The sequence below is a fragment of the Cervus canadensis genome, chromosome 31 (assembly GCF_019320065.1).
Source record: "Cervus canadensis isolate Bull #8, Minnesota chromosome 31, ASM1932006v1, whole genome shotgun sequence".
In the NCBI taxonomy this organism is placed as follows: Eukaryota; Metazoa; Chordata; class Mammalia; order Artiodactyla; family Cervidae; genus Cervus; species Cervus canadensis.
This window is the reverse complement of record NC_057416.1, coordinates 41,788,114-42,076,471: the sequence shown is the minus strand read 5'-3', so window position 1 is coordinate 42,076,471 and position 288,358 is coordinate 41,788,114. Positions and strand designations below refer to the sequence as shown.

At 41.2% G+C, this 288,358-nt stretch overlaps 1 protein-coding gene and 2 long non-coding RNA genes across 4 annotated transcripts; 1 reads left to right on the top strand and 2 right to left on the bottom strand.

The window, feature by feature from the left end:
- Nucleotides 1–97,987: 97,987 nt before the first annotated feature.
- Nucleotides 97,988–118,820, bottom strand: LOC122432526. The gene is made up of 3 exons (XR_006266862.1): nucleotides 118,808–118,820; nucleotides 115,809–115,813; nucleotides 97,988–98,056 (listed from the first exon to the last, which is right to left on the bottom strand). It is a non-coding gene; the product is annotated as an uncharacterized LOC122432526 (long non-coding RNA).
- A 32,308-nt stretch (nucleotides 118,821–151,128) lies between these two features.
- On the top strand, nucleotides 151,129–253,818 carry LOC122432639. 2 transcript variants are annotated; one of them, XR_006266907.1, is made up of 3 exons: nucleotides 151,129–151,297; nucleotides 222,409–222,573; nucleotides 236,302–236,355. XR_006266907.1 is itself a non-coding variant. In XM_043454705.1 (3 exons), exons 2-3 carry the CDS (start codon nucleotides 222,526–222,528, stop codon nucleotides 253,795–253,797), a joined length of 615 nt encoding a protein of 204 aa, XP_043310640.1. In that variant the 5' UTR covers nucleotides 151,129–151,297; nucleotides 222,409–222,525; the 3' UTR covers nucleotides 253,798–253,818. The 2 variants fall into 2 exon arrangements, 1 of the variants encoding a protein (XP_043310640.1); XM_043454705.1 differs by lacking the exon at nucleotides 236,302–236,355 and adding an exon at nucleotides 253,231–253,818.
- A 3,404-nt stretch (nucleotides 253,819–257,222) lies between these two features.
- LOC122432486 lies at nucleotides 257,223–262,469 on the bottom strand. Its single transcript, XR_006266839.1, has 4 exons — nucleotides 261,568–262,469; nucleotides 260,492–260,665; nucleotides 258,831–258,984; nucleotides 257,223–258,677 (listed from the first exon to the last, which is right to left on the bottom strand). It is a non-coding gene; the product is annotated as an uncharacterized LOC122432486 (long non-coding RNA).
- Between the last annotated feature and the right edge of the window lie 25,889 nt (nucleotides 262,470–288,358).

The following is a 288,358-nucleotide window of genomic DNA, read 5'->3' as shown; positions in this document are numbered from 1 at the left end:
CAAGTGAAACTATATACTATTTGATATTTTATTTTAAAAAAAGAATGTGGAACGTAGGTGGGAGTTAGAATGGAACAGGTTTGGCTTGGCATTGGTCACAGCTGGTTGGTGGTACGGGTTCATTCTACCGTTCTGTCTAATCTTGCACGTGCTTGATGTGTTCCATAATTAAAAGTCAGAATAACACTAAGCTAATACGCTGCCTTGGGGCACAGCAGAGCACAGAGCTAGCATCCATGGGGCACATCCCATCTCCTCTTCTTCCTGGGCCTGCACTGGGATATTTTTATCTCTTTCTCCAGGAACATCTTTCCATCGTATATGCCATGTTTGCCCAGGACTGCTCAGCCTCTGCTCACGGAGGCGTGAGTCTTCGATCTCATTTATGCCTTGTTATTTTTATCTGTCATTCACAGAGCTTGTCAGCCTTTCATTGTGTTTATTATAATAGAAAAAATCCTTTCCCTTGGACCATCTGGAGTTCTTCTTCTTAATAACATTGCTTTCAACACCTACTAACCCCGAAGTGGTTGTAAGCTTGCTCCTAGGCTAAAACAGACATCCATTTCATGGCCAAATTCTGTCAAGTCTGTTTACTTGAACATTGTGAGATCAATCTGTTATGGGCTTTTGGTTAGATCAGTGTATTTTAATTGGAAAAGATATGCACTTGTTTTTAAATATACCCTTGTCATCCCTAATTGCAGTGCCTCTTACTGCCCTGTTCTGGTAAACACCTGCTTTTGAAGCAGTCATTCCCTCTAAATGTCAGCTACCTGTGCCAGGCGTTTCTGACAGACAGCAACCATAAATGGCTATAAATGACCTTACAGGCTCCTCTGTAATCACGGCGCCTCCAAGGATTTAAAAGCAAAAGTTGACTTATTTGGCAATAACCTAAAATCATGAAGTTATCTGTTCTGAATATGAGCTCAGTTCTACTAAGCCAAGTAGATCGGTGAGCAAGAAAATAATTAGCTTGTAGAAAACAGAGAAAATAGTGCCATAATTTCTAAGTTTTTAAACGGAGCTAGTGGTATGTTTTTGTTAGGTTTCAGAAGCAATTTGATCCTTTAACAGTGAGGATTTTATTCAACTTTGCTGTATTAAAATATGTTTTTGCCAGGATTACTCAATTTCAGGATCCAAGAGAATTAGAAAATTAAATTTCCAGGTATATTAAGCCATGAACATAAACACTGTCCTCTAACTTAAGATGCACATATCATTTCAATTGATCCCTTTAATCATTTTAGCACATGTTCTTCCTCTCTGATGACCTTGGCGATTTTGTACATAGCCAAAGTCATCACAATATTTACATGGAGTTGCTAAGCCCAAGGGGCAACATCATATGACATTCTTTAGAGCAGGGCCCCCCAAGCTCTGGAATCTAATGCCTGATGATCTGAGGAGGAGCCGATGTAATAATAATAGATATAAAGTGCACAACTAATTAATTAAGTACACCATTAAAGTTTGAATCTTCCCAAAACCATGCCCTTCATCCTCAGTTCATGGAAATATTGTCTTCCACAAAACCAGCTCCTGGTGCCAAAAAAGTTGGGGACTACTGCCCTAGAATATGTAGAAAACAGTGAAAATAGCGCTCCCTGGACGTGTGCAAGGTGGTGGCATTATTATTGAGAACGTATAGAAGCAAATAGCTAGACAAATAGCTGTGCTATGCTAAGTCACTTGAGTCGTGTCCAGTTGTATGTGACCCCGTGGACTGTAGCCCACCAGGCTCCTCTGTCCAAGGGACTCTCCAGGTGAGAAGCCTGCCATTCCCTTCTTCAGGGGATCTTCCTGACCCGGGGATCGAACTGGCGTCTCTTACACCTAACCTGAGTTGGCAGGCGGGTCCTTCACCACTAACACCACCGGGGAGGCCCATGCAAATAGCAGTAGATATAACCTTTGTCTCCCTCCAGAATCCATACGTTGACGCCTCAGCCCTCAGTGTGATGGTGTTAGGAGGTGGGCCTTTGGGAGCTGATTAGGTCCTGAGGGCAGGGCCCTCATGAACAGAATGAGTGGGAAACAAAATTTCTCTTGTTCACTGCGTGAGGACCCATAAGAAGACGGCTTCTATGAACCAGTAGGCAAGCTCTCATCAGCCACCAAATCTGCCAGCCCTTGATCCTGGACGTCTGGAGCTGCTTATAAACCGTCTAATCTGTGGTTTTTGTGAGAGTAGCACTAATGGGATAAAGCTCCCCATCATGGAACAAGCCATTGTTGCAAGTTCTACAAAATCACTGGAAAACACTTCAAAATGCACCACCTCCTCCACTGGTGAATTATATTTGAACTTCACAGCACATTTTCTTTTTGATTAGAAACATGGATTTTTTGAAACAAACTTAATTAAAGGTAAAATATTTCTGTAACCAAGTAAGAGATGTGATATTTGAACTATAAAGATTCCTGTTTAGAAGTAATCGTTGGTTTGTTTTCAAGGCTGTGAGGGGAATAAGGTAGAAATTTAAATAGCAAGCTTGTAGAGGTCAAATGTAGCCACAGGCAAAGGAGATGTGAAGTTTAAAAGCTTCCTTGCTACACTGAACTCCAAAGCTCTTATTTTTAAGAGGATTCTAAAGTTGGCAATCAAATTTTCCCATCCTTAAATAAAAACCAGTGAATTTAATAATGTTCTTAACAATAAATATACTAGAGCAGATGCTTTGTCTGCTTTAGAGCTGAATAATTTGATCACAAACCCCCAAGAGAAAGAAGGGAAACACGTCTAGGAAGATGTTTTTGAACAAGAGGACTTGGCTCTCCTTAGACATATTTCCTTTAGCTTCACCACAAAAAGTTACAGCTATTTCAGGTACTTAAAAATATTCCTTTTGGCCAATAACTTTTCTCATTTCCCGCACATGTTCACAAGCTCATGCATCTTTTGGTTGCATCTCAACTTTGTGGTTTTCTGTAGTTGGGTAAACCTGTCTGATATAGAGTATCTTCAAATGTCCAGCATGATAAAACTGAAGTGTCTGCTGCATGCGCCTCTGAAAAGGGGGAGAAAAGCACATTTCTTTTATGTTTTCATTATCTTAATGATGATCAGAACTTCTGCTTGTTGGCCAAGTTCATGACAGAATTCCTACCTACCTTCCATCCTACTAAATGTTGCCTGCCTTTGAATGAAGAAAACCTGTAACACATCAGTCATGCTACTATATAGCATGTATCCACATTTTCTATAAAATCTATGGCTCTAAGAGTAAAACAAAATATAAGATTTTAAATTGCTTAGGTAAGAGTAAAAAATGCTAATAAGTGTGCCCAGAATTAGTGAAGCCCTGTCTCCTACATAATTCACAGCCAATGCCTCTGACCTTAACATCCCCAAATTTAGAAAGCAACTTTCTTGCCCTTCCTCTTGCTTTCAATTTCAAAGATAATAGAAATTTCTCGACATGAAATAAAACGACCTTTACAATTTGGTTCTAATTTTTTTTTTTTTGGTCCATGTTTCTGAGACTATGGAGGAATAGACTTCAGCATAATAACAAGAAAACATTCAATACATTATACAAAACTGGAACGGGTGCCTCTCCTAGATGGTGGGTTCTCTCTCGGTGGATAACCACTTGGCGGTACTGTTTCAGATGTGACAGGCATGCAAATGAAAAAAATAGCATAAGAGCTAATAGGTTCAAATCACAACTTTCATACTTACTAGGTTCATGCACTGAGGCTCGTTACTTTCACATATTTATCATCATCATACTCGCTTCATAAAAAGCATGAAGATAAAATCAGATACCATGCACAAGTAGGGTAATCATAATCTATCATCCAAATTAAGTTACTTTTGAGATTGAAGAGGAGATTATTTTATTAATAATTATGTCAAGACAACAGGTGTTCTATCCTGGACATTCTGCAAATAAAACATTTCAAAAATTGCCTCACACAAACAAGTTGATGAATAGATGTTAGCTCTTATTATTGTTGTGTTATTCCTATTGTCATTTTCATTGTTGTCATGAAAGAGATGACCTTTAAGGTTTCTTCTCAACATTGAGATGTTAAGATTTGCTAATGAATAGTTGTCATTTGCCAGCCCTGGTGAACCCAGTACTAAATGGTCCAGCTCAGGAGGGAGCTGAGAGAGAGAGATGAATGGTAAGTGTGAAGAAATATGTTTATTTCCAGAATCAATTTGCTTTGTCTTCAGAGCACCAGCTAAGCATAAAATGGAGAATACCTCTGTCAAATCTGCAAAGGAGATCACTCTATCAAGTTAGCAACTTTCTTTCTTCCCATCAAGTTTGTATCATAAAAGCCAAGTAAATTGTGTTGATGTTCTCTGTTATGACATGCACTGACATGATGGATAGGAAGCAACCTTTATGTTGCATAAGAGCAAAGAAAATAATAGGCCCTCACAGCCAATGGAGAGTATCAGGTGATGGGATCTCTCTGCATCTCTGTAGGGGCCCAGAAACACTTCTGTTCTTGTTTCTTCCCAAGCTAGGAAGAAAAATGATGAAGTCACATTTTTACAAGATAGGATGTAGAGAGGGAGTAGGTTCATACTTTTTACTATATTGTTGTTAAAGAACAATTTTCATGAAAGGTAATATGAAGATTCTCATATATAAATCGAACATATGTTAAAGATTTTATTTAATTCATTAAAGAAATAAGGGGACTAGCAGATGTCAAACCTGGTCAAAGGAGAATCCAAAAGGACAGGCACATGTGTAGATCAAGTCTGCTGAAATGAAGGGGCAAATGAAAAGCAAAGCTGACTCCTTCCTCAGTGGGAGAGGGAAGTCAGCTGAAGTCCTGACAGACTGAATTTACAAGTCCACAGACACAAATACTGTGTATTGTTCTTGATGTCTACAACTAACAGGGCTAGCTGGAAGATAGCCCCCAAAGGGTCAGAATCAGTTAACTCTGAGCTCTTGACTCTGGGTTGGAAAACTATAGCCACGGTCAAGTCATCTGTGTTTGTAAATAAAATTTTATTGAAACCCAACCATTTGTTAATAAACTGCTTATCATGCTAAGTGGCAAAGTTGAATAGATGGAACCTTATGAACGGTAAATCTAAATTATTTACTATTGGGCCCTTTAAGGAAACGTTTCCTGGCCTTTGGTAAAGAAAATACATAGGATTCTACTGAATCATGAATCTTCTCCTATATTCTATAATGGTGAAAAGAGAATTTGGGAACTAGATAAATCTGGATCTGAATCTTAACTCTGTTACTTAATAAATGTATCATTAAAGCAAGTTGTGCAAACTTCCACATATTCAGTTATTAAACAACATAAAAACATTATCTCTTATTAAATAAGTATGATAATGAGTCTATTGTATGATTATGATGAGGGTGAACCAAAACAGGAAGTATAAAGAGGATAGTAGAATTTTCATATAGAAAGTGGTAGAGGGTTCAAAAACTGTTAATTTCCATTTATCATCATCTAAGTAAATTCATCCATATGGCCCAAACTATCCGTAATTAATTCCCTTAAATGCCTGGGCTTCTCATCAAAAGACTGTGGGCCATTCATGCGACCCAACACAGAATCTGGCCATCACACTGCTCTTTGGGATGGTAAGGAGCGGCCTGGTGTCTAAGCGGGCACAGTGAACTGGGGGTTTGGGGATTCGAGACTCAGCCCGAGGAGCCTGGAAAACTCTCCCATCTCTCGGGTTGTCAATTACTTTATCTCTACAGTGAAAGTTCTGGACTAGAGGCAGAAAACTGGTAGGATCCTTCAAGGTGAAGTCTTGTGACGTGATGCTACCATAGCCCCTTCTTTCATTTCAAAGCTGGGAGCGTCAAGTGTGGGGTAAAGAAAAAAGGTAACAGGAAGCTGTGGCCATACAGCGGGCAAGTTTTTCACATAATGCTATTATTTTTCTTTTGTTTTCTAGCAGGCATTCCTTTAGACTGAAGGTGTCTGAAATATTCTGTTATCCATCTGCTCTGCTTCTCAGAGAGCTAACAGAGTTTTGCACACCGTGGCACTTAATTAATATCCAATGGAGATAGAAATACTTCTTTAATGATTATTGTCATTAACTGTTTTTCATAGCATTCCTGGGAAGCCCTGGCAGTATAATTGCCTTGGCTTTACAGGTGAGAAATCCAAAGCCCAGAGAGGCTGAACCCACACAGTTAAGGAATCACAGGGCTGGGAATAGAATTCACCATCTTAAACCCTGGGAATCTGTTCACACAAAATTATAACCAGAGCCTGCCATGGGTCCGGGACCCCTGGGGACATCTCCTTGAAAAGACCAGAGCTTTCTATCCAGCCCACAGCACTGCACGGAGCAGCCTGTGGGAAGCCACGCATTTCTCACACAGCACATTTTCTCAGCCCTTGTGATGATTTGTACTTAAAAAATATTTTGGTGATTCTAGATACCTGTTAATGTAGCTTTCTAATTCTTGGGTAAAACATCTAAGCTTAAAGACATGCTCTAGTAATGAAGTTAGCAGGTTTAAAGTACTGGTAATTAAGAAAGTATGTAGCACAAGAAGCATGGTTTATTTCACTCACTTATTCAACAAATATTTATTGCGTGCCTACTACCTGCCAGGCACTGATGCAGACATTGGGAATACAGCCATGGCCAAAATTTGTCTCCCGATAGAAATTAGAGTCCAGTGGGATACAGAAAATATGTAAATAGATATAAGGTTAGTATTAACAAATGCAATGAAGAATCATAAAATAAGAGTAGGAAAAGAAAGCAGAGAGAGCTTAGGGAGTTGACTGTGCTTATATAGATTGCCAGGAAAGGCCTTTCAAGGACGGTGACATTCAAGAAGAAGCCTGAATACAGTGAGGAGGTGATGCTGTGACTGTTGAGGGCAGTGTGGGGCCTTCCTGGAACAGGGCTCCCCCATACCCTCCGCTTTATCGCCTCTCTGAAGTGCCAAGGTAGCGTTCCATGCACATTTCCTGAGTTCTTTCACAATTGTGAACCTGCCTCCCAAATGGAAGATGTGAACTACTTGCGACCTTGAGCATGTAGCCCCAGGCCTCTTGGAGACTAAGGCGTGATACTGTGAACCCCTGTGACAACACCCTGTTACGCAGCATCAGTCAGCCGGAGGATTGTGCAGGAGCTGACCACTCCCCTCCTCATCGTTTAAAAACGCTTTGCTGACACCTTTCAGGGAGCTCGGGGATTGTTAGAGTGTGAGCAGCCGCTCTCCTTGCCTGGGTCAGCGATAAACCTTTCCCGTCTCTAAACTCTGATGTTTGTTTGTTTGGCCACGCTGGGTGCCGGGCAGGCTCCCTGGGCGGCTCAGCAGGCAAGAATCCGCCTGCAATGCAGGAGACACGAGTTTGATCCCTGGGTCGGGAAGATCCCCTGGGGGAGGCATGGCAACCGACTCCAGTGTTCTCGCCTGGAGAACCCCATGGACAGAGGGGCCTGGCGGGCTGCAGACCACGCGAGTTGGGCTCCGGAAGTGTCGGACAGGCCTGAAGCGGCTGAGCTCACACGCACGTGCGTCAGGCACGTGAGCGTGCACTCTCGGTGCTGGAGAGATGCTGCAGGATTTAGCGCGCCCCACGGCCTCAAGGTGCCGCATGCTCCGGGACGGCAAGGAGGCCAGTGAGCTGGCGCGTGGCACGGCGGGGGCGTCCAAAACTCGCGGCGGAGAGCGAGCCCAGCAGGTCGTGCTCAGGGGTCTGAACTGTATCCCAGGTGAGAAGAGGCAGCACCGGCCGCTTGAGGCGGAGCGCGAACCTGCTCTGGTTTCCGGTTTGCGCGGCGATGGCGCCGGGCAGACGGGCCGTGGGGTCCAGAGCAGGGGGCGTTCGGAGGCTCGGCTGCGGCGGAGGTGAGGCGTCTCAGGGTGGCCATTTGCAAACGGTAGACAAAGTTTAGCGATGGGATGTATTTCGAAGATAAAGCCAACTTATTTTCTAAAGGATTAGATGTGACAGACAGAGGGTCGCAGATGAGAGCAGGCTTTTTGGCTGAGCACTCAAGTGCCTCGTGATGCGGCGTTTTAGTTTTGGATGAGTTCAGTTTGAGATGTTTGTTTGAAGTCTACCTGAAACTGTTCAGTAAAAGCAGGACTTGGAGTCTGGGGTTCAGAGGAGAAGTTGGGACTAAATACATTTGTGGAGCAATCAGTATAAAAAGTTCTTTCAAGCTGTTCAGTAACATCTTAAACTCTTGGCCAACCTGGTAGATGATATTTAAAGCCAGAGACTTGGTGAGGACCACATCAGGAGAGTGTAATTAGAGACGCAGCTCTGGCCTTGCGGTATTTGGATGCTGAGAAGTGGGAGAAGATCCATTCAATAAACTGAGAAGGAAAAGCCAGATGATTCGGAGACCCCAAGAGACAGGTGAGGAGTATCTGAAAGAGGCGTGGTTGCCGGAACCAAATGCCATTGAGATTCAGAATTAGAGGAGGAGGGACTGTTGAATCGGTCATGTGGACTTGGGTAAGGAGACCCTTTTTGACTAGATTAAAACGATGTTAGTGGAGAGGTGGGAATGAAAAACTTATCAGAAGTTACTCAAGAACGAATTAGAGGACGGATGTTGGAAAGAGCAGACATTTTTTCAGAATTAATAAAAAAGTATCAGAGGAAGCAATAACATGTTTTAATGAGAAGATAGTGCATCCTGCTTAAAGGCTGATGGGAAGAATGCAATAAGTAGCGGCTGCCAGGGAAAGGGAGGTCTTATTGGGGTAGTAAGTAGTGAAATTTTAAAGAGTCAGTGGAGTAGAAATTCCTGTGGGTTTAAAAATTCACTGGATTTGTGTTACCAGAAGGAGTGAGTTAGAAATAAAACAGATAAGAAAGGGGGATGCTTGAAGTTGAGGCTTGTTAATAAATGAGGTCCATAGGAGGAGGAGAAGGAGGTTATCAGCTCCTGGTGTGTTATACCTGCTTCTTAACTTATCCCTAGAGGACAGTGTTAGGTCTGCTTTATTTTCACCACAACCACTCAAAAGGTATATAACTAGAATATACAGAATGAAGTAAGTCAGAAAAATAAAAATAAATATTGTCTATTAATGCATATATGTGGAATCTAAACCAATGGTAGAGACGACTTATTTGCAAAGCAGAAATGGAGAACAAACATATGGATACCAAGGGGAAAATGGGGTGAGATGAAACGGTAGATAGAGTGCATACACTATCGGTACTGTGTGTAAATCAGACAATTGAAGAGAGCCACTGCGTATCCCAGCGGGTGCGCCTCAGGGCTCTGTGGTGACCTCCAAAGAAGGAAACCCACAGAAGAGGGGATGTGTATATATGTGTGTGTGTACAACTGACTCACTTTGCTGCACAGGAGAAGCTAACCCAGGGAGCAGGAAACGCCACCCGCTCCAGGATTCCTGCCTGGAGACAGTCCATGAGATTGCAAAGAGCCAGGCATGCCTGCAGCAGCTTAGCACACACAACGCATAAACTAACACAACTGTGTCTGTGTGTGTGTGTTGTGTGTGTGTGTGTCTGTGTGTGTGTGCATCTGTGTGTGTCTGTGTGTGTGCATGTGCGTGTCTGTGTGTGTGTGTCTGTGTGTGTGTCTGTGTGCGTCTGTGTGTGTGTGTGTCTGTGTGTGTGTCTGTGTGTGTGTGTCTGTGTGTGTGTCTGTGTGTGTCTGTATGTGTATCTGTGTGTGTGTCTGTGTGTGTATCTGTGTGTGTGTGTGTCTGTGTCTGTGTGTGTGTGTCTATGTGTGTCTGTGTCTGTGTGTGTGTCTGTGTGTGTGTGTCTGTGTGTGTCTGTGTCTGTGTGTGTGTCTGTGTGTGTGTGTGTGTGTATGTGTGTCTGTGTGTCTGTGTGTGTGTGTGTGTCTGTGTGTGTGTGTGTGTGTGTCTGTGTGTGTGTCTGTGTGTGTCTGTGTGTGTGTCTGTGTGTGTGTGTGTGTCTGTGTGTCTGTGTCTGTGTGTGTGTGTCTATGTGTGTCTGTGTGTCTGTGTGTGTCTGTGTCTGTGTCTGTGTGTGTGTCTGTGTGTGTGTCTGTGTGGTGTGTTGTGTGTGTGTCTGTGTGTGTGTCTGTGTGTGTGTGTCTGTGTGTGTGTGTGTGTCTGTGTGTCTGTGTGTGTGTGGTGTGTGTCTGTGCGTCTGTGTCTGTGTGTGTGTGTGTGTTGTGTGTGTCTGTGTGTCTGTGTCTGTGTGTGCATGTCTGTGTGTCTTTGTGTGTGTGTCTGTGTCTGTGTCTATGTCTATGTGTGTGTCTGTGTGTGTGTGTGCTCAATGGTGTCCGACCCTTTTCAACCCCATGGACTCTAGCTGTCAGGCTCCTCTGTCAATGGGATTTTCCAGGCAAAAACACTTCAATAAAAATTAATTTTATTCATTTTCTAAGTCATTTTGCTTTACCTTGAAGAAGAGAAACTGTTGTTTCACTGACACAAATCAGCAAGATCTAATTTATGGCAAGAAATACTCCATTGAAATGCTGTGCTATAATGTGGGAAAATGTAAATCTTTTTCACAGTTTTTACCAAAGTGAAATAAAATTGAACTCTGAGAAAAAGGTATATATCTAGGATAAAATTTAAATTTAACACCATTTTTCTCTATGCAGAAGTTGTTCTTTATGTATTCACAGCATTCTTCAATAGAAATGGGTGAGGGGGAGGATGATTTCCAGGACAGAGGCTGCGTGTTGAGTCCAGGGCACAGGTGGATGGGCTGGTTTTAGAGCTGCAGGCAGCTCACCCATTCCAACAGAAGGAAAGTGGTGTCTGCGGAGAGAAAAGAGGAAGGCTGGTAAACTTAGGAGAGGCGCAAGGACATGGAAGCCCTGTTTTGCTTGCGGTTTTCTCAGTGAAACGAGTAGCAGGGGCTCCTGAGAAGGCAGCGTGAGTTGAGCGTGGAAACAGCAGGATGGCCCGGCACCCTGAGGGCCCGTGAGTCTCTTGGTCATAAATTTAAAGGCAGACCAGCCGGCACATTCATGTGAACTGCAAAATTGGGGTTTTCTGTTGAAATAAATTTTTTTATTGAATTCCTACTTCATCTTTTCTTGTTTACTACCATCCAACATAATATCTCCAGGCAATGAGGAAAGGATTTTATTTACATGAAAATTGGATGATAAAATTAGGCAGCCCACATCTTCTCCTTTCTGGAAGCAAATTGGCTCTGTACTTAAACTAATTCCTTTGCTTCAATTGAAGAATGTTTTAGACACACTATTTCTTCTACAGATATGCATGCTAACAGGATTTCATTTTATGTTTTGAGAAGAAATAACTTTTATGTTGTGTAAGTCATAGTACTCATTATGTAAAATGGAGAAGAGCCAGCTAAAAACATAAGGACATAAAAGTCATCAATGTTCCTATCAACCAGTGATAGTCACTGCTTATGTTTTAGTGCATTTCTTCCTAAGAGCGCCTAGATAAAGAGATTTATTTCTCTCCCCATGGGCACTATTCTTTAAAAGCTTTATCTATAATTTTTGTATGTAGTAATATATCCCAATGTCTTTCAATGTCATTCTTCTAGCATACGATTTTTAACACTCTTTTCTGTGATATTCTCAATGATATTGTGCACAGTTTTTTCATGGAACTGACAGATTGATTCTAAAATTCAAATGGAAGAGATGAAGTGTAAGAATGTCCAAGAACATTTTGAAAAACAGAAAAGCAGGAAATATATATTCTTTAACAATGCATTTCTAAAGTACATGTTTTATTGAAATATTAGTGCTTCTACAAAATGACATTTCTATAAGAAAACATACTGAAGCATTCCTTCCAATAATTCAAATTTAGAAATCACTGAAGTGTTTTTCAATAGGTGACCAGGTAAATGAACAATAATACATAATTTAAAAGACACAGTTTCCAAAACATATTGACCAGTGAAAAAATATAATTAAATCATAGAAATACTTTTTTAATTAAATAATAACAACAAAACTTTGTGCATTTAAGTGCATTTAAAACAAAATCTACAAGGATACATGCCAAACAAATAACAGTGATTATCTGTAAGATAAAAATGGGATCTGGGGAAGAACAAGTAAAAACTTATTTGGGAAACCTTTGCATTTTTTACTGTGTATAATTGTCATAAATATTTATATTGAGAATGTGGTATTTATCATTTATCAATTATTTATGTAGATATTTATATAAATAGTATATAATATATTACAAAGCATCAAAATAGAAGTATTAGCAAAAGCAGAATTTATTGGCAAATTTTTGGAGCTTGCTGTTGTCTGAGATAGGTGTGTTTTTGTATGGGACAATGGAAGTCTTATCGAATGAGTTAAGTTGAAGTTAAGGTGCGAAGGATCAACAAATACTGGGCAAAAATATCAAAGACATAGGAAACAGCATGCATGGAAGCTCAGAGGCAGGAGAAAGCATCGCGTGTTTGGGGAACAGAATGAAGAGTAGCTGAAGCATCAAGATCAATCAGGGTAATAACACAGGGTGAGGATGATGAAATCTGCACTGCTCCAATCAGGAAGGGCCTTGCGATCTGTGCTAAGGTTTGGAGATCATGTTAGAGAGCAGTAAAGAATTTTTAAGTTTAGGGGTGACACAGTGTGACTTCTTAAATTTAAAACATTTAAAAAATTTTAAAAAATCTCGTGTGTGCCTGAGAATGGAGACTGGACTGGCAGACAGCATATTAGATAAGGGGGACCTGTCTATGCACAGTGGTCCCGGCGAAACAAGACAATAAGTGGACAAGGGTGGCAGCAAGGGAAACAGAAATGACTGGATTAACAAGGAATATTCATGAATGGGGGATTAACAGAAATTGCTGGTAGGTTGGCTCTGAAGGAAAAAACAACCGAGCTTTATGCTTTAAAGCAGAGGCATGGAGTTCCCTGGTGGCCCAGTGGTAAAGAATCTGCCTGCCAATGCAGGGACACAGGTTCCATCCCTGGGTTGGGAAGATCCACTGGAGAAGGGAATGGCTACCCACTCCAGGATTCTAATATGTTGTATGTTACAGTATATAGAGTATATTATACTGTACATACATAAGGTATATATAATATACTGTGATTACTGATAGCCAGCATGATGTATATATATTATTTCCACGGTACTTATTCATTTTCTAGGTGGAAGCATGTATGCTTTGACCACTATCTCCCTGTTTCCTCCACTCTTTACCCCCTGACAACCACCATTCTACTTTCTACTTTTTCAAGTTCAGCTCCTTTAGATTCCACGTATGAGTGAGAATATACATAACATTGGGGTTTCTGTGGCAGTGGCAAGGGCCCCCCTGCTAGTGCAGGAGACACGGGTTTGATCCCTGGGTTGAGAAGATCCCCCGGAGAAAGAAAAGGCAACGCACTGCGGTATTCTGGCTTGGGAAATCCCGTGGATAGAGGAGTATGGTAGGTCTCTGGGGTCACAGGGTTGGACATGACTTAGCGACCAAACAGCAACATGTATAATAATTGTCTTTCTCTGACTTTTTTCATTTAGTATAAAGCCCTGAAGCTTTATCCCTGTTGTCACAAAAGACAAGATGTTCTTTTTATGGCTGAATTATATCCTTCTGAGTGTATGCAAGTGTGTATGTGCATGTGTGTATCCCATTTTCTTTATCCACTCATCCTTTCAATGGCCACTTAGGTAGTTTCCATGTCTCGGCTACCGTGATGTTACAATGAACCTAGACAGTTCATTGTAATCATATGTCATTGTCAATCATCATCTCTTGAGATTATGATTTCGTTTACTTCCAATATGCACACAGAAGTGGAACTGCTGTATCACACAGTAGTTCTATAATTTTTTAAGGAAACTCTGAACTGTTCTTCGTGCTGGTTGCACCAATTTACATTTTCCAGCAACATTGCACAAGTCTTCACTTTTCTCACCAGCATGTTCTCCCTTATCTTTTGATGATAGTCATTCTAATAGAATGAGGTGATACCTCATTGTGGTTTTTATTAGATTTCCCTAATGATTAGTGATGTTGAACATTCTTTTCACATACCTATGAAATGTTTTCTTTGGAAAATGTTTATTCAAGTCTTCTGACCCTTGACTAATAGGATTTTTTTTTTTTGCTATTGAGTTGTATGTGTTCCTTACATACTTTGAATATTAGTCCATTATTAGCTATGTGCTTAGGAGAAGGAAATGGCAACACACTTCAGTATTCTTGCCTAGAGAATCCTATGGACAGAGGAGCCTGGTGGGCTGCTGTCCATAGGGTCGCACAGAGTCAGACATGACTGAAGCGACTCAGCATGCATGCATGCATCGGAGAAGAAAACGGCAACCCACTCCAGTGTTCTTGCCTGGAGAAGCCCATGGATGGAGGAGCCTGGTGGGCTGCCACCTATGGGGTCGCATAGAGTTGGGCACAACTGAAGCGACTTAGCAGCCGCAGCAGCTATGTGTTTGAGAACATTTTCTCCATTCCACTTTTCATTTTGCTTATTTATTTCTTTTTCTGTGCAGAGGCAGAGGATTTTTAGTTTGCTGAGGTGCCACTTGCTTACTTTTGCCTTTGTTTTTTATGCTTTTGGTATCATTCCCAAAAAAATCACTGATAAGACCAAGGTCAGGGAGCATTTTGTCTGTATTTTCACCTGGAAATATTATATTTTGGGGTCTTACATATGTCTTTCATTCATTTCGAGTTAAGTTTTGTAAATGGTGTAAGATAGGTCTAACATCAGTCATAAGAATAGTCCATTTCCTGACATCATTTACTGAAAACACAATCTTCTTCCCATTCTTGGCACTGTTGTCAAATATTAGTTGACTATATATGTGTGGATTCAATTTCATTACATTGATCCATATGTCAGTTTTATACCAGTAGCACATTCTTTTTATATTACAATTTGGTAATAAAACTTGATATCAGGAATTTTGATGCCTCTAGTTTTGTTTTTCTTCTTTCTTATTGTTTTGGCTATTCATGTTCTTTTGTAATTCCATACAAATTTCAGAATTTATTTTTACATCTGTGAAAACTGCTATGGAGATTTTGGTAGGAATTGTGTTGAATCTGTAGATTATTTAGGGTAGCATGGACATCTTAGCAATATTCTGATTCTCCATGAACACAGAATATCTTTCTATTTATTTGTGTATTTAATTTCTTTCTAGAATGTCTTGCTAGTTTCAGTGTATAGATCTTTTGCCTCCTTGATTGAATTTATTCTTAAGAATTTGATTTTTATTTTGCTGCTATTATAAGTAGAATTGTTTTATTTCTGTTTCAGATAGTTCATTGTTAGTATATAGAAACACAACTGATTTTTGTATATTAATTTTGTATTCTGCACCTTTACTGAATTCATTAATCTGTTGTAATAGTGTTTTTAGAACTGGACATGGAACAATGGACTGGTTCCAAATAGGAAAAGAAGTATGCAAAGGCTGTATATTGTCACCCTGCTTATTTAACCTATATGCAGAGTACATCATGCGAAATGCCAGGCTAGATGAAGCATAAGCTGGAATCAAGATTGCCAGGAGAAATATCAGTAACCTCAGATATGCAGATGACACCATCCTTATGGCAGAAAGCAAACAGGAACTAAAGAGTCTCTTGATGAAAGTGAAAGAGGAGAGTGAAAAATCTGGCTTAAAACTCAGCATTCAGAAAACTAAGATCATGACATCTGGTCCCATCACTTCATGGCAAATAGATGGGGAAACAATGGAAACAGTGAAAGACTATATTTTCTTGGGCTCCCAAATCACTGCAAATGGTGATTGTAGCCATGAAATTTAAAGACACTTGCTTCTTGGAAGAAAAGTTATGACCAACCTAGACAACATATTAAAAAGCAGAGACATTACTTTGCCAACAAAGGTCCATCTAGTCAAAGTCATGGTTTTTTCTGTAGTCATTTATGGATGTAAGAGTTGGACTATAAAGAAAGCAGAGCACCAAAGAATTGATGCTTTTGAACTGTGGTGTCGGAGAAGACCCTTGGACTGCAAGGAGATCCAACCAGTCCATCCTAAAGGAAATCAGTCCTGGATATTCATTGGAAGGACTGATGCTGAAGCTAAAGCTCTAGTACTTTGGCCACCTGATGTGAAGAACAGACTCCTTAGAAAAGACCTTGATGCTGGGAAAGATTGAAGGCAGAAGGAGAAGGGGACGACAGAGGATGAGATGGCTGGATGGCATCACCGACCACTGAACATGAGTTTGAACAGGCTTAGGGGGTTAGTGATGGACAGGGAAGCCTGGCGTGCTACAGTCCGATGGGTCACAAAGAGTCAGACACGACTGAGTGACTGAACTGAACTGCAATAGTGTTTTAGTGGAGACCTTAGAATGTTTTACTATATAAATTTGTGTAATCTGCAAATGGACAATTTTACTTCTTCCTTTCCAGTTTGGATGTCTTTTATTTCTTTCTCTTATCTGATTCATCTACCTAAGACTTCTGGTACTATGCTGAATAAGAGTGGGCATATGTGTGTTGTTCCTGATATTAGAGGAAAATTTTCGAACTTTTCCTGTTGAATATTATGTTAACTGGGCTTCCCAGGTGGTGCTCGTGGTAAAGAACCTGCCTGCCAATGCAAAAGACATATGAGACTGAGGTTCGATCCCTTAGTCAAGAAGAGCACCTGAAGGAGGGCATGGCAACCCATTCCAGTATGCTTGCCTGGAGACTCCCATGGACAGAGGAGTCTAGTGGGTGACAGGCCATGGGGTCACGAGAGTTGGACATGACTGAAGTGAAAGCATACACACACACGTAATGTTAGCTATATATTTGTTATATATATGGCCTTTATATATTGAGGTATGTTCCTACATACCCCAGTAATTGTGAGTTTTATCATGAAAAAGTGTTGAATTTTGTCATATTCTTTTTTCTTCATCAATTGAGATGATCATGATGTTTACTTTTATTGTACTAATTTGGTATGTCACATTTAATGATTTGTATATGTGAACCTTCCTTGTTTCCCAGGGATAAATCCCATTTAAACATGGTGTATGAGCCTTTTAGCTTGCTGTTGAATTTGGTTTGCTAGTATTTTGTTGAGAATTTTGCATCTCTAATCAGGGATATTGGCCTTTTCTTTCCTTGAAGTGTTCTTATCAGACTTTAGCATCAGGATAATGCTGGCCTCATAAAATATTTTGGAGTTCCCGTCTCGTCAGCTTTTCTCAATTCCTCTTTTTCAAACTTCAGTTTCAAAAATTCTGATATTGAATCTTCTTTTACTATTTGATAGAATTTATCAGTGAAGCCATCTGATTCAGGATTTTTCTTTGATGGAAGGTTTTTGATTTCTGATTCAATCTCCTTACTTGTTATTGCTCTGTTCAAATTTTATATTTCTGATTCAGTCTTGAAGTATATGTGTTTCTAGGAATTTATCAATTTTTCCAGGCTATCCAATTTTTTTGTATAATTGTTAGCAGTAGTTTCTTTGATCCTGTGTATTTCTTTGTATCATTTATGATATCTCTTCTTTTATTTTTTATTTTACTTACTTGAGTCTCCTTTCATTATTTCTTAATCTAACTGAAAGTTGATCTGCTTTTGTCCATCTTTAAAAACAGATTTTAGTTTCATTGATTTTTCCTATTGCTATTCTGGTCTCTCTTTCATTTTTCCTGCTCTTTGTAATTTGCTTCCTTGTGCTAACTTTGTTCTCCTTTTCCTTTTTCCTTGAATTGTGAGGTTAGGCTGTTTACTTTAAATCTTTCTTTCTTCTTAATTTAGGAGTCCATCATTTAAAACTAGTGAATCCCATACATTTTGATATATTTTGTTTCCATTTCATTTGTCTCAAGATATTTCTTTTATACCAAGTCCTGTACATGTGAACATGTTCCATTCCTAGAGCTAGTTTATGAATCCAATTTGGTTGTAAGTCCAACAAAGTTAGCCTCGATACCAACTAACACCATTGGCTATATGGTACTGTACTATAACAGGTTTACATTATTTTCCATGCAAATAATACAGAAGGACAATCAAACACACACAGACAAAAAAAAAAGGAAATATTTTTAAACTTACACTACTTGAAAAGTACCGTACAGCGGCTGCTTCCCAAGCGGCACCCATGGTGAAGAGTCTGCCTGGGAATGCAGGAGAGGCAAAGACAAGGGTTCAGTCCCCGGGTCGGGAAGATGCCCGGAGCAGGAAATGGATCCCCACTCCAGTGTCCTTGCCTGGAGAATCCACGCGCAGAAGAGCCTGGCGGGCTGCAGCTCATGGGGTCGCAAAGACTGAGCACACACACACGCCACAGGGCAACAGCAGGCGCACGGGGGCCGGCGTGTCAAGAGGCAAGGAGAGCGCTGCCTGGAGGAGCGCGGGGGAGTGGGGGGGACGGCGGAGCTGATGGGCCGTCGGCACAGACGAGGGCCAGCCGCAGCGTCACTCACACCTGACGTTGATGGCACAGGCTGGCGCTCCTTGCTGGCTTCAATTCTGTATACCCTATTGAAAAAATGACCCAGTGATGTCTGGGACTAGTGCTTTTTCTTTTTCATCATAGTTGACCTGGTAACACTGAGTTGCATTCTGACAACCTTCGTGCGTAGTTCTGCTTTGAGGTCCTGCGCCGCAAAATCTAACAGTGCCCATCGAACAAAGAAAATCGCTTGCCATTCCCTGCATCGTGAATCTCCGGTTCTTCAGCCGTACCAGCTACACCGCTGCCTTTATGCTCGCTTCCAGACACCCTGGGCTGAGACGAGGGTACTGCACGCTGTACTGTGCTCAGGACTGTGCAGTAGGCGCCCAAAGCACCGCCGCTGGTGGGGGATGCACACGTGTGACACCAGACACGTGCGTGGACTCATGTGACTGGACAGGCGAATGCATGTGCCTATCTTTGAAAGTTCACAACTTGGAGGTTCCTATGTATGGAACTTACTGCATTTCCCTTTTGATTTATTCTTTCACCCTTTGGTTGTTCAATAGCAGGTTGTCTAACTTCCATATATTTGTGAATTTTCTGATTTTCCTCATGTCATTGATTCTTAGTTTCATACCATTGTTGTCAGAAAAAAAACTTTTTATGATTTCAGTCTTCTTAACTTTGCTAAGATTTGTTTGTGAGCTAACATATGATTTATCATGGAAGATATTTCATGTATACTTGAGAAAAATGTGTAATATGATGCCTTGGGATGGAATGGTCTGTATGTATCTATTAGGCTATTTAGTCCAAGGTTTCCTTATTTCGGTGTTTCCTTACTGACTTTTTTGGTCTGGATGTATTGCTGTATAATGAACTTAACATTCAAACACCAAAGATCATGGCATCCAGTCCTATCACTTCATGGCAAATAGATGCGAAAAGAATGTAAACAGTGAAAGACTTTACTTTCTTGGGCTCTGAAGTCATTGCAGATGGTGACTGCAGCCATGAAATTAAAAGACACTTGGCCCTTGGAAGAAAAGCTATGACCAACCTAGACAGCATATTAAAAAGCAGAGACATTACTTTACCAACAAAGGTCTGTCAAGTCAAAGCTATGGTTTTTCCAGTAGTCATGTATGGATGTGAGAGTTGGACCATAAAGAAAGCTGAGTGCCGAAGAATTGATGCTTCTGAACTGTGGCGTTGGAGAAGACTCCTGAGAGTCCCTTGGACTGCAAGGAGATCAAACCAGCCCATCCTAAAGGAAATGAGTCCTGAATATTCATTGGAAGGACTGATTTTGAAACTGAAGCCGCAAAACTTTGGCTACTTGATGCGAAGAACTGTCTCATTGGAAACGACACTGATGCTAGGAAAAACTGAAGGCAGGAGGAGAAGGGGACAATAGAGGGTGAGATGGTTGGATAGCATCACCGACTCTATGGACATGAGTTAGAGCAAGCTCAAGGAGTTGGTGATGGACAGGGAAGCCTAGCATGCTGCATTCCTTGGCGTCACAAAGAGTCGGACACAACCGAGCAACTTAACTGAACTGATTGCTGAATGTGGGATATTCAAGTCCCTTACTATTTTTATATAGCTGTCTGTTTTTCCTTCAGGGTTGTACTTGTCTAGCATATTTAGACACTTCAATGTTGAGTACATATGTACTTATAATTGTTATACACTCTGAATTGGCTCAGTTATAGTTGTATAATGATATCTTGGTGTCTTATTACAGTTCTTTACTTCTCTTTTGTCTGATATAACTACCCCAGCTCTCCTTTAGTTTCCACATGTATTAATATCTTTTCCTATCCCTTCAGTTTTAGCCTATGTATGTTCCCTGGAGTGGGGAATGGCAACCCAGTCCAGTATTCTTTGCCAGGAGAATACCATGGACTGAGAAGCTTGGCAGGCTATAGTCAATGGGGTTGCAAAGAGTTGGACATGACTAAGTGACTAATCCACACATATCCTTAAAGATGAAGTTGGTCTCCTGTAGATAATGTATAACTGGAAAAGGTCAGTTTTCATTCCAGTCTCAAAGAAGGGCAATGCCAAAGAAGGTTCAAACTACTGCACAATTGCATTCACTTCACAAGCTAACAAGGTCATGGTCAAAATCTCCCAAGCTAGGCTTCAACAAGAGGTGAAACAAAACTTACAGATGTAAAAGCTGGTTTTAGAAAAGGCAGAGGAATCAGAGATCAAATGGCCAACATCTGCTGGATCATAGACAAATCAAGGGAATTCTAGGAAAACATCTGCTTCATTGACTATGCTAAAGCTTTGACAGTGTGGATCACAACAGACTGTGGAAAATTCTTAAAGAGATGGGAATACAGGACCACCTGACCTGCCTCCTGAGAAATCTGTATTCAGGTCAAGAAGCAACAGTTAGAACAGGACATGGAACAACAGACTGGTTCCAAATTGAGAAAAAAGTATGTCAAGGCTGCATATTGTCACCCTGCTTACTTAACTTATATGCAGAGTACATCATGAGAAATGCTGGGCTGGATGAAGCATAAGCTGGAATCAAGATTGCTGGGAGAAATATCAATAACCTCAGATAAGCAGATGGCACCACCCTTATGGCAGAAAGCAAAGAAGAACTAAAGAGCCTCTTGATGAAAGTGAAAGAGAAGAGTGAAAAATCTGGCTTAAAATTCAACATTCAGAAAACCAAGATCATGGCATCTGGTCCTATCACTTCATGGCAAATAGATGGGGAAACAATGGAAACAATGAGAGACTTTATTTTCTTGGGCTCCAAAATCACTGCAGATGGTGACTGCAGCCATGAAATTAAAAGATGCTTGCTTCTAAAAAGCAGAGACATTACCTTGCTGACAAAGGTCCATCTAGTCAAGGATATGGTTTTTCCAGTAGTCATGTATGGATGTGAGAGTTGGACCATAAAGAAAGCTGAGCACCAAAGAATTGATGCTTTTGAACTGTGGTGTTAGAGAAGACTCTTGAGAGTTCCTTGGACTGCAAGGAGATCAAACCAGTAAATCCTAAAGGAAATCAACTCTGAATATTCATTGGAAGGAGTCATTCTGAAGCTGAAATTCCAATACTTTGACCACCTGATGCGAAGAGCCAACTCACTGGAAAAGACCCTGATGCTGGGAAAGATTGAAGACAGGAGGAGAAGGGGGTGACAGGGGATAAGATGGTTGGATGGCATCACCAACTTAACGGACATGAGTGTGAACAAGCTCTCAGAGATGATGAAGGACAGGAAAGCCTGGCATGCTGAGTCCACAGGGTCTCAAAAGAGTTGAACAATACTGAGTGATTGCACAATGACAACAACAGATAGTGCATAATGGGATATTTTTTTAATCCATTCAGCCTCTCTCTACCTTTTGATTGGACAATTTATTTCATTTAAATTTAACGTCAGTCAGTCAGTTCAGTCGCTCAGTCATGTCCAACCCTTTGCGACCTGGTGAATCACAGCACGCCAAGCCTCCCTGTCCATCATCAACTCCTGGAGTCCACCCAAACCCATGTCCATTGAGTCAGTGATGCCATCCAACCATCTCATCCTCTGACATCCCCTTCAGTGTAATTATTGATAATACGTACTTATCATGACATCTTATTGTTTTGTGGCTAAATTGTAGTTCCCTTCTCTTTCTTTTGCTGTCTTTCTCTATAAATTGTTGATTTTCTCTAGTGTTATCTTTCATCATCTTCTCTTCATTCTTTTGGTGTATCCACTGGAGGTTTTTGACTTGTGGTTACTATGACTCTTACATAAAGCATCTCATAGATAAAAATCTTTTCTAATCTAATAGCAAGCAGCAAAACCTGGGTCCGGGTTAGTGGCCCACCAATGGGCTGGGCTGGGAACCTGGCTTCACAGGCACCTGCTGGAGCCCGCGTTTCCAGAGGCTGATTGAGAGCCTGGTGCGCCAGGACCAGTCAGCCCTGAGGGAGCTGGTCAGCGCCAGGGTGGGCTGGGAGCCTGGAGATACTGGAGTCCTCCCGGTGCCTGGTGTCACAGGGGCTACCTGTCCCTGGGGAGCTGGAAGACCCCAGCGTGGGCCCGGGGCCTGGGGTCTCGGGCGTCCAATGGGAGCCAGTTTGCAGAAGTCACCTGGGCCACAGGAGCCATCTAGGTCCCTGGCGCCAAGAGGCTCCCAGTGGGTGCGGAGCCTGAGTTTATTGAGTTCACTGGACGCTACCCAGGGCCCCAGGGGTATCCCAGTGCCTGGGCGTTACTGAGGGTTTAATGGAAGGTCTGCGCCTCATCCCTTTCCTCCATGGAGGAAGTAGCTCCACCCTGGGTTGCCTGGACTTGGTGACGAGGTGATGAGGGGCGTAAGGAAAGAGCAAATTAGCCCAGACAGCGAGGTCAGGTGCTCCCTCCCCGCATTTTATGAATAATGACCGTGTAGCCGCGGAGCGCATGTACAGCACCGCGCATGCGCTTCCCTCGGTCACCGCGTGGTCAGGAGCTACTCTGCAGGAGGGATACGTGGGCTCCACCCACGAAAGCGGGGGTGTTACTGCGGGGTCACGGCTGTGTCCGCCGGACCAGGCGTGAGAGGGGAGACTGGAGCGTGTCTCTGCCACGGCTGCAGCGCCGCCAGGGGAGCACCACCGTCTCTGCGGTCCCCGTGGCTCCTCGAGGCTTTATCCAGCCGCAGCTCGCGCCGCGCCCACCCTGGGCTCAACAGACTGTGCGCGGTGAGATACAGCGAGGCCGCTGGCGTCGCCAACAGGATCAGCGATACAAGGGGTAAGTGAGAATGTGCCTCCCCGCCTTATTTCTGCGCTTCACTCAGTGCTGTAATCTCTTACCTGGAGTGTTTAACTCTCTTTATGGCATTTTCTTGCCCAGAAAGCTGTTCAAATTGATGTTTTGGGGATGGGTTGGATGTTAGAAATTCTTATACCTCCATTTTTTCGTACATCATTCTCCCCCAGATTCCAACTTAAAAATGGGTAGAAAAGAAAGCATGAGTACACATTGCAGAGTGTGGACAACAGGCAGCATGCTTTGAAAAGAATCCAGGAGCGCATCTGGTTCTGTGGGAGCCAGCTACCTTTCAACTAGAAGGACTGCACCCAAAAAGCTTCCTATAGGTTTAACAGCTTCCTGCACCAGAAAGTGGTTTCTTGTCTTCCCAAATTCAGCACCCCTAGGGAAGAGGAACGACTACATAGTGTTTGTGTTGATGCAGACTTCGGTTCAGTATGGACAGTGGTGAAAGCAAAAACTATCCATTGTCATAACTCCTTTAAAAAGCAATAATTGTATCAAAAAATGGAAGTTTGGTTAAACAGGAAGCAGATCCCCCAGCATCCCAGTGGTTAATTACTGTTACATGACTGGCAATGTGGTCAAGATCAGGTTATGCAGCAGCTCTTAGAGTTTTTACTTTTACTTATGTTTTCATTAGAATGATCCTGGAGGTTGAGACCCACATGGCCTATTGTGAGATTCTATTCTTCATTGTCATTCTAAGTATAGGAAATAAAGTCAAATTGCAGAAAAGATACATTTCCCTATTTCTGGGGATGATGCAAACACAGCATCTTTTCTAAGGTTGATTCTGACTGGGCATTATGAAGACTGTTTTAGTGTCTTAGACATAAAACTTTGAAATTGGCTACCGTGGGAAGTTGACATAGCTCCACCTTCAGAAATGTTTGAGAAGAGGAAAGGAGATAACTTGATATAATACCATTTCAATGGCAAGGAAGATAATTCCAGCAAATAGCAAGCCTAGAAAAGGAGAGGCGAGAAGGCTTCTCCTTAATCCTTCGAAAGCATTAAATTGATCTGTTTCAGGTCTTTCTAGAAGATTATCTCCCAGGTGAAACAATTCCAAGCTTGTTTTTCTTTTCCAATCTTGTTTTTCTTTTCCAATTGACTGGAGAGAAGAATGGGCAAAGAAGACACTCCATGTGGGCTCTGAACTATAATCTTTTCCACCATCAAAAGGAAAGCTCCAAATCTTAGTGACATGGTCTAATGTCAACTGCTTCCTTGACTTGACTAATCCATCAGTAATATTTTCTGGGGCTAGAGTGAGTGAGGAAGAGAAATCAAGTTTTTGTACTATTCTACCTCATATATTTTAGCAGTGGCTTCTATTTTGTCTTCACAATGTGGCTTAAAATAGTGTGAGTAATTTGGAGGGGAAACTTAAAGGTCTGAAAAGCTGACTCTGGCATCTCCCTGAAAGCAGAGATGGAAGAGATCGGGCTCCAGGCTTCCTATGCCCTGCCTCTCTTTTTTAAACAGTGTTAGAGATCCAGCTCACCTATAATACAAATTACCCAGCTGAGGCATATGATTCCACACTTTTGGGTATATTCACAGATATGGAATATTACAACCATTAACACAGTCAATTTGTTCACACTTCCAAAAGAAATCCTGTGTCTTTCAACCATTACCCCCTAAAGCCCCACCTGCCGCCCCAGTTCTAGGAGTCTGACCATCTGCTTTGTGTCTCTAAAGATGCTCCTCTTATGGAAACTTCATATGAATGGAGTCTCGTTACGTGGTGTCTTTCTGTGCTGGCTTCTTTCATCAGGCACAGTGTTTCTGCATGTTGTTACGTATATCCCTATTTCATTCCTTTATATGGCTGAAAATTATTCCATTTTAAGTGTCTTTTTTAAACATGTGCTTCCAAGTACATTTTTATTTAAAATAAACACATATATCTATACTACACTAAATATGAACAAATATATTTATTTTATACTAGAAAGTAGTCATTTGAATAGGAGTGATGTAAGAATCCCCAAAGTAAAAGTTAAAAGTGAAAGTGTTAGTCATGTCCTGCATTGAGACCCCATGGACGGTAGCCTGCCTGGCTTCTCTGTCCATGGAATTCTCCAGGCAAGAATACTGGAGTGGGTTGCCATTTCCTTCTCCAGGGGATGTTTCCGACCCAAGGATAGAACCTGGGTCTTCTCTGTTGCAGGCAGATTCTTTACCATCTGAGCCACCAGGGAAGCCAGGAATCTCCAAGTCCGCCACAACAAACCTAACACTGTTTGAGCCAAAAATTCATCTTTTCTGTAACCAGAGATCCAGTTGAATATTCCTGGTGAGCAAGTGATTCCAACTCCCTTTATTCATAATAACTCTAAACAGAAGATGAGTTAGTGTGTGCTCACCTTTGAAAGCATTTTCATTTTAAAGACAATTGTCCAATCAAGTTCAGTTCAGCCACTCAGTTGTGTCTGACTCTTTGTGATCCTAGGGACTGAAGAATACCAGGCCTCCCTGTCCATCACCAACTCTCAGAGCTTACTCAAACTCATGTCCATCAAATCAGTGATGCCATCCAACTATCTCATCCTCTGTCGTCCCCTTCTCCTCCTGCCCCCAATCCCTCCCAGCATCAGGGTCTTTTCCAATGAGTCAGTTCTTCGTATCAAGTGACCAAAGTATTGGAGTTTCAGCTTCAGCATCAGTCCTTCCAATGAATATTCAGACTGATTTTCTTTAGGATGGACTGGTTGGATCTCCTTGCAGTCCAAGGGACTCTCAAGAGTCTTCTCCAACACCACAGTTCAAAAGCATCAATTCTTCAGCCCTCAGCTTTCTTTATGGTCCAACTCTCACATCTATACATTACTATTGGAAAAACCATAGCTTTGACTAGATGGACAGTTGTTGGCAAGGTAATGTATCTGCTTTTTAATATTCTGTCTGTGTTGGTCATAGCTTTTCTTCCAAGGAGTAAGCATCTTCTAATTTCATGGCTGCAGTCACCATCTGCAGTGATTTTGGAGCCCCCAAAAATAAAGTATTTCACTGTTTCCATTGTTTCTCCATCTATTTGCCATGAAGTGATAGGACCAGATGTCATGATCTTCATTTTTTTGAATGTTGAGTTTTAAGCCAGATTTTTCACTCTCCGCTTTCACTTTCATCAAGAGTCTCTTTAGTTCTTCTTTGCTTTCTGCCATAAAGGTGGTTTCATCAGGGAATATGTGTAACTCTATGGCTGATTCATATCAATGTATGACAAAACCCACTGAAATGTTGTGAAGTAATTAGCCTCCAACTAATAAAAAAAAAAGGTGGTTTCATCTGCATATGTGAGTTTATTGATATTTCTCCAGGCAATCTTGATTCCAGCATGTGCTTCATCCAGCCCAGCATTTCTCATGATGTACTCTGCATATAAGTTAAATAAACAGGGTGACAATATGCACGTATGAAGTATGAAGATGTACTCCTTTCCCAGTTTGGAACCAGTCTGTTGTTCCATATCTGGTTCTAACTGTTGCTTCCTGAGCTGCATACAGATTTCTCAGGAGGCAGGTCAGGTGGTCCTATATTCCCATCTCTTGAAGAATTTTCCACAGTTTGTTGTGATCCACACAGCAAGGTTTTGGTGTAGTCAATAAAGTAGTTACCCTCTTGAATAGAATATAGTGTGCAGAATCTTCTCAGAAAATCTTCATGCAAGATAACAAAGTGATGATCTATTTTATAGAGTCCTTCAATTTAGATTTAAATCATGGTTCCATTGCTTTCTACCTTTTAGATCCTGTTTAAGATACTTTCCTACTCTAAGTATCTGTTTCCTCATCTTTGAAACAAGATAATAATTATATCTGCATCAGAGGATTCTTTGGAGAGACAATTTAATGAGAAAATGTATGTGAATTCCAGGCACAATTCTGGCATACTGAATGTTAGTAAGCTATTCATAAATATGTACTGTTATTATTCATATTATTTTTTATTATTCACATATGAGTCTCAATATGTAATGAAGATCTCATGACATAATAATTGTTCCCCAAGTCTTTGTTTAAATGAAGGAATAGATAAATTAAGAAGTCTCCCAAGACAGGGGCACTCCTCATTATGTTTTTCACCTTATTAACTCTGGATTTAACAACAAAGTGATATATTTTACATGAGACATTTGGGGAAGCCACTGGGGGAAGTTCTTCTCAATGATACAAGTTACCACTGCTGGGGAGATGTATCAGCTTCTGTCTTGAATCTTTCATTGTCATCTCAGGGAAGAGAGAAAACATGATGTTTCTTTTCTACATTAATAAATAGTGATATCATGTGCTCTCTGTCTCTCCTGTGATAAGATGGCATCACCATGCTAGGAAGCATTTCTTCTAGAACCAACTGCTGTTGATTTTTTTCCTTTCTTTTTCTTAGGTCCCTTCTTGAGGACTCAGCAAATTCATAAAGCGAAGGAAGCGATGATTCTCTGGCTAAAAAACTGCTGAGATGGTTTTTCTGTTCCCACTGGGAGAATGTAGGGGCAGCCAGACAGCAGGGCTCACCTCCTGCGGCCTGGAGCTGTTTGGGAGGGGAGTCCAGGGTTCCTTCTCTGTGCTTCTTGTTGTCACTCTTAAGTTGTTACTGTGACGTGTGTGTTTCCTTTGATTTTCAAAGTTGTAGGCTAATTTGATTTGAGATAGATAAATCCTGAATTGAATTTTAGGAATAAATTGCAATTCATCAGAGGCTTGCTTTTCCTTACACCTTCTTTGGATACACATCAAAACATAAACTGGGAACTTTTCCAAAAATAGTAGGGGAAGATGACACAGTTCTTCCCGGGAACCTAAGCAATCTGGGAGGTTAGGTAGATAGTGTTTGAGCAAGAATAGGAGAGCAAGTTTGGAATTTTATAAGGAGAATGAATGAGGGAGACTAAAACTGTAGGTGGGCAGGTCTGAACAGATTCCGGGTGTCTCTGATTCTCTCCAGAGCCTTCCCTCCCACGGCCAGCAGAGCCTTCAGACTGACGCTGTCTCCACGCAGCCTGTTCCTTGCGCTCAGGCGCTGGTGGTAAAGAGCCCGCCTGCCAGTGCGGGAGACATAGAGACGCGGGTTCAGTCCCTGGGTTGGGGAGATCGCCTGGAGGAGGGCATGGAAACCCACTCCACTATTCCTGTCTGGAGAATCCCATGCACAGAGGAGGGGATTCCTGGTGGGCTATAGTCCAGAGGGTCGCGCAGAGCCGGACACGGCTGAAGAGACGGCACACACACCACCCAGCCTCGGGTAGGATGCGGATGAATCTCTATTGCGGTCAGCCAAAATAAACGTGTCGTCTTCCAGAAAGAATGTTTTAGGGAGAAGAAAAGAGAGGAAGTAAAACAAAACTAAAGAACATGTATCCTTTCCCTGAAAGAACCAAGAAAATATAAAAACAGGGAGGAAAGGGGATGGGGCAAAGGAGACAGATTCCTCAGTCTCGGTGCTGGCCGGCAGCCCTGCCTTGCAGGACGTACCCCTTGCTGCTTCTGTTTACCTGAATCATACACCTATGTGTGCGGTCACTTCAGTCCTGCCTGACTCTTGGCGACCCCATGGACTGTAGCCCGCCAGGCTCCTCTGTCCATGGGGTTCTCCAGGCAAGAATACTGGAGTGGGTTGCGGTGCCCTCCTCCAGGGAGTCTCGACCCGGGGATTCAAGCTGAGTCTCCTGCATTGGCAGGCTAGTTTTTTACCACTAATGTCACTTGGGAAGCCCACTCATCTCAAATCTGTGTTTACTCTGGGCTTTTATAAGCCTCCCTAGGTGTAATTTGCCTGGTTTTGACCCTGAATAATAGGTGTTATTTTGGAGTCCTTAGGCTATATGAACCTTCTTAGTTGTCCTTGCCTAAATCCTGGATTCATTACACTCCGGTCCTGTGATCTTTCTAGATCACCATTCTATCGTCAGTAACAGACCAGTGGGACTTCCCTGGTGATCCAGGAGTTAGGACTCCATGAGTCCACTGTGCGGGGGAGGAGGGGGCATGGGTTCAGTCCTTGACTGAGGAACTAAGATCCCACAAGCTGAGGAGTGTGGCTAGCAAACAATAATAGCAATGCTGAACTTTACCGTGGGTGGCCATTGAGTACTGTTGGTATCATCTTCATAGTTACTAGTACAGGGTCTGGCACAATGTAGGAGCTCAAAAAATGGTACATATTTTTATTATTACCAAAGGCAATTGGAAACATCTGTCTCTTCTCATGGCTGAGCTTTGCCACCTATTAAAGTTTTCTAAGGTATTTTCCTGGTGACTCAGGCGGTAAAGAATTTGCCTGCAATGGGGAAGGCCCGGGTTCGACCCCTGGGTCAGAAAAATCCCCTGGAGAAGGAAATGGCAACCCACTCCAGTATTCTTGCCTGGAGAATCCCATGGACAGAGGAGCCTGGCGGGCTACAGTCCATGGGGTCGCAGAGTGAGACACCACTGAGTGACTAACACTTTCCTCTCCAGCTTCTAGTTTTCAAAGCATAGGTGGCTGACAAATTACTATGAACCCCTCCTATTTCTTTGAGTACTTCATAAAACAGCATCTGTGACATTGCTTTCAGAGTGAAGTACACAGTGGGCATTTAATTATTTCCTCCTCTGACACTAATGCCTGTTGTTTTCCACTTCAGAGATTGTAGAGAAGCTCTTACTTTTTTTAGGACTTGGTTGCTTATCAGAAATGGAAAGGTAGCATTTACAAACATGTAAAGTGTCAAATTATATGCAAATTCTGTCAAATTGTGATGCTGGAGAAGACTCTTGAGAGCCTCTTGGACTGCAAGGAGAAGAAACCAGTCAATCCTAAGGGGAATCAACCCTGAATATTTATTGGAAGGACTGTTGCTGAAGCTCCAGTACTTTGGCCACCTGTTGAGAAGAGCCACCTCATTGGAAAAGACCCTGATGCTGGATACTGGGAAAGATTGAAATCAAAAGGAGAAGGGAGTGGCAGAGGCTGAGATGGTTAGATAACATCACTGACTCAATGGGTGTTGAATTTGAGCAAACTCTAGGGCAGGGAAGCATGGTGTGCTACAGTCTATGGGGTCACAGAGTTAGATATGACTTAGTGACTTAACAGCAACAGCACTTCCAGAATTAATTGTCCAGTGGTGAGTTTTCTCATCCACATTCACATTTCACTTTTCTGTGTTCTATCAGTGTTGACTTAAATACTGAGTGATATAATAGAAGACATTAACAAAGTGTGTTTCACATAGAACAAAGGATGCTGAAGACACCGTGAGTGTATAACTAGGATCAGCATTTAATTTTTTACACTCCTTGGTTATAGAATTATAAACAAGTTACTTTACAACTACAAATTGCATTTTCCTCATCTGTAAAATGAGAATGGTATTTATCTTACCTATCCTGTAAGGCTAGTGATATAAACGATATTATCAAGTACAACAGTACTTGATAAACAATTGAGTAGTATACACATTTCAAGGGAAAGGTAGCCTGTGGGTTAGATGTCATATGCTTATGTTTTTTGTTTCTTTTGGTCAACATGTGGCATCCAGCCCATGGGCTACAGATGATATGAACTATGTTGAAACACAGAAAACTGGAACCTCTGGGCCAGAGTCATTGTGTAGCAACAATAGGCTGGCATTTGGCTCTGTAACCTGTAGTCAGAGATCCGCGTCTCCCCTCTGCTCAGGATCCCGACCTGAGAGCCCAGGGGATGATTAATCAGGGTTTAGAGCTCTCAAAGCAGCTCTGTGCGCCTGGCAGAGACTGACAAAATCTTTGTAATCAGATTAACAAAGCAGTGATGCGGTGTCCTGTGTGGGGCAGGACAGAGACATTCAACATCGCTATGCAGAACAAGTTCATTAACAGAGCTGACTTTGTCTGGGCTCTGCCTGGATCTTGACATGGTGCAGCTTGCTGAAGAGGTGCTGATAGAGACTCGGCTAAGGCATCACGAGAGCAGTTGGTAGGAGCACGAAGGTTAGCTCTTTCCACGTCAGTTCAGCTTGAAAAGAATCAGAGTTCTGAGGACACCATTCATCTTACTATTTCTTTTTCTTTATTCTAATTTTTCTTGGAGTATAGTTGACATACTCCCAGGTAACTCAAATGGTGAAAATTCTGGAACGCGGAGTATTGAGTAGAGTTTTCTGTACTATACATTAGGTCCTTATTTGCTATCAATTTTATATATAGTAGTGTGTATATATTAATTACACTCTCACAATTTATCCCTCCTCCCCCTTTCTGCCCCTGATGAACACAAGTTTCTTTTTCATTTTGCTCTTTCTGAGTCCTTTCACCTCTGCTTTGCAAGTACAAGAGCTTCTTTTCTGTATTCCTGAATGAGCTTTTTTTCCCCCAGTTTTTCCATCAATTCTTCTTTCACTCTAGTGCTTAGGAAGTCATTGGAATGGATTGTGGTGGGGTTGATGGTTTTTAGTGATTAGTTTGTTAATATACAAATTCAGTTCTGCTCTTCTCCTTTTTCAGTGGTCCAGGATACACCTGCCACCCCTCCAGAACTTCCCTTCTCACAAAGCCAGGTCTCTCTCAACAAATCTCAGATGTCATCCATGAATTTTTACCGCGAGGGATCTCTTCCTTGTACCTACATTCAGCCACTGCCCTCCAAGCGCCAGTGTATTTGATGACTGTTTGCTGTAATTGTTGTTGTTCAGTCATGTCCAACTCTTTACAGCCCCAGGGACGGCAGCACACCAGGCTCTTCTGTCCTCCACTATCTCTCAGAGTTTGCTCAAATTCATGTCCATTGACTCAGTGATACTATCTAACCTTCTCATCCCCTGCCACCCACTTCTCCTCTTACCTTCAACCTTTCCCAACATCAGGATTTTTTCCCAATGAATCAGCTGTTTGCATCAGATGGCAAAAGTATTGGAGATTCAGCTTCAACCTCAATCCTTCCAATAAATATTCAGGGTGATTTCCTTTAGGATTGTTGGTTTCACCTCCTTGCAAATTCAAGGGACTCTTAAGAGTCTTCTCCAGCAACACAACTCAAAATCATCAGTTCTTCTGTGCTCAGTCTTCTTTATGGTCCAACACTCATATCCGTACATGACTGCAAGAAAAACCGTATCTTTGACTATATGGACCTTTGTCCACAAAGCGATGTCTCTGCTTTTAAATATGCTGTCTATGTTTGTCATAGCTTTCTTTCCAAGGAGCATCTTTTAATTTCATGGCTGCAGTCACCATCCACAGTGATTTTGAGGCCAAGAAAAGAGAAAATCTGTCACTGCTTCCACTTTTTCCCCTTCTATTTGTCATGAAGTGATGGGACTGGTTACTGTGGTCTTAGTTTTGAGTTTGAGATTTAAGCAAGCTTTTTTCCTCTTTTCTTTCACTCTCATCAAGAGGCCCTTTAGTTCCTCTTCACTTTATGCCATTAGTTAAATTGATCTACATATTGAAGGTTGTTGATATTTGTCCTGGCAATCTTGATTCCAGCTTGTGCTTCATCCAGTCCAGCATTTCTCATGGTGTACTCTGCATATAAATGAAATAAGCAGGGTGACAATATATAGCCTTGTTGTTCTCCTTTCTCAATTTTGAGCCAATATTAAAGTGCAATGTATATCTGGGTATGCTCTGAGCCTGGAACCAGCCAGGTAATTCAGACTACAATGTTTCGTATACCTTTAGACCTAAGACTTGGGAGGAAGGACATAAGAGACCCAGTGAGATCCTCTGGAAGCAACCACATTCCCTAAATCACACTCTCAGAAGGTCCTTGCCCAGTTACTCATTTGACCACTGTCCTTGAGTGCATAGCTCCCTTGCAGGAAGCAATTGCAATCGTGAGAAAATAACAACTGGTTTCATTCACACACCAAAGCTACGCCTCAACAAAGGCAACCTTTTTGAAATACACTGTAGACTTCAAAAAAAAAAGTTTCTGTGTCACAGTTCAGGTTCCCCAAGAGGTGCCCTTCTGGTAGAGGTTTGAGTCTGTTACATTTACTGGGAAATACTATTCAGAGTAGTGCTCCTGGGGTAGGACACAAGGAAGCAGGATTGAGCAGAAGGAAAACTCAGATGGTGATGCATTCCTAAAACAGTCTGTGGACCATCTCATGGATGACCGTGAGTGGGACAGCTGTTCAGTGTTTTCCTATACTCTGAAGCTGAAGGTGGAGTCAATTGAATGACCAATGATTGGCACTGTGGACTTCCTCTAAGAAGCAGGGATGGCCTTCAAAGAGCCAATTCTGCTGAAGCCAGACCAGTTTGGTATGGGTTGGCAGTAGGCACAGAAGCTGGATGAATGGTAGATCGTGTGCTTATTCTTAGTAAAGACAATCCCCCTTTCAAAACCACTCAGCTTCCTGCACGTAACAACACCTAACCTTTGCATAAAATTTTTATATTTCACAGACATAATCATAAACATCCCTCCTCCATGACTTTTTTGAAGCCAGAGAAGCAGATGCCATTCCCATTTTAAAAGGAAACAAACAGAAATTCCCAGTCTTTCCAATCACTCCTTTCTTGCGTAGCCTTCAACAAATGATCATCTTTGTGGGACTTAATTTTCTTTTCAACAAAATATGGCCAAAGATAACCACTTACCTAATGTTTCCGCCTAGATTTAGGATCTCTGGTTGTATACCTTGCACGGGTTTATGTGTTTGCTAAGTGGAGGAGCCAACCACGGCATCCACGTCCTGCAGATTACTGCTCCCAGGTTCTCTCTACTGGCCCACACTGCCCTGGTGGAACTGAGGTCAGTGATGCTCTGAGGTTTCAGAGACAAGAGGATGTGAAAGAATTAGCCTGCAATCTTAGAAGGTGTCCCCAGCATACAGGTGTCCTTGGAATGTTTGGAATTGTATAAATAATGTGTAACATTTCCATGTTCCATGTATCCTATTTTTTTCCTTTTTCACATAGAATTATTTGTACTCATAAAATGGAATCACATGGAGCATACATGGTAGGAATTCTATGAGACACTCTTGCCCAAGTTTTTGAGTCAGCTGCAGGCACAGCTCTTGTTTTGGGGTATACGTGCTAGTCTCTAAATTTAGTTACCATATTAGTGAGAGACAAAAGCCTTGATGTCTAACTCAAGTGTTTGTCATTTTCAGATTACATTTCTTTTCTCTGGATACTTCATTTACACTTTTTCCAACTGAGAGGATTTGGAGAACTACTCTGTTTCCCTATCCATGGGGTAATGTTTAGCCTGCTGATTTTCTTGCAATTTCAGCCAGCATTTAGAGCCCAGGTAGATTACAAAAAAAAAAAAAAAACCAGAGTCTGGAGCTGACCCAAGGTATACCTCATCAGCATTCAGTAACACAGGTACAAGGTGATTGAGGAAAGAGGCACGGCACATGGAGAAGGGTTCTGATCAGAGAAGCCCAGTGAAGAGCAGAGAAGTGGAAAATAAGGACATCGCCAGGTTGTCTGGCCCCAATTTCATGTACCTTGCAAGCTTTTATCACAATAATGAAAGGTCTCCTGATCTACCTAAGTGTGCCTTTTCTAATTCTATAATTCTGGTATTTGGGAAAACCTGACTATGACATATATAAACTTTTGTTTTAGAGAAAGGAAATGAAAATATGCATTATAACCATCAGTTTGAAGGAGAGAATGCTCCTACCTCCCTGAGGTGAAAAAAAAAAAAAAAAATGACATAAGTCCAAAAGGAAGAACTGGTTTTGCTTACCACTGCCTATATCATTAACAGCTGTTTTTGAAAGCTTGGGTTGTGATCTGTCTTCCTCTTTGATTTGTTTGAACTTTTTCTGATGTACCCCCTTGCATTTTCATTCCTTGTCTCAAGTGCTTCTCTGTTCAAGTCTTCATTTTTGAGCCTTAAATCTCCTTGAGGAAATTTCTTAAAGTACCACATTGGTTTCGATTGCATTCTTTAACACATCAACTTATTTCATTTTTTTCCAATTACAAATATTATTGAATAATGCATTTTTCATTATTGGGAAAAGCCAAAGTTTTCTGGTCATAGCTGTGGTTGACAATAAATGCTAAGTTTCACTTTTGTCCTCTCTGAAGGTGCTAGTTTAAAATGAACTGAGATGAAGTTATCAGGGAAATACAGAAAGTCCCTCATTTGCAAGTTCTGTCACTTTTTTTGATGGGAGCTAAAGCAGTCTGTTAGACGAATTCTAGCATTTAGAGGTGGATAAAAGATTTCAAGTGAAATTAAATGAACAGCCTGGTGGTAAATAGAGGTGCTATTGTTACCAAACTCAATTTCAGCTGTTCATCACCCAACAATCTGATACAGAGACAGTGTTGGGTAAAAGGAATGGTAGCAATTCTGGGGAGAAGATGGACTCACGGCCCAAAGAACCAACTCCCCAGTGCCAATTGGGGCAAAAACTTTTAAAGGGGTGCACAGGCTGATGGGGGGACCACTTGCAGAACAGCTCAGTCAGCTCCAACACTCATCTTGAAACTGGCCATGCAGTAGTCTAATCAGCATCATCTTGATTCTTTTAAGTTAATCTTCAGTTTCAGGGTCAGGGTTTTGTTTGTTTTGTTTTCCCTACTTCTCTGAGGTCAGCTCTTATAACTGTGCAAAATGGATCAGCTTATGTCATGTTATGTCCAGTCATTATTTAGCTAACTTCTTCCAACTGGGGAGGGTCTTAGCATCTGCAAAACAACTGAAAGGATATGGCTCAGAATAGTATCTATAGTCCTTGAGGAGGAACCAGAAGGTCTTGACTACTTAATGACTAAACTGTTGTTATTTTGTCTTGTTTGACTGTTTTCCCTTGTTTCTGCATTTTCTTAGTTCTCTGATCAAACTCACTCTTTTGCTAAATTTCTTTTCTACAGACCAAAGGTGGGCAAAGGACATGATAATGCCTGTACCAGAGAGGCCTGATAGGGTCCTGGACATTTTCACTACATAATCATAGTCTCTACATGAGCTGGTAAACCACAGTGGACATGAGCTGGTAATAATAACTTCAGCTTTAAGGCCAACATCCTTTTTTTTTTTTTCTTTCCTAAAATGTTCTTGACAGTGTGATGTACATTCAACCAAATGAAACCAAGCATAAGAGTTTTGTCAAACACAAAGAATGTCAATTACAAACTCTTGAGAAGTCACCTCACAAAGCTATCTTTATCCTTTCTCTGTCTTCAGGATTATTCTGATCATCATTTAGACATCTGATCAGTTCTATGTTAAACTAGCAGACAAACAAAACCAGTGAAAGGAATAGGCTTTTTTTTGTTTTTCTTCTTTTTTGGCTGCACTGCACAGCATGTGGGATCTTAGTTTCCTGATCAGGGACTGAACCTGTGCCCCCTGCAGTGGAAGCACGGAGCACTAACCACTGGATACCAGGGAAGCTCCAGTGAAAAGAATCAATTTAAACCACAAGAACACTTCAACCTCATTTTCTCCTCTGGCTTTTGAATCACAGCTGCCATTGTCTCTTCTGTTCAGAGTGAAATATCTGAAAACGGTGTTCTCTAAAGTAATGTAATATGTTGACAGCGGGAGACACTGGGTATGGAATACAAAGGAACTGTCCATTCCTCTACAATTTTATATGTCTAAAACCATTCCAAAATTAAAATTTATTTTTAAAATAGTCTCTTAAATTTTTTTGAGAATATATCTTAAAATCTGTCTCCATTTTATTTTTTTTTCCAATTTCTGTACTACTTTCATTTGTAATAGCTAAAACTGGAAGCAGTTAAAATATCCATAAAAAGGTGTATAAATAAATAGTGTTATAGCAATAGAACATACTTCTCAATAATATAAAAAACATATAAGCACCATTGATGGATCTCAAAATAAATATGTCACACAAGGGCACCCAAGGGGGAAAAAATGAGTAAACACTTTGCAATTTCTATCATATCAAATTCTAGAAAATGCAAATTAATCTGTTACATTGAAAAGCAAATCAATGGTTGCCTGGAGGACACAGAGATTATTAAAGGACACAAGATACATCTCCATCTTCATAATTTCCCACTTACTACCCAAATTACTGTAGTCTGAGTCCCTCAGCATTGAACTGACACTGTAAAGTTATCAATAATCTCTAAATTGACAAATCCAGTGATCACTCTTAATTCTGATTTCCTTTAACTTCTCAGTCATTTTGAACACTGTTGATTCCTCTCTGCTTTCTGAAACTCTGTCAAAGGACTACCACTCTTTATTTGAAACAGAAAGCTGAATGAATTGTGTGCAAAGAAGTGGGGGACTGTATGAAAAAAAAAAAACACCCAGTCTTTCTGTTAAGAACCAGCAGAGTCTGCGGAGCTTTGGAGTACAGAGACTGATGGATTTTCAGAAATGAGGGTCTTAAGGGAGAGGTAAGATTTCAGCCTCAGAAGATCAGTTTTTGGAATGAGGCTGATGCTGATTTGCTGACCTTTAAAAGTGAGGCTACCCGAAGCTAGTTTTAGCCACGTCAACCAAGACTGACGGGTGGATACGGGTGTAATATCAGCGGTGGAGCCTCCCGGCGGGTCCAGGAGTGAAGACTCTGCGCTTCCACTGAAGGAGGTGCAGTTCCCACTACAGGCCGTACAGGCTCCCTTCTTGGTCCGAGAGCTAAGACCCCACATGACCCATAGCCTGGCCAGGAAAAGCAATAGAAAGTAAAACCAGTTTTGGAGACAACCTTTTATATCATGGACTATGTTCAAAGAATAGTGTCTCTTCCTTGAATTGCTGGAGAAAGTCAGCTTTTTAATTTCTTCTTTGGCCACTGTTCAATCCTAATTCCTTTCGATGCTCTTAATTTCATCTTTCAAGACTTCTTTGTCATGCTGTCTTCCTGTTTTAAATGTTAGACATTTAGATATTCCATACACTTCATGTCTATACAGTTTTATCCTGCCCTGGAGCCTCTTCTTATCAACCCTTTGATGATTTCATCTAATCTTTCATGTTTAAACATAATTTTCTTTCTTTTGTCTTCTCAAAGTAGACTTCTAGCTGAGACCTTACCCTTCTACCTCATGTTTACATATCTAACTGCCTAATGAATATCTCCACTTGATTGTCTAATGTGCATTTCAAGCTCAATGTGGCCCAAATATTTCTCCCTAAAATTTACCTCCATGCATACCCTTTCTCATCTCAGTTACTGAAATTCAATAGTTTTTAAATTTACTTTTATTGTGATATAATTGACACACAATATCGTGTAAGTTTAAGGTGAGCACCATGGTGATTTGATGGATTTACATATTGCAGTGTGATTATTAACATAGTGTTAGCTAACACTTCTGTCCCATAATTATTGTTTTTGTGTGTGTGGTACACAAAAAGATATAGTCTCTTAGCAACTTTAAAGTTTAAACTTTAGAGTTTTAAACTTTTAAACTTAAAGTTTAAAATACAGTGTTATTTTCTGTGGGCCTCCCAGGCAGTGTTTGGGGTAAAGAACCCAGTGTTAGTGGCAAGAGACTTAAGAGACGTGGGTTCAATCCCTGGGTTGGGAAGATCCCCTGGAGGAAGGCATGTCAACCCAGTATTTTGCCTGGAGAAAACCCATGGACAGAGGAGCCTGGCGGGATACAGTCCACAGGGCAGCAAAGAGTCGGACATGACTGAAGCAACTTGGCATGCATGCATGCATAATATATATAGATTTGTACTCCTCTACCTGATTTATCCCACTTAGCATAATGCCCTCAAGGTCCATCCATGTCATTCCAAATAACAGGATTTCCTTCTTTCTCATGCCTGAGTAAAAATATTATCATTTTATATGAATTATACATTTGCATATTCTTCTTTAGTGATCCTTTGATGGGCCCTTAGATTGTTTTCATATATTGGCTACTGTGAATAATGCTACAGTAAGCATGGGGATTCAGATATCCATTCAGTATTCTCTTTTCATTTCCTTTGGATAAGTATCCAAAGGTGGGATAGCTGGAAATACGATAGTTCTACTTTAATTTTTTTGAGGAACCTCCATCAGTGTTTTCCGTAGTGACTGAACCAATTTGCAGTCCTGCCGACAGTGGACAAGGAGCACCTTTTCTCAACATGCCTGGCAACCACTCATCTCGTTTTCTTGATGATAGGCATCTAACAGGTTTAAACTTTTAAACTTAAAGTTTGAAATACAGTGTTATTTTCTGTGTTATTTGCAGTGTTATTTTCTGTGTATATTCTGTGAAATATTCTGTGAGAATATTTCAGTATAGATTTTATTTACACTTTTCTGACGATTAATGTTGTCTAGCATCTTTTCATGAACCTCTTAAGCACTTGGATGCCTTCTTTGGAAAAATGTCTATTTAGGTCCTCTATCCATTGTTTTTTAAATAAGATTGCTTGTTTCATTATTAAGTTGCATTTTTTATATATTTTGAACACTCAAAGGGGCATATATATTCTCTTTAACAAATAGTACTGGGAAAGCTGAATAACCACATGCAGAAAAGTGAATTTGAACTGTTATCTTACACCACTCACAAAATTGACATAAAATGGATTAAAGATTTAAATGTAAGACCTGATACTATAAAACTCTTAAGAGAAAACACAGGGGTGCGGTTATTTGGCATTGGTCTGGGAAATGCTTGTTGTTGTTGTTGGCTATGGCATCAAAAGCACTAGCAAAGATTATACATGTGGAACTGCATCAAACTAAAAAGCTTCTGCATAGCAAATGAAGCAAGAAACAAAAAGGTCACATATGGAATGGGAGAAAATATTTCAACCCATAAGTCAGATAAGGGGTCAGTATCCAAAATATATAAAGAGCTCATACAATTCAATAAACAAAAAGATTTGGTTAAAAGATGAGCAGAGAAACTAAATAGACATTTTTACCAAAGAAGTCATCCAAATGACTAACAGGTACATAGAAAGATTCTCGTGTGTGTGTGCTAAGTTGTTTAAGCAGCCTCCCACTCTGTGCAACCCTATGGACTATTTTCCAGGCAAGAATGATGGAGTGACTTGCCATGCACTCCAGGGGATCTTCCTGACCCAGGGATGAAACCCACGTCTCTTAAGGCCTGCTGCACTGGCAGGCAGGTTTTTACCACTATCGCCACCTGGGAAGCTTGAAAAGATGCTCAACCATGGGATAATTCAGCCCCATGCACAGTTACCTTGCAGGGAGTAGGGGGCATGGCACTGGAAAAGTTCTTACCATTTCCACTGTGACCAGACTCGTTTATTTCTGTGTGGTTTGCTTGTTTATTTTCTGCAGTGATATGCTGGAGTCTCCTTTTAGGAAGATTGGACTCTTGAATATGTTCTCTTTCCCATGGGTCTCTGTCCAGCCAGTTCTTTCCAGGGTTGTATCTGACTGTAGCAAGAGAAGCTGAAGCAACTTCAGTGGCTCTGCTGGTTCTGCACCCACATGGAGTTCTGTCTGCCTGTTACCAAATGCGTGGGAAGTGAGACCTCGTCCACGTTCCTTGACTGGTTCTGGATCCCACAACTCCCACAGTGGTGCTTTAGTTCTTGGACAGATGTCTAATTTATTGTTAAAAATGGGGAAATAAGACAAGGAATGTTTTACACTGTCACGACGCTGATGGCATTCCCCTCTTCCGACGTCAGTCTTTTCAGATGCAGTGATTCTTTTTTAATTCAGTTCTTATTTTATCTGGATGTGTAGTTGATTTACAGTGCAGTGTTACTTTCAGGCGCACAACAAAGTGATTCAGAGAGTTATACATATGTGTATATTTATTCTTTTTCCGTTTTTTTCCCCAGTATAGGCTATTACAGAACATTGGGTAGAGTTCCTTGTGTTATACAGTAGGTCCTTGCAGGTTGTCTATTTTATGCATAACACTGTGTGTGTTAATTCAAAACTCCTAACTTACCCCCTACTTTCCCTTCTGGTAGCCATAAGTTTGCTTGCTTGTTTTTTCTATGTCTGTGAATCTGTTTCTGTTTTGTAAATAAGTTCATTTGTAACATTTTTTTTTTTTAGATTCTACATATAAACTATATTGCATGTTATTTGTCTTTCTCTTCTGACTCACTTCGCTCGCTGTGACAGCTCGGTGTCCGCCCATGTTCCTGCAGGCGGCATTATTTCACTCTTTCTGTGGCCGAGTAATGTCCCATTATGTGTCTGTGTCACCTCTTCTTCATCCATTCATCTCATGGTGGACAGTTAGGCTGCTTCCATGCCTTGGCTACTGTAAGTAGTATTGCAATGAGGTGTGCATATATCCTTTCAAACTATGATTTTCTCCAGATGTACACGCAGCAGTGGGACTGCTGGATCAGTAATGCCTGACTCCTCTCCTCTCATACAACATGATCCAGTTGGTAAACAAACTTAGCTTTCTTTCACTTCAGAATAAACCTATAGTCTAATCACTTCTTCCCGTCTCCGTGGCTCCCATCTTGGTCTAAAGCACCACGATTGCTTGAGAAGATTATTGAGGCAGCCTCTGAACTCATTATCCTACTTCTACTCTTGAACTTCTCACCTCGACTTCTCTGATTTTGAAACTGAAAGTGAAGTGCCCCAGGACACTCCTCAGTCCAAGGAAAACTGGGATGATGGTCACCTATGTAACAGGCACGCTGAAGACAACATCTAGAGTTTTCCAGTAAAAATATAAATCAGATCATGTCAGTCTTCTACTCAAATCCTTCAGTGATTCCCTACTTCACACAGTAAATGCTAATATCTTTGCAATGACCTGTAAGACTATGTTCTGGATCTAACTACTTCCTCTTTCTTCTGACTTCTTAAAATTTTTTTTCTTTTAAAAATTTTACTTATTTTACTTGTAGGATAATTACTTTACAATATTGTGATGGTTTTTGCCATACATCAATATGAATCGTCCACAGGTACACCTGTGTCCCCTCCATCCTGAACCCCCTGCCACCTGCTTCCCCACCCCATCCCCCTAGGTTCTCCCAGAGCACCAGCTTTGGGTGCCCTGCTTCATGCATCAAGCTTGCACTGGTCATCCATGTTACATATGGTAACATATATGTTTCAATGCTGTCCTCTCAAATCTTCCCACCCTTTCCTTCCCCCACTAAGTCCAAGAGGCTGTTCTTTATGTCTGTGTCTCCTTTGCTGCACTGAACATAGGGTCATCAATACCATCTTTCTAGATTCCATATATATGGATTAATATACAGTATTTGTCTTTCACTTTCTGACTTACTTCACTCTGTATAACAGGCTCTAGATTCATCCACCTTATTAGAACTGACTCAAATGTGTTCCTTTTAATAGGTGAGTAATAATGCCAACAAAGGTCCGTCTGGTCAAGGCTATGGATTTTCCAGTGGTCCTGTATGGATGTGAGAGTTGGACTGTGAAGAAAGCTGAGCACTGAAGAATTGATGCTTTTGAACTGTGGTGTTGGAGAAGACTCTTGAGAGTCCCTTGAACTGCAAGGAGATCCAACCAGTCCATCCTAAAGTAGATCAGTCCTGGGTGTTCATTGGAAGGACTGATGCTGAAGCTGAAACTCCAATACTTTGGCCACCTGATGCAAAGAGCTGACTCATTGGAAGAGACCCTGACGCTGGGAGGGATTGGGGGCAGGAAGAGAAGGGGACGACAGAGGATGAGATGGATGGATGGCATCACTGACTCGATGGGCGTGAGTTTGAATAAACTCCAGGAGTTTGTGATGGACAGGGAGGCCTGGCGTGCTGCAATTCATGGGGTCGCAAAGAGTCGGACACAACTGAGCGACTGAACTGAACTGAACTGAATATTCCGTTACTGGCACCGTGGCTTAGCTGGTTAAAGTGCCTGTCCATATACACAATATTTTATTGCGTGTATGTACCACGGCTTCCTTATCTATTCATCTATGGACGGACATCTAGATTGTTTCCATGTCGTAGCTGTTGTAGTAATGCTGCAGTGAACTTGGGGTACATGTGTCTTTTTCAATTCTGGTTTCCTCAGGGCATGTGCCCAGTAGTGGGATTGCTGGGTTTTATGCTAGTTTTATTCCTAGTTTTTTTTTTTTTTTTTTTTTAAGGAATCTCCCTATTGTTCTCCACAGAGGCTGTATCAGTTTGCCTCACCACAGCCCTCCTCCTCACTGATTCTGCACTGGCCACAGTGATTTATTCTGTTTCCTGAGCACCTAGCTACCCTCCCTCCTTCGCACCTGTGCTCCAGCTGCTCCCTCTGGGATGCTCATCCTCTGGATACACAGGCGGCCCCCGTCCTCACTGATTTCAGGTCTTTGCTCAAATGTCACCTTGTCAATCATCCCCGCTCTGACCATCTGATTTCATTTTGTAGTGCTCACTTTCACGGCTCTGAATCTCAGTTTCCATGCTGTTTTTCTTCCACTGTATACCACATTCTAACATATAATTTGCCTGTCAGTTAATGTTTCTTACTTGTCTGTTAACAATAGAATATAAGCTAATAAGGGTAAGAAATTCTGTCTGTTATCCTCAGGGTCTAGAACAGTTCCTGGCACATGGTAGGTTCTCTGCATATTTGTGAAATGAGTGAATGAATGGATTTATTTATCATCCACACACAGAGAGTCTTTTTCCTTTCTCTTTCTCTCTGCCTTTACCTCTGTACCTTTTTCTCCTCCTACCTAGATGTCTTTTAATAGTTCAGACCTGCCTTTTTAACTGTATATGTCTGCTGTCTTAACTATATGCCAAAGTGCCCTGGAATTTCAATTTATTCAAAGTTTAATTCATTATCTTCCTACTAAAGCCACACCTCCTCCCATATGCTCTTTTCTAGTGAATGACCATATTTCATACCTGATTATGAAAGCTAGCAGACTGAGAGTTATCTATGTCTCTGTTTCTCCATATATACCACATCTAAAATTCTGTCATTTCTGAATAGGTGGACCCTCTTTTTGTTACCCCACCTGCACTAAGATCATCCATGCCCACATTTATATCATTTTTCAGCTAGCAGATGTGTTTAACTGACCTTTTTGTCTTCTCATCTCTCCTCTCTTCTGTGTATTCCCCATTTGAGAGCTGAAATGAAACATAAAAATATAATTATGTCACTTCATGAATACACTTCCTTTGTGGCTCAGCTGGTAAAGAATCCACCTGCAATGTGGGAGACCTGAGTTCGATCCCTGGGTTGGGAAGATCCTCTGGAGAAGGGAAAGGCTACCCACTCCAGTATCTTGGCCTGGAGAATTTCATGGACTGTATAGTCCAGGGGGTCGCAAAGAGTCGGACACGACTGAGCAGCTTTCACTTTCATGAATACACACATACCTCCATCACTGTGCTAAAACATTTAAATACTTTTTGTTGTCTTTAGAACAAACTTGAAATCATCCATTTGGCTTCCAAGGTGAAGCCATTAGTCCTTGCCTAATTAGTCGTTGCCTAATTCATCAACTTCATCTACTGCTAACCTTCTCCTAGCTCTCCTAATTTTAGCCATGTAAGTCAACTTGAGTTCCTTAAAAGTTTTATATTCTTTCTGGCTCAGAATTTAACATATGTTTTCATCCTGTCAGAAATGGTCTCCCTTTCCACCTTTTCCTAATTACTGCCTGCTTTAGAGCTCAGCTCAAACACTGATCTCTCTAGGAAACCTTTTATAACTCCCAAACCTAGTAAGTCACCTAATAGGCTCTCAAAAAAGCGTGCATTGCTCTTCAAAACTCCTTTTATGAAGTAATTTAAATAATTAGGTGATTGATTTCTAAATGTCTATTTCTTTCTTTAAAATATCAGCCATATGAAAAAAAAAGAGTGTTTTTTTTTCACTGCTGTTTGTCAAGCATTTAAACAGTCTTAGTCTGTTTGGGCTACTATAACAAATACCGTCTAACATCATCACATTGGGCATTAAGATTTCAACACAGACATTTCGGAAGAAGACAGACATTGAGACCATAGCATAGTTCTTTGCACGTTTTAAATATTCACGAATATTTATGAATGAATGGATGGATGGATGGATGAGTAAAGACTAAATTCTGGTCAGCTCTTACCTGACATTGTCCTTGTACTCTCTTCTATTTATGATCTATTGACAACATCTCTCTGAACTGCATGGTAGTTACATTTTGAGCATCACAACTATGGCAGTCCTTTCAAAATGGAAATAAAGATGTATTTTCCCATCCTTAGCAAATATAGCTAAGGAGATGAAAAGAGTGAACATTGGCATTTTAGAAATCAGCGAACTAAAATGGATTGGAATGGGTGAATTTAACTCAGATGATCATTATATCTACTACTGCGGGCAAGAATCCCTTAGAAGAAATGGAGTAGCCATCACAGTCAACAAAAGAGTCCGAAATGCAGTACTTGGATGCAATCTCAAAAACAACAGAATGATCTCAGCCTGGTGTGCTGCAGTCTATGGAGTTGCAAAGAGTTGGACATGACTGGGCGACTCAACTAAACTGAAGTTTGGAGGCAGAACATGGTCCATCTTCCTTGATTTTTCCCAAAGACATCACTCTCACAAAGCATTAATATATGTATAGTAGAATTTATTGGAAAAAATATTTTGTCATACTGGACATGTAAGTTCATGTTATGCATCCATATAGAAGACTGAAAAAAAATCATTATTAGTGTAGTTGCTTCTTAAATGTCCCTTTGATATTTCTGTGAACTTAATCATGAGTATCCTTCTTTCTTTCTCATTCTTCTCTTCACTGTTCTCTATTCCTACTTCAAATTCCTACTTATTTCCTCTAGAACAATTTATCATTCTTCTTTTTCTTATTTTTCTCTTAGCTCTGCTCATATGGAAGTGTTATTTTAAGAATAGATGGCTTTAAACCAGTTTCTGATACGAGATAATACTGTCACATTCTTTTGTCTTGCTATATATGTTCTGATTATATGCATTTCCTGATTCTGAACCATCCAGTAAAAATATAATGAGTCAGAAATTTACTTTAACATTTTCTAATATCCACAGTAAGAAAGTAAAACCAAACTGTAATTGATATTGATCAGTTTAGTTCAGTCACTCAGTCGTGTCTGACTCTGCAACCCCATGGACTGCAGCACACCAGGCTTCCCTGTCCATCACCAACTCCCAGAGTTTATTCAAACTCATGTCCATCGAGTCAGTGATGCCATCCAACCATCTCATCCTCTGTTGCCCCCTTCTCCTCCAGTCTTCAATTTTTCCCAGCGTCAGGGTCTTTTCAAATGAGTCAGTTCTTCGCATCAGGTGGCCAGAGTACTGGGGTTTCAGCCTCAGCATCAGTCCTTCCAATGAATATTCAGGACTGATTTCCTTTAGGATGGACTGGTTGGATCTCCTTGCAGTCCAAGGGACTCTCAAGAGTCTTTTCCAACACCACGGTTCAAAAGCATCAATTCTTCGGTGCTCAGCTTTCTTTGTAGTCCAACTCTCTCATCCATGCATGACCACTGGAAAAACTATAGGTTTGACTAGAAGGACCTTTGTTGGCAAAGTAATGTCTATGCTTTTTAATAAGCTGTCTAGGTTTGTCATAACTTTTCTTCCAAGGAGCAAGAGACTTATATTGATACATACTTCATTTAGCCAAGTAAATCTAGAATATTATAATTTCAAGATGTAATCAACTCAAAAATACTGAGATATTTAATCTTTTCCTTGTGTGAACTATTTAAAATCTGGTATGCATTTTGAACCTTTTGCACATCTCAATTCAGATGCTAAATTTTCATTGGATATGACTGATCTCTATTTAGCTCATAACATTTGTAGTTGAAAGATTAGATTTACATATTCAAGTAATTCCCAGCGTAAATAATTTTCCAATAATTGAAGTGAAAATGAAAAAGTAATTTTCCTTTAATTTTCATACCTGTATTGATAAAATGTGTCCATCTTTTGTAGGAGAGTTTATTTGACTCTGAAGCAAAAGCATTATCTGTCCAAGTTATGTAAATTCACAATTCTTGTGTCACTTTGAGATTACTAACATTGAGTTCAAAGAGACACTCCAAAAATTGAAGAGAGATTCTGAATTTGACAATATGAATAAATCCTTTAAAAATTATTCTTGTAATTTTGCAGCTAATTTGCATAGCACAATTCACTGTGCATATTGATTTATATTAGAAAAATTTGTAAATTTAACATTGATTTGTATTTTTAAAAGTCTTAATTTCAAAAGAAATTCTAGTGCCTGTCTAGTCAGCTCACAAATAAATTCTTTTTTTTGAAGCTTTAAATTTAGTTTCTTCATATGGAGTACAAAAAATCCTAATTCATATGACTATTTTGTCTTTAATTATTGAATGTTTATGGGCTTCCCCAGTGGCTCAGTGGGTAAACAGTCTACCTGCAATGTAGGAGATGCAGGAGATGCGGGTTCGATCTCTGGGTTATAAAGGTTCCCTGGAGGAGGAAAATGGCAACCCACTCCAGAATTCTTGCCTAAAAAATCCCATGGTCAGAGGAGCCTGGAGAATTATAGTCCAGAGGGTTGCAAAGAGTTGGACACGACTGAGCGATTAAGCACAATTGAATATTTGGCAAACACTTTTTTTGTTTCAAGAAAATTTTTAATTTAACAGTACAATAAACCTTTTTAAAAAGTCTTCCAGGAGCCCCAGGAGTCTCGGGTTCAATCCATGAGTTGGGAAAATCCTCTGGAGGAGGAAATGGCAACCCACTCCAGTATTCTTGCCTGGAGAATCCCATGGACAAAGGGGCCTGGTGAGTTACAGTCCAAAGAGTTGCAGAGAGTTGCGACTTAAGAGACTTAGCATGCATGGGTCAATCAATAAGCACTGGCAAAGAACTGAAGATTCTTAAATATATTCTTTAATTTTTTTCAGAAATTCCAAAAATTGACTTTGATTCATATATTTATGACACTTTTCACAGTATACTTCCAAAACTTAAGTGTATTTTCAACGTGTATCACAAAGTGCAATGAAGCAATAAGTGAGCTATCAATCTCTTATTTTAAAAGCATAATAAATCCATGTTTTTGACTTAGTATAGAGCACCCTTCATAGTAATAAAAATCAGTTTTTTTTCCATATCTAGCTAAAATCCTTTTTTGAGAGATATAAAATAGTCAAAAGTATGTATGCCCTAAGGTTGGTATTTTAGAGTGCAAATTGGCAACATTGCCTTATAAATTTGATAGTCCATTGAGACAAAACATGCCCAGATATTTAATTGGGTGGTGTGTTTTATAATCCATCACTGTTCTAGGCAAAAAGAAAAGCATTTGTAATTTTTCAAATTTTGAATCAACTGAGCTTTGATATTGTTGGAAAGGTGTAATATGAGTAGTCGGTAGTTTGCTTAACTGAATATCTTTCAATTTTTAAAAATTAAAATATTTTCTTCATTACTCAGTAATCAAATTTTCCTAACTGAAATAATGGTTTATTTTACTGTCTCTTATTTAAAATTGGATTTTTGTCTGTGTGTAAAAACCTAATGACGAACTGAACTGAACTGAAAAACCTAAGCTGTTTTATAGCTAGCCAATATTATAATCTTAGATTCTGTAAACAATAATTTATAAAATTGGGGAATATTTAATTTTTATTTTAAATAACTAATTTCTTCAATTATTCTTTGGCTAATAAGATTAATTTCTTATCAATTTTTTTATGTCCACTAAGCATTGTCCTCGTACTCCAAGATTGTTTTTGCAAATCAAGCAACTTTTTCATTTTGTTCTCCTGCAGCTAGTTTTAATTGCCATATTTATATTTTAATTAAAAATGATTGAATTACATTATAATTATAATAAATATTTCAATTTAATTGCCAATTACACAGATACCACTGCAACTCTTTCTGTCTGCAAAAAAATATTCAAATAAACACATTACAGTATTAAACTGGTGCTTAGAAAAATAAATCATTCAAAGTGAATCAGTCTGTGGACAACAACTGCATTGATGACAGGTTTATGTGTAACCTTTGAAATGATGACGGAGCTCAGCATGTGTACTATAAAATAACATTAATATCTTACATGATCCAACAGTTAAAGTGAATTGTTATTCTACCAGAATAACAAAGTTGCATAATCCCAAAACGTTTTACATTACTTAAATTCTAAAATGTAGATAAATTTACATTAAATTAAAACCTGAGGCTCCTCAGTCCTGCTAGCCCCAGCCACATGTGACTGGTGGTTCCATGCTGACAGGACAGGTCTAAGTGCCTCGCTGACACCTCTTTAACATGCAGTGATCTCTTACATTTCCTAACTGCAGTCACTTTTAAAGAACACATTTTTCCAGAGTTTGCCCTTTATCATAAGTTATGTCTTTTGTGTATATTCTTTTTGTCTAGCACATTGCCTAGGCCTCAGCAAATATTATATAAATAATAAATAAGCAAGCCTACTCTTTGCCACTGTTTTATATTCTTTCCAGGGGTAAACTTTTCCAATATACTTAGAGCAAACTTTTTGAAGAAAGAGAAATGATTCATTTAATTTTAATTATTTCTCATTTATTGTCTGTATGTTTCTGATCATTTTACTTCTTTCTTATTATGAAAATTTCAGATAATCACAGGGAGAGAAAAGTTTCAAAACCTCTTCCCTAAGTCACTAGATTTAACCATTATCAGCACAGAACCAATCTGCATCCCACAAACACTGCCCCTTCCCCAGATCCGTAAGCTCATTGTTGGATAAGGAAACCACAAACTCACTCATGTTTCATTCAGACATCAATGTGTTACTCCAAAAGATCAGATCTGTTGAAAACATAAGCACAATGCCAATTTCACATATACAAAATTTAAAAAATAGCATCATAAAACATCCAGTCAATGTTCACATTTCCTAAATTGTCTAAGGATTTTTTTTAATTTTTAATAAAGATGTTTTACAACTTATTTTTGAAGACTGAATCTAGACAAATCCCACACATGTCAGTTGATTCTATTAATCTGTAGCAGTTTCTTCTACATCCAATTAATTTCTTGTTATTTGTTTGTTGAAAAACAGAATAAATTTTCTTACAGAATTATGCACTTTATTTTTTCGTCTCTTCTTTTATTATAGATACTCTCTCTAAAGTTAACAATAAGCTCCTTTGTAACAAATCCCACTGCCTGTTTCCCTTACACAGCATATCATGAAAGACTTTTAGCCCTTTGTATTTTGGAGACAAATTTCTTCTGCTTCTTCTTCTATTTCTGTATCCTTGCTTTTTCTTTAATTTTCCATTCTTTCCTCCTTTTCTGTTTGTCTCTAAAAAGCCTCTGTTTTCTTGTCTAGTCTGTTTATGTTCATATATAGCCCAACTCGAGACTGTCCAAAGTTTAACTCATTTTCTTACAGATGCACACTTTCTTTCTTTTATGCAAACTCTTAACAAAGCAGGAAGTATGTTTTCCTTGTGAAAAATTTTGTTCCCAATTCTAACAAGTTCCTGGGCATATGGTTAGCATACAGTAAATGTTGTAAAATGACTTAATCGATGAATGAAAGTTCATTTTAAAAGAAAATTGTGTTTTATTACATCTCTAACGAGACATTTTCAATTTCTTTCTTTGGATTTTCTTTCTCTGCCATCAGTTAAATGTTCTCTAGGTTTCATCCTGGACCTTCTATTTATCTCATTTCTAAACTTTTTCTATATTTAGACAGCCATGGCTGTGACTACTATACTTATAATGGTAACTACTTATGTTTTGCTCTCTAGTTACCAATTGCATATAAAGCACCAGACTCTTATTTTCAATTCCTTATGCACCCATTAGAGCTTCCTTCTGGCCTCTAAAGCTTAGCATGTGTGACCATCCTCAGTCATCCATCACAATCTAGGCTTCCTCTTTGCTCACTAGTCTGGACTATGGAATCACTATCCACCAACATGCCCAAGGTAGACTCTAACTTATTTCCCCATACAATTGAATCAATCACCAAATCCTGTATTTTCCAATTCACAGGATTTCTAATTCAGTTGCTTTTTTGTAGGAAATGCTGCTATATTTACCTTATCCTCGTTGCAATCTTCCCCTAACCAGACTTCCTGTTGACATCCCTTCTCATTTTAGCCTGTCTTCTGTATTGCCTAGATAATTATCTCCCTAAATTTCAAACTCCACTGTATGCCCCCCTGAATAAAACCTTTTCTTTGAAACTATTATGCACAGAAGGACCTCACAATCTATCTTTCTAGACATAGCTCACAACTCCTCTCCTTCGTCCTTAACTCTTTTTTTCCCCTCCTATAGTGAGCAACGGTAGGCTGTCTTTCAGAAATTCCAGTGAAATTATTTTATTTATTCCCAAACTTGCTACTGCCTTTAATTTCCCTCTGAATATTTTTAGATAAATATACATATTTCCCTCTTCCTGACATGGCTCTGCTTCGTCTTCACCCGAGGAATCATTCAGTACCTTTTTCAGATGAATATTCAGAGCACATCTTTAGGCTGTAATATAGGAGCACAAATATAATTCTATCATTTCTTGAAAAGCAATCTTCCATTATTTGAGAAAAAGCCTATATATTCCAGAAGACAGGTGTGAGGGGGAAGGAGATAATGCTGAACCACATATGATCAAGAAGTCAGTGCTACTAATGAAGAGCAGGGCAGGTGTGGCATCTGACCAGGCTCACAGCTAGCTTAGAACCAGCTCAAACCCTATTTTCACTCTGACGCTCTTGTGCAGGCACTCAGCCACTTTCTGTTTTTCCTTAGCCCTCTGTTCATAGTTCCCGCCTTGTTTTTTGTTGACATGTCTACTCAAATATGAGCTTGTTATGGACAAGTCCAATTCACCTTTAAATCCCTGGATATATGGTTTACCCTAGACTCATGAATCAATAAGTTTATTTCTCATGAATAAATACATTTGGAAGGAAAAAGTCAGAGGTTGAAGACCTAGGAGCTCTTGGAAACCAGCTCTTTCTAAGATTTTCAGAAGCGTAGTCGATTAGCACTGCTGGGTCAGCTTCAGCTGTGCAGCAAAGTGACTCAGTTATTCATACATGTTTATTCTGTTTGAGATTCTCTTCCCATTTCGGTTATTACGGATTACTGAGCAGCAGTCCCTGGCCCGCCAGCCACACGGTGGGTCCCCGTGGCTTATCTGTTTGAAATATAACAGTGTGTACACATCAGTCCCAGACTCCCAACTTATCCAACCCCGCCCCCGCCCACTTCCCCTTTGAGAACCATAAGTTTGTTTTCTAAGTCTGTGACTCAGTACCTGTTGGGTAAATTGATTTGTATCTATTGTTTCTATTCCTCATATAAGCGATATCATGACATTTGTCTTTCTCTGTCTGACTTGCTTCACTTTGTATGATAATCAAAACTACAATGAGATGTCACCTCACACCATTCAGAAGGGCCATCATCAGAAAGTCTACAAACAGTGAGTGCTGGAGAGGGTGGGGGGAGAGGGACTTCTCCTGCACTGTTGGTGGGAATGTAAGTTGCCACCAAGGGGAATAGTGTAGAGGTTCCTTAAAAAACTAAAAGCAGAGCTACCTTATGGCCCAGCAATCCCAGTGCTGAGCATGTATCTGGAGAAAACCACAGTTTGAAAGGATAAACGCTCTGTTATGTTTGCGTTAGTCGCTCAGTTGTGTCCGGCTCTTTGCAACCCCACGAGCTGCAGCCTGCCAGGCTCCTCTGTCCATGGAATTCTCCAGGCAAGAGTACCAAGTGGGTTGCCATTCCCTTCTCCAGAGGATCTTCCCAACCCAGGGATCAAACCCTGGTCCCGTGCTTTGCAGGCAGATTCTTTACCGTTTGAGCTACCAGGAAGTCCTAAAAAGAGGACGCAGTGGCTGCACTGGGCCAGAAATTGAATCCAGGCCCCCTGCATGGCAGGCGAGAATCCTACCACTGAACCACACATGCACCCTGTAATGTTTGTCGCAACACTGTTCACAATAGCCAAGACAGAGAAGCAACATAAGTGTCCACTGACAGATGCAAGAATTCAGAAGATGTGGTACATATATACAGTGGAATATTACTCAGTCATTAAAAAGGATGAAATTATGCCATTTGCAGTGACATGGAGAAATCTGTTCTTGATAGCTCTCAAGTTTCTTGGATTATGTATTTCTACAGGGTAGACTATATCTGCCAAGACAAGGATGTTTAACAAAAGGTTCCTTTTAAAGGAAGTCTTTAAAATAAAGTCTTTAAAACCAGAGTTTCTTATATATACAGAGACTTTATCTGGAACAGACCTTACTTAGGAGCCTTTTAGTATGGCCATTTAGCTCTTGACAGACTCCTTTATGGTATGGGCAGGACTGCAACTCCTGTGAACCCTGGTATGTAAAATGTTTACTGGGAAGGGAAAGGAGGGCTTTGCCCAACCATTCTAATCCTGTTTGGAAGCACCTAAACAAAACTTTGCCTTTCTTTCATTTGATATATGATCATCTTTTTATTTAACATTCTTGCGTTGGCAGCCACTAAGTTTAGGCTGTTAAAAAGTATGACATGGGCTTAGGTTCTAGTCTCTACCTTTGTTGTGCTCACACTCAGCCACGTCCCACTCTCTGGAGCTCCATGCTCCTCTATCCAAGGGATTTTTCAGGCAGTAGTAGTAAGTGGGTTGCCATTTCCTCCTCCAGAGGATCTTCTCTAACCAAGGACTGAATCTGCATCTCCTTTGTCCCTTGTATTGCAGGCAGGTTCTTTACCTGCTGAGCCATCGGGGAAGCCCCCCGTCTCTACCCTTCAGAAATACGTATCCAAGAACCTGAGAGTTACCAAGAATAGGGCTTTCATTTCAGTATTAGGAAGAGTTCTTTAGTGAATTACAAATCTCCAACCAAGATCAGTAGCAGGCACGTTTAGTAAGTTTCCTAGAAATAACATCACCTTGGGGTGGGGGGGGGGCGCTTGAGTTCCTAAAGCAAACACAGTTTGAAGTGTAGCTACTTCCGGTAGTTGCTATAAATCCAAATACTTGACAAGAAACTTTCTTTGGGGGAAAAAAAAAGAAATTTTCCTTGGGGAATACTGGCTGTATATATGCGTGTTAAACAACACAGCTGTAACTTGAAGCCCACAAGTGGCACTATGTTAGAAGCCGTGTAGACATGTGGACTGGGTATTACCTTATGCACAAGTTTCCAAAGGACTGCAAGATTCTGCTCTAATGATGACAACTCTAGGGTTTTCTTAGTCTCCAGATCCTTCTACTCTTGATGTCAGGAGAAAGCTGACTTACCTTTGCACCCGGTAAGCCTCTTGGCTCTTTGAACACTTACAAGTCAGGAGAAAACAAGTGTCAATGGAAACTGATGGGATTCCTGCCAATAAGCCAAGGGGACTTGGAATGATTAAAGAAGAAAGAAACGATGTATTTGTTCCCCACACATGTGGTGAGTCTCATAGTAAACAGTATTTTGTACAAGGACTTATGTTTACTTTGTAGATGTTCAGTGGTGTAACATCTTTTAGTGGGATCATGTAGTTACTCAATCACTTAAAAACACGTGTGTGCATGCTGCTAAGTCCCTTCAGTCATGCCCAACTCTTTGCAACCCCATGGACTGCAGCCTGCCGGGCTCCTGCGTCCAAGGGATTCTCCAGGCAAGAATACTGGAGTGGGTTGCCATGCGCTCCTGCAGATCTTCCCAATCCAGGGATGGAGCCAGCATCTCTTAAGTCTTCTGCATTGGCAGGAGGGTTCTTTACCACTAGCACCACCTGGGAAGCTCAAACTGAAAAATACATACATATAAAATAAACTTTATAAAACATTAACATGAATTTAGAATTTACATTTCTTTCATCATGAAGTATTCCTTCATGGAAACTTACCTTACCATATAACTTACCTTACCATATGTAAAATAGATAGCCAAAGATAGAATTTCTTATAAGACAGGTCTACTGGTAGCAAAGAATATAAATGCCAGTTTAACCTATACAATTAGCAAAGGTTAATTTTTTTTAATGATTTGCAGTTTTGGAAAGTATACGGGAAAAATGACACTTTCACATTCCCTGATGGCTCAGATGGTAAAGAATCTGCCTGCCAGGTGGGAGACATGGATTTGATCCCTGGGTCAGGAAGATATCCTGGAGAGGGGAATGGCTACCCACACCAGTATTCTTGCCTGCAGAATTGCATGGACAGAGTACTCTTGACTGACTGTGGATTGATTTTTTAAATTAATTTGTTTTTAAAGTAAAGGATAATTTTTTTACAGAACTTCGTTGTTTTATGTCAAACCTCAACATGGACCAGCCATAGGGATACATACATCCCCTCCCTTTTGAACCTCCCTCCCATCTCCCTCCCCACCCCACCCCTCTAGGTTGGTACAGAGCCCCTGTTTGAGTTTCCTGAGCCAGACAGAAAATTCCCGTTGGCTATCCGTTTTACACACAGTAACATAAGTTTCCATGTTACTCTCTCCATACATCTCACCCTCCCCGCCCCCCCGCTCCCCATGTCCATGAGTCTATTCTGTATGTTTCTCCATTCCTGCCCTGTAAATAAATTATTCAGTACCATTTTTTCTAGATTCTGTATGTATGTGCTAGAATACAAAATCTCTCTTTCACTTTCTGACTTACTTCACTCTGCATAATAGATTCTAGGTTCATCCACCTCATTAGAACTGACTCAAATGTGCTCCTTTTTATGGCTGAGTAATATTCCATTGTGTATATATACCGCTACTTCTTTATCCATTCATCTGTTGGACATCTAGGTTGCTTCCATGTTCTAGCTATTAAAAATAGTCCTGCAATGAACAATGGGATACAAGTGTCTTTTTTCAATTTTGGTTTCCTCAGGGTCTATGCCTAGGAGTGGGATTTCTGGTTCATATGGTAATTTTATTCCTAGTTTTTTAAGGAATCTCCATACCATCTTCCATAGTGGCTGTATCAATTTACATTCCCACCAACATTGCAAGAGCATTCCCTTTTCTCCACACCCTCTCCAGCATTTCTTGTTTGTAGACTTTTTGATGATGGCCATTCTGACTGGTGTAAGGTGGTATCTCATTGTGCTTTTGATTTGCATTTCTTTAATAATGAGCGATGTTGAGCATATTTGCATGTGTTTGTTAGCCATCTGTATGTCTTTTTTGGAGAAATGTCTGTTTAGGTCTTTTTCCCACTTTTTGATTGGGTTGTTTGATTTTCTGGTATTGAGTTGTACGAGCTGCTTATATATTTTGGAAATTAATCCTTTGTCAGTCGTTTCACTTGCTATTATTTTCTCCCACTCTGAGGGTTCTCCTTTCACCTTGCTAATAGTTTCCTTTGCTATGCAAAAGCTTTTAAGTTTAATCAGGCCCCACTTGTTTACTTTTGTTTTTGTTTCCATTACTCTAAGAGGTGGGTCATAGAGGATTTTACTTTAATTTATGTCATCAAGTGTGTTTCCTATGTTTTCCTCTAAGAATTTTATAGTTTCTGGTCTTACATTTAGGACTTTAATCCATTTTGAGTTTCTGTTTGTGTATGGTGTTAGGAAGTGTTCCAATTTCATTCTTTTACATGTAGCTGTCCAGTTTTCCCAGCATCATTTATTTAAGATACTGTCTTTGCCCCATTGTATATTCTTGCCTCCTTTGTCAAAAATAAGGTACCCATAGGTGCATGGGTTTATTTCTGGGCTTTCTATCTTGTTCCATTGGTCTATATTTCTGTTTCTGTGCCAGCACCACACTATCTTGATGACTGTAGCTTTGTAGTATAATCTGAAGTCAGGAAGGTTGATTCCTCCAGCTCCATTCTTCTTTCTCAAGTAAGACTGCTTTGGCTGTTCAAGGTCTTTTGTGTTTCCATATGAACTGTGAAATTTTTTGTTCTAGATCTGTGAAAAATGCCATTGTTAATTTGAAAGGGATTGCATTGAATCTGTAGATTGTGTTTGGTAGTACAGTAATTTTCACAATATTGAGTCTTCCTACCCAGGAACATGGAATATATCTCCATCTGTTTATGTCATTGTCTAGTGATTTTACACTGAATGTAATTGTAAGAAAAAGTTGGAGGAGCTTTAACTAGTGATTTTTATAGTATGGTGATATCAAATAGATAAAGAAAATCATAAAAAGAATAGTTCTTTTAGTCAAAAGATGAAACTTGCTGAATACTACCTAAAAATTGTGCTATGACCTAGTATAAAAGACATTTTATATTTTGGGGCTGTCTCCCATATCCAACCTTGTCTCTCACCTCAAATCATAGGATTTGAATGGTTTCTCAACAATCGAAAAGAAAGAAAGAAAGTGAAGTCACTCAGTCGTGTCCAACTCTTTGCAATCCCATGGATTGTAGCCTACCAGGCTCCTCCTTCCATGGGATTCTCCAGGCAAGAATACTGGAGTGGGTTGCCATTTCCTTCTGCAGGGGATCTTTCCAACTCAGGGATCGAACCTGGGTCTCCTGCATTGCAGGCAGATGCTTTAATCTCTGAGCCACCAGGGAAGCCCACAAGCAAAGTGGAAGGCAAATCCTCAAATCAAGATGGAAATGAAGGAGCCGAGAGAGATGGGGCAGGAGATAAATACATATATATATCTCTGTGTCCTGGTAATGTTGTTCAACACTCTGGTTTCACTTTATGTCCTGAGTCATGTGGTAAGAACTCAGTCTTATATTTTACACGTTCAGTTCAGTTCAGTTCAGTCATGTCCGACTCTCTGTGACCCCCTGGACTGCAGCACGCCAGGCCTCCCTGTCCACCACCAACTCCCGGAGCTTACTCAAACTCATGTCCATCGAGTCAGTGATGCCATCCAGCCATCTCATCCTCTGTTGTCCCCTTCTCCTCCCACTTTCAATCTTTCACAGCATCAGAGTCTTTTCAAATGAGTCAGTTCTTTGCATCAGATGGCTAAATTGTTGGGGTTTCAGCTTCAGCATCAGTCCTTCCAATGAATATTCAGGACTGATTTCCTTTAGGATGGACTGGTTGGATCTCCTCACAGTCCAAGGGACTCTCAAGAGTCTTCTCCAACACCACAGTTAAAAAGCATCAGTTCTTCGACACTCAGCTTTCTTTATAGTCCAACTCTCACATCCATACATGACTACTGGAAAAACCATAGCTTTGACTAGACAGACCTGTTTCCATAAAGTAATGTCACTGCATTTTAATATACTGTCTAAGTTGGTGATAGCTTTTCTTCCAAGGAGCAAGCCTCTTTTAATTTCATGGCTGCAGTCACCATTTGCAGTGATTTTGCAGCCCAAGAATATAAAATCTTTCACTGTTTCCATTGTTTCCCCATCTATTTGCCATGAAGTGATGGGACCAGATGCCATGATCTTAGTTTTCTGAATGTAGAGTTTGAAGCCAAGTTTTCACTCTCCTCTTTTACTCTCACCAAGAGAATCTTTAGTTCTTCTTCGCTTCCTGCCATGAGGGTGGTGTCATCTGCATATCTGAGGTTATTGATATTTTTCCAAGCAATCTTGATTCTAGCTTGTGCTTCTTCCAGCCCAGTGTTTCTCATGATGTACTCTGCATATAAGTTAAATAAGCAGGGTGACAATATACAGCCTTGACGTACTCCTTTCCAGATTTGGAACCAGTCTGTTGTTCTGTGTCCAGTTCTAACTGTTGTGTCTTGACCTGAATATAGATTTCTCAGGAGGCAGGTCAGGTGGTCTGGTATTCCCATCTTTTTCAGGATTTTCCAGTTTGTTGTGATCCATGCAGACAAAGGTTTCGGTGTAGTCAATAAAGCAGAAGTAAATGTTTTTCTGGCATTCTCTTGCTTTTTCAATGATCCAACGGATGTTAGCAATTTGATCTCTGGTTCCTCTGCCTTTTCTAAATCCAGCTTGAACATCTGGAAATTCACGGTTCACATACTGTTGAAGCCTGGCTTGGAAAATTTTGAGCATTACTTTGCTAGCGTGTGAGATGAGTGCAATTGTGCGGTAGTTTGAGCATTCTTTGGCATTGCCTTTCTTTGGAATTGGAATGAAAACTGACCTTTTCCAGTCCTGTGGCCACTGCTGAGTTTTCCAAATTTGCTGGCATATTGAGTGCAGCTCTTTCACAGCACCATCTTTTAGAATTTGAAATAGCTCACTGGAATTCCATCACTTCCACTACCTTTGTTTGTAGTGATGCTTCCTAAGGCCCACTCAACTTCACATTCCAGGATGTCTGGCTCTATGTGAGTGATCACAGCACTGTGGTTATCTGGGTCATGGAGATCATTTTTGCTAATTCTTCTGTGTATTCTTGTCATCTCTTCTTAATATCTTCTGCTTCCATACCATTTCTGTCCTTTGTTGTGCTCATCTTTGCATGAAATGATCCCTTGGTATCTCTAATTTTCTTGAAGAGATCGCTAGTCTTTCCCATTCTATTATTTTCCTCTATTTCTTTGCACTGATCACTTAGGAAGGCCTTCTTATCTCTCCTTGCTATTCTTTTGAACTCTGCCTTCAAATGGGTATGTCTTTCTTTTTCTCTTTTGCCTTTCCCTTCTCTTCTTTTCATAGCTATTTGTAAGGCCTCCTCAGACAGCCATTTTTACTTTTAGCATTTATTTTTCTTGGGGATGGTCTTGATCACTGCCTCTTGTACAATGGCATGATCCTCTGTCTATAATTTTTCAGGCACTCTATCAGATCTAGTCGCTTAAATTGATTTCTCACTTCCACTGTATAATCATAAGGGATTTTATTTAGGTCATACCTGAATGGTCTAGTGGTTTTCCCTACTTTCTTCTATTTAAGTCTGAATTTGGCAATAAGGAGTTCATAATGTGAGCCACAGTCAGCTCCTGGTCTTGTTTTTGCTAACTGTATAGAGCTTCTCCATCTTTGGCTGCAAATAATATAATCAATCCTATTTCGGTATTGACCATCTGGTGATGTCCATGTGTGGAGTCTTCTCTTGCGTCATTGGAAGAGGGTGTTTTCCATGACCAGTGTGTTCTCTTGGCAAAACTCTGTTAGCCTTTGGCCTGCTTCATTTTCTACTCCACGGCCAAATTTTCCTGTTACTCCAGGTATCTCTGGACTTCCTACTTTTGCATTCCATTCCCCTATAATGAAAAGGACATCTTTTTTGAGTGTTAGTTCTAGAAGGTCTTGTAGGTCTTCATAGAACCATTCAACTTCAGCATTACTGGTCAGGGCATAGACTTTGATTTCCAAGTATTCCTGAAATAAAACGGTGACCTCATCTGGTTAATGACAGTTGGATCTCTCTATGATGCAAATTGTGATTGAAGTGGTCCTAAAAAGCAATGGTTCCTACTGTTAAGATGGTATTTTGAAGAATGACATTAAATGGAATACATTGCAGTAAGTGAGATTATGTAGACACATAGCTCTATTCAGTGATTACCAGTTCACTATTACAGCCATGAAGGTGAACTGTTTATATCTCCTTTCAAAAGAGGATCTGCCTAAAGAAAGTCAGCTAAAGTTCCAGCAATTCCAAGGTCTGTCTCAGCTTTCAAGTCAAGGTCACGTACTTTCTGGGCAGACTCCAACCCTGACAGAGTGTGCTTCAGAAAGATCCATGGGTGATCTTTGCATTGGAACTCCCTAGTGGGCTGGTTGAGACCTTCTCAGAGCTACACAGAGTCTCTGGGTCTTCCTACCCATCCTTCTTCCATCTCCCTCTGTTTACAAGTTTGAGACCAGCATCATGGTCACAAGTCTTTCTCTGCCTATTTTTCCTTTTGTCTCTCTTTTCTTTCACAGGAATTACCTACAATAACTCTCTTGCACTTATGTTTTCCTTTTGGTACCTGTTTCCCATAGCCCTAGAGCTATCACGTGGGAATTGTTACTGACTTTTATGAAACAAAGAACTTGTAGCATCTTCCTTTTTTGGTGGAGAGGACACACAAGCCCAAAGAAAGTTTCTTCATAACTAGCTCAAAGAGGACACTAAAAAGGTTCAATAACTGAAATCAGTACAAAATATGATTATTGCAATAGAAATAGTCTACTTTCTTACAAAAAGCTACTTGCAGAAAGTTGACCAGCAATCAAAACCCATTTCATTTGACTAGGATGGGATAATAAATCCTGTAGCTATTTAGCAAAAAAAAAAAAAAAAAAAAAGCCATTTCTAGATATCTGTAAAATTTCAATAAACTGTATGATGGAGCAAAGCTATACTGCCTGATTATTATTAACTTAGATTGTATTCCACTGGCTTAGGGCAGAATATTCTCCTCTTTTTGCTTTGGAAGTTAACCAACGTCCCATGGGTTATTTACCTATATAATAGTATCTTAGAAATGACTGACTGTTGAGAAACTGATTACCAATGAGAATTTGCATTGCCATAGGTATCTTCAAAGTCTAAGGTGTGTAATATTATAGATCCAAGATTAAAGAGTATACATAGCATGGGAGAAAAAAAATATATTGCAACTCCCCTCTAGACTATGAGATATTTGAGGGCAAAGACTGGATCATATTCATCTTAATGTCCAACTTTTGAGAGTACTTAGAACTAGTAGGCAATTGTGAAATGTTTCCTGTTGAACTGAAATCCAATTTTCAATTATTTTGTGCCAGTGAATCTACACACAAAATGACTATTGCACTAAGTTTTGCTGACATTGATGGTCAAGGTTTGCCATGAGAACTGGATGGAGCATTACAGTTGAATGTCGATGCATATTATTTGGAGCAACTTTTCACTTTGTCAGGACCTTACAGGAGAATTTTGAGTTCTGTGTATCTAAAATAGGAGAAAGCATTTATAGGTCTGACTTGGACTGCAGCTGTTTGGGATTACATCTAATTGCTTTGCTGCTGCTATTTTTATCAGCCTGCTGAAAGGATTTTTCTAAATGCTGGAAAAGAGCCTAACTTAAAGGGGTTAAGCTTCTAAACTGCTGTGATCTACAGTCAGTTAGAAGTGACAAATTGTAAGCAAAAGATAATCTCTTCCACTTACAGAAATGCCAGTCCAAATATCATCTGTAGAAAGACTTCAATAACTTTAATATATTCATGTTTGAGAAGCAGAATTTAAAAATAGGCATTTGTGGATCTTTTAAGTCCCTGTTGCTTTACAGATTTTTACTCTGCTCCTTAGCAAGTCTTTTCAGCTGTGGTCTGAAGGTTTACATTGAAATTCTGCTTTCGTGGAGGTTTATGGAAAGCCTGTACCACAGAGTAAGCTAATACCTAGCTTTCCACCTTCATGCATCTTCCACACAATGGAAACCACAGCTTGTGAGGTAAAGGACCTTGAATCCATTAGGAAAATCTTAAGCTGCAGGTAACAGAACACTCTGGGGCTTCCTTAGTGGCTCAGTGGTAAAGAATTCACCTGCAATGCAGAAAATGTGGGTCCCCTGGAGAAGGAAATGGTAACCCACTCCAGTATGCTTGCCTGGGAAATCCCATGGTGAGCTACAGTCCATGGGGTTACAAGAGTCAGACACGACTGAGCAGCTAAACTACCACCACCAACAGAACACTCTACCAAATGTGGCTTTAATAGACAAAAGTTTTTTTTTCTTTTTTTTTTACAAATAAATTATGGAGTATATTTCTTTAACTAGCATCTAAATTATACCAGGGATGTGGGTATTTTTTGCTTATCTCTCATCCTTCCCTCCAGGGAAGCTGCAGTTGTAGCCCCAGGCAAGCAGGATATCACCACATCCCTTCCTAAACAAGAAGGAAGGTAAAAAAGAGGTCTTCCTTTTGCTAAGAAGTAAAATCCTTCTTGGATTCCCAAGTTGCCTCTCTTTATGTCCAATTAGCTAAAACCAGATAACATGGCCATTTCTGAGTACAAGAGCAGCTGGGAATGGGTGTGCATGCTCAGTGGCTCAGTTGTGTCTGACTGTGATCCCATAGACTGCACAACATGACAACGAATGAGACACATAATTATAACCAGCTTGGATAAAGCATCTTTAGTTCCATGAGATTGGTTGCACTTTTCATTTTAAAGAAATTTGAAGATTATTAGCAAGGAAAATAGAAATCTAGAGGAGAACCTTGTAACACTGTTTGCAGACTCCTGGTCAATCCTATGATTATCCTAATTTAAAAGAGAGTCAAGTGAATTTCTGGCTTCCCTCAGAGCTCAGTCTGCCTGCTATCTGCCTGCAATGCGGGAGACCCAGGTTCGATTCCTGGGTCGGGAAGATCCCCTGAAGAACAAAATGGCAACCCATTCCAGTATTCCTGCCTGAAGAATCCCATGGACAGAGGAGCCTGGCAGGCTACAGTCCATGGGGACGCAGAGAGTCAGACACGACCTGGCGACTAAACCACCAAACCAGCACCACCAGGTGAATTTTATCTGTCTCCACATATGCTAATGTTGATACATGTTCAGTAAAAAAGATCAAAAAGAAAATTAAAGCTAGTAAAAGTTAACAACAAACACACAACATTTTTCCATAATCTTATCACTAAGAAAATAATTTGTTTTCAAATTCACATATTATTGTTAACTTGTTCATATTATTTTTATGCAGTTGTAACCTCAAAGTTAGTATTCTTTTGCATTCTGTTTGTTTCATGGGTCGTAAGTATTTTCCTTTTTCCCCAATTATTAATTTTTGCTTCCTAGTTTCCTAGTTTTTCATCTTTTGTTGGTCCCAAGTATATGTGACAGTCTTCTTATGACGGGAAGTCAGTGCAGCATTAAGGAAGCCACTTAGTTGCCTGATTATGAGTTAAAGCATAATCCTACCTGGTCTAAAATTTCAGTTATATCACTTACAAAGTGGATATGCCTTGCAAGTTATTTAACTTTCTTTTGCTACAATTTTCACAAAAGTAGAATAAAGTTAATAGGCAGATGTTAAAGTTGATAATAATTAACTGGTATTAATACTTCATTAGGGTGAAACAGGAAAGTAAGAAATAACCTGCTTAAAGCTCAACATTCACAAAAAGAAGATCATGGCATCTGGTCCCATCACTTCATGCAAATAGAAGGGGGAAAAGGAGAAGCAGTGACAGATTTTATTTTCTTGGGCTCCAAAATCACTGTGGATGGTGACTACAGCCATGAAATTAAAAGAGGCTGGCTCATTGGAAGAAAAGCTATAACAAACTTAGACAGCATATTAAAAGGCAGAAACATTGCTTAGCTGACAAAGGTCCATATAGTCAAAGCTATGGTTTTTCCAGTAGGCATGTACATGTGATTGTTGGACCTATCATAAAGAAGGTTGAGTGCCAAAGAATTGATGCTTGCAAACTGTGCTGTTGAAGAGGACTCTTGAGAGTCCTATGGATTGCAAGGAGATCAAACCAGTCAATCATAAAGGAAATCAACCCTGAATATTCATTGGAAGGACTGATGCTGAAGCTCCAATATTTTGGCCATCTGATGTGAAGAGCTGACTTATTGGAAAAGACCCTGATGTTGGGAAAGATTGAAGGCAGGAGAAAGAGGTGACAGAGGATCAGATGGTTGGATGGCATCACTGACTTAATGGACTTGAGTTTGAGCAAACTCTGGGAGACAGTGAAGGACAGGGAAGCCTGGTGAGCTACAGTCCATGGGATCACAAAAGTCAGACAAGCATTAGCGACTAAACAATAACAAATACTTGAGTAAAAGTACACTTTTATTAATTTAATATGCAAAGTTAACAGTTAAATATTTCATATAATTGCTTAATATGTGTCTTACTGTGTAGCCTAATATGGTAGTTACACATGGCTACTTAAATTTAAAATTAAATTAATGTAAAAGAAATTAAATATTCAGTTCCTCAGCTGCACACTACATTTCAAGTGCTCTGTAGCCACAAGTGGTTACCATAGTCAACAGTGCAAGTAAAAAACATTTACATCATCACAGACAATTTTATTCAGCAACACTGGCTAAAATATACTAAGAGCTTGGTACATAGTTATGCATTTGCCTTTTTCTTCTTAATGTCTTTGGGGAAATAGCTCTAGGAGTATTGTTTCTGCATCAAAGAAAATGGACTTATTTATTGTTCAGCTCATACATGACTACTGGAAAAACCATAGCTTTGACTATATGGACCTTTGTCAGCAAAGCAATGTCTATGCTTTTTAATACACTGTCTAAGTTTGTCATAGCTTTTCTTCCAAGGAGCAACCATTGTTAAATTTTCATGGCTGCAGTCACCACCTGCAGTGATTTTGGAGCCCAAGAAAATAAAGTCTCTCACTGTTTCCATTGATTCCTCATCTACTTGCCATGAAGTGATGGAACCAGATGCCATGATCTTCATTGTTTGAATGCTGAGTTTTAAGCCAGCTTTTTCATGCTCCTCTGTCACCTTCATCAAGAAGTTCTTTAATTCGTCTTGGCCTCTGTCATTAGGGTGGTGTCATTTGCATATCTGAGGATATTTATATTTCTCCCCACAATCCTGATTCCAGCTTGTGCTTCACCCAGCCTGGATTTTGCATGATGTACTCTGCATACAAGTCAAATAAGCAGAGTGACAGTCTTGATGTACTCCTTTCCCAATTTGGAACCTGTCTGTTGCCCCATATCTGGTTCTAACTGTTGCCTCTAGACCTGCATACAGGTTTTTCAGGAAGCAGGTCAGGTGGTCTGGTATTCCCATCTCTTTAAGAATTTTCCAGTTTGTTGTGATCCACACAGTCAAAGGCTTCAGTGTAGTCAATGAAGCAGAAGTAGATGTTTTTTCTGGAATTCTCTTGCTTTTTGTATGATCCGACAGATGTTGACAATTTGATGAAAAAATGTCCTTTTCATCATAAAGGACTGGAATGCAAAAGTAGGAAGTCAAGAGATCCCTGGAATAAGAGGAAAGTTTGGCTATGGAGTATAGAATGAAGCAGGGTGAAAACTAACAGAGTTTTGCCAAGAAAATTCTCTGGTTATAGCAAATACCCTCTTCCAACAACACAAGCGATATCTCCATACATGGACATCACCAAATGTTCAATAATGAAATCAGATTGATTATATTCTTTGCAGCCAAATATGGAAAATTTCTATACAGTCAGCAAAAACAAGACCAGGAGCTGACTGTGGCTCAGATCATGAACTCCTTATTGCAAAATTCAGACTTAATTGAAGAAAGTAAGGAAAACTAGTAGGCCATTCAGGTATGACCTAAATCAAATCCCTTATGATTATACAGTGGAAGCGACAAATAAATTTAAGGGATTGGATTTGGTAGACAAGAGTGCCTGAAGAACTATGGATGGAGGATTGTAATACTGTACAGGAGGTGGTGATCAAAACCATCCCCAAGAAAAATAAATGCAACAAGGCTAAGTGGTTGTCCGAGGAGGCCCTACAAAGACCTGAGAAAAGAGAAGCAAAAGACAAAGGAGAAAAGGAAAGACACAGCCATCTGAATGCAGATTTCCAGAAAATAGCAAGGAGAGATAAGAAAGCCTTTTTACGTGAACAATGCAAAGAAATAGAGGGAAATAATAGAATGGAAAGATTAGAGATCTCTTCAAGAAAATTAGAGATACCAAGGGAACATTTCAGGTGAAGATGGGCACAATAATGGACAGAAACATTAAGGACCTAACAGAAGCAGAAGATATTAAGAAGAGGTGTCAAAAATACACAGAAGAACTATACAAAAAAGATCCTAATGACCCAGATAACCATGATGGTGTGATCACTCACCTAGAGCCAGACATCCTGGAATGTGAAGTCAAGTGGGCCTTAGGAAGCATCACTCTGGAAAAAGCAAGTGGAGGTGATGGAATTCTAGCTGACCTATTTCAAATTCTAAAATATGATGCCTTGCAAGTGTTGTACTCAATATGCCAGCAAATTTGGAATACTCAGCAGTGACCACAGGACTGGGAAAGGTCAGTTTTCATTCCAGTCCCAAAGAAAAGTAATGCCAAAGAATCTTCAGACTACCCCATATGTCTAAATTTTACTATAAATCAGTTTTCAGAGGCTGATTGCTCACCAAGCAACAATACTTACAAATATTTCAACATGGCAGCCATGGCTGTCTTTACTGATCTTGCAGCATGAACAGAAGATCCTAAAAGTGAGCTCCAGAGCAATCCCTAACTTCTTTCAGAGCTGACTTCCCCAGAGCACGCCCTGCTTTGGTATCCAGGGAACAGGAGGAAGAAGGGAGAACACAGAAGGATTACATCCATGTCTCTGAGCATCACCTTTTAATGCACAGTCATCTTTCCACTAGTAAAGTGGTCTCATTAGAGTTCCAAGGCATGACCTGATACAATGAGCTGCTTCTTTATTAAGGAGGAACAGACAGTGAGGCGGCATGGAGCAGTGGACCATCCCTCTTCTACACTGTCAAGGAACAGACTCACTCTTCTTGATCTCTTGGAGAGATTTTGTATTTAGTTCTAGAACCAGGTCTGCCAAACTTTGTTTAAACAACATTTATCTAAAAGTATCTCTTGGAAGTGCTTTTCACAGTTCCGTAGGCAAACTTTTTTTTTTTAATATAGATATTATACAGGCTCTTCTTTAGACTGCATGTTTCTCTTTTCCCAAAAATCATATGTTGAATCTTAAGAAATTAAACATAGAACTCCCATGTGCTATGTGCTCAGTCACTTCAGTCATGTCCAGCTCTTTGTGACCATGTAAACTGTAGCCTGCCAGGCTCCTCTGGCCATGGGATTCTCCAGGCAAAAATACTGGAGTGGGTTGCCAGGCCCTTGTTCTGGGCATCTCCCAACTCAAGGATTGAACCCCTGTCTCCTGCATCTACTGCATTGCAGGTAGATTCTTTTCCTGATCCATCAGTCCCATGACTGGTCATATACCAGAGAAAAACACACTTCAAAAAGACACATGCATCCCAATGCAGCACTGTTTACAAGAACCAAGACATGGAAGTGGCTCAAATGTCTTGACAGAGGAGTGGATAAAGATGATGTGGTCCATACATACAGTGGGATAGTACTCAGCAATAAAAAGGGATGAAATCGGGTCCTTTGTAGAAATGTGGATGGACATAGAGACTGTCATACAGAGTGAAGTAAGTCAGAAAGAGAAAAACACATATCATATATTAACACATCCATGTGGAATATAGAAAAATGACATAGATGATCTTATTTGCAAAACAGAAATAGAGAACAGACATATGGACACCAAGGGAGGAAAGGGGAGGTTGGATGAATTGGGAGGTGGGGACTGACGTGTGTACACTGCTGTGCATAAAACGGATCCCTAATGAGGCCTACTGTACAGCACAAGGAACCCTACTCAGGGCTCTGCGGTGACCTAAGCGGGGAGGAAATCCAAAAAGGGGTGATCTGTGTATACACACAGCTGACTCACTTTGCTGTGCAGTAGAAGCTAACTCAACGCTGTAAAGCAATTATGCTCTGATTTAAAAAAATCAAAACAAAACAGCATGTTGAAACCTAATCTCCTATGTGATGGTATTTGGAGGTGAAGCTTTTAAGAGGTGATTAGGTCATGAGGGCACAGGGCCTCCGTGAGTGGAATCAGAGCCCCTGTAAGGAAACCCAGAGAGTTCCCTTGCCTGTTCTTCCACACGAGGGCAGAGAGTGCACGGGGCTCTGTGCAACCCGTATGAGGGCTTTCCTCAGAATGCGACCGTGCTGGTGCCCTCATCTTGAATTTCAAGCCCCAAGAACCAGGAGAAGCAAACTTCTGTTGTTCAAAAGCTTCCCCAGTCTTTGGCACCTTATTGTAGCAGCCCAGACTGACAAAGGCAGACTGGAACTGAATTTAAGCAGAGACTGACAGAAGCTGTTTAGCCAGATTCAACCATACGTACTGAACGGTTGAAGCCTCGTGACATACAAGAGGTTCAAAGAAAGAAGAATTATGAAACATCATTGAGTAAAATTGTGTGGGTCTTGGGTGATCTTTGTTTGTGTCAGATATCATCCTGAGAGAAATCATTCATCTTTAGTTCCTAAGAATATCTGGAGGCAGCAAAATGATAGTACCTTCTTCCCAAAGGAGTTTTCATAGACTAAATATCATTACTTTATTCCACAGATGGAAGGGTATTTTTAGCCTTATTTTCATCCAATTGCTGATTGCTGTATGGACTGATTTAAATACAGAGTGTGACCTAACTTTTCTGTTTTGACATACATTAAGATTTACCTCATATATATAATGCTTTTAAATTGGGCAAAACAGTGATAATCAATTTGGTGTTGGCCATTTTCCTCTCACAATTATAGAAATAGTGATAAAAAATGAAAAACAACTAAAATTTTCTGAAGAACAAAGAGTCTATCGGGGACCATGATCACACATAACTAGTGTAGTAAATCCTGTTCTTTGGTCTACATAATTTTGTGCACTATCCTAGATTAGGAAATTTATCCAGGATTTTAATAAAAATATAAAGTTGGACTTCCATTATTTATGATAAATTACTATCATCTAACTCCACTCTTTTTATAATAATGTTGATATATCATTATTTCAGCTTGTTAACTATTGGATGAAGCCTATCAAAAGATGAGACATATCGCTTCTGTTTATAAATTACTGTATTAAATACAAAATGAAATAGTTCTATGGAATTAATAGTCAAAGGTTATGAAAACCTCAAATGGCAAGGAGATGGATGTGTGTGTGTATATCTGTGCAGCAGTATGATAAGCAGTGGGGGTGGAGGAACGGAGCTAGTGTGAGTTTTCTCCAAGTTCTGAGTGGACTATGGTCGCATTACAGTGCTGTGTTAGTCTCCGCTGTGCAGCAAAGTGAATCAGGCACGTGCATACATACATCCCCTCTTTTCCGCAATCCCTTCCCAGTTAGGTCACCGTGGAGTACAGAATTGCTGTTGACAGGATATGTACTGTGTTCAAGGCAGGGTCCTGGGTTCTTTTATTCTCAGAATACTTTTCATTAATTATATTTTAGAGGTTAATCCATCCAAATGCAGCATTTTTTTTTTTTTTTTTTGTCGTGAAAAACATTCTGATTTAGTCCACTTGGTGGCGTTAAAATCAATTCACATTTCATCTTTTGGCAATGCCTTTAGTTTTTGAAGTTAGTATAAATGAGTATAAATGCTGCTTAACTATAAACAAATCTTTTAGTCCCAGAGGGAGACTGAAATTAGCATATCTAGTAAACATACTTAGTTTAAAAAACAAACTATTTTTGTCTGTGGTTTCTATGTAAAAATGTGTCTGTGTATACTCATACAAAAGTATCCTCACAGTCTATTAAAATTAATACCTTGTATGATTTCAGATGTAGTGTGTACATACATGTATTAATCTGGTAGGGCAGCCATTATAAAATACCACAGACTGGGTGGCTTAACGACAGAAATTTATCTTCTCACACTTGTGGAAGCTGGAAGTTCCAGATCAAGGAAGCAGCTGGCTTGTTTTCTGGGAAGAACACTCCTCTGCTTGCAAATGGTGACTTTCTTGCTGTATTCCCGTGTCTTCAACCCTCTCCTGTGTGTAGTGAGAGAGATCTCTTCCATCTCCTCCTTTTCTCACAAGGACGCCAACTCTAATGTATAGGGACCCCACCCTCATAACCTCATTTTAAGTGAATTACCTCCTAAAGACCCTGTCTCCAAATACAGTCCCATCTCAGGGCTTTGAACAATGAAGAACCCTAAGCACATAACTGTTCAGACTCCTGCAGGAAGAGACTTGGCCAAACTCTGGTACAGATTCCATGTCCCTAGGATGACCCCAGAGCCCCCATTCAATTCCTGCCTGAGAAAGCTTCAATGCTGCCTAGAGAATCTATTCTAGTCAACACTGGGGGAGAGGCCCCTGACTTCCCTTTCTCAGAGCCTTTACTGAAAAGGGCTCACAGTTGTGAATGTGAATCTCCTAGAGCATGTCTTCTCTGAAAGACCTAAGAGCCGTTCTACTGAAATGAGATCCTCAGGATGGATAGAGCCAGTGTCTTCCGGTTTTTGTGCAGGGAAAGAATCCTAACTCTGCTAAGTGCCAGCTCACAAGCACACGTGACCAATCACATTACACTGACCATTTATAACTCTTCACTTCTCTGACTCCAATGGGACCCCCAAACTCTCCATATACTTCTTCCTTCAAACTGACCAACCACCCCGGCACCAAGCAGAGTGGAGCTCAGCCGCTGTCAACAGTTACTAAGTAAAATCTGCTTTCCCCACTTTCACTGGTGTTTGTCATGTTTATCTTGCACAGGATCAACAAAATGTAATTTGCTCCATAACAGAATTACATCAGGGAGTAGCACTGAAGTGACACGCAGGCCCTTCCGGGTCTACCGGAAGTGAATGCAAGCAAGGGCATCCTCTCCCCTTTCCAGGAAGGACATTATCAATTATCCCCTGCCTCCTCCCTCCTTCCTAGAATTTCTGTCAGTATCTGTGACCGGTCAGCTCCGCTCCCTACTCACCCTTTTCAGGAACGGCCCACTCTTCACTATAGGCCAGTTTAGGTCACTAGGGATCATGAAAGCGTCTCCTTGCTTGGAAAGCGGAAGAGCGCAACCGTGTCTTACCTATCAGTGCTGTTGCGGCCTGGAAGCTACGGGCAGCTAACTCTGAGAGGGAGATGGGCGGAGAGGGCTGAGGCGGGAACACCCTTGGAAGGAAAGGGAAGGAAGCAGGATTGGGCAGAAGAGACGTTTGGCGGCAACACAGTCTCGCCGGGGGCTCATCTGGAGCCGCTGGGAGTCCTGAAGCGACCGTGACCTGTTGGCGCTGGCGGAGCGGCGTGCGGGGAAGCCTCAGGCCCGTCATTGCACGCAGGCCCTCCAGGCAGGGACGTGCAGTTCCCCAGAGGCTCTTAGCGAGCGCTTCCTGCTGACAGCGCCCTCAACACCCAGGTGAGGGCTTTCCTCGCTCCACAGCATGCGCGCACCACAAGGCCCAGTAACAGTGGGCCACTTTCTGAGAAAATGCGCCCTGAGCTGGCAACACAAGAGAAGACAGAACCAGAACGGTCAGAGTTCATTCGTCCCAGCGACAAAATGGCTAGAGCTCATAAACAATGTTCAGGGAAAGAAGTCAAATATAAGAATATGCACCCTATAATTCCATGGCCTAAGATGAAAAAATTAACTGGTAACTTTAAAGTTTAGATGTTAGAAGTCAACATTATGTTTATACTTGATTTCTTTTTTGTCTGGTAGAATTTTTACCATTAGCTAGTGTTGATATTTATAATTATAGAGAGCTTTAAGCACAGATTCTATACCTGATTTTGTATGTGTTTTTGTGAAACATTATAATCTTAAAGAATATTTCATATAAATTTATACAGTCAAAATCAGTGCTCCATAAAAGTTTTTATTTAAGAAAATTCCATCAGATTTTCAAACTTTTAAAAATGTCTTCATATGAATTCAGTTTGGCAGTGGCCAATGTTTGGCAGACAAGTATAAGCAGGTAGGAAAATGAAAGCTAGATTACCTGGCTGAAGGCAAAACGTGAAATCAGAACTGAGGAGCCTGAGCAAGACATTGGCAAAGACAACACTAGATGCTAGGAAGTAGGGCACAGAGCTCTGGCACAAGGTTGGGGATGACTTTTTGCAGAATAATAACAATAGTGACATATATTTCAATCTCTGGGTTGGGAAGATCCCCTGGAGGAGGAAATGGCAACCTGCTCCAGTATTCTTGCCTGGGAAATCCCATGGACAGAGAAGCCTGGTGGGCTAGAGTTCATGGGGTCGCAAAGAGTCAGGCATGACTGATGACTGAACACACACACATGCCATATATTGAGCACTTTCATGCGTCAGACATCCTGGTCCATGCATTTTAAAATGCTTTTTAAAAATATCATCAACAATATTCAGAATAAATAAGCTGTCGTTTTTATCTGACATTTTACTGAAGCAGCTACTGAGATACAAATTGGTTAATATGCCAAAATCATGAAGCAAAGTATTTTAGCCAGAATTCAATCCAAATCTGTTCCAAAGAAAGTTTATACTATTTATATTATCTAATAATAAACTGAAAGTGATTATATGTAGATTTATATAAAATATATACACAAAAATGTGTATATATACATGCATTATATGTATATGTGACAATAATAAATGTATTTAGCCACACAGCCATGACACAAACCATAAAACAGACAAGTCAGAAATGATCTGACTGAGAAATTGTTTAGTTCTGAGGCCATTCTGCTCAGACATTGCATACATTTTTGTTTCCTTTTCCTCATGTTAATCAGCAGAAGAATTTACTCGGAAACAAAAAAACCTCAGTTTCTTAACTATTATAACCCACCTGAAGTCATCATTTCTGTTTATTACATCATAATCATCTCTGCTTGCCACCAACTGTACATTCTCAAAGAGGAAATTATGATCTCAAGTAAAGACAATGAAACAGGAACAGATGTGCTACTAAAACACAGACATCCTATTATCCTGAAAATGTTCTCCATAATGAAGAACAAGGGAACAGAGATCAGAAGGTATTGTCATATTTCAAAATAGTGTCTGTTCTAGCAGTAGGATTATATTCAAATAGTAATATCTGCCAAACTTTCCATGTACCCTTCATGGTACTTTATGCTTGACACTTTGTGTTCTAGAGACACTGCAAAAAGTTAGGGGGAAAAAATCCCTCTGCACACAGTTGTAGTATATTTTTTGCTGTAGCTTTTGCAAAAGTTTTCTCTTTTTTGATTTTCCTTGGTCAAGGCACAGCAAGTTGACCCTTCTTCCAATTATGGCATTTCGGTTTGGTTCTGACTTCCCTATTCCCAAGACCTCTGTTGGACTGCGCTACCTGATTCTTAATATCTGTGTCTTTTCACCCTGAGAAAAGAGACATTGATAGAATGGGAAAGTGTGAAATAATTCACATTGTTTAAAAAAAAAAAAGATGCTTGGTTATACACATTAATTCATTAAAGCAGATCTTGCTCAGTTGATATCTGTCAGACATTTGGTAGGCTAACAATACAGAGAAAAAAGATCTGTTGTAGAATAGTAAAGTGGCCATAGTAGAGTGAGGGAGACAGACAAGGTAATTGTGCACCTGCGTGGGTGCTCATTCGTGTCCAACTCTTTGCAAACCCATGGACTGCAGCACGCCAGGCTTCCCTGTCCTTCCCATCCCCCAGAGCCTGTACAAACTCAGGTCCATCAGGTCGGTGAGGCCATCCAACCATCTCGTCCTCTGTCGCCCCTTCTCTTCCTGTCCTCAGTCTTTCCCAGAAACTCTTCCTTTTTGCTGTTTCTTAGTTTAACCACCTTCTCCACAATTCCGTTTCTTTCTGCAAGACTGCCACATTGTTTATAAGCTGATTTCTGCATAGGACTGTTAAGCCTAAGCACACACTAAATTATGTAGTCCTTTGTAAGTAAAACTATAGGTTATTTTAACCCAGTAAGTATAACTGCTTCTTGCTAATATTGTTTTCTTCCAGTAAATTAGAGTCCTGGGATAAAACAATGATTCATTCACATCCACAGAAACACACAATCCCAAATATGATGTTAGGTGGAAAAAGTCATAAGTTTTTGGTTGATGATCTTTTTTCTTATTTTAAATTTCTGTTAAGATTACTGTTGTTTTTCTGTAGTATAGACAAAAACCAAACCTTGTTTCTTATACAAAACTCAAAAAACTGAGTAGAAACAAAGAAGGCCATATTTTGTGATGTCCATGGACGTTTACTACACAACATAATGCATTTTGGGAGGGAGTCACAGAAGACTGATTTATAGAGAAATGCTTATATCACTGGATCTGCATAGTATCATATGATGATTTAATGCTGAACTCTGAAGCTATACTTGGAGAGAATACAAAAGATGAAATAAATAGACCTTAAGGAGAGGAAGTAGTCACTTTCTTTCTTGGGAACAAAGCAACAAATAATAAGCTAAGTGAAAGTAGAATTTACTCTGAAAATACCAGAAATTTATCTGACCACAGTGATGATTTGACAAGGAAGAAACTTACTCCAAGGGAAGCAAATTACTCCAATAGCTGTATCCCTAGTAGATTTTTAAATCACACTAGATGAAATACAGCAAAACATATTAAAATGAACAGCAATAAGCAGGCAGAAAGATCTAATGAGAAATATCTTAAGTCATTTTCATTACTATTCATTAGTTTTAAAAAATGCATTTGATATCTTAAAAGGTCTTGGAGTTTATGAACATATTTTTCTGCCATCTTCTAAGTCAAAAAAATTAAATAAAATATCAGTTCAGTTCAGTCGCTCAGTCATGTCCAACTCTTCGCGACCCCATGGACTGCAGCACATGCCAGGCCTCCCTGTCCATCACCATCTCCTGGAGCTTACTCAAACTCATGTCCATTGCGTTGGTGATGCCATCCAAACATCTCATGCTCTGTTGTCCCCTTCCCCTCCTGCCTTCAATCTTTCCCAGCATCAGAGTCTTTTCAAACGAGACAGCTCTTCGCATCAGGTGGCCAAAGTATTGGAGTTTCAGCTTCAGCATCAGTCCTTCCAATGAACACTCAGGACTGAGCTCCTTTTAGGATGGAGTGGTTGGATCTCCTTGCAGTCCAAGGGACTCTCAGGAGTCTTCTCCAACACCACAGTTCAAAAGAATAAATTCTTAGGGACTCAGCTTTCTTTATAGTCCAACTCTCACATCCATACATGACTACTGAAAAAACCATAGCCTTGACTAGATGGACCATTGTTGGCAAAGTAATGTCTCTGCTTTTTAATATGCCATCTAGGTTGGTCATAACTTTCCTTCCAAGAAGTAAGCATCTTTTAATTTCATCGCTGCACTCACTATTTGCAGTGATTTTGGAGCCGAAAAAATAAAGTCTGCCACTGTTTCCACTGTTTCCCCAACTATTTGCCATGAAGTGATGGGACCAGATACCATGATCTTAGTTTTCTGAATGCTGAGCTTTAAGCCAAGTTTTTCACTCGCCTCTTTTACTCTCACCAAGAGGCTCTTTAGTTCTTCACTTTCTGCCATAAGGGTGGTATCATGTGCATATCTGAGGTTATTGATATTTCTCCTGGCAATCTTGATTCCAGCTTGTGCTTCCTCCAGCCCAGCGTTTCTCATGATGTACTCTGCATATAAGTTAAATAAGCAGGGTGACAATGTACAGCCTTGATGTATTCCTTTTCCTATTTGGAACCAATCTGTTGTACCATATCCAGTTCTAACTGCTGCATTCTGACCTACATACAGATTTCTCCAGAGGCAGGTCAGGTTTCCTGGCATTCCCATCCCTTTTAGAATTTTCCACAGTTTATTGTGATCCACACAGTCAAAGGCTTTGGCATAGTCAACAAAGAAGAAATAGATGTTTCTCTGGAATTCTCTTGCTTTTTTGATGATCCAGTGGATGTTGGCAATTTGATCTCTGGTTCCTCTGCCTTTGCTAAAACCAGCTTGAACATCTGGAAGTTCACAGTTCACGTATTACTGAAGCCTGTCTTGGAGAATTTTGAGCATTACTTTGCTAATGTGTGAGATGAGTGCAATTATGTGGTAGTTCGAGCATTCTTTGCCATTGCCTTTCTTTGGGATTGGAATGAAACTGACCTTTTCCAGACCTGTGGCCACTGCTGAGTTTTCCAAATTTGCCGGCATATTGAGTGTAGCACTTTCACAGCACCGTCTATTAGGGTTTGAAATAGCTCAACTTGAATTCCATCACCTCCACTAGCTTTGTTCATAATGATGCTTCCTAAGGCCCACTTGACTTCACATTCCAGGATGTCTGGCTGTAGGTGAGTGATCACACCATCATGATTATCTGGCTCATGAAGATCTTTTTTTGTACAGTTCTTCTGTGTATTCTTGCCACCTCTTCTTAATATCTTCTGCTTCTGTTATGTCCATACCATTTCTGTCCTTTATTGAGCCCATCTTTGCTTGAAATGTCTCCTTGGTATCTTTAATTTTCTTTAAGAGATCTCTAGTCTTTCCCTTTCTATTGTTTTCCTCTATTTCTTTTCATTGATCGCTGAGGAAGGCTTTCTTATCTCTCCTTGCTATTCTTTGGAACTCTGCATTCAAATGGGTATATCTTTCCTTTTCTCCTTTGCTTTTCATGTCTCTTCTTTAACAGCTATTTGTAAGTCCTCCTCAGACAGCCATTTTGCCTTTTTACATTTCTTTTTCTTGGGGATGGACTTGATTCCTGTCTCCTGTATAATATCACAAACCTCCATCCATAGTTCATCAGGCACTCTGTCTATCAGATCTAGTCCCTTAAATCTACTTCTCACTTCCACTCTATAATTGTAAGGGATTTGATTTAGGTCTTACCTGAATGGTCTGGTGGTTTTCCCCAATTTCTTCAATTTAAATCTGAATTTGGCAATAAGGAGTTCATGATCTGAGCCACAGTCAGCTCCCAGTCTTGTTTTTGCTGACTGTATAGAGCTTCTCCATCTTTGGCTACAAAGAATATCATCAATCTGATTTTGGTGTTGACCATCTGGTCAACATGTGTAGTGTCATCTCTTGTGTTGTTGGAAGAGGGTGTTTGCTAGGACCAGTGTGTTCTCTTGGCAAAACTCTATTAACCTTTGCCCTGCTCCATTCCATACTCCAAGGCCAAATTTGCCTGTTACTCCAGGTGTTTCTTGACTTCCTCCTTTAGCATTCCAGTCCCCTATAATGAAAAGGACACCTTTTTTGGGTGTTAGTTCTAAAAGGTCTTGTAGGTCTTCATAGAACCGTTCAACTTCAGCTTCTTCAGCATTACTGGTTGGGGCATAGACTTGGATTACTGTGATATTGAATGGTTTGCCTTGGAAACAAACAGAGATCATTCTGTCATTTTTGAGATTACATCCAAATACTACATTTTGGACTCTTTGTTGCTTATGATGGCTACTCCATTTCTTCTAAGGGATTCTTGCCCACAGTGGTAGATAAAATGGTCATCTGTGTTAAATTCACTCATTCAAGTCCATTTTAGTTCACTGATTCCTAAAATGTCAATGTTCACTATTGCCATCTCCTGTTTGACCACTTGGAATTTGCCTTGATTCATGGACCTAACATTCCAGGTTCCTATGCAATATTGCTCTTTACAGCATTGGGCCTTGCATCCATCACCAGTCACATCCACAACTGGATGTTGTTTTTACTTTGGTCCTGTCTCTTCATTCTTTCTGGAGTTATTTCTCCACTGATCTCCAGTAGCATATTGGGCACCTACTGACCTGGGGAGTTCATCTTTCAGTGTCCTATCTTTTTGCCTTTTCATATTGTTCATGGGGTTCTCAAGGCAAGAATACTGAAGTGGTTTTCCATTCCCTTCTCCAGTGGACCACATTTATCAGATCGCCCCTGACCCGTCCATCTTGTGAGACCCTTCGTGGCACGGCATATAGTATAGTTTCATTGAATTAGAAAAGGCTGTGGTCCATGTGATTAGATTGGTTAGCTTTCTGTGATTGTGGTTTTCGGTCTGTCTGCCCTCTGATGGAGAAGGATAAGAGGCTTATAGAAGCTTCCTGATGGGAGAGACTGACTGAGGGGGAAGCTGGGTCTTGTTCTGAGGGGCGGGGCCGTGTTCCCTCCCTGCTATTTACCTGGGGCCAAACTATGGTGGCTTCCCTTGTAGCTCAGTCGGTAAGGAATCTGCCTGCAGTGTAAGAGACCCCATTTTGATCCCTGGGTTGGAAAGATCCCCTGGAGAAGCAAATGGCAAACCACTCCAGTATCCTTGCCTGGAAAATCTCATGGACAGAGGAGCCTGGTGGGCTGCAGTCCATGGGGTGGCAGAGTCAGGCACGACTGAACAACTAACAATTCCACTTACTTACTTAAATTATCGTGGAGGTAATAAGGACAATGGTGACCTCACTCAAAAGATCCCATGCGTGTACTGATGCCCCCAGCCCTGCAGCAGGCCACCACTGACCCACGCCTTCCCTGGAGACTCCCAGACACTCACAGGCAAGTCTAGGTTGGTCTCCTGTGGGGTCACTGCTCCTTTCTCCTGGGTCCTGGTGCACAAGGTTCTGTTTGTGCCTGCCATGAGTATTTCCCAGTCCTCTGTAAGTTCTGGCAGCTCTATGGTGGGGTTAATGGCGACCTCCTCCAAGAAGACTTATGCCATACCCACACCCAGAGACCCCGTCTCTGTGGCAGACCCCTGCTGACCGGACCTCCACAGGAGACGCTCACGCACAGCCGTCTCAGCCTCTGTGGGGTCCCCGGGTCCTGGTGCACACAAGGTTTGTTTGAGCCTTCTGAACGTCTCTGGCAGGAATGGGGTTGATTCTAAACGTGATTTCACCCCTCCTACCGACTTGCTGGGGCTTCTCCTTTGCCCTTGGAGATGTGGTATCTCCTCACAGCTGGTCCAGCATCTACCGTCTTACTGGGGTTTCTCTGACCTTGGACATTCGGTATCTCCTCACAGCCAGTCCAGCGAAGTGCAGCCGCCGCTCCTGACCTCGGACGTGGGGTATCTCCTCGTGGCCGCTCGCTGCTCCAGCGCTGCGCAAATACAAGGAATCTTAAAAAAAAAAAAAAAAAAAAAATGCCATGAAAGCAATTTCAACCATTTTCTCAACAAGTTGAACGTTTAGAAATGTTTTAGGGTGTAAATTAATGGAGTATCTAAAGACTTATGTGATAGCAAGAAATTCCTGGCTCCAGAACCGTAAGTCTTAAAAGTAGAGCTCAAGGACCTGAAGGACCTAATATTCAAGTTACATTCTGAGAACATTTTAACCCCCATCTTTTCATGTAGCTTATGCTGTATCCAAACAACCACCACAACAAAACCCCCAATTCTCTTCTTTCAGGCTCACACACCGAATGTTCTCTGAACTCCACGTCTTGCTCACACCAGTCTACTTCTGCACATCTGCCACACCTCACTCACACCCCAAGTATCCTCAAACACCCTTCTGAGTTCTCCTCTGGGTAAACTCTCAGAGACCTTTGTTCCAACCCCGTATCATCAACGTTCAATTTTGTTTTAACTATTTGAACACTTTGCTTACTTCCACCATAGCAGTGGTCCCCCAAACCTAAAACCATCCCCTGGGGAGAAATGGAGTGGTTGAAGGGGGCCCATACATTTGTATATGCATGTGTATTTTTTCAATCAGTAGGGTAGTAAAAATATAGTCATTATTGTGGAAGAAATGTAAAATGTTTAGTCTAACAGGAGATAGAAAATGACACTTTGTGGGCCAAATCCAGCCTGCTGCCTCGATTTGTAAATAAAATTTTATTAAAATACAGCCTCACTTATTCATTCATGTTTTGTTTGTGGTTGCTTTCATGTGATTACAGCAGAACTGAGTGGTTGCAACATAGACCATGTGGCCCACAGAGGCTAAGGTATTTATTTGACTGTTTGCAGAATAATTCTGCTGACTCCTGGTCTAAAATATAATCACCTTGAGGACAATGGTAATACCTTAGATATGTTTAAATCACCTCCTGTGCACACCTCTGGGAAAGTATACAAACTGTGGAAGATAGAAATCAGGAGTTATTATCCGCCCCCCCCCAAAAAAAGAATATGGTCTTCTTCCTTATTATTACTCTTCCTTACAGTTGTCAACAAATACTCATGTGTTTTGAGGTTTAAAATATCAGTCTACTGACTGTTTTCTCCTCACTCTTCATATCTATAAATATGTCAATTTTTGTGTTTATTCCATTGAATTTCCTGGGTTCAGTTCAGTTCAGTTCAGTCGCTCAGTCGTGTCCGACTCTTTGTGACCCCATGAATCGGAGCACGCCAGGCCTCCCTGTCCATCACCAACTCACGGAATTTACTCAAACCCATGTCCATTGAGTCAGTGATGCCATCCAGCCATCTCATCCTCTGTTGTCCCCTTCTCCTCCTGCCCTCAATCCCTCCCAGCATCAGGGTCTTTTCCAATGAGTCAACTCTTCGCATGAGGTGGCCAAAATATTGGAGTTTCCTCCTCAACTCAGTCCCCCACTTTCCTCCAGACATAACACTTAACTGAATATGTACCCTTCCCATACATGATCTCATGTTATAAACATACATTTTTGCATATATATGTATTCTTAATACAAAGTACCACTTGGAATATTTTAAGAGTTTTCATGTGTGGTATCATATTGTACCTAAATATCACAGAGAAAATCTTTTTTTTTTTTCTTTTCACTCAACATTCTACTTTAGTGGTGCATCCATGTTGACATACTTTCTGATTCATTCATTTGATGATGTGTCAGATGACTAGACTATCTGTTTTGGCAATTGATGGGCATCTGATTGTTCCCAATATTCCTAATACAAATGGTACCTGAATATCTTGACCACATGAATGAGAGTGTCTTTAAAGCCTAGAAATTGAAAATAGAAATACTGGTGATAGAGTATTACATTAGTTCTATTGCTGTCATAATAACAAATTACCACAAACTCTAGAGGGTTGAAATAACACAGATTCATTGTAGAATTCTGGATGTCAGAGTCTGAAATGGGATCCCCTTGACCATGCTCAAGGTGTCAATTCATCTGGGCCTGAAGTCTTTTTTATGGATAGGAGTTTGATAACATTTAGTTTTGGTAGAAGCTCCAGGAGAGGACCTTTCTGCTTGTCTCTCCAGCTTCTGGAGGTTGCCCACATCCCTTGGCTCACGGTCCTTTCCTGGATCCTCAGAGCCAACACGGTAGCATCTTCACATCCCTCTCTGGCTCTGATCCTCCTGCTTCCCTCTTCAAAAGACCCTTGAAATTACACTCTGTGTGTGTGTGTGTGTGTGTGTGTGTGTGTGTGGTGTGTGTTAGTTGTTCAGTTGTGTCCAACTCTTTGTGACCCAGGGACTGTAGCCACTAGGCTCCTCTGTCCATGGAATTCTCCAGGCAACAATATTGGAGTGGGTTGCCATTCCCTTCTCCAGGGTATCTTCCCAACCCAGGAATTGAACCTGGGTCTCCTACATTGCAGGCAGATTCTTTACCATCTGAGCCACCAGGGAAATTACACTGAGCCCCCACCTAAATAATCCAGGATTACCTCTTCATCTTAAGATCTTTAACTTAATCACATTGCAATCTCCCTTTTACCATGTAAAGTAACATATTTTAGAGATTAGGATGTGGACATCTTTGTGGGGACTTCCAGCCTACCACAGGTATAAACACTATCCCAACTGTTAGGTACTATCAATTTCCTCTCTGATGCAATTGTAGAGTTTAAACACCACCTCCGTGTCTTCATCAACAGCTGGCATGGTCAGCCTCTCTGGAGAGTATAAAATTTAAATTGATTACTGTTGTTTATAACTTCAAGTTTTTATATAATTTCTATCATACAGAAAAGTTGCAAGAATAGTAAAATGAACTCTTAAATATAACTTACCTGCATTTGCTAATTCTATATATTTTTGCCCTGTTTGAGAGTAAGTCGGAAATATGTATCTCTTTATTTCTAAACATTTAAGCACACATTTCTGAGGAACAAGGATAGTCTATTATTTAGCCAAAATACAATCATGTGAGTCAGGAAATTTAGTATTTATTCATTGTTGTCATACAATTTCCCTGTCACTATATAAATTCTGTCAAATGTTCCAATAATATCCTTTATAACTACTTTCCCTTAGTCTGTGAGCCAATTCAGAATCATGTATTATATTCATTTAACATCTCATATATCAATGAAAAGTTTTCTATTTCTGTTATTTTGAAATAGAATATAAATTTATTGTATAGAATGCCCTTCCATTTGGATTTCTTTAGCGTTTCTTCACTACTTTATTCAGGTTATAAACATTTTGGCAGGAATAACCCAGAAATGATTCTGTCTTCTCAGCGCCTCATATTAGGAGGTAATGTATCCCAAAGCTAGTAATGATGTTTTAGGCTATTTGTTTGAATGGTTCCTGGCAGACTTCTCCACTGTGATATTATATTTCCCTTTGTAGTTAATAGTTATCTGCTGGGAGATACTTTGAGACTCTGCATCTTTTGTTCCTCATCAATCTGTCATTAATTTGAGCATCCATGGGTGATTCTAATTCCATCAACCATCCCATATATGTTAGTTGATGTTTTACTTCTTAAAAGAGTTCTTCTTTTTCTCTTCCTGTTTCTCTTTTTCTTCCTTCCTTCCTTACTTTCATCTCTTTGAACTCATATGTTTTTATTTTATTCAATGGATTATAATCCATTAATATCATTTTTTTATTTTCCAACTGTCCAAGATTTGGCCACTTGGAGACCCATCAGGCTGGCTTGTTAAGTGGATTTTTAACACAGTCCCATCATTCATTGAGTAATTCTCTTATCATATGACATAAACAGATGTTCCAGGCTCATTTTGTGCCTATGGCTATTTTTTTCTTTTTTCTGTTCACATAATCTTGCAATCTTTAACTATCAATCACAGCAATAAAAGATTGAGTGTTTTGCTAGATGGTCTAGAGAAAAGGATTTTAATACTGAAAAGTGAGGATGTAAGGAGGTTAAGATAAAGAGAGAAAAGAAAGGACTGATGGTGAGAGAAAGCACCAGTGACGAGATAGCATCGTGCCCCCATCTGCACGACTGAATTTCTTGGAAAGTACTATCCTTGTGCTTTTTGCCTCAGGGCTGTGGCCTCAGCTCTCATGTAATGCTATGGATAAAATTCAGAAGAGTCTAGCAAAGTAGTAGTGAATAAAAACAAATGAGAGTAGTTTTGAACACTATTTCTAAGAAAAACATGTTTCATAAAGGTTAGTGTTCCTAAACCAAACACTAAGATGTTTTCTGTAGAGCAACATATGTAGTATATAAAATATCAGATGTAATTGTAATCACATAATGTTGCATTAAATCTGTCTGATACACATTTGACCTTATGTGCTTGTGTATGCTCTTCCCTGTAGCTGTTTGTGCCCTCTTAAATTGTGGCTTCATTATTCTAGTTGATCGTGCATTTCTTTATGAGTTTATAGCACATGTGTGCACACACACACACAATTTTCTTTATGAGTTTATAGCACGTGTGCGCACAGACACACACACACACACACAGTTGTTTCTATGGTACACTCACTGCTTTAGGTACTAGCAGCAGAGCTGTTGTTGTTTGACTGACTCTGTGCAATCCTATGGTGGTAGCCCACCAGGCTCCTCTGTCCATGGGACTTTCCAGGCAAGAATACTGGAGTGGGTTGCCATGCCCTCCTCCAGGGGATCATCCTGACCCCATCTGCTGCATGGCAGGCAGATTATTTTACTGCTGAGACACACATGTCCTGAGTAACACTGTTAGTTTGCTGGTGTAATGAACTGTCATAAGCCGTGGCTTCCAGGGGCTCCCAGGTGGGGCTAGTTAAGAACCCGCCTGCCAGTGCAGGAGACACCTGGGTTTGACCCCTGGGTTGGGAAGATCCCCTGGAGGAGGGCATGGCAACCCACTCCAGTGTTCTTGCCTGGAGAATCCTTTCCCATGCCATTTCCAGCTTCTAAAAGTCACCTGCATTTCTTGGTTTATCAACTCATTCCTTGATCTTCAAAGCTGGTGATGCTGGTCTGAGTCCTCACACTGCACTTGCTCTGATCTTTCATTTAAGGACACAGACAATCAGAATAATGTCCCTATCTTAATGTCAGCTGATTAGCAAACTTAATTCAGCCTGCTACCTTACTTCCCCCCTCCCCATGTAATATAATACCTCTGGTTTCTAGGGACTGCGACATCAACATTTTTGGAGGGCCATTATGCTCCCTACCTCAGGATCCAACACTGACATTATCTCTGTCCTTGGAGAAACTATATTTTAAGGGGGAGAGAGAAGGTCAACAAACACAGAAATGTGTCATATATTTTCAAGAATAGATAAATATTGCAATAGAGCAATTTAGTGGAAAGAGATTGATGGGGTTGCAAATTACAAAACATTGACTATCTTATCTTCATTTTATAAATGAGAAATTAAGCGCAGGAAGAGTTAGGAACTTCCTTTTCATAATCTGATATCCATTTTTGACTCCAGATCTCACACTGTTTCCATGATACAGTTCAACTTTACCATCTACCTATTTTTCCAGCTAAATTGGGAATGAATATAACTACATTACTCATGCCTGGCATTCTGCCTGAAAATAACAAAATCTCACTAGTAATACATTCTTGACATTGCTTTCTTCTCTATACCATTCTCACCTCCTATTAGTCATTACTGCACTGAGCCAAGAGAATAAGATGATTATTTTTCAGATATGTAGTCATAAGTGAAAAGTGAAAGTGAAGTCGCTCAGTCATGTCTGACTCTTTGCGACCCCATGGACTATAGCCTACCAGGTTCTTCCATCTAAGGGATTTTCCAGTCAAGAGCACTAGAGTGGGTTATCATTTCCTTCTCCAGGTGATTTTCCCAATCCAGGGATTGAACCCAGGTCTCCCTCACTATAGGCACCAGGTACTGGTCTGAGCCATCAGGGGCAGTGTGTATTCATAAGTTTCCTTTAAAGAAAAAATCTGTAAGAGACAAACCCATAAAAATATTCTTGATTTTTTTTCTCAGATTTTTTGAATGGTTTCTGCAGGTGGGTTGGAATCACAGATGAAATATTAGCAAGCAAAGGATATGCCCCCTTAAAAAACCAAACAAGATAAATTATTTAAAATTGGGACCAAATAAGCCATATAATCACGACAGGTCATTTTTGAATAACGGGATTTCTCTGAAGTAGAGACTAGCACTCAAGAATCAGATTGGTTCCATGGACTTGAAAAACACTCGCAACTTACAGGTTGAGAGTTGTATTTTATCCAGTGGGGATTTTTAAGGCCTTCAGGCCTGGGATCTCAAGTAGCCCTGAGAGAATGACTCCAAGGGGTGAGGGGGAAAGGTAGGTCATAGAAACGTTTTGCAACAAAGGGCAGGTGCTCTAAACATCAAAAGATGATTGTTAATTAAGGAAAACCAGATATCCCAAGTTAAGGAATTGAGTGCTTTTCTGTGTATGGAAAGCTGCAAGTGTTGAAGCTCACCGCTACCCCGAGCAAGTGTCCTGTGTTTTCACAGCATCCTGAGCTTCCTGAGGACTCAGCGTGGGCAGTGGCCGCCGCCTGATGGCCGCTGCTGCTGCTACTAAGTCGCTTCAGTCGTGTCCGACTCTGCGCGACGCCATAGGTGGCAGCCCAGCAGGCTCCGCCGTCCCTGGGATTCTCCAGGCAAGGACACTGGAGTGGGTCGCCATTGCCTTCTCGCTGATGGCTGCTAGATGGCAGGTATTCCTTCCTTTCTGAGTTTCCTCAGGGCTCACTGGCTCACTGCAGTCACTGATGACGCTGTCATCCTTGTTTACTGATGTGGCAGGAAATATTCCAGTTCTTTATCAATCATTTGTGGGGGGATGACTTTCTTCACTTAGTAGTATTGCTACTTAAGTCATCCCGCTGCTTTAAAGTAATTTCCTGTTACTTAGAATAATTTTGAATCCCTGTCATCACATTCAAGACCCTTCACACCCTGGACCCAACCAGCTTCATTCCTTCCGCTGTGTACTGTTGTAGACGGCATCTTCTTGTCTCATAAAGGTTTTCCCATCTTCCAAAGAAATTTCTTGCATCCACGCTTTGCATAAGAGTGTGGGTTCCGTAAAAAGAATGGCAATGACACTGATTTTTGTAGCACAGAGTCAGGCACATAATTGGGATTCAAAAGGCAAACTGTAACTGGCAGGCTAAGTGAATAAGTGAATGAATCCATGTCCTTGTCAGGAAAATTTTGACTGTTCAGTAAATTTGTCCTTGTTTCTTACATCTGTAATTGCATTTATCCTTACTGAAAATCTGGAGCACTTCCTTCCTTTTCAGTGTTGAACCAGCCCAGGCTTCCCCTACTTGAGAGATTCACAGCGCTGGCTTGACTATGTCTCACGGTGGGTGACTCTAAGGAAACTTAAGGCTGTCGGTAGCCATCTCCTGATCATCCATTTATTTTTGCTTTGGTACATTAGGATTTTAATAGAAACTGCCTAATGTGCAGGTAAAGTCAGCAAGAAATGAAATATAGGTCATTACTCGGTGGTATCAATTGAGCAGAGCAGCAAAATGTAAATCACTGGGAAACAGGGATGGTTCGTGCCATTTTGTATTTTGAAGTAAACTGGAGGACTTCCTGTGTCTGAGAAGTCTGAGGGGTCCACTTTAGAAAGCGGAGGAAAAAATCTCTCCCTGTGAGGGTTGACCTGGTAACCCACGCAATCTCAGTGTGAGAGAAGGGAGTGAAGCTCTGCTTTTTCTTCTGCTTCACAAGCGTCTACCCCCATGTGTCACGTGCGTATGTTACCAAGTCCAAGCCGTCTGCTTGCCGGTGGCAAGCCAATAAATAGGAGATTGGGTTTTGAGGCAAAGAATAGTAACTTCATTTGGAAAGCTGCACGTTCAAGAAGATGACGGACTAGAGTCCGAGTACCATCTTATCAGAGTCTGCTCACCACTTTCTTTTATAGAACAGAGAGAAGAAGTAGGTATGTAAGTTAAGTAAAAAGGCCATAAATCTTACAAAATATCCCCTGGCTTGGCCAGCATTGGGGAGGGGATATGTTAATTTTTTTTATTTTCTGCAGCCATTTAGAGGTGGGCAGCACCTGAATGTCTCCCGCTGAGCTGAACAAAGGCATTTTAGTTTAACATTCAGACAGAGGGGGCTGGGTTCCCCAGGCAGGCCATTGCGTACGTTTGTACGTTTTACAGCTAGAGACAGCACCCCTTCAGTGACGACTGACTTTTTTTTCTGGAACCATGCAAGCTTCATTACCTGTGTGCACATGAGTCTGCGCATCCATGAAATAGGCGGGATGCTGAGGAATCAGCACCTCACAAGCAACTCCCAACCTCATTGGTTCTTCAGAATTAATATATAAATATCCCAGTTACAATGATCATGTGTGTATTTTGTATTAATCTCCAGAGTCCATGCAGACTTTAGCTCAAATTTTACCATTTCAGCTTGTTTAATAACACACCTTCCATTGGCTGCTTCATGGCAAATAGATGGGGAAACAATAGAAACAGTGACAGATTTTTTTTTTTGGACTCCAAAATCACTGCAGATGGTGACTGCAGCCATGAAATTAAAAGGTGCCTGCTCCTTGGGAGAAAAGCTATGACAAACCTAGACAGCATATTAAAAAGCAGAGACATTACTTTACCGACAAATGTCCATACAGTCAAAGGTATGGTTTTTCTGGTAGTCATGTATGGATGTGAGAGTTGGACTATAAAGAAAGCTGAGCACTGAAAAAATTGATGCTTTTGAACTGTGGTGTTGGAGAAGACTCTTGAGAGTCCCTTGGACTACAAGGAGATCCATCCTGTCCATCCTAAGGAAAATCAGTCCTGAGTATTCATTGGAAGGACTGATGTTGAAGCTGAAGCTCCAGTATTTTGGCCACCTGATGTGAAGAGCTGACTCCTTTGAAAAGACCCTGATGCTGGGAAAGACTGAAGGCGGGAGGAGAAGGGGATGACAGAGGATGAGATGGTGGGATGGCATCACCAACTCAATGGACATGAATTTGAGCAAGCTCCGGGAGTTGGTGATGGACAGGGAGGCCTGGCGTGCTGCGGTTCACAGGGTTGCAAATAGTCGGACACGACTGAGCAACAGGACTGATTGGTTGCTTTCTATTCCTTTTACCATGCCTCTGCCTGTGTTATCCAAACTTCCCAAATACACCACTTACAAAGGAATCCAGGTCTCAAGATCATCACCAAGGAGAACTCAAATAATAACCTATACGTTGTGAAGGGCCTCCTGAGTGGGGGAGGATGTTAATATTTTGATAAATTGTAAACCCAAAATTAAATAGCTCTTTTGCATTTGGGGCTTTTCAGGGCACAGAAGGAACGCATTTGTGAATCGATCTGGGTGATGGCCTGAAGCTGGGTTAGAAGTAGACCAAAATAAGGATCTCACTGAGCACAAGGGCCTGGCCTAAGGGCAGATCATCAGACTTCAGCTCAGGGAGGGAAAAAAAAAAGATTTTCAAGCCCAATAAAGGTCTCTGCATTCATGACTATCTCAGACACAGAGAGGAGTGGTAACAAATCACACCGCAGATACATTCCTACGTGAGGGAACATCCATGACGTAGAGCTTTACCTTAAAAGGGGGCCAGTCCAGCTCACATCCACTTACTTTCACAGACTATTTTTTTGCTACTTCTAACAGACTGATTTTCAAAACTAACCCAGAAAAAAATTTGAGAAAAAAATCAATGATGGTAATACTGGATTATTACTCATAGAATAAAAGGAAAAAGCATGAGTTCATACAAGTAGAAAATTTAAAAAACAAACAAACAAACAAACAAAAAAACGATTATATAGTAGGCAAGGGTTGATCTTCCTTAAGGCAGAATTCCAAGTAATAAGTTTATAAGGAAAGAAAGAAATATAATCATCATTTCAGTCAGGAATCATCTATGGATGCTAGACAGAAGTATGATGAAGAAAAAGATATTCACAGGGTTTCAAAGTATCTCTCCATATGATACTAATTAAAAAGAGAAAAATGGCAGCTTTACTGTGGAAAAATCATGTAGATGGTGCATAACCTCATCAGCAATTAGACATGTGGGCTTCTTGAGACTGGGATAGCTATAACACACTGCAAAGACACAACATCACTTCTGTGGCATTCTTACCAAAAATGCATAATCATGGGAAAATATTAGAGTAAGTTACATTGAGAGAAATTCCAAAAGTGAACACTACAGTATGCTTGAATAGTATCAGTGACATGAAAGACAAAAGTCAGTGAAAGACAATTTCCAAGCCATGGCAGCAAACTTCGCCCTCATCTTACATTGGATCCTGGGTCAGTATAAGAACATTTGTGGGTCAGTTGGAAAAACCAGTCTGCAGATTTAAGTATTACATTGTATCAAGGTTAATTTTCTGATTTTGATTATTGGACTGTACTTATGTGAGATGTTAACTTTTAAAGAATTTGGGTAAAATGTATTAGAAATTCTTTGTACTAACTTTATAATTCTCTTAAAATCTAAAATTATTTCAAAAGTTGCAACTACAATGACATGAGTCAGCCATGGATTTACATGTGTTCCCCATCCCGATCCCCCCTCCCACCTCCCTCCCCACCCCATCCCTCTGGGTCATCCCAGTGCACCAGCCCCAAGCACTTGTCTCATGCGTCCAACCTGGACTGGCGATCTGTTTCACAATTGATAATATATATATATGTTTCAATGCCATTCTCTCAGATCATGTCAATGTATGGCAAAAACCACTATAATATTGTAAAGTAATTAGTCTCCAACTAATAAAAATAAATGAAAAACAAAAACAAACAAAAAAAAGTTGCAATTAAATGTTGTTCTTTTTAAAGCCTCTATTTAGTTAGAAAGCTTTTGTGTATATGTAGAGAGAGACATACATATATAGATAGTATGTATAATATATATATATATATTTTATAAAATTTAAGGATTTTTGCCTAACTAAAAATTTTGTGACATTTTGATTCCACTTGTTTGACTTGGTATGAATAGAATGCTAGTAAAGAACTACTATGCTATTAAAAAAAAAAGAAAGAAAGAAAAGGAAAGCAATATGTGATACAGTATTATTAAGTAAAATACATATTTTGTTGAAGTTTCACAAAATTTTACGCTCATGTCCATTATTTGTTTTCATACCTTATTCAAGATTCCACTTTGTATTTAGTTGCATTGAGCATCTTCAGCTGCATGCAGCAAATTCTGATAAATTCTCTTTTCATTTTTATTTTGTTACAAATATTTTCTAATTTTCCTTGTTATGGCTTCTTAGATCCACCCATCATATAAAAATGGACACTTGATTTCCAAATATATAGGGTTTTTACAGTATCTTTGATATTAATTTTCATTTCTATATTAATGTCTCATTTAAATGCTTTTTAGTCTGCAATCACTCTGTTTTTCAGTCTTCTAACTATATTAAGGTTTTCAATGGCTAAGTCAAAGATCTTGGTAAAGGTCACACTGCACTTAAAAATATATGGCTTATTTTCAAATCTGTTTTGATATTGATTTCTAATATAACTCCACAGTGATAAGAGAACAGACTCTGTTTGACTTCAATACCTTTAGACCATGACACTTTAGCGCCTTGTTTTATGTCTCTGGATATGTTTCAGCATCTCCTAGTTTATAGCCTATGGGAACTTGAACAGAATTTGTACCCTACTGTTGTGTGAAAATTATGTAAATCTTAATTATGTTGAATTGGTTCATGGTGCCTTTCTGTCTATTCACGCTATTAATTTTGAGAGTTCGATATGGAAGATTCAACTAAAAATCTTAATTTATCTACTTAAATATAATTGCAATATGTAGTGGAACTATATGTAACTTTGTTCTGTATTTTCCAACTCTCCTGTAATGTGTCATCAGACTTTAATAATTTAAAAAATAAAAAAGAGAAAAAAATTGCAACTAAAAGAGTGATAGGCTATTACAGACATCTTGAGGAAGGCATGGTTCGCAGGACGCCAGTGTGATAACCACGGACTGTTGGGGAGAGTTCCTGGTGCTGCACAGGGGGTCCTTGTTGGCTACGTGTCTCTTATACAGTAATGTGTGTGTGTTCACCCCAAACTCCTCACATCCCTCCTCTCCTCATTTCCTCTTTGGTAACCATACGTTTGTTTTTGATAGAAAAGTCTGGCTCTGATTTGTAAATAAATTCATTTGCATATATTTTTTTCATTTATTTTTATTAGTTGGAGGCTAATTACTTTACAATATTGTAGTGGTTTTTGCCATACATTGACATGAATCAGCCATGGGTGTACGTGTGTTCCCCAACCTGATCCCCCCTCCCACCTCCCTCCCCATCCCATCCCTCTGGGTCTTCCCAGTGCACCAGCCCTGAGCACTTGTCTCATGTATCCAACCTGGACTGGCGATCTGTTTCACACTTGATAATATACATGTTTCAATGCTGTTCTCTCAGATCATCCCACCCTCGCCTTCTCCCATAGAGTCTTAAAAGTCTGTTCTGTACATCTGTGTCTCTTTTTCTGTTTTGCATATAGGGTTATCGTTACCATCTTTCTAAATTCCATATATATGTGTTAGTATACTGTACTGGTGTTTATCTTTCTGGCTTACTTCACTCTGTATAAGGGGCTCCAGTTTCATTCATCTCATTAGAACTGATTCAAATGTATTCTTTTTAATGGCTGAGTAATATTCCATTGTGTATATGTACCATAGCTTTCTTATCCATTGGTCTGCTGATGGGCATCTAGGTTGCTTCCATGTCCTGACTATTATAAACAGTGTGTGATGAACATTGGGGTGCACGTGTCTCTTTCAGATCTGGTTTCCTCCGTGTGTATGCCCAGGAGTGGGATTGCTGGGTCATATGGCAGTTCTATTTCCAGTTTTTTAAGGAATCTCCACACTGTTTTCCATAGTGGCTGTACTAGTTTGCATTCCCACCAACAGTGTAAGAGGGTTCCCTTTTCTCCGCACCCTCTCCAGCATTTATTGCTTGCAGACTTTTGGATAGCAACCATTCTGACTGGCGTGTAATGGTACCTCATTGTGGTTTTGATTTGCATTTCTCTGATAATGAGTGATGTGGAGCATCATTTTTAAGAATTAGATGCCACATATGAGCAGCAAACTCATGTTTGTCAGGATTTGTGTGTGCCCTGTGCAGGCCTCAGCCGATCAGTAACCAACCTCACGGCTGGACCAGCCCTTGTGGTTATTATGATTGCAAGATGCCCTTCAGCAACAGCAACCTGGAAACCTAAAGAAGAAAAAAAAATAGTTCATCACCTACAAGATGTGGAGATTGCTGACACACGGGGAGCCGGGCAGAAAAGAAGGCGCGTGGGCCGTGGTCCTGCTTTTATTGGGGCCCTTGGATTGTGTGGGCTCACTGTTTGTTTGTGAGTTCAAAATAAAGGTGGAGATTTAAAGCATGGGAAAGGAACAAAGAAGTGGCCCCAGCCCAAATTGTCAGGTGTCAAAAACAACCAACATCTCTAAGACAAAGGCGACTCAGTGGGGCCAGGTGACCTGGCCCTTTGTGTAGCCGGTGGCTGGCAGCGTGTTGATTCTAACAGCTGTCTTTCAGGCGGGCCCCTCTTTGAAAGCAGATGCCTCAGCAACCAAACCTTGAGTCAGGCACTTGCATTACGGACAAGAGAAAACCCAACTTCAAGGCTCACACTACACAAGGACTCAAAAACCAGTATTTCTCTTTATCGTCATCACTTGGGTCCATATCATTGGAGATGTCTAAGTTCATTTCCTTCTCAGAGAAACAAAAATGGAGACAGCAATCATCCAGACCTTGAGATCTTGCAAGTAATTGTGACAAAGACAATCAACACAACTGTAATGGCAATCCTCCTTGAAGCAGCTCTTGCTTTTCTCTGTATATTCAGGCTCGACATTCCATTCTGAATGGAAAGTGCAAAGCAAAAAAAAAGGACCACCATTTTTTCTCTTAAAAGTGGAGTGTTTTCAACTATGGTTACATTCTCAAGAGGTTTCCTTTTATTGAAACTTGATTTTTTTTAAACCCCAAACCTTCTCAGGTTTCAAGAAGACTGCCTTTTAATTATATCATTCTTTGGTCTGAAGCTTTTCTTATTATGTGTTTAAATGGTATTGTTTGGACTCAGCGTTGATCTCCCCTGTTCAGTTTCAGAGTTCGCATTTGCTGCCACACAGAATGGATTTCTCCTCTTGTTGCCTTGAGGACATTCATTGGAAACATCGTGTTGTACTTGATGGAGATTCTCTTGATGAAAAGGTTCACAGCAAAGAACAAATTAATATTTGGTAACAATCAATAGCACCATCCAAGGCAGTTCCCCGTTTCCTTCACTTTTCCATTTTCTTTCTCATTGTCCCTAGCTTCCTGATTCTTTTCAAGTAGAAAACAAACTTTAATTTATTGCTGAAGAACTCCTATGGCTATCTCTTGGTCTTAATTAAAACAAGGACCATAGCTTGTCTGGAATCCTATGAATTCTCAACAAAGAGCTCAAATCAGAAAAAAGTAAAGAATCAAGGGGAATCTATCTGTCCCTTTGCTAAAGAGAAATGTATCCTCTGGGCTGTTAGGAGACAAATTGCTATCTTACTTTTTAAAATATGTGTATGTGCGTGTGTGTCAGGCGTGGTATTTGAGATTCATTTTGTTATTTCCATACTAAAGGGTATACTATGAATCTACTTGGAATGGCTATTAGTGATTTTACTGTACACAGACTTCTCACTGCTATTAATCTTGTATAGCACCCGGGAGGCTTCCTTCATGGTGCATGGGGATTATAGAAATAACAGCACGCAGTGTTACAACATTGTTCTGTCTTCCACACAGCATCAAGGGCAGCCCAGCTGGCCTGAAATGGCCAGTTTGCCTGGCTCACTTTGTCGGAGTGGTTTTTGCATGATGAAAATTGCCTAATCTATTCAATTCAGAAAAAGTATTTTCTTTCACAAATGCATATTTGGTATGTGTATGCATTATTAACTGTTTGTCAAGGGTTATTCTCCCTAAATTGCTACAGAAAAAGCAAATGGCCCATGTTTCTGAAAAGTTGTGGATAGAAGAAAGCAACTATGAATTATGACCATCAAGTCCACTCTCTTACTGTAACAAAGAGGATAATTGCATACTCATAATTGCAACACGTTAGTGAATTATCGCTCTTCTACACCTACTAAGCAGTGCTGACGTAACAGAATGTGTACGGTTGAATGGCACAACAGAGGTGGCGCTTACTGTCTGGAAATATGGTTTATGATGAAAGAGTTTCCTGCTTTGCTTGTGTGTTTTTTCTCCCAAAGGTCTGATATTATCTTCAAAATACACTAAAAAGACCACTGAAAAATTCATATTGTCAGAGAATGTGCATGTGTCTGGGTGGAAATACCCTGGTTGAAGTAGGAGAAATGGGCAAAAGGAATCATAAGAAAAAGAAAGAGAAGAATGAACACAGAGATTCCAAAAATATGTCCAAGGTCATCATTCGCGGCTTCTCAGCTTTACCTCGGGCCGAAATTGTCTTCCTTTAGTTCATTTCTTAAAGTGGAAAATAGATTTCTTCTCTTACTTATAAATATTCTGAGAGTGTAGGTCATCTGTTTAATGGTTTCCATTAAGATTCTTCCAATCTTTCTTTCTGCTTGATTTTCACGTAATTGTGCTAACATTACCATAGAAAGCTCCACTAAATTAAAATATTGTTATAGCTAAATGTTACAGGTGTTACATTATGATTCATGATAAAAGGTTATTCATTAGTTCAAGGTTCTATTAGCACAATCTTTCTGCCTTTACAACTAAGAAGTAATAATGCATTTTGGTTCTGTAATAGTGAGTTAATTGTTCATTTTCCTAATGTTAGCCCCTAAGAAAATATAAATAATGTGAAGACGATATTACTCCATGTCTAATTAAATAGAAGAAGGACAAAATAGTATACTAGAAAGAACTACAGTCACAAAATTAGGAAAACTGTATGTTTTAAGAAAGTAATTTCTTCTTTTTGAACTTATTTCTTAGCTGTAAGCTATTACTAACAATTGAACCCCTCCTAAAAGAACTCAAATGTGCGAATATATGTGATCATGCATGTATTCATTTTAAAATGTAAGGTGTTATTACCATTATCTTCTACAACTTCTAAGCACTTTCCTGTGAGTATATGTGACCAGTTGCTACCCCACCCAGTGCACCAAAAGCTCTCTAGATGTTTACATGCACTCATGATACAAGTGTAAATCTTTAAATAATCACAGGTTATGTCAATATTGAAAGCCATTTGAAAGAAGGGAAATATCACACAAAACTGTTTACTGTTGTTGGGTACTGAAGCTCTGGGAAATCACAGATGGTTCTGGGATGGGTCCCATGAATTCTGCCTCCTTCTTAAGCACCCCTGTGTGATCATCTGACACCTGGAGAATCCAAAGACACAGTCCTCTAAGGAAGAGGTGTGTGCTTCATTAGGGAGCAACTAAAGAAGAGGAACTGGGAAATTCAAAAGAGAGGGCTACCAGGAGCAAGTGAGATCTGGAGAGAAAGAAGCTACAAAAGCCAATAACTTAACAGACAAGTGTCGGCAGACAGGAAAGACGCTTTACTCAGAAAAACTGGCAATCTGGGGAGAAGAAGGTGGACTTGTGTTCAGTCATCAGCTCAAAAGATCTGCTCAGCACGACAGTTTTTAAAGAGAAAAAGGAGAAAAAATCTCAGTGAATCATTAGGGCAGGGAGTCAGATTCCTCTTCATTTTTCCGTGGTGTGAAGACCTGCTGGCTTCTCCTTATCGTCCTTTGGATGCCATCTTGCCCATGTGGTCCACCCGCAGATTTACTCAGGGGGTGAGAGCCAGTCATTCTTTCACGACTTCACTCTTCATTCTCATTGTCACTCTACTCCAGGAAAAAAATCAATAGGTTTGAGAAGGCATTGAGCGCATTCATTAAAGCAAAACTGAGGAGCTGGGTTAAATGTTGCCTAATGATATCGTTTTTATGATTTAGATCTGAGGGAAATCAGGATGAACAAGCAGAAGGGGAGCAAAGGAGCTGTTTACAAGGACATCTTCATGGGCTGAGTCTGGGAGAGCCCGCATAATCTAAGTGACCAAGTCATTCAGGTAGAACTCCCACCTTCCTGTCTCCACACTGCACTTTCCTTCGATCTACTCAATCCAGCCATGGATTCTCCCATATCGCATCTCAACTGGATTGCTTGGAATGAGACAAGAGAGGGCCAGGACGGTGTGGAGAAGGACAGACTTTATCTATCTCCAATCTGCTCTGAAGGAGCCGTGACCAAAAGTGTGTCTGCCCATGCACCTTGTGAGTTTCACCGGGCTGAGGCCCCACCCAGAGGCAGCAACCACAGCATCCTGTGTGGTCTTGCCCGGTGAATCTTTACATTTCATCATGAATCTGGACTTAGGACACTCTAGACATCCCAACCTACTATTCATTCTTAAAAAAGGAGATCCTTCCATCTTGGGACTTCTGCATTTTCTGCTTTCTTAACCAAGAACACTCTCCCCTCTCTTCTTCCAATGATTGGCTTCTCACCCATGAGTCACATGCAGATTGGTGGGTTAGAGAGACATCATTAATTCACAGCATGGTGTAAAATAAAGTTGGCACCAATACCTTGAGAAGAAAGGATGGACTGTTAGCTAAAGACTATTAGGATATTTAAATAGATATAAAATTTGGAGAAAACTATTAGCTTATAAAAATAAGTTCAGATGACTTAAAGGCCAATGTAGCAAAAAGAAAACATTGGAAACAAATTTTAACTTAAAAGTAACAAGGGCCTCTTAAACCAACACAAATAAAAACCTTTAATCATTCTAAAATTAAAGTAAAATTCTTCTGTAGGAAAAGCACATAAATGCAATTAAAATGTAAACAGCAGACCTGGGGAAAATATTTATGATATGTGTTTCAAGGGAATGATATTCTGTAACCAAGAGGACATCATTCTCCTCAGTTTCTTCCTGATTCTTCATCCCTGACCCAACTTTTATTAGATCACTTTCTTAAGAAAATTTATAATGTAAATTCTTTTCTTGCCCCTGTGAGATACACGCATATTTTCTTTTCTCATCTTTTTTAATGTGGAAAAACACAAGAAATGTACATTTCTAATTGTGTTAACTATAGTCCAGGATGTTAAATGCATTCATAATGTAGTACAACCACCATCATTCATCCTTTTAACTCTTTTTTCATCTGGACAAACAAGCTCTGTCCACATTGAACAGTGATTCCCCCTCCCTGTTTCCCCAGCCCCTGACAACCACCATCTGACCTTTGTCTCTGTGGTGTTGGCTACTCTAAGTATCTCCTGCGAGTAAAACCACAGCCAAATGAAAGTGTTAGTTTCCCAGTCGTGTGTGACTCTCTGCAACCCCACGGACTTTGTAGCCCACCAGGCTCCTCTGTCCTGGGATTCTCCAGACAAGAACACTGGAGTGGGCTGCCATTTCCTCCTCCAGGGATCTTCTCTACCCAGGGATCAAACTCATGTCTCTTGTGTCTCCTGCATTATCAGGTGGATTCTCTACCACTAGCACCACCTGGGAAGCCCCGATTCCATCTACTAAAGTAAAGGAAATTAGAGCAAAAATGAACAAATGGGACCAAATTAAACTTATAAATTTTTGCAGAGCAAAATACAACCTATTGAAGGGGAGAAAATCTTTGCAAATGATATGACCAATAAGGGATTAATAGCCAATGTATATTAACACCTCATACAACCCAACATCAAACAAACAACCCAATTAAAAATAGGCAGTAGAACTGAGTAGATATTTTTCCAAAGCAGAAATGCAGATGACCCACAATCACAAGAAAAGATGCTCAACATTGCCAAACATCATGGAAATGCAAATGAAAACGACAATAAGATATCATCTCACAGCTGTCAGAATGGCTATCATCAAAATGCCTACAAGTAACAAATGTTGGCGAGAATATGAACCCTCATACACTGTTGGTGGGGATGTAAATTGTTGGTACCACAGTGAAAATCAGTATGGTGGTTCCTCAAAAAACTAACAATAAAACTACCATATGACCTAACAATTCCACTCTTGGGTATAACCAAAAAAAGAAAAACCCACTAATTAAAAAAGACACATGCACCCCAATGTTCATAATAGCATTATTTATGATACCTAAGATATGAAAGCAAAGCTAGCGCCCATCAACCAATGAATGTGATATATATATATATAGACCCACACATATGTATGGTGTTGGAGAAGACTCTTGAGAATCAGGAGAAGGGGATGACAGAAGACAAGTTGGTCGGATGGCATCACTGACTCAATGGACTCGAGTTTGTGCAAGTTCTGGGAGATGGTGAAGGATGGGAAACCTGGCGTGCTACGGTCCATGGGACTGCAACGAGTCAAACACGACTGAGCGACTGAACATCGGCAAACATGTATTGCTGTTGTTGTTGCTAAGTTGTGTCTGACTCTTTTGCAACCCCATGGCCTGTGGCCTGCCTGGCTCCCCTGTTCATGGGGTTTCTCAGGCAAGGGCACTGGAGTGAGCTGCCATTTCCTTCTCCAGAGGATCGTCCTGACCTTCCATCACCTGCATTGGCAGGCAGATTCTTTACCACTGAGCCACCAGGGAAGCCAATACACGCACACGCACACACATGCACACACACACACACACTCACAGGTGTAGGGAACAAGCTAGTGATTACCAGTGGAGTTTGGGAGAAGGGCAATATATGAGTAAGGGAGTTGATGGTACAAACTATTTGGTGTAAGATAAGCTCAAGAGTGTATTGTTCAGCGGGGTGAATATAGCCAATATTTTATAATAAGTATTAAAAAAGCATTAGTTGGTATCCATCAAAATATAAAGTGAGCATGACTTTTTGTTCCAGAGATATATTTTCCATTTATATACCATAAGGAATTTTTAATAATCAGCTATTGAAAAGAATAATAGAAATCATTTGCTAGAATATTAAATGAGAAAGTACTTACATTTTAATGGCAGAGAGAAAATTAAAAGTTTCATAAGGAAAATGCTTTCTAAATGGAAATATGACTGAATGGAAATGTAGCACACAAAATGTTAAATGTGGTGAAATTAAGAAATTGACTTTTATTACATTCTTTATACATTTCAAAACTTTATATAATTTCTCCTGTTAGTTTTCAATCAAAAACTTAATAAATTGCCAGAGTAGAAATATAAAATCAAATCAAAATTGCTGATGGTATTAACTCACATCAAAATATAAATCTTTGCTTCAGTACAGAATGTTTTCTATTATTCTACAGTAACCACCCAGAAACAAGTGAGTTCTCAGAGTGATTTAACCTCTTAGTGTGATGCTTGAAATATAAGGCTGTGCATCTGCCTTCTTCTCTTGACCTCTAGGAAAAAAGAAAGACAGCACACCCTCTATGTAGCATCCAACCTTATCTTGACATCAGGGTCATTCCTTAAAGATTCTCAGGTCTCACGTTTGCTTCTTCTCCTGTGGAAGGCCTGTTAGTGCAGGACGGGATGTTCCCACCACTGCGTGCAATATCAAGACTCAGAAGTGAGCTGTGTCTCCCTAAATATCACATGAACGTTGGACGGCGCCAGGTATTGGGTTTGAGCTGACTTGCATCTCCTTCTCTCTTCTGATGCACAGTGACGTCTGCAGCCTGTAAAGGATAAGGCGCGCTGTGGACGCCCTGATAAATATTAAATGACGACGATGGTATTTACAGAGCAGAGGCCAGTCTTTGCATCACTGTGATTTCTCCTGGCACTGTGAGCCGCCTCAGACAGCTGTCACCTCCTTGTTTCAGAGGCAGGGATTCCTTGCCAAATTAAAGCTTGAGAGGAGCCCATTACATCTTCACGTCATTGTGGGAGCGTGAGATGTGAATGCCTGCAGCCACACACATCACTCAGAGCCACGTCTATTTGATAAATACTGTCTCAAGAGCCAATTCAGGTCGACTGCATGGCCAGCTGAATCAATCATTCAGATATCTTATCCAGAGAGTGTGTGGTGCTGAAAACACAGGCCAATTCCAGGAGTAACAAAATCCCAGCCCATCGAAGACCTTTCAGTCAGCACATGTTAGCAGAATTATATTGACTTAATAATCATGAGTTTCTGGATAAATATTTTAAAACATGCATTTTAATGAATTTATTGAAGAACTGAGATTATTAATATTATCATATCAACATCAATTTTTAAGGAACTGATTACTGTACTAACTACTTTCTTGTTTAATTTTGAATTTTTTGCTTACTATCCAAACAAACCCCTCAAAAGCTAGGTCTAATACCTTGGATAAACCTAGGCCAAGAAAATATAAGCAATTTGTCATGGATCATGAGAAAAAGGATTGGTCCGATGCCATTTCCTGTGACTTCAAAGTATTCATAGGCTTTTTGGGGGATACTTTTAGAATAGAAAGAATACTTCAGCAATAATACTGTTCTTTCACTTCTGTATTTTAAAAATGTGTACTAAGTATCTCTTACTCAAGGTCTAGCAAGAAATAGTAAGAAAAGTAGAAAAAGATTCAAGTTCTTTTGCTTCAAGCTAGTAAATCTACTTCTTGTACTTAATAATTACCATTATTAAAGTGGCAGTTCTATTCAAATTACAATAAAAACTACAGACAAGAAAACGCCCAAATGCAGTAATAAAGGAATAGTTTAAAACCACAGAATGGAATATTTTTCCACCATTAAATAGTGTTACAGAGACTAATAACCTCAAAATGCTGACTCTATAACAGAGAGTAAGAAAAGATCTGCATATAAACACTGTAATGCTTTAAAAAAAAAAGCTGAATAGGAAATAAGATTGAAAAAAATATAAAATTTGTGCTAGGTTGTTAACGTTATGAGTGTTTTTCTTTTATGTTTCAGTAATTTCTAAAAATTTGTATAGTAACTTTATAATAGAAGACACTTCTAAAAGAGATCTATTATCCATCAAATCAGATCAGCATCTTTGTTCTAAATGGTGGTCATGTTAAACTAGTGATAGCATGATAAGTTTAAATTAATCATATGTATTTTCTTTCTCAAATAGCTAACTGATTCACCAAAGAGAACAGTCATGATCTATGAAGGGTGTTTACAAAAGAGCTATTTCGCTATATCATTGGCTGGATTCTTTTGCATAGTGCAATATATTTTCTTTGATCACACATTTCAAAGTGTATGCTTACTCATAAGTTCTTTTATTAAGGGAGCAAGTTTTAGGAATTTTTATTATGATTTATGCAATTCCTGATTTACACAGTTTACTGGCACTTTATATTTTAATTAACTCACTATCACTAGCATATTGAAATCATATTTTAGTGCACTAATTGAAAAAAGCTGTCAATTTCTGCACTTAGCCATGCAGCTACAAATTTCATTGTCTCCTTCATGAGATTAAAGAAGTTTCCAATTAAGAAAATGATTTTAATCTATGAATTCATGAGACATTTCCTGAGCTTTTCTTGGTTTCTACTAAACTGTGTGATAAACCACATTGTAATGGCAAGGCACATCATGAAGAAAAACAATTGTCACCTTGTCATAGGAATGGAAACACAATCATGCAGAAGCTTCCTCATAGTGGGGGTGCAGAGGGCGTGGTGTGGATTCTTAGGGTTCAGAGACAGGCCCCGAGATAAGCCCCCTGGACATCAAGAGGGCAGCGAAGGTGGACAGGAAGGTGCTTGCAGAAAAAAAGCGTGTGTGTATTCTCAGTCGCTTGGTCGTGTCTGACTCTGTGACCCCATGGACTGTGGCCGCCAGGCTCCTCTGTCCATGGAATCTCCAGGCCAGGATACTGGAGTGGGTGCCATTTGCTCGAGAGGATCTTCCCGACCCAGGGATCGAACCTGCATCTGCTTTACCGCAAGTGGATCCCTAACCACCAAGACAAAAGGAGGCTGTTCCAGCTCCGCCTTTGTAGTACATACATCATTTTTTAAAGTACTTTACTATAGTTGTGGCAACCTGTGATATCAATTCATCTCTGAAACAGCATCTGTAATAAAATTTTTAAACTAGAAGTGCTTGTTTAAAGTAAGCACGTAGACTATGAAAGAACATATTTTATTATTCAAATTGGAGAAATAAATACCGCTTTTGGCTTTCTATCACACATCTCCCTGCATATCTGTTACTCACCTTTTGTCTGTATTTTTCTTTCTATGTATTATCTATCTACTAATTGCTATTTTCTCCCGAGTGTTCTGTTACTCTCTCATTTACAGATTGAAAATAAGTATATTCCCTCTTTAAGTATCAAGGGAATTATAGCAATTTGTGATGGGAATTATTTATCTTTTCTTCAACCTGCAAGTTAATATTAATGATTTCTTTAAAAAATTCACTTCAAAATGGCAGTCCATTCCAGTAATTTTCCCCGGAAAACCCCGTGGACGGAGGAGCCTGGTGGGCTACAGTCCCTGGGGTCACAGAGTCGGACAAAACTGAGTGACTAAAAAACAGCAGCAACAGCAAGATGTCCACGTGGAGTCGTTCACTTAACCGCAAATGCGAAACAGTGGTTCAGTTTTCTTCAACTGTTTTCTTTGATAATCCTTGAAATATCCATAAAAAAAAGATACCACCTTTAAAAAATAGGTTTTGGGGAAAATAATTTTACTTTGCTATATTCTAAGGTTTAACTATTAGCATAAATAGTGCTATGAAGAAATTAATAAAGGCTGGCTGTTTTACAAACATAGTGGGCAGATTTATCATTCTATTCAGACATGATAGTTTATGCTGTCCCAATGCTGATTTAAAATGCGATGGTTGAGATGTAGGAAAGACAAAATTGAGTTATATCGAGGTGCTGCATGTCACTGTGCCAGCCAGGGTATCTAATGTAATTTGTTTCTTGTAGTGCTTATGAAACGTTCCATCTGGCACGATGTGCCCCTAAGACAGAAGGTGCTGGTATATTAAAGATGCAAGCATCTCACACTTGATATTTACCCATTTATTATTTCAGCAGAAAGGAAGACAACCTTTAGAAGACGGGGAAGATAAGAACAAACTCAGACGTTCGATTCAGAAATAAATGTGAGGACTACCATGCTCACAGCACATCAAGATGTTTTAATAGGATAGGATTTTGTTTTTAAGCTAAAAGCAAATAAATCCAAGGAATTTTTTTTTTTTCAGGAAAAGGGGACGTTTTACACTGCTTCACTGGTTTTCATTTTAAGAAAAAGGGATTTTTAAAGCAAAAATTGCGATGTCACAATATGATATGTTAACAGAGCACATTTTCAGTCAGAGTCTGAAACAGAAACATACTCCATTATAGACCCAACTCTCTCATAAAACAAAACCCGGAACTACTGGGTGGTCACTGATTGTGTTTTGTAGTTGTTCAGTCTCTCAGTCTTGTCTGACTCTTTGTGACCCCATGGACTGCAGAACGCCAGGCCTCCCTCTCCATCACCAACTCCTTCCCGGAGTTTGCTCAAACTCATGTCCATCAAGTCGGTGATGCCATCCAACCATCTCATCCTCTGTCGTCCCCTTCTCCTCCTGCCCTCAATCTTTCCTACATCAGGGTCTTTTCTAATGAGTCAGTTCTTCGCATCAGGTGACCAAAGCATTGGAGCTCCAGTTTCAGCGTCAGTACTTCTAATGAATATTCAGGACTGATCTCCTATAGGATGGACTGGTTGGATCTCCTTGCAGTCCAAGGGATTCTCAAGAGTCTTCTCCAACACCACGGTTCAAAAACATCAATTCTTCAGGGCTTAGCCTTCTTTATGGCCCAGCTCTAACATCCATACATGACCACTGGAAAAAGCATACCTTTGACCTTTGTCACCAAAGTGATGTCTCTGCTTCTTAATACACTGTCTAGGTTTGTCACAGCTTTCCTTCCAGGGAGCAAACATCTTTTAAATTCATGCCCATAATCACCATCCGCAGTGATTTTGGAGCCCAAGAAAATAAAGTCTGTCACTGTTTCCATTGTTTCCCCATCTATTTGCCATGAAGTGATGGAACCAGATGCCATCATCTTAGGTTTTTGAATGTTGAGTTTTAAGTCAGCTTTTTCACTCTCTTCCTTCACCTTCATCAAGAGACTCTCTAGTCCCTCTTTGCTTTCTGGCATTAGAGTGGTATCATTTGCACATTTGAGGTGATCGATATTGCTCCTGCCAACCTTGATTCCAGCTTGTGGTTCATCCTGGACCTGGGATCTTCCCGTGTCCCCTGCATCGGCAGGTGGATTCTTAACCCCTGAACCACCAAGAAAGGCCCTCTATTTCTTTTCTCAGGGAACTCCCAGACATCTTGTCATTCTGATCTATAAACCCACTTCTTTAAACTTTAAAGTAGCGTTAGAGTGGGGGTGGAGGGCTCAGGGCTTCTAGTAAGATGGTGGGGGAGATCTCCCGATGATGAGAGGACCACCGTGGGCACTCCTGGTGACAGGCACCAGAATGAAGGGGTGGCAGAGGCCACAGTCCAGAGGTAGGGAGAGGCAGGGTGTTCAGGGAACAGAAGAGAGATCACTGTGGCTGTGTGGGGATGAGCCTGGTACTCCATGCCCAGCAGGACATAGGCCCAGCTGGTGTGCATATCCGCCCATGAACCTTAAATGCTCAGGGCTTTTTTTTTTTTTTTGGTGGGGGGGACCTCACTTTTGGCATCCCAGGTGGCTCAGTGGTAAAAGAGTCTGCCTGCCAATGCTGGAGACACAGGAGATATGGGTTCAATTCCTGGAACCAGAAGATTCCCTGAAGTAGGAAATGGCAACCCACAGCAGTATCCTTGCCTCAGAATCCCATGGACAGAGGAGTCCGGTGGGCTACAGTCCATAGGGTCGCAAAGAGTCGGACACGACTGAGCATGCAAGTACAAGCTGGTGACAATATACAGCCTTGTTGTACTCCTTTCCCAGTTTTGAACCAGTTCATTGTTCCATGTCTGGTTCTAACTGTTGGTTCTTGACCTGCATACAGGTTTATCAGGAGACAGATAATGTGGTCTGGTATTCCCATCTCTTTAAGAAATTTCCACAGTTTTTTGTGACCCACAGAGTCAAAGGTGATGGAATTCCAGCTGAGCTACTGAAAATTGTAAAAAAGATGAAGCTGTTAAAGGGATGCCCTCAATATGTCTGCAAATTCAGAAAACTCAGCAGTGGCCACAGAACTGGAAAAGCTCAGTTTTCATTCCAATCCCTAAGAAGGGCCATGCCGAAGAGTGTTCAAACTACTAGACAATTGTCCTTATTTCACATGCTAGCAAGATTATGCTCAAAATCCTTCAAGCCAGGCTTCAACAGTATGTGACCCAAAACTTCCAAATGTACAAGCTGGGTTTTGAAGAAGCAGAGGAAACAGAAATCAAATTACCAACAATATACCATGATCATGTTGGATCATGAAGCAAGGGGGTTCCAGAAAAACATTTGCTTCATTGATGGTGCTAAAGACTTTGACTGTAGGGATTACAACAAACTGTGTGGACAGAGAACATCTTCCCAAAGTGCTGTTCCTGAAGTACTCTGTTTTAAGTACTCGAGGCACTGGGATGCTTCCTACGTCCTCTATTCTTAAATATTAGAGCTCCGTTTGTTCCTCAACAGTTAATCTCTTGTTATTTAATCATCCTTTGCGTTTAACATTTCCTATTGACTTTACTGTGTGATTTCCATGTCTGGACACAAAGATCAAGTCCCTTTTCTTAGTGAGTGCCCTACAGTGTTTCAGGAAGTACCTGACCTATCTCCACTTCTATAGTCACCCTTACTGAACTCCCCTGCAACCAAAACTAGTCTAGAACCTGTTTGGATAGCATTTGTTTTCCTTTTCCTTTGAGTAACCAGGTTTTGCACCTTTCACAGTATGGCTCTGATAGTTTTCTCTGACCTTTCAGGGCAAGCAAATTACTTCTGAAATGTCCTTTCAGAAGCAGAATATCCAGTTTCCATTGAATATGATTGTAAGTCAGCTTCATGTTCCCTTTGAATAGGGAAAATAAATAGTAAAAGATAATTTTTAAAAGCCAATATACTCCAACAAGTGATATATTTTGTGCCACAGAGAATAAATGACTTCAATAATCACAAATGAATGCTACTGGAGTCACAATTTCCCGCCCCCCCCCCCCAAATCAGGCTTTATTCTAGGAGATGAGTAAGCTACTTGTCAACCACTGGTTTTGCCTTCATGTGCCACTGTTTCTGCTCATTGAAAACTAAAGACTCCCTTTCTTTTACCTAAATGATTAATGGCACATGCTAATCAACTCTTGCTTTCATCATAGTTCATTGCAGCTTTGGGAAATATTGTCAGAAACTAAATAAGCCTTTTAGAATTGACTCATTACTCCTTTTTGTAAATTTTACCCAGCAACGGAATAACATTTAAAAAAAACGAAGTAAAAGAAGAAAACCACACCAAGATTTTGACTTCTGAACCACATTCCTAAGGCAGAAGAAAACACAGTCTAAATAAGTTGTTGCCAGACTTCACCTGATAAAAGTCTCTTGCTTTTTCAAGGCCTTATCAAAGGGCATTAAAAGAGCAAATTTACATTTTTCTTTTATTATTATTGTTCCATACTTAACTTCTGTCCAACCTACTTCACTTCTAAACTTGTACCGTTCCAACAACAGAAGACATTTACTGACAAATGTAAAATTTTAAATATGATGCATGCTGGTTGGAAACAGAGAATGAGGTGATAAAGGTGTTATTCAGTTTTGTGAATATGTCTGATTTAGAAAGTTAAAGACAGTTTTAAAAAACTCACAGAATACTTGCTTATTGATGGATAATTATGAGCATTTCATTTGTCTTATACTTACAACACATATATAATATTTGTGTTTATATAAAAGCATACAGAAGCACACACAAGGTATATGCATGTTTTTATTATGAATCAAAAATGTCAAAATTAAAAAGTCAAATCCATAGAATTTACTTATGTCAAACATTGATATCAAAAGTAAATTGAAATCTTCAGACCATAATATTTTTACAGTCCAATTCGTGATGAATTGTTCAGTTTTTTCTTTGCTTATTTATTTTGTTTTGCTTTAATCAAGACAGTGATGTCTGTCACTACAATTGATTCCATGGCAGTACAGTATGTAGAAAAGCATGTGTAGAAAAGACTGAAGAGTCTGAACTGAAATCTGCCTGGTGACTTTAGATTAATAAATTTAGTTCTTTGGATCTTGGTATTTTGATCTATAAAGCAGAGATAATAATATTCAACTCAAAACCATTGAATGGACTAAATTAAATGATGCAAATGAATCCAAAATTTGAATCACAATAGGGATAACTTCCCTACTCCTCTGTACAGCCTAAGCATTTCAGTCAGTCAGTCAGTTCAGTCACTCAATTGTGTCCAACTCTTTGTGACCCCATGAATCGCAGCACGCCAGGCCTCCCTGTCCATCACCAACTCCCAGAGTTTACTCAAGCTCATGTCCATGGAGTCGGTGATGCCATCCAGCCATCTCATCCTCTGTCGTCCCCTTCTCCTCCTGCCCCCAATCCCTCCCAGCATCAGGGTCTTTTCCAATGAGTCAACTCTTCGCATGAGGTGGCCAAAGTAGTGGAGTTTCAGCTTCAGCATCAGTCCTTCCAATGAACACCCAGGACTGATCTCCTTTAGGACGGGCTGGTTGGATCTCCTTGCAGTCCAAGGGACTCTCAAGGGTCTTCTCCAACACCACAGTTCAAAAGCATCAATTCTTCCGCTCTCAGCTTTCTTCACAGTCCAACTCTCACATCCATACATGACCACTGGAAAAACCATAGCCTTGACCAGACGGACCTTTGTTGGCAAAGTAGTGTCTCTGTTTTTTAATATGCTATCTAGGTTGGTCATAACGTTCCTTCTAAGGAGTAAGCGTCTTTTAATCCCAAGCATTTAGGGCACCATAATTTGAAATTTTTTCCAAAGCAGGATGGAAAAGCCCAGACAAGGCAATTACAGTATGTTTGCATTTCAAATCCATCTAGGCATAGCTTACCCAAACGAGGTTTAACCAGGCCCTACTCTTCCTCAATACTGAGTAATAAATTCTTGATCTTCTTCTATCTATAAGAGCAGACATTTCCAGAATGGATTGATGAAATGGATGAAGCCATAGTTCACCTTTGGATTGCCTGTTTCCCTGAATATTACAATATAGTATAATAAAGTACAATAAATACATGCAAACGTGCATATATGGTGACTTTTCACACACTGAGCACACTCACGTGACCGACACGAAAACCACGGAACAAACACTGTGTGAACCCGGAAGGCTCCATCGGCTCCCTTCCGGTCGCTACCCCTGACCGCCCCCCCCAAGGAGAACCACTATGGTGGAGTTTCATGACAGAGATTAGTTTTGAGAATGTACTCAGTCTTTAAGCCACTTCTCAGTTAAATTATGCAAGATCTTATTCAACAAGTATATATTCAGTAACTCTTAATGACTCAGGAATTATCATTCAGTAAAGAGTCTGCCAGCAACGCGGGAGACCTGGGTTCAACCCCTGGGTCTGAGAGATCCCCTGGAGAAGGAAATAGCAACCCACTCCAGTGTCCTTGCCTGGAGAATCCCACTTGACAGAGGAGCCTGGCGGGCTGCAGTCCATGGGTCACAGAGAGTCGGACGTGACTGAGTGGCTAACTTTCCATTTTTTTTTTTCATAAGGTGGTCAATGGAATAAAACTTAGCCATGCCCTCCTGGAGCATATGATCTAGTAAAAGTGAGAAAATAATGAAATTTTAATATCTAATCTATGAATACACATTTGGTGAGCCAAAGCCCACATTTAGTCCCTAGGATAACGGTGCCTAAGGAGTCCCCTGAACAAGCTGTTGACCACATTCCCCACAAAAGAGTTTACACTGAGGCATCATATCTGCAAATTGTATTCAGGATTCCATACTGAACTTAAAAATCTTCATAAACAAACAAGAAATAATCTCAGCAAAATCCTAGACATATTAAGAGAAGGGAGGAAAATTAAGGACGAGGTCACTTTTCCCTAACTCATGATATCCACTTACATTCTCTAGAGTACTAGCTCCATCAGAGGTCGAAAACCTCCTTCAATCAATATTTCAAAGTCATAACTGTAAAAAGTGATGGGTTACCCAAAAGTGTTTTATTTTTGATAAAGTGTGATATTTCTCACAGCCTTAATGTATTTTAACCTTATTTCTAATTGTTCAGGGGCATGGGTATCCTTTCCAAACAATTTAAATCACAAAACAACTTTTCTTCCTGACTCATGTTACTAAATCATCTGCTAGGACGCTGGTGACGCGGTAATGATGGTTAAGGCAGGGTTTGGGGTTTGACAGTTCGTATGGAAGTATTTCACGTGGGGCAAGAAACTGACATCTCTGAGCTGTAATTATCTTATCCATAACATGGAATTAATTATATATACCTAATACCACATAGAATGGCTATCAAAATTTAAAAAATGCCTTCTATAATTTTTTATAAATTCCTTGAGAGAAAATGTGTGTGTGTAAAAACAGGCAACAGATCCTTATGAAAATATAACCTCAATTATCTACAAAGAAATATGGTTTAGTCCAGAAATTGACAAATCTGCTTATACAACATAATGTGAAAAGCACAGAACCAAACTGTAGGTGCCCCTCCCCTCTTTCCTTTAGCCTTCATTCAAACTCCTCCCCTCCCTTGGTGCTCTTATCCCCACCCCAAAATGCGTCCTCCGTGACCCTGTTCCCCCCACTAGACAGCTACCAAAGATGCTCTGATCATCTGTTCTTACCTGTTCTTACCTGTAATGTGCAGTACAATATTTACTGATCGATTTTGAAGAACGGTCCTTATTCTTAAAGAAAAAAAAAATAGCATGAAGAGAAGATAGAAACAATCTTAAGGATCCAGCATAATGAATCTGGTAAGTTTCACAGGATGTCATTTGAGGATTGAAAGACCTTTTCATATTCCCCATAGACTTACTGGTTAAGATTGTAAACTCAGGTTTCTCCATATACGTCATTCTTGTTTACTATTTAGACGTAGCCCTTGGCATAGTCTAAGAATCTAAGTCAAAGCAGAATCCCACTTTGTCCCAACCTCCCGCCTTTTCCCAGTAGACACATTCAACTTCTGTAACATCTTGCTCTTAATTCCTCATCCACCTTCAAATCCAAGGGCTCTCAGTAGAGTGAGGACATTCAATTTCAGCAATGCATTGCTGACAGATGGAAGCCACCTAGTCTAAACATTAACTTTTTGTTCTCTTTTGCACAGGGTATTTTTTAAAATGTGACACTCTCATAATATATCTAATTTTTATGAGAAACAATGTTTACTCCAAAATGACAGAGTATCCTTAAATAGGTTCAAATTATACCAATCTTGTAGACATTTTGAATTTTAAATTATATGATACGATAGAATATAATGTATAGACATTTCCTTTTTTTTTGTTTAATAGTCTTCTATTATGAGTCCATGATAACATCAAATGTTAAAATGTTACTTACTGGAAGTAGCAGATAATCACAAGGAAAGTAGTGAGTGTTGGCAAAAGTTCTGAATATGAAATAATAGTCTTTGCTATTTATAAAGCACCTTTTCCATAAAAATTCAAATTGCTTTCATTCAATTAGTACCAACACAAAACACTAATACATATTAATGTAATGTATGTATTCATACAGCAATTAACACCAATACAAAACTAATACATAGTTTTACATACTTGCATATATATGTGTGTATATATATATATATATATATATATATATATAATGTGTTAGAATTAAACTACAGAAAGGAGACCATTTCAGTGCCCTAAAAGGGTAAACAGCATCCATGCTATTAGAACTCAGGTATTTAAACTGGCCCTCATTCTTTTCTAGGTTGAAGGGGCCTCATTTCATCCACTGACAGTTAAACTTTAACTCTATTACAGAGTCTAAAGATGGCATGTTAATCCAACAAAGTGTTATTCTTTTATGTCACACATAATCATAGCAAAACATAATTTTGCTTTCCAATGTAATTTTTTCCTTGAGCTTTCAGACTAGACAGACAATAAAACACTGATATAAAAATACCATGTGTTCCTTTTTTCAGAAAACAAATATGATGATACAAGGAGGGATAGCCTCTTTTGGTGGTAAAAATAGGTGAGTGGAGTTTGCTATTTCAGAGGAAGCCATATGGAACCCTTCTCATAATGTGGAATCTCAGTGAGGCTGAAAATGGGAGGATATTCAGAGGTTTTCATTCTACTACATTGGGACATATTTAGTACAAATGTTATTAGTGGGGTGCTAGTATATGTTTGACAACAGGCTCTTGGAGGAAAGAAGCTGTAGCATTTGTCAGCTTCTTTGTTGCGGATGCGCAATTTCATGCTGCCGAGAAGAAATCACGGCAAGAGAATTTGAAGAGAGAGAGCAATGCAGCATGAACCAACGACTGCATACCTGAGACTCAGGCAGCGCTGCTAACCAACTGTATTCTAATAGAAGTGACGCGGAAGTCACGTCTGACTCCACGACCCCATGGACTACTTCCCACCAGGCTCCCCTGTCAACAGAATTCTCCAGGCAATAATACTGGAGTGGGTTGACATTTCCTTCTCTGGGGGATCTTCCCAACCCAGGGATCGAAGCTGGGTCTCCTGCATTGTAGGCAATTGTTTACCATCTGAGCCACCAGGAAAGCCTATACTCTGATATAAAATAAAAATTAGAAAAAATTAAGATCTACCACTTTCTGGACTTCGCTGGTGGTCCAGTGATTAAGACTCCCCACTTTCAATGGAGGGGACATGGGTTTGCTCTCTTGTCCAGGAACTAAGATCCCACATGTCACATGGCATGACCAAATATATACATATATATATGTATATACCATATATATATATACCACTTTCTAACATCTGGTGAGACAATGGTTACACATAGGTGGTTAACACCTTAGGAAGCTGAGGTGAGCTGTAAGCCTCTGAAGTTCTAGGTCTGACTCTCAAGATGATTAAAAAAGTCCTTCTCATCTAAACCTCAGTTCAGTCGCTCAGTTGTGTCCAACTCTTTGCAACCCCATGGACTGCAGCCCACCAGGCTTCCTTGTCCATCACCAACTCCCAGAGTTTTCTCAAACTCATGTACATTGCATTGGTGACACCATCCAACCATGTCATCCTCTGTCATCCCCTTCTCCTCCTGCCTTCAAATCTTTCCCAGCATCAGAGTCTTTTCAAATGAGTCAGTTCTTCGCATCAGGTGGCCAAAGTATTAGAGTTTCAGTTTCAGCATCACTCCTTCCAGTGAATATTCAGGACTGATTTCCTTTACGATGGACTGGTTGGATCTCCTTGCAGTCCAAGGGATGCTCAAGAGTCTTCTCCAACACCACAGTTCAAAAGCATCAATTCTTCGGCGCTTAGCTTTCTTTATAGCCCAACTCTCACATCCACATATGACTACTGGAAAAACCATAGCTTTGACTAGATGGACCCTTGTTTGCAAAGCAATGTCTCTGCTTTTTAATATGCTGTCTAGCTTGGCCATAGCTTTTCTTCCAAGGAGAAAGCATCTTTTCCTTCCATGGCTGCAGTCACCATCTGCAGTGATTTTGGAGTCCCCACAAATAAAGTCTCTCACTGTTTCCATCTAAACCACCTAGGTAACTGGAAAAATTACCTACCATCTCCAGATTTTATTTTACTGTAAAGAAAAGACACCAAGTATATAAGAAGTTCAAAGTATGACTGTATAAATACAAAAAAAAATTATTATGTTAGCCACACAGTTTGTAAAAAGCTATGAATATATGTTATTCTTTCTCCCCATTAAACTAACAATAGTCCATCACCACATGCTGTATTCCTGCCACATTTCTATTCCCACTTGTGGTGGTCATCAGAATGCACTCCACGGGCTGTCAACTGCAAGGATGGTAATTAACTAGCAGGTGTGCCCTGGAACCATCCCACTTGTGCAGAGGACACACCTCCCAGGAAGGCGCCCAGCCAATGGCAGGGCAGCAGGGATGCTAAGACACGCCCATTCCTGCAGACTTCCCCATGGCTTTGCCAAACCTTTCTTAGATGGCTCCGCAGTCTGCAGCACTTGACGCCATGCTTGTCTCCTTTCTTCTGCATTCCAGTTCAGACCTGCATCGAGGTCTCCTGACTCTCCTTTTCCCATGTTCTCTCTCAGGTATCTCCCCCAACAACATCTGTGTATGCTTACCTGAGTGTTAATCGATCAGTCATGTTTGACTCTGCAACCCCATGGCTGTAGCCTGCCAGGCTCCTCTCTCCGTGGAATTCTCCAGGCAAGAACGCTGGAGCGGGTAGCCATTCCCTTCTCCAGGGGATCTTCCTGACCGAAGGATCGAACCCGATCTCCTGCATGACTGTGCATGCTTAATGCCATCTTACCGTCTTGCTCTCTAAGGGACCTGAACTAGCATTTCATTCAGGGAGGATACTGTGGAGCAGAAACTACTCTTTGCTCATCCATATGACTTGGCACCATGGAGTCTTTCTGCAGCTGCCGTGGACCCTTCCGTGGACCCTTCTCACAAGCACCTGCAACTTCCTGACCAAGCCGCCGGGCTCCTGTGTGGTGTCCTGGAAGAAGGCTGAGCATGGAAGACACATACTGGCTCCCAGGGGTGGCCTCAACCCGTGAGCGAGGAGAAACGCTGGGGAAATGTTCTTTTCTTGACCCTCCGTTAGATCCTAAGTTGTAGTTCATATAGAAGACCCCCAGTTTCTCCGTGGAGCAGGCTGTCAGTCTACCCGCCCTGTCTTGACTCTCATGTGCCAGCTTCCTGGGGTCATCTCCCAAATAGACTCCTTGTACCCAAATCTGTGTTTTTGATCCTGCCTTTGGGGAGACTCACAAGAAGGGACGTCATGAAAATCGAGTGAGTTCCATTTTAAATTGTCTCACTTGTTTAGGAATTGGTGAATTCTAAGTCTCTTGAGGTCAGGAAAGTAAAGCCAGTGAGTGACTCTGGCCAGGTGAAGACAGATGGCGTGCAGAGCGTGGGCTCCATGGCAAGAGGGTGGTGGCTCCTTACTCCATGCCCGTTTGCTCCACAGAAGCGTGGCTCCAGAAAGTCTGGTGCTCTGATATTTACAGAGAGGGAAGGAAACCATCGAATATACATGGGTAAAATTTCAAAACTTTTAAAAAGCTTTGTGGGCAAAGCAAATGCATCTCTCTGCTATAGGCAGAAGTGGACCTGGAGAGTGTGATTAAGAGATGCAGGACAAGGATCCTCGTGAATTTAAACATGTAGAAATGCAAAGCTAAACACCACTCCTTTGATGCCAACCACTTGCAGCAATAAGCTCTTGATCTCTTCCTGTTCTACTTTTTTTTAAACCCTCTTGAGAGAATTCTCAGGCTTGTGGCCTATCAAATCCAATAAGAAAAGGGTGAGTCAACATGGCATCAAGCACCTTACACAGTCTGTGTGTGTGGATGGATCAACAGACAAGAAGAGTTTTGTTCTTCTTTCTGAGGCATGAAGCTTCTGATGTTTTAAGAACAGAGGCAAGTTGAAGGAATACTCCTTCTTAAAGACACTGTTGCTAACTTAAAAAGAAACCCTTGAAGACTAAATACTCTTATGATGACTTGAAAGGCATCACACTTTACCATGCTTTCAAGTTGTGTTTGCTGTGTCTGTCTCATCTCTCTGTATTTTCCCCTATGGGTCCTCTCTATTGGTACATGTTAACCCTTCTATTGTTGCTTCATGTCTTTGATGCTACAGGCGGCTCTCATCTTTCCTGTACCTCGCATTCCCCTGTCTTTGCTTAACTCCTGGTCATCCTTTACAAGATGCAGTTTGAATATGACAGTGAAATTTTTCTTCCCTGAACAGCTAGGCAGAGTTAAGAGTGCTAGGTATTCAGAAACACTTCTCTAGACCTCTTTAATAATCCTCCCGTTGGGTAATTATTATTTGTCTCATTGTCTATACCTCTACACAGGAATCTGGTTAGGGGCAAGTCCACAGATACATTTTTATTTCAGGGGGTAGCGCAGAGCCTGGCGCGGAGCACGTGGTTAGCAGGTGGCTCGTGAAAGGTGCGCGTCCCGTCTCACCCTGCAGCCGTCTCACCCTGCATCCTTCCGCCCTCCGGCCCCTCCCATCCTCGCTTGCTCTCACCCCAGCAGAGCTTGCGATAAACAAATGAAACTGGCGTCCCAAGGCCTCTTATCATACCTCAAAGATCCTGGAGTTTCTTCCTCGCTCTGTTCTTCTTCATGCCCTGGATGGACGCTCAGGGAGGTGGGAGACAGGAAAGCAAAGAGGACACCACAGAGGCACGAAGGTAAATGTGGTGATTCTAAGGGTTTTACTCACATAATTGGAGGACGACACCTTGGCCCTCATTTCAGCCTCACAGAAACTCTCAGAGATGAGGAGGGTAGACACCGCGGTCCCAGTGTCGAGAGTGCTAAACACGAGGATGCTGAGAGAAGCGACTGGATGGCCTTGTGTGATCTAGTCATCCCGCCCCACTCTCACAGAGCCCTGCTGCCGAGTGCCTCCGATTTAAAGGCCTGAGGACCACTATTTGTGCGAGTCCCCTCTGAGTGACAGCCTCCCTGTCTCCTCCTGGTTTTCTTTCCTCCTTGCTGTTGTCTCTATTAGTCTGCTTCACTAAAAATCAAATCCAGCGACAACTCAGCCAGGATCAATGAGTAACCCACTAAGTAATGCTGCAGCTTCTTTTGTAAAGGAATTCGAGTCCAACTTGACATCCATCTATCAAGCCTGGTTAGCGCTAATAAAATCAGGCCTCCCACAGTCCAGCTGGATGGACTGGCTGACCCTGCAGCTCAAATGATTTGTGGTAATTTGTGGTTCCTCACGATAATTTGAAGTCCTGGAGGAGGAAAAAGCTAAATAACTCCCTTCAAGTGACGGAGGTTGTCAGAAAACAGGCCTTCTGTACCTGTATTTCTTTGTGCTCCTCCAGGAAAGTATCTAAAGCCCATTTTGGAAGATGTTGTGTAATTGCAAAATGGAAACGTGGATCAGATAGAGGGAAGCTAAGAAGAAACTACAGATGCCTTCAATTCCACATCTCCCCATGACACTGCAACTGAAAGCATCTGCCTTTGTCTAAAAGAAGAGTTTAGGGCAAGAAATACAGCCTCTTCTTGCCTTGCTGGTCTGGGTGAGGAAGAGTAAAAATATCCATGCGTGTGCGCTAAGTCACTTCAGTCATGTCCGACTCTTTGTGACCCCATGGGCTGTAGTCCACCAGGCTCCTCTATGCATGGGATTCTTCAGGCAAGGATACTGGAGTGGGTTGCCATGCCCTTATCCAGGAGATCTTTCCAACCAAGGGATCAAACCCACGTCTCTTATGTCTAACCTGCATTGGCAGATGGGTTCTTTACCACTAGCACCACCTAGGAAGCCCCAAAATATCCATAGGTAAGGATTTTCTCTTCAGAGAAGATGGAACAAACACAATTTTTCCTGTTTCTCCCACTACATATAAGCAAAATTTGGGGGCATTATATATCTGATAAACACAGACAGCTCTGAAAGATGGAAAGAAGAAGGTAGCCTGGCGGGGGTGTTGAGACCCGGGGAAGGCCATGTGTGTCTAGGTACGAGGCAGCGTCGCAGTCCGGCTTCAGAAAGCGCTCTTTCCCGCCTCTGCTCTTTAGGCAAAGCTTGTCTCTCTGTGCGCTCAGTTGGTTTAAAATGAGGTGATCAATATTAGGATATTTTGCTCTGTATTTTACTCCATAGTGTTTTCTTTTTCTTTTTTATTAGTTACTCATGAAATGAACATTAAACACCAGGGAATGATACAGTACTGACTTCTCTGGGTTTTCTCTTTGTCTAATATATTCCAAACTTGGAACTGAAGAAGCTGACAATCCAGAAATGCCAATAGGTAAAAATAGCCCCAGCAAAAGTCAGCACTCACTATTTAAAGGACCAGAAAAGGGTCAATCTGAGAAGACAGGAAACTTTAGATAATACCTCTCTACTTCAGCCAAACTCCACAGAGAACAGCTATGACCTCACTCCATCCACCCCGGCAAAGACAGAGTGGGTGGCCTAGGCATCCTCCTTTGTCAGCCCGGTTTCAAAGAGGTCAGAGAAGAGAGCCTGGGACCGCATGCCCAGGTGATAGCTTCCCACCAGGGGTCAGTGGAGACCGTGCATTTCCACAGACGTCTGGCAGTGTGGAAGCCTGCCTCCCAGTCCCAGGTGGGGGGTGTTACAGGGGCCCTAATGCACCACTGTTGGTGATAATCAGATCCACCTCTATGACGTCGCTTCATGGGAAATATACAGGCAAAACATGGAAACAGTGGCGAATTTTATTTTCTGCGAACAGTGCCTGCAGTCATGAAATTAAAAGATGCTTGCTCCTTGGAAGGAAAGCTGTGATGAAACCTAGACAGCTTATTAAAAAGCAGGGACATTACTTTCATAAAAAAAAAAAGGTCAATATAGCCAAGGCTATGGTATTTCCAGTAGTCATGTATGAATGTGAGAGTTGGACTATAAAGAAAGCTGAGCGCTGAAGAATTGATGCTTTTGAACTGTGGTGTTGGAGAAGACTCTTGAGAGTCCCTTGGACTGCAAGGAGATCCAACCAGTCCATCCTAAAGGAGATCAGTCCTGGGTGTTCATTGGAAGGACCGACGCTGGACCTGAAACTTCACCTGAGTTCTCCTAGGGAAGAGTAAGGACGTTTCTGCCCTTTCTGATTGGAGAGGTGTTAGTGGTGATGTTGTGGGGAAGAAGAACACTCACTCAGTAATGAGTAAAACCTGTACCTGCTCTAGTGTCAGTGGAGGCAGGACTGGGACTCTGACCTTCAGCTCCCACCTGGCAGTGAGGGAGGGGCCCACTCCTCACCCCCCACACACGGGTGTCAGAAGAAAAGGGCAAAGCGGAAGCTGCAGATCCGAAGTGCCCAGGTTTTACTAGAGTAAAACTCAAGCACGATGCTAAGAACTCAGATGGTCTCAAGCTGATAGGTTAAAAAAAAAAAAAAAGACAATAACCTCAAGATAATAGATGATAAAAGAAATTGAAGGAAATAAAAATAGAGAGGCATACTGAATTTAGGAATTATAAAATGACACAGTGAATTCCTACAAAGAGTGTAAGTTTACAACAAGTCCTACCAAAATCTCAGCAACAATTTTTCATATAAATAAGCTTATTCTAAAATGCGTATGTAAAACAAAGGAACTAGAATATTTATTTTTTAAAAAAAGGATAAAATGGGAGGAATCTGTTTCCCTGGTTTCAATATGGTAATCAAGACCACGAAAGCAAATGGTCAAAAAGTGATCTTTCAGAGGCCACAAAAATAAAAGATGAACCTTGGTCTGTCTCATATCTTATACAAAAAATTAACCAAAATGAATAGAGTACACAGGGTGAAACAGAAAACTACTTAGAGGACAATGGCAGGAACAATAAATATTTAGTTGAACTTTAGTCTTTAGTTACAGCTTGTGTGTGTGTGTGTGCATTGCTCAGTTGTATCCAACACTTTGTGACCCCATGGACTTGGTCCCTCTAGACTCCTCTGTCCATGCAGTTTTCCAGGCAAGAACCCTGGCGTGGGATCCCATCTTCCTGACCCAGAGATCGAACCTATGTCTCTTGAGTCTCTTTCATTGGCAGGCAAATTTTTTACCACTGCTCCATCTGGGAAAACCATAGGATTTTGTATGCATAGCCAAATATAATAATTATATAAATAATAATTCAAGCAGCAAATAATTATGAAACACATTATCTAAAATGATTAAGTTATACAATGTTACACAACCTTGATTTAAGATTTATTTAGAATTTGGGGATAGGTGGTTTGGGCAATTCAGAATTCTCTTTTGGATTCTCCATAATAGTAGACTCCAAGAGGTAACTCTGAATTCACTGACTTCTGCTTCTTTGACTATGATAAATCCTTGGACTGAATGGATCACAACAAACTGTGTAAAATTATTAAAGAGATGGGAATAACAGACCACCTTACCTGCCTCCTGAGAAACCTGTATGCAGGTCAAGAAGCAACAGTTAGAACCAGACATGGAACATTGGACTGGTTCAAAACTGGGAAAGAAGTACATCGAGGCTGTATATTGCCAGCCTGTTTATTTAACTTATGTGCATAGTACATCATGAGAAATGCTGGGCTGGATGAAGCACAAGCTGGAATCAAGATTGCCAGGAGAAATATCAATAACCTCAGATATGTAGGTGACACCACCCTTATGGCAGGAAGTGAAGAAGAACTAAAGAGCCTCTTGATGAAAGTGAAAGAGAAGAGTGAAAAAGCTGCCTTAAAACTCAAAATTCAGAAGACTAAGATCATGTCATCCTGTCCCATCACTTCATGGCAAATAGATGGGGGAAAAAAATGGAAACAGTGTGGCAGATTTTACTTTCCTGGGCTCCAAAATCACTGCTGATGGTAACCACAGCCATGAAATTAAAAGACACTTGCTCCTTGGAAGAAAAGCTATGATGAAACCTAGATAGCATATTAAAAAGCAGAAACATCACTTTGGTGACAAAGGTCCATATAGTCAAAGCTATGGTTTTTCTGGTAGTCATGTATGGATGTGAGAATCAGACCATAAAGAAGGCTGAGTACCCAAAAATTGATGCTTTTGAACTCTGGTGTTGGAGAAGACTTTCAAGAGTCCCTTGGACTGCAAGGAGATCAAACCAATCAGTCCTAAAGGAAGTCAAATCATAATATTCATTGGAAGGACTGATGCTGAAGCTGAAACTCCAATACTTTGGCCACCTGATGTGAAGAACTGACTCATTGGAAAAGACCCTGATACTGGGAAAGATTGAAGGCAGGAGGAGCAGGCGACAGAAGAGGAGATGGCTGGATGGCACCACCAACTAAAGGGACATAAGTTTGAGCAAACTCGGAGATAGTGAAGGACAGGGAAGCCTGGCGTGCTACAGTTCATGGGGTCACAAAGAATCAGGCACGGTTTAATGACTGAACAACAACAATAGCAATAGACATAATAGTTTAGCCAACAGTGTGGTGTCTCTTCAGGCGAGGTAACTTAGTGACCAGTATTGTGTTTATTATTTTTTAAAAATGTCAGTGATCAGTAAATTAAAAGCAAAATGAAATAAATTTTTTTCTAAGTCTGAAACAGGAGACTTTAATTAGAACTTGAGTGTTCATATGAATGAATTATCTTTGATGTGCCAAAATCTGTTTCCTTACTGTTAGGGATTATCTGCTTTTGAAAAAAGAGTGAAAATTGCATCACATGTTTCCCTATTGCACTCTATCCACTTTTCTCTCCATCTCCAGGGACAGATTATTTTTCTTTACCTTAAAGTCATGTAAACTTTTAACAAGAAGACAAAGGAGTAAAGAAAAAATATTTGAAATGGTATCCTTCTCATTTTATAACTTAGGAAAGAAACATTAGTAGAAATATAGTATGAGTCACAAATATACACCACATATGTAATTTTATATTTTCTAGTATCTGTATTACAAAAGGAAATCTATTACATTAGTAACAAGTTTAATCTAATATATTCAAATTATTTCAACATGTATTCAACATAGAAACATGAGTGAGATATTTTGCATATTTTCTCATACTGTCTTCAAAATCTGGTGTATATTTTACACTTTCACTGCATTCAATTCATACTGACCACATTCAAGGGCTCAGTAGCCACAGCGTAGTGGTTCTTAGGTTGAACAGTGATGCTTAGAGAATTTAAAAAAGAAGTGTTTTCTTTACTCAAAAAACCTTCATGTACTGATTAGAGCCACAGTGTTTCCTTGCTGTGCCTACAGGCTTCATATATTTATGCTGCTATATTAATCTATATAGCAGGCTTTCTAGTCACGATACACAATTGCGTATACAAGGTTAGCTTATTTCTTCTTTAGGTCCTTAGTTCTTTATGTGAACTTAAAATTGCCTGTAACTGTGTGGAAAATCAAGAACAAACTGTAATATTAGGCAATGGTTCTCTGGCAGGGATATAATACATCACATTCATCAAGAGGGAAAACTATACTCCTGAATTTTTTTTTTTTTTAATTTTTCCTGAAAGACAAGAAAAAAGGCAAGGTCTGTAACTGAAATAAGAAATCAGGAATTATCATTCTATTCTAAAACAGAAATAAGCTGTTTTAACTACTTTTCAGTAAGAATTCCAGGGCAATAGAATCGTGTGTTGGAGGTCCCCAAATATACAGAAAGTGTGATCATTTTGTCTACTCAAGTGATAAATGGATCCAGTGGCTATATGTCTGTGTGTGTTCAGTTGCTCTGTAGTGTCCAACACTTTGTGACCCCGTGGACTGTGTAGCCCACCAGGCTCCTCTGTCCGTGGGATCTCCCAGGCAAGAACACTGGAGAGGGTTGCCGTTTCCTACTCCAGGGGATCTTCCCAATGCAGGGATTAAAACCCAAGTGTCCTGCGTCTCCCGCATTGGCAGGCGGGTTCTTTACCACTAAGCCATCAATGGCCAAATAGAACACCATATTAAAGTATGAAAGTTGTTCTTTCTTTGGGCTTTTTCTTTCTTCATTTTCGTTTTCTGACTTTGCTTTTATTTCCGTTATCCCCTGACGCATCGCAGTGAGAGACAGAAGCAGGAACTTCCTCCTGCTGCGCCGGCACTATCCGCTTCTAAGCCTCCTCGCGTCCTGCTTGGATGATGGAAGTCGCCCGAGAACCCACGCTCCTTCCGTCTGTGCCCCACACAGCCTATTCCAAACACAGACGTCAGAAGGAATAGGTCCAAGCTGGTAATTACTCCAAGGAAAACTGCCAAAGCTTTCATTTCCCTAAAGCTCAGGACCACCCACCGAGCTCTGCAGGCTCCGCCCCGTGAGCTCCCGGACCTCGGATCCTGCTGTTCTTCCTGAAGTTAACTCCACCCAAACTCCCGGCCTCACTGGTCTTTGAACAAACTGGCTGCCTCCCCTCACCGGTTCTTCACACTGGTTATTCGCTTTGCCCAGAAAGGCAAATATCACGTGCTCTGGCACCTGATTTCTTTTTCACCTACCTGAATTCTTGAGGCCTACCCTGACCATTGGTATTTTAATTTGCACCCAACTCTCTCTCTCCTCTCAGCTTTCTTAATTCCCTTTCTTCTCTCTTCCTCTCTCAACTTTTATTATCTTCTAGTATACTACATCATTCATAATCTTCTTATTGATCTGTCCTCTTTATTTTCTGCTATAGGACATTAGAATGTACATTCCACCAGGGTAGAGACCTTTATTTTTTCTTAGTTTTGCCTCTGAGCTAACAAATGGGTTTTGATCTTTATGCTTTCCAGGTGGCACCAGTGGTAAAGCGCCCACCTACCAAAGCAGGTGGAAGTAAGAGATGTGGGCTCAATCCTGGGTTGGGAAGATCCCCTGGAGGAAGGCACAGCAACCCTCCTTTTTCTTCAAGCATCCTTGGATCCTGGCTTCTCGACACTAACTATATCATCAAGTTAGGGATCTTGCTAGCAGTAGGTCATGTGTATTTGAAGCCAGAGGTTTTCAGCAAGGTATGAGCTTTCAGCAGCACTAGCTAGAGAGGAAAAACAGTTTGCTGCATTATGTACCTATTTGGAGGACACTGTGTTCCTTATAACACTTTGAGCCTTTTTAGAGAAATAACAGATCTGAATAAATAAACTTAAAACCAGTGTGTGAAGTCTCCCTCAGGACTTCTATTTCAAGCTGATTGTTTTGGATTTTCCATTTTTACTTAAAATTGGAAAACTTCACATCCACTACAGCTTGGCTGGGGGCATATGACTCTATATGCTCAACTACTGGATTTTAGATGTCAGCAACCACCCACTGTGTGCTGAATAAATAATTAGCCAGAAGAGATTAATGGGATGAAGGTTTGCTGAAAACATCAAGATGCTTTCAAAATTAAATATGTATAATGTTTAATTTGTTACTAAATATGTCACTTTTAAAAACACTCTCAAAAATAAACATCCTTAAATCAACTATAATACTACCCAAGAAGTTTTTATTTCCTCCACAATGAAGTCTTGCATGCAAAAACTATATTTAGACAAAAGCAATATGGTAAAATCAATTATCTGCTTAAAGTAAGTAAACATTTTCACAATCTTACTTCTAAAATTAAAACAAAATGATCAGTGAAAAAATAACAGTGCTTCCCTGCTTATTTAACTTATATGCAGAGTACCTCATGAGAAATGCTGGGCTGGATGAAACACAAGCTGGAATCAAGATTGCTGGGAGAAATATCAATAACCTCAGATATGTAGATGATACCACCCTTATGGCAGAAAATGAAGAACTAAAGAGACTCTTGATGAAAGTGAAAGAGGAGAGTGAAAAAGTTGGCTTAAAGCTCAACATTCAGAAAACTAAGATCATGGCATCTGGTCCCATCACTTCATGGCAAATAGATGGGGAAACAGTGGAAACAGTGGCTGACTTTATTTTTCTGGGCTAAAAACTCACTGTAGATGGTGACTGCAGTAATGAAATTAAAAGATGCTTGCTCCTTGGAAGAAAAGCTATGACCAAACTAGACAGCATATTAAAAAGCAGAGGCATTACCTTGCCAACAATGGTCCATCTAGTCAAAGTATGGTTTTTCCAGTAGTCATGTATGGATGTGAGAGTTGGACTACAAAGAAAGCTGAGAGCCGAAGAATTGATGCTTTTGAACTGTGGTGTTGGAGAAGACTCTTGAGAGTCCCTTGGACTGCAAGGAGATCCAACCAGTCCATCTAAAAGGAGATCAGTCCTGGGTGTTCACTGGAAGGACTGATGCTGAAGCTGAAACTCCATTACTTTGGCCACCTAATGTGAAGAGCTGACTCATTTGAAAAGACCCTGATGCTGGGAAAGATCGAAGGTGGGAGAAGTAGGGGACGACAGAGGATGAGATGGTTGGATGGCATCACTGACTTGATGGACATGAGTTTGGGTAAACTCTGGGAGTTGGTGATGAACAGGGAGGCCTGGCGTGCTGCAGTCCATGGGGTCATAAGGAGTCGGACACGACTGAGTGACTGAACTGAACTGAACTGAACTGGCTTGAATATTTAGACCATTGCTTTTTTCCCAGTTCACATTCTGTGTGGACTCAAAGTTGAGGTGACTGAATGATAGGCAGGAACTCTGATGCTTTCTGAGTTGAGGTGTTCAATAAGTCAGGAGACCGGAGTGGCTCTCAGGAAATGAAGATAAGACAGTGTCAATGATTTTTTGATCAATTTATTTGCCATCAGATGACATTATCCATTGTGTGATTGAAATTCATACATTCCAAATTAAGTTAAGGAAGTCTAAGCCCAGTGCAAAGATGAGAGAGCGTATCAGTGGCTTCTGTGTCTCATCTGTGGCCTGGTCATGACCCTTGGTTCAGAGACTGGACAGTAAACATGAAGAAGTAAACAAAAAGTATAACTAAACAGCAATTACTCCAAAATAGAGCAACTACAGATGGGAAAAGTAATTACTGGAGTAGAAATTACTGGAAGAGGTGAAGAGAATCCACTTTTGTTGTGCTATGTCATCATTTATTTGCTTCTGCCTTGTTAGTCATTGGGATTTCCCTGGTGACTCAAATGGTAAAGAATCTGCCCACAATGCAGGAGGCATGAGTTCAATCCCTGGGTTAGGAAGATCCGCTGCAGAAGAGAATGGCAACCCACTCCAGTATTCTTGCCTGGAGAATTCTATGGACAAAGGAGCCTGGTGGGCTGCACTCCACAGGATCGTACTGAGTTGGGCACAACTGAGAGACTTTCATGTTCAAGTTAGTCATTGAATCATTAGAGCTTGTCACTGAAAGAAAATGTGATCACATGAAAAAAAAAAGTTTAAATTTCACACATTCTGAATTTCATAGCAGAAGCCTACACTCAGGCCATAAAACCTTCAACCAAATTCCTTGAGCATTTCCTTAAACTTTTCTGTATATTAAACCTTGTTCACCAGTGATTGAATTGTGATTTGCTTTGTTTTCATAGAAAATTATACTAAAAAAATCTACAAACTAAAGATACCTCCCCCCAATTTTTTCTTTCTCTGTTTAATAACATCATGGGAAATTAACAAGCACCAGAATCACATATATTTAACACCAGTGCATTATTTTTCATTTTTTCTTTAAAAAAATTGAAAAAATCAATTTATGTACCTAAAATTATCATTTTTTTCTCTTTAGTTCCCTATTAAAAAGCTGTGTTATGATAAATGTGATTATTGTGATGAAAGAACAGAATTTTATATTTTACAAATTTCATGGAAAGTATGATATAATATAATGCTGTCTTTCACAGAGACTTCCAATAAGAATTTGGAGGAAGAGTTCATAGCTTTACAACTTTAAGTATCCTGGAATCTATTATATCTTTGTTTTAGATAAGAAGCTCTAACCACAATTTACCTGCAATTAAATATTCAGTGGCTGCTTATGCATTTTATGGATTATCCAAGTTCTTTGCTTCTCCTATCATGAATTCCAAGCTTGTTAGTTAGTCTTTCTTGCAATAGTGGGGACAGAATGAGTGGCCAGAGGTGAAAGGAGCCTTGGATGCATTTTGGGGTGGGAGTGAGCTACAGCTGCGAGCCAGGAGGAAGTCTGAAGTGATTTGAAGGCAAAGTCAGTCATAAACGAAGGTGTTCAGGTATTTACATAAGGGAAATTAAAGGGAACCCACCCCCAAATCATTCCAGTGACCCAACGTGTTCCTTTGCTATTGCTGTCTTGACAGACCATCACAAACATTGTTACTCAAACAAGGCAAGTTTATTATCTTATAGTTCTTTAAGTCAGAAGTCTGATAAAGGTCTCTTTGAACTAAAAGTTGTAAGTGATCTCAAGTGGCCTTGGCCTGCAGCTTGAAGCAGGGCCTGGGTTCCTGGGCAGAGACTGAGGTCAGATCACAGTGGTGAGAACAGCAAATACAAGGCACTAGGCCAGCGGTCAGTGGCAAGGGCTCTGGCCCTTCATCTTTGCAGAAAAGAATTCCCACCAAGGAGGAAAGTAGAGAAACAAGTAAGGTGTATATATATATCAGGAAGAAAAAAATTAAAAAGAATACAGCCCTTGTGGATAGGCACATGGCAGACTCGGAAAGCCGTGCCCGCGTGTGGTTTGAATCACTGTTTCGGGGCGTTTCCTCCCGGTTTCCTTTGGCCAGTCACGCGGCCCGTCTGGTCCTGGGTCCGCATTCGGTTCATCTCAGCGTCCTCCCGGACGTGCGGCAGCGTCTTCCAGCCGAGCTGCATCACCTACCGCGGGGTGGCGCCTCCCGCCGTGTTGACCTTCAGGGAGCCTTTCTGCACATGCGTGGTCTGAGGGGCTTCCTTAACTTCAGGAATGAGAAATGGGGTCTCTTGTCTGGGCAGGCCCAGGCCCAAGCAGGCAGGCCCTGCTTTTAGGGAGTGTTTGCTATCATCCAGTATCTTCCCTGATGGGGGAGATACTTGTCTTTTCCAGTTACTGATTCCACCCACATCCCTTGGCTCTTGGCCTCCTGCTTTTAGGAAGTGTTTGCTATCAGACAGTATCTTCCCTGATGGGGGAGAGTCCATCTCCTTGTCTTTCCCAGTTACTGATTCCACCCACATCCCTTGGCTCTTGGCCTCCTCCCTGTATCTTCATGCAACGAAGCACCTCTTTGGTCATCTTTACACTGTGTTTTGACCACAACCAGGAGAGGTTCTTCACCTTTAAACATCCAAATAATCTGGAATAATCTCTCTTTCTCAAGATCTACACTCCAAATTGCTTTTTTTTTTTTTTTTTGCTATGTAATATAAAATATTCATACATTTCAGGGGATTAGGGCACCAATGTCTTTGTGTTCAGATGCTTAGTTCGTGTCTGACTCTGAGACCCTAGGAACGGTAGCCCACCAGGCTCCTCTGTCCGTGGGATTCTCCAAGCAAGAATACTGAAGCAGGTTGCCATTTCCTCCTCCAGGGGACCTTCCCAACCTAGGGATTGACCCTGCATCTCTTATGTCTCCTGCATTAACAGGTGGGTTCTTTACCATTAGCACCACCTGGGAGGAGTCTTTATTCTGCCTGCCACACTCAGTGAGTATCACACTTTCATACTGCACCTCTTGTAGGTGAGACAGTGATTAGTGCTACCAAACACCTGAGTAACCCGTGAGTAATGAAGCAATAAGAAGGGACAAATCTGACTCGACATCAGATCTGTTTCTTTTACTTAAAACTTAGTATTCTGTTACTTTTACTACAAGCTAATCACTAAAGGGATGCTGTCTATGGCTTAAACTATATATGATGCCCATTTCCTGGGATCCTGTCTCCCTTGCCTGAGCTTTAAGCTAAAGCACCTGTGTTTTATTCACAGGCGGCATCCTGCCCATGCCTGCCTATGAATAGCTGCAGGAGAGAAGAAATTAGCACATCCCCTCCAGAATCTGGCTGGAACCAGGAAACCTTTGCAGCAATTTGGGAAGATCCCCTGGAGTAAGAAATAGCAACCCACTCCGGTATTCTTACCTGGAAAATCCCATGGACAGAGGAGACTGTGGACCACAGTTCATGGGGTCCCAAAGAATCAGACACAATTGTGCACACACATAACACACACACACACACACACATATCACCTTTTTTACTTTACCTCCCCCTCTTTTTTCTATAAAAGAAGCTGCACCCAAATGTGAGCAAGATGGTTCATCAGGCCACTAGGTCATCATCTTCTCAGTCTGCCGGCTTTCTGAATAAAATCACTAATCCTTACCCCTGTTGCAGTAAAAAAGGAAAAAAAGGGGAGGGAGTTTTTCTTTCCTTTCTTTCCTGAGAACAAAGCAGATAAAGAACAGTGAGCAGGCCCCGGCACCGCTAGTTTTTACTTTAACTGTTACTGATGTAGTCTATAACTGTGCGTTTCTGTCCCCTAAGTCTAATGTAACATGAGTTACATTCTGCACCTTTCATCTTTTAACTCTGCGCTAATCACATCCTGTCTGGTCTCACCTTCACAGCAGACCACCCCTTGTGGTTTTCTTTCTTTTTGTATTTCAGAAAGAAGGCCACAGTGCAGTAAACCAGAGACAAAGGGACCTAATAACAAGGCTGCCTGATGCCAACTATGACAGCTAGGAGACAATGCAAGAAGAAGAATGTCAGACCTTCATCGGTTTGCGTCTTATCCTTCACCCTAAGGCCAGGAGACAAACCTCTCAGACCCCTGAAGGGAGCGGCACAGTTCTTGAGGCTCTAGGCAGCAGGGTTTCCTCCCCGCTGACTGAGGATTCTCAAACTCTGTCTCTTATTTTTTTATTCGGCTTCAGTGGGCAGAGAAAGCCAAGAGTTTGGTGATATCACCCCACCACCTTGTCTCTTGATTTATTGGCCTACCCTTCAGCTGCAGTGTGAGCTCGGATCAGGTAATCGTACCTCCCTGATAACGAGTGCTTATTAGTTTTCAGATAGTATCACAGAATTCTTACAATGGCCCATGAAATAGGCATTATTTTTATCACCATTTTACAGGTGAGGAGAGGGAGTATAAAGACCTGGGTCAAGTCACACATCCTTTGACCAAGCTCGGTGACAAAGGCCACGTCCCACACCAGGGTCTCCTGGCTCCAGAGTCCATGCCCTGATTTTGGAAAATTCACTTTACACTGCATCATACTCATGAAAGGCCTGTGTTAATGACTGTTTTCACTAACTGAAAGAAAGCTGAAGAGGATTTTCACTCTTACAAAAAGAGGGCAAGAAGCAGAAGTAGCATCTGGCGTCGGTGTTCCTGCAGCTGTTGGAGGGGCATCGCCTCTCGCCGCCGTCCCAGCAGCAAGGACCGCATTGCCTCCTAGCTCCTTCCCCAGGAGCCACACTCAGCTCTCAGCACAAAGCCACCGTGTTCTGCGCTCTGTCCCTGAGCATCTGTGCTTTATCTGCATTTATCTCCTGCGTTCGTTAGCAAGATGCCTCCTAAGGTAGTTGTTTCTTTGCTTTATGCCATTTCAATTTATGAAAAATGTTGGGTGAAAAATGTAGTCACAACCTGAAAGTTGAGAGTTATGCTTATTCGGTGGGAATTTTTAGGACTTCAAGTCCAGGAGGCAGCATCCCAAGTAGCACTGAGAGAACTCTTCGAGGAGGCTGGGGGAGGAGTCTGGTTATATAGGAGTTTGCAACAAAGCAGGCAGATTCTCTGAACATCAAAGATTGGTATTAATTAAGGAAAAACAGATATCTCAGGTTCAGGAATTTAGCGCTCTTCTATGTTTGGAAAGATGCAAGCATCTGGGCTCGCTGAAATCATTCCTTTCGTATACATTTCTGCTATCTGGGGCCAAATCCTGCTCCTTAATTACTCACATTCTTAATCCCGTGTTCGCCATAGGGAGTTGTGGTGTGGCTGTCTCCTGAGCTATCTCGCATTCCCCCCTCCAACCCACCCAGCTCCTCAGCACTCACCACTGACCAGGAAGTGACTAACGGCTACTGGACAGACAGTATTGCTCTTGCTGGGCTCAGAAATTTAGTTTTGGAAGACTGGAATCCCTGATGGCTGTGACCTCCTTCTTTACCAGTATGGCAGGAAATATTCCATTTCACAGGCTTCCCAGGTAGCTCAGCTGGTAAAGAATCTGCCTGCAATACAGGAGACACCAGTTCAATTCCTGGGTTAGGAAGTTCCCCTGGAGAAGGGATAGGCTATCCACTCCAGTATTCTTGGGCTTCTCTGGTGCCTCAGAGGGTAAAGAACCTCCCTCCCAGTGCAGGGGACCTGGATTCAATCCCTGGGTTGGGAAGATCCCCTGGAGGAGGGCATGGCAACCCACTGCAGTATTCTTGCCTGGAGAATCCCCATGGACAGAGGAGCCTGGTGGGCTACAGCCCCTGGGGTCACAAGAGTTAGACATTAGTAAGAGACTGAGCAGAATTCCATTGCACAAAGGTTTTCTTGGAAGCCTCTAAGACTTGAACTGAATGGAGGCCATGAGGGAGATGGACGGACGGGCCTAAAGCAGCGGTTCTAACACGTCAGTGCGTCAGAGCTCCTGGGGAGGGCTTGATAAAATGCAGGACGGGCTCCACTCCTAGAGTTTCTGATTCAGCAGGTGGGGGGGGGGGGCCTCAGAATCTGCATTCTCCAACTTCCCAGGGGATGATGATGCTTCCGAACTCTACTTCAAGGACCACTGGCCTGGAAGATGGAAAGCCTGAGTCAGCTTGAGAATCTGCTCCAGGTGTTTTTGGAAGAAAGTGAACTTGAAGAAAATCACCTTGAAAAAAGTTACTGAGTCTTGCAGACTAGAAAGGGTTGGAGAGAGAAACAAATGAGCCAGCTCCACCCCATTAAGCAGAACAACTTGACCAGGCCCATTTGTCCAGGTAGTGACAGGGATCAGACTAAAACCAAAGTCTGGATAGGTACCAAAACTGTTGAGAACAAACATCACTTATTTTTAGCCTTTCCAGCATTTGATCCTGTAAGTAGATTTAATTACCTACACTGTTTCTACTCTCATGTCAGCAGATAAATGGAAGGCTGGCACCCTAGGTCTGTTTGGCCAATTGCTTTGAAAACATTCTGGAACACTTGGAGCATAAATAAAGAGTAAAATCTGGTTTTATTCTCATCATTTTATTAATGTAGGCTGTGCATAAAACACACGCTATTTGAACATCGAGAGGATTTTGCTAATTTTTCTCCTGAAAGGAGGCCGTTTTGGAAGGTGCCTTGATGCCCCATTTCTCATGTTTCTCTCTGCGGTTCCCTGGCAAGGCCTGTGCTAACAGCCCAGCTCCACTGGGCATCTGGCCGGCACCAGCATGACCCCGAGAGAGACAGAAGGACCTGCTCTCATCATCTTTTCAGAAAGAATTTCAGCTCTCTGGAGCTTGGCGGGGAGTCACGTCTTTGCTTCATCATTTTTGAGCATTGGCGTTCCTTTTGAAAGCCTATTTATTGAGGTTTCAGAAATGCCTTCTCTGACACCAAGCATGGTCATCATCTGACCATAAGATAATCAGAAGAACCTGGAAATGTTTGGAGTGAAATAGATGGCACGCCTTAGGACTGGGGCGGAAGGGGAGAGTGAGATGAGCCAGATGTGAGAGCAACAGCCTATGCACTGCATTTCTAGATGTCAGCGGTGTTGAAATATGTTGCTGAAAGCAAATGTAGATCAGCAAAGCCTGGAATAGAAATCACACTCTATTTCCTGCATGATTCATTTAAGGAGACTATTTATTGCATACTTAGTTTCAAGATCACGTGCCCATTTTCTGCTATAATTGTTCTTACATAAATACATTTTACTGGCCCTAAAATTAGCCTGACATCTTATCCAAAGAGACGTGGGAGGAGAGTTCATCTCCTGAGTACACAATGTCAAGTTTTAAATGGGCAAGATTATTGCAGCAACGATTGATGTCTCTAACATGAGGTCACCAAGGATGCTATTTGGTCCTCGATGGTTGATCTGAGTCAGAGATTAAGTGAAACACAAATCTCCAGGCCAAAGCTTCACTGGGAGGATAAATGGACGTCTTTCAACATCCATTTGAAAGGACGTCTTTCAACCACAAGGAGAGTTAAGCACATCATCTTTGGCTCAACCACTGGAAGTCTGCCATTTTGGTCCTCCTACTGAAATATTACTATGAATTCTCTGGGCTCTGTTTGTGGTGGTATGTGTGGGGTTTACCCAGAGTTTGACTGTACTTCTATGGCCTTGAGAAAGAATTTGATCCAATTCATAGCTCCTTGACTTGAAGGCAAATCCACCCGGAGAGAGTAGCCAGGAATTGTTTCATCAGATACAGGTGTTTTCTAGACTAGGGTTTAAAATATTGCTCATCTCCAGTGTGTCTATCAAGCTCTCACTAAAGAATCAAACAACCTCTTCTTGGTTACATTCAAACGTGCTCTTCACTGGCTTGACTCCTTCTACCTTTTTATCTTCTTTGCAGTTATGTTCTCTCCTTCCATCCAGGAACAGTTTCAGCAATCTCCTTAAGTCATTTTCATCAGAAGGCTGTCCAAATATTGTGTCCTGTGTCCTGACTCTCCCCTGCTTAAAGGTAACTTCTCTCCCGCCTCATGTTTGTATGGCTTATTTTTGCAAACAGCAGCATATTCAACTGGCTTCTGGTGCTCTTTAGCTCCATAAACAAGCAGTAGGAATAACAAACATCAATTTTGCATTCCACTTGCACGCTTCTCTCTGAGGATCCGTAGCACTTTAAAACTCCATTCTGAACTGGGAGAATCCATATGAAACCTAGAAATGAGAATTACCTAGGTAAAAATAAATTGAAAATAAAATTCAGTTTTATTAGGTATGATTTCTAGAGAGAAATTCATAGTGTACTAAAGAAAATAACACTAATGCTATAGTGCTTCACTGAGGTCACAGAAAGCACATTCTCTGTGAAATTGCTAAGACATCCCGAGGTTGACAAAAAGGTATTATTATTATTATCATTATTGTTATGGATTTTTGCATTTTCCTTTTTCAAACCATCTAACACAGTCTGAATAATCATTTAAGTTTCAAGAGTATAGTATTAACATTTATATAGAACTTTGAAGTTTCCAAACATTTTTTGGGTACACTGTCAAATGTATTCTTCAAAACAATACAGTGACTTAGCATTAAGACAAAGAGTCTGATGTCTAAGGAATAATGTGGCTGCTAAGGATCAGAAGACTGGTAACAGAGCCACCCTAAATCCAGTTCTCTTTTCACTAAACCACCAGTTCCAAGTTCTGCCTCCAGAGCATCTTGTTACAAATACCGGGGGAGTTTTGAAAAAATGTATCAATGCCCAGGCCCTAACTCAGGAGCTTCCCTGGTGCCTGAGTGGTAAACAATCTGCCTGCCAATGCAGGAGATTCGAGAGCTTGATCCCTGGGTCGGAAAGATATCCTGGAGGAGGAAATGACAACCCACTCCAGTATTCTTGCCTGGAGAATCCCATGGACAGAGGCGCCTGGTAGGCTATAGTCCCATGAAGTCAGACATGACTTAGCAGCTAAACACCAGCAACAGAAGGCCCTGACTCAGAATTTCTAAGTGTAGGGTCTAAGCGTCAGTAACTTTTGGAAATTCTTTGGGAGACTCTGAGGTAGAGCCAAGGGTGGGATCCACAGTACCAAACTGAGTAGATTCTTTTATCATGGCTAATATTGAAGCATGGCTTATTTAACCAATTCAGCATCTTGTAAAATAGGTAGGCAGACTAAAAGCAAAATAGCTGGCCTGCCACTTTCATCTTCTATTCTTTTTCACTAAGATTTTTTTAAGGTGTGCCTTTAGCAGTGAGTTGTCATGCCTTTTCGCCTTTTCGTACTGTTCATGGGGTTCTCCTGGCAGGAACACTGAAGTGGTGTGCCATTCCCTTCTTCAGGTGATGCTTTTGAACTGTGGTGTTGGAGAAGACTCTTGAGAGTCCCTTGGACTGCAAGCAGATCCAACCAGTCCATCCTAAAGGAGATCAGACCTGAATATTTATTGGAAGGACTGATGCTGAAGCTGAAACTGCAATACTTTGGCCACCTGATGCGAAGATCTGACTCACTGGAAAAGACCCTAATGCTGGGAAAGATTGAAGGCAGGAGGAGAAGGGGATGACAGAGGGTGAGATGGCTGGATGGCATCACCGACTCGATGGACATGAACTTGGGTAAACTCAGGAGCTGGTGACGGACAGGGCGGCCTGGCGTGCTGCGGTCCATCGGCAGCATGGACTCTGCGTCTTACTCGCAGAGAGTAAGACACAACTGGGCAACTGAACTGACTGCCTTAGCAGTGAAGATATGCTGAAACTATGGGGATATTTAATATGATTAGCTAATTGATCCCTTGAAACAGCAGGAACAACGTACACAGCAAGCAGAGAGAAAGTCCTAAATAGTGGACTTCTCACTGAACCAATCTTTGGCAATAGGGCTTTGGCATATACCCACGAGAGAGGTGAGGTTACCAGTGGCAATATGGTCCCTGACCAAATTCAACCAGTTACTTTTTCTCCTAGGTCCATGACTACTGAACTGCAAAGTTCCATTTAGCTGGAATTTCCATTCCATTCAGTGGCTTGTATTTTATTGTTCTTTCTAAATGGGAAGGTCCCAGTGCAGTGGAAAGAACAGTTTGCAAACATCAAGTCTCTGCACATACTTTGCCCTCACACCTCTCACCAGAAAAAGAAAACCCAGGCTTCTTTCTTTCTTCTCTTTCCTCTGAGACTGAGTCCAGAGGCTTGCCTCCTAAAATAAAATAGAAGATGGAATGAACTGACCTGCTTAGCATGACACTAGATTAGAAAGCAAGACTTGGGAAAAGAGGGAATTCATTAAATTCTGCGATCCCTTCCTTAACTGACGGAAATCCATATGTGGTAGGTGGAGTAAGAAACAGCTTTTCATAAACACGACCCAGGCAGGACGATAAAGTGTGGGGCAGACCCCTCTGGTCTCTGGTTGCTAAAAATACAGATGGCAGACAAAACTGCTAACAGCAGGAAGGCCTCAGATGATGTTCCATATCCGTGCTTCGATAGCTTGTGATGGAGAGATGAGCACTTCAAGTACTCTTGCCGTTCGGGGGCTTTAGCAGGAGCGCTCTGTGTTTCTATTAACTGCTCATTCAGTGATATTTGCTGTGTGCCTACTGTGTGTGGATGACTGTTCTAAGTGACGGAGATAAGCAAGCCAGACAAGCAAGCAAGACAAACAGAAACATCCTTCAGCGTGCTTTTTGGCCCTCTGTATGTTTTCTTTGGAGAAGTGTCTATGCAGATGATGGATAAAGGTGTGGTGCATATGTACAGAGAAGTGTGACTCAGCCATAGAAAAGGATGAAACAATGCCATTTGCAGTGATGTGGATGGACCTAGAAATGATCATACTCAGTCAGTCAGACAGAGCAAGACAAATATTGTATGATGTCACTCATGCACGCATGCACCTTCAGTCGCTTTAGTCATGTCTGACTCTTTGCGGCCCTGTGGCCCATAGTTCCCCAGGTCGTCTGTCCGTGAGGTTCTCTAGGCAGGAGTACTGGACTGGGGTGCCATGCCGTCCTCCAGGGGCTCTTCCTGACCCAGAGACTAGGCACACGTCTCTAGCATCTCCTGCATCGCAGGCAGATTCTTTACCACTGAGCCACCTGGGAAGCCCAATATCACTCATATATGGACTCAATTTAAAAAAATGATATAAATGAAGTTATTTGCAAAATAGAAACAGACTCACTGATTTCAAAAGCAGAGTATGGTTACCAAAGGGGAAGGGTTAAGAGGAGCTTGCGATTAGCACGCACACAGCACTGTCTGTGGAGCGGAGGACCAGCACCGCACAGGGAACTCTACTCAGCTTTCTGTGATAAGCTAACTGAAAAAAGAATCTGAAAAGGAATTAACATATGTGAGTGTGTAACTGAATGAATGGATCACTCTGCATACCTGAAACTGACACTATGCTATAAATCAAGCACTCCAATAAAATTTAAAAAACGAAAACCAGGAAGCCCTGTCTCATGGAGGCCCTCAGAGCGCAGGGAGGCAGGACTACCTTCTTCATTTGCTCTCAGTCTGGCGACAGGAGAGAGGACCTCCGCCAGAGGGTTGACCTAAATCTGAAAGAAAGGTATCTACTGAACCATCTAGACAGGGACAGAATTATTCAGAGTCTAAACATGAACTTGGTCTGAGGCTACTGAAGCAAACCAGTAGAAAAAAGTTTGATCCTCTTCTTCCAGGGTATTCCAGAGCACATCACATCAATCAGTTCCAAGAAAAACAAAAAACAAACCAAAGAAACACACACACAAAACAAAACAAAACAAAGCTACATTTCTGAGCACACGTTTAGTAATTTTGCAGCTCTGATCTATTAGAGAACAAGGGGACGGAATGGGACAGCAGAACACCTGGGAGCAGAGAATGCCTGAGACACGGTGGTCACGGGTCATCGTCGATGCTGGCATACCTCGAGGCCTCGGGAAGACACAGCCATCGGGAAGCAGATGGCTTGGATGGCTTGAAGAACTGATATACTACTGCTGTTTAAACTAAGAGCTGGAACTGCCTAGTTACAAAGGTCAAATTCCTGGAACAAGGTAGTATAGGTGAGATGGTTTGGTGGTTGAAGTTAGATAATGCCATGCTTGAAGGAATTTGTGTACATGTATGTATATTCTACATCACTGAAATAGGCACTATGAGCTGCCACAGATCTTAAAACACTCTCCTGATTATGTGGAAGTCATCTGCGGAATATTTAGGTCCTCCGTCCAAACATCATGAGCCACAGCTCACTTTCCTCCTCTGCTAGACACCCAGTCAGTGTTCAACATGGTCTTAATTACTTTTTACCCACTACATGGCCATCTAATTTTTTCTGTAGTGTCCCTAAATGCACCACTAACAGGTCTGTGATCAAGGGGTTATACAGGGCTTCATCTAAAGATCTAAGACCTTTGACAGGATATACATTCTCCTAAAAAATATCCCAGGATAGCAAGAAGACTGTATATAGAGTGGATGACCAACAAGTGATCACCATTTGCTAGAGAGCTTTTGGACTCTCCATTCCCCATTTTGTGTCAATTATGTATCTGCAGTGTTTGGCATGTTTCCTAAATATAGACAGACTCAAGGAGAGCCTCAGTGGCATCTAAGTATGGCTGCTTAACTGTCTCCTAACATATTCAGGAAAGAGCCTGAAGTATGAAGCAATGGGTACGCTGAGTGCAATCAGGGGTAATGATGATGAAAGTAAGCAGTTCTCCTCCAAGGAAAGATGTCTTTCCCTGGTTCATTAATTGGTTAAAGACCTTAGATCAGCATAAAATGCCTTTAGCTGGTAATTAGCATGCAAATAAGCAATGGCCCACAGGCCCAGGATTTAAAAGAAATGAGGCTGGGCTTAAAAGGAATGCTGGAGGCAAGCATATCTTAACAAAAATAAATAATTCCCTAAGCACTGGTACTTTTTCTTTAGGATGCTTTCTTTCTGAATCCTGTGAACCCCACCCTGAGATTTGACTCTATTATTAAGCTTCACCACTGAGGTCACTGAAATAAATTCTTTAAGAAATAACTGTCAGAAGAAAGCAGATTGCTTCTGGGGGAGACCTGCGGGTTTTCCATTAGGAAGCTTATGAAACATTTCTATCTGGTACATAAAGCTGGGTTTTATACCACAGTAAATTTTGCAAAGGCTGGAAAGTCCCTGTAGAGATTAATAGATTTGGAACCCCCAAATCAGCTCCACATCTCAAAATTAGCAATCACTTTTGTGTTTCTCAGGATAGGTTAGGCTACGAGACTGTGAGAAATTAATCCCAGAATTTCAGGGCCTGAACATCAGCAGCGCTGATCTCTCACTGCGGCTCCATTTCCAGTGCAGACAAGCAGGGGCCACTCCTCATCCCACAGGACCCAGTGGTTGGAGGCTCTGCCCACTTGTAACTGCACCATCTGGAGCCTCTGCCACTGGCTCTGGAATGCTTCACCCTGGAGCTGAGGCTCTTTTTCTTCTGCTTTTAGCCCATTGGCCAGCACAGGCCCGCTGGCCCCATCTAACTGGAGAGGGGCTGAGAGACATAGCAGGCACTCAGTGAACACTCCTGTCTGATTGTACCCAAACCTTCTCTCCTTCTCTGCTGCAGCAAATCAGGCCAAGCCCAGGGCCACCAACATGCTTTTTTTAAACGAATAAGAAGAAAATGTGGACACTGGCTCAAGAACTAAAATGCCTGCGAGGGTGGGAGGCAGTACCCTGACCACTCCATGCGGTGTTTAAGGTGGAGACCTCTTTGGACGATACCAAAGTGCTCCTGCTCTTATTTTTTAGATTGTTTATCTGGATTACTGTTTCTCAATACTGTCTTTCTTTATCTCACCCCTAAAGAAGTTTTTTTGACGTTTATTTTTCCAAACGGCCCCCTAAGGAAATATTACTGCTACAGATATACTAGATATCTATTTATATGCCATATGTGTATCTGAGCCTTACACACAAAAATAGTAACTTTTTTTCCACAAGAACCGAGGACTTTTGTTACCCTCTTGGAGATGATATTACCTTAACACGTAAGAACTGTGGCTGCTTAGTAGCTAAGTAGGATCCAACTCTGTCGCGACCCCATGGACTGTAGCCCTCCAGGCTCCTCTATCCATGGATTTCCCAGGCAAGAGTACTGAATTAGGTTGCCCTTTTCTTCTCCAGGGGATCTACCTGACCCAGGAATCAAACCCTCATCCCCTGTGTCTCCTGCATTGGCAGGAAAGTTTGGTTACCACTGAGCCACCTGGGAAGCCTACCCTTGAGAATGTATGATCTAAATTTAGCAGAACTGTTTCCAATTGTCTCTGTAAACAAGGTACTAGAAAGGAATTAAAATTGAAGACTTTTGCAGTTTGGCATGAAGCATTAGCAGGGTTCCTTTGGGCAGATGCTAAAGATCATAAAATGCCAGGGGGTCCCACGCACAAGCTAGAACCGGAAATCTCTCTATCCGGGATAAAGGGCAAAAGCAGCATGCGCAGATCAGTTCACCTGGAAAGTTTCCTTCTGTCCCCTCCCCTCACTCCTTTTCTTCGATATGCAAGGGGATGGGAAGAAATTGATCCAAGCAGTTTAAGAGCTGTTGTAATTTGGGATTCTATGAAAACCAGTCAGAAGTGGATATTCAAGGGTGATATTCAATATCACCTCTGATATGTGATATCTCACAAGGAAAACAATGAACCCTGGAGCTTGCCAAACAGGATCCAAAGGATGAAAGAGTAGGAAGCTAGGATGAGCCTCTGTTAAGCTGATGGAAGTACGCCAGATTCCCAATTCTGTTATCTGATACAGTCTTCCAGAATTGGCAAGAAAATTTGAGCTGTTTTGCATGAATATTACAAAGGAAAAAAAAAAAAGTGAAAGCAACTCATCTTGTCATTAGTATTTTGTCAGATATGCCACATCAAATTTTGCAAGCTTTATACTATTTTATCCGTGACCAGTACGCTGACCTTGGTACGTGCCCTGGCATCCCTCTCTCCTGCCAGTCTCCTGTCTTCCACGTCAGCCCACTCATCAGGGAGGATGCCGAGGGCGTGGAGCCGGGGCTCCACATAGTCTTTATTTCACTTCATAAGACCCTGTGGAAGAGTCAGAGCAGCAGTGGTCAGAGGGGCAGGAAATGGGCGCATTGGACAGGAAGCACAGATACCTTTAAAAAACTGCACAGAAATAATAAGGTACTAGCTTGTTTCTAAGATCTATGATCAAGTGACTGCTCTAGATACCGTTTACAAAACTGATACTTTGTTGGGAGACAAACCAAGTTTTGTGATATAATTAAATAGAAACTAAATTGGAGAAAATGCATAATCATTTTTTTATTAATATGTTAACTCTGTAAAGAGTTTTTGCGTATTGTAGGCATTGAGCAAGATAACTAAAGCAAGTTAATTAGACTTCAAGTGAATTGCCACTATGTTAATTCATATTTTATAAGAACAGTAATTAAAATCCAACATGTTATAGCAGCATTTTATTATATCCAATACTAACATTTCCTTAGAAGTGATTTTAAAACTCTAGTTTAATGGATTAGTAAAAGTGCAGTAGGGTAACTGGGCATTTATTGTTAATAGAATCTAGATTACGAAGTGAATTTTTATTGTTTTTAAAGTCATTCACTGCACAATTTTAATGATATAATAGTTGCATTCCATTGGGAGTTCATTTGTAGCCACTTGGTGCCTCAAATGGCTTTCTATATACATATTAAAATAAACATTGGTTTGACATCATTTCTCCAGTCTCTTTTTATTTATTTAAGCAAGCATAATTAGCATGGTCTTTGGACCTGACTCCGAGCACAGTGGGTAGTATGATACATGAGGAGAGCTGGGGTTTTCCTCCTCAAACCACCATACCCAGCTGCCAAACGTCTCCCACATTCGAACCAGGGCAAGGGTCCAAGGGGTGATTCCGCTTCCTTCACGAAAAAATAATTGGAGGAAGGATGATGAGGTAAATAAGGCGTGTGAAGTCAGGTCAGGCCCTTCCTCCCGCAGATTAACTGCGCTCCTGATCGCGTGCCGTTTGGAGGAGAGAAAGGCGTTGGTTGCCCTGTTGATGCGGGGTCCCAGCAGGGCTCCAACGGGTGACGAGGCCAGTGTGTGCCCGCAGAAACCAGGAGAAATCGTGTCCCTGGTCTTTTAACCAAGTCACCCCGAGGGGGCCGCTACCCTGCGGAGAGCCGCTGCAGAGTCCCGAGCTGCGGGGTGGAGGGTCCTCCTTGCCGCTCAGAGCTTGAGATGAATGAGGAGACATGGCCCTTCTGAAGCCGTCACCGCCGCACTCAGGAAGGTCTTCCCGCTCCAGTTTTCCCAGCGAGGAAACCTGCGCCGCGCAGTGCCGCACTTTGCGGGGAATGGCTGCATGGCCCTGCTGATTGCTGGATGCCCAAATCGTCCCTCCGGAAAGATTTAGACTCCAGCTGCTGGAGCCCCGGTTCTCGCACCCTCGGGGCACCGGGTGAGTGGACACCTGCCTCGCTTGGTCACGTTCCCTCCCTGCACAGCCTGCGGCCAGCGAGGACTCAAAGGTGGAGACGACCCGCCATCCAGCCCTGAAGAGGGGAAGGGGCAGAGGCGGGCGCGTCCTTCCCACGCTGCCATTGAAACCACAGGGCAGCCCCAGCCTCGTTTTGTCCAGTCCCGCTTTTCCGGTTTTCCTTCCACGGTGGAACCCCCAGCACGTCCCCTGGTAAACTGTCCCCCCAGGACTTGCTGCCCGAGGAAATCAATTGCATCCACCCTGTGCTACTTGGGGATCTCGGGTTCACCATGATCTTGTGGACATCACAGAGGCAATTACAGCCATGGTGCTTGTGTTTCCATTTTGAATACACACTTCATGAATGGCTTAAATAAATGGAAACAGCAGTTGAATTTAAATTATAGGGTTAACAGAAGGGATTGAGTTTATAGGATTTAAAAGAACACTGATCTTGAAGGGCATTAGATAAGTGAGGAAATTTTACAATGAAAGATAATTAGATTCAGATCTTGAATACATTAGAAATCAGAGACACACGTTTAGGTGGTGGTCTTAAAAGAGAAGGAACATTTCCCTTTGCAATCTTCAGTGTTTAAAAATTAGATAAAGATCCCAGAGTAAAGTATGATTTGCCTTTACAGCTTCTCATTGGATGACTCTTTGAGAAAAGACATCAGGTTTTCTACAGGGAAAGAGGTTTGAGTAAATGAGGGAATTTCTCTTGTAGATGTTACTAGAGAGGAACATTCAAGCTCATTACCATTTATATGTAATGAAGTCATTCACTGAGCCTTTTAAATGCCCCTCCACTGAACAAATCCCAGGATAACCAGCATGAAGCCAGGAAGAAAGCAATTGTGGGTTTTTTTTTTTTTCATATTAATGACACTACTTTTGGAGACATCTCGTAGAAACTTTCCAAATATTTGAAAAAGAAAAATCTCTTAATAGATTTTTATAACAGACTTTGTTGTAGAATTCAGATAGTTTCTAGAGAATTCTGCAACCATGAGCTCTCTTTGAGCCCTCCACTCTCCCCAGAGATATCTGGGGTGATATCATCTTACTGAAGATGATATCAGTGCTTTTTATTTAACTATAGATATCACCTCAGTTCAGTTCAGTTGCTCAGTCGTGTCTGACTCTGCAACCCCATGGACTGCAGCATGCCAGGCCTCCCTGTCCATCACCAACTCCTGGAGCTTGCTCAAACTCAGGTCCATCGAGTGGGTGATGTCATCCAACCATCTCATCCTCTGTTGTCCCCTTCTCCTCCCTCCTTCAACCTTTCCAGCATCAAGGACTTTCAAATGAGTCAGCTCTTCGAATCAGGTGGCCAAAGTATTGCAGTTTCAGCTTCTATCAGTCCTTCAGTGAATATGTAGGACTGATTCCTTTAGGATGGACTGGTTGGATCTCTTTGCAGTCCAAGGGACTCTCAAGAGTCTTCTCCAACACCACAGTTCAAAAGCGTCAATTCTTTGGTGCTCAGCTTTCTTTATGGTCCAACTCTCACATCCATACATGACTACTGGAAAAACCATAGCTTTGCTATAAAAGTTTACTATTTCTTCTGAGTATTTTTAGTCTGATTCTGGGAAAGATTGAAGGTGGGAAGAGAAGGGGACGACAGAGGATGAGATGGTTGGAAGGCATCACCAACTCGAGGGACACAAGTTTGAGAAAGCTCCAGGAGTTGGTGATGGACAGGGAAGCTTGGCGTGCTGCAGTCCACGGGGTCGCAGAGTCGGACATGACTGAGTGAGTGAACTGAACTGAACTGATTTTTAGTCTGAGATTCAGAATGTTTCTATGTTTAAACTTTTCTTCATTATATCTTCCTGGTGCCATTAAATCACAGCATTTCCTGATCCCCTTCTGCCAAATAGCATTTATTGCGATTTAGAAGTTGGAGATCAGCTAAAAGGCTGTAGATAAATTAGAAGTCTCTTTAATAAACTGCATTAAGCATAGTTACTGTCCTTTCTGTTTATGGAGAAGAAGTCTACCACCAGGATGCAAACTCATTTGCGTATTCACTTATTTTACTTCAACAACAGTATTAATTATGTCTTCAAACCTAAAATGGATGATGAGCTTTGAGATAAAGGATACCTGGCTACAGAACCTAGTTTCCCTCCCCTCTATTTTCTTTCTTTCCTACTTTCTTCTTTATGTGTTTTTGTCAACACTGATAGATACTCCTAACACAAAATGCAAAACTGTGTGCCTTCACTTATTCAACAAACATTTTTGAACATCTATTATATGCCCCAATATGTGTTAGAAATGTGGGATACATTTTTAGCCAAGCAGGCTTATCCCTTCCCTAAAGGAACTTAATAGAAAGGAAGAAAAAACTTTCTTCTACCTCCATAGGCTCTATGCCTGAACTTAAGAATTAAACTGACCTCAGACATTAACAAGATAAAAGCATACACATTTTATTTAATATTTTTTACATGGACAAGAGAGTCTTAAAAAGGAAAATGAAGACCCGAAGAAGCTGTTAAGGCCCCGAATCTTATACACTTTAAAAACAAAGAATGATAAATTGTGGGGCTGTGACAAGACAATTTAACTTGGGCCAGGGGTAGGAAACAGTGGGCCAGGGACAAGGAAATACATGCAGGAAACTGATGGAAACTAAAGATTACTTTAGTCGTTTTCTACATACAGATCCGTTTCAGCACTAACTCCCATCAGGTGATAGAATGTTTTTCTCAGTCCAAGGAGATTGCTTTCCTCATGGAACTTTTACGACCGACTTTGAGTAGACCAGGGAAGCTCAGAGATACCTTCTTGCATCTGCTGTTTCTCAAGAGCCTTCCGCTCAAAATAATCAATATGCCAGAGGAGCATATTTGGGGTGGCCCACCCTGAACTCCTCATTGACATAAAATGATGCCTGCCTTCAGAGAGTTCATCCCAGGTAGCAGACATGCCTCAGCTGTGTCACATGCATTAGTTGTTGCATGAAGATGAGTTTGGGAACATCTCAGTTACACTTTCAGGATTCAGGAAACTCTCAACAAGAGAAAGAAATCCAGGCAAGGAAAGACCTTGTGTAGGGATCTGAAGGCTTAACGGTGAGATTCTGGAGCAGCAGAGTTAGGAGGCACTGAATTGTGTGCCTGTAAAGGGGAGACACAGGAAAAGAAGCAGGCATGTTAGCAAAAACCTCGATCAGCTCACCAACTTGCATTTCTTACTGAGAAGGCTGGGATGGAAACTGTGTCAGAGAGAGCAAATTGACCACCGAAGATTTGGGATCCCCTCCTGTGAGGCAGAATTACTGCTAAAAAATGGTTTCCCTACCAACGGCATTTTATCGTCTCTGTGAATCTAGATGGTGCTAGCTGCTGTAGTTTAGTCGCTCAGTCGTGTCCGACTCTTTGTGACCCCATGGACTTTGCAGCCCACCAGGCTCCTCTGCCCATGGGATTCTCCAGGCAAGAATCCTGGGGTGGGTTACCATTTCCTTCTCCAGGGCATCTTCCTGACCCAGGGATCAAACCTATGTCTCTTGCTTTGGCAGGCAGACTTTTTAACCACTGAGCTACCAGGGAAGCCCATGTGGTGAGTAGTGTTTACTAAGTGAGTGTGTCTGTCTCAGGTGGAGGGGATGTGAAATAAGGGTTAGTTTTCTCCACTGCCTCTCATCTCTTGGTTGAATAATGATATGCAGGGCACCCTTGGAAGCGCCATAAAGAAGAAGGAACCATCGCCAGTAACCTAGGTTTTGAATGACTAGATGAATCTTAGCCCCACTCTCTAATGAAGAACACCAACGCTGGACTGATACATAAGTGAAAAATCAGGTTTTACTCTAACATGCAATGGGCATTTTCAATTTTATCACTGCAGCTTGTTTTACCCTAATTAATGCAAGGATAGGTGTGATATGATCAGTGTATATTTTTGAAAAGAGAAGATGCATTGTGTGGCCTCTAAGGTCACGTGCTGGGAAATTGCAATAAGCCACTGGAAGGTAGGACTTGTATCAGAACTTTTATAGCTAAAGAAGATTACAGGATTGGGCAACATTTGGATGAATCATCCTGTAAGAATTTCTCCTAGCTTCAGTAAATGATGTCTAGTTGGTCCCAAGTTTTAAAATACGAGGGGCAAGTTGTTAAAAACATAATACAAAAATATCCCTTTAACAATGAAATTTGTGGTACAGTAAACATGCATATTAGATTTGAAGAACCCAAATATGATGACTAGAAGCAACTGTAAATATTACTTAACTATTCAAATATTGCAGTATTTGAAATGAAGGATTCTATTTTTAATGGGAAATCTGTATCTCATCATAAAAAGGAATACTTTTGGTTAACTCTCCTTCACAGAAAGTGGCTCTTTCTTCACATGGATGTTAGCCATCTCATAAAGACAAGACTGCTATGATATATTTCAAGGAGGAGAGCCCAGAGACTTACAAATGCACACAGAGTGTAGCTTGAAGAGAGATGTTCCCTCTGCCAGGGTATAGGATGCCAGATCATGAATCCTTACAGAGCGGACATTACAGATTGGAGTCTGGAAGGAGAGAGGAAGTCAAGGAAACAAGAGGCATTGTAGAACGAATGATGGGGATAATTAAGGCTACAAGTCAAGAAGGGTTTAGCTCTTGCAATGCAAATAAATCAGAAGCCCGTTTGAAGCAAGGAAACAGTGTGCCTCTTGGAATTTGTCAAGTTCTTGCCTTTTTGATTTCCATGTAATCTAATGCTCTCTTCAGGAAGTATCTTCCTATTGTAAGATACATAGAAAAAAAATATGGTAACTGCCAAAATATGAAAAGAGGCTTATACACACACCTAGCTGCCTTGAACTGGTTTTGAATTAAAACAATAAAAAAGACATCAATCATATTTCTCAATCAGTATTTAGCATATCATTACCAACCTTGGCAGGGATAAATGACACATTTTTAGGTGATGCTAATGAAGATGACATTTTCAGATGGCCAAAACTGGAAGTTTCTATTTGTAAAATAATCCCTGAATGAGACATTGGGTTTCTGAGGGGGAGGTTTGCATCACTAAACTAGTGTATTGCTCCTTTAAAGGATTCATACATAAATTGATTAACCTATTTTTTCAAACCACACTTTAATATAATAACATTTTTGTTTATTTTTTGATTTCATGATGGTTATTAGTTGTTTGTTTTTGACTTTTGTGGGAAGGGGAATTTTTGTCCTTTGTTATTCCACTGTTGACAGTGAAGCCAGTGATAGAAAATATAGTGTAGCATTCAGAGAATTGTTTCAGAATTTGAGTTTTCAAATTTCTTTATATGATTACAGTAATATTTTCACTTATTCTAAAAATAATATTTGCTTTTCTGATTATAAATTTACTATGTGTTCCGTCTATAAAATTTAAATATGAGAAAAGTATAAAACATTAAAATATTTTAAAATTTAGTTGTCTTCTTTTTTATTCTTTTTCTACTTCTATGCATAGATAAGTTTGTTGTGCTTTTTCCTGCAATGCTATATTATATGGCACTATGTCAAAAATGTTCTTTGACAACAAAATTTTAATGGTTATATGATGACCCATCACATAGATGCATCATATATTTTTTAATGATCCTTTTTTCTGAACATGTAAAATGTCCTCAAAATTGTGCTATTCCAAAACACACACACACACAGAAGAGGAAAGACTTCACTTGAAAAATCCTTCTCATAAGATATAGTTTTTATTTCTAAGTAATATATGCTTCCCAGGTTGCTCAGCAGTAAAGAATCTGCATGCCAACGCAAGAGACACAGGTTCGATCCCTGGGTCGGGAAGACCCCCTGGAGAAGGAAATGGCAATGCACTCCAGCATTCTTGCCTGGGAAATCCCATGGACAGAGGAGCCTGGCAGGCTACAGTCCATGGGATGGCAAAGAGTTGGACATGACTGAGAGACTAAAAAACGACAGATAGACAGATAGATACATGTGTATGTTATCTTCTTACCAAAGACTCCTAGAAATGAAGTTTCTATACCAGTGTGTGCAGACCCTTTGGGAGGCTCTTGATTCATGTAACTAGATCGCCCCCAGGTTCCTGCACCAGTCACACTCCTGTCCGGGACCATGGTTATCTCGGCCAGCCCAGCTCTGGTTATCGTTATTGTTGCTACCCTGTATCAAGTTGAGAGGCAAAAAAAATGGGGTCTTATTATGTGCATCATGTCATTTTCACTTCCCTATCTACAAAGGGGAATGACTTTCTGTTCATTTACTAATTTGGATTTAAATTCTTCCTTTCATGGATTGCCTTTCTAAACCTTTGCATAGCATTGTTCTTAAGATACTGATTTAAAGTAATATGTTTTTAGAAATAAATATTCTAACACCTTTTCTTGTTAATCTTTACTACTTTTGTCTATATATCTTATAATTATTCTGTAGACATATATAAATTCTTGAACTTAAAAGCTTGCCTCCAATTCTTGAACTTATACTTTGCTAAAAAAATTTTTAGCAACGATGTAATCATTTAAAAGCTTACCTCCAATTATTTTGAATTTTTAAATTATTTTTATAGTTAATTCTGTAATTTCTGAATTTATTTTGATGTATTTTATTTGATCAACATTTAAGTTGTGTTGTACTTTCAAAGGTTGTTGGAGAGGGAGAGTTTATAAAATAATTTTTAGTCTATAAACTGATTATATATGCTTTAATAAGTTAAATAAACACTTTATTTTACTGCTTTCTCAATAAGACATTGACAGTCATAAGCATTAGACCATATTTTCTGTATTGGAGTATGACTGATTTAACATCTTATTAGTTTCAGGAACACACCATAGTGGTCCCATGCTATGGTTTCTGCAGTGGTCATGTACAGATGTGAGAGTTAGATCATGAAGAAAGTGGAGCGCCGAAGAATTGACGCTTTCAAGTCGTTGTGCTGGAGAAGACTCTTTAGAGTCCCTTGGACTGAAAGGAGATCCACCCAGTCCATCCTGAAGGAAATCAATGCTGAATATTCCCTGGAAGGACTGATGCTGAAGCTGAAGCTCCAACACTGTGGCCACCTGATGCAAACTGCAAGCTCATTGGAAAAGCCTCTGATACTGAGAAGATTGAAGGCAAAGGAGAAATGTGCAACAGAGAATGAGACGATTAGATGGCATCTCCGACTCAATGAATGTGAGCAAACTCTGGGAGACAGTAAAGGGGAGGGAAGCCTGGCGTGCTGCAGTTCACGGAGTCACAAAGAATCAGACATGACTTAGGGACTGAACACCACCACTCCATTTAAAGTTATTATAAAACTGTTATTGTTCAGTCACTCAGCCATGAAATTATAACGTATTGGTTGCATTATATTGCCTGTAAAGTGTTGTCTGTATTCCTCATGCTGTACTATCGTCCATGTAGATTATTTATTTTACAGGGCTTCCCCTTTTGCTCAGAGGGGAAAGTGTCTGCCTGCAATGCAGGAGACCCAGGTTTGATTCCTCGGTTGGGAAGATCCCCTGGAGGAGGAAATAGCAACCACTCCAATATTCTTGCCTGGGAAACCCCATGGACAGAGGAGCCTGGTGACTACAGTCCATGGAGTCACAAGAGTCAGACACGGCTTAGCGACTAAACAGCAGTGTGTATTTCCGAGCCCCATGCCACCCTCTTACCCTCCCTGCCGCCTTCTCCCCACTGATAACCACTAGTTTCTTCTCAGTATCTGTGAGTCTATTTGTTTTGCCATATTTGCTTTTACTTTTTATGTTCCCACATATAAATAATAACATGGAGTATTTATCTTTCTCTGTGTGACTTATTTCACTAAGCATAACAACCACCCTGACTGCACCAGTCTCATCTGACCTGGCAAGCTAAACAGACTTGGGCCTGCTTAGGTCTTGGATGGGGCACCCTTTTGGATAATGTGGATGTTAAAACATACATATATAAGTATGTAAATATAACTACACAAATATACAAACATATATCTGCTGGTCAAAATTTATAGGAAAAGGAATATTCTAGCATTTATTGGAATATCTCTATCCCTTCACTGTGTTGATGTGTCACACAGCATATATAATATCATATATTACACATTTTCTGATCCAGTTCAGAACTACTTGTGTTAGTTCACAGGTCTGTATATCCCATGCTATACCAATAAATCATTCGTTGAATTTTCAGACTTTTATAATAGATGTATTAATATTTTATATTTATCTGATCATGGAAGTGTCTTATTTCCCTTTTTCAAAATAGTTTCTTCAAAAGTTTCTGAATAACTTAAAATTATTTTGTCCAATTTCAAATAGTTTTCCATTGAGATTTTTAATGAGGTTCAATAAATATAGGATGTATTTTTAAACATAAATAATACCTTTTCAAAACTCAATCTTTCCATCCAGGAAAACCTGTGTGTATTAATTTTTCATAGTACTTAGAAAGTGTTATAGCTTTGTCATTTCTCATTAGAATTGATTATTTATACACATTTTACCTATTCCTATTCTTTTTTTAAAGAAAACTTCACTATATTATACGTTCAAACTAGGCTTACAAACATTTAGGTACTCTCTTGCTTCTTCATTTAGTTGTTTTGTTGGATCTTTTTATTAAATTATTGTAATTAATCTATTACAGTGAATTCTCTAGATACTTTTCAAAAAATGAATATGATGACATCAAGCCTCCTGTTTCATTCTTTCCCATAGGTTTCAGATAGTCAGTTCAGTCGCTCAGTTGTGTCCAACTCTTTACAACCCATGGACTGCAACACACCAGGCCTCCCTCTCCATCACCAATTCCTGGCGTTTACTCAAACTCACGTCCATTGAGTCAGTGATGCCATCCAGTCATCTCATCCTCTGCTGTCCCCTTCTCCTTTCACCTTCAATCTTTCCCAACATCAGGGTCTTTACCAATAAGTCATTTCTTCACATGAGGTGGCCAAAGTATTGGAGTTTCAGCTTCAACATCAGTCTTTCCAATGAATATTCAGGACTGGTTTCCTTTAGGATGGACTCGTTTATTTCTTGTTATACGTTCTTTTTTCTCTCTCTCTTCTTTTTGCCTTTGACTAGAACCTCCAGAAAACTGTTTAATAGTAATGGCAGCTATGATAACACATTTTGTTATTTAGAATTTAGATGGTGTGCCACTTCAGCTGCATGTTTTCAAGTATTATCCTTTGAATGTTAGCTCTCCAGATGCATTGGGAGAAAAGAATTCCTTTTTTTTTTTTTCCTTTAAGTCTGTAAAGTTTCTTGTAAAAATGTTTAAGAAATTGTTTTAAGAAAACACAGCACTGAAGTTGGGGAGCATGCACACACGCTCAGGGCAGCTTGAAGAAATCCAGCAGGAAGAAGGGTGGTTTCCTCTCTGCCGACAGCAGCAAGCTGCCCTCTCGTGTGCAGCGGGTGAGAAGCCACCACCACTTCAAACTCACGTTCCTCCAATGAGCTTTTGTTCAGAACCTCTCTTTCCAAATTCCTCCTTTCCTCTGTAGAACAACTGGTATCACTTGTTCTCATGATTTGCCTATGGTTCACCATACTTGCTTGTCCCCAGCGAAATCCCTCTGCTATTCCCCAAACTCATCTATCTTCTTAAATAAAACTGCTCTTCACTGTTTAAACCTGGCATTATCATTAAAGACATAGTGCATTTTTGCAGCTAAAGAGCTGAGAAATCCTGCAGTTGAAAAAGTTGTTTTTGTTTTGCTCCATTTTCAAATAGATCAGAGAATTTTTCACGGCATTTTAGTGAAAAACCATTAAAATTTATGTTTCATTGAACAGAATCAGTCATTAATTCATGTGAAAATGTTGGGTGGGAGAAGTACTCCGCCCTAGGTGCAAGCCGTAAGGGACGCCCAACAGTGGGTTGTGGGATCATGCGGTAGCTCGGCTTTTAATTTTTTAAGTTGTCCATAGTGGCTATAGAGGAAAGAGCGAGAAAGAGAAGGGGAGGAAGGGAGGAAGAAACTTGAGGAAACAGCCAAGCGCATCCCGCTGGGCCCTTAATGCCATCGCGTGCATCCTTATAAGAGCGAGATGGAGGGAGAAACAGGAAGGAAAGCGGAAGTGAACGCAAAGGCAGAAACGGAAATGATGCAGCTAGGAGTCCTTGAATGCCTGCGGCTGGAGGCCTGGCTGGGCAAGGACTCGGATTCCTCCTAGAGCCTTTGGAGGGAGCTTGGCCCTGCCAACACCGTGATTCTGCCCTCCAGAACCATGAAAGCAAGTATTTCTGTTGTCGGAAGCCAACCAATTTACTGTCGTTTGTTACAGGAGCTAGAGAAAACTAACGCAAGAACCGCAGTCAGATTCCCAGGTAAGCAGCTCTGAAAGGCCTACTTTTTCATTTAAATAAATACACCCACATTTGTGCCAGGTCTGGAGTACCAAATCTTTTTCTTATATTCATGGATTTCTTTTTCACTTAGCAATTCTCTTGTATGGTGCCACACAAATGAACTTTACTGGGTTTTACTTTTTCAGTGATTGTCTTATGGGTATTGATTTTCCTTTCGTGATCACGCTATTGAACACCAGTTTGAACAGAGCACACTTTGATAGAAGTGCAAAAATAACTTGAGTAAACTAGTATATTCTTTGGCATCAGAGCAACCACTGAGTAAATAAGTGGTCTGGCTTGCTGAATTGGACACACTTATAATTCAAACTGCAAATTGACTGCAAATATTTTTTAACAACTGATATTTACAAAAAGAACATACATTATATACAAATATTATACATTAGAGTAAATGCTGATCTTGAAACATGTTTATAAGTATGAGAGAGAAAAACTCTTTTATCAGTCAAGTTATAAATCATTTCTGCATGATGAAGTTGTCAAAATCAGCTTCAAATATCATTTTTGAGTCTAGTACTTTCTTTGAAAGGTAAATACAAAAAAAAGAAAATCCATCAGTGATAACTTGGCTTTGGGTATACCTAGATGTGAGACATCTATTTTTGCTGTAGTCCAGATGTTGCCATCTGTTTTCTATATTTTAACAGATCTAACTGATTATGAATTAATGGTCACTAGAAATACAAGAGGCATTTCCCAGAAAAGAAGATTGTTTCTGGGCCTTAGATTGAGCCACATTAGTAGGAAAAAGACCAAGGGCAGGCGTGGGATGGGAGTGGAGAGTTAATCAGCTCAAAAGAACAATGCCCTCCAAAATAAACTGAAATGATTAGGGCATACAGAGTAATGTCTGATAGATATTTTGGTGACATAGTGAGTCCAGCACAGGCTGAATAGGTAGAAAACCAAGGATCTCGAAAGATAATACTAGTGCACTTTTCTCCTTGAAAGCTAAATAATAAGTGTCTGTGCCACTAGATCAAACTGACTCCAGATCTATTCATCTAATTTGCTGCTAGACCTACTGTGAGTGTGCATCCTTATCCTAAAGCTGAGGCTCCTGTGTTGCCTTTGTTTGCCCGTGTGAAATAAAAGAATGCATATCCTTTTTCTTTCTCTCTATAATATATGCATGTGTGTGCGTGTGGTGTGTAAAATCTGACCCCAGTTCCCGGAACAAAGCTCCTGGAGCCTGAGGATCTCCCTAAGTGTGAAGAGCACAGTGGGCGTCATCTGTTCTAGCATGTGGTCTTTGGCCCTGATTTCTGACAGAGCTTCTGCGCCCCTTGAAGTCAGTCCCCCGGGCGCTCGGAGTGTCTGTGCCTCTGATGAGGTGGCACGAGCTGGGCTCCAGGAGGGGATCTGGTCACCAGAGAAACCAAGCCATGACTAGAAGCTTTGATTTTCAGCCCGAGGCCCCATTCCCCAGAGGGAGGAGAGGGCCTAGAAATTGACTTCATTTTAAATCATGCCTCCATAAAAATCCCCAAAGTAGACAATTTCTGGATTGCTGTGCAGATCTAGTGTCAGACGTGTTGTGAGTGTGATTATAGAGGAAAAACCCAGGACGAGTGTGCTCGTCCCCACAGCCTGCCTAGCAGCAGATGTGTCTCTGTGTGCATGATAGAGTACATTTATGTATGTTTGCATTTGCAGCTTCTATAAATAAACATCAGCCTGTATCAAGGATGTCAAGAATTTATTGACACATTGGTAAGGGAAAGTGTTAATTCTTTTGAAAGTTACATGTTGGTTTGTGGATTAAAAGTTCTCATACACCATTATTGTGTTCTTTCCAACAAATCAGGAAAGCAAGTGTATTCCTGAGTCATTCCATATCTCAAATGTGATCACTTCTCCTTACGTCATGACCACTAGTAAATGCCAGTGTCATGGCTCAGAGCCAGGGAGACCCAGGGCTCTTATTAATTCCTCACACTTTGCTCAGGAGGAAACTCCAGGGACATGAAGGACGGGAAAGACAAGAATCCTTCAGGAGGAGTTTTCCAGTACATGGGAGATAGCAGCATTGGGGCAAAACTTCTTGGAGCTTCCACATTCTTGAAACCCATCTGGTATTTCCAGCTGGTTCCTGAAAGATACACAGACACAACACAGAGGAAGTTCTGTGGCGAGGAAAGCACACGGCTGAAAGAACCACCAAAAGCCCCAGGAGTTCAAGAGGCCTTCCCGGATCGGCACTCTCTGTCCTCACCCCAAATCCCACACTCTGAGAGATATAAAACCTCTGCTTTTTACCATCTTATCATTTCACTGTTCCCCTCATACCCAATTGAAGCCAAATTGGGCCTCTAGAGCCCAAGACTGAATTAATTCCTGGGACAGAATTTTGATAAAGTAGAAAAGTTTTATTGTTTTGCCAGGCAAAGGGGAGCACAGCAGGCTAGTGCTCTCAAAACTGTGTGTCGTGCCCCGGAGACAGCGGTGGGGGGTCTTACAGTGTCAGGGAGCAGGTGTGATCAGCTCGTGGACATTCTCCTGATGATTCGGTGGTGAGGTGAGTAGGACTCAGAATCATCAACCTCCTGGTTCTAAGGAGGCTGGGGTCTACATGCATGTGGACAGCAAACAGTTCACTTCTCCCACTTGGTGGGGGTTTTGATATCTACACTACGTCTCAAAGATACGGTGTGTGTACCGCTTGAGGGGGAATCAGGACCCTGCCCCAAGACTGCACTGCTGTTCCTTGATTCCCACTCCCTGTCCCCACATCCCCTCCTGTTCTGACTAGCAACTATTTGAACTTGCTTAGAACTCAGGCTTCCCTCGTGGCTCAGCTGGTAAAGAATCCACCTGCAATGCAGGAGACCTGGGTTCTAATCCCTGGATTGGGAAGATCCTCTGGAGAAGGGAAAGGCTACCCACTCCAGTATTCTTGCCTGGAGAGTCAGACACGACTGAGTGATTTCACTTTCACTTAATCATTCATAGAACACTTGTTGTTTACATTATCACATTACACTTTATGCACAGTGCTTTGAATTGGGTGTTAATTCTATCTCCATTTTAAGTCTTAGGTTAGCAACAGTAAATTATTCAGAATTGTATTTAGAAAATAGTATATGCAGTGCTAAAATATAGGTCCTTTGGCTATCTTTTCCTTTCTGATCTGAGAAGCTTCTATCTTTAACTTATATACAAATTTTCCTTACTGAATGGAGGAGAAATAAGAGCTAAAATGTATAATGAATAGGGAAGGTAGAAGAATATATCTTCTTTAGTGAATAATGTTCAACCTGAGCTTTCTGTAAAATCCATTCCCATTTTCCACAGCATCCACTCTCTGGATCTGAAAATCAGCTCTGAAATACCTGACTTAAAAAAAATGATAGTGAACTAACAATGTATTGGAAAATAAGCAGAGTGTAGTTCTACAAATTGAGAGGGAAAGGAACTTTGCCAAACACCATGAGGCTTAGACCACAGACTAGTCCCTTTTTATCCATGGTTTCACTTTCTCTGGTTTCTATTACCTGGGTTCATCCAAGGCCCAGAAATACTAAATGGAAAGTTCCAGAAATAAATAATACATTTTAAACTGCATGCTGTTCTGAGTACTGTGATGAAACCTCCTGCCATTCTGCTCTGTCTCACCTGAGTTCTCCAACCATTGACATCATCCACTCCTGACATCCAGCCATCAACTTTGTCACAGTTCAGTGGTCCAGGATCACCCAAAGCAAGTGATCCCCCTTCTGACAAATCATCAGAAGGTCAGTAATAGCCTAATATAGTGATCAAAATGCCTCCATCATTCATTTCACTTCATCTCACCAAGTGGGTACACCATCATCATAAGAAGGTGGGGCAAACGGTACAATAGGATATTTTGAGAAAAAGAGACCACATTCACATAGCTTTTATTACAGCATATGTTATAATTGTTCTATTTATTCCTATCTCTTGTTAATCTCTGACTGTGCTTAATTATAAGCTAAACTGTCTCATAGGTGTATTTATAGGAAAAAAACAGTAGGGAGCCATTTTCCACATTTTCTTTCATCACTACCTTGCTGAATTATTGACTCCAGTTGTTCAATATCTTTTTTTTTTTTTAAATATTTATTTATTTTATTTATTTATTTGGCTGTTCCCAGCCTTAGCTGCAGCATGTGGGATCAAGTTCCCTGACCAGGGATTGAACCCTGGCCCCCTGCATTGGGAGCACAGAGTCTTAGCCTCTAGACCACCAGGGAAGTCCCTGTTCAATATCTTAAAACAAAATATAACTTAATTTTTGAGTACCTAATATTAAAAAGGCACATGCTGACTATTCATTTCCTCAAAAAAGAACAAATGCATAGCTATAACATGTCAGTCAATAAATCTGTTGTTTAGGAGACTGAGGTAAAAGAAATGTTAACATTATTTGCTTTCAGGGAGCTTACATACTACCAGTGTATATACCAAATATATGTATACTACTATGCGTATACCAGATATATGCATGAAAAATATGCATATATTTATAATATAGAGTGGGGTTATAATAACTGAGTTATGGGCAATTTTATTTGGTAGCAACCAAGTGAGAAATAATTATCTCCAACTATAATTGTTGAAGGAGGCTTCACATAACAATCAAATTGATCTTAAATTTTAGCTTGAAGCTTGTCAGATAAAGAAAGGATGTGGAATGAGGTGTTTCAGGCACGTGGGTAGAAACAGCTATGTGGGAAAAGCAGGGTGTGATTGAGAGTGGAACATTCAATGAGCTGTGACTTTTCTAATATTGGCTGCATTGAGCCAGAGGCAAAGTTCCCAAAACAGAAAAATGACTAGCCAATAAAAAAAAGTCGAGTTTATTGCTTACCTCAGGAAGAGGTATTCTTCCCCAGTAGTAGTGATGGACAAAGTGAAGAGCAAATTTGGATTATTTATTGAGATTTTAAAGTCAAGTTTAAGGTATTTAAATAAGAGAGTTGTAATTACATATAATCTTGGATTTGTACACAGCAGCAAGGCAAATATTTTGAAGCAAGAGGTTAAGAAAGTCTTAAAGTACAAACTATCATTTGATCCTTTCAATTGAAGAGTTGATGGATCTTTCAGGAGCTGCCTGGAATGAAATGCAGTTATCTGCAACTTTTAAAGTCATGTTAATATAGGCAGTAAGCTGTGTGAATATAGATGGGTCTGATTCTTGGTTGGGATGAAATAGTCAATAAAAGTAAATTTCATCAGATGTTAAAGGGTCTTGGATGTCATTCAGATACCCCATATGTTCTCTCTTTGTCCTTCTTAAATTAATGATGCTCTGTATTTCTTGCTGTTGCTCAGCTACTCAGGGTATTAAAATTATGATTGCACAAAGTCTTGAATTATTCAGCTAGACATGTCCCACAATTTATACCACAGATAAAAAATGGACTAAGTGTGTCATGATTGCAGGTGTGGGCGATGCCTAGTCTTTCTTCCTGAAAATCTCCTTGTTCTTGAATGTGACTATTTTCTGAAGATCATGACTCTTAGTCTCTTTTCCTCTTCTGTGGAACTTGATGTACAAACAATGAGACTTCTCGGCTCTGGGGGACTTTTGTTTAATGATCTTAACAAGTGAGTACTGGCACACAAGGTGATTTATCATCAATGCTTTCCAAACAAGGAGTCATCAAAGGGAGGAAATTTGAACTATAAACTTGTTCATCCCCAAGAGCAGTGTAAACTTTTGACATCCAAAAGCCATCCAAAGCCACCTGGAACTTGTTTTCTTTACTTCCTAGAGATCACAGCTAAGCCATCACTCTACTGCTGGCAAGTGATTGAATGCTTGCTGGTGAAACTGTTCACCTCATATTGGGGCTTGAACCCATCCACCAGGACATGAACCCAGCCAAAACCCAGTTTGGAACTTGAACCCAAGAGGCTAGCACTAGAAACCAGCCAAAAGCCTGCCTGGGACTTGAATGCATGGTCTTTTAATTAGAATCACTCACCCGATGTCTGGACTTACTGAGCCTCAGGGGAACAGTGGAGAAATAACTCCAGAAAGAATGAAGGGATGGATCCAAAGCAAAAACAACACCCAGTTGTGAATGTGACTGGTGAGGGAAGTAAAATCTGATGCTATAAAGAACAATATTGCATAAGAACCTGGAATGTCAGGTCCATGAATCAAGGTAAATTGGAACTGGTCAAACAGAAGATGGCAAGAGTGAATATCTACATTTTAGGAACCAGTGAACTAAAATGGACTAGAATGAGTGAATTTAACGCAGATGATCATTATATCTACTACTGTGGGCAAGAATCCCTTAGAAGAAATGAAGTAGCCATCATAGTCAACAAAAGAGTCCAAAATGCAGTACTTGGATGTCATCTCTAAAATGACAGAGTGATGCCTGTTCATTTCCAAGGCAAACCATTCAATATCATGGTAATCCAAGTCTCTGCCCTGACCAGTAATGCTGAAGAAGCTGAAGTTGAACAGTTCTATGAAGACCTACAAGACCTCCTAGAACTAGCACCCTGCAAAGTGGCCCTTTTCATTATAGGGGACTGGAATGCAAAAGGAGGAAGTCAAGAGATACGTGGAGTAACAGGCAAGTTTGGCTTTGGAGTACAAAATGAAGCAGGGCAAAGGCTAATAGGGCAAAGGCTAATAGAGTTTTACCAAAAGAACATACTGGTCATAGCAAACACCCTCTTCCAACAATAGAAGAGAAGACTTTATACATGGCCATCAGCAGGTGGTCAATACCAAAATCAGATTGATTATATTCTTTGTAGCCAAAGATGGAGAAGCTCTATACAGTCAGCAAAGAACAAAACCAGGAGCTAACTGTGGCTCAGATCATGAACTCTTACTTGCAAAATTCAAACTGAAATTGAAGAAAGTAGGGACAACCACTAGACCATTCAGGTATGACCTAAATCAAGTCCCTAACATTTATACAGTGGAAGTGAGAAATAGATTTGAAGGACTAGATCTGATAGACCGAATGTCTGATGAACTATGGACAGAGGTTCATGACACTGTATAGGAGACAGGGATCAAGACCATCCCCAAGAAAAAGATGCAAAAAAGCAAAATGGCTGTCTAAGGAGGCCTTACAAATAGTTGTGAAAAGAAGTGAAAAGCAAAGGAGAAAAGGAAAGATATATTGATTTGAAGGCAGAGTTCCAAAGAATAGCAAGGAGAGATAAGAAAGCCTTCCTCAGTGATCAGTGCAAAGAAATAGAGGAAAACAATAGAATGGGAAAGACTAGAGATCTCTTCAAGAAAATTAGAGATACCAAGGGAACATTTCATGCAAAGATGGGCTCAATAAAGGACAGAAATGGTATGGACATAACAGAAGCAGAAGATATTAAGAAGAGGTGGCAAGAATACACAGAAGAACTGTACAAAAAAAAGATCTTCATGACCCAGATAATCATGATGGTGTGATCACTCACCTAGAGCCAGACATCCTGGAATGTGAAGTCATGAGGGCCTTAGGAAGCATCACTACAAACAAAGCTAGTGGAAGTGATGGAATTTCAGCTGAGATATTTCAAATCCTGAAAGATGATACTGTGAAAGTGCTGCACACAATATGCCAGCAAATTTGGAAAACTCAGCAGTGGCCACAGGACTGGAAAAGGTCCGTTTTCATCCCAATCCCAAAGAAATGCAATGCCAAAGAATGCTCAAACTACCGCACAATTGCACTCATCTCACACGCTAGCAAAGTAATGCTCAAAATTCTCCAAACCAGGCTACAACAGTACATGAACCCTGAACTTCCAGATGTTCAAGCTGGATTTAAAAAAGGCAGAGGAACCAGAGGTCAAATTGCCAACATCTACTGGATCATCAAAAATGCAAGAGAGTTCCAGAAAAATATCTACTCTGCTTTTTTGACTATGCCAACGCCTTTGACTGTGTGGATCACAACAAACTGGAAAATTCTTCTAGAGATGGGAATACCAGTCCACCTGACCTGTCTCCTGAGAAATCTCTATGCAGGTTAAGGAGCAACAGTTAGAACTGGACATGGAGAAACAGGCTGGTTCCAATTCAGGAAAGGAGTATGTCAAAACTATATATTGTCACCCTGCTTATTTAACTTATATGTACATCATGTAAAATGCTGGGCTGGATGAAGCAAAAGCTGGAATCAAGATTGCTGGGAGAAATATCAATAACCTCAGATATGCCAATGACACCACCCTTATGGCAGAAAGCAAATACGAACTAAAGAGCCTCTTGATGAAAGTGAGAGAGGAGAGTGATAAAGTTAGCTGAAAGCTCAACATTCAGAAAACTAAGATCATGGCATCTGGTCCCATCACTTCATGACAAATAGATGGGGAAACAATGGAAATCATGAGAGACTTTATATTTTGGGGCTCCAAAATCACCTCCGATGGTGACTGCACCCATGAAAATAAAAGACACTTGCTCCTTGGAAGAAAAGCTATGACCAACCTAGACAGCATATTAAAAAGCAGAGACATCACTTTGGTGACAAAGGTCTGTCTAGTCAAAGCTATGGTTTTTCCAGTAGTCATGTATGTATGTGAAAATTGGACTATAAAAAAAGCTGAGTGCCAAAGAATTGATGCTTTTTAACTGTGGTGTTGGAGAAGACTCTTGAGAGTCCCTTGGACTGCAAGGAGATCCAACCAGTCCACCCTAAAGGAGATCAGTCCTGGGTGTTCATTGGAAGGACTGATGCTGAAGCTGAAACTCCAGTACTTGGCCACCTGATGCAAATAACTGACTCATTGGAAAAGACCCTGATGCTGGGAAAGATTGAAGGTGGGAGGAGAAGGGGACAACAGGGGATGAGATGGTTGGGTGGATCACCGACTGAATGGACATGAGTTTGAATAAGCTCTGGGAGTTGGTGATGGACAGAGAAGCCTGGTGTGCTACAGCCCTTGGGGGTCTCAGAGTTGGACACTACTGATCAACTGAACTGACTGACTGAGGTTCATGTTCTTTGTGTCTCATTGCAGAAAGAATTCACTGAGAGACTAAGTGGTAGGTAAGAAGTAGATTTCATTCAGTGAAAAATGTACTGCACAAACAGTGTGGGCCATCACTGAGCGTGGGTGTGGCCTGGAAATATGAAGTGGTTATCTTTTATGGGCTGAGTAATTTCATTGGCTAATGAGTAGGATTACTCCAACCATTTTGGGAAGGGGCAGAGGTTTCCAGGCATTGAGCCACCTCCCCCTTTTTGGTCTTTCGTCAACCTGGGAACTGTCAGGGCACCTCTGGTTGTGTCAGTTAGCTTGCTCACGTGCTGAAGTATTATAAGGAGCTTATACTGAGCATCAAGGTCTAGTCAAGGTGACTTCTCTGCCATCTTGGACTCATTTGATTCTGATCAGTTGTGTTGTGCCCTCAGGCTATGTCTTTCTTTCAAAGCTGTGCCCTGCCCCCTTCCCTTCTATTTCACTGGTACCGATCATAGTTATGTAAAAATAACCTGCACAGTTTCTCTGGAATGGCATTGTATCTTGTCTTATAACCCCTGCCATTTTCTATTTCCCTTGGAACAGATTTGAATTGTTATTTGAAGCAGTGCCTCCTGAGTTGCAATTCTTAAGGTCCCTGATAAACTCTTCTTATTCATAGCTTTCTGCATTTCTTTGTAGACACATCCATCTTCACCACTAGCTTGAACAACAATGTAAAATAGTTTCTGTATTTCTTTGAGGCTTAAGTATTTTCTATGTGAAACGAACAGTGTAATATCAACATCACAAAGTTTTGGTGATTAATTTAAATATACAGCATTTTACATGGCAATTTTTGGGTGAAAAATAGATAAATTTTATATCATTATTACAATGAAATTTTGTATTCTGATTCAGTGCTTTAAAACTCACACGCTTATCTCTGGATTCAGTTTTCAGGCAAGTCACATTTTCTTTATCGTTTTTCAATCTGGTGCATCTGCCTTCATAAATCATATATAAAGTTGATAAAAGCAAAGAGCACAGCCTTAGGAAAATCCAACAGGTTGGCAACTATTTATAATTTGACAATTTATGAGAAAAAATATCTCCATTACATAAATAATTCCCTCGCATTTCTTTTGCTTATACAACATTATTTCTACAAGCTTGTCACAAAGAAAATGCGGATTGATTTATATTCTTGGGGGTGGGAGGCACAATGGGTAAATGTGAGCACAATAGTTTGCCTCAGTCTTTTTTGCTGAGAAGGTGATACTAATCTTTTATTTTATAAAGATATACCTGAATTCAGCCAAAGGCTAATAATCCACAGGGACATAGAAAGCTCTAGGAGTAATTTAGCTTTGAGCTGTTTCTGTGTATGCCAGTGATCATTTGGCTGGTTCCACTGGCGTCACTGGCTTTGAATGGAAATGTGAACTGTCCTTGGACTTACTCTGCCCTTTATCCTCCCTCCGCAGCATAAGAGAAAGAGCAGTTGAATTGCTCCAGGGCATGCTCTCCAGCTGTGTACACACAGTCCTCCAGGTACTGAGGATCAAGAAACCAGTGTTCTAATCACAGCCCCCATTAGACATTCTTGTGCCAATCACTGAGTATTCTGAAAATCATTTGCAAATTAAGGAGTCTATGTCTATTATAAAATCATATATAAATGATTCTAAAATCATTATAATTTGCAAATAATAAAATCAAAATAATTTCTAAAATAGGGTGTTGAGCTATGCGCTTGAATGTGTTTTATCAACTTGGCTAACATTATAGGAGTTTTTGCTGAAAAAAAGAATGAATCAAACACTGAAAAATTAAAGCTAATCCCGAAAAACAGACATCTCAAGTTAAAGATCTTAATACTTTTCTATGTATGGGAAAATGCAAGAGTCTGAGATCATTGAAATTATTCCTTTCATAAGCATCTTAATTATCTAGAACCAGCATCCTATTTTTCTCCATCCTGAATCCCTCTCAGGGCACAGTGTCAGGGGCAGATGACCTTTACAGTGTCTCCTCTCTTGATGGCAGGCAACATTTTTGTTTGCTAAAAGGGCAGGCAATATTTTTTTGTCCACATCAGAACACCTTTCCTGTGTGGTTTCAGAATCGAGTTGGCCAAGAAAGAAACTTGTTCAAGATTGGAAGGTAGAAATGAAGATGAGGCCATTACTCTTTGAAGGAACTTGGCAATCAGATCCTGGGACTGCAGGCCAGAAGTGGCCCATGAACAACAGTTGTCTTCCTTCTCCTCACAATCTGAGTAAATCTTGTCACCATAATTGCTGGTCCTGTCAGCCAGCACTGACCCATTGCCCACCACCAGGCACAAGCCCGAAGAGACCCCAGCTTCCTCAGAAGAGGTGCTTACTACAGGACTCCAGCTGGTTTTCCCTTCATGGCCCAGTTGATGTCTAGATACTTTGCTTCTTGAATTTTCCTGCAAACTCTGACTTGTCCATGTGCTCCAGCATTTCAGACTGAAACTGAGCAAGACATTGTGGGGCTCCTAGACATGGAAGGCATTCTCTGCCTTACATTTCTTGTTTCTGAGGAAATAGCCTGCAGCCTTCATGACCTTCCCTGAGTTACACAGGGCAAGTTCAAACCATTGCTGATCAAGGAAGGAGGAAGATGCAAAGACAAAGGAAAAGCAGCCAAAAACAACAGTGCAGCCTTGAGGCAGGGCCCTCATTCTCTCTAAGGGATGCAGATTCTCCCTAAGGATGCAGATTCTCCCTAAGGATGCAGATTCTCTCTAAGGGATGCAGATTCTCCCTAAGGATGCAGATTCTCCCTAAGGGATGCAGATTCTGCCTAAGGGATGCAGATTCTGCCTAAGGGATGCAGATTCTCCCTAAGGATGCAGATTCTCCCTAAGGGATGCAGATTCTCCCTAAGGGATGCAGATTCTCCCTAGGGATGCAGATTCTCCCTAAGGGATGCAGATTCTCCCTAAGGGATGCAGATTCTGCCTAAGGGATGCAGATTCTCCCTAAGGGATGCAGATTCTGCCTAAGGATGCAGATTCTGCCTAAGGGATGCAGATTCTCCCTAAGGGATGCAGATTCTCCCTAGGGATGCAGATAGCAATATCATTGAGCTATATTGTTGTGGTGTTCAGCTGCTAAGACCTGTCCAACTTTCTGTGACCCCATGAACTGCAGAACTCCAGGTTTCTCTGTCCTCATGTACCTCCCAGAATCTGCTCAAATTCATGTCCACTGAGTTGGCAATGCCATCTAACCATCTCATCCTCTGCCACCCATTTTTCCTCTTGCCCTTAATCTTTCCCAGCATCAAGGTCTTTTCCAGTGAGTTGGCTTTTCACATCAGGTGGCCAAAGTATTGGAGCCTCAGCTTCAGCATCAGTCCTCCCAGTGAATATGCAGGGTTGGATTCCTTTAGGATTGACTGACTTGACAACCTTGCAGTCCATAGGACTCTCAAGATAGTTTCCAGCACTACAATTCAACAGCATCAATTCTTCACCACTCAGCCTTCTTTATGGTCCAAATCTCTGATCTGTACACAACTACTGGAAAAATCACAGCTTTCTTGACTATATGGACCTTTTTCAGCAGAGTGATGTTTCTACTTTTTAATACACTGTCTAGGCTTGTCATAGCTTTCCTTCCAAGGAGCAAACATTTTTTGATTTATTGTGCAGGCACTGTCCACACTGATTTTGGAGCCCAAAAAAATAACATCTGTCACTGCTTCCAATTTTTCCCCTTCTATTTGCCATGAATTGATGGGACCTGATGCCATGATCTTAGATTTTTGAATGTTGAGTTTCAAACCAGCTTTTTCACTCTCCTCTTTCACCCTCATCAAGAAGCTCTTTAGTTCCTCTTTGCCTTCTGCATTAGAGGGGTGCGATCTGCATATGTAAGGTTGTTGAAATTTCTCCTGACAATCTTGATTCCAGCTTGTGATTCATCCAGCCCTGCATTTCAAATGATCTACTCTGCATATAAGTTAAATAAGCAGAGGAACAATATACAGCCTTGTCATACTCCTTTCCCAATTTTGAACGAGTCAGTTGTTCCATATCTGGTTCTAACTGTGTCTTCTTGACCTGCATACAGGTTTCTCAGGAGGCAGGTAAGGTGGTCTGATAGCCTCATCACTTTAAGAATTTTCCACAGTTTGTTGTGATTCACACAGTAAAAGGCTTTACCATAGCCTATGAAACAAAAACAGATTTTTTTTCAAACTATCTTGCTTTGTCCATGATCCAAACAAGGTTGGCAATTTGATCTTTGGTTCCTTTGCCTCTTTGAAACCTAGCTTGTACATCTGGGAGTTGTTAGTTAAAGTACTGAAACTAGCTTGAAGGATTTTGAGCATTACCTTGCCAGCATGAGAAATGAGCAGTTTTATACTTTAGTAATAAACTGTACTTTGCAGAGTTGTACTTTAGTACCTACAATTGTACTTTAGTTTGAACACTCTTTGGCATTGATTTTCTTGGAGAGAGGAATGAAAACTGACCTTTTCCAGTCCTGTGGCCATTGCTGAGTTTTCCAAATTTTCTGGCATATTGAGTGTAGCACTTTCACAGCATCATCTTTTATGATTTGAAATAGATCAGCTGGAATACCATCACATCCACTAGCTTTATTTGTAGTAATACTTCCTAATGCCCACTTGATTTCATATTCCAGGATTTCTGGCTCTAGGTATGTGACCACACCATTGTGTATAGCCAAGTCATTAAAACGTTTTTGTATAGTTCTTCTGTGTATACTTGCCACCTCTTCTTAATGTCTCCTGCCTCTGTTAGATCCTTACTGTTTATGTCCTTTATCCTACCTATTCTTGCCTGAAATGTTCCCTCCATATCTCCAATTCTCTTGAAGAGCTCTCTAGTCTTTCCCATTCTATTGTTTTCCTCTACCTCTTTGTATTGTTCATTTAAAAAGGCTGCCTTATTTCTCCTTGCTATTCTCTGGAACCCTGCATTCATTGGGGTATATTTTTCCATTTCTCCTTTGTCTTGCACTTATATTCTTTCCTTGGCTATTTGTAAAACCTCCTGAGACAACCACTTTGCTTGATTGAATTTCTTTTTCTTTGAGATGTTTTGGTCACTGACTCCTGTACAGTGTTACAAACATGGGTCCATAGTTCTTTAGGCACTCTATCTACCAGATCTAATCCCTTGAATCTATTTGTCACCTCCACTGTATAATCATAAGGGATTTGATTTAGGTCATATGTGAATAACCTAGTGGTTTTCTCTACTTTCTTCCATTTAAGGCTGAATTTTACAAAAAGAAGCACATGATATGAGCCACAGTCAGCTCCAGGTTTTGTTTTTGCTGACTGTGTAGAATGAACAAATGGAGATCATTCTGTCGTTTTTGAGGCCCGACCCAAGCACTGCATTCAGGACTCTTATAAACTATGAAGGCTGCTCCATTTCTTATAAGGGATTCTTGTACACAGTAGTAGATACAATGGTTACCTGAATTAACTTCATCTATTCCCATCCATTTTAGTTTACTGATTTCTAAGATGTTGATGTTCAATCTTGCCATCTCCTGCTTAATCATGTGCAATTTACCTTGATTTGTGGACCTAACATTCTAGGTTCCTATGAATAATGTTCTTTACAGAATTGGACTTACTTTCACCACCAGACATATCCACAACTGAGCATCATTTCTGCTTTGGCCCAGACACTTCATTCTTCTGGAGCTATTTGCTATTTGCACCATGCTCTAACCAACCGAGCTAACTGCCAGCTGGCTTTCTGGAGCTATTTGTAGCTGCCCTCTGCTCTTCCCCAGTGGCGTATTGGATACCTTCTGACCTGGGAGGCTCTTCTTCCAGTGCCATATCTTTTTGTCTTTCCATACTGTTCATGGGATTCTCGAGGCAAGAATATTGGAGTGGTTCGCCATTCCCTCTGTCAGTGGACCATGTTTTGTCAGAAGTCTCCACTATGACCCATCTGTCATGGGTGGCCCTGCAGAGAATGGCTCATAACTTCATTGAGTTATGCAAGTCCTTTCATCAGGGCAAGGCTGTATTCCATGAAGGGGATCTTTACAGAAAGGAAACCCACAACACATGGGGGTTTTAGTGCTTGAGGAACCATTCCTCATTCCAGAGTTTAAGTCATGGTTCGATGACCTCAAGAATCAGAGGAGCTCTCCAGGATCATGTGAGGCCAGACTACAGGCCGTCACACACCCTGATCCTTATCAGGAAGCCTGCTCTTGAACATTGCTATAAAACGCCTCACCAAATTCTCCCAGGCTGGGACACACGGTTTCTGAGGGCGTGAACTGCTGTGTCCCCCTTTGCCTCACAAAGCAATACAGCTGGTCTTTGCTACTCCACCCAGAACCCTGCCTGAGATTCAGCTTGGCACTGGAGCACACGGGTGTTCTTGGCGTTAAGGCAGAAACAGTTCACTCTTGTTTGAACTTCCACTTCCTCCTTGTAGACCCTCCTTTCTTCATCCGCTCCCATATTTGCATAATTCCTGTTACGTATACCATGTCTTCTGACAGAAACTGGGTGGTACAGACCAAAATTCATAAAGTCCCTTTTAATTAAGACATGAAATGGTTCTATAATTTCTTTCATAGATTCAACCATTAACCTAAGAGTGATGATTAATGTTTTCATTTAACCCTCTCAGCAAGTCTATGAAGTAGGTATTATTAATAGGCTCAATTTACAGACGAAAGAACACATTTTAAGAATATTATCTAACTCAATTCACACAGCTTGTTGTGATCATAATTCAAACCTTATATATCTCACTGCAGAATATAAGTCCTCAGGGTGCACAGACATCTATGGATCTATAGTTGTGAATCAGATGATCTGTGAACACTTGGAAAGTGTATTTGCATTAAACAGTTTTCTAGGTAGAAACAGGCTGTAGTTTTCAAAATGTTTATAAAGAATCCTGTAACCACAAACATTAAAATTAATGCTTGAAAATCTACTGGCCATGTGTAACTGCTTAAATCTAAATTAAGTTTAAATTTAAGATTTAAAATTCAGTTTCTTAGTTTGATCGCATTTCCGGTGCTCAGGAGCCACATGTGGCTACCATATTGGACAGTACAGATAAAACTTCCTGTGATGATGAAAATATTTTCCATTAGACAGTGCTACTTTAGAGAATCATCAACATTTTAAGGAAGTGCAAAAGGAGACTTGCTCTCTACATATTAAGGGAGCCAACCTTTTTTTTTTTTTTAAACCATTCCCCTACTCTCCCTCAACTATCCCCAGAACATGAAACCCCCACTCAAGTAGAGCATTAAATTTAGAACATTAAATTCACTGAGCAGCTTAGGAGAAGCTCCATATTTTCCTTCATAAAGGTCAGTGCCTTTTGAACAGCATGATTGCATACAGAGTTGAAAAACAGATCCAATTCACCTACAGAGCCACATAAATACTTTAGGATGGTGTTTTATAAACTGTAAACTTTATTATAGGCTCTGGTTGTGGAGCAGGTGAAGTCTATATATCATCAAGCCCCACCACTCATGTCAGTGCTTTAGTAGCCTGCCTCTGCACTCTGCTGCATACTACCCCAGCAGACTGGATTAACAGCTCTCCTGGGCTCCCTCCTGCCTTCCAGGAGAAATACTGATTGAACCAGAAGCAAATTCCTCCTCCTCTGACTTATGTGCATAAGAGAAAAACCTAGGATTTACCAACAGCACAATAGACTACAAACAGAAAACCAATTGCCCTCTTCTGGGAAAGCACTAAAGAGTTTATCATCCTTTCAGGCCAGATAGGTTTTGAATGGTGAGCACAGACCTTTATAGCTGCAGCATAGTTCTCTGCATTTTAAGGAGAAACACAATAGCATCCGCAATTAGGAACTAATTAGAAAAATAAGTAGTGGATCCAGAATTGGACAGCTATCCCTCATAACCTGAAAGCGAGCAAAACACTTCAGATTCTCCTGTGTAAAGAAGGACTGGAGTGGTACCAACATCAGTTCTGACAAAAGGGAAAATATAGTCAATTGCCTTCTTAGAAGTTGACTCCCTCAAAAAACAATGTAAGTGTAATATGGGGGTCTGACATTTTCTAGTAAGCTATCTTTTAACCTGGAAAATATGTAGAACCACAATCTAAAAGTACTTGGATGCTTGTGAAATTTATGAGGATTTTCATATTTTAAACTTTAAGTTAATTAAAATATAAATTTATTTTATATATTTTTAGGAGTACCCTACTCTTTGGAAATATCTTACCAGTTATAAAGATACACTTTCTTTGCAGAACTGATTTGAAGTTGAAAGATGGTGGTGGTGATTTAGTCGCTAAATCATGTCTGACTCCTTGCAATCCCATGGACTGTAGCCGGCCAGGCTCCTCTCGCCATGGGATTTTCCAGGCAAGAATACTGGAGTGGGCTGCCATTGTCCTCTCTAGGGGAGCTTCCCGACCCAGGGGTTGAGCTCCATTCACCTGCACTGGCAGGAGGATTCTTTACCCCTGAGCCGCCTGGGAAGCACCGTTGAAAGATCCTTTCATAGAATTAGATTTTCTCTGTTCAAGTTAAATGTTTCTCAAGCTGTGTTGGGAGGATCCTTTAGGATAAACACTTAAATATTCTTAAGAACTTCTGTCTTTAAAAAGCTTTCTTCTATACTTAGGTCTGAGAAAAATTTGCTTAGCTGGGAATTTATTAAGATGTGTTCTGATATAAAGTCTATTTTCTTAAAGAAAATTAATTTAACCTTTATTTTATATTAGAGTCTAGTTGATTTACAAAGTCGTGTTAGTTTCATGTGTAAGCAGAGTGATTGTTATATATATATACACATATACACATTCTTTCTTCAGATTCTTTTTTCAGATTCTTTTCCCATATAGGTTATTACAAGATTTTGAATAGTTCCCTGTGCTATATAGTAGGTCCTTGTTGTTTACCTATTTTATATATAGTAATGTGGAGAAAGGGATGTCAGAGGATAAGATAGTTAGATAGCATCACCGACTCAATGGACGTGACAATCTGAGCAAACTCTGGGAGACAGTGGAGGGCAGGGGAGCCTGGTGTGCTGCAGCTCATGAGGTCACAAAGAGCTAGACACTGCTTAGTAACTGAACAATAGCAACAACAACAACTCTGCACATGTCAACCCCAAACTTTGGCTGCTTGCCTCAATCACTCTACACAGCAAGTTAGGACAGTGCAGCCTTTGTCACTGATCAGAGGGCGTAGAAAGTCTTCCGGAATCATGCAGAAGGCAAGTTAGGACTCAGCTAACCTATAGTGAGGGGGAAATGGGATGCTTCCCAGAAGCAGTCCAGCACTGTGCCTGTGACAGCAGACCTGGGGATAAACGGTGGCTCCCCGTGCACCCTCCCCCTTTGGCAGCCTGTGATTCACCTGGCACATCTCCGGGGGTGGTTCCTTCTCCCAGTCCACAGAAGTGAGGGCCTTCTGTCAAGCCACTTGCCTGTGTTTTGGTCCACATGCTAAGGGCTAGATATAATTTGATCTTAATATGAGGGTTCAAGCCTTCATTCTTGCCTCACAGATTATTTGGAAGAGCAGTGTGCTGTTTTTCAATTCTCATGTGGTTACAGATCTTCCTCTAGACTTTCTCTCACTGATTTATTTTAATACTCTTATGGTCAGAGAACACAGTTTGTATGACTTCAATTAATTTAAATTTGAGGCCTACTTTATGACTCAGAATGTATTTTATCTTGTTGAATAGTCTGTGGTCACTAAATATATATTGTCTGTATATAGGCATATTCTGCTGTTGATAGATTAATTATTCTGTATATATATGTATGCCAATGTCAGATTCTACTGTTTGATTATGGTGTTCAGATTATCTATGTTTTTTTATATATCACCTTGTATACTTTTCCTATTGATTGCTCTGGATATTAAAATGTACAAATGTAATTTATAGTAGTCATTTCAAAATTATAAAGGGACCTTTATGAAAATGTTTCTACATTTTATGTGAATAAAATATATAAATATGTGAATACATTCACATAAAATGTAGAAACATTTTCATAAAGGTCCCTTTATAATTTTGCTCAACCATCAAACATGATTTAAGAAACTCATGATAAATCAGACAGTCTATTATTTTTACCACTCATATTTACTCACTCTGATGATCTTTCTTTCTTCCCAAAGTCCAGGCCTTTTTCTGGGACTTCCCTGGTGGTCCAGTAGTTAAGACACCTCCCCGCAATTCAGGGGGCATGGGTTCGATCCCTGGCTAGGGAACTAAAATCTCACATGCAATGCAGCCAATTGAATAAATAAGTAATATAGTCCAAGCTTTCTTCTGTATCATTTCCTTCTGTTTAAGAATTTCCTTTAGTTATTCATTAGGGGTAAGATTGCTAACAATATATCTTCTTAGTTTTACTTTATCTGAGGATATCCTTATTTTCCTTCATTCCTGAGATATATTTTCACCAGATACAGAATTCACAGGTGACAGTTTTCTTCTTTCGGTACTTTAGAAACAGGTTAGGCTACTTCTTTGTGACCACCATGGTTTCAGATGAGAATTGATATTCCTCTACAAGTGAGGGGTTGTTATTTTTCTCTAGCTACTTTCAAAACATTTGTTTGTTATAAATTTTCATAAACTTGATTGCAATGCAGTCTGGCTTGTGTTTCTTTGGACTATCATGTCTGAAGTTTACTCAGTCTCTTAAACCTGGCAGTCTATACCTTATGCCAAATCTAAGAGATGCACTGCCATTATTTCTTGGAGAACACTTTGATACACTCTCTCTCCCTCCTTCTGAGATATCCAAAGATGAGAAAAATGAATGCTTTTGTTGGTCTCAAGATCCTTGAGGTGCTGCTCATTTATATTTCCAGTTGCTCTGTTGTTCAGATTGGATAAATTCTATCATCTGTCCTCATGTTCACTGATTCTATCTTCTATCACCTTTATCTAATGCATTTTTATTATGGTGATTGATTACCTATGCCAGTCCTATAATTTCTATTTGGTTCTTTTTTTATAACTTCTATTTCTTTTACAAGATTTTTCTGTTTTTCATTCATTTCAAGAGAATCGGTAATTGATTGTTGAAGCAATTTATAACTTCTTTAAAATCCTTGTCAGATAATTCTAACCCTGATGTGCCTAGATGCTGTCTGACTCTGTGACTCCATGGACTATAGCCTGCCAGCCTCTTCTCTCCATTGGATTTCCCAGGCAAGAACCTGGAGTGAGTTGCCACTTCCTTCTCCAATTCTAACCCTAATTCACATTAATGTTAGCATCTGTTGACTGACTTTTCTTGTTCATATAGTGATTTTCCTGGTTCTGGATATAAGTGAGTTTTGAACGTATCCTGGACATTTTTGGATATTATATCATGAGGCTTCGGCACCTATTTAGTCTTCTCTTTTAGTAGGTGGCCGTCTTATTGATGTGCAGGCAAGTACCAGAGGAATGTGTATGTGTAACTTTCCACTGGGTCCTGCCAGCAAAAGTGGAGCATTTGCTCTTAGAGTCTCACTGAAGAATGGTGGAGTGCAACTTCACCTCTCTCATCACCCCCCTGACAGCTTCCCAGAGGAAGCAGGGCACCTCAGGTTACTTCATTCTGCCTCATTGATGCCTTACTGATGCTGGAGAGTATTATGTCTCAACTCCCTATCCGGCCCCGGAAACACCAGAAGAAGGGAGCAGAAGGGCTGGCTAGCCCTTGTTAATGCTGCTTCCTTAAGATTCCATGCTCCTGAGTGCGTGTGGGGATTCAGCCACCCACTGGACCTTGCTGACACAGCATGCATGCTGACTCACTTCAGTGGTGTCCGACTCTGTGCAACCCTATGGACTGTAACCCTATGCAGTGCCGTGGCAGGTCCATGGGATTCTCCGGGTAAGAACACTGGGTTGGCATGCCCTCCTCCAGGGGGTCTTTCCAACCCAGGGATAGAATTCTGTCTCTTGTGTATCCTGCATTGGAAGGCAGGTTCTTTACCATTAGCACCACCTGGGAAGCAGAGATAGTGGAGTGATCACTAGTCCTGAATTCCTCACCGTGTTCAGTCTCGGTGCCAGATGGGAATGGATGTGGTGACTGGTGAAACCCAGTGGTGACTAGCCCTGCCTTGTCCCACCTGGTTAAGTCTACTGAATCCGGGTGAAGGCTCAGTCAGCTACTGGACTCTATGGACACTGTCCTGAGGCGAGGACTGGAATATACAGCCTGCTTCAGGCAGACAGGAAGTGAAAGATTGACCACGGTCAGCGGTGCCCAGGTGGGGCAGTCAGCACCTCCTGGTTCTGTCTGACAGGAACTGGAAGGTCTCTGCCCCCAGTCCTGCTGACACCGCGTTGGGGGGGGGGGGGTGGGATCAGAGCCTGCCACCTGCTTCCACGCTTCCATGACGAGGTTGGGGAGTGAAAGCCAAATCTCAGCTGGGTCTGCTGAAACTTCAGGGGCTATAGTTGTGGTGAGTTTTTTCAATCCCTATTTTGAATAGAGTAGGGTGAGACAATGATTTAAAAAATAGAGAAAAGAACAGGCTTTCCATGGAGATTTTTTCATCTGTACCAGTTTCAATATCATGTTGGTCCTCAAGTTCCACCACCCCTAGTCCATCTACTGACTTCTTTCCAACTTTCAGAGTCTTCTTAGGCTTGTTTGCTATATCATGCCCCCTAATTTTAGATATAAGAAGGATGACTTTAGAAGAATAAGGCTACTTCATTTTAGCAGGACTTTAGAGCAGGCAATGTCTGTTACTTTTGTTATTATTTTTATTTATTTGTTTGGTTGTACCACACAGCTTGTGGAATCTTAATTCCCCTATCAGAGATGGTACTCATATTCTTTTCCAAAGTTGGTCAGCTTTCAAATAAAGTAATCTAGCATAGCTCAAATATTCCACAAATGTGCCAAGTCTCAAGAAGGGTAACCGGCAAAAATTGGTATGTCTAGCAATATCCTCATTAGAGGGAGTTCTCTATTTAGCTCCCCAATTCCCCAAATTCTCATCCTTTTTGGGCGTAGCTCTCCTTTATCTAGCTAGATGCTTTGACATCAGGGCAGAACCAGGAGAGCCTGATCCATAGTGTGGCAACCGTGGGGCACTCACAGTGGATAGCTGTAGGGGACGAGAGGTGGCTCGCATTCCATTTGTCATGTATGTCTGCTTTCATATTCAAAAGCCCCCCCACTTTCCTTCTGATGTTTTGTCGTGGAGAGCAGAATCAGCAAGCTCCCTTAGCGAATATTAAAAGAGTCCAGACTGTGATACAAGGAGCCACTGTCTGTGACTCTTGGGCATTTGTCTAGCAGAGGAAGGAAGCTATTCTTTGCTTCTTGTTCTTTTCCCAGATGCTTTCAAAACAAACAAAATGATACAGTGGTTGTCTTTTCTTTTTAAAGAGGGATTTCTTCTCTGATTGTGAGAGAATGTGTTTACAAAACTCAAGAAAGAACAAGAGGATTTCCCTTGCAGTCCAGTGGCCAAGACACCATGCTGCCAATGCAGGAGGCACAGGTTGGGTCCTTGGTCAAGGAACTGGATCCCACGTGTGTGCATGCAAAGTCATTTCAGTCATGTCCTGCTCATTGCAACACTACGGACTCTTCCAGGCTCCTGTCCATGGGATTCTCCAGGCGAGAATACTAGAGTGGGTTGCCATACTCTCCTCCAGGGGATCTTGCCAACCCAGGGATCGAACCTGCGTCTCCTGCATTGGCAGGCGGGTTCTTTACTACTGTGCCCCAACGTGCTGGGGAAGCCCCAATGTGCTGCTACTAAGACCTATCACAGTCAAATAAATAAACAAATAATACACAGAGAGAGGGGGAAGGAAGAAGATATCCATCCCAGATAAACTGGAGCGCCTAAGCTGTCTTCCTGCCTCTTTCAACTTTGGGAGCCCCACTTACTCTTCTAAGGTCGGATGTTTTTTTACCATCCACTTATGTCCCTTAAAGCATTAAAACCAAATGCATACGCCTATAGACTCCAAACAGAAAACCAGTGAGCTGTCTGGACTTAAAGAAGTGGTCCTTTAATGAGGGCATTTCTTGTTGAGGCAGGTGAGAGAAGTGATAGAGGGGTTCTTTGTGCGGGGGATTTTCCCATGGCCTCTTAAGTCCTCACATGCTAGCATGGTGTCCACTCCACTGGTGCATCATTAGAATTTTTTTTCCTTAAAAATACTGAGAGACTCTTAAGCTCTAGTTGCATAAACCCTAGAGAGAGTCTCCTCTTCAGTGGTCTGTATACATGATAAATTCCAGGTTTTTATCCAGTATTTAAAGACATGCTTAAATAGGTTCCATCTTTTTGTTCAAATTGATATCCTATACTGGCTTAGTTTATAAAAATATGATATAGTACATGTGATCATGCAGCTTATCATCAAGACTCTGAATCCTACCTACCTTGCAAGGCTCAGGCCTGGATATATGCCTCCTGGACACTCTCCCTGACCACTTCAACCCTCAGGTACCTGACAAGTACCTCATTCCCTACAAGTCTTTCATCTATACACGCTTTGGCACATAGTATATGCTTTCTCAGGCTTCCCAGATGGAACTAGTGGTAAAGAACTCGGCTGCCAATACAGGCAATTAAGACACTCAGATTCGATCCCTGGGTCAGGAAGATTTCCTGGAGGAGGGCATGGCAACCCACTCCAACATTCTTGCCTGGAGAATCCTGTGGACAGAGGAGCCTGGTGGCCTACAGACCGTGGGGCTGTAAGGAGTTGGACATGACTGAAGTGACTTAGCATGCAAGCATATGCTTTCTCAAATTTTAGATTTTAAGAATGTACTATATGCCTCATCTAAGGTTTATGCCCCTGGAAAACAGAAGATACACCTTATATGATCTTTGTTCTGACCATGTATTTATTGATGTGTTGGTCCAGTATGTCTCTGCTTGGACTGATGACATTCAGCTCAACTTTACAAAGGTATGGTGTGCATCCAGTTAAAGAATGGAACTTCAGAGATGGACAAAATAATATTCCTTCCCTCATAAATATAACTGACTAGTCCAGAAAGAAACAAGAGCTCTGTTTCCAGCAGCCAAAATCACTTCCAACAAAGCACATTTGATTGTGAGGCCACTGGGCTCAGAGACTGTGCTTATGCATGTTTGCAATTTCAGGGTTGGGTACCAGACATACACATCCAATGGCCTGGATGACATTTCTAATGTAATAGTCATCTCCTGCTCACCACGGTCCGCAGAGAACCGCTGGTCTCCTTCACAGGAAACCTGCTCCTCCTGTTAGCAAACAGACGTTAGAAGCCACTTTTGCACTCACATTATCAGACAGACACCTTGAGTTTAGATCTGAAACTTGTGCCCACATCTCACCGTCTCTCTTGCCATAATGGAAGACAGCAACTATCGCTCTGTAATACCTGCAACGACCTCTGGGCTATTTCCTGCTTCCACACTCAATTCTTTTTTGCTTTGTTCCACACAAAGCTTATTTCTAACCTCATCGGTTTTGACTTTGCTATTTCCCTTGTCTGGATTTCTCTTCTTTTTGAATAAGAATTTTGTCTTTTTTTTTTTTTTTCTTAAACCACTAAATCCCTAACATATAGGAGATTTTCTGGTGCAAAACAAAAAAATCAATATATATTAAAGGAGTGGGCAGATTTTGGCGGTTGTTGTGAATCATATATAGACATGAAACATGACTGTAGCCCCTGATATCTGTCTAGCTGAAAGCTGACATACTCTCTGACCTCACAAAGATTATGGCTTTAATACATGTGATTATATGAGCTATCTGTATAAAGAAATAAGTAATCCAGCATTAGATGGGTGATTGAAATAATATGTCCTCGGTAAGCTCCGGAAACCAATGGCAGGAAACAAGGATAGTTAAGCAGTAGTTTTCTTCTTCAATACCTGTTTTTATATGGATAGAAGCTTACTCTTAGCCAGATGGGATTTCCTTTAGCTCTTTAGGGCTGGAAAAGTTCCCAAGTGAGCAACTATCAATTTCATGATTTATCTTTACTGACTAAATGCATCAGTAATTTTCTGGAACGTGTATCAGGTTGAAAAGAGGACTGGATGTACTCCTCTGACTGCATATCTCATTCTCATTTAAGCCTTTCCTGGATCCGAGACTTTTATTTTCATCTGAAAATTGGGGATATAGTAGTAACTACTCAAGGAGTGGTTGTGTGGGTTTAGAGAAATAATGTGCATAAATGAATTAAGACACGGTCTGATACATACTAAGTCCTCATGTTAGCTGTGGAATTCTTTACAAATATAAAGGAGAAAGAATCAAGTCCTTGAAAATCCAATGTCTTCTTGTTGGCATAGAGTGTAGATGACTGTTACAAAGTTTTCACTATTTTAACCAGGCATATACGAAGTACTTGAAAACTTTTGTGAAAAACTGTGTTCAGGGTCAGAAAAAAATCAGAAAATTTTTCTTTCTTATTGAAAAAATAATTCACATATTTAAATTGTCCAGACTGTAGCTAACTTTGGGGAGGATATCTGAACATTCCTTGGAGTAACTGAAGTAATGAGAACTTTTTGTGCAAAAAGACATAATTCAAAACCTAAAATTCGTTCTAGCCAAGTTTAAATTTTATTTATAATCCACTTAAAAGAGTAAATTCAAGGCACAGGCTGGGCGTCTCCATCAAACACTAGAAAAAGGATTTTTGTGTCTGGTTTTGATCTTGACTGTGCCATGTCATTCAGTTTTCCATCTCTTAACCAGGCTCATGATAAGCACCAAATGAATATCCTTTGAATAAATGTGTTCAGGAAGGATCTATGTCAGCTCCACGTTCCCTCAGAGACACGTGTGGACAGTTGCCAAGAACTTAGTCCCTTGTGACGAAGGCCATGTGCCTTCCCTGATCACGTCGGTGGTCGTCTTCACCTTCTTTCTGAAGCCCCCGCTTCCAGACAACCTGCCCATTTCCAGGAGCTGGGCCTCAGGCTGCTCAGCAGGAAGCTGCTGTTTTTCAAGCCTCCATTGCCGGCTTCCCACCGAAGAAAGACGCGTTTCCGCTGCTCCCCGAGCCCATGGCGCCTTCCTCCCCGCGCTCTCTCTGAGGAGGCTCTGCCTTCCGTCCGCCATGGCCACCCCCAGCCCCAGGAGGCTCGCCCGCCGCAGACAGAGCTCAGCCGCCACGAGAGCGGTCGTGAGAGCAGCTGGCGAGGGTCCGAGCGCCCTGCAGGGACCCCACCCCCGGCGGGGCCTCCGCCTGGCCGCCCGGCGCTCCAGCTCCTCCGCTCGAGCAGACAGCGCCCTGAGCAGGAAGCTCTCCACACTGACCGTCGGAAGTGACGTTTCCCCCTTCTTCCTCCTGACTTCCCGGAATTAGTCAGATGACCTCCAACTGAGTTCTCGAAGTTTGTTTTGAGGGTGGGCCTCTTAAAGCCAGCAATAAAAACTGACTGCTGACCAGGAAACCTAGGCAGAAGGATCAATAGGCTTCTCCTCTAGGTTTCTGCTCATTGTAGTGTGAAACTGGGACTTGTCAGAAGAGCGAATGCAGGCATGCTTTTGACTCTGAAACAGGTGTCACACTCCAGATGCATGTACCAACACTCAAACTGGGGGTTGATAGCAGTCTACCACTGGGTTGGCCAAAACTTTACTTGGGTTTTTCTATAAGATGTCATGGGAAAGTCCGAACGAAATTTTTGGCCAACCCAGTACTCTGCCAGAGCTTTCGTTAAAAATTTGTGGGGAAATGAATCTAAATGTCTGTGTCTGCCTCTTCTTGCCTGTACGGGCTAGTGAGTGACATGTTTAGCCACCAAACGTGTGATAAGGTATCCGGTGGAACTTTCCTACCCGGGTCAGGGCTCTGGACGTCTGTGGTCTCCACACAGCGTGTGCTAAGAGAGGACACACACTCCTGAGTGGAGGGTAAACAGAGGTGTGCAGTCCCCTCGTTTAAAGCCCTCCTGGTGTGGGTGAGCTGGCCCCTGCCCTGTTTCCAGTGCTCTCTGCAAGTTACCGTCAGGGCCACGTCTGACCTCAAGCAGTCACACAGATCTCCTCTCCCCCATCTGTCTCTCCCCCTTTCTTTTCCTGCCAGTTCCTCCCTCTGGCCTTGGGCCTAGAGCACGTTTTGGTAACTCCTGCATCAATACAGACAACTACATGTGTGCCAAGTCGCTTCAGTTGTGTCTGACCCTTTGTGACCCTAAGGACCATAGCCCGCCAGGCTCCTCTGTCCATGGGATTCTCCAGGCAAGAATACTGGAGTGGGTTGCCATGCCCTCCTCCAGGGGATATTCCTGACCCAGGGACTGAACTTGGGTCTCTTGCATCTCTTGCATTGGCAGGCGGGTTCTTTACCTTTAGCACCACCTGGGAAGCTCAGCACAGATATCTCTCTCTTATTAAACCTTGACTCCCAACCTTATGAAACACAGCCAGTACATCCAGCACTGCTGAAACCATGCCCCTGAATTGCATTCACGTCAGTTATGCCATCTTTTCTGTGGCTTTGTTGGTTCCTGGCCGCTCCATCTGCTCTGCCCCAAGCTCTGAGAAACAGATCCCAATGGTCTACATTGTTTAGGACACAGTGTGGGTGCTCAGTCACCTCCAACTCTTTGCGGCCCCATGGATTAGAGCCTGCCAGCTTCCTCTGCCCATGGGATTTCCCGGGCAAGAATACCGGAGTGGGGTGCCACTAGCCTGGGGTGCCATTTCCTACTGAGGCATCTTCCAGACCCAGGGATGGAACCCATGTCTCTGGCATCTCCTGCACTGGCAGGCAGCTTCTTTACCTCTGGCACCACCTGGGAAGCCCTGGGACACAGTATCAAAAAGAGTAAAGCTGGGAATTCAGTTCCATTGCTAAGAACCCAGGTTCCTGGCGTGAGTGGCCCCAGAAGTGACGATAATAGTTCTGAGTAATCCTAAAGTAATTGAATTTTCCTGACTTTGGGGAAGGAGGGGGATTTTGTTTCCTTTGTTTGGCCAATGTGAGTCATATATACAAAAGCAAGCTCTTTAAACAAAGGGAATGTGGTCACAGAAAGCCCCTGGCATTTCATCCTGTGTCTTGCCCTCTGCGTGGTTCAGGAGGGAGCACCGATGAGGACAGGCTGCTGTCTCCCCGGGGCTCGGTGGAACCCCACGTTAGAGCAGAGAAACACCTCTCCTCCCCAGCTCTGTGACAGGTTCCCATCATAGAAAAGGTAGAATTTCACGTTAGAGTTGTTGGTTTGTGTGTGTGTGTGTGTGTGTGTGTGTGTGTGTGTTTTGTGGGGCTCTGGTCACTGAATCCATCTGGTTAGAATAAAATCAGAGGAACAGAGAAAGAATGAGAAAAGAAGTTTTGTGTTTTTTTATTTTTTCCTTTTAGTCAAGTGAAGAATTTTTAGCCCATTTGATTCCCATGATTTGTAAACTGTTTTGAATGAAAACCAACCTTCCAGCTAAGTCTTATGGGTGCAATATTGATCAAATAAAAGAGCTTGTGAAACAGTTGGTTGGAGGCCGAGTGAAAGGAGGATGACACATTTCCCACAGATTCCTTCTCCAGAGGATAAGGGGTGTGAGGGCAGGAGCAGCAGCAGGGTGGGGTGGTTGGAGGACTCAGCGCCTTTGGGGCGTGGACTTCACAGCCGCCCACCAGCCGGCATGCCAGGATGTGAGCGTGGAGGGTTTCTGATCAGATCATTGCGCAGTCCTGCAAAGCTTGTCTCAGAGAGAGAAATAGAAGTATCTACTTCACAAAGACTAGTTCTCAGCATAGATCTATTTTTATTTTTACTTTTTAATGTCTTTCTCTTTCCCTTTCTTTCTTTTTTCTTCCTTATTTCTTTCCTTCCTTCCTATTCCTTCCTCCCTTTCTTTCTCTTCCTTCCTTCCTTCTTTTCAGTAGAGATGTATCCTAAAGTTTTATTCCTGATCCCACCGAAGTGTCTTCTGCATCATGGCAGGATATAGAACAACAGCTGAAGAAAGAGCGAATGAAACCTACTAGCACATCCCCTTGAAGGAAGTCACACTCCCCAGTCACCTGTCACTTCCATACTCAGGTCTACAAATTCTGATTCATTTATTCCAGGCTGAGTCTTCTATGATGGGTATGTTAGTTGGATAGGAGAAACCACCAGGCCAAATCTTGGAAGTATTCTGTGGTGCTGCTAATGAAGAAAAGCCAAACGCAAGCTCTGAAGCTTTATGCAAAATTGATTTGTCAGCTATTTTCCTTTGGACAGATAAGAAGTCTAATTTGTCTTTCTGTCTAAGCAAATGGTGATTTGTGGTTCTGAATAAATTTAACTTTTAGCAACTGGTAAGCTTTATACTCATATACTCAGAGAAAATTTAATAATGTGGTTGAGAGATAATGTTTAAAAAAAATAACAATCATCATCGCTGCAAAGAAATGGTTTGGCTGTCTAAATAGAAATACATAGATTCTCTGTTTGGAAAATAAAGGGTTTAGAATGGAAAACTGATTCTGGTTCTACATGTTTCTGTTGTCATTCTCTCTTTGCCAAATTTGTTCTCTATTGTAAATGGCTGACTTTGGGAAATTTACATGAGTCTCAATTTCTCACTGTCCTCATTTGTCAAAGGAGCTGATAATGTACCTGCTTCACTGGTTGTTAAAGGTATTAAGTGAGGCAGGTGTGTGGTAAGCTCTTGTTGCACCAGCCTGGTGATTCCCAGGTTTAAATAAATCCAGAAAACATTACCTTTCCATATGACAGACACTGTTCTGAATGCCTCATAGAGATCAGCTCATGTAATCATTCTAACAACCCGGTGTATGTTCAGTTCAGTCACTTAGTCATGTCCAACTCTTTGTAACCCCATGGACTGCAGCACACCAGGCCTCCCTGTCCATCACCAATTTCAGGAGTTTACCCAAACTCATCTCCATTGAGTTGGTGATGCCATCAAACCATGTCATACTCTGTCATCCCCTACTCCTCCTGCCTTCAATCTTTCCCAGCATCAGGGTCTTTACCAATGAGTCAGCTCTTCGCATCAGGTGGCCACAAATATTGGAGTTTCAGCTTCAGCATCAGTCCTTCAATGAATATTCAGGACTGATTTCCTTTAGGATGGACTGGTTGTATCTCCTTGCAGTCCAAGGACTCTCAAGAGTCTTTTCCAACACCACAGTTCAGAAGCATCATCTATTTTTCAGATGAAGAAAAAGAGACAAACACAGAGGGACCGAGTGACCTGCACAAACTCACGCAGTCAGCGAGTGTCCATGCTGGGTCACACCCAGGCAGACTGACTTCAGGTGCAGTGGAAGCACTCTGTCTCTTGGTCGAGAAGCACTCTGCTACTTGTCTCTTATCTTGCCCTCATTTTTTCTGTTTGTTTTTTATTTGAATTACTACTAGTCTGAGCTTTCTTAAAAGTAACATAACCCCACTGGTCATATGCTTTAAATCCTTCAGACACTCTCCATTGCTTGAATATAGTTGACAGGATTCTTCACTATTTTCCCATGTCTAACTATCCTCTCCCATTTACCAAACTCTGGCCTTGTACTTTACAATCCTGTGCAAACATATGCCTCTATGCTTTCCCCAACATTCAGCACGAAGTGTATTTGGACAATATCTATACTTTGTCTGGAATATGCTCCATTTACCCTGCTTCTCATCTTTCTTAACATTGAAATTTGATTTATTCTTCAAAACTTAAGTCAATTTTTGCCTTTTTCAGGAAACTTTCTCTTCTCAAAACATTAATTATCACATTCCTTGTACTCTTTGTGGCAGAATGCATTTTCCAAAGATGACTGTAACAGTCTCCACCACCATATGCAATTTTATGTTTGGACACTGCCGTTAGTAGTTCCCCACCAAGGGGTAGGATCTAGTTCTCCAAGCCCTTGAACCTGGACAGGCCCCGTGACAGCTCTGACCACTAGCCCATGACAGAAAATGATGCGTAATTCCTATAGGCACAACCCTAAGTGGCCTAAGGAAATTCAACTTCCTCCCTCTTCTTCTGGCAGAATTGAACCCCCAGGTAAACTCCAGGCTCTGCTAATGGACAGAACAATAGCCAAGAAGGGCACTGGGTGCCAGGTGTTGAGTGAAAAAGTCAGGCACTGCTTTGATATATAGCCTCGCTGAGTCATCAGATGATCCCAACTGCACGCATTATCTAACTGCAATCAAATTTTAGGCTCCAAGCAAGAACTACCCGCTGAGCCCAGTCAATCCACAAAACTAGGAGAGAGACAATGGTGAAGTGTTTAAAGTCACTGAGTTTTGAGGTGGTTTGTTATGTTGCAGTAAATAACTAAATGCAATTTATCTGATTTCAAAGGCTCTTTATTCTTGCATGCTAAACTCCATTTATTGTATTTATTTCTTTTTGTGATTGTCTCCTTTACTAGACTATGAACATCTTGAAGACTGGGGTCCTGTTTTATAGGTGTTTGTAACATCAGTGCTTGAATTGTAGACTTTCAATAGGTATTTGTTGAATTTAAGTCCACGTACAGTGTGAATTTTTGTTTATATTTATCAAAGTAGGTGAGACGAAAAAAGAAAACTTTGTCAACAGATTTAAGCTGCCACATAGGCCGTCATTTTATGAGTGTCCTGTTCCCTCCCACAGCTCCTCTAACCATACCAAAGGGAATGAGACGATGAGAAGACAGGATCTGACTTACGTATCAAGACAAATTCAAAGTAGGGTGAATTCTTCAGGGAGCAAAGATTGCTTTCAGTGCCGAAAAAGATACGGAAAGCCACACTTGAGTCTGCTATTATCAGTTGCCTCCAGGGAGGGGATAGAAATCAGCTGCAGGGGAAACACAGTAAGGAATAGAATGTTTGCCTTGTCCTAGGTTTACTTCCTCCGTATTTGAGTTCGTGTGTGTGTGTGTGTGTGTGTGTGTGTTTTGTTTAATGAGCATATTTTACTATTATATGTACACCAAGATTTAAAAATAAAGAGAAACTGGAGATAAGAATAATCAAGGAGTGACTGCACACCTCATGTTAATACAGGTGTTGGAGCTGACGATGAGTTTTCAGTTATACATTTGGGTTTCAGTGTCAAGTGGACCTGAATTGGAATCCTGACTCCCTCTTGGAGGACCTGGGCCAGGCCCTTCCCCCAAGCTTCACTTTACTCATCTAAACAACAGGCAGAAAAACAAACTCCTAAACTAATATATGAATCAAGAGATAGTACCTGCAAAGGATTTAACAGAGCACCTGGCATGTGCAGAGTGCTCAATTACTGGAGTGAAGGAGGTGTCTACTGGGTATATACCGAACAGCAGATGGGGTTATGAGTTGGCTTCCCTGTCCCGGCAGGGCAGAGGACAGGACCCAGGGCCTGAAGAACTCATTGTTTGGGGCCTGAAGTTGACAAGAGTGTGCACCGAACTTGCTAGTTATGTGAGGTCACCAGTACTGTTCTGCAAATGGATGCCGAAAACTTGGCCTGCGTGCACCAGTGCCAAAGTAAATCTCAGAGACAGAGTTTTGGGTGAAGTAGAAAAGAATGGCTTTATTGTTTTGCCAGACAAAGGGGGGCATAGTGGGCTAATGGCTCTCTGAACTATGTGCCCCAACCAGGAAGGATTTGGTGAGGAGTTTTATGGTGCAATGCAGAAGATCCAGGTTCAGGCCCCATGTTGGGAAGATCCCCTGGAGAATGGAATGACTACTTGTTCCAGTATTCTTGCCCAGAGAATCCCATGGACAGAGGAGCCTGGTGGGCTACAGTCCATGGGGTCACAGAGTCAGACACGACTGAGTGACTAGCACTTTTACTTTTTATAGCAGTGGTTCGGGCAGGGCTGCTGATAAGGATCAGGGTGAGCACAGGGCCTGCACTCCTGGCCTGATACGGTCTCCTGATGGTCTTCTCTGGTTATCCAACTATGATCTACTCTGGAATGAAGAATGCTGACATCTTCCTTTGTTGTGGGTTTTACTTCTGCAGAAGAACTGAAGCGGACCCTGTCAGGATATCTATGTACATCCCTTAGGCAGAACAAGGACCCTGCCCCAAGATTGCACTATTGTCTCCTGTCTGCCCCTCCCTTGTTTCTGCACCCCCTCCCTGCCCTGATCAGCAATCTTGTTTGAAAGCTTCTGTTCCTAGGAGCCCCCCCAGGATCCCACTCAGTTTCCAGATGGGGGAAAGCCTGCTCTCTGCTTAAGCATCGCTGCAAGCAGGGCTGTTCCGTGGGCTACGCGGCTTCCTGTGTTAAGGGTCACTGCCTGGGCAGCCTGGAGGCTGTGGTCAGCAATAAGTGGGTTACAAATTAGTTTCCCACCCAGGTGCAGAAGGAGAAGGGCCCCAAAACCAGTAATGCTCTTTATTTGTGATCTTGATCCAAGTCAACCTATGACTCCATTCCCTGGCTGGATAAGGCCACTGGCTTTGCTCAGATGTGACCATCTCTGCCTGCCCACCTGTTGGGTCTAGAGTTGCTGGGTTGTGCCACTTCCAAGTGTTCTTGCCAGTCCTTCCTGCCAGATGGGACTGGGGGCCAGGCTCCACAGCCAGTGGGGCTGCGACTCGGCTTCCTGCCTGGGTGGAACTGACAGGGTCCACTTCAGGCAACGCCTCAATCTTCCTGAATATAATTTCTGGTCTGGAGGGACTGGGAGCCACAGTCCAAAGCAGGCAGGGTTGGGACTCAGAACTTCTGCCTGAAGTATGCTAGACCAGGCTCCAGGCTGGGCACAATCCCTTATCGGGTGACCTGAGAGGAAGCCCTGTTTCCCACTGGACTCCCGTTAGACTGGGCCATTGATGGTTCTACAGATGAGCAGAGCTGCAGGTCGGGACGGCTGCCTGAGCTCTGCCGGAAGGACTCCTGTCTGCCAAGCGCAGTGTCAGCAGGCCTCCCCTCTTCTTTGTCACAGTCAGTTTCCTAGGGATTCGGCACCCCTGCTCTCCTGATATCCCTGTGAAAACAAACCAGGGTAGGTGCTCCCACGAACCAGCCCTCCGTGCCGGGGGACTGGGTGCTAACGAGCCCTCGGTGCCGGGGGTCTGGGTGCTAACCAGCCCTCGGTGCCGGGGGGCTGGGTGCTAACGAGCCCTCGGTGCCGGGGGGCTGGGTGCTAACCAGCCCTCCGTGCCGGGGGGCTGGATGTCACCCTGGGTTCTCCTTTCCCACTGGAGGTGAAACTGTGCCATTCAAATTGGGATTGAACCCAAGGGCTGGGACTCAAACTTAGCCAAAATTCAGATTGGGACTTGAACCCATGGTCCTTTAACTGAGATTCCACCTGATCTTGGGATGTAATGACACTGAGATTCTTGATGTTTTATTGCAGAAGGAATCCAGTGAGAGACAAAGTGATAGGTCAGAAGTGGATTTGCTCAGAGAGCCACACACTGCACAGAATGTGGGTCCTCTCAGAGGGCTGGAACAGCCCCAGGGTATGCCTTGTCTGTTTTTCTAGGGTAGGTAATTTCAGAGGCTAAGGATTGGGGGAAATATTCCAGCTATTTTGGGGACTGGGTGAGGATTTCCAGGAATTGGGTCACCACCCATTTTGACCTTCAGGGTTGACCTTGGGGCGGTCATGGTGCTGATGGACATGCCCCCTGGCTTGCTGCTGAGTTACACTGAGCCAACACCAGGACTCGGGGTCTAGTGGAAGTCAACTGTCTGTCGTCTCGGATCCATTTTGTTCCAATCAGTTCATGTCGTGTCCTCAGACTATGTTGTCCTTTTAAAGGTTCCCTGCCCGCTTCCCTTCTGTTTCAGAGGAACTGGAGGCTCAGGGAACCCTCCAGGTGTGATGCTGGGGCAGCCTGGGGCAGCGGCAACACCGTGGGCAAGTGGCCGTTTCTCTTACTGTCTAACGGTCTGTCTTGGTCTGTGTGGTGTGAGCGGTGGTTCAGCCTCACTCCCTCCTCCTCTCCATGGAGAATCACCTTATCCATGAATTGCTGTTGGTTGTTGTTCTTGTAAAAGGGATGCTAACAAGGAGAACCCCAGCTGCCACGTGGATGCCATGTGGATGATGTCATTCTCTGCCTTTAAGATGCTAATCCAGTTCTGTTCCCGCTGGGCCCTGATGACGAGCCTGCACTGTGCTCCAATGTTTACCCATCAATTTTTATCACTTCTTCCTATCACTTATATTCCTTAGCAGCAGGTCTCTAGATAACTTTAACTCAGACCAATCCCTCCCCAGGTGCTTCTGCCCTGGTGATATCAGTCTCCTTGCAGCTGGCCCAAGTGCTGACCCAGCCGTCACATGCTGGCTTGTGATGTGATCTGCAACCAGCACGCCTTTCCCCTCTCTTCGGAAGTTCTTAGCTTGCCCGTGCTTTGTACTCAGTTTGGTGATCAGCTCCTATCACCTCCTTTAACTCCTCAAGTATTCTAGGAGTCACAGCCTGCAGTGATTGATGGTAAACCTACTAGCTTTCACTGAATAGTATAGAATTTTGTATACAGAGACAATACAGGCTTGTTAATTGTTTTATGTATAAATCTTGACTTTCCAACTGCCAAGTTGCTATTTGCATCTTTTGCTACTTTAAAAAAAACACTGTACCAAGAGTTGTGCTAAACGCATAAAATGTATTTGATTTGCTTGGATTGCTTAAAACAAAACAATGAGTCTATCTGTTATGTTTCCAGAAAAAGCCTAGTGTATCAGATTATTTGAGGACAAATGTGGGGTTGAGGACAAATAAGAGTCCTTGGGAAAAGAAATTCACAAACAGATGATGCTTATAGACAGCCAATCAGCTCTTTCCATTACTGTTTTCAGAATGGATAGGTAGCATACATTCATAAAATCAGTGCCCCAGATTTAGGGATTTTTGTGGTTCCCCTGCTTAAAGTCTTATTCAAAGAACTCCAGATACAAATGAGCCCAACTCTTTGCCAATGAGATGCCCACGTGTGGTTCAGTTACTGTTTGAGACTTGAGTCGTACGTGTTTGGTGCAAGATGGAATTTCATATGTCAAAGCATATGCCTGCCACTGAAGCCAAATGCAGATAACATATGCTTGGAAACGAAATGTTTGTGAGTCTTTTTGCTTATCAAAAATTAATGAATGCCACTGTGTGCTTGTACTATTCTGGGTCTAGAAACAGATGAGTAGGGTTAATCGTAGAAACCATTTTTGCAAAGCAGTCAAGTGTAGCTTTTTTAAGCTGTGATGCTTCCTGTCTACACCTCCACTCTGAAACACACACCCACTCACCCCTGCCACCCTAGCACACACACAGTGACGCGTATTTACTGTGGGGATGGGGGTGAGTGTTGGAAGCCCTGTTAATAGGTCCTTTCGCTCAGTTTCTTTTTCCCATAGTACAGAAGGTTAATCATTTAAAGTTCACTTCTGGAAATACTCATATTTCCGCCAAATAAAGCCTGTATGTAAATTTGAGACAGAAGCAATGAAAAATGCCCTCTATGTATACTTAGGTACAGCTTCCCTTTTTATAAAGTACATTCACTTGTATGGCCTTGTATAGTTTCAGAGCACCCAGGTGGCAGGTATTTTCATCTTTATTTTACAGGTGAAGAAATCGATGCTCCACTGGGTAATGCCACTTTCATAGCTGGTGTTGATGGAGCCAGGCCTTGAGCCCTTATCTGCCACCTCCACCTCCAGGGCAGTTTCTGCTGCGGACAGCTGTTCAGCCTCCTTTGAGAGCGATGGCATGTTCAAAACTGGGTGATGGCAGATTAGACACTCGGCTGTGGGGGAAAGCTGAGATGGTTGCATCGTACTTGATTGCAATTAGGCTTGCCAGTTGTGGATTTCGGGAGAATGTCTGGTGTCAGGAGACTTGGCTGCCCCGTCAGAACATTCAGTGTGGTCTCTGGTCCTGAGCAAACCAGCAGTATAAGCAAACACCTTCTGAAAGGGAATAATGTTTCCTTTCTGAAACCTGGGTGCTCAATCTAAGTGCACAGCACACTTCACGTCTGATACACAGTGTGGCTTCTCCCTGAACCTCTATACTTAATCATTATTCAAATCCCGGCAACTCTATTTTCGTAATGTTCTTTATACCCCACTCTGTCCCACCTACACAGCCCTAATTCAGACACCCATCCCCACTTCCCAGGAATCCTGGTGAAGTCCTCCAACTGATCATGCTTTCTTTCTCTTCTTTCTCAATTCTGCCTTGAATACAGCCTACACATCCCATTTGTTCATAAGAGTCTTCTGAGCATAGAGTATTATATACTTTTAAAATATGACTACAGGAATAATCATCATTTTTCTGACTTACCTCTGTGTCTTTTGATGCAAGATTACATCATGTACATATTACATTTTTTTTTTTGTCCTAATTCTTTAAGCCAGGTACCATGTAAGCTGTAATACATGTAATACATAAGAGGGCTTATGATGCTATTGGCTATTTCAGTGTTAGTCTTAGCACTGTCCAAGCCACATGGATAATTTTAAATGTTCTGATAACTACCTTCAGCAAAATTTAAAAGAAATAGATTAAATTAATTTAATAGTACTTTTATTGAACCTATTACATTTCTATGTCAACATATAATCCACAGAAAAATATTAATGAGATATTTCCTTTGTTATTACTAAGTATCTAAAATCCAATGCTTCTTTTTTTTTCATACTTACAACACGTATCAACTTAGACTAATTACAATTCAAGTGACCAATAGCTACACACGACTCGGCCGTCATATCTGATAACACAAGTCTAGGACTTTTTGTTCTACTTGCTTTCTCTTACCTCTGTCTTGACCAAATTTCTAGGAAATGACTATCCTTGTTTTCTGGAGTGAATCATGATTCAGCATCTTCAGTCACAGTCTGGCTCTTATACTGAAATGATTCTTGCCAAAGTCCCCAGCAAGTTCCTTGTTGCCACCTGCAATAGCAGTCTTCTCCTTTCAGAAGCAGCTCTGAGTCAACTAAGGTCCAACCAGAAACACAAGAACCATGCAAGGCGTTTCAAACCGAGGGGATTCAGTACAAGCGAACCATTGCAAAAGTGGAAGAATTAACATAGCCTCAAATCCGCCTGGAGTATTACTTTTAAAAGGGGGACTAGAATGGCACAAGGTGAAGCCAGGAAATTATTCAGAGACAGGTGATGGAGAGGCTTGCAGGCTACGTACAGGAGTGTGTGTGTCTGAGGAGGCAAGGGAGCAAGAACGGGAGGCACCTTAGCGTAGGACGCAACTCCAGAAACTTTACCCGTCCCGAGAGTGTGTGATAAACAGGAAGCAGTTCAGGGGCCCGCTGGCAGCTGACACCAGTGGCTGTGAACCCTGCTGCCGGTAGAGTCACTGTCTGGGAGGGACTTTCCTGCTGGTCCAGCGGTGAAGACTCTGTGCTTCCACTGCAGGGGTTGAGGGATCGATCCTTGGGCGGGGAACTAAGATGCCTGGAGCAGTCAAAAAAAAAAAAAAAAGTCACTGCCTGGGAATCTTCAGCATTGGGAGAGCCCGCCCGCCCCGCAGACAGGCGTGTTTGCTACTGGTGGAGACGGGAGGAGAGGCAGAGGAGCAGTAGCTTCTCCCTTCGTCACACCTTCCAGTTTCCAGTGAGCATCTCTCGTGGCTCAAATCAAGGAGGAAGCCAGTCTGAGGAGGTGGCTTTGCGTGCCCCCCTTCCCTGCAGCGCACAGCTGAGCACAGCAGAGGAAAGAGCTGCGGGCAAACAGGTGAGGGGCAAGCTGAACCTTCCAGCAACGTTCAATGCAGAAGCATCTTCTCCATCTCTGACCACACGGTCGGTCTCCTTCCTAGGCTCTTCTTCCTCCGAAATGTTATTAAATATTAGCATCACTCAAAGTCCTTGCTCAGTCCCTTCCCGCTCCGAGGTCCATGATCATCCTTAAGGATGATTTCATACCCTCCCTGCATCTCCCTGTCATCAATTATTATCTTTATAACAATGCTTCTCATATATCACTTCCTCTGTCTTCCCTAAACTTTGGAACCAAACCAAACAAACTGCCCAGTGGAGAACCTTAGGTGGATATATCGAATGCACAAGAAATTCAGAATTCTGAACACAGAAGCCATCCTATCCCCCCTCCATAACTCTCTTCATCCCCAACACTTATTCCATCTTGACCAACGAGTGGCACCATAATCCAGGAAGAAACTCACCAGAGCTCCCTCTTATCCCAGAATTCAGGCAGCAAGTCATGTCCACTCTGCTTACTGAGAAACTCTCAAAACTGCCTCTTTCCGGAAACTGCAGATGTTTTCCTGCTGCAGATTTTCATCATCTCATGTTTGGTTTCCTGCCACAGGCTCTGAGTTTGTCTTCTCATTGGGTTCATTATCTTTTCTGTGCTGCAGTTGGGGTGATTGCCTTAACATGCAAATCCAATCACATCATTTTTCTTCCTACAGCCCCTGCTGGACCCTGTACGATTTTCTCTGCTTCCATTTACAGGCCTATTTCCTAACATTTCCTTCCCCTTTTGCAGGTCACCATTTCTGTAAAACCAAATTAATTCCATTTCCTGTTTCCTCTTTGCTCTTGACCTTGGTTCTTGCTGTTTGTTTTGAGGGGCACAATCCTTGTTTGCTTCTCTGCTCACTCTGCTCTTTACCTGAATATTCTGACTCATACTACAGATCTCAGAAATGTTCCTTCATCCGAGACAACATCCTTGACTTCTGGTACCCATACATTTCAATCTGTCATCATAAGAGAAGGCTTCTCTATCTTAATGCTCCATCATCCCACACGAAAATGTGAGCTCTTGTCAGTTTTCTTCCTGAACACAGTATTTGGCACATAATAGGTGTTCAATAAGTATTTTTGAATAAGTAAATGGAGAAATGGTTGAATGGAGATGTGGCTAGATGACACATGGGTGATTTCCATAACAACCTTTAATGTCTTTGTTCTTTTCACTCTGACACATTGCTTTAACACAGATTGCTGATTATGTTTTAGTCCACTCTACATTCTTGGATATAATACAGGGATTGTTAAAAAAAATAAAAAGCATGTTCAATTCATGCTATTTTCAGCATTCCTCTTCTGAGCAATCACGTAGAGAGTATAAAAGGCCAATAGGGGATTCGTAACTTTCTGCATAATTGTGTCTCCCGACGTGGGGTTCATGGCTTCATTAATATTGCAGATGATTAAAAGGAGATTTTATTCACTTTTGCAGTTCTCTTAGCACGCGGGACTTGGTGGCCCACTACTGTTGGTGAATAAAATAATAAGTTAATGCATAATGAATGAAAAAAGCGTGTTCTAAGAAATAAGACTTGGTGTAAATTTCATTCAGTAGTCATGTTTTAAAGGAAACAGGATCAATTTCAACCTGATAAAGCAGGTCATTGGGTTTGGAAGTTATTGCAATTGCTCCTGAAAGTGCAAGAGCTCTAGGTTTATGCAATTGCCCTGAAAAACCAACAGCTCTTTGCAAATGTTGATGAATTCATCAAATTCTTGCTTCTCACAGCTTGAGTGCTTAAACCAAGCAATTAAATCAACAATCTGAATTTGAATCAACAAGGAAAATATACTCTCTATAAGAGTTCTCTTCCTAATATTTTTTCTATTTTTTTCCAACTTGATGTAAAAAGACACAGACATTTCTTAAGATGCCTTTCTTCCTATGAAAGCATAAATGTGAAATTCAGAAGGGACCTTGAAAATTCTATTTTTCAATCTACCCTCTAACACTCTTGTTCAATCCACCCTCCAACATCATGGCTTTATATTATGGATAAGTAAATTGGTGCCCAGAAAAGCCAGTACCTTTCTCAGAGCAACACAGTCCTTGTGACTTCACGGGGACTCCCACTTCAATTTCCATGAATAAAATAAGAGCAATAACTGCCCTACACTAATAACTTACTCTGTATTTGGAAGTCGCTGAACATTCTAGCATTTGGGTATCCTTTCAACAATCATTCAGACAAAGACAGAATTAAACCTAAATTTCTGCCAAGATGTCTTGGCATACACCAGGTAGATGATAAGCATTTCATGCAGCTGTTAGATTGAAGTGAAAAGGGTAAACTAAAGACAGTGTTAAAAACAAACTGCTAGAGTTCCTCTGACGCCTTATCCTTAGAACCCCGAATTATAGTGACGCATTTCACGACAGCTCTATTCAGCCTTTTCACTGAGTGTGTGCTGGGCGGGGGAGGGGCGGGCAGAGGGGGCAGAATTCATGGGAACCTTGAGATCAGGCAGTTGCTTTGGAAGAAGACTCGAAACAGTGTGAAAAAGGTAACGTAGGATAGTAAAGTTGCAGATGGGTGTAAATGTAAGATAATGTCTAATAAAGTGGTTATGTGTACCAGCTATTTTTATTTCTATCCAATTTTTCTGTAAGGTTTAGCATGTGGTAGGGCTTCCCAGGCGGCACTAGTGGTAAAGAACCCAACTGCCAATGCTGGAGATGCGAGAGACGCAGGTTTGATCCCTGGGTGGGGAAGATCCCTTGGAGAAGCAAATAGCAATCCACTTCAATATTCTTGCCTGGGAAATCCCGAGGACAGAGGAGCCTGGCAGGCTACAGTCCATGGGGTCGCAGAGAGTCGGACATTACTGAGCAAGTAACACTAACACTAATAGTTAAAAGGATGTGTGTTGTTCACTTGATAGAGATCATATCTTCTAGGAAAAATAGGCCAGTGGGTAACATTTGGCCATATAGATTGAATAATTAGACACACTTTTATTTGTTCACACAAGACTTCTCAGGGAATTTCTGAGTGTTCAAAATATAGAAACTTCCCCTCATCAATATAAAACAAAGTAAATAGCTTGGCTTAGCATTACAACGAATGCAAACTACACAGACTTGAAACTGGAAACTTGACTCATGCATGATTGTCCCCTGGGGTCTGTGGGATCTCAGAGAAACATCTGCTAACACGATTCAAAAGCAGAGATGTGGAGAACAGAAGGTGATCCTCCGCCCTGCTCCCTGAGTGACCCTTGCTTGTGGGTTTGTAGTGGTTTTGACTGACGGTGAGGTTTAGGAGTTGCAATGACCAGTTTGATGCTACCCAATTCAAGAAATCTGATTCTGTTCCTTATTATCTATGATAATATTTAAGACGGGAATCCTGCCCTCAAATAGCTTCTTAACTTCCTTGATAATTTTCAATGCATTTAAAATAGTTGTCAAACAACAGGGCATAGTCTTAAGTGGTGAAGACAGAAAGTACAAAAAGACAAGAGGTGAAAAAAATAATAAAGAAAGGGCCAGAGTCATTAGAATGGCTATTTTAAAACAGAAGAGAGGGACTTCCCTATGGTCCAGTGGCTACGATTCCATGCTTCCAATGCAGGGGCGCAGGTTTAAATTTTGGTTGGGGAACTAAGATCCCACATGCCCTGTGGCACAATCAAAAATAAATCTTAAATAGTTTAAAACAAAAAGAATAAGCCTGGGATTTTGAAGGGTCAATGAACTTTGAATAAGTGGAGAGACACTTATTCGAGAGACACTTATTCAAGAGACACCGATTCTGGAGAGACAGAATCGGTGATGAAGGAGAGTTTGCTAAATAAATGGGCCTACTTGATTAAAGAAGGGGCTTCCTGTTGGCTCAGCTGGTAGAGTCCACCTGCAATGCAGGAGACCCTGGGTTGGTTTCTGGGTCGGGAAGACCCCCTGGAGAAGGGGTAGGCTACACACTGCAGCATTCTCGGGCTTCCCTGGTGGCTCAGACTGTAAAGAATCTGCCTACCATGCAGGAGATTTGGGTTCAATCCCTGGGTTGGGAAGAGTCCCCAGATGAGGGCACGACAACCCCCAGTATTCTTGCCTGGAGAATCCCATGGACAGAGGAGCCTGGTGGGCTGCAGTCCATGGGTGGCCAACAGTCAGACACGACTGAGTGACTAAGGACAGCACAGCACACAGGGTAAGGAAGAGTGGTCTGCAGAGAATATTCCTTTGTTAGTAAGCCGTGGAGACAGAGCTGGGTCGTTTCTGTGAGCCTGATCACAGGGAGGCAAAAATGAGTTCTTATGTGGCTGAGTGCTTGAAAACTATTATTTTGGGGAAAAAAAAAGTCTAGAATTTCTTTGAAACTGTTTTTAAGCCACTAAACACATTTTCCTCCTGGGTTCTCTCAGTACCTTCTTGAGGTTGAAATGTGTGGAAAGTTCTCCAAAGTTATGCTGAAAAATCACCCCAATTCTGATCTTTTTGGACTTATTCTGCTGTCCTTTCTTGACCTTTTTCAACCCCTATTTTTATTCCAGGGGTGGTTTCTTCTCAGGAAGGCTGTAGCCCATGGAGATTAAATTTGGCTCAATCCTGCCCCTTTACTGAAAATTCACTGTTTCTGTTCCAAGTCCGATTCTTGAGGCTACCTCAAGCATAAGCAGGATGAGAAGTCATACTTGAATTAGAGCCAGATGAAAATATCCAGAATAACCAGTTATTCTCTGTAATGGAAGCATCATTTCCAGAGGACTTGGTCTGGATGCAAACATGTTCCTTCATTCAGGAAACACTTATTGAGTGCTTCTCTGAGCCTTGCACTATGCCAGAAGGGCTAAATCACATGCCCACTGGCAACTAACAGTACCGAACACCTAGCTTTTACCTTTGATCACATCCGCCATCATGGTGCACAGTTGAGCATCCGCTTCAGAGAACAGGACTTGAGGTCTGAGATTTACAAAAGGTCTCCTGCCAAGATGTGATTAGCCCAGAAGGAATTAGAGGAGTGGTGGATACGACCTTACAACACGGAATCCTGCGTATATAGGGCAGTAGAGCAGGGACACCCAAAGAAAGTTATTCCTAGTTGCATGTTTGACCTCACGCTGAGGCTCCACTCTGCGCCACAAGCGGAGGGTATATTCTTTCTTACATCTGGTTAGGTCCAGCTGCAGTGGCTGCATGCAAACATCCATCCTGAACATCACAGAGGACTGTCTATGCCAGTGGAACCTGTAAATGCTACATTTTTAGTAATTGAAAGGTCCTAAAAGTACATGCAGCTGGCAGGATGTTGGGAGTTTCCGTACAAGGTCAGGACAGCCCACCCTCACTTGGGAGGACAAAATCATGCAAAGGGGAGGATCTTGCAAAAGGAAAGGAAAAACTTCCCTTCCTTCTAGATTTTCATTGCCAACAAAAGAAAGGGGGAATATCAATATCATTTCAGCTGGCTGACAAAGGGTGAAACGTCCCAGGCAGGGAGCTGTGCAGCTCAAGGAGAATTAATTTTGTAGTTTGCTGCCAATTTTCTCCTTGCCCACAGGTCCCCCACGGAAATGCTTAAGTCTTACTCACATACTGGATGGATGAAGTGAACAAATAAGCTGCTGGGGTCAGCTGGGATTGTGGTCATCTGCTTTGGAAGGCAGTCAAGGAGTAATTAGGCATGGGTCTCTCCCCGTCCAGTCTGACAATCTGGAAGGTTGGTGGCAGCAGGAGGAGCCAGCAGAGGCCCTTGGGTAGCAGGGAGCATTTGCAAGGCCGTGAGCCTTCCCAAGTTAGATGTCTGGTATTATTTTTCTGGTATTATTTGTCTGATCACTTGCTTCCTGTAGCTCCTACATCAGTGCTGCTAAAATCTGGCTGATGATCAGAGTCATAGGGGGAACATTTTTTTTAAACTGTGTGTGTGTGTGTTGTCAACCTCCACCGTAGATTGTGAATAAGAATTTCTCATGGTGGTTATCAATAGCATATAGTTTCAGAAACGTTGCTCAGGCATTTCTAATGATCATCCACGTTTTGCCTCCACAATCTAAGATGGGATGATAGGGCTTTAACTAGAGAGGTTGCCCACTGAGGGGTAAAGCCATGGGAAAGGAAATGTTTTTCTGTTGCTGCATGCATACCTGGAGGGTTCTAGATTAAATGCGAAAGTTAGTCTTCTTTACTTTCTTCAGAGTGCCAGCCATCCAGCCACACACCACCACTGGCAGTTGCCTTGGTTACAGCAGACTCTTCTGTGAAATCCACTGGATGTAGATGGATGGGCCTCCCTTTGCCAGTTTGGCAGAGCTCCGTCCCAGACCACGGTTATAAGGGAACATCTTCCACCAGAAACACTGCAATCGGCAGGCTGTTGTATATACAGATGGAAACGTCAGTAGGTTAATATTTAACACACTTTTTGCAGTTTTACTAAGAAATGATTACCGCACATTATCACATAGCTTACGGTATAACACTTAAAGGTTCGATTTACACATGCTGTAAAATGATGACCACAGTAGGTGGGCTTCCCTGGTGGCCCAGGAGGTGAAGAATCTGCCTTCAGAGGAATTGAGACCTGGGCTCAATATCTGGGTCAGAACTGGAGAAGGGAATGGCAACCCACTCCAGTATTCTCGCCTGGAGAATTCCATGGACAGAGGAGCCTGGCTGGCTACAATCAAGGGGGACACAAAGAGTTGAACACATTGAGTGACTAACACTTTCACTTTTGTCATCTCATATAGATAAAATATTAAGGTTTTTCTTACATATCATACAGCAATGTTAACTATATTCAGTGTTGTACATTATATCCCTAGTACTTATTTATCTTATAACTGAAAGTCTGTACCTTTTAAATAATTACCTTCAAATCCCCCTTTCCCCAAATCTTGCCTGCAATCTGATCTCTTTTTCTATTAATTTGAAGTGGGGTTTTTGTTTGCTTCTTTTTTAGAATTCACAAACAGGTGAATAACAATACTAAATTTTTACCTATAAATAATTATTTTCACATAAATGGATAAAATTTTCTAATCAAAAGACACAGATGGCTGAAGGGATAAAAAAATAATCAATGATATGCTGCCTACAGAAGACTCACTTTGGTCTTAAACGCACATATTGACTGAGAGTGATGGAATGGAAAAAGATATTTCTTACTTTGTCTTAGACTTTTGACAACTTAATTATGATGTGTCTCAGTGCAGACTTATTTTGATTAAATCTATGTGCTATCATTTGAGCTGCATAGGTCTGAATGCCCATGTCTCTCCCCAGGTTTGGAAGTTTTCAGCCATTGTTACTTTAAGTATACTTTATCTTTCTCTCCTTTTGGAATTCCCAGAATGCAGGTATCATTTCTTCTCATGGAGTTCTGCAAGCTTTCCTCACTTAACCTTTGCTCTTCTGACTACATAATTCCCACGTCCTGCCGCCCAGGTCCCCGTTTCTTCTGCATAGTGAAGTAGTCTGCTTTGAAAGTTTCTGTTGAATTCTTCAATTCAGTTACTGTGCTTTTCAACTCTAGAATTTCTCTTTGGGTCATTTCAATGGTTTTCATTTCTTTCTTGAACTTCTCATTTCTTGTTCATGCATCATATTCCCAATGTCATCTAGAGGACTGTATCTGTGTTCTTGCAGTTTGCTAAACTTTCTTACGAGGATTATTCTGAATTCTTTGCCTGATGGTATATAGATTTTTTTTTTTTTTTAACTTTAGAGTCAGTTATTGGCCCTTTGCTAGTTTTCTTCAGTGATGTCGTATTGATCTGATTTTTTTGACTCTGATTCCTTGGGTTGATTAGTAAAGTTCAGTTCAGTTTGGGTTTCTGGGCAAGCGGGGGCTCTCATTATGGCCTCTCTGGGGTGAGGCAGCTGTCTGAGCAGAGGCCTGGGCTGGCCAGTGTTCTGGCTGAGGACAGCCGCCCAGGACCGCCGGCTTGACTCCCTGGACGAGTGACGCTGTAAGATGGGCTCGCTCCCTGGTCGGTGTTTCGGGTGGCTGGGGCTGTGTACTCTACTGAGTACATGAACTGGTTTCCCTCATTCATGAGCTAGGGCCATGAACTAGTTTCCCTGCCTTGGCTGGGCAGAAGAGTGGGATCTGGGGCCTATACGGCTTGCATTTGAGCCGCTCAATCAGGCAAGAGTGTGCGCTGAGCTCCCTGGTCAGGCAAAGTCGCTGGTTCTGCTCTGCAAGCGGGGAAGCCGCGGGCTAAGCTCCCCTCCCAAGTGTCACTTTAAACGGGGCTGTGGGGCGGACTCACCCCTTCTCACAGGCTACATGCATCCCGGTCGAGCAGGAGAACAGCTTCGAGTCCCCGTGTGTGTGTGCGCAGCGGTGGAAGCAGCTCCAAGCCAGGAAAAGCCTTGGGTGTTGTCCTGACTCAGGCTGACTCGCACCCCGCGTTCCTTGGCTGATCAGGACCGCTGACTTTGCTCTTCAGACCGTCGGCTCTGCCTGCCTACTGCTTCAGTACTGCTGTTAAACATAACTTCCAAGTTTGGGTTTTTTCCTACCCCTTCTGGCCAGATGGAGCTTGGAGGCACTTGCAACAGTTTGAGCTGTCTTGGTTCCCTTGCCTTGGCTGGATGGGGAGGGGGCGCACCAGGTTTCTGCCAAGCTCTCCCAAACAAGTTTCTGGCTGGAGGAGTTGCAGATACCCTCGGTCTGAGCTATCAACCTCCTTGCTGGGACATAGCAAGGGAACCCTGTCCTGGATCTATTCTGGAGTGACAAGCTCCACCTGGCCACCTCTCAGCTTGAACATTGCTGGTTACACAGCTTCCAGAAACTCTTACCAGTCCTTTGAGTCCAATGGGGTCCCCACAGTCAGAATGGGTGGTGTTAGTTTCAGCTCATGTGCCTAGGCAGAATAGGGAAAAGCCGATTGTCCTCAAGCAGGCTTTCTCTTTGGAAGAGGCCGGGAGCTACCTTAAGCCTTGGCTATGAATCATTCCTCCTGAGCGTAGTGGGGGGACCACCCACACCCGGCATTGCCTTTGCGTTCCGGGGGCTCAGCTTCACCTGCCAGCATCTCAGCTTGAATGTTGCTGGACTTCAGAGCTTCCTGGCATCCTGGCCGCGGCTCTGGCCATGTGGGGGGCAGGCCTCTCTCCACAGTGGGTGGGACTACGGCACCGGCAAGCCAGGCTCTGGGGCCCGCGGAACTATTCGAGGACCACCGTCAGGCAGCCCTGCGCCTCCGTGAGTCCCCCGGGCAGGATGCGCCACCCACTCGGTTGTCCAGATGGACAAAGCCGCCGGTGGTCACTGCACTGGAGCCCTGCAGGGATGGATTCAGCCGGCCAGGACCCGCGTGCTGATACACGCCGCTGCCCCGGCGCACCACGGTCATCCCCGCAGCTGAGCCCAGATCGCCCTGCCGCTACGCTGAGCAAGACCAGGCCAGGCCTTGCATGAAGAGACTCGCGATGCTGCGGCGCCTGTGTCTCCCCGGGGCTGTGTTTTCCCACTGGAGATGTTAGGCCCTCGCGGGGGGAGTCTCAGGGAGGAGGCGCATCCTGGGACGGGCTGTGTTGTCAGGCGCCCTTGCTTCCCTCCCTCGGAGGCGGTGCGCTCCGTGTCCGTGGGGCAGGGGCCGGCCTCCCCCTCCGCTGTGTCCCGGGGTCGCTCCGTGACTCAGGGTGGCTGTGAGGCCTTCTCCTTGCAAAGGGGGGAGATCGGCGGCAACCTGTGGGGCCGTCCTGGGAACGTCATCTCTCTGAGAATATTTATGTCCATCCTTTGAGTAAAGCAGATTCTCCTCCATGATGCCCACAGGCTTCATCCAATCAGGCCTCACGAGCGAACCCCGAGGGTCCCCCAAAAGGAAGTAATTCTTCCTCCAGACTGTAACCTAAAAATTCTACCTAATTTTCTAGCTTTCAGACTCAAAACTACAATACTGTGGGGAAGGAAAAATAATTTTCCCTGTACCATTCCAGATTCTTGGCTAAAAGGCCCCTGTAAAAAAAGACAGATAAACAGGAGAAAAACAAGCAGAGGTTAGTAACATGCATTCCTCTTGCATGTACGATAGCATAAGAAAACTGAAGAACTCTTTAAAATGGCCCACACCACCACCTTGAATACCATCTTCAGCTGAAGACAAAAGATGTTGAAAAGGGGGTAGCCAGTTATGGGAGATATTTGGCAAAGCACAGCAAATGAGGGTGTGGTTATCACGCAGACTTAACATAGCGCCTTCTCTATTGATAAGAATTCTAGGGATTTGGTCATTCTCCCTTCCTGACAGACCAAATGACCATTCCTGATAGAGGGAGACACCCTTAAAAAGAGAGGTTCCCATTAAATATATAAATGTCTCTAACAGAAGAGTAAGTTCTCAATTTTCATGGCCTTTTCTATGCTTATAGTTTCTTTAAAATAACCAGCTCAAAATAAACACTATGCCCCAAAGGCATGTTCTAAGGTGGTATGTTCAGCTCCTTTTCAGTTCTCACCTGTGAAATTTTCAGTAAAGTGTTTCGCAGTCCAGAACCAAACAGCGAGATGCAGCACATCTCACTGAACCGGTCTCCCAGTCCTGAGAGTCAGTCATCCCAGCTAGGCAGCTGTGTCTCTCATTTCAGGAGGCAGACTTGCAGGTGAGCTTTTCAACTTAGGCCTGTCTGGTGTGAGCAGTGGGGATTTCATAAGAGGCCTTTCCATGGAAATACAACTCAGAGAAAGGTTAATTGTCAGGAAAGGCTATATGTGAAATCTGAGTCTTGGGAACTGCTAGTCCAAACGATCTCCAGATGTGATCAGAGCATCTTTTAATGCTTCTGATGGTGTCATCATATGCTCAGGTGAACTTTCTGAGTGGGCCGCATAGCAACAGGCATGAGGATTTTCTAAAAATAAGCTAACATCTCTGAAATTTATATCAAGTCATTCTCATTCAATTTTCAAGGCTTCAAGGAAAAGGACAGTTTTTGTTCTTAGTGACTCCAAGTCCAAAGTTGGGGAGAAAATAGGAGGTGTTAGTTTGAAGATCCATAGATGTTTAAGGAAATTAGAATTTAGGATCCAGTCCAGTTTATGGGTAGAAAACAAAACTTCAAAGATGGTAACAGCACTAGAATTTAATATCTATCAAGGAACAAACATACTGTGTTTTCTCTCTCTCTCTCAAATCACCCACATTTCTACCAAAGATAATCATGGTAAAAACTAATTTGTTTGCAAATTATGTCTAGTTTCAATAAACTTGACCTGGTTATTTATGTAAGTGCAGCAAGAATAACTGTTGACCATATGTGCTAAGTGGCTTCAGTTATGCTATGTCCGACTCTTTACGACCCCATGGACTGTAGTCCAGCAGGCTCCTCTGTCCATGGAATTCTCCAGGCAAGAATACTGGAGTGCGTTGCATTTCCTTCTCCAGGGGATCTTCCCGGCCCAGGGATAGAACACGTATCTCTTACATCTCCTGCATTGTAGGTGGGTTCTTTACACTAGTACCACCTAGGAAGTCCATATAGAATATATCAACCGTATAGACTCTTTTAAATGAGCCTTGATGAAACTTTGAATAAGGAATCTCAGACTGAACATTTGAAAGTGCTAAAGGCTAGGAAGCCAAGACAAGGCAAGTCTCGCCCTCTGATTTTGCCTATAATATTTAAAGATTTGGGTAAATTCCTCTCTTATTTAGGTCCACAAAACATCTCAAAATTCCTGGGCTGCCAGGAAGTGAGCTTTTTAGTCAACTGGTAAGGCTACCATGAACCCTGTAAGCAAGATATCAGGATGTTTTCCCAAGAGGCTTTATTGGCTCTGTAAAGTCAACTTGAGTCCCTTAAAGCTGCCTGGTTATATCTAAGTCTATGTACATCATTCTCAAATACAACATTCCAGTCAAAGTCTTGGAAATATAACCAACATTTCCAACTGTGTCCTGTTACAAGAGGGCAAATTCTTATGGGATTTACGTAAATAACTTATGTAAATGCTCACGAGAAGTCTTCAAATTCTGGAGGGAATAGGCAGGGAGAAAAATTAAATGTTTTATCTTAGTTCGCAAAGATAAAATTTACCAGATTGCTGTAAAATATAGCTTAAGAGAAAGTTTTCTTAAATCTGGAAAAACACAATATTAAAGAAGCAGCAATAGCTTCAACTGAAACTCATGTACATTATAGTCACCCTTATCAGTTTATTCAACCCCATGAAATTAATTCTTGTTGATTCTTATCTTTTGTTAGCAATTTTATGAATCCAGTTTTTTCATAAAAGTCTTATAAATTTCTTACTCAGTTCAATTTTATGATTTAAAGATTTTCAGAAACCTGTATCTAGAGTACTTTTTCGAGTCCTTTCTATGAATCTCTCTGAAGATGAAACACTTTCACAAAAGCATCTGAATTCAAAAAAAAAAAAAAAAAAACATGTCTATGAATGACAAAAATACTTAAAAATGCTCATGGTTAAAATCTGATTAGAGTTTATTACAATGCAGTTGACAAAGAAATTTGCTTATGCCCGTGACACATATTTTAAGATAATAAACAGAATTATGACTGATAACTTTATACCAGGACATGTATTAATTTTATGTGTTACATATAACAATTTATGGAATACATAATATATACCAATAAAAATACAACTTAAAGAAGGCTTAGTATTACTTCTTCTTTGACAATGATTTCCGTATAATTTAACACAGTAAATAAGCCTAATTAGTTAATATACCTCTCTTCTTTTTTAATAAGAAGAGAGAACAAATCTTTTGAGATGTTTTAGGGACCCTGTGGAAAATCCCAAAATTAATTCAATGTCAACCAGAATTCATTTAAAATTTGATTTTGGAGGTTTATCAAAAATAGCAATAGTTTTAGGCATTGACTAAAAAGGATCACACATCATTTAAAAATAATATTTAATGACAGTAAGTTTTCAAAGGAAAACACAAAAGATTAATAGCTGTGAGCAAAATTTAGCTGTTAATATTAAGACTCAGTTTTCCTGAATAGTCAAATCTGATAAAGTGCAGGAAATTATTTTGATAAAACAGAAATATTTTGCTTTCTATATAGATTACTTCAAAGCTAAAGAAAAAGTTTTTATAACTCCTTTTCAAGAGTAGAGCAATAGTCCAACAAAACTTTGTTATTTTAGCATGTATAAAAAAATTAAGCTTTAGTTTTACGAAAGTAGTGTTTATACTAAAGTTTCCTTTAAAAACTTATAATACACTCATTAAGTTTTTGCCAGCTTGGTCACACAGGAGAAATTCTCTCCCTCTCCTCTCTCTTTCTCCCCAGCCCCCAATATACTGATTCTGTCCTTTATTACCCCTTTCCTACTCAGAAACAGCTTCTTTTATTGTAGGACAAAATTACTTCCATTTCACTTAACAAAAATACATTTCCATATCTCATAGGTTTTCCTACTCTAAAACATATTCTACTTTCTTTATATACAGAGCTGCTTCACTTATTATTTCCAGTAGTTTGAATTATACATATTAATTAGAATTACTAACCTATAGGACAAATAGATGAAGGGAATTAAGAGGTACAAACTTCCAGGTATAAAATAAATAATGAACAGGTATGTAATGTACAGCCTTGTCTTATTCCTTTCCCAAATTTGAAGCAGTCAGTTGTTCCATGTAAGGTTCTAACTGTGGTTCTTGACCCACAGACAGGTTTCTCTGGAGACAGGTAAGGTGGTCTGGTATTCCCATCTCTTTAAAATCAGTTTCTTGTGATCCACTCTGCAGTGGCCATAGGACTGGAAAAAGTCACTTTTCATTCCAATCCCAAAGAAGAGCAATGCCAAAAAATATTCAAACTACTGCACAATTGTGCTCATTTCACATGCTAGCAAGGTAATACTCAAAATCCTTCAAGCTGAGTTTCAGTGGCACATGAACAAAGAACTTTCAGATGTACAAGCTGGATTTAGACACAGAAATACAGAACAGACTTTTGAACTCTGTGGGAGAATATGAGGGTGGGATATTTCAAAAGAACAGCATGTATGCTATCTATGGTGAAACAGATCACCAGCCCAGGTGGGATGCATGAGACAAGTGCTCGGGCCTGGTGCACTGGGAAGACCCAAAGGAATCGGGTGGAGAGGGAGGTGGGAGGGGGGATCAGGATGGGGAATACGTGTAAATCTATGGCTGATTCATATCAGTGTATGACAAAACCCACTGAAATGTTGTGAAGTAATTAGCCTCCAACTAATAAAAAAAAAAAAAAAAGGCAGAGGAACCAGAGGTCAAATTGTCAACATCCATTGAATCATAGAAAAAAACAAGAGAATTCCAGAAAAACATCTACTTCTGCTTCGTTGACTACGCTAAAGCCTTGAACTTTAATACAAAACTCACTATTTTATATTATATATAACAGTCAGATTCAAATTGTGTTTCTGGCGTTTTACCCTTACAGATGGCCAAAGTTTTTTCTTAATGATTGTTAAGGAGAAACTAGTTTTTCATTAGCTGAGTTCCCCAAAAGCTCTTTTGTTTTTCTCATGAAAATCACTTCCCTAAAGTTTACATTTGAAAGAAGTGGCTCTTAGATCCCAAAGAAGATGGCATAGAAAAATCTATATCACAAAGGCACAAAAATAGTATACAAACTTTCTCCTAGGAGTTTTCAGGGTATATTTGCAAATAATCAGATGTCTAGAATAATTGCTATTTAAATGTTTCCTTCCCTTTCTTAAGTGTGAGATCATTCTGTTTCCAACATCCTGAAACTTGTAGGAACATTGAGAGAAACAGTTCAGGGTTTGGGGTTGGTAAAAGGAGAGTCAGGCTTTGCTTCTCCAGCCACATTTCTTAATTTGTAAAGATTTGTAAGGAAATATAGTTGTTTTTAATTCCTCTAGTAATTGGATTGCAGCCTTAATGATGTCATGGGGCTGACTTGCGCATCCAAGTACATTATCTTCAATTTGCTTCTTTATGTCAAGGAGAAGACTTTCAACTAAAGTGGAAATCAAAAGATTCCTGTTCTAGAGCTTTAGGGTTTAATGAGGTATGGCTTTATAAGATCTGTGTAAAGCATTCAACAGCAGCCTTTGAACGCTCTCCTCTTTCTGACTGTACAGTTCAAACCCAGATCAATCCATCTTAGGGGGAAAGGTCTCTACTGTTTCTCCAATCAGACCTGAACCTTGGTTTTAAGGGGATCCATTTTCTGATCATTTGCAGGAGGGCCTGGAGGAAATTATAGTCATTTTTTTCTTCTTTGAGGGAAAATCCCAGGGGCTGTGTGGCTTGTCTGATAATTACAGTACAATCACGGGCAGGAAGAACATCGCTTAGAAGCAAGCAGGACCTCTGTCCATGGGGTCCATGTCAACTGTGAGCGGCCATTGATCTAGCTCCTCTCTGCATGTAGAGACTATAGTGGAGGCAAGAAGGGCTTTCTGATTTCATCCTGTTAGGGAAGTCCCTGAGGCCAGCTGCCATGCTCCTTTAAGTCTTCTTTTCTATTTAATCTTTCCATTGGTACCAATAAGGCAATTGTTCAGAATGAGTAGCCTGTATTTTTTTAATATAGAAGTGTTTTCAATTCAAAAGAGCCATCATCTGGCCATTGATGAGTAGGATCTTATATTAATCAAAGTAGTGACTCAAACCACCAAGCCTTTCTATGGCTACAACCGTGGCTATAAGAGATATCCCCGAAGACACAGCCCACACTAGATCCAGAACGTTCACTCATGAACTTAGCCTGTAAGAGCAAAAACCTTCGCTGTCACAGGCAGGGTGAGTGGCGTCATGGAGACAGTGCCCTCGGGTTCCCATGAGAACATGAGAAATCAGTGATTCCGGTTTCCCACAAGAAGATGAGGCACCTCCAATTACGTACCAGTAATCTGTGGCAGCAGGCGGGTGCTACTGGAATGGAACTTTTGCAGCACTTATGAGACAACAAAGACCCCCTGTGGACTGAAACCCCTCACAACAAACCCTCCTGAGAGCTTGCACGCTGGGACGAAGAGAACACTACTTCCCAGAGCCACAGCCCACGTGGCTGTCTGCCAGATGCATGCCAGCGACAGGCATCTTCTGATGGGCAGCAACCGGAGAATAGCATCCTGGCCAGGAAGCCAAGCTCTCAAGACAAGAATAAGAGGAAAGGAAAACACATCTGGCTTGTGGGTCTCGTCCTTACGATGAACAACACAAAAGACAAGGGGAAAAACAAAGACCAGCTTTGGGAGGAAGAAGGATCAATAGAAGACTAGACACTAATATTTTCCCCTTCCAATCTGCATTTGGAAAGGAAAAGGCAAGATTAAATTGTTACCTTCCTCTCCCAACTGAGCACTACAGCGTGAGAGCCAGGAGAACTGACTTTGGTAAAAAACGTTCCCCTTTGCCAGCTTCCATGTTTTCCAGGATTCGGTCTGCAGGCTCTGAGGGAATATGTTGCTTTAGCAAGTCACATCATGGGTCGCCAAATTGTAGAGGAGGAACAATAATTTTCCGTCTACCATTCTAGTTTCTATTATTACAGAGATCCCTGTAATAATAGGCAGATAAATTCATAGGAGGGAAACAAGAAAAAGGTTAATAACACATGTACATTTTTTATACGTGGGAGACATCTAGCAAACTGAGTAACTCTCCCAAATGGTCCAAGCCACCACGTTAAACACCATCTTCAGCTAAAGAGAGGAGACGCTGGAGTGGGGGCGGCGGGGGGCGGTGTGAGAGTTTATCAGGCAAAGTACAGTAAGTAAGGATATGGCTGTTCAGGAGACTTAATTCTGTGCCTCCTCTGTCAATAAGTTTCTAGAGATTTGTCATCCTCCTTTTCCTGGTTTAGGGAGGGAGATGTCCGTAAAAAGATTTCCCTTATAAATGTTCTTGTCCCTTACAGAAGGGTCACTTCTGCCTGGTTTTCAGAACCTTTCCTGTGCTGGCTTCTTAAAAACAACCAGCTCAAAATAATTACTGTGCCAACGAAGCATATTTTGGGTGATATTTTCTGCACCCTTTCAATATCAACTCTTGCCAAAATTTCAAACCTGCCTAATGTACTGAGAATTTCAAATTTACCCACAATAGCAAGAGCCAAATCCTTAAAACCCACCCCACTTTCTCTCTCTCCACATCTATATTCTCTCTGGAAAATTCTCATTACTTAAAACAGATGGAACTTCAAATATTAAAAAAATCAGTCCACAGAAGTAACTTCATCATTGAAAAAGATACAGTGTAGGGAATAGGTACATAAAGGAAAAGTGGGATGACTATTCATAAAAATTATATATAAATTTTAAACATACATAGACATACATTTGACTCCTTAAAAGTTATAAAGCATCTGTAATTCCTTTAATCTTCCCAACAAATAAGTAAAAATGCAAAATCACATTGAAACATAATTACTGTAAAAATGAAAACAAAAGACAGTCTTTTATAAGTGTAATATTTGCAATATTTATAAGAAAACCTTTAGGCTGTTAAACAGTGGAAGTTAAGAGCCTGACTAGATAAGTGTTAAAGAGTAAGTACTAATAACATTGTATTAAAAAATGGAAAATCTAATAATAAAGGAACAAATGAAAACAATTTGACATTTTTATGTGTTAAATAAAGATAACAATGATAATATTGTTCATATTAGTGTGTATGTGATATAGGAATTATGGTAGCAACTGAAAATTGGGATGACATTTTTCATATAGTATTATAGTGATATATAGCTTTTTATCTTGAGCAATTTGACAATATATAGCAAGTGTTACAAAATTATTTATAACTTCTATTCCCATAGTAAACATGCTGGACTCTCTTCTAAGAAAATAATGCAATGTATAGAAAACTCTCAGTACACAAAAACTTGATTTTAGTGTTGTAACAGTGAAAAAATATAAATGCTTAATTATGGCAGAATAGTTAATTAATTAATTATGGCACCAACATCTATTGAGATATAATATAGAAATTAAAGTTATGACTATGAAGACACATAAGTCAAGAATATCAAATTTTTAGATTAGAAATAATAAAGAGGTAAACTTTAACATATGGCCTTATTGCCATTTATAAAGAGCATACACATGTGATGAAATACTGGGGAAAATCATTTTGAACCAATTATCTTATTGGTGGGAAGACATTCAGAAGAGTTTGGATAACTTTGCTTTTATCACTATGTTTCAATTTTTTTCCTTTTTTTTTAAATAATTTCATTCTTTCCATTGACACTCTTAAACCTTTTAGTTTTCTCTTTTTCTTTCCTTTTTTTGGGCCATGACACGCAGCATGTGGAATCTTCCCAGACCAGAAATTGAAACTGTGACCCCTGCGTTGGGAGTGTGGAGTCTTAACCACTGGACACCAGGGAAGTCCTGTTTTAAATTTTCTGTACAGGGATTACACATATGTTATTTTTCTTTTCAAAATCATAATTCAGCTATAAACATAAGCAATTTTATTTCAACATATCTTTCTTCAACAGTTTGTTAATGTCCAGCTGTTTTAATTGAGTGCTCTATTTGTGGAAATTATATAAAAATGATTATCTTGTTTTCAATGAAAAATACTTCTATAGTTTATGTCTACTTTTTAGTACACAGGGCCATAATCAAGCTACTTAAAAAGGAACACTGGAAAACTCAAAAACTGTAGCTATAGATAAAGTATAAATGAAAAACTAGTAGAGTGTTTCAAACAATTAAATCATGCATTCAGAAAGTTAATGAAAAATATAATATATGATCAACTCTATAGATAGCAAAGGTAATTTCCTTCCTGCATACAACCTTGAATTTATTCCAATCTATTTTGGGAAAGTTTGCAATGTAAGCATATACTAATCAACCTCACTTGAGGTGATGGTGTTCCCTTTGTGGGCAACATTCGTAGGCAATTAATGCAAAAGAGATAAAGTCTGGACCAAGGTCAGGAATATGTGAATTTCCATCGTGCAACTAACGTGTAAGCAGCTGAGGAATTAATTATACCTGAATTGAAGAAGAAGACCAAGGTCAATCACCCTTTCAGTTATTTAACCTCAGAGAATTATCTCTCTCTCAGATAATTCTGGAAACTCATTAAAAGACCTACTGGATTAGTCTCTCCTCTAAAACTTAGGCTGGAAATAACGGACTAACGAGCAGAAGCTGTAAAATGGCAGACCTCCATTAAAGGACTTGTTTCTATGATGGGAGCTGGAGAACTGATTTTGAAGCTGCCTGGTCTCCTTAAGCACAAGGCGGTAAAGTGCTTTTCCTTCTCCGAACTTGGGGACTAGCAGATAATGTTCTGGGAGGTTTCCAATGTCTCTAACAGGAGTGGATGCTAGGATCAAAACAGACCTTTCCTTTGTGAAACTGATGGGCTTACAAAGAAATGAACTCTATAGTACTTCTTATTCAGGCACTATATTAAACTAAAACTTCAATATAATTTTATGCACATATATATAAATTTACATACACTTGCATGCTGAGTCATTTCAGTTGTGTCCAAGTCTTTGTGACCCTATGGATTATAGCCCACTAGGCTCCTCTGTCCATGGGATTCTCCAGGCAAGAATACTGGAGTGGATTGCCATGCCCTCCTCCAGGGATCTTCCTGACTCAGGGGTTGAACTCGTGTCTCTAATGTCTCCTGCATTGGCAGGTGGGTTCTTTACTGCCAGCACCACCCAAGAAGCCTTACAGATATGCATATTTGGTTAAATAAAGGTTCCTTAATAATCTCTATTCAAAGGATTATTCAAGGTAGTGTCAATGATCCATGAACTCTAGGATTAAACTAACTAGTTTATACAGAAATAAAACTAAAGTCCACAAAACTCGAATTTTTCCAGACAGAATACAAAGTATCTGGATGATGTAGAACCAGAGCCAGGTCTGCATGTAGCCCTTTCAACATCTGACCTCGCACACGGAACCTGCTGCCCACCCTATGTCTATTACCACATTGTTAAGAAAGCTACTGGTTACAACGGTCTCTCAGAAGGGAGTGGTCGATGGCCTAGAGCCAAGCCCACCATCGTTAGACACCGTGCAGTGTTACTCACAGTACACAGCTGCCTATTTGTCACAAAGTCTGAGCGGCTCGGACGGGGACATGTCTGCCCCTGGTTCCATCGACCGTGACCACCGGAGCAGAGTGGAACAGTGTAGACATGGATCCTGGGCACCAGAGGGTCGTTCCTAGTACAGGAGTCTCTCTACCAGTGGCATGCTTGCCAAGAGCTGCTGACTGCGGTCTTGCAAGACAAGAAATACGTGGATAGGGAGAAAGTAAACAAGGAAAGCATTATGAAGTGAGAAGGGGCACATTTCCTGGGCAGCGATTGTGGGGACGTGAAAGGAAGACAGAGCACAGTAATCAAAGCTAACGCTGCAAATTTGTGTTTAAGGGCAGTAATCAGAAAAGTAGGAAAGAGCTAGATTGTGAAAATCACTGAAAACCATGGCTGTGATTTACACCTGTCCACTGAATCGTAGACAATGGAAACTGATCCTTCTGAAGGAGGGAAAATCAGAGAGAAAACTTAGGTTAGAAGAACGATTCTCTTGTCTTCCCATAGACTAGCCTGATCAAGGAAAATGCTGGCTCTAACGCCGTTTGTGGTGGGTCAGGCTCCCTCAGGGCCCTTGTTCTTCTCCATCTTCCCTGAGTGTGAGAGGCCATAGGATAGTTCTGACAGATGAGCTGTGATCACAAATGTCACACAGAACAGACCCCTCCAAAGGGCGGGGGGAGGGAGACGGACAGACCGGGAGTTTGGAATCAGCAGATGCAAACTATTACATACACGATGGATAACCAACGAGGTCTACTCTACAGCACAGGGAACAATGTCCAAATTTCTGGGATAAACTATAAAGGAAAAGAATATGAAAAGGTAATGTATATGTGTGTGTAACTGAGTCCCTTTGCCATATAGCAGAAATTAACACAACACTGTAAATCAACTATACTTCAGTAAAAATAAATAAATAAAATATTTAAAAGCTAATAGACTAACTTCCCAGCTCTGTCTCCCTTTGTCTCTGTGATCCTGGAGGGCTCGTGTTGAGATGTCAGAAGCCACAGGATAGAAATTGTTTGTTTCTGAATCACCATTTGGAAAAATACTGCACTGAAGGTCACTCTAACACATTGTATGAATGATAAAAATGCATACGATATGTTATGTCTCTGAAATTTAGGGGGTTATTGAAGTGACGTGGTAGTAACTCAGTTGTGTCCAACTCTTTGCAACCCCATGGAATGTAGCCCACCAGGCTCCTCTGTCCATGGGATTCTCCAGGCAAGAAGACTGGAGTGGGTTGCCATGCCCTCCTCCAGGGGGTCTTCCTAACCCAGTGATTGAACCCAGGTCTCCTGCATCACAGGCGGATTCTTTACCATCTGAACCACCACGGGGGCCCAATTAACCAGTTCAGTGGTTCTCAACTCAAGCAGGCATTGACATCCCCACGCTTGTTAAAGCATGGCTTGCTGGCTCCCATCCCCAGAGTCCTGATTCAGAATATCTCCAGCAGAGTTGGAAACACTGCATTTCCCATTATCCTCAGGAGCTGCCGGTCCTGCATTTGGGGGAACCCACTTTGAGAATCATTGGTCGAGATAACTGGAAAAATCAGACATCTCCTGCAAAATGAGTCTCATTTCTGAATTAGAGTGATAACAGTGAAAGGTTTTTAAAAAGACAAATATAAGGAAGTTAAAAAAAAGAAATTAGATATCCAGACTTTCTGGTCTTGGGGGGTTAACTGCAGAAAAGCAATCTCTTGATGACAGATACTTTGAGCCTCGGTGACGCTGGATGCTATCTCTTTTCGACTTAGTGACTGCTCGGGGTTTTTTTTTTTTCTTTCCGGTTTTAGAAACTCATTTTCCTGTCTCCAGTCTTCTCCTGCGACTTCAAACTCTGTAGACACTGATGTGAGATTAATCCTCACTCTAAACTACTGTGATAACAGCACTTCTGACTTAGTCTCTACTTGTTCAAGAAGTCCTTGCTTATTTTTTTTAACTTTTAAAATTTCATAGTGGAGTAGAGTTGATTAACAGCATTGTGTTATTCTCAGGTGTATCGCAAGGGGATTCAGTTATCCACACACCTGTATCTATTCTTTTTCAAATTTCTTTCCCAACTGGGTTATTACATAATACCGAGCGGAGCTCCCTGCGCCCTACAGGAGGTCCTGCGTGGTTATCCACCCTAAATAGGGCAGCGTGTACATGTCCATCCCAGACTCCGTCCTCCCCCTTCCCCCTGCCGCTGCCGCTGCTGAGTGGCTTCAGGCGTGTCCGACTCTGCGACCCCATAGGCGGCAGCCCACCAGGCTCCGCCGTCCCTGGGGCTCTCCAGGCAAGAATACTGGAGTGGGTTGCCATTTCCTTCTCCAGCCCTTCCCCCTGTGACCATAAATTCATTCTCTAGGTCCGAGAGTCTGTTTACCGTTTAGATTCCCCACCATATTTCTCTGCCCTGTTTGACTTCCTTCACTCAGTTTGACAATCTTGGTCCATCCATGCGGCTGCATGTGGCATTATTTCATTCTTATTGTCAGGAAGGAACAACCAAATATGTCTTGCTGGCCCTACTCTCCTAACTGGCTCTCCTACTTCTTTCACCTTTAATATCTATACCTAGCAAAAGGAACAGGGAAGAGCAGTCACCTCCGCAAAAGGTCTGAGAATCCTCGGGCCCCTAAGGCTTTCCGCCAGAGCTGGAGAGGTGTCAGAGCCGACACCTGAAGCAGGCAGAGCCAGGAGACTCTAGCTGCTGCCAAAGAGGCGCTGATTCCTCACATGTAAGTGCCCTTCCGCCTGGGGCAGCGGCTCTTGACACCCGCCTTTGCACTGGCTTTCCATCCCCGATTATAATCACAGCTCTCTGCTTTGCTGACCCCTCGGAGCAGAGGGCTCCTGGCGGTGAGCTGGGATGAGGGTGCATGGCTAAGTCAGGAGCACGCACTCGAGATGAGGTCCTAAACTGGGATGAATGCCGCTGGGCGCAGCCTGGAGTGTCCTTTCCTCATCCCAGCCAGGTAACTGAGAAACAGCGCCACCTGCTTTGGAGAGCGTCTCCTGGCCCCCTCTGACCAGGACGCTGGATAAGATGACAATGCTCCAGCCAAGAGCGGGCGGGCAGAGCTGCCAGTCTGCAGAGCGCAGCCCACGGTCCTACTCGGGCAGCGAGCGTAGGGTGCGGGCCAGCTTGAGTTCAGACAACAGAGGGTTTTACTAGGTTAAGAGCTGCATCTCCCGTGTGCCTGGAGTGGGAAACTAATCCATATCCTCACTCGATGCTGAATGCAGCCTTCAGCCTACACACACAGGGAACCTAACCCAAGCAGGCAGGAAGCTGCTCACCCATCCAACAGCGCTGCTCATAGAAAGCCCACTGCTTGCCTCATTTGCAGAGTGCATGGGAATGTAAATTGGTGCAGCCGCTACGGAAAATGGTACGTAGATTCCTCAAAAAATTAAAAATAGAACTACCATAAGATCCAGCAATTCCACTTCTGGGAACATATACAAAGGAAATGAAAATTCAAACTTGAAAAGACTTCTGCTGCCCAATGCCCACAGCAGCATTATTTTTATAACCAAGATAGGGCAACCACATAGGTGTCTATTAATAGATGAATGAATAAAGAAGCTAGGCATACACACACAATGGAATACTACTCCACCATAAAAAACAGATGAGGAAGCTGTACTATTTGTGACAAGATAGATGGATCTTGTTCCCAGGAATCTTGAGCGCAAGCGGAGAAGAACTAAAGAGCCTCTTGATGAAAGTGAAAGAGAAGAGTGAAAAAGTTGACTTAAAACTCAACATTCAGAAAACTAAGATCATGACATCTGGTCCCATCACTTCATGGCAAATATATGGGGAAACAATGGAAACAGTGACAGACTTTATTTTCTTGGCTTCCAAAATCACAGCAGATGGTGATTGCTGCCATGAAATTAAAAGATGCTTACTCCTTGGAAGAAAAGTTATGACCAACTTAGACAGCATATTAAAAAGCAGAGACATTACTTTGCCAACAAAGGTCCGTCTAGTCAAGGCTATGGTTTTTCCAGTGGTCATGTATGGATGTGAGAGTTGGACTGTGAAGAAAGCTGAGCACCAAAGAACTGATGCTTTTGAACTGTGATGTTGGAGAAGACTCTGGAGAGTCCCTTGGACTTCAAGGAGATCCAACCAGTCCATGCTAAAGGAAATCAGTCCTGGGTGTTCATTGGAAGGACTGATCTGAAGCTGAAACTCCAATACTTTGGCCACCTAGTGTGAAGAACTGACTCACTGGAAAAGACCCTGATGCTGGGAAAGATTGAAGGCAGGAGGAGAAGAGGACGACAGAGGATGAGATGGTTGGATGGCATCATGACTTGATGGACATGAGTTTGAGTAAGCTTGGGGAGCTGGTGATGGACAGGGAGGCCTGGCGTGCTGCAGGCCACAGGGTCGCAAAGAGTCAGACACGACTGAACTGACTGAACTGAAGATGGATCTTGAGGGCGTGATGCTATGTGAAAAAAAATCAGACAGAGAAAGACAAATACTTTATGATCTCACTTATATGGACTCAAAAAAAAAACAAAAATAAAGAACACCAAACTTAAAGAAAAGGAGGTCAGATCTATGGTCCTCAGAGATAGGAGAAAGGAGGTGGGAAGATTGGAGAAAGCTGGTCAGAAGTTAGAAAGTTCCAGTTAGAAGATAAAAAGCTCTAGGGATACAACATATAGCGTGATGAGTAGTTATTGCTGCTGTTATGATATACTGAAAGTTATTAAGGGAACAGAGTCTAAGTGCTGTCATCACAAGGGGAATTTGCTTTCTTTTCTTCATTGTCTCTCCATGAGACTATGGGTGTTACTGAAACCCATTGTGATCATCAGCTGACAGGCCATCATGCTGCACAACTTATACTGATATACGTCGATTTATTTCTCAATTAAACTGGGGGAAGGGGAAGGAAAATAAAGTGTCAATCACATCTAAAAATACCTTCATAACAACATCTTGATGGATGTGGGACCAATTAGCTGTTCACCTAGCCTAGCCAAGATGACACATAAAATGAACCATTAGTACTATGACATATTTTGCCTTTAAGTGGGAGGTAAAGCTCAACATTTTTCAACATTAATAAGCATTTTACAACTTTAGATAAAAGCCATTTATTCTACCAATTTTAAAAAGTTCCACAGTATGTCAATTTTTCTACATATTTGGTGATTTTAAACTATTTATACCCAGCCATTGTTCTGTTACTCTGCCTATATCAAATAATTGTTTTTAATATGTGATAGAAAAGACAACTATGGCTGTATCACTTAAAATATATTGTACTCAATCCTTCTAAAAACACATGGAAGAGACATTATTAGTATAAACTACAAATGAGGAAACTGAATCTGAGAATTTTGTAGTAATTTGCATCTGATAAAAATCACTTAGCAATTAGATGAGGGTCCTTATGAACCCAAGCCTGTTGAATTCCAAAACTCTTTTCTTTCCAGACTTTTAAAATTCCTACTCTTTCAGAACTATCTTTGGGACTTTTCCCTATTTAATTTTGCAGAAATGTAGTTGTTCCTTTTGTTGTTGTTGTTCAGTTGCTCGATTGTGTCTTACTTTTATGACCCAATGGACGGCAGCACGCCAGGCTTCCTTGAACTTCACTATCTCCCGGAGCTTGCTCAAACTCATGCCCATCGAGTCGGTGATGCCATCCAACCATCTCATCCTCTGTCATCCCCTTCATCTCCTTCCTTCAGTCTTTCCCAGCATCAGGGTCTTTTCCAAGGAGTCAGTTATTCACATCAAGTGGCCAAAGTATCAGCTTCAGCTTCAGCATCTGTCCTTCCAGTGAATATTCAGGACTGATTTCCTTTAGGATTGACTGGTTTGCTTTCCTTGCAGTCCAGGGGACTCTCAAGAGTCTTCTCCAGCTTCACAGTTTGAAAGCATCAGCTCTTTGGCACTCACTCTGATTTGTGGTCCAATTCTCACATCCACATAGGACTACAGGAAAAACCATAGTTTTGACCATATAGGCCTTGGTCAGCAAAGTGATATCTCTACTTTTAATATGCTGTTTAGATTTGTCACAGCTTTTCCTCAGTGAACTAAAATGAATGGGAATGGGTGAATTTAATTCATCCTTTTTATCCACTATTGTGGGCAAGAATCCCTTAGAATAAATGGAGTAATCCTCATAGTCAACAAAAGAGTCTGAAATGTACTTGGTACATTACTAATGTGTTAAGTACTAAATATACTTAGTACTTAGGTGCAATCTCAAAAAAGACAGAGCAATCTTGGTTCATTTCCAAGGCAAACCATTCAATATCACAGTAATTCAAGTCTCTGCCCCAACCACTAATGCTGAAGAAGCTTAAGTTGAACAGTTCTATGAAAACCTACAAGACCTTCTAGAACTAACACCAAAAAAAAGAAGAAAATTATTTTCATCATAGGGGACTGTAATGCAAAAGTAGGAAGTAAGAGATACCTGGAGTAACAGGCAAGTCTGGCCCTGGAGTACAGAATGAAGCAGGGCAAAGGCTAATAGAGTTCTGCCAAGAGAATGCACTGGTCACAGCAAACACCCTCTTCCAACAACACAAGAGAAGACTGCACATGGACATCGCCAGATGGTCGACACTAAAATCAGATTGATTATATTCTGTGCAGCCAAAGATGGAGAAGCTCTATACAGTCAGCAAAAACAAGTCTGGGAGCTGACTCAGATCCTGAACTCCTTATTGCAAAATTCAGACTTAAACTGAAGAAAGTAGGGAAAACCACTAGGCCATTCAGGTATGAACTAATTCAAATCCCTTATGGTTATATAGTGGAAGTTGCTCCTTACTTGTACAATAAGAATTTTCCCAAAATTATTTCAATAAATCTAAAACTTCTACTATATATTTTGTTTATAGCCATAAACATCATACCAAAACTTAATACATGTAAAAAGGGGAATGAAAGAAAAATCCCCATAAACTCCATTTCAGTTAAACTGGGAGCATAGTTAATGTGTATGACCACTATGTTTTCTCAGACCACTGAGAAAACAGCCAGTTATGCAGGAAGAGGTGAAGAGAGAGCCCAGTAGTGGTGAAAGGACCAACAGCAATAGATCGTGGAAAGTATCAAAATTAATATTTCATTTTGGAGAAAGATTGTTTTGAAATACACATGGTATATTTTTCATTTGCCAAAAGGATTCAGTGAGTCACACATAAAAGCCATACATGCAGGAAATCATCTGAATCAGTGATGTTGTCAGGATGGCTATTTCTCTCTGCTGTCTCCCCTCACTCCAGGAAAGTCAAACAAAAGCTACTATACGCAAATCCACCTAATTTAACAGCTAGCAATTAAGAGAGTATTGGCACAGCAGAAAGATGCTTTATAAAAATGCAGAAAAGACCACAGTGAGTCCCCTACATAGGAACCGTCAAGTTGGAAACTTCCAAAGATGCTTCTGTGCGTTGTCATGTCCAGTCACACAAGCTGGTTCCTGTGTCTGGATCCCTGTGATGTGAACGCATTCTCGACAAGCAGTTGCACTTTTGTGTACTTCACAGTACTGTGTAGAGTACAGTGGTGCAGTATCTTTATTTCAAACCAAGGGTGTTCAGAAGCCAATGGTAAAAGCAGCAGCACATATACCTGATTGTGTTAGTTGAGTACCTAGGCTAACTTTGTTGGGCTTATGGACAGATTGAACTTAAGAATGAACACACCTCAGAACAGAGCTTGGGGACTTACTTACCATGTTAACATAAAGACTATTAACCAGAAAAATATTAGAGTATATCAATTAAAACTAAATACCACAGAAAAGTCTAAAAAGATTAGTTTGGAAAAGTCCAATTAATGCAGCAATTGGTAATTTTAAAAGGGGGGGGGTTCTGATGTAGCATCATGCAAAATTCCTCAAAAATATCTGAAAAAGTAGTAATGCCTACATAAAATGCAGAAGATCCACCAGTGCAATGTCACCATAGGCCATTTTTCAAAGCCACTGTGTTTTTGAAAAAGATCTCTAGCTCACACCATAGAAAAGTGAACAATCTCCCTATTATACGGAAAATTCCTAAAACTTTAGAGGAAAAAAACACAATAAAACTATGGAGAAATAAGACTGGCTGAAGATATATTAGACATATTATAATATTAGAATATATAATATATTCTATATTTAGTAGAAAATGAAAAAAATGCTGCTAAACATGTGAAAAGATGTTCAGATTCCTCAAATTCATTTACAACAAGAGAAATGCAAACTAACCACACTAAATTTGGTGGACTTACTGCAACTGCCCCTTCAGTGAATCATGCCTCCAGATGGTAGTGCTTTTGTGAGGTTCCCTGCACTGGGACTTTGGCCTGAGTCCTGGGAATCGCCTAGCCATTAGGACATCAGAAAATGTGATGCATATTTGGGATCACCTCCCGGAAGGTTGCTGCCACCCTGTAAAAATGTTCAGTGTGGCTTTTTTGGGAATGATAGACCACATGGAGAGACACAATCCATTTTCCAAGGAGATCCAGCAGACCCAGTCCCAGGAAACCTCCAGCTGAATGTAGTTACATGAGTAAACCTAGGAAAAACCAGCAGAACTGCCCAGCCACCTCCCAGAGTGATGCACCACACTGACGCACGGTTATTTCAAGTCAGTGCTTCTTGGGGGCAGTGAGAATGTTAGTCACTCAATTATGTCTGACTCTTCATGACCCTATGGACTGTAGCCCACTGGGCTCCTCTGTCCATGGGATTTCCCAGGCAGGAATACTGGAGAGGGTAGCCATTCCCTTCTCCAGGGGATCTTCCCAACCCAGGGATTGAACCCAGGTCTCCTGCATTGCAGGTGGATTCTTTACCGTCTGAGCCACCAGGTAAGCTTGGGGGCAGGGGTTGTCACGTAGAAATAGATCATCCACATCCTGAAATGCCATTTTCAGGTACAGAATTGAGAAAAATCCTTAACTTTCACAATTCACTTTAGTATAAGCTATGGGGAAAAGTGAACTCTCATACACTGCTGGTGGAATAGAAAATTCATATACTCCTTTGTAGAAGGCAATTTGGCAATACCTACTGACATTTCAAAAGCTTATTCCCCTCAACCCAACAATCATATTTTTAGAGAATTATTCTACAGATGTATTTACACAGGTGCAAAATTATGTATGTAATGAACGTACAAGTTGATTTATGCAGTGCTTGATGTAACAGCAAAAGATAAAAATAACCCAAAGGTTTATGAACTGGAGTCTGGTTAAATACACAATGGAATTATGATCTGTAAATTAATAAAAAATCAGGAATCCTTCCCTGTATTTATATGGAAAGAACATAAAGACATCATTAAGTGATAAAAACATACTGTAAAATGACAAAAATGGCCTGCCACATATTGTGTATGAAAAAAAAAGAAAAATCTATGTTTGTATGATTGAATGGGCATTTTAAAAACTCTGGAAGATAAACAAGTCTATCTGTGGTGTTTTGTGGGTTGGACACTTGGGATTTCAGCTGATAGAGAATGGGGCATGTGAGAGACTTATCTGTATTATATTTTTATATCTGAGGGACTATATAAACATAAATATGTATTTTGTAAATTTAAAATAGCTCTCTGAAAAACTTTAATGTTTGCATAATATGCTGAGACGTTTATCTAATGAAATGAAGCCCGTGGTTATTTACCAATTTGATGCTACTGTAAACAATACTGCGGCAAGCATTTTTGCAGGATTATCTCTATAAGTCGTTTTTAAATCCCTCTCGTCTAGGAGACCTGACTTTGGTAAGAATTCTCACCCTTTGCCAGCTTCTGCCAGCTTTCCAGGATCTCATCATAGCACACGGTTGATGCTTACACGAGGCCCCTTCACAGAACCTGTGAAGGAGCATGTGAGGCTGTGAGTCAGCTCGTTGCATTAAGTACCTAATTAAGGGTTCTGCCTCCACATCCTCAGGAGACTGGGCCAGTCCTCTGCCGATACGCACGGTGACCCCTTCACACTGAGCAGTGCATACAGGGGCTCCACGACCGCCTCCTCTCCCTGCAGCCAGCATCTCCTTGTCGGCAGGCCGCCCTGCTGCTGCTGGAACTACGTTGGCTCAAACTGGGAGAGAGCCAGGAGTTCCCCTAATTAACCTGGGGCAGCCCCCAGAATGATGACCACCGGGTGCAGAAATGTGAATCCTCTCACTCCCGTGGTACCTGATTAGGATGAATCTGAAGGCGTGAGCTCCATCACTCTGCCATCCCCAGAGCCCCCTGGACAGCGGAGGTGGGGGGCCCTCCCCGCCTTGCCTGCATCCTTCACATCCCACTCACCCTTCCGCCTCCCTTGTTGCTTCTCCTTGATCACACTCACTAATGAGTCATTGTCACATGACTGCTCGTCTGAGGCTGTACTTCTTGGGAATCCAGAGACATCATCTATTATTTCAACAGCATTCCACTGGCCCCCTATTAAACTGAAAATCATGGAGCTGTGCAAACCACTGAGGCTAGGAAATAAAGGAGCAAAATTATCAAATATAAATGCATATACGTTATCTCTTTCGCCGTGTTTCTGGCACACGGAATTGATCAAAGGCAAGCAGACTAGGTTGTTGAATGCACTTTGCTATTTAAGAAACTATCAGCATGACCTTCAAAGCCCGCGGCTGTTTGACACATGAAGCCGCCTGAGGACTCCCATGGCTGCAGGAAGAAAACTCTCCCCAGTGCCCGTTTCAGAGGGGGCCACGGCGTACAAAACAGAAGGAAAGACTCCCAGAGCAAACACCCCAAACTGCTGAAGAGAACGGTCTCCAAGCAAACGGACAACTACTAAATGTGCTGTGGGCCAGGAACTCACCTGTGGGCCGGGACCAGGGGTGGTCAGAGTCCTGGCCCAGAAGACACAACTGTTCTGAAGAGCAACCACCGAGTGTTGCCCTTTCCACACCGTCTGCAAGGAAATGTTTTTATTACAGACGTTCTCTGCCCGCTTCATTCTCCATCATTCCAAATTGGGCAGAGTAGGGATTAAGACTGCGGCAAACTCCTTGTATTCTAGTTTTCAGGTAGCAGAGCAATGAAAGGACACGCTAAGAACAGAAAACTCACAAACCCAAAGATCTTAAACCTGGGGTCAAAGGGAACAACTCTATGGGACTCTGACTCCTTTGGGTAGGAGCTAGTGATTGCATTCCCAAAGAAGCTCGCAGAAGCTGGTTCTAGTTCTCCATCCATATCTGTCCTTCTTCCGTCCTCCTACTTCCGTCCTCCTACCCTACTCTCTAGGGTAACAGAACCTCTCACCCTAAACGGGGTGTGGGTGTAGTTTGGTCTCCCACCTAAAGACATTTCCCAGACCCTGTGCAGACAGGTCAAGCGCAGAGGTTCTGACCAAGAGTATATAAATAGAAATCGTGAGTTTGACTTTCAGCTGATGCCCTCAGTAAAAAGGCTATGTCTTCCTCTGTCCTTTTCTCTTCTTTTTACGGCTTGAATACGCTGTGATAGCGAGAGCCAAGGAGCATGACCATATCAGACCTGGATGACTTACGTGACAGGAGAGAGAATGAATCTGTCGTTTTGAGCCACGTTTACCTGGGCTCTTGATTTGGCTGCTTAGCTAGTGTCCTAAGGAATAAGAATAAATGTGCATGCACTCCTGAGTTTGAACTTACACTAACACATGACTCACCTTCTTACCTCTAACTAAGGAAGTATCAGTTGCAAATAGAATTTAGTTCTCTAGGTTTCCCAGACCCAATACCAGCAGGTGTCTGCTTCCTTCCGGCTTCTTTGAACCTAGGAAGATAAAAAAGGCATGCAGCCATTACTTGAGGCTACCAGGGATAGATTCCCAACTTATCATAATAAACTACTACCAAAATAAGTTGCGTAATGATAAACTAATGTTTCTAAGGCTTTCTTTATATTTTCTTTTTCAATCCTAATACCTTATAAAGTATATGCTATTACTATTCCTGTTTTACAGATGAGGAAACTGAAGCAGAGAGGTAAATAACATCTGGGATTAGAATCCAAGCAATCTATTTCTGCTTTGCAAAGGAATTCCTTTGTGTGGGGGATGGTGAATTAGGAGACTGGGACTGACAGAGACACACTAGTCTGCTTATTTCATTTTATTTTTTTATGCTTTTTTTTTTCATTATTTTCACTAGTTGGAGGCTAATTACTTTACAATACTGTAGTGGTTTTTGCCATACATTGACATGAATCAGCCATGGGTGTTATTCCCCATCCCGATCCCCCCTCCCTCCTCCCTCCCCATCCCATCCCTCTGGGTCTTCCCAGTGCACCAGCCCCGAGCACTTGTCTCATGCATCCAACCTGGGCTGTGATCTGTTTCACCCTTGATAATATACATGTTTCAATGCTGTTCTCTCGGATCATCCCGCCCTCGCCTTCTCCCGCAGCGTCCCAAAGTCTGTTCTGTACATCTGTGTCTCTCTTTCTGTCCTGCACACAGGGTCATCGTCACCATCAAATAGACAAGCAGCAAGGGCCGACCGCAGAGCACACGGAACTCCGCTCCACTCTGTGATAACCTGCCCGGAAAAGGATCGGAGAAAGAGTGAGCACACGCATGCGCACAGCTGAATCGCTCTGGTACCCGAAACCAACACGTTTATTGGTGAGTTAAAAGGGGGTGGGTGTGTTTCTATTTGTTTGTGTTGGGGTCATTTTACTTGGCTTCTGCTCCAAAGAGGTGATGAAGAGAATCTGAAAACCTCAATAAAAGAATAGTTTTCAGTTTTGTTCTTCCATTCCTCAGAAAGTAAGTCACCCCTCTAAGATGATTTTTCTCTTAGTGTTCAGATCTCCAGCCTCCTGGAAGGGCTGACTCCTGTTAAGTGGCATTACAGACCATTTCCAATGCAGAGGGCCAGCTTAACCTACTCAGGAGAAAGTAAAAACATATGTTAAATTGAATCAGCCAGTGGGCCTTAAAGTGATGATCCGGTTTAGAATCAAAGAGATCTTCAGCAAAGGAGACAAAGAATCATGAAAGAAGTTAAGCAAAATACATGGAAGTTGCTTTAGCCTGGGAGAAGAAACATGATTATAATTGCAAAAAGGTTGTAAAGAGGAGCTGAAAAAAATCCCAAGTAAAGTTGGGAATAAGAGTATACATTAAAATCAAATGTCTTTCAATGTAGAAATGCACTGAAATGTCAAATGTACATTAATTATCTAGGATCCACTTTGATGATGTCCTATTGTGAATTCATTTGTCAGACAGCAAAAGTTAGCAGCCCCAGAAGGAAGCCATCAAATGTGTAACAGACAGGGAGATTTGGCAGGCAGGCAGGGAAACTTTAGCCAAGCCAACACTAAACCACTTAAGGAAATGTAAAACTTAAGAATGTCCAGAGTAAGTCCCGGAACTCAAGACCTGGCAGATTTAGGCCCCAAGGACAAAAGTATATTTTTCACTTACATTTGCATGGATATGACTCTTTGGAAACTGACCTAATTTAAAGCAGGTTTATATGTTTGACAGTTTTCTCTTCCTTGTATAAAGCATTTCATTTAGTAACAGGAAGTGCTCTCTCTGGTTCTGGCGTGCAGGACGCATCGCAAAGAATCCTACAAATGTTTTTTGTGTTTTTTTTTTTCCTTTTTATTAAACACATTATTTTAGCTACAAAGACCCTTATCTAAACAAAATGCACCTGCCAACAATGACTTAATTTCCCAAGTTGCTTGAGAAAGTCGATGGAGACTTGCAAACTTCAGGGGATAAAATTTAGACAATTCAGGTTTGGTTACATGACACCAGAGGGCTTACTTCCCGTTCCCTGGTCCTCAGAGAAACAAAGATACATCCAGCCATAATGCTGGCCTGTAGAATGGCCACAGCACAACCTCCCGCTCCATAGGAGACCGGGAAGGTTATGTTCTGGTTGGCTCTGATTTGACTGTCTGTAGTCAAGATAAATGACTCTTAGGAAGATGTCCTGAATATACCTTGTCCAGCAGATGCCAGTTGTTTAGATTGGGACTTGAGGAGATGTCATTTCTGCAGGTGAGTGAGCAGGCTGACCCAGAAAGTAACATGTGCTCTCTGGACTAACCCAGTAGCTTGAAAGTGAGTGAGAATTACTTGACACTCACTAACTATAACTAGGAAATGAATACTCTGCAATTTAATAATTCAATGTCCTGAAACGAGGAGGACTTTAAAAAAGATCTCCTTACCCTTAAAGGAAAAATTAAGATATTGATTTGGTGTTCATCTCCACAGTGACTCTTTTTCAAAGCATTAAAACTATTAAACTAGTCTTCCACATTTGTTTAACTTTCTTTGGAGGGGAAGAAATAAATAAAATTCTCTTTATTCACAGACAAACTGATCACCTATTTAGTTAATCCAATAAAATCTCTAAAGAGTTACTAGAACTGACAAATGATTTACCAAGATTACACGATACAAGATCCCCATCCAGAAATCAACTGTATTTCTATGTACTAGCAACAAACAAGGAGTAACTGGAATTATAAAAACACTGTTATTTTTCGTCATTATTTCTTTTATTTGTTTAATCTCCATTTTTTCCAAATGATTCTTTTTTCCTACCGTATACTTAATTTTGTTTCTACTCAATAGCCTTCAATAGGACGTATCTCAACCTTTACTGAATTTTTTCGAACAAATGTTCTGGAAAGTCCTTAGACCAGTGCTGCTAGTAGAGTGTTCTGAGATGAGGAGGACTGCTTCTGTGCTGCCCAGGACAGTGACCACTAGTCACATGTTGCTGCTAAATGAGCACTTGGTTGGCTGGTGTGAATGAGAACCTGAATTTAAATTTGAGTTAAATTTGAATTAACTTAAATTTAAATAACCACATGTAGCTAACTAGTGGCTACAATCTTGGACATTGTAGCCTGGAAGACCAGAAAACTTACCAGCAGAAATTTAGCGAGTGTGAGTGATTGCTGATTTCATGTCAATTGAAAGAATCTGTCCAAAGTGTTGAAACTGATATTTCAACTGGAGGGGTGTTCAAATGAGAAGGGTTCATGGAGTTTAAAAGTATAATTTTTTGATCTAGCCCAATTAGGGTGTTTGGCAGAAACTATCTGTATTGATCAAAGAGGGGGGATTTCTGTGAAAGCTGTAGGGAATGCTCCAGAATGAAAGGAAAGGCTAAGTAACCAGACAGGGGACAGCGTCCAGTGATGGTCCAGAGAAATGAGCAGGAGGAGGACACGGACAGTCTCTCCTGGAATGTCCCACTGGGATGGGAGTCCTCCAACCATGTTCCTTCCTGGAGTTTCTTCCCCAAATTCAAACTCCAGGCACAGGTGGTCGGATTGGGCTGGTTTGGATCCTACAGTGTTCTTTTTTCAGGGACAGTCAGGCATCTAGACTGAGAGTTGATTCATTAACTGTCCTGAAAGAAAAATCCAGAAAAAAGAGGGTGCAAGTCCTTCATTGCTCAGTCCTGTCTGACTCTTTCTGACCCCATGGACTGCAGCCCACCAGCTCCTCTGTCCATGAGGATTCCCCAGGCAGGAATACTGGAATGGGTTGCCATGCCCTCCTCCAGGGGACCTTCCCAGTCCAGGGGTCAAACCCAGGCCTTACGTATTGCAGACGGATTCTTCACCAGCTGAGCCACCAAGGAAGCCCCCCAAATGGAAAGGGCGATCAATAATAGACGTCAGCTTTCAGGAACTGGAAAGTGTAATATTCAATACACGCCACACTCCGTGGTTTCAGATTTGCCCCACGCCAAACGCTTCTCCATTCTCTCAGCCTTCATATTCAGTATGTGTACATGCTCAGTCATTTCCGAGTCTCTGTGACCCCATGGACTGTAGCCTGCTAGGCTCCTCAGTCCATGGGATTTTCCAGGCAAGAGTACTGGAGTGGATTGCCATTTCCTCTTCCATCTTTTTAGTATATTTTAATTCCAAATGTAAAAAGATATATATTGAGCATTATATCATGTTAGGTCATTTGATATACACAATCGAAGTCCTACAAAAAAGTTTCGAGGAAGGTATTAAATTTTTCCAGTTTTCACAAGGAATCTTGCTCTCAACATTTTAAGTAACATGTTTGATTTTAGAAAGAAACATCTAGTCCATGCTTGAAGTTATTGCATACAAGGCCTTTTTTTTTTTTTTTGCGAAAGGCAGCACCAAAGAATTAAATGTTGTTAGGCATGGATGAGATGGTCATCTTCTTTATTTTACAAATGAAAACCCTGACAGTTTAAAACTGCATTTTCCAGTGGCTATGAGCCACATATGGCTAGTAAACACTTGCAATGGAGTTGGTCTGAATGGAAATGTGCTGGAAATATAAAATACTGTATTTTACAGATTTATAATGAAAAAAATATAAAATATCTCAATAATCCTGAAATTGATTTCATGTTTATATGATAATATTTTATATATTTGGTCAAGTAAAATGAATTTAAAATTAACTTCACATGCATGTGTGCATGCTAAGGCACTTCAGTCATGTCTGACTCTTTGTGACCCCATGGACTGCAGCCTGCCAGGCTCCTCTGTCCATGGGATTTTCCAGGCAAGAATGCTGGAGTGGGTTGCCATGCCCTCCTCCAGGGGGTCTTTCCAACCAAGGGATCAAACTCGTGGTTCTTATGTCTCCTGCATTGGCTGGTGGGTTCTTTACCACTACCACCACCTGGGAAGCCCCTAACTTCACATATTTCTTTTAAAAAAAATTTTAATGTGGTTACTAGAATATTCAAGAATACATATAAGGCGTGTGTTTGCTGCTTGACTTTTAGTCGGTTGGCCAGCACTGGTCTAGGTTAAATGACTTGCCCAGGTGCTCACAGTGAGGCAGTGGCCAGTTGGAGTCAGCCTGGTCTCCTGGGATCTTCCCCCATTCAGCAGGGCTGCAACTGTGCTTCACACGGCTTAATTACTTTTTTTTTCCTGTTGGTATTACAGGGAACATCTTTTTGTCGCTTTTTAAAATATTGTACCTCACAATTATGCAAATGTGCTTAGGCCTCTATTATTATAATTAAGAAACCATAGTCCAACAAAAAACACTGGACAAAGAGATATTATGTCAATCCATTTTTTTTTCCAAATTAAAGGAGATAGCATCCCTTCAAGGACGTGTGACCCCAAACTTCTATAGACTGTTTTCTCATCTGCTTTTTAATTTATTTTATTGAAGCATAGTTGATTTGCAGTGTTGCCTTAATTCCTCCTGTATAGCAAAATTATTGTGAGATATATATATATATATATTTTTTTTTTTCATATTCCTCTCCATTGTGGTTTCTCACAGGATATTGAGTATAATTCCCCGTACTGCACAGCAGGGCCTTTTTTATCCATCCAACATGTAACAGCTTGCCTCTCTAATCCCAGAGTCCCAGTCCATCCCTCCCCACACACTCTCCCCCTCAGCAACCACCAGCCTCTTTTCTAGTATAGGTTGCTTGCAAATATCTTACCTGAGAACATTAGATGTTGCACCTTTCCACTCCCTACCTTGGAGACAGCAGGAGTGTAGGAGGGTCACAGGAGCTGTTCAGGTTTATATCTATTTATACTAATTTAAAAATCAACCTACTTGCTTCCCCCCTCTCTTCCTCTGCATTATTGTTTGGGAATCTTCAGAAGTAATTGCCTTTTCCCGCAAGAGGCCGCGGATGGAGTCCTACTTTGCCCGTGACCAGGCTTCTTGGAAGCCTCTTGTCATCTAAGAGCTGGCTGCCCTGCTTCCTTTAGAAGAAAGAGCAACAGCATGAGGTGATTAGGGAGGAGGATTTAATGACAGAGGGCCAGATGGTTTGCTGGTATCACCAACTCAACGGACATGAGTTTGAGTAAGCTCCGGGAGATGGTGAAGGACAGGGAGGCCTGGCGTGCTGCAGCCCGTGGGGTCGCAAAGAGTCACGACTGAGTGGCTGAACAACAATGGCTCCTCCAGCCTGGAAACAGGAACTCTCCATGTAGACTGATAACAAAACAGACAGCTGAGATTCCAGCGTTTGAATTCATTGACTCCACCCTAGAGATTGGTGAGAGGTGAGAGCCTTTCTGACGTTTTACTTGCCACTCCTCAACCCAGTTCTGCTTTCACTGGACTGAGGGAACTAACCTACACATTTGTCATTACTTAGACAAGAATTTGATGTTTATCTATGTATTAAAAAACTGCTTATCTCACAGATAATTTTTAAAATGTGCTATATACCTTTGGGTAAATATTTAACAGTGTATGCTTATACTCTCAAGAAGACATGGAAGCCTTCTGCAACTGTTGCTGCAAAGGATGAAATCTCTAGACAGGAATGTCCAGCCTCTCTGTGAGAATCGTCTCGGGGAGTCTCCAGGCCACAGCAAAAGACGGATCCATGTTTGAAGGACATTTATCTATGGTGTCAGCTTCCACCTAAACACCCTCAGCCAGGTCCTGTCCAGATTTAGGGGCTCGTTTTGTGATTTTTTTTTTCTCTTGGTCACACTGTATGGCATGCCAGACCTTAGTTCTCCCCCCAGGGATCGATCCTGCACCCTTGAAGTGGAGCACAGAGTCTTAATCGCTGGATCGCCAGGGAAGTCCCTCTGAGGTTACGTTTAATCTCTTTTTTTAACTATAAACATATTGAAACTCAGAGAAGCAAAGTATCTTTCAAGGTTGTGAAACTACTTAACACTAGAAAGTTTAACACTTGTTATCTGACTCAAAGTTTTGTCCAGTTTCTTTCTACTATACAGAAATGTTTCTTCAACTCCATGTGTGTGTATATATATATATATATAGTTGTATATTATATATACAGCGCATCAGTGCATTTAATATACACCTCCAGTAAATTTAATTTGTGGTTATCCTCACTCTTTAATCCCAAATAACTATGAAGAAAATAATATTCTTCATGCTGCCTCCTTGCTAAGAACAGCTTCCTTGTTCTGTACCCATTACTTCTAATATTGATAGATGTGGAAGGAAAAACGAGAGAGAGCCAGCTTCCCTTAATGTGTCTATTCCGTTTGGCTGTACTTCCTCAGAAAAGAAACCTGTGCTTATAAAATACTATGATTATAGAGAAATGTCTCACAGTTACACGTGACTGGTTGAAAAGTCCTCTTGCTGAGTCAAGCCGAGCCTTCGGCTCACAGAAAGTCAGCAGGAAGTGAGGAGAAGCTTTGGGAACATACACAATGCAATCGTCCACTCCCTTTACAGGAGGAAGAGGAAACGGGGTTAAGCTTGCCTTGGGCTATATTGAGACTTTTGTTTGGGAGATGCAGAAGCTAAGTGACCTTACAGGAGACAACACTCAAACCACATAAATGTTCAATAACAAGTGTGATGTTTCTTTTAGCAATGTACTAGCAAAAAATATTTTAATACGGCCATCAAAACTGAGATTGACGATTGAAGATCCTAGAACAAACTGATCAATGGGCTGGTACTTTGAATGAAAGAGTGTTTACTTTCAACTAGAGTAGGATTTACTGAACTAATAGGAGTATCACTTTACTATTATATTTGAAAATGTGTGTGGTCATTGCTCTTTTTGTTCTTGGCTTTGTTCGGATTTCATATTACAGATCTTTTTCTTAAGTTTCACAGGTTATTTTTATCATTTAAAATATGAACATTTATATTTAAAAAAACTAAGTAATTTTAAAGCATATATGTTGGTATTTCTTGATTTACTTTCTTTAAGCTGTCAGTGCAGAAAGTCCTCTGTGTTACACCAGTCAGGGCCATCATCTGGTGGACGCTGATAATAAGGAATAAAAAATTAGAGTTTCACAGTTTGCCTAAGACATCCACAACAGAGACACGCTGAGAAGATCCATTGGTCGTAGTGTCCAGCTCTGACATGGAACTCTAGGCTGAAGGAGAGCTAGAACAAGAGAGAGAACGAGTGAAAAGGAAATTGAGCTGAACTCTAAACAGTGAGAAGCGTGTACCTCCGTCCCAGACACAGCCCTCCCTGCCTCCTCGTCTCCGAGGACCTGTGTCCACCCGAGGCAATGCCTGTCAGAGGAGCGGGCGCTCACACGGCAATTATCCACATGCGGCGGCCAGCTGCCCCTACCAGAAGCATGGGCGTCATCCAGTGAGGAATTGAAAATGTTCCTGACAGAAAGTCAGGGTAGAGTTCTACGGGGATCCATCCTCCTCTGGCAAGGGGTGGCTGAAGGAGAGGCAGGAGAATTTCAATGAATAATTTACATTAATTCCCGAGCATGACTCATTTGGCACAGTCACTTTTAAGTCAGTGGGGGATATCAGCATTCATTGCTGAGATTGCATCTCCGCTGCAGTTCCATTAATGCATTTTCTTTTTTTTCCAGTGACAATATTTTAGAACCTCTTTGCAGAGAGCAGCCCCTGCAACCACGTAAGCCATTTTCTTTCTTTTGTGTGTGTGTGTGTGTAATAAAGTTTTATTAAAGTATAAAGGAGATAGAGAAAGCTTCTGACATAGGCATCAGAAGGGGGCAAAAGAGTACCCCTTTGCTAGTGTTAGCAATGGAGTTAGGTGTGGTCTTTCCGTGTTGCTCCTCCAAGAATCCTATCAGTGAATTTGGCCTGGTCAAAACTTACATTTGTTTTTTACTGTGGACCATTTTTAAAGTCTTTATTGAATTTGTTAAAATGTTCCTTCTGTTTTATGCTTTGTTTGTTGTTTGTTTTTCCCTCTCACGGCGTGTGGGATCTTAGTTCCCCAACCAGGATCAAACCTGCACCCCATGCGTAGGAAAGCAAAGTCCCAACCCGTGAACCACCAGGGAAGTCCTCATAGTTTTTTTTTCATAGATTTATTTATGCATTCAGTCGTTGGCCATGCACACAGCCGCTCTCTGGTTGCAGGGGTCTGGTCTGCTCTCGAGCTGCGGCGCTCAGCCTTCTCTCGGCAGTGCCCTGGTTGCAGAGCACGGGCTCAGAGCGCTGGCTCGGTACTTACAGGACGCGGGCTTAGCTGCCCTCTGGCAGGCGGGGTCTTTGTGGAGCAGCGATCAAGCCCATGTCCCCTGCATTAGCAGGCAGATTCCTAGCCAGTGGACTACCAGGGAAGCCCCACAATTCTTGATACATTAGTTTTCTTCTTTGTTTCCCTGACATCTACTAGCAACTGGATCACACAGCTTTTGGGAGATGACTTAATGGAGTCATCTCCAGCCACAACGTAACACCATTTACCTGTTCATGGGTATTCATAAAAATCCTTGTTCAAATCTGTCCCTAGTATCTTTAAAAGAGTCAGTCTGTTCATCTCACATGATAAGAACGGAAATCCACCTGTGAGCATTGGTGCTCAACTTAATGGATGCTTGTCAAATCCTACCCTTGCCCAAGCTTGTTCCAGATCTGACCTCATGCAGCTCAAGGAGAATTTTATCTCCTTTTTCTTTTTTTTTTCCTCTTAATTTAGGCATAGTCGATTTATATTGTGTTAGTTTCAAGTGTATGGCAAAGTGATTTATCTATGCATATATACATGTATATTCTTTCTCATATTCTGTTCTGTTGTAATTTATTATAAGATATTAAGTATAGTTCCCTATGCTATACAGAAAGCCCTTGTTTTTCTCTATTTTATATACAATAGTGTGTATCTGTTAATCCCAGACTCCAAATTTATCTCTCCTTCTGCCTTTCCCCTTTGGTACCCATAAGCTTGTTTTCTACATCTGTGAGTCTCTTTCTGTAAATCAGTCCATTTGTACTTTTCTCCTTCTTCTGTGCTTCTTGTAGGAATGCAACTGAACAGTTTAACTGAAGCCAAGACAGAGAGGAGGAAGGGCTTGCGACAGCCTCGGGAATTTCCAAAGAGAAGAGCTGCTCTCTCGAAATCTGAAACTGTCAAAGCAAAATAGTCTATTAGCCCTTGCACACATCCACAGACACCCTCAGGACTTGAAGAGTCATAGGTAAAAGAGGAATCAGAGGCAGTAGGAAGGTTTATTAGTACGTCTGTACCATCTGGACCTATTGTAAATTTCTAAAATAGCAGGCTTTCCAGGTGGCGCTAGTGGTAAAGAAACCACCTGCCAATGCGGGTAGACGTAAGAGACTTGGGTTAGATCTTTGGGTCAGGAAGATCCTCTGGAGAAGGGCATGGTAACCCACTCCAGTATTCTTTCCATGGAGAGAAGAGCTTGGAGGCTATAGTCCACAGGATTGCAAAGAATTGGACACAACTGAAGTGACTTAGCACACACGTACCATCTGGCCTATTGTAAATTTTTAAACTTGGGAATATTTACAGTAGGTTAAGAAAAAAACCAGAGCAAGAATACCATCCTGGAATTCCCTGCAGTCCAGGGGTTGAGACTTCGCTGTCCAGAGTTGCATTGGTGTCTGCCATACAACAGTGCAGATCAGTCCTATGTGCGTACATACATCCGCTCCCTCTGGGGTCTCCCTCCCCCTCCATCCCACCCCTCTGGGTCACAGAGCACCAGACCCGGCTCCCTCTGTCAGACAGCAGCTTCCCTCGGTGCTGGGTGGCGCGTAGTCGCTCAGTCATGCCTAGCTCTCTGCGACCCCATGGACTGGAGCCCGCCAGGCTCCTCTGTCCATAGGACTCTCCAGGCAAGAATACTTGAGTGGGCTGCCATTTCCTTCTCCAGGGGATCTTCCCAAGTCAGGGATTGAACCCACATCTCCTGTGTCTCCTGCTTGACAGGCAGATTCTTTACAACTGAGCCACCTTTTAAAGGACAAGGCCGGACCTTTACAGGCAGGGGCAACTTCAATTCCTTCTGAGCAGACAGACATGCAGGTACTTTTTTCAATATTGGAATACTGGATACACTTCACTTGTAAGAAGTTTGCAAAGTATTTATCTTTGTGAGAAACTGAATAACTCCTAAGACAAGACACCATATAGGCTGAAATCAACAAGCCCATCATCATATGTCCCTCAAACCTCTTGAGCAATTTGCAGCTTAATTCTTAATGCTACTCAATTGTATGTTCAATATTTTTTGAGATCATGCCATAGTTACGTATGAATAACTCTCCTAGTTTCCTTGTTCATGACCTTAAAGATAGATAATCTGAAACCCAGTGAACCTCAGCCCCAACCTTCAGACAGGTAGGTAGATTTCAGAAATTTCAAGCTGCAGTTTCAGCCCCACATATCTCTTTACCAAAATGAAGCCCCTCTCCCACCCTGCTGATCTGATTGAATTTTAGGAGCATCCATCCTAGATACCTTAAATTCTCTACATTCCTGCCAGGCCCCTGAGCAGCAGGGAAGGGCAAAGAGCTTTTCGATGGTCTAGGAAGATTCACAGACTACACTGTTTAGCTCTTAAGGTGTGCTCAATAGGCGTGTGATGATCTATGCTGCTGGCTTCTGGCGTGCTCCTCCTGAATGTATCATCGTGTCTGATCAGGGCCCAGGTGAACGCTAAGGGATTCAGCTCTCTGTGTTTTCCGGGAATAATGTATGGAGTCGTCCACTTTGAGATTCAGAGGGAGAATGTTGTCTGTGCACAAATGAGCAGTCGCCAGGAGTGCCACTCAAGGCAGAGGATGATTTTTATCGATCCATCTCGGAAGAAGAGAGCTTGTGTTCTTTGGTGTCAGAAGAAACGCTGGTTTCATTTAATCACGGAAGGGAAATTTGCTCACAAACCTGTCCTCAGGACAAGTTCACGGCTTTGGAAAGTCTAAACATACCAAAACTAGGGGACAGGGCAGTTCAGTTCAGTTCAGTCACTCAGTCGTGTCCGACTCTTTGCGACCCCATGAATCGCAGCACACCAGGCCTCCCTGTCCATCACCAACTCCCGGAGTTTACTCAAACTCATGCCCATCGACTCAGTGATGCCATCCAGCCAGTTCATCCTCTGTCGTCCCCTTCTCCTCCTGCCCCCAATCCCTCCCAGCATCAGGGTCTTTTCCAATGAGTCAACTCTTCGCATGAGGTGGCCAAAGTATTGGAGTTTCAGCTTCAGCATCAGTCCTTCCAATGAACACCCAGGACTGATCTCCTTCAGGATGGACTGGTTGGGGACAGGGCAGGGTGTGGGTAAATTAGGAGCTTGGGATGAACACACACACACTACTGTGTACAAAATAGATAAGCACAGGGACTCCGCTCCATACTCTGTAATAACTCACATGGGGAAGGATCTGAAAAAGGCTGCATACATGTACGTGTATAACTGACTCACTTTGCTATCCACCTGGAACTCACACAACACTGTAAAGCAACTATACTCCAACAAAATTAAAAAATAAAAAATAAACACACCAGCTCGATCTGTCCTGTGGCTATAGTGGTAACAGCAGTGACGGGGAGAAGTATAGGAGAGGAATAACAACAATAAATTTTAAGAAGACAGTACTTTTTATACACTGGGCTCCAGAATTCACATGTGGAGAAAGAGCTTTTCCATTTAGGATGAGTGACTTTATCTCTAGGTTTGTCTTTCATCCTCAGACCCAAGACAGGGTAGTCGCAGAGAAGCAGAGCTGTTGTTTTCTCTCTTAAGCAGGGAGCTTAGAAAAGTCAAACTGCAGGTGGCCTTCCATTCATTCGGATATCTTCAAATATCTCCTCCAAATATCTTCAAACCCTAGAAACAATGTTATCTATCACCCTTTTCTCTCATTTCCAAACCCCCACAAGCCTGGTAAAAATGCAAAAGGCACTCAGGTGGAGAAAGGGAGGAAACACTGGTAACACCCAAATTCACAACACATCTGGTCCAAGCTGCAGGCTGGACAGTCGGTCACGTCCTGCTGCCGTTACAGGCGTTTCTGTTGATCTTTACACTTGGAAGTTCATTTGCTGTGTTTTTTCTTTGTGACTTGTCCTTCATACATTATTCATACACGTAATTACTGAATATGCAATCTTCTTTTATTGTTATTTCCCTCCTGCCCTAAAACCCCCCAAAAGCTTTCCACAGTGAGTTTCGTCCTTGACTCTACAGTCAGACTTTTGGAAACGGTGATGACAGGGTATTTGATACTCACTCATTGTCTCCCAGTCTTCACTTTCATCTCGCCTCAGCATCTGGAAATCTGAGTTCTTTCTTGGCCACACTATTCAAACCACTCTTAACCAAGGTAACTGCTGCCCTCCTAGCCTTGTGACCCTCAGACCTGCATGGAAGGATGGGGTATGGTTTTGATGGCCACACCTTTGGAAATGTTTCTGCTCCTTTCTGAATCCATGATAACACTTGTATCTGGTTTTCCTTTGAAATTTTCCTTCAAACTTTGTATGTTGTGTTCTCAGCTGATTTCTGTTCCTTATCCAGAGTCTTCTCTTTACATTACAATTTTCCCCTATCTTTACACTCTGAGGAATCCTCTGCATGCTATTAGCCCCTCTCTTGAGATCCAAACAAACCCTGGAAATGTCTGTGTTTCACACTTACATTACACTAGGCATCTCCAAAATTTAACTTTCCAAATTCTCTGTAAGCTCATCGCAGCTCATGCATTTCCTTTCACAGTTAAAGGTGAAGCCGTTTGGCCAGTTGTCTCAGATAAGCGTGATTCACAGTCACGTGTAAACCCTTCTCTTTATTAATCTCTACACATGGCGTCTCTTGGAGCTTCTGTGTTGGTGACATCCAGGGCCTCCACTGCATAGTGCTTCAGCAACGCTTGCCTGAACCTGGATTATTTTGAGTTTCCTAACTTACTTCAGGGTTACTCTTCTCCTGTCTACTAGTAACTTTATTCTGCTTCCAGTGGCATAGCTGCCATATTATAATTCATTTAAAAAAAAAACAAAAAACAAATTACAAATTAGAAAAACTATTTACAAGGCAGACACCATAGATTTTAACATTTTATTATGGCGGATTTCAATCAGATGATAAAGTACTCTGTTGTAACAAAATCAATATACTTGATAATGTTCCCAATGTATGGAAGAAAAGTGATTTAAGAAAGGAATGTCTTATATCTCTTGCACACAGGTGTCACATGAAATAGTTGACACTGAAAAAAGTTAACTTTCTAGAACATAGAATTGCAGCATTTCTCTGGTTAAGTCTTCAATTCTTGACACTTGAAGGATACAGTCTAAGCTCCTTAGCAAGTTGTACGAAGCTCTGGACACCCTGGCCCAAGTTTATCCAAGTATATCTTTCATACTCACTTTGTGCTTCAGAGCCACTGTGAGGGCTTGGGGTCACAGCTGTGTCTTTTTTATCTGCTTGGACTCTCTCCAACTCCTCCCGCCGATTTTCTACCTGCTTATCAAAATATGAGTCAAAATTTATCTTCCTGATAAGGTACTCCCAGGTACTATTTATTAATTCCTTCACCTATACATTTATATTTATACAAATTTATATATATATAATGTATATATAGACTGTAAAATTGTCTGGAATTTAATTAACTATGTTTTAGGTTGAACTGTGGTGTTGGAGAAGACTCTTGAGAGTCCCTTGGACTGCAAGGAGATCCAACCAGTCCATCCTTAAGGAGATCAGTCCTGGGTGTTCATTGGAAGGACTGATGCTGAAGCTGAAACTCCAATACTTTGGCCACCTCATGCGGAGAGTCGACTTATTGGAAAAGACCCTGATGCTGGGAGGGATTGGGGGCAGGAGGAGAAGGGGATGACAGAGGATGAGATGGCTGGATGGCATCACCGACTCTATGGACATGAGTTAGAGTAAACTCCGGGAGTTTGTGATGGACAGGGAGGCCTGGCGTGCTGTGATTCATGGGGTCACAGAGTCAGACATGAACTGAACTGAACTGAGTTTGGACTAAACACATAGGTAGAATCATACAAAATTGCCATCAAAAAATGGTCAACTATTAGCAATTTCCTATGGCCCAAACTACTGTTTCTCCATGTGTGGGGCTGTCTTTTCTGTATTATTTATTTATCTGTTAAATCAGCTGTTTACTTTTGCATGGATTTTAAATCTAAATGGTTGTAAAAGAGAGAACATGTGAACATGAAAAAGAACAAGAAGAGCATGTGGTGGAGACTGTATGTTGCCCCACAAAGCCTAAAATCTTGACTTCTTCACCTTATATAGAAAAGTCTGCATATCCCTGCATTGAACCATTACTTACTTGCAGTAGAACTCTGTGTTTCCAACATACAGCACAGTGCCTGGAACTCTATATACTCAGTGCTTGTCAAACTGAACTAAACGACTGGTGAATTTCCTGAGAAAAATCAAGATGAGAATGGTCACAATTTCCTTTTGCTTTCTCAAGGAAGCTGGCTTTTCAAAATAGGACACAAAATGTTTGCTGTCTTGAGCACACTTTGCAGCTCACCCAAACCCAGCAACCTATGACCAAGAACACTGTAGTCAAATGACCCAAAGCCAGCGTCCTCCTACACTGCCAGCAGCAAGGCCAGAGGTCAGCGTTATCTGTCAGTAATCGAAATGAAAGGAACTTGGGGTGGCAATGGGGACGGCTGTGTGTGACTCAGGGCTGCTATTAACTTTAAAATGTGTTGACATTGAAAGTCTTTATAAAAAAAAGAAGAAAATCTCTTCCTGAAGCACATCATTGCAAAGTACTTAAGGACTTGGTCCAAGAGCCCAAGTGCTTCATCACCAGTCACATTCCCGCTGAAGAAATGATCTAGCGAAGACTGCTCCTAAATCAAAAAATGTGAGATTGTACTTGGCAGCCACAATGCAGGGAAGAAAGATTCGCTTGGAACAACAGCCTTTTGCTCTAGTCTGTACACTCACTTTTCTTCTTTTCTCTTGCTTTTTATTTTTATGTTTGCTGCACCCTGACAGCTTAGAGAAAAGGGATCTTTTTCAGAATCTTTTTGAAAGTGGGGTGTTCTGAAATAATTGGGTGAGTTAAACCCAATCCCTTCACAGTTAATCTCAAAAGACACTGTTGTTGGTATTTTCACCACGGCATTTAAGAAGTACTTTGCAAATGTAGAATTATCGAAATACTCATTTCCTGTTTTAGGTCTGTGCTATATCACAGCTGTGCTCAATTAAGGCTTTTTGAAAAGCAGCAGACAGGAAGGAAAACAGTGCCTTTTCTCTCTTCTTTGTAATTCTTTGAAATAAATAAATAAACTCAATGCTTTCCACTGGAACCCCCTCCCATGCTTTTAGAATTATAGACGTATTAAAGCTTTGTTTCTAAGCAATGGGGAAAAAAAAATTGCATGTTTCTAACAAACAACACAATGTAGGGAAGCCCTTTGTTTCCAACTATATCTCAGACTTGCTAGTTTCTGATTGAACTTCACATCTGCCGAACTAAGTCATTGAAACTCACCATGAAAAGCTTTTTCGTGTGCAAAGACCACAGGGTTTCAGAGATGAGGCATCCATGATATTAACAGATTCTGCCTTAAGAAAGTAAAAAGTATGAGAAATTCAAGGAGTAGCTATAACTTTCAGTCCAGGTTTAGGAGTTTATCCAGAATACTGGCCTGCCTAGCTCTCTCAGCTGTTGTTTGGCCCCTATTCTCCCTACCAGCCCCACCCCACGCTGGTGCACAGCCATCAAAGAAATCTTTCTACAACATGAATGGATCAGTGTCACCGCCCCCGCGTGATCAGGGACTCTCCGGTGACTAAGAGCGCTGACTATGAATTTTGGATGGGCATCAACATCTCCTGCAGAGCTTTCAAAGTGCCTGTATGCTCCTCTCAACTTCAAAAGTGTCTGGATCTTTGGATCTGGGTTGGAGACACAGGATCCAGGGGACACTGCTGCACAAAACCCAGACAGACAATCTCGAGACCGCGGAACAAGAGCCAGACTTCGGGATGACATACAAGCCCATTCCACTTGGGCTCATGACCTGCCAGGCCCAAGGTGCATATTTCAGGGCCAATCTTCAGACTTCTCAGTGGCATTTGAAAGCGCTATTTCTTGTGACTCTGGATATGCGTTTCCTTTTACATCACTGTGTGCTCAGCCGCTCAGTTGTGTCCGACCCTCTGCAACCCCATGGACTGTAGCCTACCGAGCTCCTATGTCTATGCAATTCTCCAGGCAAGAATACTGGAGCGGTCTGCCATGCCCACCTCCAAGGGATCTCCCCAACCCAGGGATCGAATCCGCATCTCCTGCATTACCCGCATTAGCAGGCAGGCTTTTCACCACCGCGCCACCTGCGACCTTGCCCTCTGTCACCTTCTTCTCCTTAAATCTCTTTTGCATGTTTTTCTTTTCTTCCAATCTCTGAAATACTGGTGCTATCGGGCCCTCTCTGCGGACACTGCTGCCACCCTACATGCTTTCCTTGGTCACGTGTCCACGCTACAGTGGCTCCAGTGACCTCAGTGATTAAGGCCATGGACTCGTGGACCAGGTTTTCAGGATTCAATTCTGGATCTGTCACTCTCCTTGTCTGTGTTCCCTCAAATACCTACATCAAACTGTTATTTTGAAGATTTAAGGAATTAATATGAATAAAGTACCTCAAGTAATTGAATAATCATCATCAGTCACTGAAGCATAGAAAGTCCTCACCATTATTGTCTTTCTGTTGGTGACTTACTACTGTTCAGTCGTGTCCGACTGACCCCATGGACTGCAGCACGTCAGGCCTCCCTGTCCATCACCAGCTCCCGGAGCTTACTCAAACTCATGTCCACTGAGTCAGTGATGCCATCCAACCATCCCATCCTCTGTTGTCCCCTTCTCCTCCCGCCTTCAATCTTTCCCAGCATCAGGGTCTTTTCAAATGAGGAATACTGAGGACTGCTTTAGTCCTTCAGTTCAAATCTCTCTCCTGAGTCCTGAAACAACACATCCAACTGACTCCTTGACATTTCCACTCAGAGGTCACAGGAACTCTAAAGAGAAGTTGCCTCTAAAACAGATCCCTCTTTTTATCTCTCATTCCCAGTTTGCTCCTTTTTCTGGGAGCCATACCTTGCCCAACTACCACCAAACGGTACGTAAGACGGGAAATTAGGCGTCAAATCTGGCAATTTTCTATTTTGATCCACCTGAAATCCATCAACAAGTCACGTTGACTCTTGACTCAAATTCTTTCACTTGTCTTAAATGCCCCTTGTCACAACCCTGTTCAGCCACCTCAACTTGTTATATCACATCCTAAGTATGGTGCCTGTGACTTTTAAAGTAATGTCTCATTTCCATTCTATACTCTCTACTTCAGCCACAGTAAATGTTCTAAATCATGTCAATGACTATCTAAATATGTCCAATGGTTTTTCATTGCCTTTAGAATAAAATTAGATGTGCTACTCATGGCTAACCATATTCTTCAGAGTCTCCTTTGCTGACGCCTCCAGTCTAATTCTCTATCACTTCCCACCTTGTTCTCTATACTCAGCTGAGGTTGAAATCTGTTCAGCTCCCTAGCATCATCTCCCTGGTCTCTGATGTTCTGCATGAATAGCCCTCTGCTTGGATGCTCTGTGACCCACAATTAGCCTCAGCTAGTACCTTGCTTCTCCAGGAAGCTCTCTTAACATATCATGTCCCAGTTAGGCATTCTCTCTCTACATGCCCCATGATACCTGTTACACTTATCATGTTACATTCTAATTGCTTTGCCTTCTCCTAAAACGTAAATGCTGTGAAGGCAGAAACTTAACTCTTTCTATTCACTGCAATTCTCATATCACCCGGCACATAGTAAGCATTCAAAAAAATGTGATGAATAAAAGAATGGATACATGAATACAAAAATTCCTTGTCACACCTTGTGTTTCATCCATGTCAAAACTTGATTCTACCAACACCTGTCTTAAAATCTCCTCATTGTTTTTCCTAAATGTGTAAATACCAGTAAGATAAATTTAAAACTCTTAAAGCAAGTAACATCTGTAAAGTATAAGAGATGATAAAACACAGAGTGTTAACATCCTTTAATACAACAGATTTATTATGGAAAATTGTTTTGAAATATTAGCAGGAATTCCAAATGCTGAAAGCACTGGCCCCTTGGGTGTTCATCTAAAACCTTGTCTGATTGTGGCTAACCACAACATCTTTAACATTAATCTGAGCATCTTACGAGATTTTCATTTCTTCCGGCTTTCTGGTTTCTGGCTCGGTTAGCCTGTGAAATCTGGATTTTGTTTATTCTTTACCAAGACAAGTACCTTATTTTAGAAGGAAAATGAATCAAAATGCATGAAATGAACATATGGGAAAGATATTATTTAAGTTTCCAAGGAGTGTCAGTGCTTATAAAAGATATAATATAAGAGTTGGAAGAGATCTGAAATATCACCAAGTCCAGTGCATTCGTTAGGTGACTAGAGAGCTACTACTTGGCCAAAGAAGTTCAGTAACTGACTACAAATCACCAAAGTGCTTGGTTTGGTGAGCTTGAATTGAATCACCAGAAATGGGTTTGAATTTGTTAAATCTTGTGCACTACTTATTCATATGACTTAAGAGAAATTTTATGTAAAGCTTTTTAGAGGACTGTAAATTTCTTTCACCTAAGGTAGTGATTGATTACTTAAGAAGATTCACAGATAACATTGGCTGTGAAAGTGTTGAAGAAAATACCATTGGGATCATTCTTCACACCTCCTGTCTACCTTTAAAGAATTTCTCAGGCTCGAGATCAATAAGTACTCTTCTGACTCAGGTGGGAGTGAGGAGGACAACTATGGAGTTAGACTATGAAGAGAAACAAAACTGTGGCAAGGGTGAAGCAAAGAAAGCCAACATATTTTGGAAATATTCTAAGATTCCTTGTACAAAATGTATTATTCCATTTTATCCAGCTCTCTTTGGAACTCTGATTGCCTTCTAAGGGACAGAAAAGGGGAGATACTTGGTTACTATGGGTCTAAAGAAATGCACTCCAATTACTGCTTTCTTCATCTCTTAAGATTCTCTGAGAACTATAGTCATCAGTGCAGACTTAAAATGTTTATGCAGATTCCCACCTATGCCACTTGTTTTTTAATGGGTACCCCATTCTCAGAGTACATTCTCTATTCTGGCAACAGATTTCTTTCCAAACCAGAGGACTGGTCATATGGTAGACTTTGGTGGTCCCAAGAATCACATCTCTCACTCAAAATTTCAAAATTTTCAAGAATCTAAAACTTTCAGTGAATTTTGATAAACAATTCCTAGACTTTGAGAGATTAAAAGTTTTGTTTCTTGGCATTTCAAGACCATCTTTACCCCTTAAGAGCAGATTCATATGAGACTACTCATAATGCGAATGAATAAATTTTGAATGCCAAAAACCTCTTTATTTTTCCCCTTTGAAGGAAACTTATTCATCTCTCAATTCGACACAAGTTATCCCTGTATGCAGATTACCTGGGGAGCCAGCTTCTGATTAGATGGTGGCCTACACAGTGTGAGATTAGAACTGAGTGTTAGCATAAGCATCCGTTCCATGCCAGCTCATGAACTCACCATGTCAGCTCATCTAGACTCATCCTCTGCACAACAGGAAGTCACAGAATATATCCATGTGTTGAACAACTCTCCTTGGACAGAGATTTCAGGGTCTCTTCCAATTATCTCCATGAAAAAACTTGCCTATGATGGGTATAATTGAGGTGTGACCTAAGCAAAATTGGAAGAGCTTCAACAAGTCAGCCAATCATTTCATAAAGAGGTTTATGAAGAAAAGATGTCACGGAACTAAGTTTTAAAAGATACAATTTTTGGAACTTTTTTCTTTTTATCATAAGAATGGAGTAACTTTCAACTAATATTCTTTTGAGAAACTTTGTAGATTTTTTTTCAGGGATGACATTTTACCTACTATTAAAAAAATAAAATCCCACAAGCACCTAAAGAAAAACTTCAATTTGATAAAGAACGTCTACCTAAAAACCTAGCGCTAATATTGTACTTACTGGTGAGAACTAGATCATTTCTGGTTAAGCTTGGGAACAAGATAGTGGAAACACCACAACTATTCAGTATTGAACTAGAAGTTCTAGCTAGTGCAATAAAATAAGAAAAGGAAATAATAACCATAAAGACTGGGAAGGAAGATATAAAACTCTTTTTCACAGTTGACATGATCGCCTATGTAGAAAAGCCCAAAGAATCAACAGACATGCTCCTGGAACTAATAGGCAATGATAAAAAGGTTTCAGGACACAAGATAAAGATGCAAACATCAGTTCTTTTCCTATATACTAGCAACTAACAATTGAAATTTGAAATATAAAACCACAATACTATTTACAATAGCATTAAAAATACTATAACTATAAACCTAACAGATATGTACCAGATAATCATGTATAAAACTGCAGAACTCTGATAAAAAATTAAAAGAATACCTACATAAATTAAGAGATATTCTGTGTTCATTGATTGGCAAGCTAAACAATTGTAAGATGTCAGTTTTCCCCAATTTGACCTGTGGATTCAATGTAATCTCTATCAAAATCCCAGCAAGTTATTTTGTAGATGTCAGCAAACTGATCAAATGCTTATAAGGAAAGGAAAAGGAATCAGAATAATCAATGTAATACTGAAGAAGAATAAGGTTAGAAGACTGACATTAATTGACTTCAAGACTTGCTTTTAAGCTAGAGTAATTAAGACAGTCTAGTACTGGTGGAAATACAAACATGTGGATCACTGGAACAAAATGACACAGGAATAAACCCACAAATATCATTAACTGATCTTTTACAAAGGAACAAGACAGTTAAATGGAGACAGTATAGTCTTTTTCAACAAATAGTGCTGGAATAATTGAATCTTCATAAGCAAAAATGTGAATCAAGACACAAATCTTACATCTTTCACAAAAATTAACTCAAAACAAATTACATACATAAATATATAGAAGAAAATCTAAGTGATCTTGTCTTTGGCAGTGAGTCTTGAGATACAACACCTAAAGAACAATAAATGACAAAAAAATCAATAAATTGGACTTCATTAAAATTAAAAACTTGTATTCTCTTATGATACTATCAAAAAAATAAAGATAAGCCACAGAAACTTAGCAAAAATATTTGAAAAATATGTATCCTATAAAACATTGGGTCCAAAATCTACAAAGCACTCTCACAATGAGACAATAAAACAGAATGCAATTTAAAAAATGTCAAATAATCTGAACAGGAAATCAACATATGGGAAATATGCATGTGGAAAGCTGTCCACATTATTTGTCACTAGGGAATTGCAAAGTAAAGCAATAATGAGATCTTGCACACCAACTAGGAAGGGTAAAACAAAACAAAGACTGAGAGTGCGAAACACTGGTGAGCATGGGGTCAGCAGGAGTGGGTGCTCGTTGCCAGGGCGATACACAAACGGTGCAGCCTCACCACAAGACAGCCTGGCAGTTTCCTACAAAGTGAACACAATCCCACTGGGCAACGTGTTAATCCCACTCCAAGTATGGCAGCTCCCCACCCCTGGGCCCCTGGGTTTCAATGTCTACAGTTTCAGTTATCTGCAGACAACTGTGGTCCAAAAATGTTAGATCAGGATTCCAGAAATAAGCAATTCATAAGTTTTAAATGGTACCCTGTTCTAAGTAGTATACGAAAACCTTGCCGCACCGTGCCCCATCTTGCCCAGGATGTGAACTATTCCTTTATCCAGCACGGCAATCTGTATATGTTACCCACCATTAGTCACTTAGTGGCCTACTGGTTATCAGATCAGCTGTCATGGTATTGCAGTGTTTGAGAGTAAGTCTTATTTCACTTAATAATGGCCCGAAAGTGCAAGAGTAGTGATACTGGCAATTCAAATATTCTCTTACTGACTTATAAGTTAAACTTTATCATAAGTTTGTATGCTGATATAGGAAAAAACAAAGTATATATACAGTTCTGTACTATGTGAAGTTTCAGGCACCCACTGGAGGTCTTGCAACATACGCCCCACAAACAAGGGGACCCCATGGCTGCATTTATCCAACCAATTAAAAAATTTATGTCCACACAAAAATCTTGATGTGAATGTCCATAGCAGTTTTACTAACCATCACCAAAACTGTAAGCAGCCCAGATGTCTTTTTGATAAACTAATGATAATGAGTTGGTACTTAAGTACAATGGAATATTATTCAGTGATAAAAACAAATGATCTGTCAAGCCAAAAGAGATATGGAAGAAACCTAAACATATATTGCTAAACAAAACAGGCCAACCTTTAAAAAGCGACATACTTTCACTTACATGACCTTCTAGGAAAGACAAAAGCGTAGCGATGGTGAAACCATGGAGACGGTATGGAGATGGATGGGTGCTGGGACAGGAGTGGGTGACGCCGGAGCTGTGGGAACGTTCCAAGCAGTGAGGATACTGTATATGGTGTGGAATGCTGTTTCCATGGCATTATGCATTGGTCAAAACCCAGAGAACTTTATACCTAAAAAGCAAATATTAATGTATTCAACAATTTTTTGAAATGGTTTAGAAGTTCAGGAGCTCCAGGAAGAAGTGATGACTGGGACAAAAGAATCTAACTATATTTAAAATGTACGTTAAGGAAATAGTAACAGATGTTAACTGGACTCACTATATTGTACACCTGAAACTAATACATTCTCACATGCCAAGTATACCTCAATGTGGGCTTCCCCAGTGGCTCAGCGGTAAAGGCTCAGTCCACAGGCTCTCAAAGAGTTGGACACAACTGAAGCGACTGACCACGCAGGCAGGCACATACCTCAACTTTAAAAATACGTGAAACGACCTTACTGAAAGGTGTGTGTGGTGGGGGGGAATTGTTGTTGTTTAGTTGCTAACTCATGTCTGACTCTTTGCAACCCCATGGACTTGTAGCCCACCAGGCTCCTTTGTCCATGGGATTTCCCAGGCAAAAATACCAGAGTGGGTTGCCATTTCCTTCTCTAGGGGAGCTTCCTGACCCAGGGATTGAACCTGGGTCTCCTGCATTTCAGACAAATTCTTTACCAGTGAGCCACCAGGAAAGCCCTAATGGGGAAAAGTACCCAAGCACTTTCGGACACTAGGGAAATCTATAAAATAAAGGCAAAAGTCCTATATATTAGCACTGCATGCTCATGATACAGTTGTTTCCATTTGGCATGTGGATTAACAAGTCTGACATCATCTGGAATTAAATAGCTAAGTAAGTGGATAGGGGATCATGGGAGCCAGATTTCTCCCTATAAGAGTGTGAGGTTCAGATCAGCAAGTGGAGGAAGTTAAGTGGTCCATGCAGTAAGGGATTAGAGTTGAAGACATTCCTATGCATTTATGTTTAGTTTGCAGTTGGTACAGATCACTAGCTAGCTAGTGAAGTTGCTCAGTCGTGTCCGACTCATTGTGACCCCATGGACTGTAGCCGCCAGGCTCCTCCGTCCATGGGATTCTCTAGGCAAGAATATTGGAGTGGGTTGCCATTTCCTTCTCCAGGGGATCTCCCCAACCCAGGGCTCGAACCTGGGTCTTGTGCCCTGCAAGCAGACTCTTTACCGTTTGCACCACCAGGGAAGCCACAGACCACTACATATGGAAATACTGGGTTGGCCAGATAGTTCATTCAGGCTTTTCTGTACCATCTTATGGAAAAAACCTGAATGAATTTGTGGGCCAACCCAGTTTTATGTGCATAAACCTGGCTTACTATAGAAATATCTGTTCTCACTCTGTTCGATGGAAGGGCCTAAAAGCAATGGCATCCTAGCAGCAATGAGCACATCTAAACCAGATCGTGGTCTCTTCTAAAAGGAATCAGCACTGCTCCTTGGAGAAATGCCTGATTCTAGAACGGAGGCAGGAGATGCACAAGATGATAAGAGCCGCCCACCATGCCAGAAGTCAGGAAGGTCCAACAGTGAGCAAATAAACCACACTGAGAGGACACGTCGAAGGAACGCAGGAGCCCGTCCTACTTTCACTTCTTCCCCAGCTCCAGTGGCCAAAGCCGAAACAGTCTGAACACAATAAGACAGTATTGTAATACTTACATGAAAGGGAAAGAAGTGAAGTCGCTCAGTCGTGTCCGACTCTTTGCGACCCCATAGACTGTAGCCCACCAGGCTCCTCCGTCCATGGGATTCTCCAGGCAAGAACACTGGAGTGGGCCGCCATTTCCTTCTTCAGGGGATCTTCCCAACCCAGGGATCGAACCCAGGTCTTCCACATTGTAGGCAGACGCTTTACCCTCTGAGCCACCAGGGAAGTCACATATATATATGAAATATAAAGTAAATACACACAGTTCTATAATGATATGCATATATGAATAAATACATAAATGTGGAACAATAAGCAAGTCTCCCACACAGAATTCCAAATAACTTACATAAATACTCTGCTGTCAATAGAAAGGGTTCACTTCCCCCTCCTTAAGTATGTGCCATGCATAGCAGCTTCCATCCAAAAAGTGAATGACGGAAAGGCAGAAAAAAAAGGGGGACCTACCGTATGACACAGGGGTCTCAGCTCAGCATCACGTGGCAGCCTGGACGGGAGGGAGGTTTGGGGGAGAAAGCATACGTGAATACGTGTGACTGCGTCCTTTCACCATTCACCTGAAACCATCACAACACTGTTCATCGGCTATACCCCAATACAAAATAAGAAGAAGTTTAAAAAATAAAAAAAAAATTATAAATTTTTTAAAAGGAGGTAGATTTTTAAACAAGATTAACATCAACATTGATAAATAGTGTTGTATTGATACATATTCTCTATGTGATATGATAAAAATGGGTCTCATAACTATATTTTAATTATGAAAAATATCTTAAGGCAAATATCAATAGAAGGGTATCCTAGAAAATGCCTGACAAGTACTTCTCAAAAATCATCAAGGTCATCAAAACTGAGGAAAGTCTAAGAACTGTCACGGCCACAAGGAGCGTAAGAAGACAACATGTAAATATGTACTATGGTATCCTGTGGAGTCTGGGAACAGAAAAGGAACATTAGGTAAAAACTAAAGAAATCTGAATTTAAGGATAAGACATCGATATTGGGCATCAGTATGAATTGATATAATTCATTAATTGTAACAAAGGTATTACACTAATGTAGGATGTTAATAATAGCAGAAGCTGGGAGTATATGGGAACTCCATATGTTATTTTATTCATTTTTCTGTAACTCTAAAGCTATTCTAAAGGATGCATTTTTAAAACAAGGAAAACAAAAATCAAAGTGCCTAGTGGCTTTAGCTGGAACAAGTTTAGCAAATGAATGATAATATTGTAATACAACCCAAAGACTAAAATAAATATCCTTGAGTCCATTCTGATAAAAACAAAATAAATAAACAAACGTAGAAGCAATGGTGAAAATAGAAAGTTCTCGTTAGAATACTCAGTAAAATTTACTGCAGGCAGGAACCACTGATAGATGTTGAAATTAGTGTACAGAGTTTAAGGAGAACAGGTATTTGCATAGCCTCAAAGCATCTACTCTAAAAGAATTATTTATAAATTGCAAAGGTAAAAATAGTAACTTGACAGGGAAGAAACTAGAAGATACCACTTTAAGGATAAAGGTTAACATTATCAGCAACAAAACATTTTGGTATAATGCACCCTTGATCCAACACACAGAAAAGCACATCATTGCATAAATCCAGTGCAGTCATGACAAAACATACGATGAACCAACAATGGACATTGTACGGAATAGCCATTCAGTACTCTTCGAAAGTCTCAAGGTCATGAAAGCCAAGGAAAAGCTGAGGGACTCTCATGGTTGGAGGAGACCAAGGTAACATGAAAATAAACGCAATGTGAGAACCTGGATTAGATCCTGAAACAGGGTGCAAAATGAAAAAGGTCTGTGGTTTAGGAAAAAGTCTGTGGCATCAAACAATGTTGACTCCTTAGAGGATAATTATATTGGAGCTGCGTAAAATGCTAACATTAAAAGGGCCAGAGTCACTGGCTGTACACCAGTAACTAACACAACATTGAAAATCAACTCCACAAAAATTACATATTTTTTTAAAGAGAGCCAGGTTGGAAGGGATAAAGGGAATTCTTTGTACTAGTTTTGCAACTCTTCTGCAATTCTAAAAATATCATAAAATAAAAAGTAAAAAATAAACAAAAAACCAAATCTTCATTACAAAATTTTTTACACCAACGAGAATTTACTCATTTTATTTGAGAGACTTTTTGAGGCAATGTCTTTTCAGCTAAGTGAGGGCATTTAGCTAAGAACCATCAAGGGATAAATAATCTCTGCACTCTTAATTAAATGATAAGGCAACATTTTCCTTCTTCAAGAATGTAAGAACTCTTTCAAAATATATATTCTCCTGTCATTTTTAAAAGAACAAATTCCTTGCTCTATAATGCATTCTAAAATACCTTCAGCTTGGGAAGGAGATTTCTTTCAGGTCAAATGGGTTTCAATTATTTGAGAAACTGTATTTAACTATGACTCAAAGCCAGGTGCATAATAGAAGCCAAGGAAAGAAACAACTCATCCAGCCAGTTCAGACATCCAGTGACTTTCTTCAGCCTAATAAGCTGTTACCATAGTCTCCAATTTATCAACAGCTAAATCTCTTAGAAACACAATGTGACTTGTAGCATTTCATGAATGTATTCATTCCAGCAGTAATTTTACCAAGAAAGTACCTTTATCTATGTAAACTTACTCAGCTGTATAAACTAAATACAAACTTTAGAGGAGTTTGTAGGTAGAAAAACCCAGAGGTTTTAATCTGATAATCTGGTAACATAATGGTAGGACTAGATTTAAAACATGTTACTTGATAGTCTTCCCAAAGTTCCAATTCTATTCCAAGGGCCAGCTACAAGCGAAATGCTTTTCAGGCCCTGAAGAGACAGAGTTATCTGTCATGGGATGTGATCCTCCCCACCCCTCCCCCAGGACTTTTGCATTAACCCAAATATCACTTTTTTTTTCCTTAACTGAGTTATAATTAACATACAATAATTTATTAGCTTAAGGTGTATGACATAGTGATTCAATATTTTTATGAATTATGAAATGATCATAGCAGTGAAACCAGTTACCATCAGTCACCATGCAAAGTTGTTACAATATTATTGACTATACTTCCTCTGTGCATTACATTATATCCCCAGGACTTAGTCATTCTGTAGCTGGAAATTTGTAACTCTTTCTAGAAAAACATATCTTCATTTTTTGTAAGTTTATGTGTTCAACAAATGTTTACCATTTACCTGGACCAACTTTGTGCTAAATACTGAGGATAAAGACATGAAAGAAAATGAACATGTTCATGTACTAGTGATGGTGATGTTCATGAAAGCACATCACAATTTCTTCTGAAAATTATGTACATTCCTATCCTATAGGAGCAGAGAGATGGCTTATACTGGGGAGGATGAAACTTATGGAAAGGAATAAAAAGTCTTCAGGAGGAAGGATGGCCTTTTACTATAATTCTCCATTTTCCTCACTGGATTGAGGATCACAGTTTCCTCATGTTTCATGACAAGGACCAAAAGTTACTAATGTTGAAGGAAGGAAGGAGATTGGTTTTATTTTGTCCTTTTCAATAGAAGCTCTAATGTAGATAATAGATGGCATATTTACATATTAACAGTGTGTTTCTCTGGAATGTTGTAAAGGAGTGTTTCTACATAATATTTCTAATCAGTCATTCCAGTTGACTGATTCTGGAGCTCTTACACATGCTAATCTACCTCTAAACCCATGGGGCTTTTAATCTGACCATGTCCCTCAGAATTAGGCTCACTGGGCTTCCCTGGTGGTCAGATGGTAAAGAATCTGCCTGCAAAGCAGGGGACCTGGGTTCGATCACTGGGTCAGGAAGATTCCCTGGAGAAGGGAATGGCAACCCACTCCAGTATTCTTGCCTGGCGAATTCCATGGACAGAGGGGCCTGGTGGGTTATAGTCCATGGGGTCACAAAGAGTCAGGCACAGCTGAGCAATTTTCATTTTTACTACACCAGAACCACCATTAATTTTTATTCTGTTTCAACTGTAGATAGCTAAAAGATCAGGAAATTAAAATTTTTATCAAGCACGTCTGAAAGCATTTACAGAGTTTGTTTTCTTGCTGCCAATCTCTGCCTAACAAGGTTATAATTATTTGCCTTGCCCTATTACACTTATCACTGTTATTAATTATTTCATAAATCCTCCAAAGGCAAAGATTTGAAACTGAAGCTGAAGTACATAGCAATACACAGAACTGTTCTGGGGTTTTAAATGAGGGAACTAGTACTTTGGGTCGGAGATAGGAATTAACACATATTTTTTAAAGATGTTGGTATTTGAAACACAACTTGACTACTTGGCGGAGGAGGTATTCCAATCAGAAGAACCAGAATTAGATTAGAAGCCAGAGTACAAGGAGAAAATAGAAAACAGTCACCAAATGAATAGGATGACAAAAATGAAAACGTGTGTGATTTAATTACTTTCCTCATGGAACCCACAGGCTAATGAGATATGCCTGGAAATTCACTATCTAGAGAGAGATGCCTAGAAAGGCACATTAGGAATATGATGTTGAGACCAGGCTGAGATGATTCTTCAGTTAACAAGATATAGGGAAGGATTTTCCCGGTGGTTCAGTGGCTGAGTCCATGCTCACAATGCAGGGGGCCCAGGTTCAAGCTCTGCTCAGGGAACTGGGCCCCACGTGCCAGAACTGAGAGCTCACCCAAGCCTCAGCTAAGACTGAAGACCCCATGTCCTGCAACTAAAACCCGGTGCAGACAAATGAATATTTGTTTTTTTAATTTAAAAAGCAAGTTATAGGTAGCTACTGAGGACTTTTAATTATGAAAAATAGGTGCTCAAACCTATGCTTTATGAAATTTAAGCCAGAAGCACTATTTAGGACAAATTGTAGTGTGATGAAGCAAGAGGCAACAACAAGTCAAATAGCATGAGAAGCATTAAGAGAAATTTTACCAATAAAGAAGGTTTCAAATCCTACTGAGGCAGGAGACAGATGCTCCCCACCCCCCAGGGTAAAGCTATTGGAAATTCATTCCCTGTGGATCAAAACTCCAAGACGAGAATAGCAGGACAATTAAGACAGGAGGCTGGGCCCTGCAAAGACCATGTGTTTCTCTTTCTTGAAGTCAGGAGACTTCCCTGATTCCACATGCGCAGAAAGGCTCCTTGGGGTCAAAGAGGAATTACGACAAGGGATGTTCTACCTGGATGCCTTTTCGGTAAAATCCATCTTGACTAAGAGATGTGTGCGCCCACATGGGAGGGTCCTGAGAGTCATCAGATATGGGCTCTGAACGAGGCAAATCAAAATGATTGGCCAAAGGAAAACCGGAAGGAATGCCCCGTGAAAGTAATTCAGACTGCCGCCAGGGCCTGACTCAGAGACTGTCTCTCCGTGAGTCTGCCCGTGTGTCTATCTGCACATACTGTACATTTTCCCCCTCCTAATAAATACTTCACTGTCTCATCACTTTCCATCTGTGTGAAAATTCTTTTCTGCCCAACTGAAGGGCCAGGACCCTGGTCTTGGGGCTAGAATCTGGAGCTTTCGCCACCACGATCCAGCCCGTCTCTGGCTGGGAACCCAAGCCCTGCTCCAAGTCATTGCAGGACAAGGCCACTTGAGATCACTACTGGTCTATAAATTCCTGGGGCTCAGAGCGTATCCACTTTCTTCACCACTTTATTTTCAGTGTCCAATCTGGGATTAGGCAAGCAACAGGGCCTCAGGAAGTATTGGCTGAATGAGTGAATTTCATCCAGATATTTTTATTCTTTTTGAGCAGATAGATATATTATTAAGGTATAGTTGATCTATATTATTTCCAAGTATCCAACAATGATTCAACTTTTTTCATAGATTATACTCCATTTAAGATTGTTATGAAATGTTAGCTGTATTCCCTGTGGTGTAGTAGAATTGTTTATTCATATTATTTATTATTATAATTATAATATATATTTCTGAGTTATTAGAAAACTTGCTTATTTTATAGCACCTTGTGCTTCTTCAGCCCGTTTCCCTAACTTGCCCTTCCCCACATCCCTCTCCCAACTGGGAACCACTCGTTTGCTCTCTTTATCTGTTTTTTTACAGTCATTTTTTTTTTTTATATAGAACTCCTAAATTATTAGGATGAGATGCACATGCGAAGTATGGGGGGGTATCGGAGGGGCGTCCTATGGGTAACTAGCCTCTCCCATGGCCTGGATATTTAACCCCAGAGATTCTCATAAAGATGGAGTTGAGTTCTTCCATCTCACTCATGGAAGAGACGGAAGGATCTCTGATCACACATTCAGACAGGATATAATCGTTTGTAAGAAAACTGCTAAGGACATTGATCTCCATGAAATTAGGTCTAATTTCCTAGGCAATTCCTTTCTCATCTTGGACATCTGTTCTTAATAGCAAACACCCAGAGTGGCAAGATAAGTCATTCTGGACTTTGCTCCCCTCACAGGAAGAACAACTAACAGCTACTGATGAAGAAGACATCACTGAGAGAATCCTGGAGCCTGGTGTTGAGGCTGAAGAGCCCCATGCATGCAGAGACCAAGAAAGACTGCATTGGAAGACAAGGAAACTGGTTCAACTTGACCGCGCCGCCCTCCCCCAAGAGAGGTCTCCCCGAGTCTGTGCTCCTCCAGCGGGAAACCGGGGCCCAGCAAGGACCAGCAGCCACACGGGAAGGTGGGTCACCTGGCAGAACCCCTGCTTCTGTTCCGACCTCCCCTCCGCACCCCCGGGACTGCAGAGGCATCTGCAAGGCCCAGCCACTGGACACCTGATCGGAGAGACGGGGAGAGGGCTCGTGCCGGCCACCATCGCTCAAGCAGTATCCCCATGGGAGGCCTCGCTTTTCTGCAGATCACAGTGGGTAACTGCCCAAGGACGTCACCAACAGGCACAGCAAGACCCCCAGTCTGAGCCAAGGGCTGAAGGAAGGTCTCTGCCAAAGCAGACCTGTGACATCTGGAAGAGTCTGATCACTCAAATGAGCAGACACAAGGAAAGGAATCATGGGTAATGAAAAATCAGGTAAATACAATGGTACCAAAGGACACCAATAAATTTCCAGTCACTAACCCTAAAGAAATGGAGATGTATCGACTTTCAGACAAGTAATTCAGAATAATAGTTTTAAGGAAGCTTAGTGAATTAAAAAAAAGCACACAGATAGACAACAAATTAAAATTAGGGAAGCAATGCATGAACAAATTGAGAAGTTCCACAAAGGAATGGAAACTTTTTTTTTTTTTAAGAAACAGCAACCTACAGTTGAAAAAATATTCAAACTGAATAATTCAATAGAGACTTTTTTTCAGAACTAAACTCAATAATGCAGTAAATGTACCATTGACCTGAAAGATATTCAAAATTACATAGTCAGAACTACAAAAAGAGTAAAGAATAAAATGGGGTGAAGAACATCTACAGGATTTACAGGGCACAATGAAAAGAAACAAAATTTACATTTTGTTAATTCCAGAAGGAGAGAGAGAGCAAGAGACAGAACATATACTTAGATCAATAATGGCTGAAAACCTCTCAAACCTAGGAAGAGAAACTGACCTCCAGACTAGGATGCCTGAAGGACCCCAAACAAGTCTACACTTAGACGTATTATAATTACATGATCAAAAGTCAAAGGAAAATAATTTTAAAAAGCAGTCAGACTAAAGAGAAAAGTTGCATACAAGGGAATCCAAGGTGGATTTCTCAACAGAAACTTTCCAAATCGGGAAAGAAAAAAAGGACATATACAAATATTGAAAGCAAAAAACAAACAAACAAACAAAATCAGTCTATCGAAAATTCTACACCTGGCAGAGTCATCCTTCAGAAATAGAGGAAAGAGAAAGACTTTTCTGAAAATCAAAGGCTGAGGAAGCTCACTGCCTCTGTACCTGCCTTGCAGGAATCTCTGAAGGGAGTTCTTCCGGGGAAAACAATGACACTAATTAACATCAGAAAAACCTGAGAAAGAGAACATAACATTCACTGGGAATGCTAAATACACAAAGTTAGGCTTTGCATATGGTCGTGGTGGTGCATAATTCACTAACCACTGTAATTTGAAAGTTGAAAAAATGAATATAGCAATAATAACAATAAATACAACAATCTCCTATTAGTTACACAATATTAAAACATGTAAATTGTAATAGTAATAACAAAAATGTGAGGGGGAGGAGAAATAAAAATGCAAAGTTTAGGAATTCTATTAAAGTTAAGTTGTTAACAACTTAAAGTGCTATGATTTTGAGATTACATAAGCCTCATGGCAGCCACAAGGGAACTGTAGCAATTACACGAAAGAACTTGATAAAGAACTTAAAGCACTGATGTTAAAAGAAAGAAGACAGCAGGATAAAAAACAATGAATCTACCCCCCCCCCAAAAAAAAAAAACAAAGCAATGAACAAAACGGCAATAGTGAATCTTTGCATACATGCTTAGTCATGTAAAGACATGGAGTCTTTACAGCTCCATGGATTGTAGCCTGCCAGACTCCTCTGACAAGAACACTGGAGTGGGTTGCCATGCCCTCCAGGGGATCTTCCCGACCCAGCGACTGAACCCGAGTCTCTTGCATCTCCTGCATTGTCAGGCAGACTCTTATCACTGAGCCACCTGGGAAGCCCTAGTAAGTATTTATCAGACAACAGTTCACAATAAATAAACAGGTTAAATTCTCTAATCAAGGGCATGAAACGACTACAGGTTAAACAACAGGATCTGAGGATATGCTGCCTACAGAGACTCACTTTAAAGAAATATATAAACCGAGAGTGAAGAATGGAAAAAGATATTTTAAGCAAATGATAGCAAAACAAAAGCAGGGGTAGCTACACTTACGTTAGACAAAATAGACTTTAAAAAGAGACAAATAAAGTCTTTATACAATAATAAATTGATCAACCCATCAAGAAGACACAATGGTTGCAAATACTTATGCTTCCAATAGTGGCACACCTAAATACATAAAGCAAACCCTAAAAGAGCTAAAAGTGGAAAGAAACAGCAGTTCATTTATAGTCGGGGGCTTCAGTACCTCACTCTCAATAAGGGCTAGGTCATTCAGACAGAGAATCAGTAAGGAAATTGCACGTTTGATCTATTTTGTGTCTAAATCCATTTGCATGTTTACACAAAACTTTATTTCAAAATTCTGTTTGTAACTTGCACAACTCTCCTTTTGCACATATTTTCAAGCTAGCCTGACTTTTTTAAATTAAAGAATGTCATCCACACCCTTATCTCTGAACTAGTTACCCCATTATAATATTTCTCTGTTCTCTCGTTCTCTCTACTTTTATGAAAGCAACTACTCTCTAAGAACTTAGCTCAAGTTCTTCTTTGAAATACTTCTTCCTGTTCTTACTTTCCATTTCTCCTCACCACCCACCCATTACAGAATCTCATGCTACTTTCACAATATTAACTTGGTACCTGTGTTTTCTTCTTTCGCTAGCCTCTTATGTATGCATTTTTTCTCCCCAGGAGAAGGTTCCACTTTTCTACTATATAAGGGTAGGACCATTTTTCTTATCCCTGATATATCTGTATAAGATGAGCAAATGAATGGGAAGATGCATTAGTGACAACTTTGGCTATTCTCAAACTGCATATTCTTTAGGATGAACTTGCTCATACATCTGTTCTCTGAATTTTTGGAAGTTTTATCTACAGAGTTCTGTATCACCAAAGTCTCCAAGTCACCTTTTACAATTTCATAAAGAAATATAGGGGATGAACAGACCCCATTATATAGGCTGTTTTCCAGAGCTAAAAGTCTGCCCTTAAAAAGTGACAACTGCATAAGTGTGTGTGGTTGTTCTCGATCACAGTATTTCTTACTGTTACAGTTCATATTCAGTGTCTTTCCTTAGTCAAATAGTTGGACATATTTTAAAATATCCATGTTCAAACACTGTACAGTCATAATGATACACACAGTGAAATGGGGAATATAGTAATACATGTCATTAGAACATGATCCAAGAAACATTTAGAAAACAATGTCTTTGAGGTAATTCTCTTTTTAAAAACATGATTGTTACTGCTCTTGAATATACTTGACAGATTTCCAGACGACCATTCAGCTTTATACACAATGTGTGTGTGTGTGCGTGTGTGTGTGTGTGCGTGTCTGTGTGTGTGAATCATTCAGTCATGTCTGACTCTTTGTGACCCCATGGACTGTCTCCCACCAAGTTCATCTGTCCATGAAATTCTCCAGGCCAGAATACTGGGGTGGGCAGCCGTTCCCTTCTCCAGGGGATCGTTCCAACCCAGGGATCGGAACCTGAGTCTCCTTCGTTGCAGGTGGATTCTTTACCCTCTGAGCCACCAGGAAAGACCTATACACAGGGACCAGAGGATAACTATATTCCCAAATTTCAAGTTAAGTTTACAAAATTAACTTCTTCAATCAATATATTTGTACCATCGCCTTTTATTAAAACATGATTTCATGATTCAAAGATCCCTCCACCACCTTTGCCCACTTTTCCCAGATAATATTTCATGATTTGGCAAATTAGCTAGAAGTCTGGTTAATAATTTAAAGGTCTCTGATAAAGACTACAGCTCAGCTATCTCGTAGCTCAAATATTTTAGTAATGATAACCCAAAGTCGAATCCAAACACATAAATCATTGAAGGATTTTTTTTGCAAGATGACAGCTTATTTTCCTTGGCTTCTTCTCACAGCTCACATCAATTCCAGATTTACATTCACAAGCTGAATCTCAGGAAAACTTCATGTTAAAGTACAAAAACTCAATATTTGGTAAGACATGAAAAGGGACTTCTGCATGAAATATTCATAAGCATCAGACAATTATTTACTCATAAATTAAAGCTAGTTAAATTTTATAAGTTGGGGGTGCAAAATAGCAAGCACTACATAGGACTCCTCTTAGCCATAGAGTGGTTTTTCTTTGATGGAATACCCCTGAATAGCTGCCAGAAATCAGTCTGTAAGCACTGTGGATCACGCCCTCATTCACATTGGGAGGGGAGGCTGCCACCCCAAAGTGAGTTCAAGTAAGAAGAGTCTGCCCTGGCAATTGACACGCAATGGGAGAAAACTCTAGGAAATGTGGATACAGGGAAGTAGCAGTGAAACCTGTGGGCAAACAGCAGTTGGTTGAGGTCTGCGCATTCATTCCACCAAGCATTACTGAGCCCTGTGTTCCCTGGGAATGAAAAGTGGTGCAGACTAAATCCTAGCCCACAAGGCGTCAATCTTGGAGGAGGAAATGGCAGCCCACCCCAGTATTGCTTCGTAAAGAGTCGCATGGACACAGGAGCCCGATGGGCTCTCGTCCTTAGGGTCACAAAGAGTCAGACACGACTGAGCAACTTAGCCCACACACACATAGGGTGTCAATGGACTTAGGTTGATCTAGAAAGCTCTTCTTTGGGAGTAAAGACTTTTAAGAAAAATATCTAATTTTAATGAAGGCAGAGAATAAATACTTGGTGATTTCCATGCTACATATTGAACCAAGAATCAGAATCAGTTTTAGAAAACAGAGGCAAATGTTGGAAAAATCATGACATGGACTGTGTGTCCTCTTACTTCCTCAACGTCCTGGCATTTTCTACCACTCTTTATCTTGTTTCCTTAATTCCTAACTCCCAAATATATTTATGTCTGTCAATATCTTCTCTATTCTATCAAAAGTCATCTCAAGCACATTCACACTCAATAAAAGCTACTCAAATTCCTTAGAACATTATTTGCTTCCAAGGGTATTTGCATTTTACCCAGAGAAAGAAAAATCGAGCAGCAGTGTCTGTTTGAGAAATCTTAGGCGGCAGGCTGCAGACGAGGCAGACTCTGAAGGTGACTGTGGACACCGCTGACCGCTCAATTCCTCTGCTGAAGACGATAACCTATTTCCAAAAAAAAAAGAGTGGTGAGATTGAACTGATAACCCAGATCCATTGAAGGACATTAAAATTTGCTGCTACTAACTCTCATCAGGCACAGATTCCTCCTACTAAAGTTTCTGTCACTAAGTCAATACATCAGGGTATTGACCTTACCTGGTTCAGCTCTGAACCCTGGGTGGGCTGCAACTGTGAGTCAAGCTTGGTGTTCCCGTCGGCAGTCGGTGAAGGCCGTCCTTGGCACTCTTATTCCCACACTGGCAACTTGGGATTAGTTGGTTTTTTCATTGCTACTACTTTTGACCTTGTACTAGTAACAGGAACAAAACAAAACCAAAAAAAAGCCCTTAGGCACTGCTGCTTTTTCCACATCCATCTCAAAACTGAAGACCGGGGCTAAAGGTGCTCAGGACTTTCCCCTCTGCTCAGAAAGATAAAGCTGTGTTTGAATTCCATGTGGCATTACGTTGCTTATGGCAGCTTCATAGAGCCAAAGCGTGTAGAGAAATTAGTTGGAACACAGCTATTACAGGTAATCTCAGCTCATTACCTACTACAAGATATAACATGCTAGGTAATGTTCAGAGTTAAGGACATTCTTCCAAGGATATAGTCAAAACTAACCTCTTCCCCCTCTAAAAGCCCCCTAAATTTTGAAAAGAATCTCAAACTCAGAGAAGTTGAGGGAACAGGCATACATTAGACACTCATTTCCCATTCATTTAGATTCAACAACTGTCAGCATCACTTAGGCACATTTGCTTTATCACCTCCCTATCCGTTCACCTCTCTTTCTCACGGCTCCCCCTTGCTCAGCTATCTTCTAAAAGACCCTGCAACTAGGGTTATATGACTATTTCCTCATGGTTAGATTCAAGAGAAACACTTTTGGCACGAATGTCACAAAGATGAGATGACTTATTTTCCATTGCATTCCACTGGGAGCACATAATATCTATTTGCTCCATAAATGGTGATTCTAAGTTTTGTATCTGACTTTAGATATCTTATCTCTTCCTAATAAAGGATTTTTTTTCCCTTTTATAAGTACTCAAGAGTCTACATGTATATGGCACTAAAAGACAAAGATTCTGCTTTTCAATAACCTTTCACCCAAAGATTTAAATATTTATTGCATGCTCCCTGCTAGAATCCAATAGGGCTGACATTTGAACAATGAGAGGTTGGGGGTGCAAACCCATCACACAGCTGAAAATCCACGTATGTTTGTCTGACTTCTGTATCTCCATCAGCGGATTCAAGTAACTGCATGCAGTACTGTGGTATTTAGTGAAAGATGTCTGCATGTATATATATGGATCCTTAGAGTTCAAACCCATGCTATTCAAGGGTCAACTGTATTACATTGTAGCTGTAAAATGATGATTCTGAAATTTTAAAATTTCTGCCACATATCTCAGTCATATCACAGTACACTTTGGGTTTGATCATATACATAAAAGAAAATTTTATAGCAATCAGAGCACACAGGTCAAGAAGGAAAGGAGTGAACTGTATCAGTATTGTATAAGCTTGCTTTGCTATTTGTATAGTAATATATTATCACTTGAAAGCAGTTTACAATAAAAATGCACACTATGAATCCTAATGTGTCTATTAAAACAATATAAAGAATTCCAGCTAAAAGGCCCACAAAGGGGATTAATGAAAGTCATTTTTAAAAAATCAGTTGATCCAAAAGAAGGCAGGAAAAGGAAGATAGAGAAAACAAAGTATTGTGGGCCTCCAAGATGGCAACACAGTAAGATTCTGAGCTCGACTCCTCCCGAGGACACACCGAACCCACAGCCACTTACTGAGTGGTCTCCTCCAAAAAGGACCTGCACGCCCGCTGAGCGGCTCGTCTCGGTCAGCACAGAAGCAGGGGCCCGCTGTGAGGCCAGCCGGACGGACGGGGGCTGTCTTGCCATAAACCTCACCACTGATTCACTCTGTTGTATAGCAGAAACCAACACAGCACTGTAAATCGACTATATTCAAATAAAGATTAAAAAATAATAATAAGCAAAGCACGCGCACACACACGGAAAGCCCCTGGCCCTCGGGTCGCTGAGAGGCTGGGGTCTGACGAGCTCCTCTCCGGGATGGGATGCGCTCTGACCCACTTCCCGCTCCCCGCTCCATGGCAGCCCGGAGGAAGCGGTCCTCCAGCTGCCGTCGCCGTCTTTCCCCGCCTCGGTTCTCCTTCCCCGCGCCCCGCGGTGCGAGTCTCTGGACAGACTGGTGCCTCAGGTTCCGCAGGCGAAGCCCGGGACACACCCTTTACCTGCCTGGCTCTGAAGCCCATGTGATTCTCCAAACTGCCCCCAAGGAATAGCTGATAATATTCTACCGCCATTTTATAAAGGAAAGTCTCTGAGCGTCAGAGAGTGCCCAGGACTCGACCCCAGTAGCCCCGTAAACTAATTCTGGAGACCCTGAGTAAGCCCAGGTCCCTCTGGTGTTAAGGTACGGGATCTGATCTTTACACTTGGCTGACCCCAATGACAAATTTTAGAAAGGATCTGAATTATCTGTTACTGTGTAACAAACTACCCTCAAAGTTAGTGATCTACAATAGCAACAATTTCTTACTCAGCTCACACCTCTGCTCTCTGGGTAGGGCTCAGCAGGGCATCACATGGGTGGTTCTGACGATCCACTTCTAAGGAGAGTCACTTACCTGGCTGACAAATTGGTTCCAGCTGTCAGCCAAGCGCATTGCGGGGATTTTTTGAGGACTTCATGGAGCTTTTGGCATAGGTTAGCTGTACTTTCTTCATTTGTATAGCAATTAAATCCCAAAAGTAAGCCTCCCAATAGTACCGGGAAGAAGCTACATCATCTTTTATAATCTATAAACCAAAAGTTACATAGTATAGTCACAGCTCACCTGGATTCCAGGGGAGGTTATGAATTCCTCTCTCGGTGGGAGGTACACCAACAGCACATCATAAAGAGAACAGGTTAGATGGAACATGATGGAGTCATCTTTAAAAAACAAATAATCTAGAGTGTTATCTCTCAAAGTATGGTCCTTATACCATCTCAACAAAAACTACCTGGCGGACATGCTCAAATAATGTCATATGTTCATGCTGAGAAATATATAACTTAAAACTTTAATTTTCAGTCCCAGGAATATACATTTTTAACAAATTATTTGGGTGAGGTTTTTGCAGCGTAAAATTTGAGCATCGCTTATCCAGCCAAACTTTCTCACTTGAGAGAACAAGAAAATAAGAACTAGAGAAGTTAAATGACTTTCCCAAGAATACAGAGTTAAATATACAGCCTCTCTTGAGGAGTGTGTTACTGTTGAATTATAGGTTTACCTCAGAGATATCATGGGTTTGGTTCAGAGGAATAAACAAATATCACAAACAATGCAATAAATTGAATATCTCGAAAAAGTGAGTCACACAAGCATTTGTGGTTTCCCAGTGCATATAAAGTTATGTATACAATGCTGTATTCTATTAACTATGCAACAGCATTATGTCTAAAAAGACAATGTGTGCACCTTAATTTAAAAGTATTGCTACAGTTGCTAACCACCGTCTAACAACGCAGGGCTGCCACACAGCTTCAATCTGTAAAAAAGACAGTGTCTTCAAAGCAGTGTGATGCAGTAGTGAGGTATGTCTATATCTGCATTAAAAACAAGGTCTTTTGTGATATTTATCATAAAGATAAAAAAAATATTAAGCCCAGGGAAGAGAATTGCAAACTCAAACGCCTACAGGGGTGAGGAGATGGTAGAAATGATGGTGTCAGACCAGATAGTAACATAAAATAAGATAAAACAGGAAACTAGGGACTTCCCTGGCAGTCCAGTGGTTAAGACTGCAAATGAAGCAACTGACAAAGAATTCATCTGAAAAATATACAAGCAGCTCATGCAGCTCAATACCAGAAAAACAAACGACCCGATCAAAAAATGGGCCAAGGAGCTAAACAGACATTTCTCCAAAGAAGACATACAGATGGTTAACGAACACATGAGAAGATGCTCAGCATTACTCATTATCAGAGAAATGCAAATCAAAACCACAGTGAGGTACCAACTCATGCCAGCCAGAATGGCTGCTATCAAAAAGTCTACAAACAATAAATGCTGGAGAGGGTGCAGAGAAAAGGGAACCCTCTTACACTGTTGGTGGGAATGCAAACTAGTACAGTAACTATGGAGAACAGTGTGGAGATTCCTTAAAAGACTGGAAATAGACTTCTATATGACCCACCAATCCCACTGCTGGGCATACATACCGAGGAAACCAGAATTGAAAGAGACACGTGTAACCCAGTGTTCATCACAGCACTGTTTACAATAGCCAGGGCATGGAAGCAACCTAGATGCCCATTGGCAGATGAATGGACAGGAAAGCTGTGGTACATATACACAATGGAATATTACTCAGCTATAAAAAAGAATGTATTTGTGTCAGTTCTAATGAGATGGATGAAACTGGAGCCTTTTATACAGAGTAAAGTAAGTCAGAAAGAAAAACACCAATACAGTATATTAACACATATATATTGAATTTAGAAAGATGGTAATGATGACCCTATATGCAAGACAGCAAAAGAGACAGATAAAGAACAGATTTTTGGACTCTGTGGGAGAAGGCAAGGGCGGGATGATTTGAGAGAATAGCATTGACACATGTATATTACCATATGTGAAACAGATCACCAGCCCAGGTTGGATGCATGAGACAAGTGCTCGGGGCTGGTGCACTGGGATGACCCAGAGGGATGGGATGGGGAGGGAGATGGGAGGGGGTTTCAGGATGGGGAACACATGGATACCCATGGCTGATTCATGTCGGTACATGGCAAAAACCACTACAATATTGTAAAGTAATTAGCCTCCAATTAAAATTAATTAATTAATTTTAAAAAGACTGCATTCCAGTGCAGGGGGCAAAAGTTTGACCCTCGGTGGGGACAGTAAGGCCTCACAAGCTGTGCAGGGCAGTCACAAACATGCCGAAACAACAGCAGGAAACGGGAACGGGCGGAGCTATAAACCCCGAACAGTCTGGCTGAGCGCAGACCCAGGGGCACGTGAGATCCCATTCAGGACTCGGAACACTTCACCTGGAAAATAACACAAAACCCACGGCCACTACAGAAAAAAGGTCACAAAACGGAAACAGACTCTGGGCATGGAGGACTAACATAGTTCCCGGAGAGGAAGGGCGGAGGGGACAGGCTGGGAGTCCGCACGGACACGTCCATGCTGCTGTGTTTAAATTCCGTGGCCGACAAGGACTACCACACAGCATGGGGAGTGCGGCTCAATACTCTAATAACCTGAATGGGGAAATAGCTTGAAAAATAACAGATACACATATATTTATAGCTGAATTGATTTGCTGTAGACATGAAACTGACACAAACACTGTCAATCCACTAAGTCCTAATATAAAAATTCTAAAAAAGATTACAGAATGATAGAGAAATAAAAGATCTGTGGAAGTCAACCATTGCTTTGGTTCAAAGATGATTTCAGTGCTTCACACTGTACTTGCAGGCAAGAATGTTTGCTGAATGTTTATTGAATAAAAGGTAGGATTGGGTAAGAAAAATCAAATTCCAAGGTCTCCAAGAAGTGGCTAAAACTGAGCAAATGACACACAGACTCGTTTGTCCTAAGTATGCACACACATGCACACACACACAAACATACACGCTTAGACTAATAGAAGCCTTCATAACTGCGATTATGCAGAAAAAATTCCTTTAGAATTGATAATTCCATGAACATGCTTTGTCACTTCTGCAGATAATGGAGTCAATCAAGAGTTTATTGTTCTCCCCAACAGATGTAAGTTCTCCAAAATCAGTCCCCGGGGTTCCTGCTGACTCTTGTTCCTGACCCTTTCAAAAAACAGCTTGCCCTTTTGAGAAATGTTCAATTTTCATGTTTTAATGTTCCCTTATTATGGAAATAAAAACAGCTTGCCCTCTCAAAGCCTGCTGGATCAAAACCTGTTTCTCAGATACTACTCTTATTTTTATGCAAGAGGAGAAGGAAAAATATTATTGAATTCTGGTGAAGAGCCTACCTTTGTTTTATCCAAGTACATCTAAATGCAGCAGAAACAGCCATCCTCTTAAAAAAAAAAAGAAAAAGAAAGATTCCAAGGTAAATAGCCAGAGGCACAGTGGCAAAAACAAGAGCCGCTTTTACACTTCTGGGCCACTGAATAAAGTGTGTTTGAAAGCCTCAGAACCAGCTGAAATGAGGAGGTGCTGCCAGCTGGGGCCTCTGCCGCTGTGAGCCCCCTGGTCTTTGCCTGTTGGGGCCGCTGGGATGCGTCCACACGCCTGCCTTGTCTCTCTGCCATGGCTGATTGCTAATTTCCTGAGTATTAATTACAAAGTTCAGTCCTCCCCCTGTGGAGTCTGAAATAGAGAATGAGGGCTAACTTTAGAACAAAGGCTGTCAAATTCCCCCATCTACTCAGTACATTTAAGGCCAAGGACACACACAGCAAAGAGATACTTTCCTCCCCTTTCAGGAAAATCTCTGTGAAATTAGAATGACTCAAACATTCCTTGCAGGTCCTTAAAATAAAAGGTGACTCTTCAAGGCGTTCCATTTTTGAATGGTCCTAAAAAGATCTTTTTTTTTTTTCTGGGAGATCTAGAAAGAGGGGTAAAATTGTCTCAGCCCCTGAACTGAACACAAGCCAATGTCCTGGTTCTCCTTCCTTGAATGATTCAACCATTGTCTTAGTCACATTGCTGGCCTCCAATTCCCAAATGTGTGCATTGCCCTAGTGTTGTTTTTCAAGAGGAGATGAGAAAGAACTTTAATTAAGCGTTTCACTTTTGATCTCAGAGACACACGGCACACACTGGAGTCGCCAGCTCCTTTCAGCCACAAGGTTCAATTTACAAGCCCCCTCTTAGCCCCCTACCAAGGAGTTGTTTCATGGTTAGTGATTCCCATGGGCACCAGAAAGTCAGAAAGACGGAGGTAAACCACCTTCCTGGCTAATGTGGCCTATGGCAGTAGTGGGGTGCTGTGTTAGCCACAGACATGATTTGACTCACGCACTGTTAGGGGCTTCCTTTAAACCAGAATACAAAGACTTCTCTGGATGCCCAATGGCTAGAACTCCATGATTCAACTGCAGGGGGAATGGGTTCAACCCCTGGTCGGGGAACTAAGATCAGTGGCAAGCCACGTGGAATGGCCAAAGAGCTGTCCCCCACCAAAACAAAGCAAAACAAAAACTCCAACAAAATATACCTTCCATTTTAAACATTTCCCTAACAGTTAAGTGAATGCAGATGTTGGGGATAAGTGAAATCTGAAGCTTGTAAACCCACATCTACTTCTCAGAAACTGAAATATCACCCAGGAAAGAGTTTTAGAATTCTATAAAGTTAAAAAAAAATCATAAATCCTAAAATCAGATTGAAAGCTGGTAATCAATCTCAGTATTGTTCAGGGACTTCGTGATTCAGTCTAGAAAGACATTAACCTTCTGCAGGGCCTCTGTTCCCTCATCAGTAAAACAAGAGATGCAGGAGAGGACAACGGTCCCCAGTCTGTTCTTGCTGAATTTCTAGAGCCATGCCCTGCTTCAGAGGCCAATGGATGTGGTCTTTATGTTGTTGCTGAAAGCTCGCCTTCTCTGTACAACAGTGCCAAATCAAATCTTGGAGACAGTTTTGGGTAGAGTAGAAATGGATAGCTTTATTAGTTTGCCAGGCAAAGGAGGACACCCTGGCCTTCTTGAAAATCTATGTGTCTTAACCTGGAAGGATGTGATGAGAGATTTCATAACAGTGGTCCAAGGCCAAGTTTGCTGAGAAGATTAGGTCTCAGGTGGCCTACCTCCTTGTCCTGATGAACTTCTCTGGTCCCTTTAATCCTGCCTCAGGTGGTTTCCTGGCTTCTCCACCCTTGATTCAATTCAGTTCAGTTCAGTTCAGTCACTTAGTCCGACTGTTTGCGACCCCATGGACTGCAACACACCAGGCTTCCCTGTCCATCAATACCTCCCAGAGTTTACTCAAACTCATGTCCATCACGTCAGTGATGCCATCCATCTCACCCTCTGTTGTCCCCTTCTCCTCCTGCCTATATCTTTCCCAGCATCAGGGTCTTTTCAAATGAGTCAGCTCTTCACATCAGGTGGCCAAAGTATTGGAGTTTCAGCTTCAGCATCAGTCCTTCCAATGAACACCCAGGACTCATCTCCTTTAGCATGGACTGGCTGGATCTCCTTGCAGTCCAAAGGACTCTCAAGAGTCTTCTCCAACACCACAGTTCAAAAGCATCAATTTTTTGGCACTCAGCTTTCTTTATAGTCCAACTCTCACATCCATACATGACCACTGGAAAAACCATAGCCTTGACTAGATGGACCTTTGTTGGCAAAGTAATGTCTGCTTTTTAATATGCTGTCTAGGTTGATCATAGCTTTTCTTCCAAGGAGCAAGCGTCTTTTAATTTCATGGCTGCAATCACCATCTGCAGTGATTTTGGAGCCCCTAAAATCATTTGATTAACAGCTGTTCAAATCTGCCCTTTGGAACTCAGGGCAAGTCATGGAGGCTGGAGTCTTGCCTAGAAGAAGTGGGGGTTACAGGGCTTTCATGTCTGGGGGTCCCATGGGGTTTCACTTCGCTTCAATACATAAAATAAAAATGCCCATCTAGCTAATCATCCTTTTTGCTTTGGCTGGATTTAAATCTATTCTAAATAGATAAGTAAGTAAGTGTATGTTCTCAGCCATGTCCGATTCTGCGTCCCTATGGACTTGTCAACTACAAATTGTCACTTGCCAAGAGCATTGCCAAAGACTGATCAGTGGGGGTGTTTGCCATCTGCCTCTATGGAGATGGAATCCTGTGCTGTTGACCCTCAACACCCCCTGGGGCGTGTAGGGTGGAGTGAGGCGCTCTGTGCTCCAGGGAATCTGGTGGGACAGGTCTTTAGATAGCTGGATGTCTTTAGGAGCAGATGTTATGATCTCAGTCCTTGCATCTCCTCATATCTAGAGAAGCACTAAATCCCTTCATGGTGTCATCAGACCCTTGTGACCAGCAGAAAACCTTTTGTAAAATGAGTGTGTCATGGCATTGAACTCCCCCTGCACCAGAACCTTATATATTGACCTCCCCTACTGCCGCTTGGGAGCAGTCTCTCAGAGCTGTCTGACGTGCTGCCTCCCAGGCTGCGGTCCTCATTTTTCTCCAAATAAAACTTACCTCACAACTCTCCAGTTGTGCATGCTTTTTAGTCAACAGATGCTATCCCACCAGGCTCCTGTGTCTCTGGGATTTCCCAGGCAAGAACACTGGAGTGAGTTGCCATTTCCTACAAAAAGTAAGAGTGATCATTCTACACTGGTCAGAAGGCAAAGATCAGCTTAAATCCCTCTGACTCACTGAGACCTGTAAGAAACGGACCCCCCTTGCTGGTGCCCCACAATCCCGTACCTGCACCACCTGCCCGACATTAACCGTGGGGTGACTCCCAGTCCATCAACCCTCCGCACCAAGCAGTCTGTGGACGATGACCACATGTGGCTAAGCTTGTACCACCTCTTCTCTCTTCCCTCCTCCTCTCTGATTCTGTCCTGGAGCAAGATATGTACTATTTAAAACCATCGAGCTTTACTTTTTGAAACCTTATTCTGTCCTTGAGTTCTCATTTTCCTCTCTACATAACTTTCTTGCTTATTTTTACCTTTTCAAAATAATATTGCAGTTGTTGAGATACGTTCTTTCCACTCCCTAACACACGTTACTTTGATGAATAATAATGCTCTATGTCATTTGCCAAACAAAAATAATAAGAAAGCATTAGTTGGGCTTCTCTAGACTAGTGTTTGACCAAATACCTGGTTGTCACAGGCTAGCCAATTTGGCACATAAAATTAGTCATCACAATGAATTATTACTCATGTTGAATGCAATTTGGTCAATCAATTCTTTCAAAATATGAATTCCAGGTGATGAAAAGTTTGAATACTATAGATGAAGAAGTTTTTTTGAGGTCTTTCCCAAATCCATGGAAGGAGAAATATCCTGACTCAGCTAAGTTTGTTTGCTGAGTGGTTTGGAAGTATTAAGGTTTTCTCCTAACCTTTTAAGTAACTTTTGAAAGGTCCTCTATTTCTGTCCCCTGGACTCAGAGTGATAAAAATCTGTTTTTATCTGATACTTCCTGAGAGCCACTTCCCCCTTGCTTCTCTCACCTTTTATTTATTTATTTATTTATATTTTTTATTTGCTTATTTTTTATAAGGTAGTCTTAGAACTAGAAGAAAGGGAAAGAAATGCTGATTGTTCCAAAGATTATCTCCTAGGAGCTTTTAAAGTATATGCAAATATGAAAGAAAAACTTTTAAGTATTGAGGAATTTAAAATAAGTCAAAATAGTGTAGTAACTGTTTATGAATTTCCACTGAAAGGACCTAAGTAAGTTTTCAAGTCACTCTGGAATAAGCTTTGGGGCAATCAACATTTCCTCTCTTTCTCCTGCAAAATTTTCCCTTCCATATCTGGCCAATCAGAAACGACTAGGAGTGTGGGACATGGCTTTCCATATCCTTCCTAGATCGAGGCTGTCTGTCACTCTATGATAGTGAAACCAAGTGGGACCCTGTGTGTCTCCTGGGCACAAAGGCCTTTCTGTGTCCCTCATTTCTTGATTACAGGAAATGGGCTTCATTCATTCTCCATGACATTCCCCGAATTCCAAAGGTCCAAACAGGTGCTGACCAGGGAAGGGGTGAATGTGGAGACCAGTCAAGAAACCACAGTGCATCCTGGGGGCAGGGACACACACGACGGTATCTTGGAGCGGTTGGCAGATACTGAGGCCCCGACCAGATGGGAGGAGTCGACTCTCTGCTCCCCAAGAGCATGTATTTTCCTGACTAGTTGGAACCAGCAGGTTGAGGATGCTGACCCCGCCTCCCTCACCACCAGCCAATCAGGAGAATGCCCACGAGCTGACCACGCCCTCTGTGAACACTTACTACAAAACTTTTCACTACCCCCTCCAGATCAGGACTTGCAGTTTTGAGGGAATTAGCCCTCTGTGGCCTCCTTTGCCTTTTGCTTTATTGCAAAGCAATAAAGCTATGCTTTTCTACTTCAACCAAAACTCTCTCAGAGATTTAATTCAGCATTAGAGTACAGAGGCCAGATTTAACTTCAAACGTCTTCCATCTCTGAAAAGTTTGTCACATGGAAGATTTTTTCTCTAAGTGGATAAATGACTATAAGGATTTTACCTTGTCATATTATATTTGCTTTTCAAATATTTAGAGAATTAGATCTAGATATGTTTAATTAGATAAAAGCATGAACCCCTGTCTTCCCACATATGACAACTCCCTTCAAGATATATTCCTGAGGAAGAAAAAGCCCAGGCATATTCCAGATCCCAATATGAAAATCAGAGTTCATCACTGAAAAGAATTTTTAGAATTAATGCACTTTAATGGAGTTAAAAATGGAAAAATAATTAGATGCTATCATCCTTATTTGCATTCTTCAGACCCATCCCTGATTAAATTAAGCTAGTAGGGTGTTTTTTTTTCCCTTTCTATTGATGGCATTTTTTGTGAAGTGGCAATTAAGTCTCAGTCATGATGAGTGACCCACCGGCACCATAGGAAAGCCATTTCCCCAAAAAAGAGTTCTCATCCAGCCTGTCTAAAAGGACACTGTTTGTGAAATTAGAATTTTTCAGCAAAGGCACAAAGGCTGTGTGATATCAGAACTAACACTCATAAGCTCTGAAAGGAATTTCCTCCTGGAAACTGCTGAAATTCAGCCCTTACTCCCCTGGAGTGTGTTTGTGTGTATGCATTGGGAGTGAAGGGGGAAGAATCCCAAAACTCTAAATTTACAGACACAAAATGTGCATGCCACTGAACTCAGCTGCAGTGTCTGTCAGATGGACTTGGCAAGAAACCAGAGCTGAAAGTATCACCCCATTACTTTCAAAGCATCACCCAATTACTTTCAAAGCAATTGATTCTGTTGTAGCCATTATATCATTCTGGATTTACAAAGAGAAGAAAATGGTGTGGTTTTTCATCTCTCCCTTCCAATGGATAGAAGCACACCTTTGCTCTCGGTGTGGGGTAAGTGAGCCTAATACAAGGTGTTCCTCGTCAGTCTCTGCATCTGACCCCGTGATGGGATGATGGGAGATGCACGGCCCCATCGCCAACATACACACGTGGTCTCTGTGCGAGTGAGTTCCTGCTCTGCGCTTATCTACAGCAGCTTCCAAGAGCTAGACCAGCTTAAAAGAGGAAGAGACACCTCTCAGCGTCTGTCATTGCTCAACGCCTGAAGATAATCGATCATGTGACAGTAAGACAGTGGGAGGGTTGTTCAGGAGTTGGCACCGCTACTACTATCTGTCTTAATGTAACTTTTGCTGTTTACAGCACATTAGCTAGAAAGAGATGTCATTGATTAACAGTACATATGTCATCCTATAGAGTGGATGTTAAACCAAGGTAAAGAAAGTTAAAGAAAATGCAGTGCTCAATACCAAATATAGTTACTCAAGCATGCAACATAAGCTCTTTGTTCAAAGCTGTTCTGCCAAAATGAGCTTAAAAAGAAATAAGCAAATTCTCCCCAGAATACATTATAATATCAGAAGTGAAAGTTAAGAACAAGGAGAGTCAGGTATGTTTTGTAGGATAGTTGTTCCTTGGGTAGGAGTAGTCTACGCTGACTGTTTTATGCTGGTCACAAGGAGCAGGATGTGGTTAGAAAAAGACTTGCAGCAGGGCTCCCAGTTGCTTAGGTGATGACCACTACATCTCTGGTAAAGCACAATGGTTCTGAAATGCCGCTTCACACTGGGATGACCTTGGAGTTCTAAAATACCCTGATGCCTGTGTACCACTGGCAGAGATCTGTTAAACTTTCTGGCTTTTGATCTGGTTATCAAGACGTCTAAAATCTTCCCCCAAATTTTTGGGTTTTGACCTGGTTATCAAGACTTCTAAAAGCTCCCCAAAAATTTCAATAGGCAACCAAAATTCAGAACCCTAATTCTCAGAAATGAGGTCCCTATCATTTCCAACTAACTCGTCAATGCAGCCATTTGAACTCAAATTGGTCTGGGTTTTAGGAAATCCCTGTGACCACAAAACAAGGATCCAAAGCTTGTCTTTTGATGTCATGGTGTTAATATCTTCAAACACCACTGAAGTCACATTTTTATCAGAAACAAAAGCTCAACTGGGAATCACTTGAAACATTGGAATGGCTTGCTAAAATTCAATAAATTCCAAATATTGGTAGCAAGGTATCCTTTAGCTTATAATTCATCTCTCACAGAAATTTGATTGAGGTAAGAAAATTCAAACCATGAAGTTTTAAGGGTATAAACTTCTAGTTATAAGAGGGAAACAGTTAAGAGGCCTAATGCAACATGGTCACTATAGTTAATATTTATATTGTGTATTTGAAAGTTGCTAAGAGAATAGATCTTAACGGTTCCAATCATAACAGCAACAATTTAAAATAATTGACTATATGAAGCAAAGGATGTGTTAACTTTTATTGTGGAAAATGTTTTACCATATATACCTGTGTCTATCTTCACACTGTGTACCTTAAATTTACACAATGTCATATATCTGTTATAGCTGTTATATAGCAATAAAGTTGGGAAAAAATGAAGAAACATTGATAAAGTTTAAGTGTTGATGTGTAGTGTTCCTTTCTAAAAAAGCATTTATTTATGTAAACTGTAATCTAAATCAGTGGAATAAAGTTTATTGTAATAACTAGCACTTCTTTATCTGGAAGATGACGTTTACATAGATATGTGGCTCAGCTGGCAGAGAATCTGCCTGCAATGCGAGAGACCTGGGTTCAATCCCTGGGTTGGGAAGATGCCCTGGAGAAGGGAGTGGTTACCCACTCCAGTATTCTGGCCTGGAGAATTCCGTGGACTATATAGTCCATGGAGTTACAAAGAGTCAGACACAACTAACTCTTTCACTCATAATATATAATGTGTATTAAATATATATATAGTGTATTCACTCATAATATGTAATGTGTATTAAATATATATATGTATATATTCCATATATGCATAAGTAAGCTTGTATATTTGTTCTATTCACAATAATTCAAAAAATGGAAAGGAAAACCACCCCCACTTTGCAAATGAAGAAAATAAGCTTTTACAATATGAAATGACTTGCTCAAGGCTGCTCATTTCCAAAGCAATGGAACAGAATCAAAATATTTGCTTCCTCATTCCAAACTAAGATACCCTTTCTCTGTGAGAGAGATATACCATGAAGTGTCTCAGAGTCTTAGCTTTCCTGAGGAGAAGTTAATTAAAATTTGAAAATTTTCCTTTACTTAAAATCAGAGCCAGTAGCAAAGTGATAGGAGGAAACACGTCTAAATACAAACCGAGTTTGAGGAAATGAGAACATGCATGGCTGGACATCAATGAGTGTTTGAAATATGGTGCTTGGTAACTGCCTTGTGTAGGAACTGACTTGTAATTAATTAGAAATATATCAAGAGAAATAGAGCAAGAACTTCTTTCCCTTTTGGTGGTGGTATATGAAAGGTTGCAGAAATACTATTCATGAGGCTTCCCTGGTGCCTCAGTGGTAAAGAATCCACCTGCCATCGCAGGATATACTGGTTCAGTCCCTGGTCCAGAAAGATCTCACACGCCAAGGAGCAAATAAGCCCGTGAGCCCCACTGCTGCGACGGGAGACAGCAGGGAGCCCAGCTGCTGCAGGGGGTGCACCCAGAGCCCCGCTCCCGACCAGAGAAGCCTCCGCGGTGAGTCCGCTCACCGCAGCCGGAGGAAGCCCCCAGCGGCAAAGACCCAGCACGGCCCCAAAGAGTAAGAGTTACCAGTTAGAAAGTAATACCTTTGTAGGTAATAATTCGGTGGTTTTTAAAGATTATGTTTAAAGCCCACTTCTGAAAGTTTGAAAATATTTTGATAAATCTGTCACAAGCATGTTAGGATCCTGAGAGATATATTTTGTCCCTGATGCGTTTATAAGATCGTGATTCATAAATTAAGACTGCAAAGTTTAAGTTTACATAATGATTAAGTGCTATTGCTTCCCAGGCCTCTTTGAGAAATGAATAAAAGCTATAGAAGTTATTTCTAGAAAGAGGGTTCATCATCATAGCATTCCGACTACGAATTTGGTGCAGGGCAGAACCAGCGGGCGCTGCCTCTGTCAGGGGACCATGGTCAGTATCAGCAGTGAGAGTCACGTAAACTGTGGTACCCTTGGCATGATGTGATTACAATGGACAGCCTCTGTGATCTTTCTTCCAAAAACCCATCAGTGCAGTTTAAACATGAGAAAATACCAGACAAATTCCAATTGAGGAACATTTGAAAAAACTTGACCAGCACTCTTCAAAACTTTCAAGGTTATCAAAAGCGAAATAAGTCTGAGAAGCTGTCACAGCCAAGAGAAGCCTAAGGAGACATATATATATATATATATATATATGTCAGACAATAAATATATATATATACAGACAATAAATATACTGTGGATGGGAGCCTGGAACAGGAAATGGCATCATGTGAAAACTAAGAAAACACAAGTATACACTTTAGTGAATATTATTATATCAACATTGGTTCATTAATTGTGGAAAAAGACCATCTTTTTACAAGATGTTAATAATAGAAGAAATTGGATGCACGGCATATGACAACTGTGTACTTTCTTTGTCATTTTTCTATAGATCTAAAACTGCTGCTGCTGCTAAGTCACTTCAGTCGTGTCCGACTCTGTGCGACCCCATGGGCGGCAGCCCACCAGGCTCCCGTCCCTGGGATTCTCCAGGCAAGAACACTGGAGTGGGTTGTCATTTCCTTCTCCAGCACATGAAAGTGAAAAGTGAAAGTGAAGTCGCTCAGTCTTATCCTACTGTTAGCAACCCCATGGACTGGAGCCTACCAGGCTCCTCTGTCCATGGGATTTTCTAGTCAAGAGTACTGGAGTGGGGCTCCATTGCATTCTCCGATAGATCTAAAACTATTCTAAAGTAAAAACTTGATTTTAAACTTACATAATGTTTATCATTTGTCAAACTCATGTCTCAAGGGTATTAACTTTGCCTTGTTAGAATGTTATATCTACAAAAAGATTTACTTTCCACTTACTCTCTATATTCTGTTTTTCTCTATCAGTTTCTGTATATATGTGTATATATATATATATATATAATTTACTTTATTCACAATATAAATCTTATAGAGACCTCTATTATCACATAAAACAGTTATTTCCCATTTTTCTTTGCTCCCTGACATATATTTAGATGGATGTACACTGTTTTGCTTCTCACTCTCTTTTTTGTGAAAAAAATCTACATTTTTTGTTCTGACAAATGTGGGCTAAACTCCAACTGCATTCTGTCAAAAAGGACCAGTTTAAATTCAACAGATTAACTTTTGTGTTGACCAATATATTTTAAACGGAAACATAGTTGATTTACAGTGCTGTGTTAGTTTCAGGCATACAGCGAAATGGTTCAGTTATAAGGAGGTTATTCCAAAACCTTTGAGTATAGTTCCCTGTGTGTACAGGAGGTCCTTGCTAGTTTTCTATTTTATATACAGTCTGTGTTTATTCCAAACTCCTGATTTATTCCCCCCCCTTTCTCCTTTAGTAACCATGCTTGTTTTCTATGTGAGTGGGTTTATTTCTTTTTTGTATATGTGTTTATCTACATTTTTTGAATTACACACATAAGTGATATCATATGACATCTTTCTTTATCTGACTTACTTCATTTAGTATGACAATCTTAGGTCCATCCATGTTGCTGGAAATGGCATTATTCATTTTTTGATGGCTGAGTACTATTCCATTCTATATAATGGAATTAAATTCGTAGATAGATGGATGGATATACTACATCTTCTTTATCCATTCATTTGGTGATAGACATTCAGGTTTCTTCCATGTCTTGGCTACTGTGAATAGTGCTGCTATGACATAGGGGTGCATGTATCTTTTCAAATTATGGTTTTCTCTGGAAATATGCCCAGGAGTGGGATTGCAGGATGCTTAGCTCAGCTGCTCAGTCACCTCTGACCCCGTGGACCGCAGCACGCCAGGCTCCCTGTCCATCACCAGCTCCAGTAGTTTACTCAAACTCATGCCCATTGAGTCAGTGATGCCATCCAACCATCTCATCCTCTGTCGTCCCCACCTCCTCCTGCCTTAATCTTTCCCAGATTTAGGGTCTTTTCCAATGAGTCAGCTCTTCGCATCAGGTGGCCAAAGTATTGGAGCTTCAGCTTCAGCATCAGTCCTTCCAATGAACATCCAGGACTGATCTCCTTTAGGATGGACTGGTTGGATCTCCCTGCAGTCCAAGGGACTCTCAAGAGTCTTCTCCAACACCACATTTCAAAAGCATCAGCTCTTTGGTGCTCAGCTTTCTTTATAGCCCAACTCTCACATCCATACATGATTACTGGGAAAACCATAGCTTTGACTAGATGGACCTTTGTTGGCAAAGTAATGTCTCTGCTCTTTAATATGCTATCTAGGTTGGTCATAGCTTTTCTTCCAAGGAGCAAGCGTCTTTTAATTTCATGGCTGCAATCACCATCCGCAGTGATTTTGGAGCCCAAGAAAACAAAGCATCTCACTGTTTCCACTGTTTCCCCATCTATTTCCCATGAAGTGATGGGACCAGATGCCATGATCTTAGTTTTCTGAATATTGAGCTTTAAGCCAACTTTTTCACTCCTCTTTCACTTTCATCAAGAGGCTCTTCAATTCCTCTTCACTTTCTGCCATAAGGGTGGTGTCATCTGCATATCTGGGGTTATTGATATTTCTCCCAGCAATCTTGAGTCCAGCTTGTGCTTCATCCAGCCAGGCATTTCACATGATGTACCCTGCATGTAAGTTAAATAAGCTGGGTGACAATATACAGCCTTGACGTACTCCTTTCCCCATTTGGAACCAGTCTGTTGTTCCGTGTCCAGCTCTAACTGTTGCTTCTTGACCTGCATACAGGTTTCTCAAGAGGCAGGTCAGGTGGTCTGATATTACCATCTTTTGAAGAATTTTCCACAGTTTGTTGTGATCCACACAGTCAAAGGCTTTGGCGGAGTCAATAAAGCAGAAGGATCCTATGGTAGCTTTACTTTCAGTTTTCACAGGAACCTCCTTATGAACTTGTAACAACACTCAGAGGAACCAGAGATCAAATTGCCAACATCTGCTGGATCATCGAAAAAGCAAGAGAGTTCCAGAAAAACATCTATTTCTGCTTTATTGACTATGCCAAAGCCTTTGACAGTGTGGATCACAATAAACTGTGGAAAATTCTGAAAGAGATGGGAATACCAGACCACCTCACCTGCCTCTTGAGAAACCTGTATGCAGGTCAGGAAGCAACAGTTAGAACTGGGCATGGAACAACAGACTGGTTCCAAATAGGAAAAGGAGTATGGTAAGGCTGTATATTGTCACCCTGCTTATTTAACTTATTTGCAGAGTACATCATGAGAAACACTGGGCTGGAGGAAGCACAAGCTGGACTCAAGATTGCTGGGAGAAATATCAATAACCCTAGATATGCAGATGACACCACCCTTATGGCAGAAAGCAAAGAGAAATTGAAGAGCCTCTTGATCAAAGAGGAGAGTGAAAAAGTTGGCTTAAAGCTCAACATTCAGAAAACTAAGATCATGGCATCTGGTCCCATCATTTCATGGGAAATAGATGGGGAAACAGTGGAAACAATGTCAGACTTTATTTTTTGGGTCTCCAAAATCACTGCGGATGGTGACTGCAGCCATGAAATTAAAAGACCCTTACTCCTTGGAAGGAAAGTTATGACCAACCTAGATAGCATATTAAAAAGCAGAGACATTACTTTGCCAACAAAGGTCCGTCTAGTCAAGGCTATGGTTTTTCCAGTGGTCATGTATGGATGTGAGAGTTGGACTGTGAAGAAAGCTGAGCACTGAAGAATTGCTGCTTTTGAACTGTGGTGTTGGAGAAGACTCTTGAGAGTCCCTTGGACTGCAAGGAGATCCAACCAGTCCATCCTGAAGGAGATCAGTCCTGGGTGTTCATTGGAAGGACTGACACTAAAGCTGAAACTCCAATACTTTGGCCACCTCATGCGAAGAGCTGACTCACTGGGAAAGACCCTGATGCTGGGAGGGACTGGGGGCAGAAGGAAAAGGGGATGACAGAGGATGAGATGGTTGGATGGCATCACCAACTCTATGGACATGAGTTTGAGTAAACTCCAGGAGTTGGTGATGGACCGCTAGGCCTAGCATGCTTAGATTCATGGGGTCGCAAAGAGTCAGACACGACTGAGCAACTGAACTGAACTGAACAACACCCTGAAAAATAAGTTACTGAAACTGGCCTATGAATAGCTTTACTCTACAGTTGCATCCTGTTTGATCTGTAAATATTAACAGAGGTAACCTTGATAATAAAGACTCACCTGCCAAGCTGATTTTCCACATTCTCTGACTTTGAGTCTGCTGTTGGGTTATCAGAACGTGATCAGGCCTCGAGTGCCTGCCCCTTATGGCATGTTTACCACTGCACCTGAACACGGGCTCAGGCAGAATCATAAAACGGCAGACTGCAAGTTCAGATGCCAAACTGCAAGTCCAGATTGCTATTTACACCTGCAATTACACACCAAGCTCACAGTACATTATATGCTCCAAAGAGATCTGAGCTCACATTTTGCGGGCGCCGTCAGACTGCTGGGAATCATGGCCTTCACTGACACAGTGAGTTCTCTTGCTATAACCATGATTGCAGTTATGGGACTATTTTAGAGTTATGATGTGAAGGAATATCTTCCATTCCATGTTCCAGCTTCAAGGCTGCTTCTGCAAAAGAGATAGATTAATCTTTTTAACTAAGATAACTGAGGATAATTAATATTCATTGCTGACAGAGATTTTTGTCATTCTGTATCTCAAACTCTCAGAGTAATTTTTTAAGAAGTTTATTTCAATATGGACAAGAGATGAAAAAATTTAAAATGATAGAAGTGGGTAAAACATTTATTAAGTGAAATTCTATTTTACATTGTGAATTACATGGAATGTTAAGTCACGCAGAGTTTCTGGCTACAGAAATGTGGAAGAAAAAGATGCAGGGTGAGGGAAGAAAGGAACATATGCAAGATATAAATAAAAACTATACTCCTCAAGGAGACTTAGCCAGGGAGATGAGAAGACACTCAAATAAATATTCACTTCTCAAAAGAAATTCTGAAAATATAATCTTTCTAGAAAAATGTCTCAAGAAAAAGATGGAAATAGTCGAAGAAGATATTTCAAGATAAAACGGTATAAAAAATGTGAAAAAAAAATCTAAACATGACAGAGCTGCAAGTTGAAACCGTTGTTCAGTCGCTCAGCCATGTCCCAGCTCTTTTGTGACCCCATGGACTGCAGCACGCCGGGCCTCCCTATCCTTCACTGTCTCCTGGAGTTTGCCCAAACTCATGTCATTGAGGACGATGCCATCCAACCATCTCATCCACTGTTACGCACTTCTCCTGCTTTCCTCAATCTTTCCCAGCATCAGGGTATTTTCCAATGAGTCAGTTCTCCACATCAGGTGGCCAAAGTATTGGAACTTCAGCTTTAGCATCAGTCCTTCCAATGAATATTCAGGGCTGATTTCCTTTAGGATGGACTGGTTTGATCTCCTTGGACTGAGAGTCCAAAGGACTCTCAAGAGTCTTCTCCAACACCACAATTTGAAACCATCAATTCTTTTGTGCTCAGCCTTCTTTATGGTCTAAATCTAGAGGAACCTTTGCCGGGAAAGTGATGTTTTTGCTTTCTAATACGCTCTCTAGATTTACTACAGCTTTTCTTCTAAGGAACAAGCATCTTTGAATTTCAAGTCTGCAGTCACCATCCACAATGATTTTGGAGCCCAAGAAAATAAAATCTGTCACTATTTCCACTTTTCCCCATCTATTTACCATGAAATAAGGGGACCAGATGCCATGATCTTTGTTTTCTGAATGTTGAGTTTTAATCCAACTTTTTCACTCTCCCCTTTCACGATGCTCTATATTTCCTCTTCTCTTTCTGCCATTAGGGTGGTATCATTTACATATCTGAGGTTGTTGATATTTCTCCTGGCAATTTTGATTCCAGCTTGATTCATACAGCCTGGCATTTCACATAATGTACTCTGCATATAAGTTAAACCACTTCAGTATTCTTGCCTCAAGAACTCCATGAACAGTATGAAAAGGCAAGTTACAATACGGAAGGTGAAAAAATAAATACAAATTAAAGTACAATCAGTGATTTGTTGGGCAGATCAAGGGAAATATTTCAAAACAAAATGTTAGTGAACTAAAATGTAAAAGTTATTACAATTAAAATTATAAATATAGAAGACCAAGGAAAGTTAAATCCCTGAAGATCAGAACTAAGTAAAACAGAAAACATTAGAAGAAAATTATTGAATATGCAGATCAAAATAGCTCAGTAGATCCTGGGATCTACTAATTCAGAGTGAGATTAGAACTAAGTGATTAAAACACTAAGGTCAGTTTTAGAGAAAACCTGTATGAAGAGCAACATTCCTTCAAGTTAGAATGTGCTCAGTTTGTGGTTCCCTGATAACCAGTGAGAGATTGAGTAAATGGGCACATATGCAGGCTTGGACTGCAAAAATACGTAGTATGTATTATATAGAATATGTAAATATAATATACACATATTTCTTATATATGATCTTTCTGGAATTTAGAAATCAAAGTGATTACATTTATAATTAATACAACATATAATAATAAATGTGTCCATCATACAAAAGGTGATTTCAGAATCCATAGACTATTAAAAAAATCAAATTAGATTTAAAAAAATTGATAAAAGAGTTTCTCTGCTGGACAATTCATGGTTTTGGTTTCCCTGGTTTCATTGTGAAGAAAGCATGAATAGATAAAACATAAGAGTTGCTTTTTGCATTGATCTAGCAGTTTATGCTCCAGTTTTTGATTGAGTCTAGAAGTATTCTGAAAATAGGGGGCTGCTAAGTCACTTCAGTCGTGTCCGACTCTGTGCGACCCCATAGACAGCAGCCCACCAGGCTCCGCCGTCCCTGGGATTCTCCAGGCAAGAATACTGGAGTGGGTTGCCATGTCCTTCTCCAATGCAGGAAAGTGAAAGTGAAGTCGTTCAGTCGTGTCCGACTCTTAGCGACCCCATGGACTGCAGCCTACCAGGAGTCTCCGTCCATGGGATTTTCCAGGCAAGAGTACTGGAGTGAGGTGCCATTGCCTTCTCCGGAAAATAGGGGGAGAGATTACTTATTCTGAGTAAAGCAATGAATCCACCATGATAGAGTTCTTTTCTTCAGGTCATTTTAAACTTAGGATAGCAACATTTATCAGAGAAAAACCTGAAAGATATAGGTCTGTAATAGTTAATTTTATCTGTCTGCTTGACTGATCTATGGAGTGCCCAGACATTTGGTTAAACGTTTTCTGGATATATCTGTGAGGGCAATTTGGATAAGACTAACATTTGAATTATTAGACTAAGCAAAGCAGATGGCCCTCTCTGTAACGTGGGTGGCCTATCCAGTCAGCTGAAGACTAGATCAAAAATGTTGGATAAGAGGGAACTTCTCTCCGACTAACTGTTTTGAGCTGGGACATTGATCTTCCTTGCCTTCAGACTCAAAGCCAGACTAGAACTGTGTCATTAATTTTCCTGGGTCTCTGCCTTATAGACTGCAGATGAGACTTGGGATTTCTCAGCCTCCATAATCACGTTGGTTAATTCCTTATAATTTATATATATATATATATATATGTATATAATATATAATATATATAAATCCATTCTTATATCAACCTAATTTATATTTTTATGTCTATCTATATCCTTTCTATGTATATATTTTTTATTGATGACATTTGTTTTATACTCATTTTTAAACTTATTTCAGTTGCATTTCAACTTATATATAATTTAGACACATTTTAGTTTCATGGGTTATTTGCAAAAAGTGAGTTTATGTACATGTCTTTTTTTTTTTTTTTAACATAAAAAGCACATAAGGACTGACATGAAATGATGAATCTCAGCTGGGGATTACCCAACAATTTAGCTCTATGGTAGCCACTGAAATATCTGAAAAAGCAGAGAGAGCAGAAAGCTGAGAATTACCCTCAAAGAAGAAACTGGATGTTGTCTCCCCATCACTTTTTAGGGCACATACACATATATCCTACTGTTCCATATCTCTGGGGAACCCTGGCTAATACAAGGTTGGAATTGAATACGGTAAGAACCAATGTTAAAAGTACAAAATTAACAAGTCTACAGATGTCTGACATCAAGGTGAGACAACGGGCAAGCTCATGTGAGTAGGGGCTGATAACCAACCACATGCTTTGGTCGGCAACTGGTAAACCAAGAGCCAGGGTAACAGTCTCAAACCAAACACAGGCACTAGAAGCAGTACTTTGGAAATAATTCATTTCTTACATACTCAGGAATGTGTTTTCTTTGAGAGTTGGAACCAATCAAAAATGCATAGCCCTTCCAAACAGAAATGGATTGAACACATGTGGAATCTGATCATTCAACACTTAATTGAAAAAGTCTAAAAATAAGAATGTCTTTTGAAAGCAATATTTCATTTATAAAGGGGTAACAGAGGTTTTCTTTTAATGACAAATGAAATCTAGTGAAGAAAAGCCACATAAAGTTCGTAACACTAGGTTATCTATCTGTGAACATTTAACAACATATTTATTCAAGTTGGACATGGCGTAGTTGCATGCTGTGGACACCGTGCCATGTCACCGGGACAATCTATGTAGGACAAGGACAGTTGCTTAGAGTGCTGCCAGCCTCCAGCCCTCAGATGTCAGCTCCCTCCAAGAAGTGTCCTCATCCAAACAGAGTCTTTGCCCAGGACCTCTTCTGACGCAGCTACATCCGCTGGCTGTCAATGTGAAGGTCCAACGTCTGCCACTCTTCAAATCAACACTGAAAGACTCTCAGCTTTGGAGTTTCCCTCTGGGCTCCTCTACCGTCTTTGTTAAGACTTTGTTGTGGTGATATCGGAGCCAATCACATCTTCCTGTGCAACCTTGCTTCTTTACTTTTCCCCATAAATTCCTCCTTCCCTAACCTCATGCAGAAGGTAGGCTTGAGGCAACATTTTAAAGACAATACCTTGTCAGCATGATATTGCATTCAGAATAAACTCTAAATTCCTATGTACTATATCATGCTTTGCTCCCCAAAGTAGAATGCAGGGTCCTTAAACCAAAGGGTGAAAATAGGGGCAGCTCCTCTAACCATCACTTTGAGTAACCCACCTCAAAAATCCGTTCCTCCCCATCCCCAGAAATCCAGACTCAAATCTTAGTTCCCAAATGGTTCTTCTTCTACCAAGGGACACAGAGAATGTCGTGGAACTTTAGCGTATGGCTGCCACCACACATTTCAGACTCCTTAGGTGCAAAGGGACCAGTAGGAAGTAACAAGAGGAAGTAAAGGCTGCTCTTACACAATGGGGCCAGGGCTGGTGTGTGTTCAGCACCCAGACGATCCCCTTAGGCAACTCTGGGCAATCCCTGCCCAGTTTTAATAGGAAGTGGTCAAGGGCAACAGTGTAGGCCTGAGACGGGCACGGTGACAAGAGACCTAGGTATGCTAGGAAGGAGGATCTGAGTCAGACCAGCAGAGAGGACTGGAGAGGGTGGGAGAAGGTTGGGATGGTTTGCAGAGGAGGGAAACAGTGAATATAAATTTGGGGACACCAGCTTCAATGGCAGAAACTACCATTCTTTCTCCTAATCTTTGTGTTATAAACTCACTCCAGGAAGATGAGACCAACATAATCCCAAAAGAGTGACTTTCAGAACTTAAACACAGAAATGTATTTGAGCAAAGCAAGGGATGGGCTTCAAAGTTGGGTCAGTCATTCAGGTGCCCCTTCTTTCCCCAGGTGCCAGGAGTGCTGCTGGCTAACAGATTGAGTTTGGTCTACAGCAAACCATCTAATCAACATGCATTAAACCATCTGGACATAACATGAGCTTTCTGAAGTTGACTATAACAGATGTTATCTAATTGCCCAAAACTGAAGAGGGCTGCCTCACCAGAATTGCACCAATCTTGTGGGCAGCCTGTATCTGATGAAATAGCGTATAAAGGCCTGGCCCTTCTGGCTAACCTTGGGATAACTATGAAGGTACAATCCCAACTTCCCAGTACTCTGTGGGGTCATCCAGGGTCTTTGCTATGGTTGCATCATGGACCAGCTTCTCTCTCTGCCCAGTTCTGTGTTCAGTCCTTCCCACACTAACTCGAATACACAGTGTTCCCTAATTAACTTCCTGGATGACAGTCTCTGCATCAAGGTTGATTTAATCTTGGGTAATTTAATCTTCAATACTATCCAAAGATGAGAAATAATTAATTGAGTGGCTTCTATCCTTCAAGATAGAATGACCACCACCACCTACTATCATGATTTCCAAGAATGTTTGGTAAGGTATATAAAATTTCATAAGGTAATGTTGAGTGAAAAAGAAGGAAGGTGTAGAATTTGATGGGGCTTCCCAGGTGGTACTAGTGGTAAAGAACCCGCCTGCCAAAGCAGGAGATGTAAAGAGACGCAGGTTCAATCCCTGGGCTGGGAAGATCCCCTGGAGGAGGGCATGGCAACCCACTCCAGTATTCTTGCCTGGAGAATCCCATGGACAGAGGAGCCTGGTGGGCTACAGTCCACGGGGTCACAAAAAGTTGGACATTACCGAAATGACTTAGCATGCATAGAATTTGATTACGAAGAGATGCGAGAGAGGCAAAGAGAAAGAGAAAGAGATCCAAAACGAAATGCCGCGAGGGCTCCCCCGGTGGCTCAGTGGTGAAAGGTTCACCTGCCAATGCAGGAAACATAGGTTCAATTCCTGCTCCTAGAAGGGGAAGGAAATGGCAAGTCTCTCGGTACTCTTGCCTGGAGAATCCCATGGACCGAGGAGCCCAGCGTCCATGGGGTCACAAAGATTTGGACAAGACTGAGCGACTTCACTTTCAGTTTCTGCTCCTAGGAGATCACACATGCCGCAGAGCAACTCGGCCAGTGCCTCAACTTTTGAGCCGGTGCTCTAGAGCATGGGAGCTGCAGCCACCGAAGCCCAGGCTCCCTAGAGCCCATGCTCCGCAACGAGAAGCCTGCACCCCGCAACCGGAGAGCAGCCCTGCTCCCCAAACCTAGAGAAAAGCCTGCAGAGCAACAAGGACCCATCACAGTCAAGAAATAGATAAGTAAATAAAATTATATATATATATATATAAAGTGAAAATGCCCCAAGATGTTTAAATGGGCTTTCTAGACTCTACAAAAACTGTGATTGCTTTCTTTGTGCTCTCCTGTGTTTCTCGGCACTTCATAATTAATTAATATGTATTGGTTTTTAATGAGAAAGCACTATAATTGGCCGGCGTACCTTCAGGGCGGTCAGTCCCAGGACCTGCCCAGATAGATGGGTATCCACAGTGCTCTCACCCTGTGGTCCTCCATGCCAGTGAATTCTGCATCCTCTCCGACTCTGCCTTGGAGGATTCACGCAGGCAGGAGCAGGAGGTCTCATGTGGAACCCACAGATATGGGGGGTGATTGTCCATTTATTTTTTTTAAATCCTCTTCTAAGTAGACCCATGTAATTCAGATCTCTGCTGTCCAGGGGTCAACTGTATTTTAATTAATATTGTAAAGATGGCTCTGCCAGCACAGTGCATTTTAGTAAATTTTAATGTCAGTATGATTTTCACCCATAGCTATGATGAGTTTTTCATGTTTATCATATTAAAGGAGTTATGAGTTTCTTCATTTTAGCCAATATAGTAATTTTTGATGACTGAGGTGCATTTTCTGTCTCCAAGTGAGATGAAATAATAAATATTATTTTCAAATGTCCACCCCTCCAGTGAGTGCCTCCAAGGCTAATTTCTGACTGGTCTGCCTTTAGGACAAGAGACCTAGGTGTGCACCTTGCCCTTTCCGCTTCCTCCGATGCCAGGAATGGGCGCTTGTGCAGGCTGCCGTTCTGGGACTGCGGCGATGCGTCTCAGCCCCGGCGCCGGCGCTCCGGTCATCAGGACCCAGGCTTTCTGCAGGTGTCACCAGGGCTGCAGTCAGCTCTCAGTTTCAACCCCACCCCTTAATCCTGAGAGAGCCAATTCCTAGGCAGGTTGAAAAGACGTCCAGGATCCCCAAGGAGGAGATGGGGGTCTGGAATTCTCCTTCCTTCTATATTCCTTCTATATTCCTTAGTCTCAGTCACATAAAATGTTTTTTTCTTTAAGTCTGAAACTGATGATTACTCAACAAACAACTCAGTTTAGGATTATATAACAAGAATGTATCCTGCTTGAGGACAGTTTCTCCTTCCTGAAAACCTTCTGACTAATCCTGTTATCTTAAAATGTATATTATGGGAGTAGGTCTGGTAAGATCTTTCTATTGTTAAGTTCTAATTCTGTCCCCTTAAAATGTAAATTGTGGGAATGGGTCTGGTAAAAATTTTTACCACCTTGAGACAGTCTTCTGATTTATTATAACTAATTAGAAAAGTGTCTACCTCCCTTGCTTAGACAAGCAAGGGGACACTCTCTGCCCCCTTCTGATGTCTATGTCAGAAGCTTTCTCTGCCCCTTTTCATACTTTAATAAAACTCTGCTTTTTTAATAAATAAACTCTACTTTAATAAAGCTCTTGAGTGATCAAGGCTGGTCCCTGGTCCTGAGGCTAAATCTTCTTTGGAGATCACAGATCCGACAGGGTTCGCGGTAAGCCATCAGTACTGCATGCAGCCTTCTCACAAGTCGCCTCTCATCTGATTAATTTCTCTCTTCTCTCCCTCTTCCAATACTGCTGTTTAACCTTGGGCCCAAGAGCAATAGAGGCAGCTGAAAAGGTGTGTGTGTGTGCGCGTGCACACGCGTGTGTGTGTCAGGAGCACGGTGCTATCTTTTTTAACAGCCCATTTCCTCGAGAGCTGATCTTCTAAATTGGAAAGATCCTTTATCTTGCACGACTGGCTGATGCGATGTCCGGTTAAGTGATTGCCTTCTGAGTGCTGGCGCCGGTGACTGATCCAGGCTGACAGGCCCAGGTAACTGAAATAGGCATCTACTGCCAGCTGCTGTTAACTGAAGCAACGAAAAAGAAGGGGAAAGCACCCTCCACCTGTGGTCCGAGAATGAAAGGCAGCAGCACCGCCGCGGCGGGGCGGGGAGACGGCCTTCACCAGCTTTCCTTCTCGTTAGCACTTCCAGCTGAGCTCTGTCTGCGGAGCCGAATCTCACTCCTCCCGCGGATTCCCTGAAACGCTCCTGGTTTCTGCAGGTCTCAAGCTATCCTGAGGCGGCTACAAGCAGTCTCTTCCTTGTGTTCATTTTCCTTTTAATATTCTCTGCCAGCAAAATCAATTTTTTTCTAGCAAATAAAAAATGAAGTATGTGACATTTGTTATCAGAAATGAAAATACACTTGCCCTACTTTTGGTAATTCATTTCTACCTCTGTTTTTCCACATTTAGTTTCGGTTATTATTTTGAAACACACTGAACCTTGAAAACTGGCCTAACAACTTGTGTGGAGTATATATAGCTACTAAAGAAACCTGAATCTTCGGACAAAGCTACCAACAAGTTAAGAAGGCAGACGATTATCCAACAAATGTCAGTAAAACCTGAGGCTCCACGTTGTAAAATTCTTTCCAAGGCCTAATCAGCAGCCCATCTATTTTAAGTGATATTTGACACAGCATGATATTACTGCATCAAAGGCCTGTGGGCAGTCTTACGGCATTCCTGCTCTGATGGGTTTAGCTAAGTGAAGAAGGTTTGGTTTATTCTGGAATCTCTGCTTCAAGTGCAAGCAATTTAGAACTGACTATGCTTGAAATAGTCTATTGCTTTCTCCCCTATGTGCCAAATATAGGTGTACTGTCACGCATAAGCAATTTGCCCAAATAAGAACTAACAGATTCACTACACATTTAATTATTACTTGCCAAAGAGGCCAAATCTGGCATCTTCATTAAGAGTAATTGAGCTCACTAGACAATGAAAAGTGCATAAAATAATCAGAGTAGGTTAACTACTTGGCAGTGTGTGTGTTTAACTTAAAAAGAGAATACAAAATAAGCAAGAGCTGAATGGTTGATTTAATTTCATTGACAAACACAGTGTTTGAAATGGAAATCAGGGGAAATATCTTGATAATTGTTTTTACAGCAATTGAGACAAAAAGCTTCCTGAAATATTCAGATAATTGTTTTACTCATCCATTTTTTACTTCAAAATACAGATTTTTTGAGACATTGATGATCAGAAACTTGTCAAATACAGTCATTAAAAGGAGAAATATATTTATGCATATAAGTGAGATTAATTTTTGATAAAAGGAATGAATGTGAGTGAATGAAGCTGATAGCTATTTAGCCCCTTCTGTGTTTCAAAGATTTTTGCACGTTTATTTATTTTTAATTTGTTTTATTGAAGTAGAGTTTGTTTGCAAGGTTGTGTTCATTTCTGCTGTACAGCAAAGTGATAAAATTTCTTTTAACATTTTTCCACTTCAGCTTATCAC

Bases quoted from the DNA above. Each gene is read 5' to 3' on its own strand.
- LOC122432639 (XM_043454705.1), top strand. From the start codon at position 222,526: ATGCGCACAGCTGAATCGCTCTGGTACCCGAAACCAACACGTTTATTG. The intron at 222,574-253,230 runs GTGAGTTAAAAG...CTCCCCTCACAG, and splicing joins CGAAACCAACACGTTTATTG to GAAGAACAACTAACAGCTAC.